The sequence below is a fragment of the Mus musculus genome, chromosome 5 (genome assembly GCF_000001635.26).
Source record: "Mus musculus strain C57BL/6J chromosome 5, GRCm38.p6 C57BL/6J".
Taxonomy (NCBI): domain Eukaryota; kingdom Metazoa; phylum Chordata; class Mammalia; order Rodentia; family Muridae; genus Mus; species Mus musculus.
Window position 1 is genome coordinate 144,672,120 of NC_000071.6, and position 203,590 is coordinate 144,875,709.

Consider the following 203,590-nt stretch of genomic DNA (forward strand, 5'->3'; position numbering starts at 1 on the left):
AAAGAGGCCTATCGCAGGTACACTCCTTATGACCCTGAGGACCCAGGGCAAGAAACCAATGTGTCTATGTCATTCATCTGGCAGTCTGCCCCGGATATCGGGCGAAAGTTAGAGCGGTTAGAAGATTTAAAGAGCAAGACCTTAGGAGACTTAGTGAGGGAAGCTGAAAAGATCTTTAATAAGCGAGAAACCCCGGAAGAAAGAGAGGAACGTATCAAGAGAGAAACAGAGGAAAAAGAAGAACGCCGTAGGGCAGAGGATGAGCAGAGAGAGAAAGAAAGGGACCGCAGAAGACATAGAGAGATGAGCAAGCTCTTGGCCACTGTAGTTATTGGTCAGAGACAGGATAGACAGGGGGGAGAGCGGAGGAGGCCCCAACTTGATAAGGACCAATGCGCCTACTGCAAAGAAAAGGGACACTGGGCTAAGGACTGCCCAAAGAAGCCACGAGGGCCCCGAGGACTGAGGCCCCAGACCTCCCTCCTAACCTTAGGTGACTAGGGAGGTCAGGGTCAGGAGCCCCCCCCTGAACCCAGGATAACCCTCAAAGTCGGGGGGCAACCCGTCACCTTCCTGGTAGATACTGGGGCCCAACACTCCGTGCTGACCCAAAATCCTGGACCCCTAAGTGACAAGGCTGCCTGGGTCCAAGGGGCTACTGGAGGAAAGCGGTATCGCTGGACCACGGATCGCAAAGTACATCTAGCTACCGGTAAGGTCACCCACTCTTTCCTCCATGTACCAGACTGCCCCTATCCTCTGCTAGGAAGAGACTTGCTGACTAAACTAAAAGCCCAAATCCACTTCGAGGGATCAGGAGCCCAGGTTATGGGACCAATGGGACTGCCCCTGCAAGTGCTGACCCTAAACATAGAAGATGAGTATCGGCTACATGAGACCTCAAAAGAGCCGGATGTTTCTCTAGGGTCCACCTGGCTTTCTGATTTTCCCCAGGTCTGGGCGGAAACCGGGGGCATGGGACTGGCAGTTCGCCAAGCTCCTCTGATCATACCTCTGAAGGCAACCTCTACCCCCGTGTCCATAAAACAATACCCCATGTCACAAGAAGCCAGACTGGGGATCAAGCCCCACATACAGAGACTGTTGGACCAGGGAATACTGGTACCCTGCCAGTCCCCCTGGAACACGCCCCTGCTACCCGTTAAGAAACCAGGGACTAATGATTATAGGCCTGTCCAGGATCTGAGAGAAGTCAACAAGCGGGTGGAAGACATCCACCCCACCGTGCCCAACCCTTACAACCTCTTGAGCGGGCTCCCACCGTCCCACCAGTGGTACACTGTGCTTGATTTAAAGGATGCCTTTTTCTGCCTGAGACTCCACCCCACCAGTCAGCCTCTCTTCGCCTTTGAGTGGAGAGATCCAGAGATGGGAATCTCAGGACAATTGACCTGGACCAGACTCCCACAGGGTTTCAAAAACAGTCCCACCCTGTTTGATGAGGCACTGCACAGAGACCTAGCAGACTTCCGGATCCAGCACCCAGACTTGATCCTGCTACAGTACGTGGATGACTTACTGCTGGCCGCCACTTCTGAGCTCGACTGCCAACAAGGTACTCGGGCCCTGTTACAAACCCTAGGGAACCTCGGGTATCGGGCCTCGGCCAAGAAAGCCCAAATTTGCCAGAAACAGGTCAAGTATCTGGGGTATCTTCTAAAAGAGGGTCAGAGATGGCTGACTGAGGCCAGAAAAGAGACTGTGATGGGACAGCCTACTCCGAAGACCCCTCGACAACTAAGAGAGTTCCTAGGGACGGCAGGCTTCTGTCGCCTCTGGATCCCTGGGTTTGCAGAAATGGCAGCCCCCTTGTACCCTCTCACCAAAACGGGGACTCTGTTTAATTGGGGCCCAGACCAGCAAAAGGCCTATCAAGAAATCAAACAGGCTCTTCTAACTGCCCCAGCCCTGGGATTGCCAGATTTGACTAAGCCCTTTGAACTCTTTGTTGACGAGAAGCAGGGCTACGCCAAAGGCGTCCTAACGCAAAAACTGGGACCTTGGCGTCGGCCGGTGGCCTACCTGTCCAAAAAGCTAGACCCAGTGGCAGCTGGGTGGCCCCCTTGCCTACGGATGGTAGCAGCCATTGCCGTTCTGACAAAAGATGCAGGCAAGCTAACCATGGGACAGCCGCTAGTCATCCTGGCCCCCCATGCAGTAGAGGCACTAGTCAAGCAACCCCCTGACCGCTGGCTATCCAACGCCCGCATGACCCACTATCAGGCGATGCTCCTAGATACGGACCGGGTCCAGTTCGGACCGGTGGTAGCCCTAAACCCGGCTACGTTGCTCCCCCTACCGGGGAAAGAGCCTCACCATGACTGCCTCGAGATCTTGGCCGAGACACACGGAACCAGACCAGACCTCACGGACCAGCCCCTCCCAGACGCCGACCATACCTGGTATACAGATGGAAGCAGCTTCCTGCAAGAGGGACAACGTAGGGCTGGAGCAGCGGTGACCACCGAGACCGAGGTAATCTGGGCCAAGGCGTTGCCAGCCGGGACATCCGCCCAGCGAGCTGAACTAATAGCACTCACCCAGGCCCTAAAGATGGCAGAAGGTAAGAAGCTAAATGTTTATACTGATAGCCGCTATGCCTTTGCTACCGCCCATGTCCATGGAGAAATATATAGGAGACGTGGGTTGCTCACCTCAGAAGGCAAGGAGATCAAGAACAAGGGCGAAATCTTGGCCTTACTGAAAGCTCTCTTTCTGCCCAAAAGACTCAGTATAATTCACTGCCCAGGACATCAGAAAGGCAATAGTGCTGAAGCTAAAGGCAACCGAATGGCGGACCAGGCAGCCCGGGAAGCAGCCATGGGGACTGACACAAAGGCCTCCTCACTTCTCATAGAGACCTCAACCCCGTACACTCCAGACTTCTTCCATTATACTGAGACAGATATAAAGAACCTACAAGAGTTGGGAGCCACATATGATAGAGAAAAAAAATATTGGGTCCTGCAAGGTAAACCTGTGATGCCTGACCAGTTCACCTTTGAATTATTAGACTTCCTTCACCAGCTCACCCACCTTAGCTATCAGAAGATGAGGGCACTTCTAGACAGGAAAGAAAGCCCCTATTACATGCTAAATAAAGATAAGATCCTCCACGAGGTGGCGGAATCATGCCAAGCCTGTGTCCAAGTAAATGCCAGTAAGACTAAGATCAGGGCCGGAACACGAGTAAGAGGACATCGACCAGGCACCCATTGGGAAATTGACTTTACTGAAGTGAAGCCCGGACTGTATGGGTACAAGTATCTCCTGGTATTCGTGGACACGTTCTCTGGCTGGGTTGAAGCCTTCCCAACCAAACATGAGACTGCCAAAATAGTGACCAAGAAACTTCTGGAAGAAATATTTCCAAGGTTTGGAATGCCCCAAGTGTTGGGGACTGATAATGGGCCTGCCTTCGTCTCCCAGGTAAGTCAGTCGGTGGCCAAGCTACTGGGGATTGATTGGAAACTACATTGTGCTTACAGACCCCAGAGTTCAGGTCAGGTAGAAAGAATGAATAGGACAATCAAGGAGACTTTGACCAAATTAACGCTTGCAACTGGCACTAGAGACTGGGTACTCCTACTTCCCTTAGCCCTCTACCGAGCCCGCAACACTCCGGGCCCCCATGGACTCACTCCGTATGAAATCCTGTATGGGGCGCCCCCGCCCCTTGTTAATTTCCATGATCCTGAAATGTCAAAGTTTACTAATAGCCCCTCTCTCCAAGCTCACTTACAGGCCCTCCAAGCAGTACAACGAGAGGTCTGGAAGCCACTGGCCGCTGCCTATCAGGACCAGCTGGACCAGCCAGTGATACCACACCCCTTCCGTGTCGGCGACACCGTGTGGGTACGCCGGCACCAGACTAAGAACTTGGAACCTCGCTGGAAAGGACCCTACACCGTCCTGCTGACCACCCCCACCGCTCTCAAAGTAGACGGCATCGCTGCGTGGATCCACGCCGCTCACGTAAAAGCGGCGACAACCCCTCCGGCCGGAACAGCATCAGGACCGACATGGAAGGTCCAGCGCTCTCAAAACCCCTTAAAGATAAGATTAACCCGTGGGGCCCCCTAATAGTCCTGGGGATCTTAATAAGGGCAGGAGTATCAGTACAACATGACAGCCCTCATCAGGTCTTCAATGTTACTTGGAGAGTTACCAACTTAATGACAGGACAAACAGCTAATGCTACCTCCCTCCTGGGGACAATGACCGATGCCTTTCCTAAACTGTACTTTGACTTGTGCGATTTAATAGGGGACGACTGGGATGAGACTGGACTCGGGTGTCGCACTCCCGGGGGAAGAAAAAGGGCAAGAACATTTGACTTCTATGTTTGCCCCGGGCATACTGTACCAACAGGGTGTGGAGGGCCGAGAGAGGGCTACTGTGGCAAATGGGGCTGTGAGACCACTGGACAGGCATACTGGAAGCCATCATCATCATGGGACCTAATTTCCCTTAAGCGAGGAAACACCCCTCGGAATCAGGGCCCCTGTTATGATTCCTCAGCGGTCTCCAGTGACATCAAGGGCGCCACACCGGGGGGTCGATGCAATCCCCTAGTCCTGGAATTCACTGACGCGGGCAAAAAGGCCAGCTGGGATGGCCCCAAAGTATGGGGACTAAGACTGTACCGATCCACAGGGACCGACCCGGTGACCCGGTTCTCTTTGACCCGCCAGGTCCTCAATATAGGGCCCCGCGTCCCCATTGGGCCTAATCCCGTGATCACTGACCAGTTACCCCCCTCCCGACCCGTGCAGATCATGCTCCCCAGGCCTCCTCAGCCTCCTCCTCCAGGCGCAGCCTCTATAGTCCCTGAGACTGCCCCACCTTCTCAACAACCTGGGACGGGAGACAGGCTGCTAAACCTGGTAGATGGAGCCTACCAAGCTCTCAACCTCACCAGTCCTGACAAAACCCAAGAGTGCTGGTTGTGTCTGGTAGCGGGACCCCCCTACTACGAAGGGGTTGCCGTCCTAGGTACTTATTCCAACCATACCTCTGCCCCAGCTAACTGCTCCGTGGCCTCCCAACACAAGCTGACCCTGTCCGAAGTGACCGGACAGGGACTCTGCGTAGGAGCAGTTCCCAAAACCCATCAGGCCCTGTGTAATACCACCCAGAAGACGAGCGACGGGTCCTACTATCTGGCTGCTCCCGCCGGGACCATTTGGGCTTGCAACACCGGGCTCACTCCCTGCCTATCTACCACTGTACTCGACCTCACCACCGATTACTGTGTCCTGGTTGAGCTCTGGCCAAAGGTGACCTACCACTCCCCTGGTTATGTTTATGGCCAGTTTGAGAAAAAAACCAAATATAAAAGAGAGCCGGTGTCATTAACTCTGGCCCTGCTGTTGGGAGGACTTACTATGGGCGGCATAGCTGCAGGAGTAGGAACCGGGACTACAGCCCTAGTGGCCACCAAACAATTCGAGCAGCTCCAGGCAGCCATACATACAGACCTTGGGGCTTTAGAAAAGTCAGTCAGTGCCCTAGAAAAGTCTCTGACCTCGTTGTCTGAGGTGGTCCTACAGAATCGGAGGGGATTAGATCTACTGTTCCTAAAAGAAGGAGGATTATGTGCTGCCCTAAAAGAAGAATGCTGTTTCTACGCGGACCACACTGGCGTAGTAAGAGATAGCATGGCAAAGCTAAGAGAAAGGTTGAACCAGAGACAAAAATTGTTCGAATCAGGACAAGGGTGGTTTGAGGGACTGTTTAACAGGTCCCCATGGTTCACGACCTTAATATCCACCATTATGGGCCCCTTAATAATACTTTTATTAATCCTACTCTTCGGACCCTGTATTCTCAACCGCTTGGTCCAGTTTGTAAAAGACAGAATTTCGGTAGTGCAGGCCCTGGTTTTGACCCAACAGTATCACCAACTCAAATCAATAGATCCAGAAGAAGTGGAATCACGTGAATAAAAGATTTTATTCAGTTTCCAGAAAGAGGGGGGAATGAAAGACCCCACCATCAGGCTTAGCAAGCTAGCTGCAGTAACGCCATTTTGCAAGGCATGAAAAAGTACCAGAGCTGAGTTCTCAAAAGTTACAAGAAAGTTCAGTTAAAGATTAACAGTTAAAGATTAAGGCTGAATAATACTGGGACAGGGGCCAAATATCGGTGGTCAAGCACCTGGGCCCCGGCTCAGGGCCAAGAACAGATGGCTCTCAGACGTCAGTGTTAGCAGAACTAGCTTCACTGATTTAGAAAAATAGAGGTGCACAGTGCTCTGGCCACTCCTTAAACCTGTGTGTCTGCCAATGTTCTGACCAGGTGTGTGCCCATTGTTGAACCTTCATTAGACCCTTTCCTCGTACCCCTCCCATACCCATTTCTTGAAAATAGACATTGTTTAGAACTAAAAAGTCCCACCTCAGTTTCCCCAAATGACCGAGAAATACCCCAAGCCTTATTCGAACTAACCAACCAGCTCGCTTCTCGCTTCTGTAACCGCGCTTTTTGCTCCCCAGCCCCAGCCCTATAAAAAGGGTAAAAACTCCACACTCGGCGCGCCAGTCCTCCGATAGACTGCGTCGCCCGGGTACCCGTGTTCCCAATAAAGCCTCTTGCTGTTTGCATCCGAATCGTGGTCTCGCTGGTCCTTGAGAGGGTCTCCTCAGATTGATTGACTACCCACGTCGGGGGTCTTTCAAGGGTTAACTAGGAAACTTCTAGAAAATGCCCGCTTATGGTCCTCCATATATAGGCTGAGGCTGAGGTGGGCTTTACAGCCGTTCCACACGGTGTACACTTGCTGGTGTACCTGCTCAGAATCCAGAGCCTGCGTGCAATTCCACAAGGTCCAGAGTGAAGTCCTCAGAGGCAGATGACAATTAGCTGTTGCTTCCACATTTACACCTTGTTGCGGATAGCCCTGGGGCTAATTATATTTGATGTTAATTCCATTCTCCTGTGAGTGGCTGCGAACAAGGAATGAGTCAGCACTCAGGTGATTTCCTGTAAACCTGCTTCCCACCTTAATTTGTAAAATAAAGGAGAGCTGATGATTGGGCAGATAAAAGTGAAGGTGGAGCAGAGGGTGAGGGGGAGAGAGGTAGGAGAAAATGGAAGAAGGAGAGGACGCAGAGGAAGAGGAAGAAGAAGAAAAGCAGAGCAGAGCAGAAGCACATGGCCTGGAGAAACTGCAAGTTCTAAGGGGTCTCATAAGCTGTGGGAGATGGTAGTGTAGCGGTAGCTCTGCCCAATCTAGGCGCGCAGCATGTAATATTAACTGTGTTGTGTTTGCATTGCTGGGGCATATTTGGGAGGAGATTTACTGCAACAACACGTTGTCATTGATGGCCAGGGATGGAATGCCTCTGCCAATCACATATTTGTTCTTAGACCAAGTGTAGTCAACCAGACCAGTTTGCATAGACTGAAGTCAGAGAGAGATTTGATGAGGCTATAAAGGGAAGGAGAGACTTATTGGAGAGGGATGATGGGGGGAGGGGAGCGGCTTCCCTTTAAAGCTGACAAAAGAACCTTATTAGGGGTGAGAATGAGAGAGTTAGGAGAGAGAGAGAGGTCATGAAAGGCATGATATGGAGGAAGGGAGGTCAGAGCGTCTCTTTAGACAGTCACCTGTAGAACGTTCTTCCCAGCACTCCTTCTGAGAAGTCCTGGATCAAACTGCAGAACAAAGAAAGAACTGACCTTTTACAATCTTTCCTGGGTAGCGGTAAGTTTTGCATCAGACGATCCAATACAACATAGTTTATACAACAAAGAGCACGGAGAAGCCAGGTCCTAGTTAGGACTGTAAATGTTTCTCATAGCCATTGGACAGACAGCTACTTAACTCTGTCCCAGGAAGAGCTTCAGGCAGGCACGGACTGATCTTTTTAGGCAACCGGCTTTGGCTTAAAGATGCAAGCCAGTGACCAAACCACTATAAAGGACAACAGTTTCCATGCTGCTGAGTGAGCCGCAGCCTCCAGCAACTGAGCAGAGAGGGCCTGCAGTTCACAGCAAAGTCAGGGCTCAGATACAGAGGGCCCTGACAGATCAGTAAGTTCCAGAATCTTCTAGAACCTCAACCACCTTAACTCTCAGGTCAACAGGATAAATATGAAAAGCCAAGTAGACAGCATCAGCTTTGAGGACAAGCATCTGTATCCTCAGGTTTGGAGAGAGGATGGCAGATCGAGATGCCAGAACAAACAGTTGATCTACAAAGGTCTAAACAAAGAAGCGCTCCGGGCTGGGAGTGTAGCTTCCCTAATAGAGTGCTTGCCTAGCTCATGTTTGGCCTCAGGTTCCATCCTCAGGACTGCATAATTGGGTGGGGTGGTACATGCATCCCATCACTCAGGAAATGGGGGAAGAAAGATCAGATGTTACGGCAATCCCTGTCTACTGAGAGGATTCCGAGCGCAATCTGGGGTACGTGAAACCTAGTCTCAAAAAGAAGAGTCCTTGTGCAAAGACGGGTGGTACATGACTGCACTCTCAGCACTTAACACCTGAGAGGCTGAGGAAGGAAGGAAGGAAGGAAGGAAGGAAGGGAGGGAGGGAGGGAGGGAGGGAGGGAGGGAGGGAGGGAGGGAGGGGAGGGGAGGGGAGGGGAGAGGAGGGGAGGGAAGAAAGGAAGAAGTAAGCAAGCCAAGCCAGCCAACTTATTTTCAACAGATGTGTCAAGGCCCCTTGCCTTTGCCGAATCCACAGCCCCCTGCTATAAATAATATGTTGGTGCCTTTTACAGCTGGGCCTTAGTGTTTTCTTGATCAGGGCATTTGGAATTTTTTTTTTTAAATAGCAGAATTCTGAAGCTAATTAGGCCATTATTCTTCAAAGATTTAATTTGCTTTGATGGGCTAATCTATAATCATATTTCCAAACAGCTTCTATTTAATTACTGCACAAAATGAATGAGGTTCTGGGGCAATTTGTGTCTGATAAACTCACTGCTGTGGTCTGAATGTCTGTATCTGCCCCCAGAATCACACACGAGAGCTGAACCCCACCCCAAGATGGTGGGATGAAGAAGTAAGACTTATGCCAGTGCACTTGGGAGGTTAATGGAGCAACATCCAGAGTTCAAGGCCAATGTGGGTTATGGGCAAAGCTGGGAGGGGGTAGGGAGGGAACCTGGTTCAGGGGATAAGGTGCTTGCTGTGCAAGCTTGGGCCCCTGACTTTGGATCAAAAGCACCCATGGAAAGAGCCAGGAGTCCTAATACATGCTCATAACCCTAAAACTGGGGCAGCAGAGACAGGAGGATCCTATAAGCTCACTAACCTAATAGAATGACAAGCTCCAAGTGAGAGACCATATCAAAATATAGTGGAGAAAGCACCAGAAGATATTTGACATTGGCCTTGAACCTACACACACATACACACAAACAAAGGGAGCCAGAGAGGAGGGGAGGAGAAAGGAAGAGAAGGGGAGAGGAGAGGAGAGGAGAGGAGAGGAGAGGAGAGGAGAGGAGAGGAGAAGAGGAGCCGCTTAGGAAGAGAAAGAACCTGGCTTTGGGAAGTGATTTGGTTGCCAGGGTAGAGCATCACGAGCAGGATTACAGGGGAGGCCTTCAGAGCCTCACCCAGCACAGGAACATGTGATATTGGGCAGACACTGTTCTACACCACAACCCGCAACCCTGGAGTCCCCTTCCCCCTAGAGGGATCTTCACTTGGGGAGAGCCAGTGTCTTAGTTAGGATTTCTATTTCTGTGATAAAATACCACAACCAAGAGCAACTTGGGGAGAAAGGGGTCTACTTCAGCTTCCAATGCTCAGGTCACTCCACCTGTACTGGCTGGTTTTGTGTCAACTTGACACAGGTTGAAGTTATCACAGAGAAAGGAGCCTCCCTTGAGGAAATGCCTCCATGAGATCCAGCTGTAAAGCATTTTCTCAATTAGTGATCAAGGAGGGAGGTCCCCTTGTGGGTGGGACCATCTCTGGGCTGGTAGTCTTGGGTTCTATAAAGGAGCAAGCTGAGCAAGCCAGGGGAAGCAAGCCAGTAAGTCACATCCCTCCATGGCCTCTGTATCAGCTCCTGCTTCCTGACCTGCTTGAGTTCCAGTCCTGACTTCCTTTGGTGATGAACAGCAATGTGGAAAGTGTAAGCTGAATAAACTTGCTTCTTGGCCCTGATGTTTTGTGCAGGAATAGAAACCCTGACTAAGACATCACCAGTGAGGGAAGTCAGGACAGGAACTCAAAGCAGAGGCCACTGGGGAGTGCTGCTGCTGGCTTGTTCTACATGGTCCCGTCAGCCTGTTTTCTTATACCATCCAGGACCACCTGCCCAGGAGTGGCATCACCCCTAGTGAACTGGGCCAGCCCACATCAATTATTAAGCAAGAAAATGCACTACGGACTTGCCGACAAGCAAATCTTATGGGGGCATTTTCTTCCCAGTGACTCCAATTTGTGTCAAATTGACATAAAGCTAACCATCACAGCTGGATCCTTGACTGTACTACAGGAAGGGTTTTCAGAGAGAGCCAGAGTGATGCTGCTCAGGGTTTTATTAAGATGAAGGGTGAGCAGGAACTTTAATGGGTCTTTACAACAAGGTCTAAAGGTTAAGCAGAGCTTCACATGTAAGCAAAAACATCTCAATGAAGTAGAAATATTACAACATAGCTCAGTTTGTTAATTTCTGCTAGGGCGTTTCTCTTTCGGAATGAAATGGGAAGGTGGTTTGACAAGCTATCCTATTTAGACTTATGCACGAGAAAAGTGTGTTAAAAAGTGTGTTAACATTAGACTCTAATGTTAGCATGGTATGTGTTTCAAAGATCCTTTTCTGAGGTGCCCTTAGGAAGACAAGTGTTATCTCTGTAGACCATTTAGATTTCAATGGTCAAGTTTCATCATTGTTCCTCTCTTAGCATCTGTCTGTCTGTCTATCAACTATCTATCTATCTATCTATCTATCTATCTATCTATCTATCTATCTATCTATGGTGGGGGCTGGTGATCAGAGGCCAGTTTCTGGGAGTCCCCGTGTGGGTCCTGGAAATCAAACCCAGGCTATCAGGTTTGGTGGTGATGTCTTTACCCACTGAGCCACCTCACCAGCCTATTCCTATTTTCTGAGACAGAGTCTCTCACTGAAGCTCAGCTTTGCCAGAAAGTTCCATAGATCCACCTGCCTCTGCTTGTCACTGATGTGTTGTCATCCCAGGGGGTGGGGGTTGTCTTTGACAAATGTAGCCCCACCTGACGTGGAACTTACCATGTAGACCAGGCTGGCCTCCAACTCACAAGCGCTCTGCCTGCCTTTCTTCCTCTTGACAGTCATGTGTCACCATGCCCAACAAACAGTAAATGTTTTGCATGTTTTGTTTTGTTAAGACAAAGTCTCATTACACAGCCCTGGAATTTACTACGTGGACCAGACTAGCCTCCAACTCACAGAGACCCACCTGACTCCTCCAGAGACATGGCATTTAAGGCATATGCCACCATGCCAGGCCCATGCCTGGCTTTTATGTGGATGCTAAGGATTGACTTCAGGTCTTCATGCTTGTGTGGTAAGCAATCCACTAGCTACACTACTTCCCCAGCCTCTGTTGGCTTGCCTTTTAGAGACAAGGTCTCCATTGTGACCTCCCTGCCCTGTGCCATGCTAGGATGTCAAGCAGATGACACCACAGGCAGCTGGTCAACCATAAAATCTGTCTGATGTCTCCAACCAGCAGCAAATAAAACTCACTAGACAAGCAACAGCAGTGCACGGGAGCCTCGGCTGGATTTTTTTCTCTTTCCTCTGGCTAGGGAGAAATTATGACCTGAAGTATGGGCTCTGTGCATGCAGTTAGGAGCACTTATTAATGAGAAGGGTAGGTCAGGAGGAGATGGCAACGAAGAGGATGGAGCTGGGGGCCCAGTAGTCCCAGTTTACCTGGGACTGTCCCAGTTTTACCATTAGGCTGATAGGCTGGGGTATGGCTCCATGGGTAAGAGTGCTTGCTGTACAAATGTGAGAGCCTGAGTTTGGATCCCCAGCATCCACGTATAAAAGATGAGGTTGGTCTCAGGAGGCAGAAGCAGAGGGGGTCTCAGCAAGCTTGAGACCAGTCTGATCTACATAGCAAATTCCAGGCCAGCCAGAACTACAGAGTGAATGACCCTGTCTTAAAAGAAAAAAAGAAAGAAAAAGAATAAGAAAGCCAGAAATAACTGCACCCTGTAATCCTCGGTGGGCAGCAGAAACAGGAACTGAAGCCAACCAAAAAACCCTTAAGATTCAGGTTCAGAAGTAGACTTCAACTCAAGGGAGTAAGATGGAAAGTGAAAAAAAAAATCACCTGATGACCTCCTCTGGCCTCTGAGCATCCACATGTACACACACACACATACATTCACTCACAAACACTCACATACACACCTGCTTATACATACACACACATTCACTCATACACACATACACACCTCCTCTCACACACTCTCATACACACATACACACACACACTCACGTACAACCTCACACACATATACACCCTCATACACATGCTCACACACACTCACACACACACACCCTCACACATATGCACTCACACTCACACACATGCTCATACAATCACACACATACATACACACTCATATACAACCTCACACACTTATACACCCTCATACACATGCTCACACACTCACATACACACACACCCTCACACATACATATACACTCACATACATGCTCATACAATCACACACATACATACACACTCATATACAACCTCACACACATATACACCCTCATACACATGCTCACACACATACACACACACACCCTCACACAAATACACACACCCTCACATATATACACCCTCACACACATACATACACTCACACCCATATACACTCACTCACACACACTCATATACATTCACACCCTCATACATACATACCTGCTCTCTTTCACACACATACACTCACATATACACACTCATATATACATACATAGACGGACAGAACAAGATAGAGTAAGTGGGCAGACAGACAAAAAGAAAACATTTTTAAGTCTTAGGGTGGCTAGGAAACCACCTATAGTGTGAGGCAAGAGAAAAAGGGATTCTCCAATGTTTTTTTTTTTTTAATGGAAACCCCCCCCCACACACACACACAGAAGCCCTCATTTACAGCTGTAGCAGAAAAGGTAGGGGAAGTGTGGGGAGGCACTGAAGTGCAGCAGAAGGTAGGGCGAGGTCTTGCAACCTATTGGGGGGTGGGGGTGGGAAATGGTGGACTAGATCTGAGAGGCAGAGTGCGCGTGGGCGGGAGTCACGCAGGAAGACACAGAGCTGGGTGACTTCTCAAGGACTCCTGGGATTGCAGTGAGAAGAGGTATGTAGGAGCAGAGAAACCAGGCAAGAGGCTGCCGCCCACACACAGGGACCCTTCCTGAGGCTGGAGGAAGCGGAAGCTTGAGTTTCTGCCAGGGCGAAGGGGTAGCCGCGGACCCACTCTGAGACCCGACAGATAGGTTTTAGCAATAAGCAGCACTTGCTGCTCCCTTTCCAGCGGCTGATGGAGCTAGGGCCCCCTTCCTCTCACACTGGGTACTGCCCACCTGCCCTGCTCCTCTGTCTCAGCAAAAGCTCAGGACTCTAGAAAGGACCCTCAAGCAGACACAGTGACCAACCCTTTCCCGAGACCACGGTCATCCTTACTTCCTGGTCATTTCCAACCTATCTCCTGCAGTCACCTGCACACTTAGTGGGTGCCGGCATGTCTTTCCAATAAACCCCCTTTGTGGAGCTGGGAAGACATCTGCTGGAGCAACGGAAGATTAGAACCCTGGTGCCAACCATAGCACAAACTTGTCGCCTGAGTAGAGCTCACAGCCCTGAGAACTTTTCGAGCATCTTGTGAGAGAAGCTGGAACTGAGACAGTGATTATTAGCAGAGCCACACCTTGACCAGGTCTGCTTAGCAGCGCACACGTCTTAACCTTCATTTTAAACCTAAACCTTGCGTCAGGACCCTGAAGATGGATTTGGAGGCGGGGGTGTGGGGTGGGGGGTGGGGGTTGCTGGGTTTCTTTATTTGTTCACCTCCCCAATGTGGCTACATTAAATAACTTTCATATATGTGTGTATGGGTGTATGTATGTATGTATCATGTATACATATTTTTTTCAATGTCATGTATCTGTTTAATTGGTTTATTGAGAACAAGTGTCTAAGCTGAGCCTCTTAGGGCTACCAGGGCTGAAACACTGTAAGAAAAGAGAGAGCTAACAATGAAATTAGGAGGGTGGGGAGAGATGCAGTCCTACATCAGCCTTTATTTCTTTAGTGCAGCTTTAGAATGGGAGAAGCATCCTAGTGAGCTTGTTTTAGTCATGTGTGAGATGCATCTTGTAACTGTATTGTTATCTTAAAATAAGAGGAGTGTTGGGGGTGGGGAGATGGCTCATCTGGTGAACTGCCTGCCCCAGACAAGCTCAGGGACCTGAGCTCGGCCCAGTGGTGAGTGCTCGGTGCTCAGTGGCCAGCCCAGTGCTGAGTGCTCGGTGCTCAGTGGCCAGCAGATCTAGCCAAAGCATTGAGGTCCAGGTTCAGTACAAACACTGCCTCGGAAAATAAGGCAGAGGTCAATAAAGAAAAGCACCCCGTGTTCATCTCTGGCATGCACATGTGCACACATGCACAGCAAACATGGAGATATTTAGAAAACTCAATACACTGGACATAGATTATTGATGGGTTTTCACAGCTCTGGAAAGAAGATACAAATATTTGAGACTTCTGAGGACATGGGTTCCTTTGGTTGGTTGGTTGGTTGGTTGGTTGATTGGTTGGTAGGTTGATTGGTTGGTAGGTTGGGTGGGTGGGTGGGTGGTAGATTGGTTGGTTGATTGGTTGGTAGGTTGATTGGTTGGTAGGTTAGGTGGGTGGGTGGGTGGTAGGTTGGTTGGTAGGTTGGTTGATTTTTGTCTTTGTTTTTTAGACAATTTCTTGCTAGGTAGCATAGGCTGAGCCTTATGCTCCCACACCCTGTGCCTCTGCCTCCCAAAGGCTGGGATTATAGGTGTGCACCACCAAACCTGGTAGGAAGTAGATTTTGTGGAGAGACTGACTCAGGCTAACGATGTTGGGTGCTGGCCAGGGACAATGGCCAGAGTTCCTAAAACTTCATTTGCCTAGGGCTGGGTTGAAAAACTTCCTGAAGAGGCAGGTGTGGTAGTATACAGCCATAGCCCCCGCACTCAGGAGACTGAGGCAGGATGGTGAGGAGGAGGCCATCCAGGGCTTCTTAGTAAGTTCAAGACCAGCCTAGGAGCAGACAAAATAGTTCTGTGGGTTAAAAGGTGCTTGCTACCAAGCCTAATGATGTGAGTTCAATCCCTGGAGAACTGAAAGAAAAAACTGATTCCTACAAGTCCTCCTAATTCCCCTAGCTACACACACACACACACACACACACACACACACACACACACACACACACACACACAAATTAATAACATAACAAACAAAGACAAGACTATTCTGGCTATATAGCAAGATACCATGCGGATTGGAACATAGGAAGTGTAGTATAATTCAGTAGAGGATTTGTCTAGTGTGTGGAAAGATTTGGGTTCCGACCCTAGCACTGAACAAACAAAGAACAAAGAGCCCCACCTCCTTAGCTAGGGCTTTAGTGCACGCAGAATCTTTACAATATGAAACAGAGTTGAACAAAGACCATTTGCATGTTTGCACATGTGTGTGCCTGTGCACACTCCATGCATGTGCAGGCCAAGGATCAGAATCAAGTGCCTTGCTCTGTTGCTCTTTCCCTTATTCTTTTTTAAGACAGGGTCTCTCACTGAACCGAAAGTGACCCATTCCACTAGGCAGACTGGCCAGCCAGCCCAGGACATTATGCTGCCCCCACATCCCCAGGACTGAGATATTCACAGCTATGCCTATCTTTTACTTGAGTGCCAGAAATCCAAAATCTGAGACTGTTCTTCTACTTGCTGGCTCTTTACCACCTCAGTCATCTCTTCAACCTGGAAAAGAAAAAAAAATATATTTTGCATACAGCTAGAAGCCTGGAATCTCAGGAGAGTCCAGCCTGTCTGGGGCTGGTCCTTACTCATACCCTGATGGTCTGAATCAGCCGTGTAAAGCACTCGTAGAAATGAGGTATAGCCAGGCAGGCAGACATCAACTCTCAGGTGCTAATCCAAGCCACTAGCCACTTGGAAGAGCCTGAGACTCTCCAGGGACCTTGCTTTGCTCTCTTACCTTGAACAAAGCTGTTCACTCATCTCTGCTGCCTGCAATCCATCCAAAGGATGGCAAAGGCACCTGCCAGAATACTGACCAAGAATACAGATGGCATCTGGGCAGAGCTACAGAAAAATAGGACCACTTTTAGATACCGGTCATGTATGAGTCCTGGCAAGCGTCTACATGTTCTAAAGAGAAACATGTGTGCCTTCCCCCTGACCATCAGACTGTTGAAACAATGGTTCCCACAGAGTTGGAATTCTTCCAGGAGTCCCATGCTGGGGGAAGGAAAAGGATGGAGCCTGGAGACGGGGTGGGGGGTGGGGGTGTCCTCTCAGGAAGAGATTTTACACAATTATAACCACTTTCAGGAGACGCTGGAGCTGAGACATTGCCAAGCCAGTGATGATAGACTGGACCACGCTTCATCAGGACAGCTTAGCTATGCATCTGTGTGTGTGTGTGTGTGTGTGTGTGTGTGTGCGCGCGCGCGTGCGTGCATGTGCGTGTATATGTATGTGTGTGTGCATGTGCGTGTGTATGTATGTGTGCGTGTGTGTGGTATGTATATACAAAGGTCAGAGGACAACTTGGTTCTCTCCTACAGCAAGCACCTTTGCCTACTGAGTCATCTTGCTGGCCCCACACCTTTTGTCCTCTATACAAACTTCATGTCGTGATCCTGAAGATGGTTTCGGGGTGAGAGGAGAGCCCTGGGAGTGGGGGGAGGTGCTGCTAGGATAGACTATTGGGAGATAACCTCAGTGAGACAACGTATTTACTAGGGAAAACAAAGGCTACTTAAATATCTGGGAGTGAGTAGGGCCTGCTGCAGGGGGGCGGGGGGTGTCGTGGGGATTGTACATTGCATTGGGAGGAATTCCAGGTACTGCCAGGCATGACCTTATAAGGGGAAAGGATGTTTAACCTGGCTACCAACTATGTGACCTCCTGGAGGGGGTGGCAAAGCTGAGGGCACAGGGCTACATGCGCCAGAACACACAGGTCCCAGGGCTGTGGGGTTGGGTGGGGGGATCGATCCTACTCCTTCGGATTTCAGGTTTTCCAGGGTGTAGACATGCCTCAACCCCATTCTTACTCCAGGTCACCCCCATACACACACCCAACCCCAACCTGAACTATTAATCCTCACGCCCCCACCTCCCAAATGCTAGGTTGATTGTACCTCATATCTGGTTTGTGTAATGCTGGGATCAACCCCAGTGCTTTGTGTGTGCTAGGCAGGCACTCTCTTGAGTAAGTTACATTCCAACCCTTCCCCTCTCTGCCGATACCATAACCCCCCTCCCTGGGCTTCATGAAGGGCTTCAGAGGCTGCGCTAAAGACCATAGATAATGGGAAATCCACAACGTATGGCCTCCTAGTCTAGAGACTAGAAGTCTGAGACCAAGGTGCCTTGAAGGTCAGTGCCTCCCCACAGCTGCTCTCCTTCACCCCTTGGTGACTGTCTTGTCCCCCGGAGCTTTGCCTGATGACCTGGTTAGTTTTTGCCACCTTGACACAAACTCGGATCTGGGAAGAGGGAACCTCAATTGAAAACCAAACAGCCTCATCAGGTTGGCCTGTAGGCAAGTCTGTGGGACATAGTCTTGATTAGTGGTTTCTGTGGGAGGGCCCAGTCTGCTGTGGTGGTGCCGTTCACTGGACAGTTGCTCCTGGAAGATAGAAGAAGGGAAGACAAGCATGATCCAGGAGAGCAAGCCAGGAAATAGTGTTCTCGCCTGGCTGCTGCTTCAGTCCTGGCTTCCAGGTTCCTACCTCCAGTTCTCGCCTTGGCTTCCTGCAGCGATGGACTGTGATGAGACCATGTAAGCCAAACAAACCCTTTCCTCCCCAGTTGCTTATGGGCGTGGTGCTTATCAGAGCAGCAGAAAGCAAATCAACACACCCAGTCTTTATACTCATGGCTCCTTTTCCCTTCTTATAAAAGCACCCATCCTGTTGATAGGTACACATTCTAGTGTAACTGACCTGACAAAAGTGGATACAATCTAAAGAGATACTTGTGTCCCTCAGGTTGACTCTCAGACTATGGAAACAATGGACCACCCAAAAAACTAAAACTCTCCCCCAAGAATCTCATGCTGAGAACACTCTAAAGCCTGGGCCAGCCAGAGGGGTAAACTTGTTCCCAGAAAGAGAGCTAGACCAGCTTGTTAAACCACCTTACAGAAGAGACGATGATGTGTCAGTGCGGGCCAAACCATACCTTGACTACTGAGATCTGCAAAATAGAGGCCTTCTACTTGAACCTCAGCCCTCACTTCAGGACTCAGAAGGCGGCCCTGGGGAGCAGGGTCAGGGGGTCGTGATCTCTGTGTCCCTCTTCCCAATGTATTGGCCACAGAGCAAACCTCCCTTTTCTGCTTTTTACTTTTAATTTGGCTGCTTTAGTTGGCTGATGGAGGACCGTGGCTAAACCCAGCTTGCTGGGGCACCGCCCCACCCCCCAAGCCCAGTAACAACTAATGACTTCATTTTAGCTTTAAAGACTCAGTCTCTTAAAAAAAAAAAAAAAAGTCACATTGTGGGGGTACTGGAGAAATAGTTGCCAAAAGTGATGCTCTCGGGGAAACTGGGGTTCCATTTAGGGGTCCTTAATATCACCAACAAAAGAATTTACAGTCAGAAGAAACCTGGAAAACAAGCCAGCTTATTTAGAGGGAAAAAGAGTACAGATTAGGTTTAAAGCCCCAGCAGCCTCCAGGAGAAAGCTCTGCCTTCTAAGTTAGGTGTGGAGTAGAAATAGAGACAGTTTCTTAAGAAATGAAAAAATAATAATAATAACCACCCAAGATTGGAAGCAGGCTAGTGAGCTGAGGAGAGCCCAAAAGGCACTGGACCACCTGGTATCTGGTCCTTCCTGTCCCCTGTTCCCAAATGGATTCCGAAGGCTTTGTATGGAGCGTGCTCTGTTTCCTGGATGATGCTGAGACAAGGAAGACCCTCCTCTCTCTCTCTCTCTCTCTCTCTCTCTCTCTCTCTCTCTCTCTCTCTCTCTCTCTCTCTCTCCAAAACGGGTCTTGTTTCACATGTTAACCTTGATGTACCTCTCTCAGTTTCTGCTCTGTGATCAACAAGACGCAGCAGAGACCACCAAGAGGCCCTGAAGGTGATTGACAAGCAGCAGAAAGCATGCATACTTGCTTTAGGGCAGCTGGGACAAAGCAGAGCCAGTGTCTGGGGAGTTCCTGGAGTTCCCGCCTCCTTCCCAGGTCAGCCATTCTCTGCTCTGAGAATCCAGCCTGGCCTTCTGCTGGTGGCTCATCCCTTTATATATGCAAGCCTAGCTTTCTGGCCCAGCTGCATTGAAGTGATTGATTCTCTCCCAGTGGGCTCATTGGACCTTGAAGCAGGAATCCCAGGGATGCTGTAGCCAGGAATGACACTGGATCCTGCTACACTCATAATCGAAGCCCTAGGGTAGCTGCCATGCCTCCACGCTGCCCCATAAAGACGTCATTGTTGAGGGAAGGGACCAGGATGCCAAAGGAATTTGTTCAAGGCTCTTTTCTGTACCTTAATTCTGTGGGTTACAAAACAGGGACAATTTCACATGTTTGTGCCTGTAGGCCTGGGAATTTGCAGGCCAGAGGCCAAACTTGGCTGTTGTTCCTTGTTTGGGGGGAACTGGATCTCTCACTAGCCTGGAGCTCACCAGGTAGGCCAGGCTGGCCAGCCAGCAGGTCCAGGTCCAAGGATCTACCTAGCACTCTCTGCCTTCCCTGAAGGGCAGTTATAGGCACACACTTGCACACTTAGCTTTCTTTTTCAAAGATTGTGTGTGTGTGTGTGAGAGAGAGAGAGAGACAGAGAGACAGAGAGACAGAGCGCACAAGTCTGGAGGTCAGGGGAAACATTCAGCAGTCAGTGTGCTCCTTCCTCCATCCAGGCTCCAGAAACAGAATTCAGCTCATCCGTCTTGGCAGCAAGCGCCTTTTCCTTCTGAGCCGTCTCGTCTGCCCAGTGCGCACTAACTTTTCCTATGCAGGTACAGGGCGTTGAACTCCATTCCTCAACCTTGTGTGGCAAGCACTTTATTAACCGAGCCATCTCCACACCCCCAGATTGGCAATTTCTGCACCCCAAGTCTTTCTCTTTCTGACTCCTATAGAGGGGTCCATCTCAGGCCTGGCAGTGATATAATGGCACAGTGGCTTTTTACTATTTTAAAGCTTGGGCCTTTTGCTGGGAGGTCTCCCATCTGCTCTAACATGACTAACCCTGGCACTAGGTCCCACCGAATGGCCAGCGGTTCCTCTCTGCTCTGCTCCAGTCTGCCCACTCACCTCCATAGCCGCTGGCCGAATCTCCCACCTCTGATTTCTTCTCCTAGAGTCCCTTTCTCTGCCCAGAAGATGCACCCTCCACCTCCTGCCCAGCTATTGGCCATCAGCTCTTTACTACAGCCAATTAGATACAATTCGGGATTACCTTAGGCAGGTGAGGTAGAGTGAATATTTACAAAATACAGTGAGACCAGTGATGGGCCATAGCAGTAACATTACCAAGATCCTGCCAGTATTCAGCTCTCTGCAGGTAAAAAATGAACATTTGGCTATACAGAGACACACCCTCACACGAAGCAGCCCAACAGATTCGAATCTGTCAGTGAGATTTCCGGGTAGAAACCCCTTCAAGACTCTGATCTCCATGGAGTTATTTGTATCCTTGCTTTCAAAGCAAGTGAAAAACTTTCTTGTTTTTAAAATATTTCTAAATTTTTTATTTTATGTGTATAAGTGGTTTGCCTACATGTATGTAAACCACCCATAACTCCAGTTCCAGGGAATCCAATGCCGGGTCTGACCTCCCCAGGGCACTGTGCACAGGAGGAACACACACACACACGCGCACGCGCACGCGCACACGCGTACATCCAGTTAAGTAAAAATGAAAGGACTTGGAGAATATAATGCTGAGGGAAAGCTATGAGATGGGAAAGAAAGGGTGTGGGATTCCCGCTTGTCTCCAGTGTCCCCGTGCTGGGATTACAAGAGCACATGACACTACCTGGCCACCCTTCCTAAGGGTGAGCCATATTTGACTGACTTTAACTTTTTAATGAACATATGTGCACACATTCTTGACTCAGATCAAGTGTCTCATAGCCTGGAAAAATTTAGTTTGACCTGAATAGTATTCTGAGCCTCCCTCCTGCCTCCGCAGGCGAGGAGAGCCTTAGAGAGAATCTCTTGTGTACTGTGTGGAAGCATCACCTGTCAATTAAAAGCTGACGGCCAGTAATCCGAAGGCAGGATTGGAAGGTGGGACATCCAGCAGAGAGACTGGAACTCTGGGAGACAGTCAGGCTGGAAGATTCGCCATCTGGATACTGAGGAAGTCAGACATATGAAACTGAGGAGAAGAGCCAGCCACGTGGCTGAGCTCAGGTTAGAACAAGTGGGATGATAAGTTGAGAGTCAGTTAGGAAACCAGACTAGTTTGTGGCCTGAACATTTATTCCTAAATAGATAAAATCTCTGGATCGTTATTTGGGAACCGGGGCACAGGTGGAAAAGACCACAGTTAGAGAAAGCGCTACCAACTGAGCTACATCTCCAGCCTGTGTCTCAGCCTTCCAATGCTCTCAGTTCCAGGGCACTGTGCGTGTTCACTTGATTGTGGGCCACATTCCCCAAACCTTTTTGAAATTTTTAACACTTGCTAAAGCAAGATCTTCCCTGTTAAGACACAATCTTGCTATCTCCTTCCCGCAAGCCCTGGAGCCCACGATTCTTTCTGTCTCTATGAATCTCATCACTCTGGGGACTTGATAGCATCGCAGTAGCATTGAGAACTCACCCAGAGAAAGCTGATGGCTCTTGGCCTCTGGGTGCAGACATGCCACCGTCTCCTCCCGTAAGAGTAAATCCAGATGAGGGGCTGGAGAGATGGTTTAGCTTTTAAGAGCACTTGCTGCTCTGGCAGAGGAATCAGCTTTGGTTTCCACACCCACATGGGAGTTGACAACTATTTGTAGCTCTAGTTTCAGGGGAACTGGCGCCCTCTTCTGGCCTCCTTGGACACCAGATACACATATGGTGCACAGACAACATGAAGGCAAGACACATAAACATATAAAATAAAATAAAGATTTTTTTAAAAAGTTAATCCAGATAACTGCATTAACCAGCCAATCATCTGTCCGAGAGACCACCACTCAGGAAGGAAGGCTCATCTTAAGCTAAACTAAAGAGATGAGGGGAGGGGAGCCTGCTGGAGAATGGCTCAGTGGTTAAGAACACAGACTGCTCTTCCAGGTTAAGAGTTCAATTCCCAGCAACTACATGGTGGCTCACAACCATCTGTAGTGGAGATCCGATGCCCTCTTCTGGTGTGTCTCACATACATGAAATAAATCTTTTAAAAAGAGGGAGAGAGATAGGAGGGGCAATTAGCCTTTTAATGAGATACTGTAATTTCCTGTAAGAATTCTCACCATCTAGCAGAGTGCCTTACAGAGCCCAGGCATGCAGCTTGCTATGTCTAACTGCTTCTCTCCTTGCTCAGAAACACATACTTTCCCCTTTCCTCCCTCTTTTTAACTCTTCTTGAAGCATCCTTTTCCTAATCCTTTGGACTTCACTCTTTCCTGAAACCCTCCTCTCCATCTTGTGTGCTCTTGTAATCCCAACACTGGAGGTGGAGACAACTGAGTCCTTGGGGCTGGCTGGACAGCCAGCCTAGCTTACTGGACAAGTTCCAGACCAGTGAGAGACTTACTGCTCCAAAAACAACACAATTGTGGTGGATTGCACTGCAGGAACACTGGCCTTCGCGCGCGCGCGCGCACACACACACACACACGAACGCACACTCATGCACACCTCACACGCAGACAGAAAGCTATGTCTGGGGCCTGCCCTGTGCTGTATTCCCCACTGCAATTCAGCATCTTAGCTTAAGTACACAGTACATTAGGTTAGTTGGCAGGAAAGACCTCTCAGACCTTATGATCTGGGCCCGGCATCCCCAAAAGCCATCCCCAAAGCCATGTCGTTAGTTATTTATCTTCCTCCTCCCCTTCATGCTCCCCTCCCCCGTTCCTGCCATTGCACTACACTAATGAGTCCCAAGGAGATGTTGCTATGCCAGGAGCTGCCCTTCCCATTGGCAGACTAGAAACCCTTAGAGCCTTTGGCACACTTGGCTCTGCTAAGTACGGCCCTGACTTGGAGTTTCCATGGTGATAGCACCTGTAGTCCCAGCTTTGGCTTGTTGCCAGAGCAGATAACAATCAGACCCTATCTGGCTGCACCTGCAACCGGAGGGGACAGAGATGATAAGTAGGAGGGGACTCTCCTCTTCTCTCCACCACTCAGCCAGGAGTCCCTCAGGGGGCCACCTCACAGACCTAGACAACCTTCTAGGCCTGCCTTTCACCTGCTGTGTGACCCTGAGCCAGTCCTAACCACTCTGAGCCTTCATAAGCCAGGCATGGTACCAAGTTGGTCATGAAGGATTCAAACGCCTATACCTGGGATATGGCTGCTCTAGTGTTGTCATGGTGATGAAGAAGCTGCAGTGCATGCTGATGGTGCTCCCCTCCTCCGCTTCCCACCTGTTCTACCCAGCTGAATTATAATACAGACAGGCAGGGCCCTGGAATAGATGGAATCAGCGAAATCTGTGCCTTGCAAACACAGGACTTGAGGTCAAGCCCAGATCCTATGTCAAATGAGTTGGCCATTGTAGCTGTTCCTGTGATCCCAGCCCAGGGGAGGTGGAGACAGGCAGATCCCTGCTGCTACTCGCTGACTGGACAGCCTAGCTTGCTTAGTGAGTTCTAGGCCACTGAGAGACACTGTTTCAAAACAAACGTGGACATGGAGACAGGTTTATCTGATCCCTGAGACTCAAGGTGGCAGAAACAACTCCTAAAAGCTGTCCTACAAACTCCACACCTATGTTATGACATCGGTGTATACACACATACACACACCACACACATGTGCATGATGCACACATACCATATAATTCACATATCACACAAACCACACACACACATATACCACAAACAAATGCATACACACATACCATACACATCACATACATACACACATACATATACCACACACACACACACACACACACACACACACTTCCATGGACCTAAAGACCTGAAGCCTGTCTCTTCCTATGGCCATATCTGGTCCCCAGAGTTCTCTCCCCAGACCTAGTGTTCCTTACTCTGGCCACTCAGTCTCCAGATGAGCTAGTAAGGTCGGCAGGTCTCACATTGCCCCGTCAGCCTCTAACATAGGAGAACACAAAAGCACTGAGTCCCTTAGCTTGTTTATGTGACCTCAGCCCCATGTCTCCCTAGGACTTTAGACTGAGAATTTAATCTCATATGACAGGTGCCTGGGGCTGTTTTGCCTGGTGATTTAGTGAGACAAAGTGGGTCTTCTGACAGACCCGGAACAGGCCCACATAGTACCAGGTTCTGGAGCTAGCTAGATCTGGGTAGGCACAGGCATAGGAAGCGAAAGCCACTTAGGGTCCTAACTCCCATCACTTCCTAGTTGCTTTTTCTTTAGATTTGTCTGTATTCTGATGCAATAGACTTAACAAGAGTTACTGTTTGCAAGGAAGGAGGTTCCTGGAAATGGAACTGGGGGTCTTGTGCTTACTAAGCACTGTACTGCTGAGCCACGCCTCACAGCCCCTCACTGGAAGATTCTAGGCAGGGGCTCTACCACTGAGCCACACCCCAGCCCCTCACTGGGGGATTCTAGGCAGGATCTCTATCACTGAGCCACACCCCAGCCCTCACTGGAGGATTCTAGGCAGGTGCACTATCACTGAGCCACACCCCAGCCTCTCACTGGGGGATTTTAGGCAAGGGCTCTACCACTGAGCTACATCAACCCCACACACACACATACCAAGGGTTGCTATTGGCTCCATTTTTGACTGCACTGCTTGGACACATTAGATAAGCTCACACTTTGGTGAACCCATCACCTCCCTCCATCTCCTAAATGTTCCCATCCTTCCAAACCACAACTCTGTCCCATTCAACATGACCTCTCCATTTCTTTCCTCAGCCTGGCTCCCAGCAATCTGATCTGTGTGCTAAGTCCTCATAGCTGGAATATTCTGGCAGTCCTGGGGCTCGCTGTATATAAATATTCTTGTCTAACTTTGAATGCACAGAGATCTGCCTGCCTCTGCCTCTGCCTCTGCCTCTGCCTCTGCCTCTGCCTCTGCCTCTGCCTCTGCCTCTGCCTCTGCCTCTCCCTCTGCCTCTCCCTCTGCCTCTCCCTCTGCCTCTCCCTCTGCTTCTGCTTCTGCTTCTGGTGCCAAGATGAAAGACATGCATCACCATGCCTGGCCTTCCACCCTGTTTGAGACAGGATCTCCTTTGCCACTAACTATGTCAGATTAGCTGGTCCACAGGTTTCTGGGAATTCTCCTGTCCCTACCTCTCTACCACAGGGGCTCTGGGATTACAGATGCATGTGTGCTACCACACCCAGCTCTATGTGGGCTCTGGGGACTTGAACTTTGGTCCTCATGTCTACAGAACAAGCACTTTACTGACAGAGCTTTTTCTCCTGCATCTAGCCTTTTTAAAAGATTTTTTCCTTTTTTTTAATTAAAAAAATTAATTTTCTCTTTATTTTTATGTGTATGGGTATTTTGTCTGCACCATGTGTATTCAGTATTCTCAGAAGCCATCAGATCCCCTAGCGCAGTGGTTCTCAACCTTCCTAATGCTGCTGCCCTCTAATGCAGGTCCTCACATTGTAGGGACCCCACTGTACACTTCTGTTGTTGCTACTTCATGACTATAGTTTTGATGTGGTTATGAATCATAATGTACACACCTGGCATGCAGGATATCTGGTATGCAAGCCATGTGGAAAGGCCATTCAACCCACACATGTTAAGAACCACTAATTAGAACTTACGAGCTGCCCTGTCCATGCTGGGAGTTGAATCCGGGTCCTCTGTGAGAGCAGCGATTGTTCTTCACCTATGAACCACCTCTGCAGTCCCCAGCATGGAGTCTTTTAGCAACAGCAGGAAATTAAATCAGCTCTAGATCATGGGCTACATCATGAGAGGCCACCCTACAGAGCCAAGTTACCCTAGGGTTCCATGAAAATATGAGGACTTGCCCAGAGTCACATAGTAGGTCCACACGGGGGCTGGGAAGGTAGAGTGTGAGGAACTTTCCCTTCCATAATCCTTTCCCAGCTCAGCAATAGGGATGGGTGGGCGGAGTCACTGATAGGGCCCATGTCGAGCAAAGACCCACCCCACCCAGGTCACCGCTGGGTTGGTAAGTCAGCTGCCAAGGCAGCATCTCCATCTACAGCATTCTTTTCTACCAAGACCATAACCTTTCCTGGAAAGAAAGGAAATCCTGGTCTAGGTGATAGCTTAATGGATAGAACACTTGCCAAGCAAGCATAAGGACCTGAGCGAAGGTCCCTAGAACCCACGTATAGCCAGATGTGGAAGAGCACATCTGAGCACTTCTCCTGTGAGCTGGGAGGCAGACACGGGGGAGTCCCCAAGAACTCACAGATCAGCCAGCTTGGCGTATACAGAACATCAGGAAACAGTGGATGACCTTGCCTCAAACAAAGCAGAAGGGAAAGAGTGACACCTGAGGCTGTCCTCTGTCACAGGTACCATGCATGATACAGGCTCCACAGATGCACAGAGACACACCAGGACACACACATACCACAACACACACACAGAAAGAGAGAGAGGGGAGAGAGAGAGGGAGAGAGAGAGAAAGTGAGAAAGAGAGACAAAGAGAGATTTAAAATGAAAGAGTTTTAGTCTGGACACACACACATACAGGTAACAGGGAGATATTAAGAAGAAAGTGGTTCAATCCTGGGCACACCCATCTTTTCCAAATGAAACTCACTCACTACAATCAGGTAGTACAACCATGCAAGCCAGGTTTGAAGGAAGGAAGGAAGGAAGGAAGGAAGGAAGGAAGGAAGGAAGGAAGGAAGGAAGGAAGGAAGACAGAAAGGAAGGAAGACAGGAGGGAAGGAAGACAGGAGGGAAGGAAGACAGGAGGGAAGGAAGACAGGAGGGAAGGAAGGAAGGAAGGAAGGAAGGAAGGAAGGAAGGAAGGAAGGAAGGAAGGCAGGCAGGCAGGAGGGAAGACAGGAGGGAAGGAAGGAAAGCAGGCAAGAAGGAAGGAAGGAAGGGAGACAGAAAGGAAGGAAGACAGGAGGGAAGGAAGGAAGGAAGACAGGAAGGAAGGAAGGAAGGAAGGAAGGCAGGAGGGAAGACAGGAGGGAAGGAAGGAAAGCAGGCAAGAAGGAAGGAAGGAAGGGAGACAGAAAGGAAGGAAGACAGGAGGGAAGGAAAGCGTTGAGATGCTGGCCCTGCCTCTTGCTTTTTCTTTCACTCTCTGGCCACTATGAAGTGAATAGCATGCTCCATCCACTACAGGCTCCCACAATGACATTCTGCTTCCCCATAGGTTTAAAAGCAACACAATCTGTTGGCCGTGGACCATCCCTACAACTGTGGCCAAGATAAACCATTCCTCGTCATAAGCTGGTTATCTCGGCTTCTTTGGTACAGCAACAGAGGGCTGGCTGGCACAGCCACGTGGCTCCATGTGCTCAGTTACTGCAGGACAGCATGGCCAGACACTCTAACACCAAGCACAGGAAGGGACACGTGGTCACATTCCCCATGGGAAGCTGTGATATGGACGAAGGATGTGATGTGAAGAGAACCCAAATGGTCTCACTAATTTAAAGAAGTTAAGATGCAAGGGGATTTTCTTTCTCATGTGTGTGGTTGAAGAGCAGAGATTCGCATGGGGGGAAAAAAGTCCTTATAAACTCCTCAAATTTTGTTCTAAACCCAGGGCTATAAATTGTCCATTAATGGCAGCACAAATCAGCCAGATGTGGGCACTGAGAGCCAAAAGACTTGATTACCTTCCCATAGTTTTGCCACCTCTGAAGCCTGAACTACTTGCTCCTCTGTCTCCATACTCTAAGATTTATTACTCATTCATAAAATGCCATTGTGGAGAGAGTCCCAAGCCACTGCTTTGAGAGAATTACTTTTCTGAGAGACTGGCCCTTCTTCTACATGAAGTACACCGTAAAGATTTTAATTACTTTTGTGTAGCTGTGACCAACGCACCTCAGAATAACTAAGGAGGAGGAGAGATTTATGTTGGCTCACAGTTTCAAAGGGTTTCATCCACCATGGCAGCTAGAGTGTGGTGGGACAATACAACCCGCGTCATCATAGACAGGAAGTACAGAAAAGGAAATACTGCTCCTGCAGAAGCCCTGGGTTGGGTTCCCAGCACCCATGTCAGGCAGCTCACAATTGCCTGTGACCCCTGTCCCAGGGGATCTGATGCTCTGTGCTGACCTCTCACACTACACACACACACACACACACACACACACACACACACACACACACACACATACACATGCATACAGGTTTTAAAAAAGATTTTTATTTATTATTATAGATAAATACACTGTTGCTGTCTTCAGACACACCAGAAGAGGGCGTCAGATCTCATTACAGATGGTTGTGAGCCACCATGTGGTTGCTGGGATTTGAACTCAGGACCTTCGGAAGAGCAGTCAGTGTTCTTACCCACTGAGCCATCTCACCAGCCCCTACAGTTTTAAAATATAAAAATATGGGCAAGTGCAGGAGTCTCGACGACCACCAGGGCTAGCAGAATAACTATCTACAAAAGGCAAGAAGATGGTTCAGTCCAACACAGCTCAGTAGCTGGCATTGGTTTGGTTCAAGCTCTAGGAGTCTGACCTCGAGTAATTTATTTTAGGCATAATTAAGACTAGCACAATTTGGTGAAAACGTTCCTGGTGATAATTAACTCAACCCCACAGAGTAAGTTAAATCAAGATTTTACATGACTACAGTGAAACTCTCTGTAAAGTATATGTGACACTTTCTTACAGATAGGTTCTATAGACTGACTGAGAAAAGCTGACAATAAGGGTCTTGGGGAGGGTCTGTGTGACCTTGGCTATCCAGATAGCTCAGAGGTCGCCAGGTCACATTTCCTCCCTGCCTTCTGGGCAGGCAACAGGTAGCATCCCTTCCTTGTGTTCCACATTCCCCGATCCCCTGGTGTTGATCTATGAGCACAGAGACCTTTCTGCTTGGTGGGCAAGAAGACAGTCTAGTCTACTCATCAGTATCCCTCCATCTTTTCCCAACATCATTCTCCCAAGAAACTTTCTAGATTTTTAAATTTTTAATTGCCCAAGTAGATTAAATACACGGGAATGAGCCTACTGTGGTGATGCACATCTGTAATTCCGGTATTCGGTGAGGCAAAAGAATTGTGGGTTCAAGGCCAGCCTGTGTTACTATTGCATTAACTTTTCCTGAGAGACATCAACTAATAGTGCACCCAGAGCAGATCAAGATGACTCCACCCTCGTCTAGCTTGGTGAACCAGGGAGTTATTTAGGGGACTCACGTGAGCATGGGTGACTCAAAGGTAGCTGAGTCACCAAAAGCCCACCAGCATAGGTGACAACCCATAAAAGTAGATTCTCTTCCTTCTTTTCTCCTCCTCTTCTATTTCTCCTGCTGTTTTTCTTCCTCTTCCTCTCTTCCTCTTACCCCTCATCCTCCTCTCTTCCTCCTCCTGCTGTTCCTCATTTTATTAGCCAGGGTTCTATAAAAGAACAGAATTGGTAAGCTGGATGGAGAGAGAGAGAGAGAGAGAGAGAGAGAGAGAGAGAGAGAGACAGACAGACAGACAGACAGACAGACAGAGAGACAGAGAGAGGTGATAGATGGATGAATAGATGAGAGAGAGAGAGAGAGAGAGAGAGAGAGAGAGAGAGAGAAACAGACAGACAGACAGATTCATTAGAGTTGCTTGCAGGCTGAAGTCTGAGTAGTCCAACAATGGGTGTCTCCTGATGGAAAGGTCCAGGATCTGGCAGTTGTTCAGTCCATGAGACTAGATGTCTAATCTGGTGCTGGAGTCCTGGGGAAGGCTTCAGAGCTTCTGGACTGTAATCTGCATTGGGATCCCGAAGAAGTCGATCTTTACACCAGTAAAAGAATGCCTCAGCAACAGGATGGGTGGACTTGCCAGCAAGAGTGAGAAGAAGCAGGCAAAAGGCAAAAAAGCTTCCTTCTTCCATGTCCTTTATGTGGGGATGCCACCAGAAGGGGTGGCCCAGATTTAGGATGGGTCTTCCTACCTCAAATGATTTAATCAAGAAAATTCTTCACAGATGGGCCTGGCAGCTTGAGTTTGAGTTGACTTCAGTCAAGTTATCAGCCATAACACTTGCCCTCATCTTTGTCTTTTCCCTCCTCCTCCTCCTCCTCCTCCTCCTCCTCCTCCTCCTCCTCCTCCCCCTCCTCCTCCTCCTCCTCCTCCTCCTCCTCCTCCTCCTCCTCCTCCTCCTTTTCCTCTCCAGCAACAGTACAGACTGCTTGGGACAGCTTGTGAGGACATCCTTGACAAACCAGGTTGGATTTGTGACCTATTAATCACCATCTAGGACTGGTTGTACACACCTATAATTCCAGAACCTGAGAGGCTGGGGTGGAGGATTTCAAATTTAACCTGGGAACTTCAGTAAGATTTTGTTTCAAGTTAACAAACTAACAAACAAACAAAAACATTGGAACGGTTCAAAGTGCCTGGGATTGAACCTAGCATGATAGGCAGGGGCTCTACCACTGAGCCACGCCCCCAGCCCCTCACTGGGGGATTCTAGGCAGGGGCTCTACCACTGAGCCACGCCCCCAGGCCCTCACTGGGGGATCCTAGGCAGGGGCTCTACCACTGAGCCACGCCCCCAGCCCCTCACTGGGGGATCCTAGGCAGGGGCTCTACCACTGAGCCACGCCCCCAGCCCCTCACTGGGGGATTCTAGGCAGGGGCTCTACCACTGAGCCACGCACCAGCCCCTCACTGGGGGATTCTAGGCAGGGGCTCTACCACTGAGCCATGTCCCAGCTCTCTTGCATCCTCTTGCTTCAACCTCCCATGTTGCTGGGATGAGAGACCTGTATCACCAGTTCCTGCAGCAGAGTGCCTAGAGTTCCATTCCTGAAGAATAACCCCTCCTTCCTCTACCCCAAGACTACCTCTTGACCATGGACTTGGCCGGCGGGGAGTGAAGCCTCATCGAGAGTGGACAGAGCCTCTACCATCCATCCTCACCGTCTGGGACCGAGCTGATTCTCCTTGGCCAAGAGAAGAAGGCTCACATCAAGTTAGCAGATTCCTTAATTAGAGCCAGACGGTTCCCAGCTGTATTCCTCCACCCCAACCTGGGTGGCCTCCCGCTAGAAGAGGAGCCGACATTGTTGTGTTTATGCTTATGAGGCGGATCTGCTGGAAGAGAGCATTCTAAATGAGATTACATCTTATACATGTTTAATGTACTGTTCCCGCCATTTAAAATGCAGCTCTATTAAAAATAGCAGGGAGGGGGGGAATTGACTCACGGAGCTGGGTGTGGAGAGAATAGATCAGCAGTGAAATGAATAATATATTAACAGAAGAATGCTGTTGCTTTTCATATTAATCGTATAAATCACGGGATTCTTGAGCTGTCAGCAGAAGTTAAGGAGGAGGAGAAAGCCGACTTCTGATTTCACAGCTGGGGAAAGACAGAGGCTGGTGAAGCATGGGCGCCAGATGCATGGTGATCACACTGGTTACAAGATGGGTGTTCTGGGCATGATAATGATGCTGCCAAGGGTCTGGGACTTCCCTCAGGGCAGTGCTGTTACCGTAGGAGGGCAGCAGCTCAGCCCCTGCCTGTATCCCTTACTAATGCTAACTGCTTACTGTGAGCATAAGAAAGATGAATGGGACTCGGTCCCCGCTGTAGGCCAAGGAGACAGACGTTAACACAGATGGTTGCACAGCAATGTGCAACCAGGCAGAACAGAGGCCTTCCCAAGAAAAGCAGGTGGGCATCCCCAAATGTCAAGTGTCCTCTACCCCTGTCGATCTCTCTCTCTCTCTCTCTCTCTCTCTCTCTCTCTCTCTCTCTCTCTCTCTCTCTCTCTCTCGTGGTTGGTTTTTTTGTAACCCCTGCACTTAGGTGAAGAGGCAGGGTTTCAAGGCCATCCTCAGCTACACCGTGAGTTCAGGACCACCCAATGCTATGTGAGAACCTGTCTCAAAAAGAAGTCCCCTGTCAATATGGGACTGGAGAGATATGTCAGCAGTTAAGAGCATCATTGGCTGCTCTTCCAGAGGACCAGGGTTCAATTCCTAGCCCCCACATGGCAGCTCACAGCTGTCTGTTCCAGAGGATCTGGAACCTTCACAGAGACATACATGCAGGCAAAATACGAATGCACATAAAATAAGAATAAATAAATCATTAAAAAGATGTTAAAAAAAACAACATACACGTGCACACATACACATTACACACACACACACATACACACACACACACACACACACACACATGCGAAGCAATATTAAAGGTCTGGAGAGTTGTCTCCATGGAGAAGAGCAGACATTGCTCATCCAGAAGACCCAAGTCACCCAAGTTTGATTCCCAGCACCCAGATTGGATGGCTCCTAACTGCCCATAACTGTAGCTCCAAGGGACCTGACCCCATGGCTGTCCATCCAGCCCCACCCAGGCATCCTCCCATGTCTGCCTCCCCACTGCAGGGATTGCAAGCATGTACCACCACACACAGACTTTCCACGTGGTTTCTAGGACTCAAACTTGGGCCTTGAGCTTATAAAGCAGCCATTTTACCCTCTGAGCCATCTCTCTAGTGGAAGGTCTTCACAGATGGGTATCTACCCGAGTCGAGTCTCAAGTTCAAGCCCACCTCCCAGGTACAATACCTGCGGCCCAGCCACCACACCCAGACAGACCCACCAATGTGGAAGTATCAGTGACACTTTTAAAATTGCATTTATATGTGCGTATGCGTATGTGTGTGTTTACGTGTACACGTGTACTGGTGCGCACACGTCATGTCAGAGTCCAACTCATAGACGCTGGCTCTCTCCCTTCACCATGTGGGTCCCAGGTATGGGCTCAGTCAGGCTTGGCAGCAGGCACCTCTACCCACTACATGATCTCACCAGCCCATTAGTCACATTTATAAGTGAATATTTGAGCTCTGATCACATCTACCTCTTTATTATCCCATCTCATCAGTCTACTGTCATTCAAGGAAACAGGCACACTCCCAACAGGGCTCAGAGGAAGCAGATGAGCCGCAGAGAAGGCAAGGTCACATGGATAATAAACACCCGGGCTGCCTCTGAGATGCAAACTGGCCTGGAAGTATATGAAGGGCTGTAGTTTTGACTCTTTGTTTTCCCATAATTCCCTCTTTCATGCTCATGCCTGGGTAGGGATGATGCAGGGCATGTGTAAAGGTGAATGGGCTCTGCGTGGGGCTGAGTCTGCTGTTTTGCCTACCCAGGTCTGGAGCAGACAGACCAACAGTCAACAAACTACCTTCCGCCTTTGAGATATTTTTGTCTTCTTTTCTGATGCCTGAGGGTTTGGAGGAAGACAGAAGGCCCTGACAATGACCACAAACCATTCTGACATCTGCTAGATGTCCCTGTCTCATGGGACAAATTGTGCCAATTAAAGCCTTGCTTTGTGGGGCTGCTGAGATGGCTCAGCAGTTAAGAGCACGTGAAGCTCTTGCAGAGGATCCACGTGTTGAGTGACACTATTCCCAGGGAGATGTGAAAAAACTTCTCCTCACCCCAACAGGAACTGATGTCAGACCAGAGTAAGATACCACCAAAGTCCAGCTTGGTGAGCTAGTATGTTTTACTGGGTTTGGTTATAGAAATATAGGTAAGGAATTACTTACAGAAGCAGAAATGACTCAAAGACAGTTGTATCACCAACGGTAACCCCAGTGTGGATAACAGCACACAGATCAGGGAAATCTAGAGCTCACTGTCCAACCTGCAGGCAGCTTAATAGGTTAAAGTATGTCTCCTTCAGACAGCTCAGTTGGCCCCAGCCTCTTCTAGACACCTTGTCTGAGAGTGTCCATTCAGCAGTTTTTACTGCTTACAAATACTGGAGGAGGGAAGGTCTTACTGAATCTGGTCAGTTTCAGGAACTTCCTGAAACTACTGAGTTCTTTACCTCCTGAGCTTAACAACTACCCTGCAATTTGGTAGGCTTCCCCTTTAACATCCTGTATCTTAAAGCAGCTTTTCATCCAAAATGGAAGGTTTTAACCAGGGAAGACACTGCTACATGATACTATGTTTGATTCCCAGCACCCACATGTTGGGTGCCTCACAACCATTCTGTAACTCCAGCTTTTGGGAGCTGAGGAGATGGCTCAACAATTAAAAGTGCTTGCTAAAAAGAAAAGGAAGTGTTTGCCATGAAAACATGAGGCCCAGAATACAGATCTCCGGAAACTCAAGTCAAAACCAGATAGGTTTGGTGATATATCCATAATTCTAGTTTCAAGAGTCAAGAGATGGACTCCCCAGAGCAAGGCATGCAGCAAGACTATCCATATCGGAGTGCTCGGTTTGACTGAGAGACCCTGCCTCATTGAGTAAAAGTGAAAGAGAAGTAGAGTATGATTCCCAACATCAGCCATATGCGCGCGCGCGCACACACACACACACACACACACACACACACACACATGCCCACCCAGATGCAAAAACATGCATACACATACACATGAAAAAAGGAAAAAAAAAAGAGTTGCTTTGGGGGCTCAGGATGTAACTGAATTCTCTAGGACTTGGCTAGATTTCATGAAGAATCCCTGAGTTTTGTTCCCAGCTCTGTGTAAAACTGAATGTGGGTTGCCTGGGAGATGAAGCCAGCAGAAGTATCAGGAGTTCAAAGTCATCTGTAGTTACTAAGTTCAAGGCTAGCCAGGGTTACATGAGACCCTGTTGCAAAACCAAAAACTGCAAGTGCTGTCATGACAGCTCAGCAGGTAAAAGTGATTGCCACAGAGCCCCGGCAACCTGGGTTCAATCCCTGGGACCCACATAGTGGGCAAGAGAAGCAAGCCCTGAGAGTTGTCATCTGATGCCTTCACACATGAGGTGACACGTGCATGCAGGCTTTTTACAGTGAAAGCATTGTCATGAGTTAGTGTATACTCAGGGCCAGAACTACCAGCTGTCCATAGCAATGACCATCCAGGACAAGTGGCCTTAGCTTCCCCTTCCATAGAGGACCTACACAGAGTTCAGCCTGCAGGGAGCACCGAGCACATCACATGTGGGTTACTGTGACTGTTGTGACCAAGCTGGATCTCTCTCCTGGCAGAGACCATGTTCCAGCCTGGAACTCTGCCTGGTAGGCCATCCCCTACAAAGATACAGAGGGTAGAGAGAAAAACCATCTCCATGACAACCACGATACCCCCCCCCAGATGGGTTATGAGGGGGTCACTTGCTTCCCATTTCCAGGCTACAAGCTGGCAACTGAAATCTACAGGCTGGAAAAACTAGAGTGAAGACAAGAGTGGCTTCTGGCAGCAGGCAGATCACAAGCTCCCTAGGTCCCCGGGCTGCAGCCTGAGCCAGAGCAAGGGAGAAAGTAGGGCAAAGCACCCGCCTGCGCAGCGCACCCTGCCTCCCTCCCACACTGCTACTTCCTAAAGCACTGGAAAGGGACCCGATGTTCCTGAAAACACCGGACCATGAGTGGGTCACGGGTCTCATGTGGGAACAGTTCAAAGTTTTAGTGTGACCACCTATGTCTATCAAGCTATGGGAGTCAGAAGTAGACAAGGGGATTCCAGAAATCCGTGGGGTATGCATCTGAGCCAAAAAGAGAAGAACCTTGACTTTCTGTGGCATTAAAAATAAAGAAAGAAAATAAAATAACTTCTGCATGGCTAAAGATAGAATTCAGGGCCTATTATGCTAGCTAGAGCCACGCCCTTATCCCCTCACTGGGGGATTCTGTGCAGGGGCTCTACCACTGAGCCACACCCCCGGCCTCTCACTGGGGGATTCTAGGCAGGGGCTCTACCACTGAGCCACGCCCCCGGCCTCTCACTGGGGGATTCTAGGCAGGGGCTCTACCACTGAGCCATGCCCCCCCCACCCCCACCCCCCCCACCCCCCACCCCCCCCCCCGGCCTCTCACTGGGGGATTCTAGGCAGGGGCTGTACTGCTGAACTGAACCTAGCCCCTTTTCTGCAGCTTTTGTGCATGCTTGAATGATCGTGTCTACTGGACACACTGACCACCTACGTTCTTTTATGGTATGAAGCAGATCTAGTATGAATGGTTCTGTACTGGCTAGTTTTGTGTCAACTTGACACAGCTGGAGTTATCACAGAGAAAGGAGCTTCAGTTGAGGAAATGCCTCCATGAGATACAACTGTAAGGCATTTTCTCAATTAGTGATCAAGGGGGAAAGGCCCCTTATGGGTGGTGCCATCTCTGGGCTGGTAGTCTTGGTTCTATAAGAGAGCAGGCTGAGCAAGCCAGGGGAAGCAAGCAAGCCAGTAAGTAACATCCCTCCATGGCCTCTGCATCAGCTCCTGCTTCCTGACCTGCTTGAATTCCAGTCCTGACTTCCTTTGGTGATGAACAGCAGTATGGAAGAGTAAGCTGAATAAACCCTTTCCTCCCCAACTTGCTTCTTGGTCCTGATGTTTGTGCAGGAATAGAAACTGACTGAGACAGGTTCTATCTCGTGTGGAGGGCTGAATGAGAATGTCCCTCATAGCCGCTTGAGCTCTTGGTCCCAGCTTGAGGGTTCTAATTTGGGACATTCAGGAAGTGCAGCTTTGCGGAGGAAGTGTGTCACTGGAGGCGGGCTTGGAGAAGGTACAACCTCATCCTACTTGCAGTTCGCTCTCTCTGCATTGCGCTTAGGGTTCAAGGTGTGAACTCTCAGCTACATATTCAAGCCACCATGCCTGTCTGCTGCCTCCGTTCTGCCATTGTGGAACCATAAGCCAAAATAAACCCTTTCTCCCATAAGTTGTCTTGGTCATGCTGTTTATCACAGCAACAGAAAGCAAATTGATACAGAACTTGGTAGCAGGATCATGCTGTGAAAGACCTGACTGGGTTTGGGGTAGATTATAGATGTCTTTTGGACTTTAGGGTAAATGTGAACAAAGAAACTCTTTCCTCCCAACGTTGCTCTATCACAGCAATAGAAACGGAAACATTCCATATAAGGCAACATAAGACAACCAGGGCTCAGAAAGGAAACCAAGCCAGGCATGGGAGCACAGACCTACAATCACAGCTACTCAAGAGGCTGGGGCAGGAGGATAACAAATTCAAAGCCATCCTGGGCTACAGAATGAATTCAAAGCCTGCCTAATAAGACTCTGTCTGGGGGCTGGAGAGATGGCTCAGCAGTTAAGAGCGCCGACTGCTCTTCCAGAGGTCCTGAGTTCAAATCCCAGCAGCCACATGGTGGCTCACAACCATCCGTAATGAGATCTGATGCTCTTCTGGTGTGTCTGAAGACAGCTACAGTGTGCTTTCATATAGTAATAAATAAATGTTAAAAAAAAGACTCTATTCCACAAAAAAAAAGCAAATGATAACTGAGATTATAATTTAGCTGTGGAACACTTGCCTAGATCTCTATGTCTAATTAACCCTTCAATCCCAAGAACACTTTCTGGCTAACACAGGAACACTGAGATGTCTCAGTCTATTTTCAGTTGCTTCGGCGGAATATTACAGACTGTGTCGTTTACAGAGATCGTCAGGATTTGGATATGAAGTGTCCTCCCCAAAAGTTTTTGTGTTGATGCTTGGTCCCCTGCCGGTGGATCCAATCTTTGTGACATGACTGGATCCTGAGAGTTCTGACTTCATCACTAGATTAACCCCTTGATTGATTCCTAATCTAATGGCATTATTAGGAGGTAGAATCAAGAAGGATGTAGGCCGGGTGGTGGTGATACATGACTTTAATCCCAGCACTCTGGGAGTGGGGAGATCTCTGAGTTCAAGGGCAGCCTGGTCTACAGGACAGCCGGGGCTATACAGAAAAACCATGCCTCATAAAAAAAAAAAAAAAGGGCGTGTATGCCTTTGAAGAATATCTTATCCCTGTTCCTTCTGTTAATTTATGCCTGTATGTGTGTGCACATTCATGCATATGTGTATGCACATGCGTGGAGGTCAGAGGGCAACCTCATGTGTCACTCATCGGACTCTGCTCATCTTTTTGTTTGTTTTGAGGCAGGTCTCTCAGTGTCCTGGAACTCACAGACAGGCTAGGCTGGCTGACCACCCAGCTCCAGGAAGCCACTGTCTTCATCCCCTGAGTGCAGGTGTTACAAACACACAACTATGCCCAAGTTTTTGGCTTTGGGAACCCAACTCAGGTCCTTTATGCTTAAAAAGCAAGTTCTTTACTGACCCCAAAGCCCTAGGTGCCACTTAAAAGTCCCATCTGGCTTCTTTCTTAGAATTTCACAATGAGTAACATCTCTCTTTTTTTAAGATTTAATTATTTATTTATTTATTTATTTATTTATTTATTTATTTATTATATGTAAGTACACTATAGCTGACTTTGGACACTCCAGAAGAGGGCGTCAGATCTCATTATAAATGGTTGTGAGCCACCATGTGGTTGCTGGGATTTGAACTCAAGACCTCTGGAAGAAGAGTCAGTGCTCTTAACCACTGAGCCATCTCTCCATCCCCAATGAGTAGCATTTCATCTGAGTTGGTGGCACACACCTACAATCCTAGCACTTGGGAGACTGAGGAGGATAAGTTCAAAGTCTGGGGTACAGAGTAAAACTCTATATCCAGATAGAAAGATGGGTGGGTGGGTGGGTGGGTGGGTGGATGTATAGAAAGATAGAAAGAAAGAAAGATAGATAGATAGATAGATAGATAGATAGATTGATTGATTGATTGATAGATAAGACTTACTGAGATAAACATAAAGATAGAAATGATTTAGAAATGTAAATGCAGGGTGCAAGTGTGTTGTGTATTTATGTTGTGGTGTGAGAGTGTGTTGTGTATTTGAGTGTGTGTGGTATTTACATGTGGTGTGTATTTGTGTGTATGAGTGTGCTGTGTGTTGTATATTTCCATGTGTGTGGTGTGTGGTGTTGTATATTTGTGTGTGTGCGTGTGTGCGTGAGCACGTGTGTTGTATGTGATGCTAACAATCAGAAGAACTGGAAAATGAACATGGCATCACTAATGAGAAGTCTGGCTCCCCACACTCACTCACCCTGCCCATCTTATCATGGCAACTTGCTCTGAAAACTCTCCTTCTGGGTGGCAGCCTCTGTGGGAGACTGGAAGCCCTGTGAATATTTGTACTCTGGAAATTATTTGTAGCTATCTTTGGGTCTTTTTTTTTTAAAACTGTCCCATTTTCTTTCATCCCAATTTACACCAAATGTGCCCCATGGGTCTTCACAGGACAGTAAACAGATACAATAAGATCCAGTAGTCTACCGGTGTCAAAACTCCAGGGACAGAAAAATTACTAAAAGCATCAAGAGGGATTGCCAACAGGGCATCGTCCAAGGCAAGCAGCATCCTGGTTGGGTGCAGGATAGAGAGCTTGCAGTCTGGATTCTGACTGTACTATGTCCTATCTTGCTGGCCTGGGGCATTAGCTCATGAACACACAGCTACAAGCCCTTCTCCAAGCCTGCCTGGGATCCAGGGATGCTCAGGTATTGACATCCCACACGGTGTCGGGAGGCATCATCAAGGAACAGTGGTCACCATGGAGGAGCCTTGTGTGTTTGCATGACCATCCAGGACTTCTGCGAATATATTACACAGCAACACATGCCTTCTATGGAGAGTAATAGTTACTTTTTGCAGGGTATTAGTTACTTCTGCAAAGCTATGACAAAAAAAAAAAAAACCGCATGAAAATAGCTTAAGGAGGGGGCTGGTGAGATGGCTCAGTGGGTAAGAGCACCCGACTGCTCTTCCGAAGGTCCAGAGTTCAAATCCCAGCAACCACATGGTGGCTCACAACCATCCGTAACAAGATCTGACTCCCTCTTCTGGTGTTTCTGAAGACAGCTACAGTGTACTTACATATAATAATAAATAAATCTTTAAAAAAAAAAAAAAAAAGAAAATAGCTTAAGGAAAGAAAGGTTTGTTTTCACTTACAGTGCCTATTTTAGTCAGAGTCCTCTAAAGACACACAGTATGAGGTGGGGGGGGGGGCGGGGGCGGGATTAGAACATCTTTAAGGCTGTATGTAGTCTGGGTAGTCCCACAATGGCTGTCTCCCAGTGGAAAGGTTAAGAATCCAATAGATGCTGTCCACAGGACTGGGTGTCTCAGCGGTCCCCATCTGTTGCTGGAGTCCCAGTGGACTCCTAGAGAGAGCTGCTACCCTTCAGTCTATGCTGGAATCCTGAAGAAGTAGGCACTAACACCTGCGAAGGATCGCCTAAGCGGCAGGCTCCACGAACTTGCCCGTGAGAGCAGGGGCAAGCAGGCAATAACTTTCTTCTATTGTGTCCTTTTACATGAGGCCGCCACTACAAGGAGTGGCCCAGATTTAGTGTGAGTCTTCCTGCTTCGAATACTTCGATAATTAAAGCCCTCAAGTGGGTGCCCGGCAACTTGAGTTTTAATTGATTCCAGATGCGATCAAGTTGGCAGCCCAGATGAGCCACTGCTATGTCAGAGGGGCTCAGTCCATCACAGCCAGGAAGGTCTTGGGAATGTCACAGTTCATACTGACAGAAGCTGGTGGTAGACGTAGTTCACGCCATGACGGGGCTGGAAGCAAAGGCGGGGTCGGTGGCATCTGCTAGTTTTCTTCTTTTCCTCCTTATTGTGTCTGATCTCCCGTACTATAGGACGGTGATATCCTGTACTAGTTTCATTTCGGCAACTATGATTAAATAGATAGATAGATAGATAGATAGATAGATAGATAGATAGATAGATAGATAGATAGATAGATAGATAGATAGATACCATGACGACAACAACTTAGGGAAGAAGGGGTTTACATCAGCTCATGGGTTTTCATCACTGCACAAAGGTCACAGAGGTAGGCGCTCGAGACGCCAGGTCACAGCATATACACAGTCAAGAGCAGAGAGGAAATGAATGCGTCCACGCTTAGCTCTTGGCTCTCCCCCTATGCTCACACAGTCCAGAACCCAAACCTTGGAACTGCACTGTCTACTTTCAGGCTGGGTCCTCCCACATCAATTAACATAATCAAGACACGCCCCTCCACCCACCGCCAACAGGCCAACCAATCACTGAACCTCTTTTCCCACGTGCTAGGAGAGACTGGACTTCTGAAAGCTCTCCTCTGACATTCAACAGGCACGCACATGCACAAGCACACACACACACACACATGCGTACCACTCAATTAATAAATAAATATAATTTTTTAATTTAAAAGGATATGAGACTGGAAGGACAGCTGAGCCTTAAAGAGCATTTGCTGCTCGTTGCAGAGAACCCAGGTTTGGTTCTAGCATCTATGTCAGGCAGCTCATAACCATCTGTAACTTTAGTTCCGGGGCAAGACACCCTTTTCTGGCTTCTGTGAGCACTGGCACACATATGGTAGACACACACACATACATGGGGCCGGCATACATTGATACAAATAAAATTAAACTTTAAAAAAATGATTGGAAGCATGCCTCTCTTTAAAACAAAACGAAACGAAACGAAAGAATGTGGAAGGTCAGATGACTGGAAGAGAGAGACAACATTCAGCTGGGAGGACCTTTTTTCTCCAAGGTGGACTCGAAGGAGCGAGGGAGGAGGGGAAATTCCAGCCCGGTCTCATACCAGAGACACCAGCAACCCCCACCCGCTGCTGTCAGACCCATTAAAGATCTAATTTCTATTCACCTATAACTTTATTAGGCTCATCGAAACTATTCATCAAAGAAGCCTGTCTGGAAAAGGTGTATCGTGGCTTTTATTAAAATGTCCTCTCCGGGGCAACTGCATTAGGTTTTATGGTCCCACACACAGATCTGTCTTGACAATGGAAGGCTTCTCTCCATCACTCCAGTGAAAGTGGTTACAGGTAGGGTGCCTGGGATCCAGGTATCTGAGATGCTGTACCCCCAAGTATGAGCCTTAGTGTCCTCTTGTTGGTTTTGATGTTTCAGGTTTATTTTGTTTTTTAAATTATGTGTATGTCGGAGATATGTGTACACATAAGTACAGGTGTCTGCAAAGGCCAGTAGAAGACATCGGATTCCCCTGGAGCTGAAGTTAAAGGTGATTGTGAGTCTCCTGGCATGGGTTTTGAACTCCGGTCCTCAGCAAAAGCAATTCATACTCTTAAACACCAAGACATCTCCTGACTTTAGAGTCTTAACCAGGTTTTTACCTCAACTTTAGGAGGTTTAAAAAAAAAATCCATCCTGTAGAACAGCTAGCTGACTTTCAGAGATTGTCCTACTTTTCTTTCTGTTGCTGTGATAAAACACCCTGATGAAAAGCAACCTAGGGAGGCAGCGCTTGATTCCGCTTACAATTCCAAGTTGTAGTCCATTGCTACAGGAAAGTCATAGAGGCAGGAGTCTGGTCATATCACATCCACAGTCAAGAGAAAAGAATGTACCCATAACTCACCCTTATATAGTTCAGGTCCCAGCCTAGGGAACGGTGCCACCCATAATGGACTGGATCTTCTGACATCAATTAACAGTTAAGACAATCCCCAGCAAGCCAGCCTGATCTAGATAACTCCTCAGTTTAGGCCATTCTCTCGGATCATTCTAAACTGTGGCAAGTGACTATTTTTAAAAAATGTGTATGTGTGCACACATGCATGCATGCCTTCAAGGATAGGAAACAGACTCCCTAGAGATAGAGTTATAGGCAGTTGTGAGCCAACTCACAAGAACTGAACGGGGCACTGACCATGGATCCTCTAGAGAAGCAGTACAATGTCTTAAGAGCTGAGCCATCTCTCCAGCCCTGCAGATTGACATTTAAGGCCAACCATCCCAACGAGGTTCTTACCTCAGTTCTGAGAGTTTAGATCCAGGTTCTCATTCCATAAAACTTCCAACTGAGTGTCAGAAGTTACCACCTTCCCAAATTCGTGACTGCTTTGCCCTTCATTCATGCACTAAGGCCAGTGTGTATGTTTTAGAAATTGGTCTCTAAACAGAGCCTTGAAATTCAGAATAACAAGGCTGCTGGAAGATTATAACAGGTGGACCTAGGGGCACAGGATTTGGCAGGCTGCAAAAAACGTTGAGGGGAACAGATGCAAGAGCCTGGACAGGGTGACAGTTACCAATTCAGGGGCACACAGAAAAGTCTGACAATCTGTGCTTGCCACAGAGATAGTAATACTCTCCCCTAAGTTCATTCCAGTCCAAACAGTGAGGGAAGCCCCTCCTATAGAACCGTTCAAAGGGCGCATTCCACCCCAGCTGTCTTGGGCTTCACAATTGTCTGCCTGTCTCGGGGTTCATTTCCAAAGACTTGGTTACAGTTAATGGTAATTATGGTATTGCTAAAGAGACAATAATGAACCCACAAACATCTGGAGGCGGCACAGTCTCCTGCCTTGGGGCCTGGTGTACAGAGTAAGCGAATCAAATCTCGTAATGAATAACACTGGATGCCAGGCATGGTAGTGCAAGCTCATCATCCTAGTGCCTGAGAGGTGAAGGCAAGGGTTCAAGGCCGCCTTCAACTACACAGTGAGTTCAAGGTCAGCCTGAGCTACGTCAGGCCAGGTGGAGGAGTTGGTTCAGCTGTTAGCATTTGTTCTGCTCATTTAGAGGACTGAGTTCAGTTCCCCCCACCCACATCAGATAGCTCACAACCATCTTTCAGTCCAGCCCCAGGGACATCCAATCCCTCTGGTCTCCATGGGAACTTACTCTGCGGTGCACATAACCACACACAAACACACATACATATAGTTACAAATAAAAATAAGTAAATCTTGGGGCTCAGTGGCTAAAAGCCCAGGATTCTCTTCCAGAGGACCTAGATTCAGTTCTCAGAACTCACATGGAGACACTACAGTTCCAGGGATTTGGTCAGCCTCTTCTGACCTCTGTGGGCACCAGATATGTGCATGATGCACTGACTGACATACATGAAGGCAAAGCATCATACACAATTTTAAAAATAAATCCTAAGATGTGTGTGTGTGTGTGTGTGTGTGTGTGTGTGTGTGATGGCAACGTGTGTATGTGTGTGTTCACGCATGTGGAGACCCAAGGTTGTTGTCCAGAATCTATCACATGTTCATCTTATTCACTGAGGCAAGGTCTCTCAGTCAAACCCAGAACTTATCAATATTGCTAGTCACTAGTCTCTCTAGCCAGCTTACTCTGGGGATCTTCTGTCTTCGCCTTCTGAGCCTGGAACTACAACCCACCTGACAGTTACGTGGGTCCTGGGGACCAGAACTCAGGTCCACATGCCTGTGGGTCAAGTGTCTTTAACTGGGAGACATCTCCCCAGCCCCAGCTCCTCCACCTTATTTTTTGAGATTCTCTCTGAGCCTCGAGCTCACTGATTTGTGCAGACTTGACACCTGATTTTTCTGCTCTTCCTTGACAGAGCCTTCTGTCCCTGCTGTAGGGTTTCTCAGTCCTGTGCCTGCTTGATCATTCTTCATGAAGGTTAGTTCTCCCAGAATGGAGCTCTTGGAATCCCTCTCGTTAGGTGACAGGTGAGGTGTAAAGGGGAATATATATATATATATATATATGTGTGTGTGTGTGTGTGTGTGTATGTATATATATGTATGTATATATATATGTATGTATATATATTAGTGTGTGTGTGTCTGTGTGTCTGTGTGTGTCTGTGTGTGTGCGTGCACTAACAGCTTCTCTTTCTCCCTCTGGCATTCTGAGCATAAGGCTTGAGGGTGTCCCTTTTTTCATCAAAAAGGCCACACAGAATGAGCTCATCTTGTGCTCTGGAGCCAAACTGACTGCCAGCTCACCTTTTAAGAAGCCCACATCTCGGTGGAGGACCCTCAGATCTCTTTGTCCCCAGGCTGAGGCTGAGTCGGCTGTGAGTCAGGCACAAGGCTGAGCAGGCACCACTGTCCTGAGCTGCACCCTGCCTTCCTGAGCTGCATGTGAAGGAATAAGCCGAGGACATCCTTCATTTGCTGAACAAGCGTGCTCTGAGTGCCTGCTGGGTGCCAGGCACCGGGCTGAGACCTCTTGTAGACGCCATCTGTGATGGTTACCATTATAGTCAACTTAACACAACCTAGAATCACCTGGGAAGAGAGGCTCAGTGAGGGGCTATCGAGTTCAGATTTTCAGTTTAGCCTGTGGACATAACTCTGGGGGTTGTCTTAATTGAGTTAATTGATTTGGGAAGACTCAGCCCACCATGGGCAGAATTGCTCTTTGTGTTGGGGAGGGGGTGCTCTGCACTGTATGAGAGAGGAGAAATTGGGCCAAACACATGCAAACATTCACATCTCTCTGGTCTTGACTGGGAATGTCATCTACTGTCATGCGACCAGCTGTCTGAAATCCCTTCCCTGACATTCCCACAATGATGGAATGTAATCTAGAATCCTAAGCCATACTAAACCAGACACCCCTACTTCCCCTAAGTTGCTTTGGGTTAGAGTATTTTATCATAGCAACAGAGATGAAACTAGGAAAACATATTACATAATTCCCCTGCCAATGTTGGGAGGGTGATACCCACGTGTTCAGCCTATAGATGTGGCATCTGAGGCCCCAGGAGACTTTAGTCTCTTGTCAGTTCACCTAGCTGGTAGTAAGAATAAGCCTTTGATTGTGGACTCCTGACAGCCAGACTCTCGGGAGGAAGAGGCAAGTGGATTTGGTGTTTAGGTCAGCCTACAGACAATATGGAATGAGTCTGAGACCGGCTCAGGCTACATGAGACTATCTCAAAATAAAACAAGCCAGGGCTGGTAAGATGGCTGCTACAGGCATTCACCATCAAGATGGACAACCTCAGTTCAGTCCCTAGTCTCATGGTGGAAGCAGAGAACCAATTCCCAAAAGGCTTCTAGCTTAGTGAACCCGTAAATTCACAGAAGGCTTACTTACAGTAGTAGCATGGATGAGGGGTGACCCCAAAAAGACCACTGAAGAGTCCAGACCCAAGAGAGATGATGATTCCCAAAAGCTTCAAGATGAGTCCCCCATTCAATTCACTTTCTGGGGTGGGGGACCAGGCCATGGTGGCATACACCTTTGGTCACAGCACTTGGGAGGCAGAGGCAGGCGGATCTCTTGAGTCGGAACCAGCCTGGTTTATAGAGTGAATCCTAGGACAGGCAAGGCTACACAGAGGAACCCTGTCTCAGGAAAAAAATAAAACAAAACAAAAACAAACAAAAAAACCAATTCACTTGCTATCTCCTATACACTCCAGCATCTCCCGGGACGTGTTAGGCTCAGAGGGTTGCTCCAGAGGGAGGGAAAAGCTAAAATCTCCAATGAGGATCTAAAGACCCTCTCTCCTCCCTGCCCCCCACCTTCCATGAGGGGACCCAACAGATCTGATCTCGTGAGAGTTCCCTGCAGGTAAGCACAGTTCTGATCTCTTGATAGTTATCCATGACATCCCAAGCCAGTGCCCAGGAGATTCATTCGGAGATCCGTAATCCCATCTACACAGACCGTTTCCCAGAAAGGCTGTGTTTTTTTAAACTTTCACATTTTTAAAATTTGTTTATTGGCAGCAGTGGTGGCAGAGGGGTGTTGCATGCCACAGAAGCCAGGTGGCAGTCACAGGACAACTTGCAGAAAGTCCCTGTAGGTTCGGAAGACTGACTGGGCTCTCCAGCTTGGCAGTAGGCACCTTCACCCAGAGCCATCTTCCTGGCTAAGGGACAGTTCTTCCACAAGCCTTTCTCCTAACTGAATTCCAAATTCTTTTTTTTTTTTTTTTAAAGATTTATTTATTTATTATATGTAAGTACATTGTAGCTGTCTTCAGACACTCCAGAAGAGGGAATCAGATCTCGTTACAGATGGTTGTAAGCCACCATGTGGTTGCTGGGATTTGAACTCTGGACCTTCGGAAGAGCAGTCGGGTGCTCTTACCCACTGAGCCATCTCACCAGCCCAAAATAAATTCTGTTTTTTTTTTATTTGTTTGTCTATCTGTTTGTTTATTTTAATGTACACTGTGTACTTATTTTTTTATAAGTACACTGACGCTATCTTCAGACACACCAGAAGAGGGCATCTGATCCCATTACAGATGGTTGTGAGCCACCATGTGGTTGCTGGGAATTGAACTCAGGACCTCTGGTAGAGCAGTCAGTGCTCTTAACCGCTGAGCCATCTCTCCAGCCCCTGAATTCCAAATTCTAATAGACCTGAATTAACAGATCTTTGAGAGCCAGGTACCTTGCTGGGCCCTAGAACTACAACTGTCAATCACTCCCTGAAGGCCATTTCTCTTGCTAAGAATCATGTAAATGTGGAATGACAGTTCAAGGGATACATGTATATTGTGACCCACCTCCACCCTGCAGCCAGAGGCTCTGGTGGCAACTGCCTATTCTAGAACATAATCCACTGTAGTACATCCTACCTGTTCTGGATTGGGCTCCACCTCCCTTGGAGCCAGGCCCTGGCTTCCACAGCCTGTGTGCTCAGAGGGCTGTCATGTTGATGAAAATACCGGGGAGCCATCTGCAGGGTTCTCCCTCTCTCGGGCTTCTCTGGAGCCTGAAATAAACGAGAAAGAGATGTTCCTGGCAGGGTCTGCTGAGGAGTTTCACGGCAGGAATAAAAATTGGCTGCGGTAGCAGAGAAATCCTGGAAGGGAGAGGGATTTCTAGGCTAACACACCTCTAGGAAAGAACGTAGGTGTGAGGTTGGGGAGGAGGTGAGCCCGCTGTCCCCCCCATGTCTGCATGCGCCTCCTGCATTCATGCATATGGGAGCATACATGCCAACACAGGTGTGTGCACCTGCCTGCCCCAGGCAAGTACAAGCATGGGTTTGAGGAGCCCAGCAGACACCCCCATCCTACATTTTCTCCTACTGATCACAGCTCCATCTATCACCTTCAAGCCCACCTAACATCTGGAGACACCTCTGATATATTTCTACCAAACTGGGCTCGGCACCCCTCCAGGGCCTGGGAGAGAAGCCAGGTTCTCCCTGGCTCCCTGGGCATTCTTTAGAAGCTGGCATGGCTCCAGGCCCACCTGGCAGCATGTTCTGGCTTCCCTTGTCTTCTCCATCTGCCCTGTGATGTGGCGGCGTGACCCCCAAGCCAGCCAGATGCCACATCCACAGAGTAACAGACCCAAATCAGCTGGTGGGTGGCTTTTCCCAGACTCTGTCGCAGCTTTGGCTGACTCCAGATGTGCCTCCAGATGTGCCTCTGCCAACCCCGCCTCTGGGTGCTGCCTCCTGACTCCTTCTCCTCCCATCAGAGTCTGGCCTCAATCGAGGCTCCTTTACGCAGCAGAACTTTGCTTAGTGACCCAAGTGATGCCAGCTCTCAGGAGTAAAAGGCAAAAAGATCAGAAATTTCAGGCCATCCCTTGCTACAGGAACTCTGTCTCAAAAATAACAAGATGCATGGCCTGTCAAGAAGTTGATAGCCTCTTCTCCTCTCCTACCTCACCCCAGGTGGGATCTCCTCGGTCTAGCTTTGGGTAACCCACCTCAAACCCCAAAGGGCAGTAGATCTCTGGACCGTTCAAGGATCATAAACCCAAGAGTCCCACCAGGATTTTCCTGGGAAGCTCTAGCCTTCATCTGAACTGGCAAGAACCCAGGAATTTACACGCTGAGACATGCACATCTGAAACCCCTGGTATCGGCCAGGCATGGTGGCGCACGCCTTTAATCCCAGCACTTGGGAGGCAGAGGCAGGCAGGTTTCTGAGTTTGAGGCCAGCCTGGTCTGCAAAGTGAGTTCTAGGACAGCCGGGTCTACACAGAGAAACCCTGTCTCGAAAAAACAAAAAACAAAAAAACCCTGGTATCACACAGGGGGTTTGTGGGGTTGAATCCAAGCTAGAAAGTACTGCCCTTGCCTGAATCAAGCCACGTGTCAATGGATTTGTTGTTTTTATGGTTTTGTTTAGAGACATGGTCTCAAGCCCATGCTGACTTCAATTTCCTGGTCCTCCTGTCCCCACCTCCCGAGTACTGGGATGGTCAGTATACCCCACCACCCTCCGTATCTAGGTTGCTAAGGATCCAACACAGGGCTTCACGGATACTAGGTGAGCACCTTACCAGCTAAGCCACATCCCAGCCTTCCCATTCTGAGTCAATGGTTCTGGAAAACTAGAGTCGATGTAAGCTGACGTCTTCATCCCATCCCTTAAGACTAACAGAGCTATGAATGGGGGGGGGGGGGGGGCTCCACATATCAGAATCCTGCATGGACAAGGGATGTTATAACTCCAGGTTCAAATTCTACCAAAAATGCCTCCCCTAACACCTTGCCACTCATTTAAGGTTTGAGAACACTGGACCATGAGATGGGCAGATCTTAGTACTTCCCTGTCTTTTCTCTCCACTGCAACCTGCAAAGTATGGTGTGATCCTAGCCTCCTCCCCCTCCTCCCCCTCCTCCTCCTGTTTTAATGTTTAAAACAACAGTCTCACTATGTTGCCCTGACTAGCCTGTGCCTCCGTAGTGCTAGGATTGGAGTCATGCGCCAGCCACCCCTGGCTTCATTTCATTCATTAGAATCACATTTTAAAATGAGTATCTGGTTCCTTCATTGGAAGAATTCATTATGTTTGAACCAACTTGTGTTAGGGTGTGTGCTTCCTCAACTGTGTATCCTATGGAGCCTAAATACAGGTCGAGCCGCAGTATACTGTAAGGAGAGAGTGCTCCAGATGGCAGAGGCAGAGCATTAAGGAAGTGAAAGCAAAATATCCCATTAATAAGTTTTACATTGAGGGTTAGCAAGATGGCTCAGCAGGCAAAGGAGCTTGCTGCCAAACCTGATGACCTGAGTTCAATCCCCAGGTCCTACCAGATGCAGAAAGAGAATCCGCTTTCTCAAGTTGTCCTCTGACCTACACACAGGTGCCATGGCATACACACACACACACACACACACACACACACACACACCACATTAATTAATTAATTAACTAGTTAATTAATTAATTAACATAGTAAAATAAAAGATCAAATAATATAGCCAGGCTTGATGATCTAATTCTGTAATGCCAGTACTCACTTGATGGGTAGACAGTGAACTTGAGAGAGGTCTGAAGATTTCAGGGGCTTATAGCTATTTGAACTTCTCAAGTAATGGGGAGCCACAGAAGATAGCAGAACAGAGCAACAGCAGAATCAGCCATCAGTACTTGGAAGGACCCCTCCGGCAGCTTCAGAGAAGATGGTTTTGATTCACAGGGGACCTGTAGCCCACACGTAGCAAGTACCCTGCTCAGGGGCCTGGTCTGTGGAAAAGAGAATCAGTACACATGCTGGTTATAGGTGAGGTGACTCCAGGACAGGGTGGAGCTGGAGAGGACAATGAAATGGCAGAAGCCAGAGAAGAAAGATCTAAGACATTGACGTTCTGGAGTGTGGCTCAGTGGTAGAGCCCCTGCCTTGAATCCCCCAGTGAGAGGCTGGGGGCGTGGCTCAGTGGTAGAGCCCCTACCTTGAATCCCCCAGTGAGGGGCTGGGGCGTGGCTCAGTGGTAGAGCCCCTGCCTAGAATCCCCCAGTGAGGGGCTGGGGTGTGGCTCAGTGGTAGAGCCCCTGCCTTGAATCCCCCAGTGAGAGGCTGGGGGCGTGGCTCAGTGGTAGAGCCCCTGCCTAGAATCCCCCAGTGAGGGGCTGGGGTGTGGCTCAGTGGTAGAGCCCCTGCCTAGAATCCCCCAGTGAGGGGCTGGGGTGTGGCTCAGTGGTAGAGCCCCTGCCTAGAATCCCCCAGGGAGGGGCTGGGGGCGTGGCTCAGTGGCAGAGCCCCTGCCTTGAATCCCCCAGTGAGGGGCTGGGGCGTGGCTCAGTGGTAGAGCCCCTGCCTAGAATCCCCCAGGGAGGGACTGGGAACATAGAGAAGTTATGGCTATGCCTAGGACTCAGGGTATCTCTGAAGCAGTGATTCTCACATACACAGTAAATAACAGGGGTTTAGCCACATGCTTATTCTCATTGTCTCAACAGGAGGAGACACACGGTCACACAGACACACAGACACACACACAGAGATATGCACAATTCTTCTTCTTTTTAAAGTTCTTCACGTTTTTATTCTTTGTGCACAGAGACTAGCATGATCAGTTCCACTTGGTAGTCAGTCGAACAATCCATTCAAGGTCGCTCAGTCCAACTTAATGAAGCCCATGTCCTTCGAGTACTGATGGAAACACTGGTGGCTCATGTTCAGCCCGTATTTGTGGATCAGACTGTGGTGGTTGGAGCAGACGTGGCTGGAGCAGGAACCCTGGCTGAACTTCCGTGGGTGACTCCAGTAGAGCTGCTGGTGACCCATCTTGCCTTCAGACATCCAACAAGGGAAAAGGACAATTCTTTAAATAAAAAAAAGAAAGAAAGAAAGAAAGAAAGAAAGAAAGAAAGAAAGAAAGAAAGATTTATTTTATTTTATGTGAGTCCACTGTAGCTGTTTTCAGACGCACCAGAAGAGGGCATCAGATCTCATTATAGATGGTTGTGAGCCACCATGTGATTGTTGGGATTTGAACTCCGGACCTCTGGAAGAACAGTCAGTGCTCTTAATCACTGAGCTATCTCTCCAGCCCTGATACACACAATTCTTTTCAGGAAATTGGAAGGGGCAGGCCAGTGTACATGTGTCTCGGTCCCCAGTTTTATCTTTTTTTTTAAAGATTTATTTAGGGCTGGTGAGATGGCTCAGTGGGTAAGAGCACCCGACTGCTCTTCCGAAGGTCCGGAGTTCAAATCCCAGCAACCACATGGTGGCTCACAACCATCCGTAACGAGATCTGACGCCCTCTTCTGGAGTGTCTGAAGACAGCTACAGTGTACTTACATATAATAAATAATAAATAAATCTTTAAAAAAAAAAGCAAGTCTTAAAGAGATTGATAGATTTAAAAAAAAAAAAAAGATTTATTTATTATTTATTACATGTAAGTACACTGTAGCTGTCTTCAGACACTCCAGAAGAGAGAGTCAGATCTCGTTACGGATGGTTGTGAGCCACCATGTGGTTGCTGGGATTTGAACTCCGGACCTTCGGAAGAGCAGACGGGTGCTCTTACCTGCTGAGCCATCTCACCAGCCCCAGTATTATCATTCTGTTCCCCATAATACTGGAGATGGAACCCAGGGCTTCACACACGTCATCAAGTTCTTTACCACTGACCTACAATGACGGCCATAGTTCTTTTTCTTTATTTTAAGATGTTCAACTCTGTAGCCCAGGCTGGACCTAAACTCATTCCGTTGTCAACAACAGTTTTCAACTCATGGTCTTTGTCTCAGCCTCACAAATAGCTGGGATTATAGGCCTGTTCTTGTTATCTGTCTGTCTGTCTATCTATCTATCCATCTACTGGGGGGGGGGGGGGTGCACAAGTGGAGGTCTGAAGCCAACTTTCAAGAGTCAGTTCTTTCCTTCCACTATTGGGTCCCAGGGCTTGAACTTGGATCACCAGGCCTGGCAGCAAGCACCTTTACCCACAGAGCCATCTCACTGGCCCTTATTCATCATCAATAGCTAGCCTCAAAAGCCTTTGCAAAAAGACAGGCTCAGAGAAGTGGAATGACTGTCCTAGCTCTGCAAAGCATGCCTTGTTCCCTAGGCCACCGCCCACCTGGCACCATCACCCTCCCTCCTCCCTCCCTGTCTCCTCCCTGCCTGCCCTCCCCCTCCCATCCTCCTGTTTTGTCTTTAATGAGCCGGATTCTTTGATAATAGCAGTGGGCCTTTTATGAGCTAAACAAACTAAAGCTGAGGGTTTTTTTCCCCTTTCACAAAAGACCTCATTGAATAAGCAATGGGCTTTTCTGCAACTATTTTTAAAGATGGAGCTGCAGGCGAGGCAGTGTGGAAAGTCACGGAGAGCTAGTTGGCTCCTGAAGGTCACCCAGAACTCAGGGATAAGAGCCTGTGCTGGTGGCTACCCTGTGGTCCATGTACTGAGCCTTTTTACAGTCGATTGCTACCATCACTTGGTCACTTGGAACATCCATGGCGGTATTGTCCCTCCACCTTCTACAGTGTCCTCAGCCTGGTCTCTTGGACCCAAAAATGTTGTGAGACATAGATGTTGGTCTCCTTGTCTCCCCTGTTCCCCAGGACATTACACTTAACTTCATAGAGTACTAAACTACTAAACTAGGGCCACCATTCCCACAAGCAAAGCTTTCCGGTTCATTCCGACATCTCATCCTTAGCTACTTTCTTATTTGCTGTGTACATGTGCCTGTATAGAACTATGTGCATGTGGCTGCAGTGCTCACTGAGGCCAGAGGGGGACGCTAGAGAGCCTGGAGCTGGAGTAGAGGAGGACCTGGATGTGGGTCCTCTAGCAGAACAGCAAGTGTTCTTAGCCATAGAGCCACCTCTTTTTCCCCCCAATTCTCAACTACATCTTAGGCCTCATCTTAAGGGAAACTGAGACCCAGAGAAGTCTACATGGCTATGTTTAGCCAAGATACTGGCAATCAAACCTGGGGTTCTCTGCTTCATTGTGCCTCTGACTTTCAACATTGCTCCCTAGGCCACGATAAGTAACTTGGAAGGTTCTAGAATGTTGAAGACCTGTTTGGGCCATGCTGGTTGCTGAGGTTTTTTGTTTTGTTTTTTTAACTCAGAACTGGGTAAAGCATTCTTACCTGCTGTATACAAGTTGCCTCAGTTCTCAGATCTGTAGATTGGGTTGATACTAACAATAGTGACATTAATGTTTCCTGGGTCCTCCAGCTCATAGAGTCACTAAAGGCAGAGAGAGGAAGAGAGTAGAGAAGTGGAGGCTGGCCATGAGCATGTGGAGAGAGGGGGAAGGGAGTGGGGAAGGGGGGAGGGGAGGGAATGAGCCCCAGAGGGTAAGAGAGAAGCAAGAGAGCAAGAGAAGGAGGAGGGGGCAAGCAGCCCCTTTTATAGTGGGTCAGGCCTACCTGGCTGTTGCCAGGTAACTGTGGGGAGGAGCTTAGACAGAACGCTAACAGGTTGAACTAAGATTTGGTGACAAATGCCTTTACCCACTGAGCCATCTTACTGGCTCTTGAACCTGGATTTAAAAAAACAAAATTCTTGTGGGCTAGCATATGTATTAGTGTGCATGTGATGGGTGTACTGACCTGCAAGCAGGTTAGTGTCTATGTATAACTTCCTCTGTCCCTCTCCACCTTAGTCTTAAGGTATTTTTTTTATTATACTTTAGTTTTGTTTTAATTTACTCTGTGTGGGCTGGAGAGATGGCTCAGTGGTTAAGAGCACTGACTGCTCTTCCAGAGGTCCTGAGTTCAATTCCCAGCAACTACATGGTGGCTCACAACCATTTGTAATGGGATCCGATACCCTCTTCTGGTGTGCTCACATATATAAAATAAATAAATAAATCTTAATTTACTCCGTGTGTGTGTGTGTGTGTGTGTGAGAGAGAGAGAGAGAGAGAGAGAGAGAGAGAGAGAGAGAGAGAGAGAGAATATGTGTGTCATGGTACACTTGTGACAGCCTGCAAGAGTCAGTTCCCTCCTTATAACATGTAGGTCCAGAACTCAGGTTGTCTGGCAGCAAGCACCTTCATCCAGTTAAGCTATCCAGCCTGCCCCACCTTATCTTTATTTATCTCTCACTGAACCTGCGGCTGAAGCTTACAGTCATGGCTAGGCAGATTAGAAAGAGAGCTCGCCCCTATAGTTTTACACGGGTCTTGTGGATCCTAACTCTGATTCTCAACAGAGCAGCTTCCCAGCCCTTGAATCTATTTCCACTGGAAAGTCCAGAAGGCATAGAGCCTCTATTCTTCCTTTGGAGCCTTGACGCCCCCTGGTGGTCACCGAAGACCCTGCAACTCAGCCACTCTTCCTGTTGCAGCTTGCACCTGACTGCTGCGGGCACAGGTGGGCTTCAGGCAGGGCGGCTTTATGTAAGGAGCAACAGTGGGGACGCCCACCATGAGGTTGTCGAGGGATCCAGGGTTGAATCTCAGATGTGCCATCCCCAGCTCTGTTGCTTCGGTGAAATATATAGGTAGACAAAACAAATAATAGCAATAGTAGTAGTATTAATGATAATAATAACAACAACTGAACATTAAATGTCTTTTAATGCTATTCCTATGTCTCACTCAGAGAGAAGGGCAGTGTCTTTGGATCGGATAATCCCTCTTTCCTGGCAAGTATCTAGGATGTGAAAGGACTCCCCGGGTAGGCGTGGAATGGGAGAAGGTGGTTGGGCGGCTGTTAGGGTACAAGAAAGGACAAGCTGAGGCTGGGTTCCAGGCAGGACTTGTCTCTCGGGAAGAGATTTCACACGGTCAGTCCACCTTGCAGGAGAAACTTAAATTGAGACGACAGCAGGGATGGCTGTGGCCACACCTTGGCCGTGGCTGCTTAGCTATCCATACCTCTATTAAACATAAACTCGGTCAGCTCCTCAGAAGTTAGCGTGAGAGGAGGTCACCGTACCTCTGTGTTCCTCTTGTTAGTACGAGCACTTTGAATAAATCAATCTTCCCTCACCCCCACTCCCTCACCTTCCCTGTTTTAAAAGACAGGGTCTCCCTCGGTAGGTCTGCTATGTAGATCAGGCTGGCCTGGCCAGCTCTGCCTCTCTGGTGTTGGGATTAAAGGTGTGTGTCACCAAGCCCTGGTGTTTGTTATTGTTGTTGTCATTTGTTTTGTGTGCCTTTAATTGTCTTATTGAGACACCGGCAGAGACTGGCTCGTTGTGGTTTGCCAGGGCCGGGACCCTGACCCTAACAGTTCTGGCAACATGAAACCCCTTTGTCCCAACACCTTGGGGACCCCTGTGTCCCCAGTTCCTGGGCATGGACAAGGCCAACAGGCACCCCAAGCCACCTGCTTAGCTGAAACTTGATTCATCCTGTGATGTCTCAGTGCTTCAGCAGGAAACAAATCCAAATCCGGCTTAATGCTTTTACAAAAGAATAATCGCCAAAGCCCTAGGCCCCATTGGAAAGAAAGGGGCGGTCACCCCCTGGCCAGCCTCTCACTGTGGGGCTGGCCTGGTGCTCAGAGGTTAGACCCACAGGAGGTGCAGGGTTTGTTTTGTTACATATACTTCTTCATTTATTGTCAGGGAGGCGGTAGATGGGAGTCAGTCGGTTTAAAGAACCAGCCTTTAGATTTAAAAGCCATCTTCCAGTAAAGTCAAGCTAGGATTCCTGCCCCACCTGTAACCTTAACTACAAAAGTACTGCCTGTTCCAGGGATGGCGATCATGTCTTTGTTTCAAAATGTTGTTTATAACCACCTAGAAACCATACCTTCGTTTCAAAAGGTTCTTTGCCGCAGCGCCACCCCACCCCCACCCCCACCCCCATGACTACCGTCTTCCCATGACTTGTTATGGTTACTTTGTTTTGACCTCCCGATAAATTCTGTTCCAGTAACCCTGCCAATTCTCCCCTATTTGAAAACTTCCTACCCCGACGTCTTGAACCCAGCCTTCGGGGGAGGCAGCCCATGTACAAGAATTTTAGAAAGCTTGCTTTAAATAATTTGGCCTGATGGTCTGGGCGGGTGGTCTTTCTCCTCCCGTCTCTGGATTTAACAAGGTCTCTCCCTCTGCTATGTGAGTCCTAGGGATGGAACTCAGCTCAGTAGCTGTCTCCACAGCCCTGCTTCTTTGGTTTTGGATTTTGGTTTCCAATAGAAAGAAGGAAGGGAAAAGGCTAACAGAGACAGTGTGCTTTGTCCCCAGCCACCCGGATGTTTGTTACCGAGATCCAGGGGCTCCAAGGAAGGGCTACAAAGGCCAGATGTGGTGGCGCGCGCCTGCCTGTAATTTTCCCCATTCTTAAGAAGCAGAGGCAGGAGGAGTGCTGTGACTTCATAGCTATCCTGGTCTACACAGCAAGTTCCAGACCAGTCAGGGTTACTTAGTGACTTTGATTTAAACATGCATATGCACCGCAGGCAGGCGCGCATGCGTAAAGCAAGAAGGGGGGAGGAGTTGGGAGGTTGGGTAGTGGACATTTTGTTTCAATTGACCTGCAGGGTGGTTTACTTCCCTCAGGATACACCTTACCTTCTTCATTTTTGGTTTTGCAACAGAGTCTGGGACCCTTGGGCCTCACAATCCTCATGCCTTGGTCTCCTGAGCAGACCTGTACTGAAAGACCCACAACGTGAGGACTCCCCCACGTTCTGACTCAGGAGAGGCGACACCCCAAAATCACCCACAAGAAACGGTCTTGTTGCAAACTGCAAGAGGATTTTTATTCAAGAGCGCTCTCCGGCCCACCGTCATACAGGGGTAGAGGACCATGGCGCCCCTGTTTTTACTTTGTCATACTTTCAGTACCACTGTGCCCAGCCAGGTTAGTGAAACATTGCCGAGGCAAAGAAAAAGTTTGAGGGTCTTTGTGAGTGACCTCGTCTTCTAACTGGAGTGAAGAGGAACCTCCATGGGGTTTTTTCTAAGTCCTATATTACTAAGTATTTGCCGCCTTGCCTGGGCTACACAGTCAACTGAAATTTTTCTTTCATTTTATTTTATGCGCATAAGTGATTGGCTGTGTGTATGTTTGTGCACCCCATGTGTGCAATGCCTACAGAGGCCAGGAGAGAGCCTCAGCCCCCCCCCACCCCCCAACTGAGGTTACAAATGATTGTGAGCCGCTATGTGGGGCTGGGAATCCCAAATCTGTTTACCTCAAGTATTTACTAAACTGAGGTAACATCTGTGGGGTACCACATCCTGAAACCCATCATTAGCCGTTTGTTGCTATCTTTGTACACCTTGGGGAATAGCAGTGGCCCACAGAATGGGAAGCTGTGAACTGCTTCATTAATAAAATCCTTGTGGAACCCAGAGCCTCACTCACTGGCTGTCCTGCTGAGCCAAGCCCCCACCCCTCCGTGAGGGGCCTCTCCCTTTGACCTGCATCCCCAACCTCTTTTTCCTTTTTTATCTTAGGCTTTATCATGGGAACTGAAGAACTAAAACCATTCTGTTACCTTGTACTTGAGACAGGGTCTCGCTAAGTATGCAGGCTGACCTTGAACTTACCCCACAGCACAGATGTGGACCTCCTGCCTCAGTTTCCCAGAAGGCAAGAATGACAGAGCCAAGTCACCAGGCCCAGGACTCTGTGGCATTCTGCCTAAACCACATATGGTCACTGTGGTGGTTTGAAGGAGAATGTCTCCCCATACCCCCAAGCCCTCCCAGACATCCCCCCCCCCACACACACACACCCTTGCCTATAGGATCATATATTTAAATGCCTGGTTCCCAGCTGGTGAATTGTTTGGGAAGGATTAGGGGGTGTGGCTTTGTTGGAATAGGAGTGTCCTAGTTAGAGGTGTGTCACTGAGGGTGAGCTTTGAGGTTTCAAAAGCCTAAGCCAAACCCAGTGTCTGTCTGTCTGCCTCTGTTTCTCTATGTCTCTCTCTCTCTGCCTCTCTCTCTCTCTCTTTGTCTCTCTCTCTCTTCCTGCCTACTGTCTGTGGATCAGGATATAAAGCTCTCAGCTGTCTCTCCAGCACCATGCCTGCCTGCCTGCCACCACAAAAACCTCTGAAACTGTAAGCCATCCCCAATGAAATGCTCTCTTTTATAAGAGTTGACATGGTCACGGTGTTTCTTCACAGCAAGAGAACAGTGACTAAGGCAGCCAACCAAACCTCATCCCAATGACCAATTGGTCAGGACCGATGGAGACATTTGGTCTTTTCTGTGACACCCTTCAAGCTGAGCACTGGACAGATTTTGGTCATGTTCCCTGAGTAAGGCAAGGAGAAGAAACGTAAGCCCCGTGATGTTCCCAGCTCACACGACTATCTGTGTGGGATGATGTTCAAGTTTGCTGTCCATGGCTCTGAGAAACGCCTAACCAAAAACAACTTGGGGAAGAAGGGTGTCTTAGTCAGGGTTTCTATTCCTGCACAAACATCATGACCAAGAAGCAAGTTGGGGAGGAAAGGGTTTATTTGGCTTACACTTCCACATTGCTGTTCATCACCAAGGAAGTCAGGACTGGAACTCAAGCAGGTCAGGAAGCAGGAGCCGATGCAGAGGCCATGGAGGGATGCTACTTACTGGCTTGCTTCCCCTGGCTTGCTCAGCCTGCTCTCTTATAGAACCAAGACTACCAGCCCAGAGATGGCACCACCCACAAGGCGCCCTCCCCACCTTGGTCACTAATTGAGAAAATGCCCCACAGCTGGATCTCATGGAGGCATTTCCTCAACTGAAGCTCCTTTCTCTGTGATAACTCCAGCCTGTGTCAAGTTGACACACAGAACCAGCCAGTACAAAGGGTTTGTCTCGTCTTACAGGTTACAGTCTGCACCAGTCGGGCTTCTTAAAGAAAGAACAGATGGCATGAATGTGTGTTAAAGGAATATTTGTTAGCCAGGTGGTGGTGGCCCAGGCCTTGAACCCCAGTGCTTGGGAGGCAGAGGCAGGGGACCTCTGTGAGTTCAAAGCCAGCCTGGCCTACAGAGAGAGAGTTCCAGGACAGTCAAGGCTATGCAAGAGAAGCCTGTCTTGAAAAACCAAAACTTTAAAAAAAAAAAAAAAAAAGATGTTGGATTCATATATGGGATGTAGTCCAGGTGGTCAAACAACGGCTGCCTCACACCAGGGAAGCAGAGAAACCTTTGATGGAGTTATTCAGCCCACGGGGCAAGATATCTCAACGGTGTCAGGCTGGGGCTGAAGGCCTGGACCAGTGCTTCTCACCCTTCCTAAGGCTGCGACCCTTTCATCCAGTTCTTCACGTTGTGGAGACCGCCAACCATAAAACTACTTTGTTGCCATTCTATAACTATAATGTTGCTACTGTTGTGAATCAAAATGTAAATATCTGATAGTCAGGATATCTGATATGGGACCTCTGGGAAAGGGCCATTGGGGCCCCCAAGTGGGGGTCACAACCCATAGGTTGAGAACCAATGGCCTGGAGGCTTCCTGGGGAGCTGTTGGTCTTCAGTGCACGTTGGAATCCAGAAGTTGGTTTTGATATCAGTGAAGGATGGGCTCGCCTGCTTCAGACAGCCTGGTCAAGAAAATCCCTCCCGTGAGTGCCCAGCAGCTCGGGGGCGTAGTCCATTCCAGGGGTGGTCAAGTTGACAGCCAGGATCTGCCACCACACAGTCAGGAGAACGGTTGCTTGCTGGCTCGTTCTCAAACTCAAGGCCCTCGATTTTTCTTAGCCCAGGTCTAACCTTGGGGTTGAGAGGGCTGGGGTGGGGGGGGAACCTCCCACAGTGGGCTGGGTCTTCCCATATTGATTGACAATTATGACAGTCCCATGTGGTTATGCCCAGAGGCCAATCTGATCCAGGCAATCCCTCCTCCCAAAATGAGATTCCCTTGGATTGAGGCTGGGCTGTGTCAAGATGACAGCTGACCATTAATCAGCAGAGGCCACCTGGCTTTGCTCACGGTTACACGCTCAGTGTGGGAACCAGGAGCATATCTGGGGTGGAAGGGGGGGCTCTAACACCAAATGAGGTGTTTTGTACAGAGCTGCACCTCAGGAATTGGTTGTCCCCCAAGACACAGATTTATGGGGCTTTGTTTTTAATTTGTTTCCATTTTCATGTGTGTTCATATATGTATATATTTTTGTTGTTCTTTTTTTTTTTAAAGATTTATTTATTTTATTATGTGAGTACACACCAGAAGAGGACATTGGATCCCATTACAGATGGTTGTGAGCCACCATGTGGTTGCTGGGAATTGAACTCAGGACCTCTGGAAGAGCAGCCAGTGCTCTTAACCACTGAGCCATCTCTCCAGCCCCGACATGTATATTTTTTTTTCATGCATGTGGCCATCCACGCACATGGAGGCCTACAGCCGATGCCCAGAATTATCCTCCAGCTAGTCTCACTAGCCGTCTCGTTCGGGAGATCCCATCTCTGACTTCTGAGACTGAAATCCCGGACAGGTGCCACAGACACCCAGCCTTTCTGTGGGTTCTAGGGAGCCCAGCTCCATCCTCACCCGTGCCAGGCAAGTGCTGTAAACACTGAGCCATCTCCCCAGCCCTCATTTGCTCTTCTGAGTTTCACCCATCCCAGGCTGGCAACAAACTCACTTTGTCACTGGGAATGACCTTGGATTCTTGTCCTCCTGCCTGCACGTCCCAAGTGCAGGGCTGACAGTTATGCTACACCATGCCTGGCTTATGGGGTACTGCGGATCTCACAAGTCTTGCAATTGGGCCACCTCAAACTCAGTTGGAATAGCAACCGAATTATCCCAAGACACACGGGTTCAAAAACCAACCTTAGCCCGAAGGAGGCCATTGGGAAGTGATGTTGTCGATTGGGACGGAAGTCAGTGGGCAACCCTTGGGCTATTGGAGCAACGAGGAATTCCACGTCTTTCTCTTTTGCTTTCTAGGGATGAAAAAGCCATTCACCCTGCCATGCATTTCCCACCATGGGTCTTTGGCATCCCACCAGAGACCCAAAGCAAGACTGCACACCAGTCTTGGTCTGAAATCTCCAAAAGTCAGTCAAAGAAACCTTTACTCAATGTTGGATCCTGTGAATTTAGATTAGTAACGAAGGTTCAGGCAGTTGTTGGAGATTTGAAGGGAATGAACTGATTTGGGAAGCTGCGTGGCTGCAGACAGACAGCCCAGGCTCTCTGTGAAAGAAGTTCATCCCCTGCCATACTGGCCTTCTGTGACTTCTTGCAAAGGCTCATAGCACCCCCTGATGTCCACTACTGGAATTGCACTGGAATTTCATGGAGGGATTCAGGGGGTGAGATGTTTGGATATGTAGAAAGTTCCAGCTCAGAGGATAGGTTTGGGATCGACTGGACTCTAGTTCTGGGCACAGAAGATGTGAGGAGTCAAAGAGCAAGCCAAACATAGATGGGCTCATCGTGGGCTCAGGGCATAGTCTGAGCTGGACACAAATACTTGGAGTCATGTCTATGGAAAGGGTGTGTTTTATATCAACTTGACAAGTTAGAATCATCTGAGAAGAGGGAGCCACATTGGAAAAAAATGCCTCCATAAGATCTGGCTGCAAACATGTCTATAAGGTATTTTGTTAATTAGTGATTGATAATGGACGGCCCAGCTCATTGTGGTCCTGGGTTTTATAAGAAAGCAGGCTGAGCAAGCCATGGGGAGCAAGCCAGTAGGCAGTATCCCTCCACGGCCTCTGCATCAGCTCCTGCCTCCAGATCCTGCCCTTACTGCTTTTGATGATGAACTGTGATGTGGAACTGTGAGCAAAATAAACCCTTTCCTCCCCAAGTAGCTCTTGACCACGGTGTTTCATCACAGCAATAAGCAAACCCTAACTAAGGCAGAAAGTAACCCACACCACCCGGTGGGCTTTCTGCGAAAGGCATCTTCCAGAAAAGAAAATGCAGAATAAAGATGGAAACTTGGGGTTCCATAAGAAGAGAAAGAAAGAAGTCAGAATATCTCTGCCCCTTGTGAGCATCTGGGGTACAGACGGGGAGGCAGAAAACCCACCATGGCCAGGCTGTCCCACAGAGGCATGAGTAGAGCTGCCCTCTCCCCATCTGGATTTCACCTCTGGCCTTTCCTGGGACTGGGGTCCTATACTCTACTGTTGTGCATAGGTGTCTGTATTCCCGTGTGTGTCTGGCTCACCGGTGTGAGTATGGGCATACATGCGTGTGCGGTATTCTGCTAAGTCTTCAGGCAGGTATGGCAGCTGTGTATGCACCTCTTCACTCCTGGCCGTGGCCAAGGCCTGGCAAAGAAAAATGCCAGATATGACACATGACCAAGTGGGCACTGCCACCTGCTGGAGCCATTGGAAACTGCAGGCAGACGGCATTTGGAGTCTGGCGTTTGCTGTCTTTTCTGTCCAGCAGTAGAAAAGGGGGTCCTCCACCACACCCAATGGTCCCGGGTGCCTCTCTAAGTAATAGCTCAGAGAGCTGCTGTTTGTTTTTCAAAAGCATAGGAAATAGTGTTACAAAGGAAAGAAATTCTATTAAAATTCTAGTGTTTCTTTATATAGATGCATATGTGCATGTTCAACTATGTGAGTACATGTGCACATGCGTGTGGAAACTAACGGTCACTCTCAGGAGTCATTCTTCACTCACTCTCAGTTTTGTGGGGTTTTTTTGTTTTGTTTTGTTTTGTTTTGTTTTTTTGTGGTTTGTTATTTGTTTTTCAAGACAGAGTTTTTCTGGGCAGCCCTGGCTGGCCTGGAGATCTGCATACCTCTGCCTCCCAAGTGCTGGGATTAAAGGCATGTGTCACCACCACCCAGACTACCTCATGTTCCTGTTGCCACGCCTTCCTTTCTCTAATGGACGTTCTGCCTTCGTACACCACACCTGGGTCACCCCACCTCTAATGGGTGTCACTCTGTCCCCATCATCACGCAGGGCCCAAGGGACAGCCTGCTGCCTCTAAGCACTTACAAAGCTTCATTGACACACAGGGGGAAAAGATATTCTTGCCACACAGAGTGTGCTTGGTGGAGCCTTTATTCAAGAACAATGGTGGCATGTCATGGGAATGAACGGTACAAGAGACAATACTATTTCAGCAGGATATCCAAGGGCCAACAGTTACAGTGACACGAGATCTACCTTCCCAGACTTGATCATCCTTATCCTGCAGGTGCAGGCTACCCTGGCATGCCGGGTACCAGGGGAAGCCTGGAAGCTTACAGCCACACCTACGTACCATGTTTCCTTCCTTCCTTCCTTCCTTCCTTCCTTCCTTCCTTCCTTCCTTCCTCCCTCCCTTTTTTTGAGACAGGAACTCCCTATGTGACTCTGGACGTCCTGGAACTCACTATGTAGAGCAGGCTGACCTTGAACTCTGATCTGATATCTACCGGCCTTTGCTGCCCGAGTGCTGAGGTTAAAGGTGTGCACCACCATGCCAGGCTTCTCCTGATCATCTTTTATCATCTTTCAAAGCATCGTCTGCCTCCTGCTTTTTTTCTTCTGCTACCTTGGGAGTAACTGAGTGGGTAAGGTATCACACTACACTACACACACACAAGCACATACACACCCACACACAGAAAGAGAAAGAGAGACAGAGAGAGGGGGGCAGACATCAAGACTGAGTAGTACGAGGCTGCTATCCCAAATCCTCTCTATCTCAACCTTTCTTTTATTTGCCCCCAATTACTTTTTCCTCGGTGGACATTGAGCTTACAGATTTCAAGGAAAGAGGATCCACTTACAAAACATTCTACACTCACAGGGTGCTCATTCTGCCCCCACCCCCCACCCAGCTTCCAGCAAGCAGGCGGGGGGGGGGGGTACAGAATGGCCTGGTCATGGGACTGTAGAGACAAAGGACAGAGGGCAAGGGAGGCCAGGCTCGGGTGCCACCTTTGAGGTCTAGTTCAAATCCATCCCAGCAACAAGCCTTCCAGATACGCAGCAAATCATCTCAGGTGCTCCATCACCTCCACGTGTGCCCTTCCTTGCTGTAATCGAGCCCATCTATCTGATCGTGTTATCTTTCACTATCTGTCCTTAACCATCTGTGACCTCCTTCCTCGTTCCTTCTGGCTTGGGCGGAGCTGCATTGCCAGGGACCTCAGTAGTCCCCAGTGAGCAATGGGCAAGGGGCAGCCAGACCCACTTGGGAGAGTCTTAACACAACACACCAAAGATCAGAATCCTGCTTGGTAGAGGGGGTGGGGGAGGGTGACTGGGAACAGCTTACAGCACTGACTAGACTGTACGGATGAGTAGATGACAGTGGGGAGGCGACACAAAGGACGAATGATGTCAGCTGGACTGTACAGATCGGTGACCCGTCTGGGCAAACGGTCACCCCGGTGTAAACCCCTCCTGCTCAGTAGCATAGGCCACCCTGCCCGAAGCTCCCGATGGGTGATCGGTGAATACTGAGAGGTATGGGATGGGAGTTCACACATTGTAAGTTTTCACAGGTTTGTAGAGGGGTGGAAGCAGCCCGTGGTTCTCTCGGACGATTTCCAGGTACTCAGACGGGGAGTCCAGAAAGAGGGATCCACAGCACACCTGGCAGCAACACTTGAGCCCAGTGGCCCCTGGGCTCTTTTCAGACATAGGGGGGAAGTCAAAATCAGCCACCGATGGTCAATAAAACCCCAGGGTCGATTACCCCTACCCCATCCTCCCCACCAGCCTGTCCTCGGGCTCGAGAGTTCAGTGAAAAGGAGATGAGTCAGATGGGTTACCAGCCAACTCAGCCATCCTACCAATCTATCAGCGTCTCTTCTGGGCATCATTCCAAACCTTAGGGTTTAGCAGGACCCCCCCCCCTCCAGATGCCCTGGTCTGCCTACCACACCCTCTCCTAGATAAGGCTCAGTGAGTGGTCTAGCCTCCATCTACAAAGCACCTACCTCCACGATGTCCTTCTGGGTTGCAGCGCTCCGCACAGTCATATACATGAGAAAAACCAGCAGCACGGTGATTAGCGTGGCACACGGGAAAGCAAAGACAAATGGCTGGAAGCCTGGGGGAGGGGGGGAGAGGGAGTTACAGGACTGGGGGGGGGGAGGGGGTTTCAGGGCTGGGGAGCTGGTGTTCAAGGACTGGCTCTTGAGTAAAGGCTGGTACTGTCAAACTTAAGGACCTGAGTTCAATCCCAGGAGTGAACACGGTAATAAAAAGAGATAACTGGCTCACTGAAATTGTCCGCTGGCCTCCACATGTGTGTCATGGCACACGCAGTAGCTGGGCGGTGGTGGCACGCACCTTTAATCCCAGCACTCAGGAGGCAGAGGCGGGCAGATCTCTGTGATTTCAGGGCCAGCCAGATCTATAGATCCAGCTCCAGGACAGCCAGGTCTACACACAGAGAAACCCTGTCTTGAAAAGACCAACCAAAGGAAAAGAACAAGCATGCACAACAAATAAACAATAAGGATTTCTTAAAAACTACTGATGGTGTGTGTGTGTGTGTGTGTGTGTGTGTGTGTGTGTGTGTGTGTGTGTGTGAAGCCATGTGTGCTCAGGTGTGTATGCATAAGAAAATCAGGGCAACTTCTAGTGTTGTTCCTTGGGTTCCTTTGACTCTTTGTTTGAAGGGCAATCAAGCACAGCATCAAGCCGGTCTGGCTGGTCAGCTCCAAGGGTCCCCCTGTTTCTACCTCCTAGCTATTCCTAGCTTCTCACACGGACTGTGGGGACCAAACTCTGACCCTCATGTCTGCAAGGCAAGCACTTTACTGACTGAGCTATCTCTTCAGCCCAAAAAGCAGGGCAGAGGAGAACACAGCCAAACCCTGCTGGAGAAATTTTTCTCTTCTGTACACACTAAACAGGTCCACAGGAAAACCCAGGACTCGATGAAAAAGAGAGAAACTGAGGCTGGGAGATAGCCCCGTGCTTAACCACTTGCTGCACAGGCCTTAAGGAGCAGGGTCCAGATCCCCGGATGAACACGGTCTCTTACCTGTAATTCCAGCCATGCAAGGTGGAGAAAGGATCACCAGAGCCAACCGATGCAGAGACTAGCCATATTGGTAAGCTCTGGGTTTGATTGAGAGGGCCTGCCTCATTGAATGAGATGGAAGGGTGATCAAGAATGGTTCTGCTTAGATTTTATTTTTTGGAAATAATTAAGTGTGTGTGTGTGTGTGTGTGTGTATGGTACGTGCAGGTAGCACAATGTCCATGGATGCCAAAAGAGTACATTGGATCCCCTGAAGCTGAAATTACAGAGGTTATGGGAGTCCCAGTGTGGGTGCAGGGAACCCAACTCAGATCTTCAGGTTCAAGGGCAGAACACTCTTCTAACTCCTGAGCCAGCTCTCCAGTGGGAGGGTGAGTCTTTTTAATTTTTATGGGTGTGATTGTTTTACCTATATGCACACACAGGTCTGGTGCCAGTAGAGGTCAGATGGGGACATCAGATCCCCTGGAACTGGAGTTACAGACATTTGTGAGCCACCATGTGGGTGCTGGGAACTGAACCCGAGTCCTCTACAAGAGCAACCAGTTCTCCTAACTGATGAGCCACCTCTCTAGTCCTCCAGAGGAGGATCCTTAATATAAAACCTGGCCTTTAACACCCCCCCACACACACACACAAAGGAAATAAATAAAATGAAGTATGAGAGCAGCTAAAAACATATTCACAGGGACTGGAGAGATGGCTCAGTGGTTAAGAGCACTGACTGCTCTTCCAGAGGTCTGGACTTCAGTTCCCAGCAACCATGTGCTGTAATGGGGTCTGATACCCTCTTCTGGTATGTCTGTGGACAGTGCTGGAGTACGTAAAATAAATAAATCTTTATATATAGATTTATATATATATATATATATTTGTAGTCGTTAGATCTCAAAGAAACCTGGGACAAGCCTCCTTCAGTACCTGTGGCTCCTCCCAGTTCTCCCAGCATCCCTTAGTACCTGTGGCTCCTCCCAGCACTTCTAGCCCCGCCTTCTACCCTAAACCTTTCCTACTCAAGGGCTCCTACTTCTCTTCCCCCAGCCTAATCCCTATATAACACTGTTTTGGCTGCGCCTGTCTCTTGGTCTCTTGACCCAGGCCATCTCTCTTGGTCACTGTCCTGGCTAGTTTTGTGTGTCAACTTGACACAAGCTGAAGTTATCACAGTGAATGGAGCTTCAGGTGAGAAAATGCCTCCATGAGATCCAGCTATGGGGCATTTTCTCAATTAGTGATCAAGAGGGGAGAGCCCCTTGTGGATGGTGCCAACCCTAGGCTGGTAGTCTTGGGTTCTATAAGAGAGCAGGCTGAGCAAGCCAGGGGAAGCAAGCCAGTAAGTAACATCCCTCCATGGCCTCTGCATCAGCTCCTGCTTCCTGACCTGCCTGAGTTCCAGTCCTGACCTCCTTTAGTGATGAACAGTGGAAATGTAAGCTGAATAAACCTTTTCCTCCCCAACTTGCTTTTTGGTCATGATGTTTGTGCAGGAATAGAAACCCTGACTAAGACAGTCACCCACTCCTATCTTGTTCTCCCTCTCTCCCCCTATCTCCTTCAAGATCAGGATTAGTCTGCTGGCCATGTTCAGCCCAGAGTCCTGCCTCTGTCTGCTTTCTCTCTTGTTATCTATAGTAAAAATCTTCCCCGTACTTTAGGAGTGGCCATGCCCCCCTCTTATTTTTATTTTTGCTTTCATGCAATAGTATCTTCTTAGGGGCAGTTAAGTTCCCCACCCCTGCTGTGTGGGCCAGAGTCAATGACTAGTGGATAAGAGTGAATCGTGTGTCTCCAAAGTCTACACCATGAGCCTGGGAAGAATCCCGGTGATGGTTAGTTCCTATGTCAACCGGATTGGATTGTAAGATGTGCCAAGAGCATCTCCAGAGATGATTAGCTCCTGAGTGCTCTGGTTAATCTCTCCATAGAGTCACAACTGAGTGGCATTCTTGGGGAATGGTCCAAGGGAGGAGGGAGGGGCCTTGGAACTGTGATGGATAACCTGGGAAAACAGTCTCAGTTGAAGGATAAGCTAGCTCAGGCTGGCCCACGGCATGACTATGTCTTGATTCTTTCATTTTTTTTTAAAGAATTATTTGCTTATTTAATGTATGGGAGCACTCTTCAGACACACCAGAAGAGGGCATTGAATCCCATTACAGATGGTTCTGAGCCATCGTATGGTTGCTGAGAATTGAACTCATGACCTCTGGGAGAAGCAGTCAATGCTCTTAACCGCTGAGCCATCTCTCCAGCCCCCTATGCCTTGATTCTTAAATGGCAATGTGCTAAACGTGGGTAGCACCGTTTCCTAGTTTGGGGTGTTAAGCTGTGTAAGAGGGAAGCATTCTCCGCTCTTGAGTGTGGATGTGGTACTGACTAGCTGCCGAGTTCCTGCCTTGACTTCCCTCAACGATGGACCACACCCTAGATGTGTAAGCCAAATAAATCCCTTGCTGCCCGAGTTGCTTTTCATCAGGATTTTATCACATCGACAGAGATGGAAGTAGGCCGTGACGTCACCAAAGACAGACGCGAGGGAAGGATCTGAGGGCTCCCTCCTGTATCTCCTTTGCCTACTTCCGGTCAGCCATGATGTAAGCTGCCCTTCTCTCTGATTGCCATCTACGGTGAAGGAGCTCCTTGTCACCCACTGCCACCCATGTTCTGCCCATGTTCATGGAGCTTGAGCAAGTCTGGGATTCAACTCTCAGAATCCTTCCTCTCAAAACAATGCCAGTTGTTCGGTCAGGAATCTGGTTGACAATGATGCAGAAATAATAGATACAGCCCCCTTCTCAGCAGTGCTATGTCTCTGCCTCAGTTCCCGCCCGCCACATGGCGGTTCTGGCCTCACCCTCAAAGCCTCTTCCCAAGGATATGAACGCGTTGGCTCTGCAGCAGCAAGAGGCTGAGTCCCGAGAAAAGGTGGTGTGCGTGAGTGTGTGTGTGTGTGTTCTTGTGAGTATGCAGATCAGAGAACAAGTTTATAGAGTTAGTTCTCTCCTTCCCACCATGTCCCTCCTGGGGATAGAACTCAGGTCATCAGGCTTAACGGCAAGCACCTTTACCCACTGAGCCATCTTGTCAGCCCATTTTTTGAGTTTGTTCTTTTAAGACAGGGTCCCACTTGGTAGTCCTGGATGGTCTGGAGCTTCAGCATAAACTAGGCTTGCTTTGAACTCACAAAGCTCTGACTGCCTCTGCCTCTGCCTCCCAAAGACCGAAATTGCAGGTATGCATCACCACACCTAGCTTCTACCTCATTTTCTTTAGACAGAGCTCACCGATTTGGCTTGACTGGCATGTCAGGAGCCCTAGGAATCCTCCAGTGTCCACATCCCTGCCCCTAGTACTGGGTGACAGACATAGGCTGTTGCCTCTTCTTCCCCCTTTTAAGTTTTTGTTATGTGTACGGTTGTTTTCCCTGTGTGTATGTCTGTGCAATGTGTTCATACAGTACCTGCAGAACCCAGGAGGAAGTATCAGATCTCCTAGAACTGGAGTCCCAGGTAGCCATGAGCTGCCATGTGGGTGCCGGGAATTGTAAATAGTATTTAGTCGAGGTAATGATGTCAGTAGAGTAGAGGGTAGTATCAATGCATTTGGTGGTAGCACTGGTAAAGTATTGGTGGTGAGCCAGGCATTGGTGGCACACACTTTTAATCCCAGCACTCAGGAGGCAGAGGCAGGCGATTCTCTGTGAGTTCGAGGCCAGCTTGGTCTATAGAGTGAGTTCTGGAACAGCCAGGGTTCCACAGTGCCTCTAGCCACCAACCCCTAAAAGTGTTGGTTGTAGTATTAATGGAATTTGGTGATGTATAAAAGTCAGTAGAGTGTTAGGGCATTGGTACAGTTTGCTAGTGGTACCTAGATTGGTAGAGTGTTAAGGATGATCCTGGTGGTGTTTGGTGCTGGTGCTGAAGTTGACAGAGTGCTGGAGATGGTACTGGTGGAGTTGGTGGTGGAGCTGAAATGGTAGAGTGCCATTAATGGTATTGGTGGAGTTTGTTGTTAGCACTAAGGTGGGCAGAGTGTTCAGGATAATCATGGCGGCCGGGCAGTGGTGCCGCACGCCTTTAATCCCAGCTCTTAGGAGGCAGAGGCAGGTGGATTTCTGAGTTCAAGGCCAGCCTGGTCTACAGAGTGAGTTCCAGAACAGCCAGGGCTATACAGAGAAACCCTGTCTCGAAAAGCCAAAACAAACAAACAAACAAACAAACAAAAACAAAAACAAGGGCTGGAGAGATGGCTCAGTGGTTAAGAGCACTGACTGCTCTTCCAAAGGTCCTGAGTTCAAATCCCAGCAACCACATGGTGGCTCATAACCATCCGTAATGAGATCTGGCGCCCTCTTCTGGAGTGTCTGAGGACAGCTACAGTGTTCTTACATATAATAAATAAATCTTTAAAAAACAAAACAAAACAAAACAAAAAACAACCAAAAGGATAAATGTGGCGGAGTTTCAAGTTGGTTCTGAGAGGTGGAGGTGGAGTGTTGATTGTTGGAGTCTGGTGGTGATGATGTTGGCGGATGGTGGTGGTGGTAGCTGTAGCATTTGGTCATTGAAATGTGAATTGTTCCTTTACCCAGGAGAACTACTCCTGACCTTAGTGCTGATGGGGTTGTTCTTGATGACCTTGGTTAGATCAGCTACCAAGTGATCAGCTGGTCACCAGAGGTAACAGCAGGGGTTTGATACCTGTATGGCACTGCGCAGAAGGCAAGGTGTCACTTACTGGAGGGCCACACCTGAATCCTGTGGTACTGGTGAGCCTTGCTGATAGCATTCTCAGCACGGAAGATGAAGCAGTAGTCCCCGGGGTCCTGGAAGACGTGGGTCAGGTTAAAAGATGTCCGAGTCACCAACACAGCGTGGCATTCTCTGTCCTCCAGTGGGAGACACTGCGGCTTGAGACCCCAGCACACATGCAGCGGTGGGCTACGGAAGAACAGATACACATTTTCAGAAAGGGCTTGGTAAGGAGCAGAAGCCCAGACTAAGCCCAGGGAAGCCGAGTGGGGCAGAAGTTACAGAGTCCTCTCCATACAGGATGGTAGCCTGCCCTGTTCCGTGCAATGGTTCAGAGTCCAGTTATCACTTTAGAAAGACTTAGAATCTCCACAGAAACAAACCTCAGAGCGTGTCTGTGCCCGGGCTTCTAGGTTAGGTTAATTAAGGTGGGAAAACCTACGCTGAATGTAGGGAGCACCGTTCAGTGTGTTACAGTAAAAAGCGAAAGCCAACTGAGCACCCGCATCCATAACTCTCTGCTTCCTGACTGTGGGCGCCATGCGATCAGCCATCTAAAAATCCTTCTGCTAGTCCTCCCAACTTGTAAATCTCAGTTGGGGGTTTCTAGCCTGCCTTAGGTCATTCACTTCCCTGATAAAACATATACAACTTTTACATTTACAATAAACCTTATGCACTAGAGCTGGGCAGATATCTACCCGCTAAGCTATTAGAATCTACTTCCCGAACCCCCATCCCAAATTTTAACTCGCCATGTTCCATCTGGGCCACTCTTAACTCCAATTGGCTGACCCTCATGGCCATGTTTTCACGACTCATCTACCCCATGGTGGCTTCTCCTACCTCCACCTTCTTCTTTTCCTTCATGGTCCTGCCTCAGACCCCAAGCCTGGGAACTGAAAGCTTTTCTCTGCCGGTCTATAGGCTATCAGCATCATTATTCAATCAATAGTTTTAAATTAAGAAGCAAGGCCATTACTTGAAATATGTATGGATTCTCTCATCCCTGGGGGCAACCAGGCCTTGGGAGGGGGGGGGTATTATTTAGCATTTCAATACATAGCAAAGGACCAAACCTCAACAATTCCCTTTTTTTTTTTTTTTTTTGTCTAAATAAAAAAAGGCTCTTTCTCTTATAATAATATTAAACAACATACAGTAGGAACAGTTATGAGCAGTTGTAAAAATTATTATGGGCTGGGGAGATGACTCAGCGGTGAAGACCACTGACTGCTTTTCCAGAGGTCCTGAGTTCAATTCCCAGCAACTATGCCTTCATTAGAGGCTGGAGAGATGGCTCAGCGGTTAAGAGCACCGACTGCTCTTCCGAAGGTCCAAGTTCAAATCCCAGCAACCACATGGTGGCTCACAACCATCCGTAACAAGATCTGATGCCTTCTTCTGGAGAGTCTGAAAACAGCTACAGTGTACTTTACATATAATAAATAAATAAACCTTTAAAACAATTATTAAGCAATGTGTTTAAAAAGTTCACTTTTGTTTGTATTTGACCACTCAGGAGAAGGTATTGTATTTTCTATCCTATCTTGGTCATTCAGTGTTCTGCATTTAAACCAATTTCTATCTTAATTCACATTATTAATTTAAAAATATCTTCTAAGACATAAACATCTTCTTAAGTCTAAAACAACTTAAACTTCATTGTGAGACTATAACTCCATCTGAGACCTGAGAAAGAATAAATACTACCTGAGTATGCAGGAAGCAAAGGCACATAGCTTCCCAAAAAAACTATAGAAATGACAGACAGCTGATTGCCTGGACAGTCCCCCAAATTATCTCTGTAATGTTGAAGCATCTACCTTGAACCTTCTGGTCCAGAATATCTGACAGACCTTTTGTGAAGCAGGAATTATGAAGGACTAGCTTACCCTGTCTTGACAGAGCTTGGCAATCGACTTCTCTGTGTCTGTTAGTCCTTTTCGGACAACATATTGTCTGTAGATGAATTTAGGGCATTTTCTTTGTCTAGTGGCTAGCTTGCCACAATTGAAGCAATTATATATAGAGGCTATTGATGCTCATCACCTTCTTTGAAGCAGAATGGGGTACTGTCAGGAGCAGACCTATCTCAGTCAAAATATCTTTTAATAATGAAATAATTTTAAATGCCATATTTTGTGGATCTCTGAGGTTTTTTTAACACCATCTATCATAGCATATCTGAACAAGCAAATATTACCTGTCTCCAGCTACCTATTGTCTGTATAACTCAGGATGTATATTTCTGTGATAATCCAGATTAGTATCTAACATGACCATGAGTAACTCGCCATACTTAATTATCCTAAACAGTTTGTAATAGCAGCTATTAAAGAGGCTGGGACTGGGCTGGTGAGATGGCTCAGTGGGTAAGAGCACCCGACTGCTCTTCCGAAGGTCCAAAGTTCAAATCCCAGCAACCACATGGTGGCTCACAACCACCCGTAATGAGATCTGATGCCCTCTTCTGGAGTGTCTGAAGACAGCTACAGTGTACTTACATATAATAAATAAATAATAAGTAAATAAATCTTTAAAAAAAAAAAGGCTGGGACTAAACCTTGTATTATTAAATGAGTTGCATAGGCACACTACTTATAAAAGAGTTGAAACATACATATATTGTAACAAAACAAATCTTAAATTTTGTATCAATATAAAAAGATTTATACCAATGAAAACCTTAAACTTGTATCATTTACAGGTTGATTTCTGTACCAATTCTGTGCCAGTGTAGCAAAATATAACCTCAATTTTGCATCAAAGTATAAAGATCCTTACCAATGTGAGACTGTGGCTGTACAATGGTGTTTTGTTTTGTTTTGTTTTGTTTTGTTTTTTTGTTTTTGGTTAATCTGCTCTTATTTGTCTTATTTATCTAATTTCTTATAATATTTTTCTATCTTTTCAACTCCCTTTTCCTTACCTAAGGAAGAAAGAAAGATAGAGAAAAGGAAAGAAAAGAGAAAAGAAGTCCCTGAATCTAACCTCTCTATAATTTCCTTCCTATTCAAGACCATAATTATTTGTAATTATCCCTAAAATGACAACCTAGCCATAAAATGACCCAAACCATCCACCACAATTTACAGGATTAAGACAATGTATTGCTTGTAAGTTTTGTTTATTGCAGAATGGAAGACCAGGAGGGCAGCCCTGACAGGATTCACCTCCCAACCTCCGACCCCTACCCCCCACCCCCACCCCCACCCCCACGCACCCACGGGGGATGCTGGGATGCCTGCTGTTCCAGCTTCCTGATCAATCCTGCCTCAAACTGATCCTGTTTCCAGAGTCTTGCTTCTAGAACATTTTCAGAACGGACTGCTAATTCCAGGTTACCTTGATTCATCCATCCAACCTCTCAGACTGTTGCAGTTGGGACTTCAGCTAAGCCCTCGACTTTCTCAAACATACAAAGACTGGACAACAAATGCTACGGCTAGCTTTCTTAAATTTTAAATATTATATAATAATTTTGTAATTTTCTTGGGCCCACAACAGGGAAAGTGGGCAGAGAGGCTAAAGACAGGGGAGGAGAAGTTAAGTTAGGGGCTGACACTCGAAACCTCCATGATGGCAGTGGAGTCCAGCATTTCCCACCCTATCAAAGTTTGCTCAGCTTTTCAGATTCTCTTCATGCCACCTCCTGAATGAAGCCTTCCCCTGAGGGAGCCCATTCAGAAAGTGCTCATTCTTCCCCCGGGTGCCATGTGAGCACTGCTCTGTCCCCTGCCACTGGCTAGTGTTGTGTACACACCTCTGCCTCACTAGCCTCGGGTCTCCTTAGGGTCCTGGGCCAACTCTTCCTGCATCTGGAATGGCTGATGTTGAGGTATATGAGTTAAATTTTTTTCATGGCTGTAAAAAGATGCCTAAGGGGTTACTTTGGGCTAACAATTCATGGTAGGGAGTCATTGATCTTTTGCTATGTATTGTAATGCTAAATATTGTGCCCCCCCCAAGGCCTGGTTGCCCCCAGGGATGAGAGAATCCACACATTCTGCAAGTAATGCTGTGTTGCCTTGCACCAGTTTGGGGTGCATGATTGTAAAGCAAAAACTGTGGTCTCTAGGAAACTTTTATGGGATCCTTTTATCATTTTATGCCTATGCACAATTGGTCATGCATGGACTGCAGCGATGGCTCAGTGGTTAAGAGCACTTGATGCTCTTGTAGAGGACCCTGGTTCCATCCCACCACCCACACAGCGGCTCACACCCATCTGTAACTCCAATTCTAGGGGACTGGGTATCCTCTTCTGACCTCTCAGGGCATCCATCAGGCACACATACGGTGCATAGACACACATTCAAGCAAAACAGTCATACATGTAAAATAAATAAATCTAAAATAATTTTTACAAATAAAAATATTCTAAGAGAGGATAATAAACAAACATTAAATATACATATACATATATATATATATAAAATATGGTGGGCATATGATAAAAATCAGATGCATTATGGGAAGAGATATATTGTGATAGAAAAAACAGATATATGATCTAACCTATCAATTAAAGTAGAGAACCGCCCAACCTATGCTTGTTAATAAACAGTCCCTCCTGCCTTTAAACTCCATAAAGAGAGACTCCAGGCTGTAACCTGGGACCCTTGAACATTCTCACTCCATGTTGCCTGCTGTCCATCTTGACAGTGTCTCAGGCTAATCCAGAGCTTCTCAATCTTCCTAATACTGCAACCCTTTAATATTGTGCCTCATGTTATTCGATCCCTGGAGGGGTCGCGGCCCACAGGTTGAGAACCAGTGCTCTAATCTGTGCAGTTGCTTAGTTCTGAATATCTCACTTCTTTTAGAAATCTATGCCAGCCCTTATTCTTAATTATTCGCCTACGGGACCAGGAGCCTGGAAACACGTGGTGCAGATCCTGTTCTCTCCCGGTTCATAGCCATGGGCAGAATAGTAGCATCTTTCCTCTAGGCTCTTTAAGGGACAGGGCAGGCTCTGTGGCATCATTGGTAGTGTAGAGAGGCCACAGGACATCCACACAACACTCCAGGAGGGGTCACTCACCTTCCGAAGAAGTTCAGGTTCATTGTCAGCTTTTGGAATGTCTGCAGGAGGGTGGGCCCCAAAATCTGGATGCCTTGAAGCGACTCTGTAAGGAAGGAAGAACCCATTGGATCCAGTGGCCGAGGATTGGCACGAGGTGCACAGCCCCCTAGGCTGCGTGGCCACCTCTGTGTCCTTGCCTCTGTTCCTGGTGCTGGCTCAGAGGGAGGCAACTGGAGAAGCAAGCAAGAGCCAGCTCTCTCACCCACTGCCACTATGCCACAAGAAAAGCACCAGCCATCACCAATGGCAAGGAAATCCTCACAAGGCCTGGAGAGAGACACCTCGTCTGGTATCCTAGTTAGCTAACTCTGTCAACGTGACACATCCTAGAGTCGCCTGAAAAGAGAGTCTCATTTGAGGGATTGCCCTGGTTCAGACTGGCCTGGGAACAAGCATGTCAGTGATGTTTTATCTTGATTCCTAATTGATGTGGGAAGACCCGGTCCACTGTGGGCAGCACCATTCTCTAGGCAGGCGCTCCTGGGCTGTGTAGGGAAGCCAGCTGAGTATGAGCTGGCGAGTGAGCTGACACACGGCAGTTTTCCATAGTTTCTGCTGTACTTCTCTGATATGCTTTCTTGATTACAGGTACTGTGTTGTGGACCAGCAAGCAGTTCTGCCTTCAGGTTCCCACCTTGAGTTCTTATCTTGACTTCTCTCAGTGATAGATTGTGACCTGGAGTCTAAGACAGAGAAAACTTTTCCTCCCAGAAGTTGCTTCTGGTCAGAGTGTTTTTTATCCCAGCCACAGAGATCGAAACAGAACAGCTGGTAAAGACTAGACCTGAATTCCACCCTCAGCACCTTGTAAAGTGCCAGGTATAGTGACATCTGCTTGAAATCCAGAGCTGGGAGTGTGGAGATGTGTGGATCCCTGAGAGTCCCTGGTCAGCCAGACAAGCTCATGAGGTGAGCTACAGGTCAGTAAGAAACAGTCGTTTCAAAAGAATGTTGTTGAGCCAGGACAGGTGGCTCCTTCCTTTTATCCTAGCACTTGGAGACAGAGTCAGGGGGATATCTATGAGTTCCAGGCCAGTCAGGGCTACACTATCAAAAATAATTATTAATTTTTAAAAGGTAGACTGGAATCTGAAAATTCAAGGTTTTCCCCCTGACCTCCACATGCAAATGCACACGTATGCATACCCACCTGTACATATGTGTTAAGTACGGGCTCAGGCCCACATCATGCACACACCCTCACCCCACACATACACACATACATACACACATACATACACCCCATACATACACCCCACACATACACACATACAAAGACGTCTCTGGAAACTGTCCAGAGCCAGGTAGCTAGAGAGAGGCTTCCCACCCTCTGTAGGCAGCTTTGGCCTGAACTGTATTGACTGGGGAACAAGGAGCACCAAGGACCAGCTCCTCTGCGGCAGGGGTCTGGTCAAGCTCAGGCTCTGGGGACAGGGTAACCTAAACTCAAATGCCAGAGAGTGGCTGCCTGTGGCCTTTGGCAGACTCTCTGAAGCAGACATGAGAGTGGAGATGGCTCTGAGGATATTGGTATTCTGTCTGGACTATACCCTGACAGTTAACCTGGCAACAGCCCGGTATGCTCCTCCCCAGTTGCCTGGCAACAGCCAGGTAGGTCTGGCCCACTACAAAAGGGGCTTCTTGCCCCCTTCTCTTACTCTTACTCTCTTACTCTTACCTCTTGCTCCCTTGCTTCCTCCCCCCCCTGCCCCATTCTCTTTCCCCTTCTCTCCATGTGGTCATGGCTGGCCTCTACTTCTCTACTCTCTCCCTCTCTCTGCCTTTCTCTGCCTCTACTACCCTCTTGACTCCCCTCCCCATGCCCTGAATAAATTCTATTCTATATATACCATCGTGTGTGTGGTCCCTCAGGGGGAAGGGGTGCCTTGGCATGGGCCCACTGAGGCATCCTTCCCCCACACCACACCACACCCCTATAGAACACATTCTACCTCTTTATCTTATTATAACACATCACTCTGAAGCAGACATGAGAGTGGAGATGGCTCTGAGGATGTCCCTTCAAGAGCAGCCCGATGCTAGCCTGGAGTCACCTGGATCTGGAAGGAAAGTTGTCTAGGACTTCTTGGATAGTGCTAATCCGGCAGTAGACCTACCCCGCAGATCCAACGATGCTGAGAAGTCACCAGTCTTCTGTATAGTGCCCTTTGTGGTGTCTGGCTTTATCTGCTCCCATTCTGCCACCACCCTGACTTTCACTGTGAAGGTTCCAGGGCTCGAGTAGTTGTAATACACCACAGGGTTGTCAGTTATCAACAAGGTCCTGTGAGGTGACACGGAGAAGGGACAGAGACATCACTGCTTCCCCTTTCACTCATTCGGAAGTGAAATCTAACAGGGCATCAGGGAAAATCGTCTGGAATGACTTGGGAAGCTGAGGCAGGAGAATCTTAAGTTCAAGACTAGCCTGATGGGCTGGAGAGACGGCTCAGTGGTTAAGAGCACTGACTGCTCTTCCAGAGGTCCTGAGTTCAATTCCCAGCCACCACATGGTGGTTCACAACCATCTGTAATGGGATCTGATAACTTCTGGTGTGTCTGAAGACAGCTACAGTATAAAATAAATAATTCTGAAAAATAAATTATATATGTATAAAAAAAGACTAGCCTGAGCTATATACAGACAAGCTCTGTCTCAAAAACCAAAACAAAGATTCATAGCTCTTAAACATGAATGTGTCAGTTCTAGTTTTCTATGTCTTTCTTTGTTTGATTTTTGTCTTTTGAGGGAAACTCTTTTTGTTTTGTTTTTGTTTTTGTTTTTGTTTTCCAAGACAGGGTTTCTCTGTGTAGCCCTGGCTGTCCTGGAACTCACTCTGTAGACCAGGCTGGCCTCGAACTCAGAAATCCGCCTGCCTCTGCCTCCCGAGTGCTGGGATTAAAGGCGTGCGCCACCACCGCCCGGTTAGAAGGTTTTATGAGCCCAGACTTGCTCTGTATGAGCCTTGGACTTGCTCTGTAGTCCAGCATGACCTTATTGTTCTGGTCCTCTCGTCCACACCTCTGGAATTACATGTAGGCCTGTGCCATCATACCAGGCACTTTCATTCTTTCTTAGGGTTGGAAAGATCTCTCAGTCGTTAAAACCATATACTTCTACCATAGAGGACCTTGTTCAGTTGGTTCCCAAAACCCATGTTGGGCAGCTCACAACCACCTATAACTCCAACCCTGGGGGATCTGTCACCCTACAAATTTGAAGTTAATAAGATGGCTCCGTGGATAAAGGTACATGGTACCAAGCCTAATGATCTGCGTTTGATTGATTCCCCAGGTTCCGGTGGTACAAAGGAAACTGTTCTGTGACCTCCGAGCACTGACAGAGACAGAGAGAAAGAATTTTTTTTTAAAGAGTAAATACCTCTAATCCTCCAGAGGTGCCTGGTCTGTTTAAACAGTTCTAGGGCAGCTCAGGTTACATACTGAGACCCTGGGGGGGGGGGGGGGGATGCAGAGGGAGGGCAGGAAGGAAGGGAGAGAGGAAGGGAGGGAGGGAGGGAGAGGGAGAGAGAGAGAGAGAGAGAGAGAGAGAGAGAGAGAGAGAGAGAGAGAGAGAATAAATGCATACCCGTCTCCAAAGTCCCATCGGTAAAAGAAGGAAGCGGACTTGAAGAAGTCGCTTGGGTCATGGAGAAGAAAGGACAGTCTAAGACTTCTCTTGGTGATGTAGGAGTTCGGCCAAGACAGGGAGGTGTTCTGGGTAACGACAATGTTTCCCACAAGGGACTCTGAGAAAGACCAAGGGAGAGTGAGTTCACAAAGGCACAAGGCAGAAAGAGAGCCTGAGTTCACCTCGGACTGTTGCAGAGCAGCCACTCCCTGGCTCAGCCTCCTCCAGCTGTCAGAACCACGTGCAGTGGGGGGAGACCCAGTGGATCTCGATTCTCCACCACTGAGATGTCCCAGTCACCCCCTGCTGGCAGTGACTCACAGCAGGAGTTAAGTGCTCAACCTGTGGCCCCGCCCCCACTTCCCTTTCACCGGGATACCCACCAGGAAGAAACTCACACAGGTTGAAGCCAGACAGGATGCCCACCTGGGATGCTGGGGCAGGAGGATCAAGAGCTCAAGGCTATCCTTGGCTACTCAGTGAGTTAGAGGTCAGCCTGGAGTAACAAGGGACCTCATCCGAAAACAAACAAATAAATTTGCCTTAGAATTGAACACATGCAGACTATTTTTGCTGTTGTTATTGAACTCTAAGCAATAGAGCCTAAGAATTACTTAATACACTGTATCAGACACTGAAAGGCATAAGGAGATAATTTAAAGGATATAAGAGGAGCTGGGATGAGGCTCAGCAGTGAAGCAGTTGCCTAACACTCAGGCTCGGAGGTCCATCCCAACACACACACACACACACACACACACACACACACACACACACACACACACACACACAAGTTGGAGGTAGAGCTGGAGAGACAGTTCAGTGGTTAAGAGCACTTGATACTCTGTTGCTGTAGCTTTGAGGTATCTGATGCCCTCTTCTGGACTCCATGGCAACTGCATCCATTTACACTAGGCGAGTAGATGGATTAGTTACATAATTCTGTGCTTACTTTACTTTCTATATCATCTTGCGAGCATGAGCAGTTTCGCTCTGGGCATTCTAAACTCACTGTAAGGGTTATGATTAACAATTCCATGAACCGGGGCTATTGAGATGGCTCTTATCATCTCAATAGGTAAAGGCACCTACCATGGATGCTGACGATACGAGTTCAATCCCCAGGTCCTACATGGTAGAAAGAGAAAATCAACTCCTGCAAGTTGTCCTCTGACCTCCACATGGACACCATAGCACAGGTACCCATGTGCATACACACCCTCACTAAATAAATAAATACTTACATAAATAAAAAGTAAATGTAGTAAAAGAAATTGAAATACTTCCAAAAATTAGCTGTGGGTCATAGGATATGCCTATAAATCCTAGCACTGAGGAGGCTGAGGCAGGAGGATCTTCTTGAGTTCAAAGCCACCCTGGGCTCTACAGAAAGACTTCCTCCCACCCCAGAAAATAAAAAGCACATAGATTGCTTGACACAGTGGCACACGCCTTTGATCCCAGCACGTAGGAGACAGAGGCAGGTGGATCTCTGTTAGTTCGAGACTAGCCTGGTCTACAAAGTGAATTTCAGGACAGCCAGGGATACACAGAGAAGCCCTGTCTTGAAACAAAAGCAAAAGCAAAAGACACAATTATTTCAGTGTCTTTAGTCAATCCCCTAAGAGTTGTGTGTTTCATTTATTTATATCTCTTTTTTTGCTATTGTAATCTTATGCATAAGTCATTGCCTAAATGAAGACTTACTTCCTGAATACCAATTCATTTCCATTGTAAACCTCAGGTGTTTGCTAGATCTGAACTCTGGTCCTCTGCAAAAGTCACAAGTACCCTTAACTATGGAGCCATTTCTCCAGGCCTGGCTCCTTATTTTATTTTTATTGTTTTATATAAGTGTTTTGCCTGTGTATGTGCCAGCTGCCTTAGGAGGTAAGAAAAGGGTGTGTGGTCACCTTGGGCTAGAGTTACAGGCAGTTGTGAGCTGCCGTGTAGGTGCTGGAAATTGAATCAAGGTTGTCTTCGAGAAAAACCAATGAATGCTCTTAACCTCTGAGCCAACTCTCAGCCCTTCTTCTTTTTAAATAAAACCTTTTGATTACATTTATCTATTTAGTGTATGTGTATGTGTGTGTGTGACTGTGTGTGCCTGTGTGTCGTCTGTCTGTGTGCACTCATGTCATGATGTGTGTGTTGAAGTCAGAGTATAGCTTGCAGGAGTGGACCCTCTCCATCATGTGGGGCCTAGGGATCAAACTCGGGTTATCAGGCACCAGCAAGCACCTTTACCTGCTGACCCTATTTTCTGATTCTCTTTAACTTAATGAACAACCAAGAAAGAATTTATCTATGCTTGCAATTTGTATCTATTTGATTACCGTCAACTCTCAAGGCTTAATATTTTTCTCTGCACAAAGAACTTGGTAACAGGGGAAGAGGCTCAGTTGGTGGACTGCTTGTTTTGAAAGCATGAGAACCTGAATTTGATCCCAAGAGCCCAAATTGATTGATTGATTGATTGATTGAATGATTTTTTAAAAAGCTAGATTATGATGGTGGATAACATTTGTAATCTCAGTGCTGGGTCTTACTGGCCAACCAGCTTAGTGAACTCCAGGCTAATGAGAGATCCTGTCAAAAAAAAGTAGATGCTTCCTGAAATGTCTCAGAGTCTGTCTTCTGGTGTAGAAGCACACAAGTAAGTATGTGCATATGTGCATGCGCGCGCGCGCACACACGCACACACACACACACACACACACACACACACAGAACATGTACATACAAGCACAAGATTTGAAGGCAGGCCTGGTGTTATAGCTCAGTGGGAAACATTTGTCCCCCCCTCATATGTTTGAGGCTGAAAACATGAAAGAGCTTGAAAGCAAACAGATAAACAAGAAAAGTCCTCAGAGATCCTCACCTTTAATGGGGAGGAGTAGAGTGCTCCTGGCTAATGGCTGGCACACCCAACAGTCGACAGCAGTAACCCAGACAGAGATTGGGAAGTCCCCAGGCACGCCGCCCACCACGTGGATGGTCGAGGTTAGATTCTTCTCATTCTTGGCAGTGAGTGTCAGAGGTGTGTGGATCCAGTGGAAACGGTAGAGGTGGGTGTCTGCAGGCAGGGGCAGGCTTCCATTGTCCTTGACCTCCAGGCTGGCTGAGATGGTCACTTCGGTGCCCACGGTAGCAGGACCGTCAGCAGTAAGACTAAGATTATAGAGACCTAGGAGATACATGCAGGGCAGGGTTCAGGGAGGTGACAGAAATCCTTCGTCCATCTTCCTAATCATCAGTTAAGCATTCTGTCTTTCAGTCACCACAGCCACAAGTGTTTAACAAGGATGTGGGGTTACCGGTCAATCTTCAGCAGGCACGTAGAGTATTTCTGTTTGCTCAGAGCTCCCTTTGCCCTCTCTTCACATGTCAAGATAAAAAGAGCTTGCTTGGGCTGGGGGTGGGGGACAGGACTGGGTGTGGGCTGGGGACATAGCTTAGAAGGTTGAATGCATGCCTGGAGTGAATGAAGCTCTGGGTTCCATCCCTTTCATTCCACAAAACGGGGGGGGGGGGGGGGCAGACACCCATATCCTAGCACTCAGAAGGTAGAAATGGGAAGTCCAGTAGTTCAGGGCCATTCTCAGTTACATAGTGAATTTTTTAGGCTAGCCTGTGCTATACAAGCCTGGTTTTGTTGTTGTTGTTGTTGTTGCTGCTGCTGCTGTCTTGTTTTTTGTTTTTTTAAATAAAATAACAAAAGAAAGAAAAAAAAAGAAAAGAAATAAAACAAAATAATAAAAGCCAGCAGCCCCAAGGTTCAGTCACAGGCCTCTGGGTTTCTCTTTTCTGGGCACCACCCTCCCCCATGACATCTCCACTGTATCCCACTTCAAGGGGTCCCATGTGCAGTCATCTGGACTTCTGCTCCATCCTGGCCCTGACTATGTATGCCCCACCGCTCGTTGCCCAGACAAGCTTCCAGCAAGGGATCTATTGGGGGTGGGGTCTAGATTCACAGCTGGGAAACTTCCACCTGGAAGCCAGCCTCTTTTAACTTCCTGTAGTTGCAGGAGAACACACTGGTAAGCGCTTTTAATTGCAAGACTAGCAGAGGCGAATGGAGCTCTGTGAGTTTGTGACCAGCTTGGTTAATGTAATGAGTTCTAAGCTAGCCAGGACTCATAGTAAGACTCTGTCTTTAAAAAAAAAAAAAAATGGCCGGGTGTGGTGGCGCACACCTTTAATCCCAGCACTCGGGAGGCAGAGGCAGGCGGATTTCTGAGTTCGAGGCCAGCTTGGTCTACAAGTTGAGTGCCAGGACAGCCAGGGCTACACACAGAGAAACCCTGTCTTGAAAAACCAAAAAAAAAAAAAAAAAAATTGAAACAATTTCCACTTTCCAGGATGCTCTGGTCCTTCAGAGTGTCCCTGTATGCTGGCTCAGTGGGTAAAGGCACTTGCAAACACTCGACTGTAAACAAATTTAACGATAAAAAGAATGCCTTTTCCACCTCCTGACCCCTCAGTGCTCTCCTGACAGGCTGGGGACACCACTGTCACTGACCCACCAGCACACGGAATGGAATGACTGTACTTTTAATTCCCAGAGGACAAAGGTCCTATGCTTCTCTACTGTGTGCAGCCAAGTACTTAATATGTGATAAGGAGCTGGGGACATAGCTCGGTGGGTAAGAGTGCTTGCTGCAGAGGCATGAGAATCTGAGTTCAATTCCTCAGACCCACTTAAAAAGCCAGGCTCGGCCAGGCAGTGGTGGCACAGGCCTTTACTCTCAGCACTCGGGAGGCAGAGGCAAAGGCAGGCAGATGTCTTGAGTTCAAGCCCAGCCTGGCCTACAGAGTGAGTTCCAGGACACCAGGATAACCAGGGCTATATAGAGAAACCCTGTCTCAAAAGACCAAAAACATAACAAAACAATAAGCCAGGCACCTACCTGGGCAGTGGGGACAGGAGGATCTCTCGAGCTTGCCGACCTGTTAGCCTAATGGCATCAGCAAGCTCCACTCTCTATTGTTTAAATTGAGTTAAAACCAAGAAACGAGTCTCAAGGTCACATTAGCAAAACCCCAAGTGTTTAATGCCAACCATATGTTGCTAATGGTCAGTATGAGGCAGTGCCCGAGGTGGAGAGAATCTGAGGAAGACATCCCAGGTCAGCCTTTCGCCTGCACGCACGTGCGGGCACGAGCACCATTGAGCATACCGGTGCACACACACAAGCTGTATGGTGGTACTTCTGAGCCACGTGACTCCCAGAGAGGACAATGTAGCATAAGGTCCAGGCCACCTGCCTGGCACTGTCCCAGAAGACTGCTCACCCTTCTGTGTGCCCCACCCCCACAGGTGCTGGGGTTACCCATAACTGAAGGGCATGCTCCCTCTCTGAGGGATTTCACAGGACACTGGATGAAGTCTTCCATAAACCCAGGAGAGGGGTCCATCTGCAAATGTCCATTTACCCTACAACAGCATTCTCGATTCCCACTGGGGGCTTGGGCTTCAGCGCTTTCTGTTCCTTGGCTCCGTGTTCCTATTATGAATTCCTTTTCTTCAAATTCATTTGTTGCGTTATAAAGCTGTTTGAGTCAAGAGACTAAAGGCACAGGCCACCACTGCCGTCCAAAATGGCATGGGGGTTGAGGGTTCATATTGTCAACATGATGGGATTTGGTTTAGTTTTGATTTTGAGACGAGATCTCCCTCTATGTAGCCCTGATTGTCCTGGACGACCTATGTAGACGGAGCTAGCCTTGAACTCACAGAGATGCAGTGATTATCAGTTGCCATGGCTCTTGCTGCCATGCCCTCCTTTCCCAATATGATTGACTGTACTTTTGAATTGTGAGCTGACTGAAACAAACCCTTCCTTAATCTGCTTTTGTCATGTACTTTACACTTATCTATTTACCGTGTGTGTGTGTGTGTGTGTGTGTGTGTGTGTGTGTATACACGCAGGAGCACACTTGTATGCATGAAGCAGGGGGTCAGGTTTTTTTCCATCTAATATATGGGTTCCAGGAATCAAATTCAAATTCATGTCTTCAGCTTTGGCAGCAAAAGCCTTTTGTCATAGCGTATAGTACCCAGGCAAGCCTGTAATACAAAAGGCTTGGGCTACTATTGTTATTCTCAGGGGCTATCATTCCTCCCTTTTGTTGACAGGCAGCATCTTCCTTTTCTCAAGGGCTCTTGAGTCCCCTCCTCCCCCTTCCTTCCTCCTACTCCAGTTGAGGAAGAACAAGGACCATCGAGGCTCTAAGGTGGCAGGGACACTAAGCCCGTGTAAGTTAATTGCCATCCTGCATCTGCAGTGAGATCGGGCTGACGCAGATCTGTTGCCATGGAAATGGAACTGCTGGCTGGAGAAGAAGGAGAGCCCCGCTGAGGATGTTGTTGCAAATGGCGGCCCAGCTCATAGGAACCCCCACCAGCCCTGGCTGGAGGAGACCACAATGGCCTTAAAAGACAGAAGCTGGGCTAGAGAGATGGCTCCGTGGTTAAGAACCCTTGCGGTTCTTTCAAAGGACCTAGGTTCAGTTCCTGGCGACTACTATTGGACAGCTCACACCTGTCTATGACTCCAGATCTGGATCCTGGGACTCCAATGCCCTCTTCCAGCTTTTACAGGCATTGACACACATATGAACATTGCATTCACAGATAGATGTGCATCCACACAAACGGAATAAATTTAAAAATCAAAAAGAAATTAAAAACAGAAGCTGCACTGGGCATGATGGGGAATATCTTTAATGTACTTGGGAGGCAGAGATATGCAGATCTCTGTGAGTTCAAGGCTAGCTTGGTCTGCATAAATGAATCCTGTGCCAGTTGGGGGTATTTAATGAGACCGGCCTCAAAACTAAAACAAAACACCACCAATAGCAAAAACATCCAAGACAGTAATAACAGATTGGAAGCTGGGGCTGGGAGTGTAGCCCAATTAGCAGAATCACTACCTAAAAACCCATGCTGCCCTGAGACCTGCACCCAAACTAAGTGTGGTGGTGCACGCCTATAATCCCACAACTCTGGAGGTGGGAGCTGGAGGATTAGAAGTTCAAGGTCATCCTTAGCTGTATGTGTTTGAAAACAGTCTCTGAGGTTACGTGAGACCCTGTCTTTAAAAGGGGGTGGGTGGGAATCTGGACCCCTTTCAAGGTGACACTCCCCTTCTTCCTCCGAGTCTTTGGGAAGTATCCAGGACATCCAGGCTAAAGTGGACAGTGAAGACCACTACCACGTGAGGCTGAAAGAACCAGGCCCAGTGCATCCCCTGCTATTGTGCTCACCTGAGATCATTTCTCCTGTTTGGGAGCCCAGATGAATACACAGCCTAGGAACACAGAGCACAGCCACCTAGGCAGGGGCTTGGGGGCAGTGCATACAGAGCATAGCCACCCAGGCAGGGGCTTAGGGGCAGCCCATACAAATACCTTCAAGTGACTTAGAACCAGAGACAACGGCCTCAACAACATGGCCTCAGTTTCCCTACATGGTTTCCAGGCTCCATTGTTTTCCCATGATACATGTGGAACATTCTAGAAAATGATTACTGAGGCCTTTTCGTATAGCAGGCCTTTTCGTGCAGGCAGTCAAAAAAATATTTGCCAAGCACACCTCTGATGGTCTGAATAACTCAAAAATCCACTTGTCTCTGCCTCCTAAGTGCTGGGATTAAAGAGGTGATGTGAGGAGGACAAATAATGAGTTCAAAGCCATCCTTAGCTACATAGCGAGTTCTAGGCCAGCCTAGGCTATATAAGTCCCCATCTCAAAAAAAAAAAAAAAAAAAAAAAAAAAGGGACTGGATTGGTGACAGGTACGCATAATCCCAGCACTGGGAAAGCTGGAGAGGTCCCGTTAGAGGCCAGCCTGGGCAATTCCTTGTCACATCATAGAGTGTGACATGGTGGCACATGCCTTAACCCCAGTGACTGGGAGCCTGAGGTAGGTGGATCTCTGGATTCAAAGCCAGGATGGTCTACAGAGTGAGCTCCAGGTCAGCCAGGGCTACACAGAGGAACCCTGCCTCAAAACAAACAAACAAATGGTTGTGTGTTCCTTATAATTTAAATCACATAACTTCAAGGCACATACAACCTAATGGACCAGGGTGTCCATTTCTAGATGAGTTCCAGGACAATCAGGGCTATACAAAGAAATCCTGTGTTGAAATACAAATAAATAAATATATATATATATACTTGTGTATTTCTTGAAATTAAATCACATAACTTCTAGGCACATACAACCTAATGGACCAGGGTGTCCATTTCTAGATGAATTTTATGGTGGATTTCTAGGAGAGGGGTTGGGGGTGGGGAGTGGGGGTAGGGTGGGGGGTGCTGCAGGTGATTTTAAAAATGCAAAATTCCCACAAAATCCTCGAATTCTCGAATTGATTCTAAAAACGCAGGTTTTTGTTTTTTTTTTTTTTAATTTAAATTTACTTCATGGTTCCCGCTGTTGTCACAAATCTACGCCAGGCCCCCTCTTCCCCCCACTACTCTTTGAATGGGCTGTGAAAAATGACTTTTTTTTTTTCTTTTTCTTTTTACAGCTGCTCACCGGTCTCAGACAATTCTTGAATCCGGATCATTTATTATTCATAAAATGGGGTAGGAAGGTTGCGTTGCTCTTTTCATCACGGAGAGATGGGTGCCTGGTGAGCCTTGGAAAAACCTGTCGGCTCAGGAGCCCCCCTTTTTAAAAAAAAAAAAATCATTCCCAGGGAGGAAATGGCAGACTGGCTCTGTGGACTAGTACCCGTGCCACCCCTTAGCCAACGTAATCACGGTAGAAATCTCTAGAAAAAGGTTACATCTTATAGCAAAAGCGCTACCCCATGCAGGCAAGGGGGCGGTTCCCCCTGGGGATGGCTGAGGCGCGATGGCCTCTCTCAGCCCACCGGGGCTTCCCTGCATGCATCCATTCTCCCTGCTCCTCCCCTTGTAAGTACCAGTCTTGAGCATCGGGATGGATGCACTTCCCAGGGCAGAGTGATGGAGGTAGGCATCGAAGGGGAGCAGGGAGACACCCCAAGTGCCTGCGTGACTTCTGGGCAGAGGGGCAGAACGCACCGAGTCATCTCGGTAGCTTAGGTTCTGGACAGTACTGGACAGCTCCAGGCAGGCTCTGACTTACCTGCCGCCACCCTCGCCGGACCCAAGAGCAGGAGGCAAGCGAACCAGAAGACGAGGACGTCGGTGGCCTTGGCCATGGCGAAGCGTGGATACCGAGGGGCGCGGGGAGGATGCTCAGGGAGCTGGGTTGTAGCTCCGCAGTGGCGGCTCCGTCTGGTTGTGCGTGGAGACGCAGCGCTCGCCTGTCCCCGCCTGCAGCCACCTCCGCCCACACAGCCCTCCCCGAGAGTCCCTCCCCTCTAGGGATCACAGAGGCCATCCTTACCTCACCAGGTGCGCATGCTCCCTCCAAGCATCGTGCTTCCGTAGGTCCCAGAGCCATCTTTCCAGAGATAAGGTCTCTTCACTGAACCTTTAGCTCACCAAGTTAACAGACCGACGATCAAGGAGCCCCGGGAATCTGCCTACCTCCATTCCCTCCCAGCGCCGGGGCCTCAGATGCTCACCACGCCGCTTGCCTTTTACATAGGTTGCTGTGATTCGAACTCAGGTCCTAAAGCTAGCGCAGCAAACAACCCACCAAGCCTTCTCCCTAGCCCTTAATCTCTTTCGCTGTCCTAAATTTTCACTACTTGGTATACATTTTGTACTTCCAGAACATCTACATTCAAACTATCCACAGTTCCTCGGGGATATATGCACAGACTTAGCTGTTGTTGACTAATTTTGTTTTTTGTTTTTTTGTTTTTTTGCTTCTTGTGACAGGTTTTCTGTTGCATATCTAAGGCTGGCCCAGAACTCACTTTGTAGCCGTTGTATAATTTTCTTCTTAGGAGGTCGACCAGGCCCCTCCCTCCTACCAAGGTCCAGACAAAGTTTTTCTTTGCATGGGGTCGGTTCCCCCTCAACCCCTTCCCCACCCCAGCTTCTGTTAACCTTCTACAATCTATAGACTGTAGTACTTCCCAGGGCCACAGAGCCCACAGACAATGAGGGCAGAGTTGCATACAGCTGGCTGAGAGGTTCAGGAGGGAGCAGCTGAGAGAACAAAGGAGAGTCCAGAGAGTGATCTTTCCGATTCTTCTTCCATGAGGGAACCTCAACAACAAACAAGTCTTGGAGGTCACCAGCAGGTAGTTGCAGCTTCTCTGATAAAAATAACGACTGCTAAGCTCAGCAGACCCAGCGATAGAATATAGGTTATGGCTAATAGAACCTCATTCATTTTAGCAGTGGCCTGTTTGGGCTAATTTAATTTTTCTGCGCAGTAGACAGCTCATGCTTATTTATCCATCTACCTAGCTCTGTACATGTGTGTATGTATATGTGTGGAGTTGAATGCATGCTATGGTGAATGTGTGGAGGTCAGAAGATGACCTGCAGGAGAAGTGTTTCCCCCTCTACTACTTGGGTCTCAGGGATTAAACTTGGGTCCTGAGGCTGGGCTGCAAGCCTGCCAACTCATCTTGTTGACCCCCTTCACCGATTTTTGTTCATTATGACCTTTTGAAAGCAGGGTATTCTGTCTGCTGGTGCTAGCAAGCTGGTATAATTGTATCCCTTTTGGTCACAGATGGCAGACACCTCAGGGTTCATATTCCTACTGAAGCAAGATGGAGAGGCAGCGACAATCTTGGCAACATAAGAAGGGGTAAGGAATTCTCTCATCTTAGGAGAGAAGCAAGAATTCCTACATATCTGTATATAGATCGTGTATATTTATATATGATCACACACATGAACATTAGTAAAAAACTTAAGATATTTTAAACAAGGTTTATTCATCTAATGCACACTGTCACAGTCTTCAGACACATCAGAAGAGGGCATCAGATCCCATTATAGATGATTGTGAGCCACCATGTGGTTGCATACCTGAGTTCCAGGCATCCACAGAGGCCAGAAGAGGGTATTGAGTCCCTTGGAAGAGGAGTTACAGACAGTTGATTCTCTAGCTCATACTATCAATCTTTTGAGATGAGAGCCACCCAAATGGTAGATATGGCTAATGCTAAGAAAATTAATTGCTTATTCTCCCCAAGGAGTCTAGACACACACTTGGTTATACCCTACTTTGTATGGCTCTCCTTTAGGAAGCACATACTCCCACACAGATACGTATTTTTTTCTTCTAACCACCTCTCTTTTTCTATAGTACTAAGCCTATATTAAAATATTTTTAACAAGGGGCTGGGGAGATGGCTCAGTGGTTAAGAGCATTGACTACTCTTCCAAAAGACCCAGGTTCAATTCCCAGCACCCATGGCAGCTCACAACTGTCTGTAACTCCAGTTCCCAGTGATCTGACACCCTCATACAGATAAAAACACAACGTACATTAAAAAAAAAAAAAACCGACAACAACAACAACAAAAAAAACTTTAACAAAATCTCCAACTCAGGGCAGCAAGACAGAACAGTGGGTAAAGGTCACCATGGCTGAACCTGACAACCAAATTCCATCTCTGGGGCCCATATGATAGAAGGAAAGAACTGACTTCTACAGGTTGTGGGGTCTTGCTGTGGCATCTTACCAGTAAGTCTCAATAATTTGTTCATTTGTTTGTTTTTCTAACCAACTGATTGTTATGGCACGCCCCTTTAATCCCAGCACTCCACTCGGGAGACAGAGGCAGGCCAACCTCTGCGTTTGAGGCTAGCTTGATCTACAGGGTGAGCTCTAGGACAATCAGGGCCACACAGTGGGATTCTGTCTCAAAAAAAAGTCTCCAAATCTATTTCATCACAAACTGGTGGATACTGACATCCTTCTTCTTCTTCTTCTTCTTCTTCTTCTTCTTCTTCTTCTTCTTCTTCTTCTTCTTCTTCTTCTTCTTCTTCTTCTTCTTCTTCTTCTTCTTCTTCTTCTTCTTCCTCCTCCTCTTCTTCCTCCTCCTCCTCCTTCTTCTTTGGTTTTTCGAGACAGGGTTTCTCTGTGTAGCCCTTGCTGTCCTGGAACTCACTTTGTAGACCAGGCTGGCCTCGAACTCAGAAATTCGCCTGCCTCTGCCTCCTGAGTGCTGGGATTAAGGCGTGTGCCACCATGCCCAGCTGACATTCTTCTTCTTGTAGAACCCATAAAAAGCCTGTTCAACCTGAGTCTAGGTCCCTAAAAATCTGGGGATACTCCTGAGGCTCCTGCATCTTTTTTCTCCTCACAAATGACACAACCACACATTGTCCTTTAATGGAAATGTCACAGAGGAAGTGAGGACCAGCGGATATGTATGCCTCTAAATCCCTCCTCTTCTCTGAAAACTCCCCCATCGTATCCGCCCCACTCTGGCACAACAGGTCTCTGCAGGGATAGGTGTATCTTCTCCCACTGAGGCCAGACAAGGTAGCCAGACTGTACGGTGGGGGGAGAACCGGGAGGAGTGGGCAGCGATTGGGATGTAAAATAAATAAATAAATAAATTAATTAATAAAAAAGAATAAACTCTAGGTAAAGTTTAAAAAAATTAAAAGAGGAGCTGGAGAGACGGCTCAGTGGGTAAGAGCACTGACTGCTCTTCCAGAGGTCCTGAGTTCAATTCCCAGCAACCACATGGTGGCTCGCAACCATCTGTAATGGGATCTGATGCCCTCTTCTGGTACCATCTGTATGTAATAGTATCTCTTCTGGTGTGTCTGAAGACAGCTACAATGTACTAATATACATAAAAATAAACAAATAAATCTTTAAAAAAATTAAAAGAATTAAAAGTAACATATATTAAAAAAACATTATCGCAAACTTGGGTGTCACAGCATTTTTTCCTTTCTGAGTGCAAAGGCTACTGGGCCTCTAAATTTCTACTCCAATGTAGCTTTGGGGGTAAACACATCCTGCCCAGAGGGAAGTAGCTAACTGCCTTGCAGCCCTTCACCTACCTACAGAGACTGCAGGCAAGCCCAAATTGAGAATGAAGTCCAGGGCTTTTTCAGTGCTCCAAGGACCACTGCAACCAGTGATACCCGAGTTGAGTAAGTAGGACTTGGTGTCCTTCAGGGGAGCATGTTCCAAACAGGCAGATGAGCTTCGAAAGAACTGAGACAGGGGCAGTATTGGTGGTTGCCGAGCACAAGACCCTAGCAGCACCAGAAAGGTGAGCTGGCCGGTTTGGCAAGCAGGCAGGCCAGTAGGGACAGAAGTCACTTTGGATGCGCTGTACAGGTTTTGAAGGATTCCTCCCCACTCCCTCCACACAGGATTCCCCTGTGTAACAAAATCCTGGCTGTCCTGGACTCGCTTTGTAGACTAGGCTGGCCTTGAACTCACAGAGATCCACATGCCTCTGCCTCCTGGGTGCTGGGACTAAAGGCATGCCCCACCATGTCTGGTGCTTTCATAGGATTTAAAGCAGAGAGACTTAATCTAATTTACCTAAAAGGGATGAGGTTGACCCCGTCCCTAACCTGGAACTCAGGGGACAAACAAGTAACCCCTAACCAATTTGAATACCCTGATACAACTATGCCAAAAGGGAAGGGCTGATTTTGTCAATGATAGAGCTAAAACCAATCATGGGTGTGTATGATACGCAATTAATTAGTTAAATGCCGAAATGTATCAAAAGATATTTGCTTCTTCTCTTTTCTTTCTTTTTTCCTGTCTTTCTTACTAGGCAGATCAAGTTGGCCTCAAATTCAGAGATCCTCCCAAGAGCTGGCATTAAGAGTGTGCACCACCACGCTGGACATGTTTTCCTTTTGTAAAATGTGTTTATTATTACTAAGTGTGTTAATGATCCCTGAGTGTGTAAGCGTGCCTGGGCACCCCTGTGCACATCAGGGGACTTTGCACAGTCAGTTATTCTCCTCCCTTCACACGGGCTTCTTAGTTCTACTCCACAGCAGTAATGGGGATAAACATTAACATGAATCAAGTTAACCGAGTGAAGACACTGCATGCAACACTTTGCCTACCGAGTATTGAGATTATAGTTAAGAGCACGTGCAGAAGGAAACCCAGGGCTTCCTGTGTGCTAGACATTCTACCCGCTGGACTACAACCCAGAGAGTAATCTACTGAGCAATCTCACCTGTCTTATTTATCTTGCCTTTTTTTTTTTTTTTTTAAATCTTCCAAACAAAACAAAAACAGCTCCCAGGGTACTGGTTTGATCCCTGTTTTAAGTCTTTCTCAAACTTCGGACCTGCTACTTTTGGAGGTCGTGATGGCCCAGCGTAAGCTTTATTGGCAAACAGACTATTTCTTGCAGGAAAGAGGGGGGAAAATGTCATTAGAAACAATTTCCCACATTCCCAGCGTTTCAGCTACTGCTAATTCTTCTGTGGCAACAATAAACAATACAGGAGCGTGCTTTCTCTCTGCCGTCTTCCCTCCAAGGTTATTTTGCAGGGCCAGTGAAATCTGTTTATTGCCGAGTGCGAAAATGTATCAATTTAGGATCAGAACACTAAGACCCTGGTGCTTCAAGCTTTCAGATCAGGAACAGGAAGTTGCAGGATATAAATACAAGGAGGCGGGAGGTAGTGGGGTTTAGGCCATCGCTTACACAGTGTTCATCAAAACCGGGTAACTATGGTTACCGAGCTCACTTCACTGTTAGTGGTTGTCACAGAACCTACTCGGTAGTGTAGAATTGATAGAGTTGTCCCTTTCGGTTTTTTTTGTTTGTTTGTTTGTTTGTTTTTTGTTTTTTTGGTTTTTCGAGACAGGGTTTCTCTGTGTAGCCCCGGCTATCCTGGAACTCACTCTGTAGACCAGGTTGACCTCGAACTCAGAGATCCGCCTGCCTCTGCCTCCCGAGTGCTGGGATTAAAGGCGTGAGCCACCACACCCGGCTGAGTTGTCCCTTTCAAAGAAAGACCTTCGTCCTCATCTGGGTATCACAGGATACCCCTACTCCCCACCACGTTTCTTCACCGCTCTGGCTTGGCTTGAGGTCTGTCACCTTCCAATTTTGTCTTGAAGGGAGGGCATCAGCTACAAGCGGGACAAATGTAGTTGTCTCAGGGTGACCTAGCAGCATAACACCCGAGTTTGCCTTTAAGCCAACTGGATGTCAGTCTATCTGCCCCTATCCCAGGCTGGTCTCGAACTCAGAAATCCGCCTGCCTCCCCCCCCCCGGCCCCCCCCCCCCCCCCCCCCCCCAGTGCTGTGATTAAAGTCTTGCAGGAACTACTTCACTCTCAGGCGGCTGATCAGCAATAGAGCGCTGGCCTAGTGGATGTGAAGCCCTAAGTTCAACACCCAGCATTGCTGGAAGAGGAAAAATAAAATCTCAGGGAAGGAAGTCCAGCCCTGAAGGCCACACATACACACACACACACACACACACACACACACACACACAGCTGGCCTAGTGGATGTGAAGCCCTAAGTTCAACACCCAGCATTGCTGGAAGAGGAAAAATAAAATCTCAGGGAAGGAAGTCCAGCCCTGAAGGCCACACATACACACACACACACACACACACACACACACACACACACACACACACACACACAGTGAACCAACTGGAGAGGTATTTCGGGTGTCAATCACCCTTCAGTCTGGTTCCTGCGAGGAAAAGGGACACGGGGTTGGGTGTGGAGGCGATGACGAATCTTGAAGCTGCAGCAGCCCAGAGCCCCACCGGCCTAGGTGCTCAGCAGATAGGTCACCCAGGCGATGATTTAAAAGGACAGCACGCCCACCCAAGGCGGCAGACCGCCCCTCCCTGCCCCGCTGCCCGCCCAGGCCGCACCCACTTGGGGGCGGTGCGCCCGAGCTTAGTTCTGGTGGGCGGACGCCGCGGCTTTAAGCCGGGGCGGGACTGAGCGAGGAGCAGCAGCGGCGTCGGCGGCGAGAGTTCTTGGGGACTCGGGCCCGGATGCTGGGGGCTAGTCGGCAGGTCCCGGTAAGCGCAAGGGAGGGCGGGTGAACGGTCCCGGGAGATGCACGCGCGTGCGTGTCTCAGGCGTGGGAGAGAGTCGGTGCAGCACGACGGCTCCACGGAGAAGTGGAGAAGGCTGTCCCTGCTTGACCGAGGTCCTTCCGGCCCCCCAGGAGCCCTCCTAAACTAGATCAGCCACACTGCAGCATTTAGTCCTCCGCGGCGCCGGGCTGCGCTGGAGCGGATGGAGGGACGCGCAGCGCTAGCGGCCGCGGAGGTTGGCCCTCGGCGCTTGCCGTAGCTCAGCGGCCTGCTGGGGGGCAGTCGCTGAGAGTCCCGGGAAGGATCGGCGACAAAAGGAGGGAACCCGAAGGCCGTTTGCGACGCGAAGGGATTGAGTGAGGAGTCGAGGGGGCTGCGGCACCCCACCAAAGCCATCCTGGCATCTGCGGGCCTCCACGCAGGCTCCTGGCTCTCTGGGCCAGACGCTGAGAGTGAAGGTAGCGGCGGCTACGGCGCCCCCTGGCGGCCCGGAGGCGCGTTGTCCAGCCAGCCGGGCGTCGTGGGCGGGGCGGACCCGATGGAGGACGGCGGGCTGTGGGGCCGTTTGCCTTTTCCTTACCTGGGTGGGGACTCCGTGGGCTCGAGGGCATCCAGGCCTGAATCCATATCCTCTCGAAAAGCTCAGAACCTCCTTCCAGAATCCACAGGCGGATAGGGTAGCCCCCTGCTTTCAGGTTCTTGGCCCAGGGAGAAGCTAGGCCTGGTCCCTGGGAGGATCGGGTGGGAGCTCGGAAGTGGCACTTTTACTGAGTGGCTTATAAAAAGGAGATTAAGTGTCGCAAAAGTTTGCGCAGATGATTGGGCTATAGCTCAGAGGGTAGAGTGTCCCCCTAGCACACCAAACCCTGGGTTCGATTCCCCAGAACCTCCTAGCCCTGGGGTGATGGTACACAGGCCTGTCAGGGGTCGGGGCTGGAAGCTCAACAATCAAGGCCAACCGTACATCTACATCAGCCTGCTCCTCCTACCCGAGCTACACAACACCGCCTCCACAGCAGAAAAGCTAGATAAAAAGTTTGGCCAGGATTAGGGCTTCTGTTTTGTTCTTAAGAATGCCTTGACCCTGAGTCTAGTTAATAGTCGGTGAGTATGAGGGACCTCCAGTGTTTGAAGGAGGAACTCTGATAGGAAAAGCAAGAGTTTGCCAAGTCACGGTAGCAAGGCTGATAGTATCCTTAGCTTTTCTCTTCTCTCCCTAGGAACAGGGTCTCTGGTATTATGTAGGCCTGGCTGGTCTAGAACTCACAGAGATCCACAGAGTCCTGGGGTTAAAGGCGTGCACTGGCACACTCAGCTTTTTATTTTTTAAGCATTTGCTTGTTTGTGTATGTGTGTTCGGCATGCATGTGGAGCTAAGAGGTCAGCCTGTGGGACTCAGTTCTCCCCCTCCACCCTGTGGTCACATATCAAGATAGGTCTCCAGGTTTGGCTCCAAGCGCTTTACCTTATGAGCCAGGAGTCAACGTTCCTGTTTTCCAAGTCACTGTGGTGCTTTTAAAGTATGCTTTGGGGCCGGTGAGTTGGTTCAGTGGGTAAAGGTTGCTTGCTGCCAAGCCCGATGACCCGAGTTCAATCCCTGAGACCCACACGGTGGATGGAAGGAACAGACGTCCCACAAGTGGTCCCCTGACTTCCTCATGTGCTGTGTGGCACACACCTTCTTCCACCCCAGTTAAGAAAATGTAATGATAAAAAGCATGCTTTGTGTTTTGTGCCTCGACTGTAGATAAGATCCACAGTCTTTGAGGTAATGCTTAGGAGAATAGTTTATTATTTATACAATACTGGGGGATAAAACCCAGGACAAGGCTCTACCATGATGTAGTGTGTATATTTTCCCAAGGTCTCAGGTAACCCTGACTAGCCTAAAATTCACTATGTACAACAGGCTGGCCTCTTGTCCCCTGCGTGCTGGGATTAAAACCATTTGCCCCCATGCTTAGCTGGTTTTATATTTTCTTAAACTGGTTGGGGTGGGATGGGGGGAGTATTGAAGAAGAGTAGTATTTCATGATGAATTCAGATTATGCAAAAGGTGTCCTTAAGCCCTCCTTTTTGTTTTGTTTTTTTGTTTTTTGAACACCGCTGTTGTCATTCATTTATGTGTTAGTGACTCCTTCCTGAGTGCTGGGGAACTGGGTAGACATTGCACAACTACAAAGATTCAAACATTTCCTGTGTGGCTCCCCCCACCTCCTCCATGACACTTTGGAGATAGTGTCTTATGTGTCCCAGGCCCCCATCTGTACTTCTCCCGTGCTGGAGAGGTTGTGGGATTACTCCGCTTTATGCAGGGCTGGGAATCAAGGTCAAGGCTTCATAAACATGCTAGGCAAACCCTCTCTCCACTGAGCTATAGCCCCAGCTCTCCCTCCATTCTGCACAGCTCGTTGTACAAAACGTTTGCGATCTCCTGGTTTGTTGAAAGAAGGCTATGTAACGGGAAAGAAAAGCTTCCATGTTGAAGAGAATGATGTTGAAACAGTGCATTTGGACACACTGTCCACAACAAAAACAACCCACAGAAAACAGTGATTTCCGCAAATCCTTTAGAGCTTGGGCAGTGGAACAGCTCAGCAGGTTTCGGTTCCAATCACCAGCCCTGATGACCTGAGTTCGAGTCCCTGGACCTCTGTGTGATTCCTCTGACCTCAATACATCTATTAAGGCACAGGAACCTCCCCCCCCCCCCAAACACAATGAAAATATGAATGTAATTTTAGAAAGTACTGAGGTAAAATATTTCACAGGTTACAAGCTCCCCATGTCCCTGCCAGCTGCTGACGGGATGTCTCTCTTCACAGGCTGGATAAACTCATGGACTTGGCAGCTCAGGCTTGAGAAAAACACAAACTCAGAAGAAAGATGGCGTTCGTTGCAACCCAGGGGGCCACGGTGGTCGACCAAACCACTCTGATGAAGAAATACCTTCAGTTTGTGGCAGCTCTCACGGATGTGAATACACGTGAGTCTGTCCTTTTTTGCACACTGAGAGGAAGAGCAAACCTTAGTGTTTGTCCTTGGTCTCCCCGTCTACCTTGTGGAGAAGCACAATGATGAACAATACTGCTGGAGCCACAGAGAGGCACAAGTGTGTGTGCCAGATTGCCTGTGTGTATGTGTGTCCTTGTCTGTGCATGCACACGTGAGTCTGGGAGGATGGATGTGTGTGACTGGTGGTAGGGACCTAGCCCTGTGCCATCTTCTGGGCTGTGACAGTCAAACTGATAAGATCTGATTGCTTCTCTTCAGTCCCTAAATCCAGTGATTTTTGAAGCCTCCCTAAGGCAGTTTCAATGAGCTGACTGTTTTACTATTTACAGCTGATGAAACGAAGTTGAAAATGATGCAGGAAGTCAGCGAGAACTTTGAGGTATGAGCATCCCCACCCCACCCCTCCCTCTCTTCTGTTTTTGTTTAAATTATACTTATTTTAGGTCTGTGTACGTGCTGACACATGCCATAGGCGCTGTGTGCTTGTCACAGGACAATCTGAGGGAGTCTGCTCTTTCCTTCCATCGTTGTGGGCCTGGGGATTGAACTCTGGACATTTCAACAGCCCTGCAATTTCCTCTGTTATCCATGCTTTCTCCTGTCCTTGCTGTCAATGTTTTTACAAATGTATTTTTATTATTGTTGCTGTATAAGATGTGTGTGTGTACATACTACCACAGTGTTTACATAGAAGTTGCGCCAGCGTTGTGAAGTGGCACTCTCCTGCCTTTACGTGGCTTCTGAGTATTGAACTCAGGTTGTCATGTGTATTTGGTGACAGCTTGACCTGCTGAGTCATCCTGCCAGCCCTGTTGTCAGACTTCTGTCAGTTCTATGTATCATTGTTATGCATTGGTGCATTTGGAGAGGGGAGCCCAGAAGCACTGTGCTGCCCGTGAGGTATTGGCTTTCTGCTTCCCCTTCACCCTTACGTAGACTCTGGGTATCTTCAGGCTCATGTGGCAAGCACTTCCGTCTCTCCAGCCCTGTCAAGTCTATTTTGTTTCTGACTCAGAGGTTGTACTGGCTGGTTTTGTGTCAACTTGACACAGCTGGAGTTATCACAGAGAAAGGAGCTTCAGTTGAGGAAATGCCTCCATGAGATCCAACTGTAAGGCATTTTCTCAATTAGTGATCAAGGGGGAAAGGCCCCTTGTGGGTGGGACCATCTCTGGGCTGGTAGTCTTGGTTCTATAAGAGAGCAGGCTGAGCAAGCCAGGGGAAGTAAGCCAGTAAAGAACATCCCTCCATGGCCTCTGCATCAGCTCCTGCTTCCTGACCTGCTTGAGTTCCAGTCCTGACTTCCTTTGGTGATGAACAGAAATATGGAAATGTAAGCTGAATAAACCCTTTCCTCCCCCACTTGCTTCTTGATCATGATTTTTGTGCAGGAATAGAAACCCTGACTAAGATAGAGGTCATTGATAATAAAGGCTGTCCTGTCCTGGCATACTCCTGTAATCCCAGAGTGGGAAAACTACAGCAGGGGGATTGGCAGGAATTATTCAACACCAGCCTGGGCTATAGTGTGAAAGGGTTTGGAAAGAAGTCTGTATTTTTTCTAAATCTATTTTTTACTTGTATGTGTATGTTTGGGCAAGCTGAGAACAATTCACCTTCCACAGTGTGGATTCTTCCTCAGGCTTGGCCATAAACAGTCTTTACCGCTGAGCCGTTTACCACGCCCTAAGGCATCAGTGCAAAGGAGTTTGAAACTTTGTACACAGTTCTGCCCATCTTCCTGGTGAAGAGGCTCAAGGATGTGTTTTGGAATGTTGGCTTTGTTACATGTTTTCACTGGGATACATTCAAGTTTACCTTGTGATTCATTATGTTCAGATGTTAGCTCATCCGACATAACGGGTTGCCTGTCATTTCTGGTTTTAAGAACTTAAGATGTCGGTGACCTTGAAAGAGCAATCATTCCTTTCTGAGTTTCTTGTATTTCTATGATTTTACATTATCTCACTGATCCCTCAGACTCTGTTTGCAAATGGTCTTTGACTTGTTTTTTAACTGGAAAAATACTGATTTTTGGAAAAAAAAAAAGATAAAGACTTTTCATTGTCTGTGTATGTGTATGAAGGCCTGAGTGTGTGTCTGTACGTGCACCACATACATGCAGTGCCTGCGGAGGCCAGAGGAGGGCGTCAACCCCCGGGAAGGAAGTGGAGTTTGTGGAGTTAAAGGTGCTGGGAGAAGCCATGTGGGTATAGGAAAGTCAGCCCAGGTCCCTGCAAGAGTAACAAGCTTTCTTAACCGCTGAACCATCCATCCCTCTCTCTCTTTAGGAGGGTCTGTCTTTAGGGATACTATTATCTCCAAACTACCTTTAAATTTTCGGTTTAATTTTTTTTTAAAAGATTTATTTATTTATTATATGTAAGTACACTGTAGCTGTCTTCAGACACTCCGTAAGAGGGTGTCAGATCTCATTACGGATGGTTATGAGCCACCATGTTGTTGCTGGGATTTGAACTCGGGACCTTCAGAAGAGCAGTCGGGTGCTCTTACCCACTGAGCCATCTCACCAGCCCCTCGGTTTACTTTTTTGTGTGTTTTCCAAGTCACTTTTAGTTGTAGGTTTTCACTGTGCTCTTGAATTTTGTTTCTCTGCCTACTTCCCAACTGCTCACACAGCACGTCCTTTGTTTGCTTTACTCTTTGAACAGCCGTGCATGTAAAGGTAGGGGTACATTCTGAGAGTCGTGCCACTTGGCAGTCTTGTTATTTGGACATCATTGCATGTATTCACACAGACATAGATGGGATAGGTCGGTTAGTCAACGTAGCATCTTAAAAAACTTAGAGTTTGTACCTGTGTGTTTATGTGCATGCCCGGCGCATACAGAGGCCAGAGACAAGGGGGCGTCAGTTCTCCCTCACGGTGGGGGTCCCTGGAAGGTGGCTGCTCAGCGGCTAGCCCCTTCACCTGATGAGTTGTCTCACCAGCCTGCCTCTTAATAGAAACAAATCGTAGTAAGCACAAAACGTTTGAGGCTACTGCCCACGTGTAACAGCAAACTGTTTGACCGGAAGTGACATTTAAGTAATGTTTACACTCAATGACAGCATGCTTGGTGACATGTGCCTGTTGACCATAGTAGGGCAACATCATCAGACTCTGTCTTAAAAATTGAAAAAGTCTGCAGCCAGTTAAGCAGAAAATTCCTTTTGTGGTGGCAATGTGGAGTGCAAAGCTGGAAGCAGCTGCCTCCTTGAGAATAGGCTGCCTGTTGCTTAGGTGGTTGCCCTGAGGGACTTTGAAGGCAGTTTTCTTGCAGATAATCCTGTCTCCAGTTTCAGTGCTGTCCCCAGCCTGGGTTCCAGGAAGATTGCAGAGTGCCTTTGGGAAGGCCCAGGGCTCGGTGGCCAGAGTTCAAGCTGGCCAGGTCATTCTGTCCATCTGCACCAAGTTGCAGAAGGAACTTGTGGATGTGGCCTGGTGTAGAGGCAAGCTTGAGTCCTCTGGCCAACAGAAGACCCACACTCATAACAGTGGGGCTTTACCATGGTTAATGCAGAGGAACTTGAAGGATAGGGTGGCTGAGAGGCGGCTCGTCCCATGGCTGCTCAGGTATATTCACACTTGTCCACAGTTGTTGCCTGGCAGATGTCAGGCCCTGCATATCTGACGGCTTCCTCCTCCGTGAGTTCTACACCCCACCAAACCATGTGTGGTAATGAAGCTCAGCTAGTATGTCTTTTTTAAAAAGCTGAAAAAGAAAGGTGGAGTTAATACAGAAACCACAGTGAGGTTGTTTGCTCTTGGGTTTTAAACAGTACACACAATGGTGTGGGCAATACTTTTATCTGAGAGGCACAATGGACTTGCTGGCGCCTCACAAAGACAGAGAGCATTCTACCTGATGCTGTGAAGCTGTGACACCATCAGGTGATAGATAGGACTTTTTTCAGGCTCCTTTAGGATTTTACAGGACCTTTCTCAAATGTGGTCCATCATTATGTGTGCACTAACTTTTATAATGGCTGCTTTACAGTCTTTTTTGAGATCCTGGCTAGACTGTAACTCAGGATATAGAGGGGGCTGGCCAGAAACTCAAGAGATCTGCTTGCCTCTGAGTCTCCAGTACTGGGATTAAAGGAGTTTACCATTGTTCTTGCCTAATGATTTACTGTTTTAAAATAAAAGGCTAGTGTTTCTTCTAAGTGAAGGCCTATGTGGTTTTTTTGTTTTTGTTTTTTTTTTCCTTTTTGAGACAGTGTCTGGCTTTGTAGCAAAGACATTCTTCTAACTCACGGTCCTACCTCGTCCTTCTGCTAGGTTACACACATGTTCCACTGTACTCTGTGCTAACTGTCTTGGAGGTCAGCCTTGAGTGTTCAGTATAGTCTAGAGCGTTGGTGTTTTTTTTTCTTTGCTTAAATGTATTTGCTCATTTTTTGGTTTAAATTACATTTATATGTGTACTTGGAAGATAATTTGCAGGAGAGTTCTCTCCTACCATGTGGGCCACAGGAATGGAACTTGGCTTATGGTGGGGTGGAAAGCTCTGCAACCACTGCACCACCTTACCAACCCCAAATGCATTTTAAAGTGACGTATGTATAGAGTGATGTGCCAGGTGGCACTCTGATCCTTATGGAGAAAATAGAATCCTTCTAGCTTATTATTACTATTATTTATTTATTTATTTATTTATTCCGAGACAGGATTGCTCTATATATCTCTGACTGTCCTGGAACTCTCTGTATAGACTAGGCTGACCACGAACTCATAGCAGTACCTTTGCCTCTACTGCCCAAGTGCCGAGCTTAGTTGTTTCAGAGGTTATTGACAGTCACCCCACCCTGCAGCAATATTCCCTCAGAACTGTTGCTCCCTCGGAACAGCCTTCTCTGTCTTGACTCCACAATCTCCCCAGTCTCAGACACCACTTTCTATTCGGCTTGTATGAGGTCAGCCTTTAAGAGTACCCACGAGTGAGGCTGTGGCGCTTAGCTTGATGTGTGGCACATTTCAGTTAATTTCCTAAAAAACAGGACGGGGTCACGTTCTTTTTCATGGTTGAGAGTAGTATTCCACTGTATTTATATATCACATTTTCTTGGACCAATCATTATTTGACGGACACTTCTGTTGTTTCTATTTCTTGGCTCTTGTGAATTGTGCTGTGCTGAACGTGGGAGGAATTCAAGCAACTGTGTATGTGTCGTGCTGGGAATTGAACCCAGAACCTCAGGCCTGCTAGGCAAATGCTCAGCATGTCCACGTTGAGCGTGTGTAAGTGTGTGCGCGCACACCACATGTATGGGTATCTGGATTCCAGGACAGGACATTGAATCCCCTTCAAGCTGGAGTTACAGGCAGTTGTGAGCTACCTGCCATGGGGCTGGGAACCCATGGTCCCACAGGAAGAGAAAGGCAGGCAAGCTTAACTTTACCCCTGCCATATCTGATTTTAACAGTAATTTAAGAACTTAATTTTCTTTATTAGATTTCAAATCTTAATCTACTAAATCTGATGTTATCTTGGAAGCATCCGAAAGAATTAAGGATCGCTGTGAGCTCTGGAAATGCAGGGACGTCTCAGTGGTTAAGAGAGTTGACAGCTCTTGCAAAGAGCTGTCCAGTCACAGTGGCTTGCAGCTCCAGGTCCACGGGATCCCATGTTCTCTTGTGGTCTCCTTGGAAACGTGGATGCCTGTGGTGCACATAAAACCTCATGCAGACACAAGTTCAAATTAAACACAAAAGCAGAAAGACCCTTATGTTTGTTTTCTTTTGAGCTTATTATGTGAGTTTAAAATGAAAATATGCATAAAACTTACTGTGCCTTTCCTTTTTTTAATTGCCAACTAGAATGTCACGTCATCTCCTCAGTATTCTACATTCCTGGAACACATCATCCCTCGATTTCTTACCTTTCTCCAAGATGGAGAAGTCCAGTTTCTTCAGGAGAAGCCAGCCCAGGTAATCTGTTAATGGGAATGGTTTAAAAAAAAAAAAAACCACACCAATGAGCAGAAGCAAATATGAATCAAAACAATATAAAACCAAAGACTGAAAGATGCAGGAGAGAATGAAAGAAGTTTCATCAGTGGGGCAGCCACCCACCTTTTCTGTGGGCTGAGTTCACTTGCATCTGCCAACTAGGGATGTGTGGATATGCAGACTGGCTTCACTAGGCACAAAGGAGGGCTGGTGAGATGGCTCAGCAGGAAAAGGTGCTGGCCACTGAGCCTGAGGGCCTGAGTTGAATCTGATGAGGCTCACATGACAGAAGGGAAGAAGTGACTCCTTCAAGGTGTCCACCAGCCTCTCTACACATGCTCCGTGATGCACATGTGCCCACAGGTAGTAAATTAATAAAAAAGTTAAGTTTGGCTGCAGAGATGACTCAGCGGTTAGGAGTCTTAGGTACTGTTCTCACAGAGGGCCAGAGCTCCGCTCCCAACACCCAGGCCAAAACTGCCTGTAACTAGTGCCAGCCAAGCCTGGTAGCTCTGGCCTCCTAGGGTACCGGTACCTACATGAACAGTTCTTGTAAAAACTGAAAGTTCATGTTCAGTTGTAACAGCTACACAGTGAGGCTGGAGCGTCTGTGTTTGACTTTTCCGCGTGTGTGTGTCTCTGGCAGCAACTACGGAAGCTGGTACTTGAGATACTCCACAGGATTCCAACCAATGAGCATCTGCGTCCTCATACGAAAAACGTTCTGTCTGTCATGTTTCGGTTTTTAGAGGTAAGCTTTGACAATTCTCTTAATAGCTGTATTTAAAACATTGCATGATTTTTTTTTCTTAAAATTCAGTAATAGTCCACACCTCACCAAAGATCTAATTAAATGAGTGAAATTCTTCTTAATGTCTCTTTTTCTTTCATTTTTGTTTAATTTAGAAAGACTACTTAGTTGAAGATTTTTGTTTTGTTTTTCTCTTTTTTTTTTTTTTTTCCAGACAGGGTCTCACAATGTAGCTCAGGCTGGTCTGGAACTCCTCTCTATGTAGACTAGACAGACCTTGAACTTACAGAGATCCACCAGCTTCTGCTTCCTGGGTACTGAGATTTAAAGTTGAAAGTTTATACCAAGACACCTGGCTCCTTTTTTTTTTTTTTTTTTTTGAGACAAGGTCTCACTATGTAACATTGACCTGTCTGGAACTTGCTGAGTAGACCAGGTTGGCCTACCTCTGCCTTCTGAGTGGTGGGGTTAAAGACATGTGCTACTTTGCCCAGGAAGGCCTTAGATGTTTAGGTGAAAGCATTTGTTGATCGTTTTGCTTTCTCCTGTCTTGACATGTTCATAGTCCCGTTGAGCCTCGGGCCCTTGGAAAGATGCGCTTGTTAGGGACAGGCTTGGGTTCTTTCTTCAGCCCTGCCAGTGCTGGCTGACCACTGCGGCCACGTTATCTAAGGTCTCTGAGGCTCTGACCTCGAGGGTAGAATGGCTGGCTGGTCCATTCTCAAAGAGCATAGCATTGGCTTACATGTAGCACCTGTCCAGTCCACAGTGGATGCTTCGTAGCTGGGTGTTCTTTTCGTGGTCTTTCTGCAGCATGGGTTGATAACTCCTTACCTCATAACATGGAAATGGGGGTGTTTGGGATTTTTATTTTATTTTGAGTTTTGGAATATCTGCATATACATAGCAGGTTTTGCTAGGGCTACAACCTCAGTCTAAATGTGGAGTTTTATTATTGGTCCCTTCTGTAGATAGCTTGAAGGTAATTTTATGCCATGTTTTTACTGTGTCTGAGTTTGTTTTAACTTAGAGCCATTACATGAAGTCAGGCATAGACTTTCCTAGTAGTGGTATCTTGTCAGGTACTCAAAAGGTTTAGGGTTTTGAACAGTTCAGGTTTGGAGTTTTCGGATCAGGAATGGGCAACCTGTATCTCCAAGCAGTGAACCAGGTTTTGTTGTTTGTTTCAGGTAGGATGTCATTTAGGCATTAAAGTATCAGTTCAGGTTGTGCTAGCACAATATCAACACTGTCGGATATCAGCACTTGGGAGAGTGAGGCAGGCAAAGCTCAGTGAGTTGAGGCCAGCCAGGACTCCATAATGATGCTCTGTTCAAAACAGAACAACATTAAATATTCAGGACTGGAGATGCAGCTCAGCTGGGAGAGTGTTTGCCTAGCATGCCTGAAAACCTGGGTAATCCTTCCTGAGTGCCGTATAAACCAGGCGAGGTGAAGCACACCTGTTAACCCAGCCAGCTCTCAGTTCAAGGTACCCTTTGACATGTAGTGAGGGCCAGGTCTCGGCCACATGAGATCCTATGTTAGAAAGAGGGGGGAAGTGGCAGTGATTCGTGTGTGACTTTCTCTCTGTGTCATATGCTAGCTCCTCCATCTCAGAGTTACTCTTAACATGTTGGTGGGATGCTGCTGTCAAATAGTCCACAAAGGCCTTGGCTTTCTGTCCACCACAGCTGTGCCTTAGAACTGTGATTTTCAGCAGCTTTAATGTAAGCTGGTTGATTCAGGTGTGTGGAAGAGAAACTGCAGAAAATGCCTAGACTGCTTTTGTTTTCTGACACGGGGTCTCACTCTGTACTCTGGGTTGCCCTGAAACTCATGCAGATCAGGTTAGTCTCAGACTGGAGAGCTGCCTGCCTCTGCCTCTCAATTATGTCATCATGCCCATTAACAGTTTGTCTTAATCTTGAGATTAAAATGTCTTGAGAAATACAACTTGATTTTTGTGGTTTTTGTTTGTTTGTTTGTTTTTTAAAGACGGAAAATGAAGAAAATGTTCTTATTTGTCTAAGAATAATTATTGAGCTGCACAAACAGTTCAGGCCACCGATCACGCAAGAGGTGAGTTGTTCGCCACATATGTTTATTTAGTGTGTGTGTGTGTGTGCGCGCCTGTGTGTGCGCGCGTGTGTGTGCGTGTGCGTGTGCGTGTGTGTGTGCGTGTGTGTGTGTGTGCGTGTGTGTGCGTGCGTGTGTGTGTGTGCGTGCGTGTGTGTGTGTGTGTGTGTGTGTGCGTGTGTGTGCGTGTGTGTGTGCGCGTGTGTGTGTGTGTGTGTGTGTGTGCGCGCGCATGCGCATGTGTGAACTGGCACGTGCATGGTACAGGAGAGTGGCTTGGGGTGGTTGGTTCTTTACTGTCATTTGATTCCAGGAATCAAGTTTAGATTCTCCGGCTTGGTGGCAAGCACTTTGACCTTCGGGGTCATCTAGCTGGCCCTTACCTGTAGTTGACTAAACAAGTACTGGGTAGAAAGTAGAGCTTGAGTTGAAAAAATTTTGCCCCCCACTTTGCTGTGCTCCTGTCTTGTGCAGAGTTACAGGAAGGCATCGTCTTGAAGTCCGCAGCGCACTCTTGAGTGCGTTCCCACTCCACGCTCCATCCGAGCACTGCCTTTACCGTTTCTGTTTGGATGAGTGCACAGATATCTCCCTGCATTTTCTCAGTAGTTGGAGTGCAGTAACTGACCAGGGTCGTGGGTCAGCTCCCATCTCGTGGGATAGACCCGGCGTTCCAGCCATTTTCTTATGGGTAAAGATAAAAGGGAGTTGTGGAGGTGGAGCTCTGTAGCCTAGCAGCAGAGTTGGAGCTTCTGGGAGCCGCCCTGGCCCTGTGACTGACGTGTGCAGCTGTCCACTGAGTGTAGACGAGGATGTCCCATCCCTTGAAGCTTTATAAGCCACCTGGTGTGGGCACGAAAACTGAACACTGGTCCTCTGATAGAGCAGGGACTGTCCTCACCCCCAAGCCACTCCCCAGTCTTGAGATACTTTTGAGATACTTGTTTTAATGACTTGTTTTCTTGACATTTAGTTTTTCAATGTTTATCTTCTTTTCTTTCCTTCCTTCCTTCCCCCTCTCTCTCTTTCTCTCTTTCTCTCTTTCTTCTGTTTGTTTGGTTTTTTGAGACAGGGTTTTCCATGTAGCCCTGGCTGTCCTGGAACGTGCTTTGCATTGCTGGCCTCTGCCTCTTAAATCCTGGGATTAAAGGTGTGAGCCACTACGCCCAGGTTCAGAATTTTTCTCTCTCTCAATGGCTATTGACAGTTATTTTCTGTGTATGGTTCAGGTTATTTAATTAGCTTTATTGGCAGCAACAGTTACTGAGTCCAAGTATAGATCCCAGGCTTCACATAGGTGTTAGCAGGCTGATTTCTGATTTCTTGTTGGTTTGAGTCCCTTGGTAGTATAAGAATCTGTACTCTTGTACCATCTCAAGCATTGTGTACTTATTCATTTTATTTTTAATAATATGTATGTGTATGGGCCTTGTCTGTATATGTATTATGTTGTATGGGTGTCATCTGAGGTCAAATAAGGATGCTGGATCTTCCAGAACTGGAGTTAGAATAGGCAGCTATGACCTACCTGATAGGTGGATGCTGGAATCCATCTGGTTCCTGTGTGTCTCTCCAACCTCAGTTCACTCTTTTCTGACAAGCATATAATGGCCCTTCCTTAACCTTCATCCTTTGGCAGCTTCTGTTTACCAGTGTCTGTCTTCTTTTTCTTTTCTTTCCCCTCATTTTTTATGTCCATTGCCTAACTTGCTTTGCTTTATAATAATCTTGTAAGAAATATTTGGGGTGGGGGAGGGGTAGAGATGCCATGTGTCCTGTGCAGGTGTGGCGGTCAGAGCTGTCCTCTGACCTGTCTTGAGGGGTCAGTGAGGTTGCCAGGCTTAAGTAATCTTTATCAGCTGGGCCACCACTGATAAATGAAGTATTTATGGTTTTTTTGTTATTGTTTAGATTCATCACTTTTTGGATTTTGTGAAACAGATTTACAAGGAGCTTCCAAAAGTAGTGGTATGTGTCTGTTTACGTTTGAATTTACTGCTTATATTTATTCATTTATCACCTTTCCTAATTTGGGGTAGTTTAGTTCAAGTGTCAGGGGTGGGGTTTTAGGATGGGGAGTACTGACCACCATAAGATGCACCGTTTGCCCCTATTGTGTTCTTCTTTGTAGAACCGCTACTTTGAGAACCCCCAGGGGATCCCTGAGAACACAGTGCCTCCCCCTGAAATGGTGGGCATGATCACGACTGTTGCTGTGAAGGTCAATCCTGAGCGCGAGGACAGCGAGACACGGACGGTGGGTGCCCTCCCTCCTGCTGACAGCTCTGCTGTCAAGTTCTCTGTCCTCTCCCCCATCTGTGGCCTCTCATTTGCCAGAGGGAAGAATGAGGTAACTTAGAGCGTTTGGATTTTCCTTTCTCTCTCCTACCTGGAGGCGTGAGCCTGGTCCTGCTGAGGTAATGCGGGTGAAGCCTCGGCACAAATGGTGTCTGGCTGTAAAGACCAGCCTACTGAGGAAACCTGGGGTCTCCTGCTGGCAAAGGCAGCAGGCTAGGCATGGGGGCAGAGAGGCTCTGGTCTGCCAGAAGTCTTCTGAAGCTGTAGGTGAAACTGAAGTTCTCTGGACCAGAGATCCCCAGTTGGTGCTCTAGCCCCACTCTGGTTTCCTGACTCTGTAAAAGTTTATAAAGTTTTTCCCTGATCTTGTTTTCCCTGTTTTTATCTGGAAATCTGTGTCTTGGACTTTGCAAAGGTAACGTGAGTGTTGCCTGTCATGTAGGGGACATGTGGTGACCTTTTCCTGTGAATCCTTTTTGGGGCTGAAGTAAGAAAAGAATGTTTGTCTGGGGCTAGGGGCGTGTGTCTGTCTACTGGAAGGATGCTCGCCCACATGCAGGAAGGCCTAGGGTGCTGGCCATGCCTCTAACCCCTGCACTAGGAAGGTGTGAGATCAGTGTAAAGCTAGCCTTAGCTACATAGGGAGTTGGATGCCAGCTTGGGCTACATGACCCTGTTTCCAGCCTAAAGAAAGGCCTTTTAGCAATCATACTTGTTTGAGGCAAGGCCTTGGCTTGTGCCGAGGAGAACTAGTGTGAATTTTGAGCAAAGCTGGCATCCTTTGCCGTCTTGACTGTTGTGTGTGTCCCTCGAGTCCAGTGCTCACTGGTCATTTGCCCTGTCCTTAGTAAGCTCGTCCTGCCCTCCTGGATTTACTATAAGCATTTTTTTTTCTGCACATAAATACTATTAAATAAAACCCATCAGCTAAACTGGATTCTGAAGTTTTTCTTGTTAAGTCAAAAAATGCCTTAAAAAGCTGGATGGCTTGCCAGACTGGGTCGGCCATACCCTTTATTCCTAGCTCTCTCGAGGAGATGCAGGTGGACCTATTTGAGGCCAGCCTGGTTTTCAATGAGTTTCAGGCTAGCCTGGCCTACATGAAACCCTGTCTCCAAAAAAAAACCCCCAAAACCAAAACAAACAAAACACCCCACCTAGATGTCGTGGTACATGACAGAGCAGGGGGATTGCTGTGAGTTATAAATTTGCCTTGACTAAATAGTGAATTCAAGGCCAGCCTGGGTTACACAATGAGACTTTGTAAATCCAGACAATTGGGTCTAGTGGTGTCTGCTCATAATTCCAGCATTTGGGATACAGAGGCAGGAGGACCACTCTTAAGCTTGAGGTCAGCCAAGGGTATATAGGGAGACCTTGTTTCTAAAGCAGGCTTCCTACACTCACAGATACCCACAAACCCTAGCTTTCTTAGGTGATTTTAATGTTTGGATTTTCCCCAAGATCCTGCCTTCTGTGGGGTAGCACTCCTGTGTTAGTGTGGACCCTCCACAGATGCTTGCACGGAGAATCAGTGTCTCTGTTCATTGTGGCACTTAGCGGAATTGGCTGGGCACTTGCCAGTGCCACAGAGCTGATGGCTGCCTCTCCTCTGCATCTCACAGCATTCCATCATCCCACGAGGATCGCTCTCACTGAAAGTCCTGGCCGAGCTCCCCATCATTGTCGTACTGATGTACCAGGTATCACGGAATAAGTTTTCTTTCTTTGTGTGAAAGTACATGGCTGGTTTCCTTCAGCAAAAAGATGGACACAAACCCACATGCTCTGCACCCTGCTGTCTGTGTGGTACCTGCACCCTGCTGTCTGTGGTTCGCCCGATGATCCTGTGGTAGATGAATATGAAAGCACTGAACTCTGCTGTTTCCTTCCAGCTGTACAAACTGAACATCCACAACGTTGTTGCCGAGTTTGTGCCCCTGATCATGAATACCATTGCAATTCAGGTATCCACACAGGCCAGGTAAGCGTTCCTCAGACCGAGATGGAGCTGATGGCACAGTGCTTTGTCCAAATAGTAATTGCTTGTTGCCCCCATTCTTAAGATGTGAGAATTACGAGTGTTACAGTGTATGTGCATTTTGACTTACAAACTCCTGGTAATGGTGGCTATGATCATTCTAGCTAGCTCCTTTTTACACTTTCTGTTAAGTTTTATCTATTCTGTGTGCCTGTGGATGTGTGTGTTTATGTGCATGCCAATGCCATAGCATGGGCTGTGGTGGTCTCTTTCCAGCTGTGGGTCCCAGGGACTGAACTCAGGTGGTCAGTCTTGGTGTAGGCCCCTTTGCCTGCTGAGCCGTGTCATGGGCCTCTTACCTCCTTAGTTGAAAGGATGCTGTAGTAGGTTGCTTCCCCAGTGTCACCATTGCTTGTCCTGGCTGGTTTGTTTTGTTTGTTTGGAGGAAACTGGCCGTGTGCTTCACTTCCAGGGCTTGGGAGGAACAGGCCAGCTAGAGCCACTCTTGCCTGCATGGTGTTCTTTAGGGATATGCACTCTCTTGCCATGCAGCCCCTCTGGCTGTGAGGTCCTTGAGGAACATCTGAGGAGTGAGCCTCTCCAGCCGTTTCCAGAGCTTAAATGGAAGCACGTGGTGCTCTGAGGAAAGCCGATGGTGCAGCAGGGGTGATAGGGAGTCACATTAGTTAGGACTGCTGTGCTGGGGTTGACCTTTTCAGAATTCCCATGCTATGTGATCCTATTTCATCTTTAAAGATTGTGTGTGTGTGTGTGTGCATGTCTATGTGTGGGTACATGCACTCGAGTACAGTGCCCATGGAGGCCAGAGGAGGGCACCTGGTTCCTCTGGAGCTGGAATTTCAGGAGATTGTGTGCTTGCTGTCCAGCACGGGTGCTGGGAACAGCCTGGGTCCTCTGTAACAGCAAGCGCTCTTACCAAGTGCTGCCGGCCTCTCCAGGCGGCTTTCATGTGGTTTGAAACTGCATAAAGTCGATGCATTTATGTTGCATGTGCTTCTGCTCTGAATGGAAATGAGGGACCTTCAAGGCTTAGTGGTCACTGTAGGTGGTGAATCCCAAGTCACCTAAAAGACTGATGGTGGACTGCGTTCCATTCCTGCCCAGGCAACATAAGCTTTACAACAAGGAGCTGTATGCTGACTTCATTGCAGCTCAGATCAAAACGCTGTCGTTTTTAGCCTACATCATCAGGATTTACCAGGTGAGTTCCTTGGCTTGTTTGGCTTTCATGTGTATGTGTGTGCCCTGAGTGTGGGGTGTGTGTGTGTTTGTAAGTGTAGGCACGTGTGTGCAGATGTGTGTGGGGGCCAGGGTTGATGTAGGGAGTCTTCCTCCATCGCTCTTTGCCCTTCTATTTCTGAGGCAGGTCTCTTAAGTCAAACCCAGAGCTCACTGATGTCTTTTGCAGACTCTCTTTATAAGATGAAGTCTCACTGTGTGGTCCAGGTTGGCCTTTGGGCCATGATCTTCAGTCGTCAGAATGCTGGGTCATGGACATTTACCATCATGACCAGATGAGTGGAGGTTTTTGGGCCTTAGTGTTTGAGCCAGGAAGAGACTGTTTAGAACTGCTGAGAATCACCACTCTCAGCTCACATTACTGGGATGACAAAGTAGAGGATTTATTTATTTATGTTTGAGACAAGCTGTTACTATGTAGCCTTGGGTGGCCTGGAATTTGTTGGTAGACCAGGGTGCTGCCTGCCTCTGCCTCCTGAGTGCTGGAATTAAAGGTGTGAGCTATTATATCTGGCACTTACTTATTTAAAAAGGAGTATAGGTGTATAGGGTGTGTGTGTGTGTGTGTGTGTGTGTGTGTGTGTGCCTTTGGAAGCCAGAGAAGGGCATTGGATCTTGTGGATGTGGAGTTCCAGGTGGTTGTGCTAGAAACTGAAGGACGGGGCATGGGGAGCCCCTCTGGTCCCCTTAACCCCCACGCTGTCTTTCTAGCACTGAACACTTGTTTTGAGCAGGCACTTTAGCATTTACTTTCTGTCTAATAAGGAAGTGATGCAAATCCAGTGTTGAGAATTGTAATGAACAGTAAGGATGCTGTTGTGTCCACACCCACTCCACGGGGAGGCCACCTGTCCCTGTGGTCATGCTTTCCTGTCAGAATGACTCTGGCTGCGCGGCTCTGTGCATGTACACACGACACACTAAAACCTTCCCGGAGGTGCTTGCTCAGGCCCGGTGCCTTATGAAAGGACTTGGGTGTCTGCAGCCTCCCAGACACAGTGTGACAGTTGCCTTTCTTGCTGTGACAGGAGCTGGTGACGAAGTATTCTCAGCAGATGGTGAAAGGCATGCTACAGCTGCTTTCCAATTGCCCAGCGGAGACTGCGCACCTCAGGAAGGAGCTGCTCATTGCGGCCAAGCACATCCTCACCACGGAGCTGAGGAACCGTAAGGCCGCCTGCACTCGCGTGCACTCTCTCGCGCTCGCGCTCTCTCTCTCTCTCTCTCTCTCTCTCTCTCTCTCTCTCTCTCTCTCTATCTCGGTGTTCTTTTTAAATTTCCATTTGTTTACTTTTATGTGTATGGATGTGTGTGTATTACTTGCATCTTTGTACATCTTTGTACCACGTGTATGCCTGTTGTCTGCAGAGGCCAGAAGAGGGCATCAGATTCTCCTGAGACTCAAGTTGCAGACACTTCTGAGCTGCCACGTGGGTGCTGGGAATCTAACATAAGTCTTTACTGAGCCAACTCTCTAGCTTTCTTTTCGTGTGTGTGTGTGTGTGTGTGTGTGTGTGTGTGTGTGTGTGTGTTTCTTTCTGTTTTTCAAGACAGGGTTTCTCTGTATAGACCAGGCTGGTCTCGAACTCAGAGATCCACCTGCCTCTGCCTTCTGAGTGCTGAGATTGATTAAGGGCGTGCACCACTTTTTGAAGATTTATTTTTATTGTCTGTCTGTGTGTTGGGGTGAGGGGTTGCACACATGAGTGCAGGTGTGTGCAGGAGCCTGGAGGCCTGAAATGTACTCGACTCTAGAACTAAGCTTTATGTCAGGCTTGTTCCAGAATGTGTCAGGCTGTGTGTGGGCTTCTCATCCATATTCTTAAGAGATTGTTCTCTTCTGTCTTTGGTGTGACTGTGCCATCTCTCTAGCTCGTCTTGGTCAGTTCTCCAACACTGACCATGAGCCCATCCATGTCTTTGTGGGCAGCTGGTGGGCGTGTGTGGCCCAGCAGAGCCAGCATCTTCCCTCTCAGGGACCATCTTTGTGGTCTTCCCTCTGCCCTGAGCCTGTGAAGGCCTGTGAAGGCCTGTGACATGCTCTCCTGTTTCCTAGAGTTCATCCCCTGCATGGACAAGCTGTTTGATGAATCCATCCTGATCGGCTCTGGGTACACCGCTCGGGAGACACTCAGGTACAGCATTAGTACACATGGACGCAGGGCTGCTTGGTGTGCTTGCTAGGGACAGGATCATCTGCACGTAGCATTGGTAGGGCTCTAATGAATGCAGGTGTGCTGAGCCCTGCTCACTTCCTGGATTTAGAATGGCAGCAAGTTTGAAAGTCGTTAGGTTGTTTTAATTAAAAAAAAACAAAAAAAAAAACCAAACATTTTTCTAAAAATTTTTTTGGTATGTGTGTGCTCACGCACTCATGACAAGGTAGAAGTCAGTGATCAGCCCACACGATTTAGTAACCCAGAGGTCAGTGAGGTTAGTGATCAGCCTGCATGATTTAATAACCCAGAGGTCAGTGATCAGCCCGCACGATTTAGTAGCCCAGAGGTCAGTGATCAGCCCGCACGATTTAATAACCCAGAGGTCAGTGAGGTTAGTGATCAGCCTGCATGATTTAATAACCCAGAGGTCAGTGATCAGCCCGCACGATTTAATAACCCAGAGCTCAGTCAGTGATCAGCCTGCACGATTTAATAACCCAGACAAGCCGGGCATGGTGGCACACGCCTTTAATCCCAGCACTTGGGAGGCAGAGGCAGGCGGATTTCTGAGTTCGAGGCCAGCCTGGTCTACAAAGTGAGTTCCAGGACAGCCAGGGCTACACAGAGAAACCCTGTCTCAAAAAACAAACAAAAAAAAAAAAACAAAAAAAAAAAGCCCAGACAATATTGTTGTATATGCATTCAGTGGTCATAACATATAGAGCATTCATTAACCTATTAACTAACATGTGAGGTCGTCTCACTGTAGCTGTGGGTGACCTGGAACTCACAGATCCACCTGCCTCTGCCTCCTGAGTGCCACCACGCCTGGCACATTGTTAATTTTGAGTAGCAACACCACTCAGTGTGCGAACAAGCCAGTGATCATTTGTGCTCTCACTGGCGTTTCTGCCGGTGTCTGTTATATACTTCCTGGTTAGTTATTACTGTCCTGTCGACTTGACATAATCCAGAGCAGAGGTTCTTAACCCTGGCGGGGTCATGACCCCAGGTTGAGAATGGCTGCCTTAAACTATCTTTGCCAAGAAGCTACCGCCTGCCTGCCTGCCAGTAGCTGATCTGGAAAGCCACCTGACAAGAAGGAGACTCAATGAAGAATTGTCAGATTGGCCTGTGGTCACATCTGTGGGCCATATTCTTCACTGCTAATCAACAAGAGAGCCCGGCCCACTGTGGGTGGCACCATCCCTCGGCGGATGCTCTTGTGCTGTATAAAAAAGCTGGTTGAGTGTGAATGAGCCTGTAGGCTGGGTTCTCCCACTGTTGCTGCTTCAAGCTCTCACTTGAACTCCTTCCTTGAGTTCCTGCAGTGATAGATTGTGACCCCAGAACGTAAGGCAAGTGAACCCTCCCTCACGTCGCTGTGGTCAGAGTTAATCACGGCAACACGTAGCCAGCTAAGACGGAACTTGATGACATGCATGGACGGTAGCTTTCCAGTGTGGACAGCAAGGAGTGAAGCAGGATTAGAAAGGCTGCGCCTTTTAGTTGAGCAGCTGGGAGAGGAACAGGGTTGGGGTGGGGACTAAGGCCATACTGGATCTTACCCCTGTCGGTGGCATCTCCTCCTGCAGGCCCCTCGCCTACAGCACACTTGCCGACCTTGTGCATCACGTTCGCCAGCACCTGCCCCTCAGCGACCTCTCCCTCGCCGTCCAGCTCTTTGCCAAGAACATCGATGATGAGTCCCTGCCCAGTAGCATCCAAACCATGTCCTGCAAACTCCTACTGAACCTGGTGGACTGCATCCGCTCCAAGAGTGAGCAGGAGAGTGGCAATGGCAGAGATGTCCTGATGCGGATGCTGGAGGTACCGACCGCCATGATTTATCTTAAAGCACTGTGAAACGTAGGTGATGAGGCAGCCGGATAAGAGTGTGGCTTGGTAATTAGACTGAGTTGTTGAAGCCTTGCCTCCCCTGCTGCTGGCAGCTGTGCTTGGAAGCTGCTTGTTTCTCTTTAGTCAGCATCAGGGCAGCTTCTTAGGTTCCATGTACTTCCTGGTGCTGACTAGAAGAGATCCCTGCTGGGCAGCCATAGTCAGGCTTCTCTGTCAGTGGAGACCCCAGTCAGTGTGTTGGGGAGGGAGGGATGGAAGGTTTTCCATGGCACTGGAGAGCCACTCTGAATCAGCTGGATCCTGCTCACCATGCTCAGAAACCAGCAGCCCTTGACTCTTGTGTGCATGTGTGGGGCCGCAAAGGCCATCCACCTTATGTTTTGTTTTTTTTAGGATTTAATTTTGTTGTGGTTGTTGTTGTTTTTTGAGACAGGGTTTCTCTGTATAGCCCTGACTGTCCTGGAACTCACTTTGTAGACCAGACTGGCCTCGAACTCACAGATCTGCCTGCCTTTGCCTCCCAAGTGCTGGGATTAAAGGTGTGCACCACCACACCCGGCGGATTTAATTTTTAATTACATGTTTTAATTATATGTTCATATATGTGCCAGGAGATTTAGATCTCCTTAGAACTATTTGCAGGGAGTTGGGAGCCATCCCATGTGAGTGCTGGGAATGGATCTTGGGTCAGTGGAAGAGATAAGAGCTCTTACTAGCTGAGCCATCTCTTCACATATTTTGTACTTTTAAGACACGATCTTTTTGGCCAGTAGTTCACCCTGTAGGCTCTGCTGGTGGGCCAGCCAGCCCCAGGAATCCCTGCTGTGTCTTCTTTCTCCAGAACTGGGATTACAAACATACCTAGCTTTTCTATATGGGTTCTGTGAACTGCACACTGATCCTCTTGCTTGCAAGGCAAGCACTTTATAGACTCAGCCTTTATCCTTCAGGTGGTTTTAGATTTTTTTTTTTTAAAGATTTATTTATTATTATATTTAAGTACACTGTAGCTGTCTTCAGATACACCAGAAGAGGGCGTCAGATCTCATTACACCATGTGGTTGCTGGAATTTGAACTCAGGACCTTTGGAAGAGCAGTCAGTGCTCTTACCTGCTGAGCCATCTCGCCAGCCTGGTTTCAGATGTTTGATTGTAACTTTTGTTTCCTCTTTCTGACTCCAATTTCTTTTGCCATTAGGTTTTTGTCCTCAAGTTCCACACCATTGCCCGGTACCAGCTCTCTGCCATTTTTAAGAAATGCAAGCCTCAGTCTGAACTGGGGGCTGCAGAAGCTGCACTACCTGGGGTGCCCACAGCCCCTGCTGCCCCTGGCCCAGCCCCTTCCCCAGCCCCTGTGCCTGCCCCCGCACCACCTCCACCTCCACCTCCAGCCCCAGCCACCCCGGTAACCCCTGCCCCCGTGCCCCCATTTGAGAAGCAAGGAGAGAAGGACAAGGAGGACAAGCAGACGTTCCAGGTCACAGATTGCCGGAGTCTGGTGAAGACCTTGGTCTGCGGTGTCAAGACCATCACATGGGGCATAACGTCGTGTAAAGCACCTGGTGGTAATACTCGCTTCCACTCTTCACACTGACAGCACTGTTAGCTCTTGTATTTGCCAGGTTTTAATGTATTCTGTCTCTTCTAGAAGCTCAGTTTATTCCTAACAAGCAATTACAACCCAAAGAAACTCAGATTTACATCAAGCTGGTGAAGTATGCGATGCAGGCCTTGGATATTTATCAGGTATGAAGTGGCCGCAGACAGTGCTGTTGAGTCTAGAGGATGCCTTTGGAACAGAGCGCCCAAGCCTTCGGAGTTCAGTTCTGTTTGCATGGCCTGGCTTTGCATTTCTTTTTTCTTTTTCTTTTTTAAAAAACCTTATTTATTCTTTGAAAGTACACTGTCGCTGTTCTCAGACACACCAGAAGAGGGTGTCAGATCTCATTACGGGTGGTTGTGAGCCACCACGTGGTTGCTGGGATTTGAACTCAGGACCTTCGGAAGAATAGTCAGTGCTCCTAACCACTGAGCCATCTCTCCAGCCCCTGGCTTTGCATTTAGCTGGGATAACAAACATGCGTCCTCATGCCAGTTTATGTGGCGCTGAGATCAGATCCACGGTTCATGCATGTTACTGCCAGTTTCCCTTTCTTGATACTGTGGTAAGATACTCTGACAGAAGCAGTTTAGCCATCCAGGGCTTACTTATCCAGTGGGGGTGATCGTGTACCTTTACCCTCTGCGCTGGCTCTCTGGGCTCTACATTTACTTACCGTTTTTCCCCCTGGTGTGGACACCTGGTGTTTTTCTTTTTCAAAATTGAGACAAGAACAGAGAACTTAGAAGAAGGATAACCATTATTGAATTCAGTGCTTCATTGAAGTACTTGACTTGTGATTTTATGAAGAAGTACATGTTCAGTAGAAGCTTTTCCTTTCTAACTGCCATGGGGCTTCTCCCGTCCTAGGTCCAGATCGCAGGAAATGGACAAACATACATTCGAGTAGCCAACTGTCAGACCGTAAGGATGAAGGAAGAGAAGGAGGTGCTGGAGCACTTTGCTGGGGTCTTCACCATGATGAACCCACTAACATTCAAGGAGATCTTCCAGACTACAGTTCCTTACATGGTAGAAAGGATCTCAAAAAACTATGCTCTTCAGGTATAAAACTCTTCCGAGTGTGTGTGTGTGTGTGTGTGTGTGTGTGTGTGTGTGTGCGCGCGTGTGCGTGTGTGCACGTGTGCGCGCGCCTGCCTACGTGCAACTCCTCCACCACATAGAGCATAGGGACTGAACTCAGGTCTTCAGGCTTGGTGCCTTTCTGTTGTAAGCCATCTTGCCAGCCCTTTTTAGATATAACATTCACTTGAAACTTTTTTTTTTTTTTTAGTTCTGTATTGAATGTTTTGTGTTTACTCATCTACTTTGAGGATTTAGAAATAACGCTGTCTTCAGGGTGTGCATGTAGGGGATATTGGGCAATAATGTTTGAGAATGTTTTCAACCCTTCTGATGCCTCGGGTCACTTCCTTTCCAGAGTAGAAGCGATTGAGTGTTAAATGCAGGCTGTCAGGTTTTGATGGTGAGCTGGGTCGGCAGGTTGGGTGCCGTGCTCTGGTAGGAGGCACACACTCACAGCTCATTTGATGCACGGGGTGGTGGTTTTCTCAGCATGTCTGCGACCAGTGAGCTTTGTTTGAGAAACTCATTCCTTTGCCTTTTGTAGCTGCTTTGGGGAAGAGGATAATTTTTGTCCCGGGTATTTCTTCAAAGCTTCCCCCTCCCCTCAAAGCTGAGGACCAGGCCGATAGCCTTGCGTTTGCTAGGCAAGTGCTATATCCTGGAGGGACATCTCCAACCCATTTTGCCGTTTCCTGTTTTGACAGATTGTTGCCAACTCCTTCTTGGCGAATCCCACTACCTCTGCTCTGTTTGCCACCATCCTGGTGGAGTACCTCCTGGAGCGGCTGCCGGAAATGGGCTCCAACGTGGAGCTCTCCAACTTGTACCTCAAGCTCTTCAAGTTGGTCTTCGGCTCAGTGTCGCTGTTTGCAGCGGAGAATGAGCAGATGCTGAAGGTAACGCGCGTGCTGCTCTGAGGGCCACTGCGGCTCTGGCTTTTATTGCTTCATTTATTTTTATCGAAAATTACAGTGACTCCATTTTACATGTGTATGATACATGTAATTCAGAATTAAGGCCTCGTATGCAGGCATGTAAGCCTACCTCTTGGGAGGTGAAAGCTATAGATGAAGGGAGCCTCAGCTACTTAGAAAATCTGAGGCCAGCCTGGGCTACATGAGCTGCTATCTCATCAAAAACCTAAAAAAAAAATTCCGGCTGGCGAGATGGCTCAGCGGGTAAGAGCACTGACTGCTCTTCTGAAGGTCCTGAATTTAAATCCCAGCAACCACAAGGTGGCTCACAACCACCTGTAATGAGATCTGACGCCCTCTTCTGGAGTGTCTGAAGACACTACACTACAGTGTACTTAAGTATAATAATAAATAAATAAATAAATCTTTAAAAGAAAAAAGAAAAGAAAATCCACCCTCAGGTAACTGCATAGTAACCTGGGAACATACTAAGAACGTCTTTCATAGATATTGCATAGATATGTTATGTTTCATAGATATGGCAGAGACCTCTCTACGTTCTGGCCACTACGTTCTTTAGTTTGCTTTGATGAAATATCAGCTTCATGCTGCTTGAGTGCAGGGGTGAGGTGTATGAGCCCTAGACTCCCAGGCACTCCCTGACCTGACTGCCTTCCCTCTGCCCAGCCTCACCTGCACAAGATCGTGAACAGCTCCATGGAGTTGGCGCAAACCGCCAAGGAGCCTTACAACTACTTCCTTCTGCTCCGTGCTCTCTTCCGCTCTATAGGAGGTGGCAGCCATGACCTCCTGTATCAGGAGTTTCTGCCTCTCCTTCCAAATCTCCTCCAAGGTAAGAGCAGTGGCTCGTGCATCCATCTGTCTGTCTGACTGCTGGGCTCATCCTTTCTGCCTGGCAAAGCTGATGGGAAGGGGTGGGTGCTGGGACCGCCCTCCCCCCACCATCCACCACTACCCCCTCCACCCCCACTCCCAGAGGAAAATAAATGTATTAGTTTCTGTCATCAAACCATGTTGGACTTTCCATGTAGAGGTCTTGTCTGTGTTTACTGCAGTGCTCCCTCCATACAGATGGTGTGAGTGCAAAGTAAATTTCCCAGTGTACTGGGTGGCCCTTGCCCCTGCTTAGCCTCATGTCCAGTCCTTCTCCTGGTCTTACTTAGATGTGCTCAGGCGGGTTTCCTCCACATCACCAAAAGTGCATGCTGCTTACACAAGCATAGGGTAACCTATAGGAACTCCCCCAGCCTTTGTTGTCACTGTGGAAGGGACCGTGACTGCAGTCAATAGGTCTAACCGTGGGCACAGCTGACGTTGCCTGCATCAGGGAGCTAAAGTGCCCCCACCCCTTTCCCAGGACTGAACATGCTGCAGAGCGGCCTGCATAAGCAGCACATGAAGGACCTCTTTGTAGAGCTGTGTCTCACCGTGCCAGTCCGGCTGAGCTCTCTCCTGCCCTATCTGCCCATGTTGATGGATCCCTTGGTGTCTGCCCTCAATGGGTCTCAGACATTGGTCAGCCAAGGCCTGAGGACCTTGGAGTTGTGTGTGGACAACCTGCAGCCGGATTTCCTCTATGACCACATTCAGCCTGTGCGTGCAGAGCTCATGCAGGTAAGACCGCTTTCACCTCTGCACCAGCAGGGGGCATCAGCTCCACATGCCTCTAGTTTGTCCTAGGGATCCTCTGTGCTCAGTCAGAGGCAGACTCAGTCGTGCTTGCTTGCCTGGGATGTACTAAACACGTTTAGCGCTAGTGCATGGTGAGCAGCTTTGTGGCAGTGTTGCTTCTCAGTTTAAGGGAACTTTCCCAAGCATCAGAGTCTCTGTAAGCCAGTGTGAAGGCAGATGGTGCGGAGTTGTGTAGACTCGCAGAAAGACCCTTTCTGTACCCACAGAGATTTTTTTGCTTTTATAGTAAAAGATGCAGCTCTTCAGGGAAGCAGATGGGCACCTTGCCTGCCCCAGCTCCCCTCAAGAGGAAAGGGGCAGTTAGTCAAAGGTTGTCTTAACGTCTTAGGGGTTTGTTATTAGAAGTCAGGAGTGAGGAATCGTACACTATTCACTGTGCTTTGTGCTATGCCCGTGATGGGATTGATAATCCCTGGGGGCCGGCACTTGTGCTCCTCTGTCTCACTAGCATAGGGTCACAACCAGCACTTCATGGTGGATGCTCAGTGACTCCAAAGTAGATTTCAGGAGTAGCACCTGGTCTGGAGGCAGGACTATCAGATCCTGTCTGTCCATCCTGGGGTTATTTCTTGGTCTCTGTGCACTGGAAGAAGATGGACTGGAGTCTATATAGCATGGGAGGACTGCAGAGCCTGCTCTGAGAGCCGCACTGTCAGGTCTTGAAAGCAGAGCTTGTCTTGAGCTGAGTGTGTGGGGGCCGCTCGGGGGCCGCGGAAGCAGTGTGGCTGTTGGGGCTGAGGCGGTGTTGAGCCACAGTTTGCTTTAGAACGATAACCCTCGGAGACAAAGGTTAAGGTCCTTTTTAGTTTCTAGAGGCCAGTGACCCCCAAAACAAGCGGCAGTGTTGGTGTCTCCTGACCCACGCTGAGCCTCAGTGCTGCCGTAACCCGGCAGAAGACCCTTCCTGAGGGACAGAAGACCCTTCCTGAGGGACAGAAGACCCTTCCTGAGGGACAGAAGACCCTTCCTGAGGGACAGAAGACCCTTCCTGAGGGACAGAAGACCCTTCCTGAGGGACAGAAGACCCTTCCTGAGGGGCAGGCGGGTGTTGGGAGAACATGAGGGAAACTGGGATCTTGGTTGGTGTGGAGAAATGTCCCAAGGCTTCATGTTACTTGAATATTGCTGGATTCCGACAGTGAGTGTTGTCATGGAAGTTAGGAAAGTGATTAAAACAAGGACAAGAGTGATTTTGAGACGTAGGTAATTCAAGTGAGGGGACCCAGGCAGCGAGTGCAGTGCTGTGCAGCAGGCGGCGCAGGCGTGGCGTGCAGGGCATCCCTGAGCTCAGCTAACCCTGCAGTCAAACTTTAGGAGCTGACGTGCACAGAGACTGCACACTGAGGCTTCAGAACACGAGCACTGGGCGTTGGGCTAGGGTTGTCTTATATAAGGCTGTGATAAATCTCTAAGGGCTTCTAAAGACGGCCCAAGGGTGTGTGTGCGCACACTAGGGATGGAACAAGGTCTCATGTAAGCATTTTGGCAGAGACTAAACCATCCACATGGAGGCTCCCTGTCCTTAGGGGAAGGTTTACTGAGCAAGGAGGGGTGTGGTCAAGTCTGTGTTCAAGGACATTGCTCTGCCCTTGTGTCTATTTTCTGTTTTTCTTTAGCCTGGCTCTCAGGGACCCCCTACCACACACACCCTTACCTTCCATAAATGGAGACTTAGAATACATGACATTACATATTTGCCATGTTTCATGTTGAGTGCAAGTGTCCACAGAGGGCAGAGAGTGACGTATCCCCTAGAACTGAAGTTTATGGGCAGCACCATGGATGCCCTAATGCTTTGCTTTTTTTTCTGTGCCATCTTTTATATAAAGGAGCTCCAAAATATGTTTGTTTGTTTGCTTAGTAAAGGCAGACCTTCTCTGGGGGAGGACAACCAAGGGGGAGCCATGTTTGCGGGACAGAAGCAGGAGGAAGAGTCCCTATATCTAACAGATTGGAGTTGTGGTCGGAAGCTGTGTGAACTTGCTGCCTGGCTAGCCTTTGGTGAAAGCCAGTTGGTTTTTTTAGGCTTTGTGGCGCACGCTTCGCAACCCTGCAGACAGCATCTCCCACGTGGCCTACCGTGTGCTTGGGAAGTTTGGCGGCAGCAACAGGAAGATGTTGAAGGAGTCCCAGAAGCTGCACTATGTTGTGACTGAAGTTCAAGGCCCCAGCATTACCGTGGAGTTCTCTGATTGCAAAGCTTCTCTCCAGCTTCCGATGGAAAAGGTAAAGTTGGAGCTTCCGGGAGATCGTGTTTTGCTCTAAGGAAATTGATTTCAATATCAAAGACATATGTGAGCCAACTCTGAGGGAAGGACAGGAGTCACGGGACAATCTTGGTTGGGAAGGTGGCTTGCGTAATGCTTGTAGGCCTGTGGCAGGGTGTTATCCAGGAGTTGAGGACTCTTGAGAGTAGAATTCTTCCCCGTTGACCAGCTCACCTGAGCTCCTGGTCTGTTGTCATCTTGCTGGGCCTTGTTTCCAGGACCATTGAGAACTCAAGTGTATCTATAATTGTTCCTCATCCCTGGGCTCCCAGCATCTCACTTTTTTATTCACGTTTTTATTCTAACTCTGCTGTTGTCTCCTTTCTGGCTCTTTGGAAATGAGTTAGTGTTGTACCTCTGTGTTTCTCTCTGTCTCCGTCTCTTTATCTATGTGCATATGTGTGCATGCAGATGTGTGGCGGAGCTGCTAGTTGGCTGCCTCCTTCAGAGGGAAGTGAAAGCCTTGTTTTTCAGGTCCCTGCTTGAGGGAAGACTGTGTTTGTGCAGCCGTGGCTCCTGAGCTCCAGACCCTTATGGGTGTGTGGCTGACAGCCTACCACGCTGGACCCTCCCAAGCTCCTTGACTTCCTGGAGTCTAACCCTGGTCACTAGACGGGAAATTGGGGGTAGAGAGCAGGCTGAGCACTCACTAGCATGTGCTACTCTTGCAGAGGCTGCTGCCTCAGTTCCCAGCATCCATGGTGCTGCCCAGAACTCCAGCTCGAGGGGATATGACACCCTCTGCCCTCTGTGGACACCTGTACTCAACATATACATAACCTATAGACAGATGCACACATAGACACATAATTAAAAGTAAAACCTTCCAGCCAGAGTGCTGTGCACTCTTAATGCTATCTGTGGCCGTGCAGCTCCTTGCTTTCTTCACTGTCTCTGCTTTCAGACTCTGGTTTGTGGTTGCCTGTTAGACTGATGCCCTCCCTCTTCAGTTTCCTTAGCAAGCTAATGCTGGATGTGTGAGTGTGTGTGAGTGTGCGCACACGCCTTTCTGCGCACACTGTACATACTGTGCTTTTTATCCTAGGCCATTGAGACCGCCCTGGACTGCCTGAAAAGTGCCAACACAGAGCCCTACTACCGGAGGCAGGCATGGGAGGTGATCAGGTGCTTCCTGGTAGCCATGATGAGCCTGGAGGACAACAAGCATGCGCTCTACCAGCTGCTGGCGCACCCCAAGTATGACTTGGGCTATTTTCTGGGACTGGAGCAGCTCGCCGCAAAAATTAGGAACATAAGTGACTGCCCAGGAGTCTGCTAGGAGTGTGCCCTTTCAAACAGCCAGGGCAGTATGTAACTTACCCAGTGACACAGCATGTAGCGTCTGGAGCAGTGGGTCTCAGCCTCTGGGTCATGACCCCTGGGGCAGATGATTCTTATACAAGGGTCACTTAAGACCATTGCAAAACACAGATATTTACAGTATGGTTCACAACAGTGTCAAAATCACAGTTGTGAAGTAGCAGCGAAAACACTTTTATGGTTGGGGTCACTACAACATGAGGAGCTGGATTAAAGAGTCGTAGGAAGGATGAGAAGAACTGCTCTAGAGAAAGGGAAGAGAGAACATGGCCATCTGGAGTAAGAATTGGTCTTGGATCCATTTCAGTGTGTGTCTTGCTGTCAAGGAATCTAGGGCCATGTTTGCACTTTGCATGGCTTTTTAAATGTTGTTCTTTTTGTGTTTAGAGACAGGGTCTCATTTAATGCAGGCTGGTCCTAAACTCAGTATGTGGCTGAGGGTCACTGGAACTCTGGTTCCTCCAGCCTCTGGCTCTTAGATGCCAGGTGACAGAGCCACATCTCAGCCCGTGACAGACCCTATGCTATTCCCACTTCATCGTTGGTTAAATTCTTACAATTTGGTTTCATTTTGGAGGCTGGGTTTCTGTGGGTATCCCTGCCAGACCTGGAACTTGTTACATAGGCAAGGTTCACCTCAAACCCATAGGTAACCACTTGTCTCTGCCTCCACAGTGCTGAGGTTAGGTTGTGTTTGCCACCACACCTGGACACACACACACACACAGACACACACACAGACACACACACACACACACGAGTTTAAACTTTATTTTAAAAAATAATATTTTTCCCTGCTTGTGTGTGCATATGACCGATTGTTTGGGGAGGTCAGAGAATTCTCCCACCTAATGCTGCTGTCACAGGCACATGTGGGTCCACACCTAGCTTTTGTGTGTGGGTTCTAGAGATTGGATATAATGCCCTCCTGTCTTGTACAACAGAGACTTAGCCTCTGAACATCTTTCCAGCAATGCATTTTTTTTTTTTAATCCAGAATTTAAAGTTTGTTCCCTACACTCTTGGGTGGCATTTTACCCTGAGGTCTTTGCTGTGCCTGCAAGCAACCACGTCACAGGGTTTATGCTTTTAATCATCTTTTCAGAAACTTCTCCGTCCCTTTGATTCTTGTTCTGATCATCACAAAGGGCCTCCCCAAGTTTAGAGCGTGCAGGCTCAGCACAGTTAGATACCAACATACAAAGACAGGCCTGGAGTCTGAGGCTCTGGAAGGAAGCGGCGAACATTTCACATGCCAGGCCTCAGAGGGCAGAGATGGTCTGAGCGCCTGTGCAGAGCATGGCCATCCATTGCTCCTGCACTGCCTTCCTCTGATGTGACAGTGGTGGCTGGTAAAGCAACTGTGCCCAAGGCATGCATGCGCCTTTGTAGCAGCAGGGAAAACAACCTTTATTTCTCTCTTTTTTTGTTGGGTTTTTTTGTTTTGTTTTGTTTTGTTTTGTTTTGTTTTGTTTTTTTGAGACAGGGTTTCTCTGTGTAGCCCTGGCTGTCCTGGAACTCACTTTGCAGACCAGGCTGGCCTTGAACTCAGAAATCCACCTGCCTCTGCCTCCCAAGTGCTGGGACTAAAGGTGTGTGCCACCACCGCCCGGCTATTTCTCTTTTTAAAAAGGTATTTTATTTTTGTGTATGTGTGTTGCCTGTATGCATGTCCGTGCATCTTGAACATGCCTGGTGCCCTCAGAAGAGGGCATCAGATTCCTCAGTTTTTGGGTGGCCGTGAGCTGACAAGTGGACGCTGAGCACTCCGATCTCTTGCTGAAATGTGGCTCAGTGGTTACGGGCACTGCTGCTCTTGTTGCTGATCTAGGTTCCACTTCTGGAACCCACATGGGGCTCACAGTCTTACGACAGCAGATCCAGGACATGCACTGCCTCTTCTAAGACCAAACATGTACAGTATACAATGCACATAGGCAAAACACTCCACAAAAACAAAAAGTGCCTTTAACAAGAGCAGCCAGTGATTTTTAACCACTTAGCCACTACAGCAGCCTTGACCCATAACACAGAAGGCAATGCACTGACTGCCTGGAGTCATAATTCTGCCCCAAGTCTGTGTGTGTGTGTTAGGGAAAATATAATTTGCTATCTCTTGAAACACTGGCCATAAATGTTGAAAAAATGAAGTCCATATCTGGTACCAAATGCTGCTGAAATTGGAGCAGAGGCAGATTTCAGTTACTCTACATGAGAGCTTGTTGTGACCCGAGACACTGGGTGTGTGACGCGTGTGATTCTGTCTTCTAGCTTTACAGAAAAGACCATTCCCAATGTCATCATATCACATCGCTACAAAGCACAGGACACTCCAGCCCGGAAAACATTTGAACAGGCTCTGACTGGGGCATTCATGTCTGCAGTCATCAAAGACCTGCGACCCAGTGCCCTGCCCTTTGTGGCCAGCTTGATCCGCCACTACACCATGGTAGCAGTGGCCCAGCAGTGTGGTGAGTTTGGACTTGGGGACAAGTAGTCGTTTAAGAGAGACTGAGGCGGGGCGGTTTCTCTGAGAGCCTTTGTCAGTCAAGTGGTTATGTTGGTGGTGAGAACTGTGGAAGTTATTACCAAGTTCAAGTTCTCTGGGTATATTGGGCAAGCAGTAGGCAGGACAGAAATGATGGCTCTGGAGATGGAGATGCTCACAGCCAAGCCTGAGTTCAGTCCCCAGGGACCCAAATGACAGACAGGAGACAACCAACTCTACAAGTGTCCTCTGACCTCTGCATGCAGGCTTCCGTGTGCACGCCCTCACACCTACACATACACACACAAAAGAGCTACATGAAGTTCACATTGGCTAAAGCATGATGGTTTCTGATCTTCCTCTTTCTAGTGTTGTTTTCCCAGGTCAGCCACTCTGCTGCAGCCAGCTCCTGACACTCTGCGGTTCTCATGCCTGCCCCTGGCCGTTACCCCTGGCTGTGTTCTGGAGTAAAACTGTTTACCCAGGCTGTTTTTTATGCTTCCCACCCCCACAAACCTTCTTTTATAAAGCACAGTAGAAATGTCTGTGACCCTGACCCTTACCACTAAGTTTCTAAAAGGCTACCCTCAGAATTCCATGTCTCTTTCCAGATGCCACAGTAGTTATGTGCACACTTGAGCAGCATCTTCCCCTGCCTGTTTTACCTCAGAGCCCCAAAGCCCTGTGCTCAGCAGAGTTGCTGACGCACTCTGGCGCAGTCAGAGCTGTTCAGACAGCTGAACACCAGTTGTTTCCTAGAGTTTCTTTGTGGTAACTTTAAAATTAATCTTGGTAACCTCTGTGTGGTCTACGGCTGGGGACCCAAGAGACATTGCTTTCAAGTTGCTCTGCTTAACAGTACAGTGACCATGTGTGTTCTGGGGTAAAACTGTCTCTTGCGTTTTTTTGTCACTGTCTGCAATGGCTGCATCAAGACCCAACACTCTCAGGCTATAGCTGATCAGTGGTATTTTAAGAGATGCTTAATTGTTCTCATTTCAAACTAGCACATCTTTGAGTTTTTAAGCATTTATTACTACCGTGGTTGTTTGTATATGAGTGCAAGCATATTAGTGCCACGGTGAGCCTGCAGAGGTGGGAGGTTAAGCTTCCCAGGGTCAGTTCTGTCTTCCCCTTGAGCCCTGGGGATTGAATTCAAGTCATAAAGCTTGTGCGGTGGGTGCTTTTATCTGCAGAGTCTTCTAGCCTGTCAACGCCTCCTTTTTCTTTTAAAAGAACCTAGCACCTGATTTTAGATGAGTAGAGCTTTAAACTTCTCACTCTACCTGGATAAGTGTGGGCATACAGATGTGTATCGTCAAAGTCTGGCTTATACATGCAAGGCTCTGTATGTGCCATACATGCTATATGCCTAGCCTCAGTTTTGAGTTTTAACTGAAGTAATTGGAAAATGATACAGTGTATTTTTGGAAATACTTAGAAAAACGGCCTTAATGTGGAATTTGTCTACTTGGTTTTCAAACAGCTGCAATTTAATGGAGGTTAGTTTGAAGTACTGGTTCTGGGGCTAGGGAGACAGCTCAGCTAGTTAAGGGCGCTTGCAGATAAGCCTGGGAATCTGAGTTCAGTCCTTAGAATCCACACAGGGCAAGAAAGGACCAACTCTTGCAGTTTGTCTTCTGACCTCTTCATAACTGCAAAGGCATGTGGACTGTGTCATATGTGTGCCCACATACAATCTACACATGTACAGAATAATAAAATGTAATTTGAATATTAGGAATGGCTTCAGAGTTCTTAACCCCAGGGGAAATGAAACTGATGTGTAATCAGATGTCACTCTCGCTCCCATGAGTGACCTTGGCTTTGTCCTGTGCCTGCTTCCCCTCTTCCCAGGTCCTTTCTTGCTACCTTGCTACCAGGTGGGTAGCCAGCCCAGCACAGCCATGTTCCACAGTGAAGAAAATGGGTCCAAAGGAATGGATCCCTTGGTCCTTATTGATGCCATAGCTATCTGTATGGCTTATGAAGAAAAGGAACTGTGCAAGATTGGGGAGGTAGCCCTGGCCGTGATATTTGACGTGGCGAGCATCATCCTGGGCTCAAAAGAGAGGGTAAGGACGTCTGAACAGTTTGCAGGCGCTTGGTCAGAAAGGCAGCACCGACTTATTCCTGGCTTGTTTCTCTCCAGGCATGCCAGCTGCCCCTCTTCTCCTACATTGTGGAGCGGTTGTGCGCCTGCTGCTATGAGCAGGCCTGGTATGCAAAGCTGGGGGGCGTGGTGTCCATTAAGTTTCTCATGGAGCGGCTCCCACTCACGTGGGTTCTCCAGAACCAGCAGACATTCCTCAAAGCTCTGCTCTTTGTAATGATGGACCTGACTGGAGAGGTAGGTCATGGGTGGCTTGGATTCTCAATGACACTGCTTGCAAAGAGCTGATCTGCTGCAGAGCTCCTGGTCTCAGACAGTCTGCCAGCATGGAAGTTTTGTACTGGGATTTCCAGTGGCACCTTTAGTTCAGGGACAGCTCCCGCCTGGTGTGTGTCATCTCTAGATCCTTCCCTGTTACCTTGCTGGTTTCAGGGCACTCAGAGGCCCCACAGGCGGGACGTTGTGCTTTTGCTTCCTGGTTTTTGTTTCGTGCTCTATTAGATGGGGACTTAGCACAGCATGAGTGTGGAGGGGAGAGGACAACTTGTGGGAGTTAGTTCTCTACCGTGTGGGGACCAAACTAGGGTGCTCAGGATGGGCAGCAGGCTCCATTACTCACTGAGCCATTTTGCTAGCCCAAGGTGTGCCCCATTTATGACCCCATGTGCAAATCTAACTCATCTGGTGGAACCTGGTGACCTTGCCAGGATTGTGTGGTTAACGCCAAGGTCATGTCCAGATGACCTTTATGAAGGCAAATAGGAAGTACATACAAGGAGGTAATTTTGACCCTAAAGTGCCAAATGGATGCCATATAGTGGTCTTTCTCCTTGAAGCTGGCCCAGTGGCCATGAGCTCCCTCCTCCCCAAGTCTATGGACCTATGGGTGCATCTGCATCCCTTCCCCACATCCAGGTTTCCAATGGGGCAGTGGCCATGGCGAAGACCACCCTGGAACAGCTCCTGATGAGATGTGCGACCCCTTTGAAGGATGAGGAGAGAGCTGAGGAGATTGTGCTGGCTCAAGAGAAATCTTTTCACCACGTGACCCACGATTTGGTTCGTGAAGTCACCTCCCCAAACTCGACTGTGAGAAAGCAGGCCATGCATTCGCTGCAGGTCTTGGCCCAGGTCACTGGAAAAAGTGTGACAGTAATTATGGAGCCACATAAGGAGGTAGGATTCTGACACAGCCCGGCTCTGAGTGCTTCCAGTCTGAGCTCCAAGTACTACTCGGTTCAGAGGGCTGTTGCATGTGTTCTCTGGAGCCTTCAGTGTACAGATGGCATTGTGCCCACAGCTGTTGATAAGACTAGAAAGAAGGCTGGTTTCCCGGTGTGTGTGTTATCCTGTGGGACTTGTTTTGTGAGGTCACTCTGCAGTGTGACCAAGTGTATCTGACCCAGTCTCTCCTGCACCTCTAACGTGTGGCTGTTCTTCCCTAATGAAAGTCTAAGCCTCTGTAATGACTTCATGTCACGGGTTTCACATTGGCTACTGTGGAATACAAAGATGAGCAGCCTTTGCTCTTTGAGGAACATCTGACCAGTGGTGCCCCTCCTTGCTTTTCATCCAGGTCCTTCAGGATATGGTCCCACCGAAGAAGCACCTGCTGCGACACCAGCCTGCCAACGCCCAGATCGGACTGATGGAGGGCAATACGTTCTGTACCACGCTGCAGCCTCGACTCTTCACGATGGATCTCAATGTGGTGGAGCACAAGGTCTTCTACACAGAGGTACGCCGTGTGAGCGGTGGGCGCTGAGGTCAGGTAGCCTTCAGAACAGGCTCGGCAGATGTTTGTTTCCCCAGGAAAAGTGGGATAAATAAACCAGAATTTGCTTTTTTTCCCTCTGCCAGCTGCTGAATTTGTGTGAGGCTGAGGACTCCGCTCTGACCAAGCTGCCCTGTTACAAAAGCCTCCCATCGCTTGTGCCCTTACGGATCGCAGCATTGAGTAAGTGCGTACAGTGGGAGTCAGCCTGTGGGGCATAGAACGGTCATGCAGAGGGGATGGTGGGCTTCATCATAGACTAAATACCTACTTCTCTATGGTCTTTTAGACATAGACTCAGAAGCTGTGTTAGTTGTCAAGTTGAACCGTCATTGTTAGGGTTTAAGTAGTTTGTCTTTTACAAATGGGATTTTACTCTCCAGTGAGCGCTGCTCTGTGACTCTTGAATCAGAGTTCTGGTTTGAGACCTCTTGTACTCAGCACATAGAGCCGTTCCCATCAGACCTAGCCTACCTTTTTTTCTTTTTGTTTTGTTTTGGCTTTTTGAAACATAGTTTTGCTGTGTAGCCCTGGCTGTTCTAGAACTCACTCTGTAGACCTTGAACTCAGAGATCTGAGTGCCTTGGCCTTCTCAGGGCTGAGGTTAAAGGTGTGTGCCACCAAGCCCAGCTCTTGCCTTCCTTGAGGCAGCTAACAGGAGGGAGGGTTAGTGGTTAGCGATTGGTAGGATCCTTTAGAGAGGAATATTATTGAGGTGTTTCTCGGAGGAATATTATTGAGGTGTTTCTCGGGTGAATAATAAAAACTGTATGTATTTTTCTCTCCAAAGATGCTCTCGCTGCCTGCAATTACCTACCTCAGTCCAGGGAGAAAATCATTGCTGCTCTTTTCAAAGCCCTCAACTCCACCAACAGTGAGCTGCAGGAGGCTGGGGAAGCCTGCATGAGGAAGGTGAGCTCGGGAGCCTCCTGGCCAGCACTGGGGGTCCTTAGGCCTATCTGGCCAGCACACATGGAGCGAGGCCGCTCTGCCCTCGTCACACTGAGTCGGGAAACACAGTACAGCTGAGCTCCAGTCCCACCAGCACTCTCTGGGACCTTTCCCCAGGGCGAGCTGTCACAGGAGTTGATTGTGCATTTCATTCTGTTGCCCCGTCTGCCACCTGTTTCTCTGTGTGACTTACCTTTCTTCTTAGTTTTTGGAAGGTGCCACCATAGAAGTAGATCAGATTCATACGCACATGCGGCCCTTGCTGATGATGCTGGGAGACTACCGGAGCTTGACCCTGAACGTCGTGAACCGGCTCACCTCCGTTACTCGCCTCTTCCCAAATTCCTTCAATGATAAGTTTTGTGACCAGATGATGGTAAGCTAAGTGGGTTAAACTTACTCCACAGTGCACTGGACAAATGAGACGGCTTATTGACATAAAGAACATTCATACTGCTAAATTCAAAAGGTGGGTGGGTATGTTGATACAGTCCCCTCTTGGGAGACAGAGACTGGTAGATGGCTATGAGCTTGAGCCAGGCTGGTCGACACATAGAGTTTCAGGCCAGCCAGAACTACCCAGTGACCCTGTCTCAAAAAATAAAACAGAAAGACAATTCAAAGGTGTAAAAGTACTGAGTTTCCTCCCCATCCCTGGCCCCCTTCCCAAAGGCAGCCTGTGTGCTCACATCACAGGACATGTGACTGCACGCAGGTGTCATGTGTGAATCACAGGACATGGGACTGGCTTTTCAAAGGAATGCAGCATCCGTTGTGTACATGGTTTGCTTATCAGCAGCCGTCATTTCCTGTGCTTGCTCAGAGGCGTCTGCATGGAACTGGGGTGCATGGCTCTCCAGTCGCAGATGCCCACATGGAGCCAACTGCCCAGCCTCTGATTAAACGAAATCAGTGTGTGACTTGTCAGCCCGCTCCTCTGGATTCCCCTCCAGCCACAGTAGCTGCCAGAGACCTTGGCGCTCTTCTTAGAGCACACTGGGCCCTTCTCCTTCAAGTCCCTTCTTAGGCATCCCAGTGTCTGCCAGAGTTGCTCACCCCATTCGCCACTTCTGATAGCCTCATGTATAGCATGCACCCGTGCTTCACTCTGGTACCCGCGTCGGTACCAGAGCTTCTAACCCTGACAGAGTCTCTGTTCACCTCTGCTTCCACCGAAGTCCGCCCCAGTACCCAGAGTACAGTGGTGGTAAGGAAAGGAAAGTGCTGGGCCAGGAACTGTGGTGCCTCACACCCCAGGCGCTGATTAAAAATAAACCTCCATGTCTCCGGCTGAAGCAGGATCCAGGCCTGTCACTCACTTCTTGCTGGAGATTAGACTGCTTTACTGTAATGGGAACTCTGTGGTCCTATCAAGTACAGGGAAATCAAATGACTGCAGGCCTACTGCAGGGCGGTGTCTCATGGCGCAGGGTCTGAGGGTGTGTTGATTTTTTTTTCCCTCTCTTTTCAACAGCAACATCTGCGCAAGTGGATGGAAGTGGTGGTCATCACCCACAAAGGGGGCCAGAGGAGTGACGGAAACGTGAGTGGCTGGCTTGTTTCTGGGAGGGTGGCCACGCTGCACTGCACAGCGGTGTCGGCAGTTACCTGACATGGGCCAGAAGCAGAGGCTCACCTGCAGTGTGCTTCATTGCTCCTGAAGGCTGAGCTTGATGGTTCTTTGTGGTCCTTACCCGCTCCCGCTGCTCACTGTGATCAACTTTTCTGTTGCTAGCATTTCAGAAGTATGCAGTGTGTTCCGTTGTCCTGTCTTCCGTGCTATTCCTTACATGGCGGCGCCCCTCTGTCCCACAGCTTTCCTTCCCATTGCTTTCCTTCCCTCTGGTTGGTAATTGCCTCCTTGTGTCTAACTAATTATGATTGCCCAGGAAGACCACGAAAGCTTTGGGACTGATTAAAGCGTCCCATAATACTAGTGTGGGTATTTTTAAGGAAGTCTGCTCGCACCTCAGTTGTTCATTAAAAATTAATTAACTAGGGCTGGAGCAGTTAAGAGCACCGTCTGCTCTTCCAGAGGTCCTGAGTTCAATTCCCAGAGTCCACATGGTGGCTCACAACCATCTGTAATGGGTTCTGACGCCCTCTTCTGGTGCGTCTGAGGACAGCGACAATGTACTCGCATATATACAGTGAATAAAATCTTTAAAAAAATTAAATGACTGGCACACACAGAACTTTACAGTTTTTAGGCGAAACTAATATAACTAAGTCTCCTTAGGTATCCGAGTCTGTCCTTAGAGCCTCTTGTCTCTTTAAAATATGAGGCTTTTGCTGGTTTGACTCTAAAATCGTACATGCTAATTTTTACAGTATTTTCTGAAGGTTTGATAACCTGGTAGGATGTTTCATAGTAGTGTCCCCACTCAGGAGCGAGCCCCGCCCGGCTTGGCCTGGCTCTTGCCCCCCTCGCCACCTTGTTAGATGTTTCATCACACTCTAACTTGGATTTTAAAAATTTTTATTCTTTACTGCATCACTTGTTTTAGACATCCTGTATTCAAGGTGCTTTGTTTCTGCTGCTTCTAAAAGGCCTACTAAGCAGATGTCAGCCAGAGTTTAAACCTCTTCACTTTAAGGCCCATTGGAAAGTTTCTTACTTGTATATTAAAGATCACATGAGGTCATGGGAGAGCAGCTCAGAGAGCACTGATGGAGCCCGAGCCCCATGGGCGTGGCGGGGCGTGGCAGCACGGCCAGCCCTTTGCTTGTGCTCCCATCTCATCTTTTAGATGCCCACACAGACGTTAAAAACATATCTAGACCTTTAAAACACACAGTCAGTTCTAGAATAAACATTTAAAGGAACTCGCAAAAAGTCAGGCGGCCCCTGAGATAGAAGCCTGACAACCTGAATTTGGTCCCTGGGGCCTACGTAGTGGAAGGACTAAGGCCTTGAAAGTTGTCTTCTGGCCTCCCTGCTGTCCCCTGGCATGTGCCTGCGTCCAGTAAATGAATGACTAAGAACAGAAGCCAGACGTCTAAGTGTGTAAGTGAACGGCTTCTATTAAATGAAAATCACAGTGTGAGCGTTTGTAGAGTGTGAATTGGAGTGTGGGTTGAGAAGGCAGGGTCCTCCAGCATGGGACATTCTCCTTGTGCAATGAGCACCCCACGTGAACAGCATGACAGAGCAGGCGGAGTCTGAAGCTCAGGCACGGGCATTGGGTGTCATAACAGAGCAGTGGCCAGGCCACTGCTCAGCTCTTTAAGACCCCATATTTGAATCCATATTAAGTAGTTGGTTGAAAGCTCTTTTGTAATTTGATTTCTCTGGGAATTGAGCTTTGGGAAGGTTCCATGTCCGGGTGACCTTCTCCTCTGGGCACTGAGTTTATACAGAACCATGTATATATTACCTGTACACACGTGCATGACGCTGATTTTACATGTATATATTACCTGTACACACGTGCATGATGCTGATTTTACAGAGAGTACTTTACACCGTAGCTCACCTCTGGGGCAGTCTCGTATTCTCTAGTGTTGCTGTGATAAAATTCTCCAACCAGAAGCAGGTTGCGGAAGAAAGGGCTTCTTTCAGTTTATAGGTTACAGACCATCACTGAGGGGAGTCACGGCAGGGACTTGAAGCCAAAACCATGGAAGAACACTGCTTGCTGCCTCACTCCCAGGCTCATGTTCAGCTAGCTATCTTATACAGCCTAGAAATGGTACTGCCCACAGTGGGCTAGGCCCTCCCGTCAAAGCAGCTCCCAAGAGGTATGCCCACAGGATAGACAGATGTGGGCAGGCCCCGATTGAGACACTAGGTTGTCTCAGGTTCAATGCTAACTAGGGTAGGGGTTGTTGAACTCATGGCCAAGTGTTCTTTATGGGTTAGGGGCTCACATGTCTAGTGAAGAAGGCTGTACCATCTAGTTCTCTCCTGACCAGCTCGGAAAGAATTTTGTCCTTACTTTAAAAACTGTTTCAGCACTTGAATTACCCACTCTGAGAAGTTGTCTTTTTAAAGTGTGTTCTCATACAACCAAGTCTTACCATTTATCTCTGTGCACAAAAGAATCTGAAACTGTGATTTTTTTTTTTTTTTAACATTTGACTCAGGAAAGAAACAGTCTACTAGACCCCATACGAGGGCTGTTGACATGCAAGGGCGGAAGGCGTGCTTTCTGCTGCAGAGTGTCTTAACTACTGTGTGCTTTCTGATTATCGTGCCTGTACTGTCTCGTTAACCCCAATAACCCTGCCTGTGTTTGAGTATGTGGGACGTTTCTGTCAATGATCTCAATAGAAAAAGCTGATTTTCCTCCCCATCCTCAGGAGAGCCTTTCAGAGTGCGGGAGGTGCTCCCTGTCTCCATTCTGTCAGTTTGAGGTGAGAGCAACCTTATCTAAGTCAGCTATGACTTGCAATGTGAAGAACACCTTTGAGTTTTGCTTTTTCTTTTTCCCTTACCGTTCGGTTGCCCGTTTTTCACGCTGTGACTTTTGTTTTGGTTCAGCCTGCCATGGAAGGGGTAGAGGTGAGAACCGCAACCGCAGTGCAGCTGCAGGCGGGGGTTGTTGTCGCATCTGGTTCTGCCGTGACCTCGTTAGCTGTGTTGTGATCCTGTAGTGGACGGAGTGCCCTGTGCCCTTGAGTGCGGTGACTTGTACTGTCTTGTGTGTGGCGGAGCTGTTGTAGTGCCATTGCTGTGACCTGTCCGGTGCCAAGCATGTTCTTCTCAGGGCGTCTAAGCCAGAGCCCGAGTTCTCGTGTTTTCTGTGTGTCGAAACTACAGTCTCTCTCTCAGTGCTGGCTGAGGCGGAACTGACTTTCCTGGCCTAGCACTCGTGACTAGCGCAAGCCTCCAGAAGCCTCCAGAAGAAAGTCCGCACACAAGAGCCATGCCGGCTACAAGTTGGGAGTGTGATTGTCTGTCACACTGACAGTTCCCTCAAACTAGATAGAGCCCGTCTGCCAGATACACACACACACACACACACACACACACACACACACACACACACACAGAGACAGACAGACAGACACAAACGCACACACTTGCCCTCATGAATATCCTCACACACTGATACAGTTATAGCACTGTCTTTGGACAGCCTAGCCGACGTCTCACTCTGTAAAATGGGGATGATAACATCTTCCGGCACTCTTACAGAAAGCAAAGGAGAACTTTTCAGTATTTCTGCCTTGAAAACAAATGTATAGTGTACATTGCCATTTTTTAAAGCTGTAACTTTAGAGAGAATATGCTCTCTTTAAGACTTGGATGTGAAGTGGAGGGAGGTGATACTGAGCAGTATACACGCCGTCTCATCCTGGGATCAGGCTCCTGCTGGCCAGTGTCCCTCATCCCCGTTTTACCCTCAAGAGCCACGGACACACTTCACACATAGTGCAGGGTGGCATCTCCAGCCCCTTCCCTCCTAGCAGCCAGCGAGAGAGCTTCCTTAGTAGCAGAAGACAGACTGACCAGAGAGTGGTGTGTAGAGCCAACCCTCAGAGCAGCCCAGCGCTGAGTGGCTGCACACAGTACAGTGCGCACACACAGGGGACCCAGCACAGCGCCTGGCTGAGGAATTCTTACCACCATTCCCAGTCATTCCTCACACTGTATTTGAGCTGAGGAACCTCCTTGACTGGGTTTTGAGGACAGAAAGATTCTGTGCTCTCAGAACTTGGTGTCTTAGAAGTTGACATGATGTAGTGTGAGTGCGCTGTCACCTCAGAGGTGACTGATGGTCCCTGCCCCCACGAGGAAGGCTAGCATAGGTGACTGACATGACACAGGGTCAGTGTCCTGAAAACAAAGGCACAACAAACACACCAGGCACACTGAGCCCTGTCCCCCAGAGACAGGAACAGAAGGGCTAGGGTAGTGAGTTGCCTCAGGACAAAACAGGACTGTGATGTAAGTCTGGTAAGTTGTGGCTTTTCCGTGTCAACTCTGCTTCGGTGGCCAGCCTTGTGAATGTAGCTAGACGGTGGCAGGGTCTGTAGTGATTGCTTCCCCCCGTTCACAAAGCTAATGGACCTGTGTGTGGCCTCTGGTTTTTCTTATTAGGAAATGAAGATTTGCTCGGCAATTATAAACCTTTTCCATCTGATCCCAGCCGCTCCTCAGACGCTGGTCAAGCCTCTGTTGGAGGTTGTGATGAAGACAGAGCGGGCCATGCTGATTGAGGTAAGGCCACACCGAGGTGCCATTCTGACTTGCCTTAAGGTGCAGCCAAACTGAGGGTTAATTTTGATTTGTCTTCTATCTATTGCTTGAAATATTTTTATTTTGTTATTTTAAAATGTGTTCACTTGATAATTTCATTCACCTATATAGTACATTCTGATTGTATGTGCCCCTTCTGTCCCCTTCAGTTTTCATAGATTTTTGGTTGTGTTTTGTGACCTGCTGAGTTTGACCAGGGCTACCTTCCTAAACTCATTAACAACCTCCTGTGTGAACTTGGGAATATATCCACTGGAGCATGGGCAAACACACCAATGAATATGTTGTTGAAAACTGTGTTTTATCTAATTACTTGGTTTTTTTTAGTTTAATTATCTTTGTTTCTTAAAAATTAATTAAATTTATAATATGACAATATAATACATGTATAGTGTGTTATGATTAATTTCACCTAGTACGCTTTCTTATCTCCCTCCTGCTCCACTCCCACTGACCCCTCATCTCTGCAGTCCTTTTCCCCCATTGGCCCCCCCCAATCCCTGCAGTCCTTTTCTGTGTATCCCCTCTTTCTTTCTGTATTGCTCTGTGATGACCATGGGCATATGATGACCCAGGGGCGCCTGGGAGGCTCACCAGTCATTTCAGACAGGCAGACAATGGCAACCACCTCTCCTAGGACCCATCAGTAGCTAATAGTCCTGTGAGCTACACCCCATCCAGGACTGGCTGTTGCCGGCCAGTCTTGAACAGGTTCTGTACAGGCAGCCTCAGCTGGCCACTGTGAGATCACCACCACGTTGGCTCTGCTACATCCATCTCCCCTTTTATGGCTTTTTTTTTTTTTCTTGTTCCTTCTTTTATGGTCTTCTCTAAGCCTTGGGGGTGGGAAGTGGAGAAAATGTCCTGTTTAGGATTCCTCTCTTATTCTCAGCACCTTGAGCAACCTAACTCCATCCACATCCACAGTTATTAATTATAAAGAGAAGCTGATTAAGGCTGAGAGTACCATCCGACTGGCATTGTGGTCAACATGGGGTCTTTTTTTTAAAAAGTGAAACAAAATTATTGCAAAGCATATTTTTTTTTCCATGCCTGGGTGTGTGTCACGTGGGCGCACATATGCTACAATGCACATGTGGAGGTCGGAGAACAACTTGCAGATCTTGCTAGGTATCTCAGGCTGGTCTTAAACGTGCAGCCATCCTCTGCACATAATCCCCAAGTGCTGGTACTTACTACAGGAGTGTTTTGCCTTGCCTGGTTCCATTTTTTTTTTAAGATACTTTCTGACAGTGTGAGAATATTGGTATTAAGACTTGCTTATGGTATAGTCAGAGGCGGTTCCATCCTTACACGGTGACAATTGGAGGGTCTTGGAGAAGGATGGTGTGGGTTGCATCTCTGCCCCATGTTTTGTAGGCGGGCAGTCCATTCAGAGAGCCACTTATCAAGTTCCTGACCCGGCATCCCTCGCAGACAGTGGAGTTGTTCATGATGGAAGCAACACTGAATGATCCCCAGTGGAGCCGAATGTTCATGGTAGGAAGCCGTGCAACTGTGGCTGGTGCCTGCCGAGTGCTGGCGGCCAGTGTGCTCTGCCTTTAGCAAACCCATGCTTCCCCACAGAGTGCCCTGGCTCCTGCTTCTCGGAGCTCTGCATGCCAGCAACGTTGCTGTTTGAGCATGTCTGCAAAGCTACAGCTCAGAGTTAGCTGGGAGGATTTTGTTGGTTTTAACAGATCAATACAGTTAGGATTATTCATGAGCCAAAAAAAAAATAGGATTACCATTGGGAAGCATTTTCTTGTACTATGCTTGTTTATGTGCGGTGTACATGTGCCACAGTGCACATACAGCGGTCAGAAGACAGCTTTCCATCCACCTCATGGGTCCCAGCAGTCAGGCTCGCTGGCCACTCTCTATCCACCGAGCTGACTTGTCGGTCGTGATGTATTTCTGTTTCTTACGAATATGGGAGCTTTGTCTGCGTGTATGTCTGAACACTAGGTGAAGCCCTTGACTCTTTGAGACTCAGCACCGTGTGGGTGCTGAGATTTGAACTCAGGACCTCTGGAAGAGCATCAGTGCTTTTAGCTGCTGAGCCACCTCTCCTGCCCAGCATCTTTGCTTTTTAACTTTTTGAGGAGGGGCTCTCTGTAGTCCCGGCTGGCCTGAGACAGGCTGCTCTCTGCCTCCCGAGTTCTGCGATTCTAGTTGAGTCCACCATTCCCAACCAGCAACAGCTTGTCCAGAGAGTTGCTTGCTGTTCTGTTTTTATTTTTGTTGGTCTTGTTTGCCTTTGTGAAGAAATAGCCAGAACTTGAGAAAGTGTGTCATCCAACCGTGGTGAGTCTGATCTGATCCAAGCAACTTTCCTTCTTCCTTTGCTTTCAGAGTTTCTTAAAACACAAAGATGCCAGACCTCTGAGGGATGTGTTGGCAGCAAACCCCAACAGGTTCATCACTCTGCTGCTGCCTGGTGGTGCACAGACCGCAGTCCGCCCCGGCTCACCCAGTACCAGTAACATGCGCCTGGACCTCCAGTTCCAGGCCATCAAGGTAGCCGCACATCTTCACTGAACCCAGAGCCCCTTTGGTCAGGCTTTGGTCAAGCCCCTTTGGTGCAGGTCCCTGATGCTTGCTTCTTTCCCTACAGATCATAAGCATCATAGTTAAAAATGATGATGCCTGGCTGGCCAGTCAGCACTCTCTGGTGAGCCAGTTGAGGCGAGTGTGGGTGAGTGAGACCTTTCAAGAAAGACACCGCAAAGAGAACATGGCTGCCACCAACTGGAAGGAGCCCAAGCTTCTGGCCTTCTGTCTGCTGAACTATTGCAAGTGGGTGCATTTGCTTCCTCTGTCCAAAACCTGACTGTGGCCTTGCCCCTGATGTGCCCGGTCTGCGGGTCCTTGGATATTCGTATAGAGGTTGGATGGTAACTGACATCTTTAAGATGTGAGTGAGGAAGTGACTCAGTGCTTTGCACCCGTGAGGGCCTGAGTTAGGGTCCCCAGAAAGCCACAGAAATGGCAGGTGTGTGTGGCAGCCTGCCAGTCTTTCCAGCCTTTGAAGGCAAAGATGAAGGGGGTCCCTAGGGCAAGCTGGTTAACAAGGCTTCCCCTTATCAGTGAGTTGTGGGTTTGACTGAGAGAAACTTGTCTCCATTAATAGAGTGGAAGAGCAGTCTGAGGTGATCCCACACACAGGCAGAACTACGCTATGCACATGCATGACACACAGTGAAACATGGAAAAAGAAAGAAAGGCACAAATCTGGATTCTGTGTAGTTACAGAGTTGGCCTTACGCTAACCTCTTCCTTGTCCTGGTTCTTCAGAAGGAACTATGGCGACATAGAGCTGCTGTTCCAGCTGCTCCGAGCCTTCACTGGTCGTTTCCTGTGCAACATGACCTTCTTGAAGGAGTATATGGAAGAAGAGATCCCCAAAAATTACAGCATCGCTCAAAAGCGGGCACTCTTTTTCCGCTTTGTAGAGTTTAATGACCCCAACTTTGGAGATGAACTGAAAGCAAAGGTGAGTCGTTAGTACCAGGCTGTGACAGCAGGTGCTGGGTTCATTTCCTCAGGAACATGGGCGCTATTCCTAATGAGCCCCATCTCTCTAGATGCTTATGCAGTAGGCCCAACTGTCAGAATGGAGGAGGGAAAGCCTTCTCTTCCTGGGGTGTCTAGCTGCCACTGGCAGTTGCCATTTGGTAGGAGGTCAAGATGAGTAGTTGCTCTCTCAGTTAGGTCTGACCTGGGCAGTGCAGGCCTTGTGCCTTACCTCCCAACCCCCAAACAGTGTTCATTCCTTCGTTCGTTCGTTCGTTCGTTCGTTCGTTCGTTCGTTCGTTCGTTCGTTCGTTCGTTCATTCATGCACAGCTCTGTTCTGTTCTTGTGGATCTTTCCCCAGGTTCTGCAGCACATCTTGAATCCTGCTTTCTTGTACAGCTTTGAAAAGGGGGAAGGAGAGCAGCTGTTAGGACCTCCTAATCCAGAAGGAGACAACCCAGAGAGCATCACCAGTGTGTTTATAACCAAGGTGGGGTCCCAGGAGTCCTTTCAGATGTGTGAATGTGTGTGCCCGTGCTAGGGGTTTGTGGGAATAATATTTTCCTTGGGCCCCCCCCCCCCATCCCGTGTGTGTGTCTGTCAGAGGACAAGTTGAGGGAGCTCTCCCCTTCTATCATATAGTTTATAGCAATTGAACTCAGAGTGTTAGCCTTGGCGGCAAGTGTCTTTAAGGATCAGACTTCTATGATAAAATCCAAAGTGAGTGTCTTCTTCTGTCAGGTCCTGGACCCTGAGAAACAAGCTGACATGCTGGACTCCCTGCGGATCTACCTCCTGCAGTACGCCACGCTGCTGGTGGAGCACGCCCCCCACCACATCCATGACAACAACAAGAACCGCAACAGCAAGCTGCGCCGTCTGATGACCTTCGCGTGGCCCTGTCTGCTCTCCAAGGCTTGTGTGGATCCTGCTTGCAAATACAGCGGGCACCTGCTGCTGGCGCACATCATCGCCAAATTTGCCATCCATAAGAAAATCGTCTTGCAGGTACCTCCTAGGGCTCCCTCCTGTTCTATTGGTCCTCCAAGGGTACTCGTGGCTCTCTGGACGGCCTCGTCCACTCCTTTCCATCTTTCCTCAAAGCCACCAGAGACAGTGTGAGGGCCCATTCCTGCTTACAGATCTTAAGAAAGAAATAACCGCTGCTGGGTCCTCCTGATGAGCACTCAGAACTGTAGAGAAGTGATGGAGGATGACAGGGACTCAGGAGGATGGTCAGGGAGCTCATGAGCTAGGTTCTGACTCTAGCCCAAGTGATCCCCCTGCTTCAGTCCCTGGAGTGGAAGCCAGTTTTGGACAGGGACAGATTTTCGGTTTGAGAGAAGAAAGTGCTGTGGTTGTGCAAGGTTTTAGGATGGTCTGCTGAGCATCGCCAGTGTATTTATAACGGAGGTAGCATCCTTGTTAGCACATTTATCACACTGAAAGTAAAGTCCCGCTTAGTGTGTGTCTAACACTGGAAACCCAAGAGGGTATTATAAGCTCGGTAGTGTGAACACTCCCCTGTGGGGATTATTCCACCCAAGTTGCTGCTCAGCCCTGTGCTCCGTTCACAGCCTTGGTCTTGTTCCCCTCAAAGTATGTTTGGCTTTCTAGTTCTTGTGAATTGTTTATTTCACTCTTTGTTTCTGTGTGTGTGTCAGGGAGAGGGAAAGGGAGATGTCCCTCAGGATGCTCTCATGCCAAACACAGGTGCCAGAGAGAGTTGATTCCTTTATCGTTATGTCAGTTCTAGGGCTTAAACCCAGGGTCACAGTCTTGTGTGGTACCTTGATTGCTCAGTCATCTTTTGGGTTTCTAATTCTGACCTTCCTGTCAAACAGCTTTAAAAATTTGTATATAGGGAGAGGGAGAGAGAGTTTGGTCTGCATGATGTATGTATGTATAAGGTGTGTGGTGTGTGTGTATGCATGTACATACATATGCATACATGCTATGTGTGCAGAATACACAGGGAACAGAAGAGAACATCAGATTCCCCTGAAAACTGGCGTTTCTCGTCTAGGTTTTCCACAGTCTTCTCAAGGCTCACGCAATGGAAGCCCGAGCGATTGTGAGACAGGCAATGGCCATTTTGACCCCAGCAGTGCCAGCCCGCATGGAGGACGGACACCAGATGCTGACACACTGGACTAGGAAGATCATCGTGGAGGAGGGGCACACGGTCCCACAGCTGGTGCATATTCTTCACCTCATAGTGCAGCACTTTAAGGTATGGAAAGTGGCAGCAGATGTGTGTGGTACAGCCTCGGGTGCTGGCTTCGAGCCCCTACTCTTCTGTAACAGGGGTGGCCCCTCACCTTTTAGTAAACGCTGACATGACGTTGGTCCCTGTGTCTGCAGGTGTACTACCCGGTGCGGCACCACTTGGTACAGCACATGGTTAGTGCCATGCAGAGGCTGGGCTTCACACCCAGTGTCACCATTGAGCAGAGGAGGCTGGCCGTGGACCTCTCCGAGGTTGTCATCAAGTGGGAACTGCAGAGGATCAAGGATCAGCAAGTAGGACTGCCAGCCTTGGCTGTCATCTCTCCTCCGGCTCCTTACTCTTCTCCGGGGAACCACTCAATAAAACCTGCTGTGTCTTTGTGTTTTTCAAGCCGGATTCTGACATGGACCCAAATTCCAGTGGAGAGGGTGTCAACTCAGTGTCCATTAAGAGAGGCCTGTCTGTAGACTCTGCACAGGAGGTGAAACGCTTCAGGGCGGCCACTGGAGCCATCAGCGCAGTAAGGACTTGTGTTTCCTGTGTGTGCTTGCTCTCTCCTGGGGCTCTGCATATAGTCCATGCGTTTTGAGTGTTCTTGAGCCAGCTGTTCCAGAGGCAGCTGGAAAGGGAACTGGGAACAGCTCTAGGGCCCAACACCCACTAGAGGTCTTTGCATTTCCTGCCATTCCTCTTCACTGGCTTAGTACCATTGGGGTCTATTAGTTATTTATAGAAAAAGCCAAAAGAGGAAACTGAGCTGTAGCAGAGCAGCCTAGACAATGCCAGCAAGGGGCTGAGAGTATCACCTGCTGATGGGTGTGTGTGTGTGTGTGTGTGTGTCCTGCTTCCAGTCTGCAGTGAGAAGCTAGGGTCAGCTCAGCCGTAGAGCATCTTTCTAGAATCCCGCAGTGAAGGGGCTGGAGGTGTGGCTGACAGAGCGCTTGCCCAGCATGGGTAAGGCCCTGGACCCCGTCCATAGCAAAAGAAAGAAGCAAGGGGAACAAACAAAACATGCAAAGGTTGAGAACGTGCGCCCACTTTCTTGGTTTTTGAAAAGACAATTTGCCTGACTTCTGCAGCGCAGCCTCCTAGAGGGTCTTGGGCACTGGCTTTTCACTTGTGGTTAGAATGGCGGCCCTGGGAGCCTTGAGCTCTGTTCTTGGCTGGCATTAGGGCTTGTAGGCACTGGCTGGGCTGACAGCACTTCAAGATTCTTCTCCAACTCTTGCTGGCCTGTCTGTTTAGATGTCCCTACAGGTGCCCAGGACTCCAAGTGGAAACCTGGACCCTCTGTTTAGATGTCCCTACAGGTGCCCAGGACTCCAAGTGGAAACCTGGACCCATCTCTGCCTTTCCCATTCACTTCTCCTGAGCATCCTTCACCTTTACCCCAGATTACTTCGTGCAGCTCCTGTCACTGCTGATAATGCCTCTCACAGCAGAGTACCAAAAGCCTTTCTTTCCTCCCTTAAGTTAGAGGAAGCCGGGTGAAGGCTGTGTCGGACCTCTGCTGCGTTTATAACTACCTCAGGAGTGTTTAATCATTTGAAGTCAGTGGTCTGTTCTGCCAGAGCCCTGCTGTTGGCTCACGTCTCCTTTCACTCCCCTACCCAGGCCTCCTCTACACTCAGCCTCCTGGCTCGCCCGTTCCCTTGCCACTGGCTTCTTCTCAGACACTGCCATCTTTACCTGCCACGTGCTCTCTTTGTCACATGGGCCGTCACTTCTCACTGCTAGTTTGTGCACTAAGTGGTGTGCCCCTGCCAGCTCTGTGCGCTTCACAAGGCAGGCATCCCCCGCTCTGGAGTCCTTCATGCCCATAACCTGGGAGGCGGCGACACTTGTCTGCTCTCAGGTCAGGATGAGTCCCCATAGGAGGTGCTTCCTGTGGCCTTTCCTAGGTGTTCGGGAGGAGCCAGTCCCTGCCGGGAGCTGACTCTCTTCTTGCCAAGCCCATTGACAAGCAGCACACAGACACTGTGGTGAACTTCCTCATTCGAGTGGCTTGCCAGGTATGAGAATGCATGACAGAGCTGCCTAGCAACCTGCAGAATCTCAGAAAAATTCATTTTTCTTTTTAATTTGGGGTGGGTTCTTCAATCCTTAAAGCTGTCAAACAAAATATTGTTTTGTGAAGTACTGGAGATTGCTAAGACTTTCAAAGAATCCTTTGGGCTGCCAAAGCCCTTGTTTTCTTGCAGTGCATGGGGGTCTCATGTGTGGGGTCTTTGTGCAGGTATCCCTCTCTGGAAAGCAGGCCCTGTTCTCAGCTACCACAGGCACCTGCTGCAGGGGAGTGTATAGGTGCAGAGACCCAGAGGGAGAAGGAAGTCTGGGCATTGGGGAGGATGCATGGGAGGCAGAGTGCTGAGATGCAGTGTGCACATCCCTGCTCTTCTGTACCTGTAAGCGGGTGTTGAGTGACCACCTGACTGGCGTACTTGCAGGTGAACGACAACACCAACACGGCAGGGTCGCCTGGGGAGGTGCTCTCTCGCCGCTGTGTGAATCTTCTCAAGACCGCTCTACGGCCAGATATGTGGTGCAAGTCTGAGCTCAAACTGCAGTGGTTTGACAAGCTGCTGATGACCGTGGTAGGTGTGCAGGCTGCTGGTTGATACTATCACCTGGCTCTGGTCTGAGCCTGAGTCTCAAACCCAAGCTCCGCACGTCTGTGCCCACTCTGGCCTCTTACACTCTGTCTTCTGGCTCTCTGAACTTGACTCTAAAGTTCAAGTTTTCAGTCAGCCCAGAGAGCTTAGACTAGGTCACCTGTGTCTGTCATAGTTTAAATGCATTTCTTTCTTCCCTTGACCTAGCTGGCTTGGTATAAGCTGTTGTGATTGATAAAATTACTCTTCACAATGAGTTAGGATTTGTAAAGCCTTTCTTTTCTTTTCTTTTCTTTTCTTTTCTTTTCTTTTCTTTTCTTTTCTTTTCTTTTCTTTTCTTTTCTCTTCTCTTCTCTTCTCTTCTCTTCTTTTCATTTCTTGTTTTTCAAGACAGGGTTTCTCTGTGTAGCCCTGGCTGTCCTGGAACTCACTCTGTAGACCAGGCTGGCCTTGAACTCAGAAATCTGCCTGCCTCTGCCTCTGCCTCTGTCTCCCAAGTGCTGGGATTACAGGCGTGGGTCACCACCTCTTCAATGGCTTAGTAACTTAGTAACCTACTGAGCCCTGCAGTAGACTGGGGCAAGCAGGTGATATGAGGTTGGTGTCTTTCCTGGTTGTTTCTGTGTGTGATTTTACTCTTGGCCTTCAAAGAGCATAGTGTAGATACCTGCTATTTGAGACCACAAGGAAGAAATCCATTGTCAGAGGTTTGAAAGACAACATTGGGGTGGAGGTGGAGGGGAAAGGGACCTGGGGGGAGGGGGTGCTCCTGCTGCAAACCAAAGGCCTGATCTCTTTATAGTTTTGCTGGTGTCCCATTTCCTCATTGCCCTTGTGGAAAGGCAATGTTTTCCTGTCAACTGGCTAGCTGTTACAGCTCACCTCATGTACACCACTGCTGCCATTCATAACTGCTGGGACCTGACCTCGCTCCAGAATATACATAATATGTGTAAACCACAGAAACTGAAGTTTTTGGAAGCCATGGCTATGCTTCGTACAAACATTTTTATTTTTAACGATATCATCATCTGGTACATTGATTAAATGATGCAAATTAAAAAACATTTCTCTTGGTATGGATTTTTGTATTTTAAGTAAGTAAACCAAGAAAGGCATTCTGCAGTATAATTTTTGTCCAAATTGTAGGGATTTAAGTGATATTTAAGGCTGGTTACTGAAGTCTTAGTGGCCTTTTAAAGAGGTTAGCTCAGTCTTATAAAAGTCACACTCTGCGTGGTGGCCACAGGATTGCTCAGCTGTGCTGCGTTCCAAATACTCGATGGTCTCTGGTTTCAGAGCTCTTTGGATTTGCGTCTCTACTCCTTGTACCTGACAGTGGCCTGCTTTCCCTTCCCAGGAGCAGCCTAACCAGGTGAACTATGGGAATATCTGCACAGGGTTGGAAGTCCTGAACTTCTTGCTAACTGTGCTGCAGTCTCCGGCCATCCTCAGTAGCTTCAAGCCCCTGCAGCGGGGCATCGCAGCCTGCATGACATGTGGGAACACCAAGGTGCTGCGAGCTGTGCACAGCCTCCTCTCTCGCCTCATGAGCATTTTCCCTACAGAGCCAAGTAAGTGACCTCCGCCAGGGATTGCTCCTTGAGAGGACGCAGCCCGTAGTCCTTAGTTACATTTTCCCCTTATAGTGTCACTAAGGTCCCCTCCCCAACCTTATTTCTTTGGTTTGGTTTGGTTTGGTTTGGTTTGGTTTGGTTTGGTTTGGTTTTTCGAGACAGGGTTTCTCTGTGCAGCCCTGGTGTCCTGGAACTCACTCTGTAGACCAGGCTGGCCTCGAACACAGAAATCCACCTGCCTCTGCCTCCCAAGTGCTGGGATCAAAGGTGTGTGCCACCACGCCTGGCTTTTTGTTTTGTTTTTAAGACAGGGTCTCAATATGTTAACTCAGGCTAGTTCTGAACTCTCAGACATCTGCCTATTTACGGCTCCTGAGTGCTGGATTAAAGACATGCACCACCATAACCAGCCCTTCTGTCTCTGTTTTAAAACGTTATTTGACTTGAAAAGGTACTGGTCCTGCACTGTGTTGTGTGGATGGCTTCCTTTCAGGTGTTCATAGAGAGGAAGTTAGGTCACAGTATCATACCAAGCAGTCTGAGATTGCTCATGTTCTGACAAAGTGTACTTAGAGCTGCCCTTAATGGTGTCAAACAGCCAATCCAAAGATGATGTGCGACTGTCCCGTGGCAGAGGAAAGGCACCGCTGCACGCTCCACAGCCTGCAGCTGCTAACCCAGCTCCCTGCCCTGTGTTACAGGCACATCAAGCGTGGCCTCCAAGTATGAGGAGCTGGAGTGCCTCTATGCGGCCGTGGGGAAGGTCATCTACGAAGGCCTCACTAACTACGAGAAGGCCACCAGCGCCAACCCCTCCCAGCTCTTCGGTGAGCACCTGTGTGGTTCCCCAGAAGTGGCTTGGGCTGTGGTCCCTGCTCACTGGACAGCGGTCATGGGAAAACCTGCCAGGCCCTTCAGGCTGATGGGCTGTCTTCTTGGAGTTTGGTATTCTGTCTATCACTTGTCCAGAAAGAATTCTCTGAGTCTTTTGCTCAGCCCCAGTGCAGACTTGGTTTGAAGAGAGTTGCCTGTGCACTGGTCAGGGAATTGCTGCCCCTGGGTCATGTCCACTCATCAGTCAGCTAGATGACCAGCAGCTGGATAACCGTCCCAGGTACCCTGAAGTCCAAGTTAAGAGGCACCTTGCCCCTTGTCATACTAGTTCACATTTAGGCTCAGAATTGGGTTGGTCTCATACATTTTTTTTCCCTCCCATATTACATTCTCGTGTAAAACTTGGGAAGTGACAGTTACTGATAAGCCTCTTGTAATAAATACTAATAGTTTGGTGTATATAATTTTCTTTTTTATTCAGTGGGCTTTTGTTGTTTTGTTTTTTCTCCAAGACAGGGTTTCTCTTTGTAGCCTTAACTGTCCTGGAACTTGCTCTGTAGACCAGGCTGGCCTCTGCCTCCTGAGTGCTAGCATGAAAAGCAAGCCCCACCACCCCGGCAGACTGTTTGATTCACTATGTGTGCACACGCATGCATGTGCCTCATGGAGGCCAGAGGCGTCAGTATCCCCTAGAGTAAGAAGGGACACTTGTTCAGCAGCTGTTCTGGAAAGCGAAGCGAGTCTTGTACAAGAAGACTGTTGAGCTCTCAGCGCCTGTGTATTGTTTTCTCTACATAGGAGCATACATAAGTCACCCTGGCTGTGAAAGTGTTGCTGTCTAACCGCAGTCTCAATCATTCTGCTATTAATTTTGTAAAAACCCCTTGCTTGCCAAAACTGGTTGTTTGCTCACTGCAACTCAGGGCCCAAGTGTGTTTGGTTTAATTAGGCTGTCACCCTGTTCACACCTGGCTGCGAGAGCCAGCTGATTGGCTTTTGTGGTGTCAACACGGCTCTCTTGGGTGTTGTGGCCCCCATCCTAGGGTAAAGGAACATGTCTGTTGTATTCATTATCCACGGTGCTCAGAGAAGAGCTGACCCCATGGGCCTTGTCTTCCTCCTCTGTGGGTAACAGCAGGCTAGGGTGGCCCACAGTGATGGGTGCTGAGGGAGCTGGCTGTGCCAAGGTTCTCCTTGTCTGGCGGACTCAGCTCTGACACTGTTAGAGGACAGCACAGTAAGGCACATCTCATTTTCATCATGGATCAAAATTATCTGGGTTAAAATCAGCCTGGCTGTGCCATGGCTGCTATACAGAAACAGACTTTAACAAGGGCAGCCTGAATTGTCCACACCTGAGATGATGGCCTGTACAAATGGCAGATGCCCTCTGATGGGCCTGTCATATAACCCAGGAGTAGAGTTCATGTTCTGTCAGGGTCAAGATGATGTTGAAGACATTCCTAGTGAAAGATCAATTCTTGGCAGACACTTAGACATTGTGTGTCATCCCATCTGAGTTTTGGGGATCAGGCTTGGGTCCTTGGGTTAGCTAGGCAAGCACCACATTGGCTGAACTGTCTCTCCAGCACAGCTATTTCTTTGTAAAATAACTGCTATTCCTGCTCTGCAGGAACACTTATGATCCTCAAGTCAGCCTGTTGCAACAACCCAAGCTACATTGACAGGCTCATCTCTGTCTTCATGCGCTCCCTACAGAAGATGGTCCGAGAGCATCTAAATCCACAGACAGCATCCGGGAGCACCGAAGCAACCGCAGGTGACAGCCCAGGGCTGGTGTTCTTTCTCTACCTGCAAGATGACTTCGTTGGTCATCTTGTCATTGCGGGCTCTGTGTTTGGACATTGCCGTGAACTTGGGTTAATATGAAGTTCTGTTGATTTGCTCTTGTGACAGAGGTTTAAATTCAAAATGCTGCTCAGGCCAAACATTAAGTTTAAAAATTGTGAGTATAAGAATGAGAAGCAGTTGAAAATGGAGATATGATGTGAACCTTCACCACTGAGCATTCAGAGTTGTTTCTGAAGAATTATGCCAGCTTCCAGAGCAGAGCCAAGGCTCCTCCTGACAGGAGAGTTGGGGAGTCACAGGGTGTTGTGTTTTCCATGGCTGCTGAGAGTTTCCCGAGGACCCAAGTGCCCTGTGTAGGTCCCACCAGCTCTTGTCATCCCCCTTTCCTATGGCCGAGGCTGCTGGAGGGCTCTTTGCCAGGAGCCACTATAGGAAGTGGGATGGCGTCAAATCCCAGCATGCCAGTTTCTGGGGAAAGGCTTAGCGTGGAAGGCACAGCTCTTGTGGCTGTTTTCTGCAGACAGCAGCTCCTTTGAATGCATCTGTAGGGTCAGACACATGCATTTGTTCTTCCTCGGCACAGCTGGAACAAGCGAGTTGGTGATGCTGAGCCTGGATCTTGTGAAGACTCGTCTGGCGGTGATGAGCATGGAGATGCGGAAGAACTTCATCCAGACCATCTTGACCTCCCTCATTGAGAAGTCCCCAGATGCCAAGATCCTCCGAGCTGTGGTGAAGATTGTGGAAGAATGGGTTAAGAATAATTCCCCGATGGCAGCCAATCAGGTGAGCTGGCTGGAAGGTTGCCCTGTCTGGAACCCAGGAATATTCTTCCTTCTGAAACATGTAGAACAAGAAACTGTTGTATCATGCCCATGTAACTTTGCTTGATGAGATGTTTACTGGGCCACTGGGGTGAGCCAGGCAAGTGAACTAACCTGCTAGACTTCTCACAGTGGCTTTTCTTTGGTTAAAGTGTTACATGAACCTTGCATGTTTATTCTTTAATGGTGAGGGCTGTGAAGTAGTGCTGTAGGTAAGGGACTTTCATGTAAGGCTGCTTGGGCACCTCTGCCTTGTTTCCCAGGAGTCAGCTGTGAGTCAGCCAGGTCAAGATTGTGTTATTGGTAAAATAACAGGGACATGGAGAGTAGGCAGATGGCTGTGAAATTCTTTTGGATTTATGTTTTTTCAAGTAGAAGTAATTGATACTTTCTTTGGGGAAACCAATTTTATAGACACCTACGCTCCGGGAGAAGTCAATCTTGCTTGTGAAAATGATGACTTACATAGAGAAACGCTTTCCAGAAGACCTCGAACTAAATGCCCAGTTTTTGGACCTTGTTAACTATGTGTACAGGTAATTAGTTGAGCACTGGCCACATTGCCTGTGGTCACTGGTTCAGTGACCTTCCTCCTCTTCTGTCTACATTGGGTACTCACTTTGGTATTAAGGTAACATACCTTAATGGCATTCTTTGTCTTTAAGACTTATTGTATGTGTATAGATGTTTTTTTCTGTGTGTGTGTGTGTGTGTGTGTGTGTGTGTGTGTATGTGTATGCAGTGTCCATGGAAGCCAGAAGAGAGCATCAGATCTCCTGGAACTGGAGTTATACAGGGTTGTAAGTTGCCATGTGGGCTCTGGGAATCGAACCCAAGTCCTCTAGAAGTGTAGCTACTGGTCTCAACCATTGATCCATCTCTAACACCCTTGATAGCATTTTGAGCCCTTGCAGAAATGCTGCTTACGCCTTCATGGTGGAAGCACACCCTTGGTGTTACAACGGACTTGACTGGGGGGCGGGGAGGAGACCAGTGCACATCATCTTGACCACTGATTTGGGTGGTCATCTGGCTCTTCTCTTGCCTTCTCTCATTACAGGGATGAGGCACTTTCAGGCAGTGAGCTGACTGCAAAGCTTGAGCCTGCCTTTCTCTCTGGACTGCGTTGTGCCCAACCATTGATCAGGGCCAAGTTTTTTGAGGTTTTTGACAACTCTATGAAACGGCGCGTCTACGAACGGCTGCTGTATGTCACCTGTTCCCAGAATTGGGAAGCCATGGGGAGCCATTTCTGGATCAAGCAGTGCATTGAGGTAGGGCAGGTGAACTTGACCTCTGTGTCTGGGAGAGCCTGGGGGCTTTCTAAGGGGGCACAGAAGGCAGCAGATAATCTGTGAATTGATCACTTTTCTATTATGATAAAACCATGACCATGGCAACTTATGAAAGAAAGCATTTGATTGGGTTTATGGTTTCAGAGGGTTTCAGTCCAGTATGGTGCAGCTAAGGCGTGGCAGTAGGAACAGCTGAGAGCTCACATATCTCAAACCACAAGGCTTAGAGCACACTGGGAATGGCAAAAGCCTTTGGAAACCTGGAAGCCCATTCCCAGTGACATGCCTCCTCCAGCAAGGCCACACCTTTATTTATTTATTTACTTATTTATTTGTATATAAATACACTGTTGCTATCTTCAGACACACCAGAAGAGGGCATCAGATACTATTACAGGTGGTTGTGAGCCACCATGTGGTTGCTGGGAATTGAACTCAGTACCTCTAAAAGAGCAGTCAGTGCTCTTAACCACTGAGCCATCTCTCCAGCCCCAAGGCCGCACCTTTTAATCCACTGCAGGGATGGACACAGCATTCTTATATGTGAGTGAGCCGATGGGGGCCACTCTCCCACTCGAGGAGGCGTAGAACGCCCCATGATGTACCTGTTCCTATTCTGTTACAGGGAACAAGCAATTCCTTCCCTTGCTAATTAGAGCCCTTTTCAGAAAGCTGCAAGGAAGCATCTTTAAATTCCATCTACCAAGAAAATTGAGTGGACACCGATTGTCATCTCATTGGCTGTGAAAGAGCTGGGCCTGTAGTTCGCCTCACTGTCCCTTTGGGTTCCTTAGTGTGAGGATTTGGGTGCTGGGGTGGGTAGCAGGCAGGTGGTGATGTCCGTCCAGTCCAGCCTGCAGAGGCCTTGGTGTTTCCTTGAGAGGAGGGGTGAGGGTAGAGGAGGGGTGAGGGTGGGGGCGATGGGTCAGACAGCTCATGGGCCAGTGTTACTGTGGGCTTCAGACAATGGGCATTGCTGGTTTGTCAGGTTCTAGTGCTTAGGAGATTCCTACCTGCTTACCTAGAATGAATGAAACTAGGTTCACCTTGGCCACAACTGCGGCGGCATTCTCTCTGATGCGAGGAAGGGAACTGTGTCCCGGACTTAGTGACACTGAGCTTGTCCTGGCACTCATGGGAAGGATTGTTTTGTGTTTCCCTCAGTGTGTGGGGGCACCATGAGCAAGGGGCCCTGTAGTGTCTGGAGTGCTGAGAAGAACACCAGGGGATTTCATAGGCAGTCGGGGGCTGGTGTCACATCAAAGATTTTTCTGTCCTCCCTAAACATGTAGACTGTTTCTCTGAGACTTTGAGAAGTCTTTGAGGGGTTCAGGGAGTGAGGGGAGTCATGGGGTTAGCTGTGTAGAAAAAGATGTTTTGAAAGAGTGGGTCTAAAGATGGTCCAGGAGGCTCCTGGGCTGGGTCTCGGGCAGTGCTGCAGGTCGTGAGAGGAAAGGAGAGTAGAGGAGGTGAAGCATAGGTCCCTGGGGCAGGAGAAGGCTGCTGATGCTAAGCCAGAGGAAGTTGGGCTGTTGGGGGGGCAAGTTCAGGCCTGCAGCTAACCTGCACTGGGTGGGGGGCACTGTGACCCGAGATGTGGACCTGGGTTGTCTGTGAGCTGCTGCTCTGATGTTCGGGCGCCCCTGGGTGTTCGCACCGTCCCAGTACCAGGTGTTGGCGTTAAACTGATCTTTCCCCATGGTCCTCTCCAGCTCCTCCTGGCCGTGTGTGAGAAGAGCACTGCCATCGGTACCAGCTGCCAGGGAGCCATGCTCCCGTCCATTACCAACGTCATCAACCTGGCCGACAGCCATGACCGAGCTGCCTTTGCCATGGTCACTCACGTCAAGCAGGAACCTCGGGAACGAGAGAACAGTGAGTCTAAAGAAGAGGTGAGACTCTGGCTGCCTGGAGAAAGTTGCCATTGGTTTTGAGTTGGACTTGTTTCCACCCCAAAGCTAAGTGTGGCCCCTTAGTCTTGACTTTCTTGCCACTAAAATTGAAAAGCATCTCATTTGGCATGTCCAGCCAACTCTGGTTAAAACAGAGGAATTTATTTTGAGGTTTTCCCTCTGCTGTGATGCTGTACTTGGACTGGAGCCTCCCGGGAGCCTCGTATATGGCCACATGCCTGGATGGGCCATGTGGAGCCAAACGTGTGTCTGGGAAGAAGCCACTGCTCCCCTTAGCCTTCATAGCTCTCCTCTCTCCATTCTTCTCGTGGGAGCGCGTATACTGACACTCCTCAGGCTACTGGCTTTGGGAAGCACAACATGGTGTGGGTATGGGTTTTAGAAAGAAGTCACTTAGCAACAGTGGGAGCTAGGGCTATGGCTTGGTTGGTAGAGCACTTGCCTAGCACATGTGAAGACGCTGGACTTGATCCCAGCACAATTTATTTAAGGCGGTGTTATTCAGGTCATCTGTTAGGTCTTTCTGTGCTATTGTGAGTGACGTCGGTAGCCGTCCTTGGTGACTCCTCAGGGCAGCGTAGGAGGTAGTAAGGCAACCTGTTGCCTTTCAGGGATTGTTGGCTTTCAGAGGGAGTTTCCTGATGTCCGTATTGACTGTGACTTTCTAAACCTGAGAGTAGGAAACGCTAACCCAGACATGTCCTATACAGTGACAGCAGCACTGATGTGACGGAGCAAGGCTGCTCCTGAAGCTTATTTTGCTTCCTACAATTCAGACACAGGAGCAAATGGTCATCCTCCACAGTTGTGTGAGAGCGATGCAGGGGTGCAGCGGTGCAGGAGGGGTCACGAGGCACATGTGAGCCAGAGTACCATGCTATACCGACAGGAAGCCAGGTCAAGCACATTCCCTATGCTGGCTCAGCTTAAGGGGGAGATGCAAGCTCTGTAAAAAGTAATGTTTGCTTGCCTGAAGTCGTTGTTTGCTCACCGTGGCTGGTCCTGGGAGCTTCTGTCCTCCTTACAATCAGATCTAGGCCTCAAGTGTTTTCAGCCTCTGAGACTTACTGCTGAATAAGCTCACTATTTTGTTCTTTCTGAGCTCTGGCTGGCTGGTCAACTCAGCTGTTCTGGCTCAGGCTCCTCTCCCAGCTGACTGACTCAGTCTGGCTTCTGTCAGCTTCTCCTGAGTTGCTGTGCTTGGCCTCAGACTAACTGTCAACTGCTCTAATCTTCTGGCTCCTTCTCTGGCTCATTCTGTCTTCACCTGTGTCTGGCTTGTTCTCTCTGCAACCTGTCTCTCTATAACTGCCTCAGTAAACAGCTTCCTCTTTCTCCCACTCTGCACCTTCTGTCTAACGCGGCTTCCATCGCCTCTGTTCTTGTGAGAGTCGGGCACATCCTATTCTGTCAGATCTTTCTGATTTGTCACTTTGCCATTCAAGTAGATAACACTTTCAAACATGGGGCTTCCTACTATAGACTAACTCTACCTTCATTGTTGGGGATTACAGGCCTCACTGAGGGCGTGTCTATTCAGCCAGGGGCATTAAAGTATATGCTAATAAGGCTGAGCCACACCACAGCTAGAAGCAGGGTTTTCCAGTAAACAATCCAGTATTGAGGTTCACAGTGTAGTCAGATACCCTGCAACAGTTCTGAATTGAGTGCACTGGCTCTTGTTTATGGATTTTATTGAAGAGTATTTAAATAAAGCAATACCCTTCATTTGAAATGCTTAGAAATACATATAGTGCACATTTTGGGTGTTTTTGGATTTTGAAAATTCAGTTTGGTTTTTGTTTTGCTTTGTTCTGTTTTGTTTTGAATCTGAGACCCCACATTTTCAAGTCTGAATGCTCTAATAGAACCACCTAGTTTGAGCTTCCTGTGGGTGCTTAAGAAGTCTAGCATTTGACGCTTTTGCATGGCTAGGTGGGGGTGATCGCCCATGCTCTGGGAAAAGCCTCTAGAAAACGAGGAGAGCAGCTTGGGCACTTGTCAGAAGTGGGGAGGTGGAGACATGGTCCTCACAGTGGACCCTCCATGTGCAGGCCCGGGAGTCGGCCTGGGATCAGCAGCAGTGGGTGGCTCCCAGCCTCTCGGGTGCCTGTTCCCCACAGATACTCACATGGACACATAATTAAAATCTCTTTAAAGGAGGCAGTGGGCCATAGGAGCTGTGTGTGTTGGGATCATGAACTCCGTGACCTCCTGCATCCTTTGTGCTTTGTTCAGGACGTAGAGATTGACATTGAGCTGGCTCCTGGCGATCAGACCAGCACACCCAAGACCAAAGAGCTTTCCGAGAAGGACATTGGGAACCAGCTGCACATGCTCACCAACAGACACGACAAGTTCCTTGACACTCTCCGGGAGGTGAAGGTCTGTGCGCAACTGGGAAGTGAGCGTCTGCCCACATCAGTTTTCTTTAGTATTATTATTTCAAATTTCAAAACAGGGTTTTCCACACCAGTATTAGTTTTCTCCCCAGTTTTCCTTCCTATCCCAGTTGAAACCGTACAGTGTCTGGCTGTGGTTCTGAGGGAGTCTGGGGCCAACATTTAATATAACCAAGAAAGCAGGGACAGGGCTCCAAAGGGAAACTAGAGAAGTTGTCATCTCTGGTACCTAATGTCCTATGGAAATGGTAAAAAACACTTTGGGTTTTTTTTTTTTTTAAGATTTATTTTATTTATGTGAGTACACTTCTGCTATCTTCAGACACACCAGAAGAGGGCATCAGATCCCATTATGGATGGTTGAGAGCCGCCATGTGGTTGCTGGGAATTGAACTCAGGACCTCTGGAAGAACAGTCATTGCTCTTAACCACTGAGCCATCTCTCCAGCCCTAAAAAAAACATTTAGTAATGGCAGTGATGAACAGTAACCCTGGGTTATTGACCAAGACCCTCAAATCAGGAGGCGTAGTAAAGTGTGAAGGCAGGCTGGCTCTGTCGGGAGAGCCTCCCCGCATGCCTGCTGTTGGCAGTCTCCTCAGTTTTCTCAGATAGGAGCTGTGGCTCCCATAGACACTGGTAACCATGGGGAGTGGCATTATTGGATTTTGACACTGTGATCAGTTAAGGCTTTGTTGCACTGTCAGGTTGGGATTTATTGCTGTGAAGAGACACCATGACCAAGGTAACTCTTAAAAGGTAAACATTTAATTGAGGCTGTCTTAGAGTTTCAGAAGTTTAGTCCACTGCCACCATAGCAGGAGGCATGGCAGCATGCAGGCAGGCATGGTGCTGGAGAAGGCACTGAGAGCTGAGGATCTGAAAGCAGTCAGGAGGAGACTTTTTCACATTGAGCAGAGATAGAGCTCAGTGAAACCTCAAGGCCCGCCTCCACAGTTAACACTTCCTCCAGCAAGGCCACGCCTATTCAAGCCACCACATGCACCCAGTCACTTTTGAGGAGTGTCACACAGTGCTGTTTATGTCAGAAGGAAGAAAAATCAGTCACTCGTCAGTAATTTCTGTATTACACTTTCTTGGGAACCAAGCTGGAGTTCTGTGTTAAGTAGTCAGTCTCTGAACTTACATGTGAGTGGCTGGTGCTGTCCTGGGTGAGTGTGGCATGCTAAGGGAGCTGACTCAGCATCCTCATGTACCTCCTTGCACGCTGCCATTGCTGCTCGACAGGGCTGTGGCTCTGTTCCCAAACTCAAAGGCCTTCTGTAGGTGGGGCTGCCTCAGCCGTGGCCTTGGTGTCCTTAGGAGTGGGGATGCAGGCGGCACATCCTGCTATTTGAACTCGTCCTCTTTTGCCTGCAGACTGGGGCACTGCTCAGCGCCTTCGTTCAGCTCTGCCACATTTCCACAACGTTGGCCGAGAAGACCTGGGTCCAGCTTTTCCCGAGGCTGTGGAAAATCCTCTCTGACAGACAGCAGCATGTGAGTCAGATCTTAAAAGCCTGTTTTAGAAGAATGCAGTTTTAGCTTTTGATGACCTAGAATAAACATAGTTCTAAGTTGCAGAGCATGATAAAACTGCCCATTCTCACCCAAGGACCAATTATCCTGGTGCTACCAATGATAATAGAGAGGGAGGCCAGTCTTCTTATTTGTGTTTGAGACAGGGTCTCGGTATATACCACAGATTGGCCACAAGCTCATCTCATAGCTCAGGCTGGCTTTAAACTTGCCATTCTCCTGCCTGGACCTCCGAAGTGCTGGGTGTGAAGTAGCACTCCTGGGTTCAGGCTGTGAAACAGCTCAGTCTTTGGTTCTAGGCGCTGGCGGGGGAGATCAGCCCTTTCCTGTGCAGCGGCAGTCATCAGGTTCAGCGAGACTGTCAGCCCAGCGCATTGAACTGCTTTGTGGAAGCCATGTCCCAGTGCGTCCCACCCATCCCCATGCGACCCTGTGTGCTGAAGTACCTGGGAAAGACTCATAACCTCTGGTTCCGTTCCACGTTGATGCTGGAGCACCAGGCCTTTGAGAAGGGGCTGAGTCTGCCCATCAAACCGAAGCAGACAACCGAGTTTTATGAGCAGGAGAGCATAACACCGCCTCAGCAGGTGACTGTCCTCATTGGCTTTGAATAATCTTCTCGGAGGGTTAAATCACAGCTCCGTAGGCATGCGATTGGCCCGAGCACTCAGAAGCGATGATTTCTTTCAGGAGATCCTGGACTCCCTCGCTGAACTTTACTCTCTGTTACAAGAAGAGGACATGTGGGCCGGCCTGTGGCAGAAGCGATGCAAATTCTCCGAGACTGCCACCGCCATTGCTTATGAGCAGCACGGTTTCTTTGAGCAGGTGATGGCCGGCAGCAATGCCTCCGGGTGATGGCTGGTAGCTCTCACTGGTGGGTGACGTGCATCATGGGATGCCCCGTGCTTAAGTTGCAGTGAGTGGTGTCATTTGGTCAAGTCCTTGACATGAAACCCAGAACTTGAGGAGGCGCAGTAAGCGTCCTGTACCCCAGCCACGCTGTGGCGTGTGCTTATGAAGACCCTTTGAAGCCTTGTCTTACACGGTTTAAAACTCTTAAGCCTCGTGTGTTCATGTATGAACACGTATGACGCGCATATGGAGGTGGTTTCTCTCCTTCGGCCTTTACCTGGGCTTAGCGCTCAGACTCAGGCTCTGAAGCCTTTCCCCGCAGACATCTTTACCTCAGTCCTCTACCATCAGAAACTGACATGGACGCTCTTACCTGCCAACCCTGGCTCTTTTGGAAATAGTGTGTAGATACATTCAGTGCTTGGCTGTCAGTCCTCAGCCTCCTGCTTCCTGTGGGGCACAGGCTCTGCTTACAAGGTGAATCTGGGCCCAGAGCAGGACACGTTTGCACGGCCTGTGGCCTTCTCACCTTTGTGAGGGCTATGTTCTCCTCTGTTCTCTAAAAGATGAGCTGTAGGCATCAGGTAGCCTTGGGTGAGAAGGAAATATTCCTGTCTAGCTTGCTCCAGACAGATGAGAGAATGCAAGGCAAACGCTGTTTCTCAGTAGTCTGATGCTATCGTTAACCTTTTCAGGCCCAAGAATCCTACGAAAAGGCAATGGACAAGGCGAAGAAAGAGCATGAGCGCAGTAATGCCTCCCCGGCCATTTTCCCTGAGTACCAGCTCTGGGAGGACCACTGGATTAGGTGAGCCAAGTCCCACCAGAGCTTGCTGGGACTTTTTAATACATTTTTAAAAATATTCAAATAACAGCTGAGCAGTGGTGGCACACGCCTTTAATCCCAGCACTCGGGAGGCAGAGGCAGGCAATTTCTGAGTTCGAGGCCAGCCTGGTCTACAGAGTGAGTTCCAGGACAGCCAGGACTATACAGAGAAACTCTATCTCGGAAAAAAACCAAAATAAATAAATAAATAAATAAAAATAAAATTCAAATAACGTCTGTTCGTTTGCATGTGTCTCAGGCTTAGTGGCAAGCATCTTTACCATATAGACATCTTACCAGCAGTTTGATGGGTTTGTGTGGTTTTTGTTTGTTTGGTTTGGGTTGTTTGTTTGTTTAGATTATTCATTTATGTATGTGAGTACACTGTAGCTGTACAGATGGTGGTGAGCCTTCATGTGGTTGTTGGGAATTGAAATTTTTAGAACCTCTGCTTGTTCCACTTGACCCTACTTGCTCCGGTCGGCCCCGCTCTGGCCCAAAGATTTACTTACTATTATACATAAGTACACTGTACCTGACTTCAGACACACCAAAAGAGGGTATCAGATCTCATTAAGGGTGGTTGTGAGCCACCATGTGGTTCCAAACACAGGACCTTCAGAAGAGCAGTCAGTACTCTTACCCGCTGAGCCATCTCGCCAGCCCTTGGTTTGGTTTTTCAAGACAGGGTTTCTTTGTGTAGCCTTGGCTATCCTAGAAATGGCTCTGTAGACCAGGTTGGCCTCGAACTCACAGAGGTCCATTTGCCTCTGTGTGCCAACATCATCTGGCCAAATACCAGTTTTTAAAAGGAAGCATTCTAACACAACCCAGTTCAGAGAGAGATAACTGGTTTGATATGAATGTGCTGAGGAATAATAGCAAGAGAACACTAAGGTCTTTGTTTTTCATTATTAGGCTATTTTCTCTTAAGTCAGAAAACTACGTGCAATAAAGTACTGCAGTCATCACACACAGTCATCTGTCTGGATTCTGAACTGAGGTGTCTCTGGCAACATTCACGGGCAGCTCGTGGCATAGGGGCATAAGGATCCTGATAGTGGGCACGATGAGGCTAGTGTAAAGTATGTAACTGGGCATGGCAAGTACTGGCAGAAGCATGTGTTCTTGCTGTGTATCTAGAACGATTTATTTGCTAGCCACCATCAGATTCAGTTGTGTGACTCATAGCCCCTGGTGTAGAAGTTCATGGAAGTGTTTGGGCGTGGTGGCACTTACCTTTAATCCCAGCACGCTAGAGACAGAGGCAGGCAGATCTTGAGTTTGAGACCGGTGTGGTCTGTATAGTGAGACCCAGTCAGGGGTTTAATTTATTATGAATGAATTAAAGAACCAAGAGAGCATGTCTGGATTTCTCCTGAGTATTTTTCAAAGGGTTGGTTGCTACAAAATCTGAGAAAATATTAAATGTCTCATGTAATTAAATATGCTGTCGATGAAATGAATCACTCCTGCCTCCCCTCAGGACCTAGATCTCTGCTGTGCTGCGGTCCCAGGGCGGGCGGGCAGGCAGGCAGGCGGGCAGGCAGGCTTCCTGGAGGAGGTACTGTTGTCCCACAGCAGTCAGCCCTCCAGCACTCTCTCTTTCTGTAGTGATGCTGTCTTAGAACCCTTCTTTGCCTCTCTCAGTCTGTCAGTGTTGTCCTGATTGAGCTTTGCTCCTAACCCTGGACTCCTAGGTGCTCCAAGGAGCTGAACCAGTGGGAAGCCCTGACTGAGTTTGGCCAGTCTAAGGGACACATAAATCCTTACCTTGTCCTGGAGTGTGCGTGGAGGGTGTCCAACTGGACCGCCATGAAGGAGGCACTGGTGCAGGTGAGATCCCCTACCGTGTTGTCACTGGGATCTGAGATCTTTCCTGTATTTGAGTAAGTTTGGTAGTAGATGAGCATTCAGCTGTGTGTGTGTGTGTGTGTGTGTGTGTGTGTGTGTGTGTACATGTACACATCTGTTATGTATAAGTAGTGTAGTACCTGCGGAAGCCAGAAGAGGGCATTAGATCTCCTAGAGCTGTCTGTATTAGATGTTAAAACAAAACTTGGGTTCTCTGCAAGAGCAACGAGTGTTCCTGACCCACTAAGCCAGTGGTTCTCAACTTATGAGTTGTGACCCTCTTGGGGGTCAGACAACCCTTCCACCAAAGGATCACTTAAGACCATTGGGTAGTACAGATATTTGCATTAGGATTCCTAACAGTAGCAAAATTACAGTTATGAAGTGGCAAGGGAAATAGCTTTATGGTTGGGGGTCAGCACACATGAGGAACTGTATGAAAGGGTCAGTCTCAGCATCAGGAAGATGGAGCAGCCCTGCCCTAAGCCATCCCTGTCCTCTGTCACCAGCTTTGTCACCAGCTTTGCTTGGAAATGAGTACTAGGTATAGAGACCTTAGCTCTGACCACAAAAGACATCCATGAAGAGATCTGGGAGAATTAAATTGATGTAATTGGTCAATTTTGTTGGAAGAATCATCAGGACTAAGACTGAAGAATGGACCCAGAGCAGCCCAGGCCACTATGTTTGCTCTTCTCTGAAAAGCCACTGGTGGGGCAGGCTCCTGGTGCGTGTGCTAGGCATGAGTATGATGTTCCATGTGAGTGAGTTGTTTAAAATGACTTGATCCTACTTGATCCTGAGGGGTCTGTGTGTATGGTGCCATGACAGGGCTCCAGTCTCTCTTCTCTCAGAGAGCATTGTAAACTCCTGGCTGCTCTACTGAAAGTCCGCTCTTCTATCGGGGCTGGATCTCTGTGTACTGCTTTGTGTGATTGGCCACAGTGGAGAGTGAGCCCTCAGCGCCCTGCCTGGCGTCTCTCACTGCAGGTGGAGGTCAGCTGCCCCAAGGAGATGGCTTGGAAGGTTAACATGTACCGAGGGTACCTGGCCATTTGCCACCCCGAGGAACAGCAGCTCAGCTTCATTGAGCGCCTGGTGGAGATGGCCAGCAGCTTGGCTATCCGTGAGTGGAGGCGGCTGCCCCACGTGGTGTCCCATGTGCATACACCTCTTCTGCAGGTAGGTACTGCCCCTTCCCTCCCAGAGCTCAGCCTGGAGTCCTTAGAGCTGCAGCTGAGGTCCGTGGATGAGCCAGCTGGTAAGGGACTCTCTACCCTGGTCGCATCCTTTTCTCTGGGAATTTATTCTCAGAAAGTAGACGGTGTTCTTAAGTCAGAACATTAAGAGAAAAACTGGGTGACTTTGCATTTTGTATTTCAGGGTCTGAAACATTTCACACGCGATTTTGATTTTACCATACCAGTGTGAGATGGGTCCTATCCAGCCTTGAAAGACTCAAGTGCTTTGTGTCCTGATGTCCACCTTTGGGCATCAGTAGCAGGGTTTCTGGCATTTGAATGAGTCCTGTTGACACTAAACCAGTATGTTGGGTTTGCTGTGATGTGTATAAAATCTGTTTTATACAGCACAGTGTGGGCTACAGTGTGAGCCAGCTGCGGTGGCTCATTTGGGCTAAAGGGCAGATGACAGACAGCATCTGTGTCAGGCTTCTTGACTGGAAGACTTGTGTGGGACATCGGACAGAATGTGTGTTGAGGGGGTCCTTTTTGTTTTTTACAGAGCTACTAGTATTTAATCTGGGTTCTCCCTGCTGCTGATCCAGTCCTGAGTATCTCTTAAAATCCTGCAGTTGCTTTAAGGTCACTAAAATCCCAGTGAGTCCTGGGAGCAGGGGTTCAGGGCACAGCAGCGCAGCTTCTCAGAAATGTGGACTTGAGAAGCTGCGCCTCTGCCCACCAGTTTTTTGTTTTTTTTTTGAAAGTGTCCTAAAATGACCTGTATGTGTCATTTTATACTCATGTGTCTGAATTTAGTCTCAATTTTTTAGTTACAAGCAGACTTTGCAGTGTAGGAGAGGGTCGCTGCTGCTGTGACTGATGGGTTTTCTCATGTCTTTTGATTCCGTACATGTAGGACAGACAGACAGACAGACACACACACACACACACACACAGTTGAGGCCAGGACCTTCATAAGCAGCCCCCTCTTGTGACTACTGAGAAACTGTCTTTGCCTGGAAACAGTTAATGGTTGCTTTTATGAGTTATTTGATAAAGTGCCAGACATGAGTGACAGCTGTAAAAACAGGAATTATTGTGCAGTTGCACATTGAAAACATGTAGTGAGTGTATAATGCGGCGTGTCACTGTATCCTGACGTCTGAGTGTCTGGGAATGTGAGTGGAAAGCAAGCAGTCTCACTACTGTGATATAACTGTGTGTTGGTATCTGGGTGTGGATGGGTCTTACCGCATTTAAAGAGATGATTACTAGGGCTGCAGAGATGGCTCAGCGGTTAAGAGCACTGACTGCACCTCCAGAGGTCCTGAATTCAATTCCCAGCACACACAGAATGGCTCGCAACCACCTGTCATGGCAGTTGTAGGGGACCCACACCGCTAAGAAATCTTTCTGTTGTTGATTTTTGTTGTTTTGTTTTGTTTTTTGTTTTGTTTTTTTCAAGACAGATTTTCTGTGCATAGCCTGACTGTCCTGGAAGTCACTCTGTGGCCAGGCAGGCTTTCCTCAGACTCAGGGATCTGAGTGCTGGGACAAGAAGCGTGTGCCCCGGGCGGGGCTGCTTTGTTTTCTGAGACAGGGTCTCACTATGGGACCTTGGCTGGCATAGAACTCAGCTTGGCCTTCAACTCATACATCTTCCTTGCAAGCGCTCAAAGAGGTACACTGCCACATCCAGTGTCTTTAGCTTTACATGCATGTGACAGTCAGAGGGCATCTTCTTTACCGCATCTCAAAGGTCAGGTCAAGCCCTCAGTCCTGGAGTCAGCTCCTTTACATAGATCGATCTCGCCAGCTCCCAACTAAGAAATTGTAGTGAAAACCCAGGCAACACCCATAAGAAGACTTTCTGGAAGCCTTTCATTGCTGTGGGCTGTTTTGTATTTTTGTATGCACCTTGGCCCAGAGTCTTGAGGTCAGACGACAACTTTGCAGAATCAGTTTACTCCTTCTACCTTTTGGGTTCTGGGGCTCAGACTCAAACCTGGGTTCTTAGGCGTGATGGCAAGTTCTCAGCCCAGCCCTCAGCGGTGGAACCTTCCCTGGTCTGCCCCTAGGCTGCCCAGCAGATCATCGAGCTTCAGGAGGCCGCACAGATCAATGCAGGCCTGCAGCCGACCAACCTGGGCCGGAACAACAGCCTCCACGACATGAAGACCGTGGTGAAGACCTGGAGGAACCGGCTGCCCATCGTGTCTGACGACTTGTCCCACTGGAGCAGCGTCTTCATGTGGCGGCAGCACCATTACCAGGGTAAACCGACCTGGTCCGGCATGCACTCATCATGTAATTTTCCAGACGCCCTGCTCTGCTGCTCTCATGTCGTTTTGTTTTTGTTTTTTGTTTTTCCCCAGATTTTAAGGTAACGGTGGTAATGACGAGGGCAGAGTTGAACCTGGGAAGGTTTTGTACTCTGTGTCCCACCCACCTGGTACATTTTCTAGTTAGCCAGGGATTCCTGCTGGACCTTGGTGCAGGCCAGCGCCACTGAGTGACAGCGCTCTGTCTCAAAGCCACCTCCGTTGCCGGTGGCTTTGTGTCTGTTCCTGGTTTTCCTGCCCTGTCCACCAAGCATCCTTTGAGGAGCACCTTTGTGATTCAGGGACGACACATTTACTCCACGCGCCCCTTCTTTCCTTTTTCTTTTTTGTTTTTGGAGACAGGATCTCATATATCCCAAGCTGGCCTCGTCCCCTCTGATTGAGCGCTGAGGATAGCCCTGAACTTCTGAGCCTTCCTCCTCAGTCTCGTGAATACTGGGGCTGGAGGCGTGCCCCATCTTTATTTTGTAGGGAACAGCTCTAGGGTTTTGTGAATGTTAGAGTAAGCCACCTTGCTGGCTCTGGTCTGAGGTGCGGGGTCCAGGGAAAGTGGAAGGGTACCCTGTCCTCATGAGCCGTGCTCCGTGTGGTCTTCATTCTTCCTTTAAGCCTGACTGTGGAGCGCTTGGGGAAGCTTGTGACGTGCCTGACAGCTGATTCCTTTGCTCTTTAGCTATTGTGACTGCATATGAAAATAGCTCTCACCATGACCCAAGCTCCAATAACGCCATGCTTGGAGTTCATGCCTCCGCCTCTGCCATCATCCAGTATGGGAAAATTGCCCGGAAACAAGGTCTGGTTAATGTGGCGCTGGACATACTGAGCCGAATCCACACCATCCCCACCGTTCCCATCGTGGATTGCTTCCAGAAGATTCGACAGCAAGTGAAATGCTACCTCCAGCTGGCAGGAGTGATGGGCAAGAACGAGTGCATGCAGGTAGGGTCCTGGAGGGGCGTTCACGTCGGGGCTCCTGGGCCAGGCAGAGAGGAAGGAAGATGAGAATGTTCCAAACACAGCCTTGACAGTGGGCAACTGTCTGTCCCACAGAAGAAGGGAAAGGAAACTGTTCAGTATTAGAACTGCATCTGTGGTCACATTGCTTAGCTAACGTGTTTAAGGATAAAGAAACCATTAAAAAAGAGGAGGTAAGGTCGGTCCTGGCATGTCTGTGCTCAGAGGACCGACCGTGTGAAGAGACAGAGAATCTGGCTGGATATGGTGCTTCAGAGAGAAGGGCTTTGTAAAAAGAAATGAGTTGTGTACAAATTTTAAGAGCCTTTGTCCTCTCTCACCATTTCTGAACAGGGCCTTGAAGTTATTGAGTCTACAAACCTAAAATACTTCACGAAGGAGATGACAGCTGAGTTTTATGCCCTGAAGGGAATGTTCCTGGCTCAGATCAACAAGTATGTATACTGTGGTGGACGGTGCAGGTGCTACAGCTTTTCCTTAAGGGTTTTAAGCCAGAAACCACGTGGTTTCATGGGGCATTCAGTATGGTGTCCTCTGCAGAGAGGAGCTAAGCTAGCAGCAGTGCCATGTGTAGCCCTGCACAGCTTCTTAGGGAGAGCGAGCTGCATGACTATAGACCTGTCCCTCAGCCTCTGTCTGAGGAGTCCAGTTGTTTCTTTTGTGTGTTCTGTTGTTCTAGCTGGCCTTGTTGCGTTACCCAGTCAAGGCTGAAGCTCCTTGCCTCAGTCATCCTATTGGGCCCCTAGACAGATAGAAGTACCACACCCCTGCCTGACCTAGGAGAGTCACAGCCTGTCATCCCCAACTGTGTGTGGGCCAAATCCATCCAGGATCCAGTTTCAAACATGTTGTGCCCCACCCACGTCTTGCTAGTTGTTCATGGCTTCCCTGTGCTTCTGGAATTGGCTGCTAGTTTTGTTTGGGGATGGAGGTTTTATATTCATAAAGGACATAGGCCTAGGCTTTCTTGATTCTTCTTACACATCAGTGGTGTGGTAGGAAAATGGTATCTGGTGTCACCGTCATGGAACAGTTTGACCAAGTGGCAGTTGCACAGAAAACATTAGGGCTGAGTTGTTCTGGGTCCTAGAGATTTGCTCCTTGGTCTAAATCAGGTTCTCAGCCTCTTGAGTCTCCACCCCGTGGTGGCGGTGGCGGTGGTGGTGTCAAACAACCCTTCCACAGGGTTTGCATATCAGATAATTTATACTATAGTTCATAACAGAAGCAAAATTACAGTTATAAAGTAGGGTTCTCCTACTTTTTTTTTAAAGTTTTATTATTGGGGGTTATCAAAGCCTGAGGAACTGAATTAAAGGTTACAGCATTAGGAAGGTTGAGAAGCACTGGTCTGAAAAGACCGAAGCAAACAGGTACTGTTCCAGAGTGTGTGTAGCAGCACTAGGCAGAGTGTGGAAATGGCATCAGTGTTAAGTGAACAGCCCTCTGCACATACAGTGGAGCCATAGAGCTGCAGAATACATGCTGCAGTGTGGAGACCTCTGAAATGCTGTACTGGGTGCAGTCTGATGGACTGGGTGCAGTCTGATGGGGAAGATACATCAGTCCCCACAGATGGAAGGCAGATTGGTGGCCAGGGGCATGGCATTTCCAGGAATCAGAGTAACTGCATAGGAAAAGCCACACAGCAGTTCCATGAGTGTGTTAACTATGACTCAGATGTTCAGTTTGTTTGGTTGGCTGGTTATAAGTTTTGAAATAGGTCCTGACAATGTGGCTCAGGCTGACCTGTGGCTTGCTGTGTGTTCTAGGCTAGCTTTGACCTTGAAGTTTTCCGATCTGCCTCAGCCTCCCGAGTCCAAGTTTGTGCCACCAATAGTTAAATCCTCTGTGAGGCAGAGTGGTGGCATATGCTGTGTGTTTTGGTTCCACACAGATCTGAGGAGGCCAACAAAGCGTTCTCGGCTGCCGTGCAGATGCACGATGTGCTGGTGAAGGCCTGGGCCATGTGGGGGGACTACCTGGAGAGCATCTTCGTGAAGGAGCGGCAGCTGCACCTGGGCGTGTCTGCCATCACCTGCTACCTGCATGCCTGCCGGCATCAGAACGAGAGCAAGTCCAGGAAGTACTTGGCCAAGGTGAGCTGAGGAGACTCCGTCCTCTTTGTCACAGAGCAGCCTCTGACTGGGCTGAGCTCCAGCTCTGCTTGCTTGCCTTTGTTCACTTCCCATCCCTACAGAGGCCTGACCATCCTGGGGTCTCACACACCCTGGGGAAAGCCTTCTAGGCCAGAGGGAACTGAAATCCAACCTGCATCCATGCTCTCCGTGCAGAGGCGCAGCACAGCCGGAGTCAGTGTTTGCAGCAGACATGAATAAACTCTGCTTGTGGGGTCTTTCAAATCCCCATGAACTTGAGCTTGGGAGTGTACATCAGCATACATGGTCATTAAGCCAGTGCCAACCCTACCTTCGGTGGCACTTTAAGCTCTTTAAGCTTTGTTCTGATTCTCCCTCATGGTCGATAACACTATTTCATTTAAGGTTGGGACCTCCATTGAGGCTCTCAGATTTCATATAACTAAAACTTGTCCTCTGCTTTAGGTGCTGTGGCTTCTGAGTTTCGATGATGACAAAAACACGCTGGCGGATGCTGTAGACAAGTACTGCATCGGTGTACCTCCCATCCAGTGGCTGGCGTGGATCCCGCAGCTGCTCACCTGCCTGGTGGGCTCTGAGGGCAAGCTGCTGCTGAACCTCATCAGCCAGGTGGGGACAGTGTCAGGGATGCTGGCTCCTAAGGAGTGCTAGTGGTGTAAGTTAGACGGGGTTAGCGCCTCACAGCTCCTCCTGAGTGAGCAGGTGCCAGCTGTGCCCAGCACGCCAGGCAGCACCTCTCCAGTTGATTCTGTCCTCATGGGATTGTCTTGTGATTCCTGGAGAAGACTTGGTTTTTCTTGAGATCACATAAGCGATCCTCGAGACCCAAGTTTGACCTAGAGCTTAGCTGCCTGGTTACTGTCTCAATGTGTCCTCTATTGTCGCCCATGCAGTGGCTGCACACAGAAGCAGGTGTTCTGTGGCACGTCTGAAAGGTCTGAGTGATAGAGTGTCCTCTTGGTCACAAGCTAGTATGGTAGAGCTGGCACCTGCCACCTTGCCTCCGTGTTTGTTTGACTCCTGCAGTTGCATGAACCAGAGCGGCCTTTAGTGGGCTTGCCCTTTAGTTGGAGGCTTGTGCACAATCCCATGACTAATGGATACACAGGGAGTCTCACTGGTTAAGATCCGGAGCCAGTGTTTCCTGCTTTCCTCAGATTTGCTGAAGGAAATGAGTATGGTATCTGCCAGGAGTGGTCGGTTGCCAGGTAGAACTTATGAGATGCATGTGTGATCTGTTGGGGTTTTAAACAAGCTATTCCATCTGTTGGTCAGCAACTTTATATATTACATCAGTTGCTTGGTGTTGGCCTCTTTGACCCAAGTGCACAACAAAAACCCATTCACTGCTTGCATACAGTTACTCTCCCTACAAATTGTCCACTGCCCAGAACTCTCCCGTGGAACAGTGCAGTTGACTCCTTGCTGTCTCCCAGCAGGTTGGACGGGTATATCCCCAGGCTGTCTACTTTCCCATCCGGACTCTGTACCTGACCCTGAAGATTGAGCAGAGGGAGCGCTACAAGAGTGGTATGTTGTGGCTGGGGTGGCTGGCAGGGGGCTCCGAGGGCTCGTGGGGAGTACCCCAGATCATCACCATAACAGGTGGGCTACCCATCTCACCACTGTGATAGGCACACCCCTGCCCACAGCTCCCCTCCCACATGTAGTCAGGCTTCTTTTTGGTCAGGGCCAGAGGACCAAGCCTAATGGCTGAACAGTGTGTGGCAGGAGGGTAGGTGTTCATGGGATGACTTATTGGAGATAGAGTGAAGCTGGTGAGGTCCCCACTGTGGGAAAGCCTCAACAACCAAGATGTCAGTGTGTAAATGTGCTGTGGACCTGCTGAGGGCCTTGAGCTGTCAGCAGTCTGCTCTCTAGATGATCCTAAGAACCAAGAGCAGGACTTTGACTCTGCCCTGACCAGCCTTGATGAGCAAAGACCTGACTTTATGGTGTGGGTGCTTGGTAAGCACGGTGCCTCATAGCCAGTCAGCTTCCACACATGGCACCAGAGCCTCTGCCGGGGAGAAGGATCAAGTGTGTGTGTGTGGGGGGGCCGGGGGGAGCACAGTGACGTCAGCTCTTTGGCTTGGTCATCAGAAAATTAAGGTTAATTAAGTTCCTGGCTAAATATAGTGATCTTAAACCAGAAAGCTGGCCATGCAGTGTTCTGTTCTATAGTGTATTTCTCAGAGGTGACTATTTTTCAAAAATGTCATTTTGCAAGTGGGGGGTTGGCCTTCCTGGATGAAGTATTTAGATCAGTTTTTTAGATTCTTCGAACTTTTGTAGCAAGGAATATGTTGGGAGATGATTTTCCAAATATTTTATATCAGACAGCAGATGACACAGGGGCTCAGAGAGCCATGAGCCTTACCTGCTAGGACTCTCGGGTGGCAGGCAGTCTGTGGGCACACACGCTAGCTTTTCCCTGGGCCACCTGTATTCAGGGCAGAACTAATCTGCTCTCCACTCTTCGGTCAAGCGGGACAGTTGTTCTTAGAACCAGGCCATCTTCACCCTGTCCCTGGGAGGAAAGGTCTTGTCCCACCGTGGCAGGAACCGGCCTTCTGTGGCCAGTGGGTCCTGTATTGCGCTGAGGTGGCATCGTGGGTCTTGCGCTGACGTTGGCGTTGTGTGTGTTGCTCTCAGATTCTGGACAGCAGCAGCCCAGTTCAGCGGGTAACCAGTCCCATTCTGCGTCAGATCCAGGGCCCATCAGAGCGACAGCGCCCATGTGGCGCTGCAGCCGGATCATGCACATGCAGAGGGAGCTGCACCCCACCCTCCTGTCCTCCCTGGAAGGCATCGTCGACCAGATGGTCTGGTTCAGAGAGAACTGGCACGAAGAGGTAGGCGCCCTGGCTCTGCGGCCGCTGCCTCCTGTAGAGGGAGTGGATGGTACCAGCCGTGTCTGCAGACATGGCTGTGCTCAGACCGGGGTGTCTGATCAGCACAGCTCTTTACAGTTGATGTCACCGTGGATTAGGTAAATAGCTCTCCAGACAGCAGTGCAGCTTCAAGGCATTGAAATATGACGGCCGAGGGTGTTGTAGCTCAGTAGGTAGAGTGCTCGCCAGGAGTACACAGAGCCCTGGGTTTCATCCCAGCGCCTCATCAGCAAGCCATAGTGGTCCATTCCTGCAATCCTGGCACTCAGGAGTCCCAGGCCAGCCTGTGTCCCTGTGACAAGGAAATGGAGCTAATAAGGCTCCTTGCTACCGTGCGCACCTTCATGGCCTCAGTTCCTTTCTAACTGCTGCTGGTGGCTCCTGTGTGAGGGACAGGCTGTGGCTGTGGCTGTGGCTGTGGCAGTGGCAGTGGCAGTGGCAGTGGCAGTGGCAGTGTGTGGGTTTCAGCCTTGCTTCCACTCTGCTATCTCCCTAAGGGCAGTCACTTGAGCTGGGGACAGACTACCACTCACTTTCCTGCCCAGCAGTGTGTCCTGCCGGGCTCTGGCCAGTTCCATGTGGCCGTGAGAGTTTGTAGGTAATGTGGTGCCCACCGAGTGTCAGTAAAGGTGTGTATGGGCTTGACATGGCACGGGCCGCACCGGCTGCCTGCCACGCTGCCCTCTGACTCATGGTCTTTGTCTCTTCTGCTAGGTGCTCAGGCAGCTCCAGCAGGGCCTGGCAAAATGTTACTCTGTTGCCTTTGAAAAGAGCGGTGCAGTATCAGACGCCAAGATCACCCCTCACACTCTTAACTTTGTCAAGAAGCTGGTGAGCACTTTCGGGGTCGGCCTGGAGAATGTGTCCAACGTCTCAACCATGTTCTCTAGTGCGGCCTCCGAGTCCCTGGCCCGCCGCGCACAAGCCACCGCCCAGGACCCTGTCTTCCAGAAGCTGAAGGGCCAGTTCACCACAGGTAGGCTTGCCTGCGCACACGCTTGTTAGACTTTGTTTCTTTTCTTTTCTTTTTTTTTTTTGTGTGTTTTTGTTTTTGTTTTTGTTTTTTTCCGAGACAGGGTTTCTCTGTGTAGCCCTGACTGTCCTGGAACTCACTTTGTAGACCAGGCTGGCCTCGAACTCAGAAATCCGCCTGCCTCTGCCTCCCAAGTGCCGGGATCAAAGGCGTGCGCCACCATGCCCAGCTCTTTTTTCTGAGCCATCTCTCCAGCCCATAAATCATTTTTTTAAATATTTTTTTAAGATTTGTTTATGTATGTGAGTACATTGTCATTTTCTTCAGACACACCAGAAGAGGGCATTGGATCCCATTACAGATGTTTGTGAGCCACGATGTGGATGCTGGGAATTGAACTCAGGACCTCTAAAAGAACAGCCAGTACTCTTAACCGCTGAGCCATCTCTCCAGCTAGACTTTCTTAAAACATAACCTCAGGCCAGGTGTTGTGGTGTACATTTTGTTTAGATCCCAGCACTGAGGCAGAGGCAGGCAGATCTCTGTAAGCTCCAAGACAGCCTGGTCTACATATCAAGTTATAGTGAGAGCCTGTCTCAGTACTCAAACGTAAGGAGCCCATGACTGTCAACAGTCTGACTCCATATCTTATTTCTCACTGAAGGGCTAGAATTTGACCTTCAGAGAAAAGGGAAGGTTTTCAGCCCAAACCCTTGCCTTCCTGCGCTTGGTTTTGGGGGAAAGTTTTAAGTTGACGTGGAGAATTTTAAAGATTAAAGTGCAGGCCTCAAAGCAACAAGTGGGGTACAGACTTGCAGGAGGCAGGATGATGGGGGACCAGGTGAAGGCATTTTCTTTCCTAGAAGTCCCCTCCCCAGGCCTCTCTTGTCTCATCTGAGGGAACCTCCCCACTCCCTAAGTCAAGTGTGTGTTTGCGTGACACAGTGCCTTCTCCTATACACAACTTACCCCAGACAGATCTCTCTAACTCTCTGATTGGCCTGTAGGTATAGGAACACGATTTGCCTCGGTTTCTCAAAATCAAATGAAACATCTTGCTTGCGGTTTTTTTTTGGTAATTCTCTGAAGAAGTGCTTTATTTACGGATATACTGCAACCGTGGGGGCGTGGTGCAGCTCTCTTCTGTCTCTCTCAAGCTGGCTAAGTACTCAACCAGGGGGCCACACGCCCCAGACCCTAAAACTCTAGTCATTTTTAAAGCCTTACTATTTTTAAAGGATGCAATTAAAACTCTGTATTATGTGTGTACCTATAGTAGATACCTGTTAATTATGCAAGTTGCTTTACCGGTCAGCCTACTGTGATTCCACCTGGCATGCAGGTGTGACCTGTCACCTCACCAGGTGGTCTCCTGTGTGTGAACTGTAAGGTGCTTGAGGGTAACACAGCCTGCCTCAGCTGTAAGGTGCACTGAGCCTGTAACCCTGCACTCAGTACGGTCTATTCACACACAGAGACATCACACAGCTACAGCTAGAAATAATAAGAAAAGAAAAGGAAGTAGGGAGCTATACCAGGGAGCTGTTAGCTAAGAAGTCTGCAGTGCCATCACCCTGTTGAAGAGGGAAGCTCCTGAAATGAGCAGGGGTAAAAACCCATCACAGTGTCCTTAGACACTGAGGATCCGTCTGTTCTTACCTGCAGCCTCAGTGCCTTTATCCAGAACGTCAGATTCTCCCGTCACATGTAGTCTGCAAGAGATTCAGTCACAGACTGAAGCAGTTGTGTGGGTCTGTGTTCTGCCTTGTGCCTGGGGTGTGTGGACACCGCTCAGGCAGACACAATGCAAGGGCACTAGGCTACTTCCCATTCTCGATACCATTGGGGTGCCAGGCTTGTGGAATGCCAACATCCACTCAGGAGATGGAAGGTGGCCCCCCAGCCCGGGTGAGAAAAAGTGCAGGCAGGGGCCGAGGCTGTGGTTCCCAAACTACCAGGCATTCAGATGGGAATGGGCCCCGAGGATCGGCAGTGAGCCTAGGGCTGGGGGAGTCTAACTTAGTGAAAGGCTGAGTGTCTGGGGCTAGGAGAGGCCTTTTGTAGGAGACTTAGCTGGTGTGGCTTGGTAACAAGGTTCCCCCCACGGAGGTTTTGATGAGAGACAGTCCTGCTTGTCCAAACTGTTTAGTGAAAGATGGATGTATACAACTTACTCAGGGTGGGCCAGAGGTTAAATACCTTTATAAAGGGGAATGTTGGGAAAGAGAAGCTTAATTGGCTAAATCCTCTGGGCAGCCCATCTAGATACCTCATCAGCGTGGAGAACTCTGGGCTCCATGCCACGTGACCAGATGCCATGGTCTTCCCAGTGGAACGTGGGAGACACTTGCTCCAGGACAGGAACCATTCTCGATTACGAGATTTGCCTTGGTTCCTCAATCTGCTCCACCTTACCAGTTTTCTGTTTGGTGACCTGGTTCCACTTGACTCACACTAGATCTCAAACCCCAAAAGAAGTGAGAATCACAGTGTTTGTTCAGCTGACAGCCAGAGTTGAATGACTGTAGCGTGAGCTGTTCCCACAGGGCTGCTTCTAGGGAACCCTGCGCATATGTGGTGCGCTTATCTCCACTGGCCGACCTAAGGAGAAGGGAGAGCGCTTAGGGCTTCCATGCAGCAAGGTGTGCATGAACACTCATTGCTAATCCACAAACCACACAGCAAACGGGTTCTCTCAGGAGGCACAGCATGGCAGAGTAGAGCGTCATTCGTCCCGATTGAACACCTTAAGGGAGTTCCTGGTGCACACTTCATCTGGGATGAGCCTCAGAGAGCACATGCTGTGGTGCTGTGGAATGGCCCCAGGACTTGTGTGAGCTAGGCAGACACTCGACCACTGAGCTACATCTCCAGCCCCATGTGCAGAATTCAGTGGAACTCAGTGACAGGGCATGAAGCACAGTTCACTGATAGAGTGTTCTTACCTCAGTCATCAAGTAGAAAGTCTAATAGCAAACAAGAGAGATGTCATTAAAAGAAAGCACATAATGCTGACTAGCCAGAAACAGACTGGGCACATTGCAGTGAAGTCCCTGCAGGGGCTGTAAGATGAGAGCCACAGGCAGTGTCCACTGTCTCCCTTAACCCTCTCCTCAGCCCTGTCCCTGGATGGAACCCAGGATTCCTATATACTGGGCAGGCACTGCAACCAACCTGGTTGCGTTCTATTCGGCCCCTACAGCTTGCTTTAATCATGTTTATTTTACCTGCAGATTTCGACTTCAGTGTCCCGGGATCCATGAAGCTTCACAATCTGATCTCTAAATTGAAAAAGTGGATCAAAATCCTCGAGGCTAAAACCAAGCAGCTTCCCAAGTTCTTCCTCATAGAAGAAAAATGTCGGTTCTTGAGCAATTTCTCAGCTCAGACAGCTGAAGTGGAGATCCCTGGAGAGTTTTTGATGCCTAAGCCAACACATTACTATATCAAGATCGCTCGGTGAGCACACAGGGCCTAGCAGTGCAGAGGGCGGACTTTGGGTTGGCCTTGGCGCGCTGCCTCTGCTGGTCCCTCGGTATGAGGTACCTGTACAGCTCTGTCGTTGGTTTTGTCCAGGACCTGACATTGTCAGAAGGCCAGGCTTGTTTGCAGAAACCTTCTGAGAGTCACTGTGGAACTGGACAAGCTGAGCGCTGCCATGTTCATTAAACTCTTAGCATGCAGTATTGAAAGCATAACTAGACTCCGGCGAGTCTGTGATGACACGTGATGCCCACGTGTAAGTCCTGCATGCTTAGCAGGAAGGTGGTTCCGAGTCAGAGCCACTCTGGCTTCCACAGAAGTACTAGGCCAGGCAGGGCGGGTGAGACCCTAGCCAGAACAGCAGAAAAGGGGCCAGCAAATGGCTTAGTGAGGCAAGAGGCCTACCACCAAGCCTGGACTCCACGTGGTGGGAAGAGAGAACAACTCTGACTGCAGTTGTACACCATGTATGCAAATGAAATAGAAATGTAATTGGGAAAAGGCCAAAATGAGTGAATGAAAGAAAGGGGGGGCTGGTGAGATGGCTCAGCGGTTAAGAGCACCGACTGCTCTTCCAAAGGTCCTGAGTTCAAATCCCAGCAACCACATGGTGGCTCACAACCATTCCTAACAAAATCTGATGCCCTCTTCTGGAGTGTCTAAAGACAGCTACAGTGTACTTACATATAATAAATAAATGAATAAGTAAATAAATTTAAAAAAAGAAAGTGGACTCCCAGCTGGCAGCTGTCTTGGTTGCTGTGTCGTGAGCAGCCCATGGGAGACGCAGCCTCCAGCCACCAACATGCAGCTCGTTTCGTTTCTTATTTCTGAATTGGCTCTGCCCTTCCACACGGAAGGCTTGTTTCCTTCCTCCCTGTCTTCTGTCCATCCTCAGTCCATCCTAGGTTACCGTGGCCGCTGAGCCGCCCAGCTGCTCGTCTGTGGTAGTTAAGGTTCTTCTCCCCGAGGCAGTCCCTGCTTCACACCTTCCTCTCTCCGCCCCGTAGCTTTATGCCCCGAGTGGAGATTGTGCAGAAGCACAACACAGCAGCCCGCAGGCTGCACATCCGAGGGCACAACGGCAAGATCTACCCGTACCTGGTCATGAACGATGCCTGCCTCACGGAGTCGCGCAGGGAGGAGCGAGTGCTGCAGCTGCTGCGCCTGCTGAACCCTTGCCTGGAGAAGAGGAAGGAGACCACCAAGAGGCACTTGTTCTTCACAGGTATGAGAGCCACACCTCAGGGACGGGGGCAGCTCAGGCCACCCGCTGATGGGAAGCTTTAAGGAGCAGCAGCCGTATGCCTTGTCCCCACTGGTCTCTCACTGTGGGATAATTGCTCTCACTCGGGCTCTCCCTCCTGTGACCAGCTCTGCATAGTCTTGTTTGCGGGCTATAGCGTTGCGTGGGGTTGCTTTGTCTCCGGGCTAACCCAAGGGCAGCAAGCAATGCTATCAGGTAATGCTGAGTACAGTCTCTCTCCTAGGGTTGCTGGCATTTGTGTGTGAGCTCTGAAGTTGGGGCCTCCCGCACTGCCTGTGCTCCAATCCTATATGAACATTCTTCTGACAGCAAAGCTATAACCAGTCCCCCCTGACCTCTTCCCCCCATTTAGGAGACAATTTCTCTAGCCTGGAACTCATTATGCAGACAGACAGGCTGGCTTCAAACTCAGAGATCATCCTGCCTCTGCCTCCCGAGTGCTGGGATTAAAAGGCCTAGCTTAGTCTGGCTCATTTTGATGAGAGGCATATGACCTTCAAGTTTTAATATCTGGAGATCAGTAGATTCAGGGGCTGGAGAAGGTGGCTCAGTAAATAAGACCGCACGCTACTCTTCCACGAGTTGAGTTTCCAGCACCCACATTACAGCCCTGTCACTCCAGTTCCAGAGGATATGACTCCCTCTTGTGGCCTCTGTGGGCAAGTGCTCTCACCTGCACACATGAATATAGTGTATACATATACTTAAATATAAAAATAAGAGACTAGAGAGATAGCTCAGCATTTAAAAGTGCTGGCTGCTCTTCCAGAGGACTGGGTTTGTTTCCCAACATCCACATGGAAGCTCACAACCATCTGTAATACTCTTCTGGTCTTTGTGAGCGTCAGGCATCCTCACGGTGCACATACATACATTTAGGCAAAACACACACATACAAAAAGTAAGATAAAAATGAGTCTTTAGGTTTTGGAAAGTGTTCTCTTTTGTTGTTGTTGTTACATATTTTTGGCTTTTTGAGATAGTAGGCCAGGCTGGCCTCAAACTCGAGATCCACCCGCCTCTATCTCTAGTGCTGGGACTAAAGACATACACCATCATGCCCGGATGTGTATTTCAGGAAGATTCCAAAAAGAAATCTGAAGAAGTTTGTCATGTGTCAGAAAGCTGTGTGCACTATAATGTGTATGTGCCATGGTCCTTGCTACTTTTCACCACTGGGCTGGTGGTCCATAATACGTCCAGGCTGTTAGCTTGGAATCATGGGAATTTTTCATGGATGGCAGCCATGGCAGCAAGCTAGCAGCTGGGGTCTAGCTGAAGTCTTGTCAGATTTCTCTGCTCTTAGAAAGCACGCACAGCTGCGATGCAGCCCACTGGCTACCCATGCTTAGGGCTCAGTACAGAACAGGGTGCATCAGGGTCTGCAGCCCAAGGAGATCAGTCTCAGTTGGCTCCCTCCAACTGACTTTAGCGGAATCTCTCCATTCCTTAAACTGGCATCTTAATTAGTAAGCCCGTTTAATCAGTGAGCTGCCCCCATGGGGATAAAGAAAGAGCCTGCAGTGCTCACAAAGTCAGTGACTGACAGCTGGCTTCACATTCAACTGTGGCATAGAGGTGGTAGGTGGCTACCTACCTACTGGTTGGCTCCCAGCTGGAGGTCAGGAGTTTGGCCATGGCAAATGCCATCTTAAAATATACACTGCCCAAGAAGCCATATCTCGATGCTGTAGTGGTCATGGGAACAGAGCATTGGACTTCTCTTGTGAGTGGATCTCAAACTGCAGAGAAAGAGATGGAGCCAGTCCTTGTAGTTGCAGGTAGACAAATGCACCAGGTGCCTTAGAGCCCAAGCAGGGTCCAGCTAGGGAAGGTCTCTCAGGAGTGAGTGTGGGTAGAGTCCCTGCTAAGGATGTTTGGAGCACCCAGGGAGGAGTTAGCCCTACAGATGACTTTATGCCACCTCAGTAAATGGGCTCTTCCAGCGTTATCTGGTACACAGTTGGCTGTGCTCTGGCTGGTGGTGGAAAGGGGAAGAGTGCTAACCTGCTCACTCTCTCTCACCCCTGCTCACTCTGCTTCACTGCCCCCTTCTTCCTCAGTTCCTCGGGTTGTGGCTGTGTCCCCGCAGATGCGCCTCGTGGAAGACAACCCCTCTTCACTTTCCCTCGTGGAGATCTACAAGCAGCGCTGTGCCAAGAAAGGCATTGAGCATGACAACCCCATCTCCCGTTACTATGACAGGCTGGCCACAGTGCAGGCACGGGGAACCCAGGCCAGCCACCAGGTACCAGGCAGGAGGCCAGCTACCTCCCGGGGCCTCCGTCCATGCTGCTTGGTTGCGGTGGGATGTTCCGCGAGGGACTCCACTTCTCATGAGATGGGCAAGATCAGATGGCTGGTGACCATCTGCTGCAGGGGGTTTGTGGTGAGGTTCCTGACCTCAGAGAGTCCATTGTCCCTGCCCTGCACTTACAGAAAGGCTCAGAACATAGACGTTAAACACCAGTGGGTGCCATGCTCACTTGGCAGCCAGTGATTGGGTAACACACATTTAGACCCTGTGGGTTTCTAAAGTGCAAACTATGGCACACTAAAGCCTTGGGACCCAGCTGTTTGGGTTGCCTGGGGCAGGAGTACTGAGTGGGCCACAGGAGTCCCAGTCAGCCTGTGCTCCCAGGGTGACAGAGGGCCCTCTCCTTATTTGCAGATTCCTGCCCTTGGCTGGGAAGATTTTGTCCAGGGTTGTGTGGAGCGGCAAGAGGCAGCTGTTTTGGCCCCTCCCCAGGTGCCACGGGGTCCTTCTGTGCATTACCAGGAGAGGCCACGGGGTGGAAGCCATGACCTGCCCTGTATTGCCCGGGGCTCACTGTAGTTTCTCTGGGCCCTGCAACATTAGGTTTTATTTAGGAAGCTAGAGCCCATAGGGCTTCCTTTCCACCTCCTCGGCAGGGACATTGTAAGGTGGTCCTGGCTCCAGGGGCTGAGGCAGCTCAAGGGAGTGAATCTCTGTTTGCTCATAGGCTTCTGGGCAGCCTCCTTGAGAATTGGTGTTTGATAGCACAGGTCACGGCTTGGTCATTCTGTGCCCCCTTGGGCAGATGTGAGGTGTTCGTGGGAGACCATCATTCTGTCTGACAGAGGAAGCCACTAGCTAAAGCTGTGTGTTTCACCAATAACTGAGGCTTGGTGTTGGTCCTGCCTAAGTACTGCCTGCAGGCCACACTCAGCCATCCCAGCCCCTCAGCCTCCTCTCTGCACCTGATTGGTTTGGTTGGTGTCAACTCCGTTGCATTTCCATGGTTTAATAACACTTTTATTGAGATGAAAGCCGCATGCTGTGGAGGTTATCCTTGAAGGCATGGAGTGTCTGTGGCTGGTTACAGTTTATGGCCATCACCCACCACTCCCTTCTGTCTCCTGTCCGAGCCACAGGCAGGCCACAGGCCTGCATTTGCCTGTCTTGGCATGGCATGAATGGAACTGGACTTGTGTTTGAATTCTCACTTACATGACTTTAATCCGGACGGTTAGCCTGCGTCGGCTCCTGTTTCATTGTCATGTTATATATATATATATGCTCTAGATTTGTCTGCTTGTCAGCTGATGGGCTTCTGAGTGAGTGATTTACGCTTTGGTTACATAACAAGAGCTGCTGTGGACATTGCCGCCCTTGTCTGTTTGAATTCATGCTCATGTCTTTTGAGTATGTATTTATTTCTCTTTACACCTGGATGGAGAATTACTGGGTCAATTGGTGACTCCATGTTTAGAAGTTTAGTGAGCAATATTCCAGGGTGCCTGCAGTGTGTGCCCTAATTCCTCTGTGTTCTTCCCAGTGCTATTGCCTGGCTTTTTTTTTTTTTTTTTTTTTTTTAAACCATAGCTGCCCTGGAAGGTGTGGTATGCTGCTACTGCTGGCTGTGTCACTGTAGTTGCGATGGCTAGGGTTTTCTCTGTGTTACTGGCTATCTTTTTTCCTTGCAAGACACCTGCTCAAGGTCTCTGCCTGTTTTTAAATTGGACAGTTTGCCTTTTTTAAATATCCATTTTTATGTTTGTGGGTATTTTGCCTGAATGCATGTGTGTGGGTCATTAGCATGTCTGGTGCCTAAGAAGGTCAGAAGAGGGTGGGTCCCCTGGAACTGGAGTTGCCTAATGTTGCAAGCAGCCATGCGGGTGCTGGAAACCCAGCCCAGGTCCTCTTCAAGAGTACGGTGCTGGTTGAGCCATCTCTCCAGCCCCTCATCTGTTGTTTTACAGTAAATTCTAGACATTCTTAGCTAACATAGTGACTTTCCTGGGCTCACTCTGTGAAGTGTGTTCTGTCACATGTAGCCATTGAAATCAGCTCCTTTTGGTTGTCAGTAGATGGTCTGATAGATGTTTGAGCGTGCGTGTGTGTGTGTGTGTGTGTGTGTGTGTGTGTGTGTGTGTGTGTGTCTGTGTATTTTGGCAGTAATGGAGATTGATTAGAGGGCCTCATACAAGCAGTCGCTCTACCACTAAACCACCACCCCAGCTCTTGACTTGACAGATTTCTTAGATGTTTGAACCAAAACACCTTCTGTTTGTTTTGATGGTGTCTTATCTGTCTGGTGCCGGGCTGGCAGCATGATCCAGTGGTTTGTAGCTTTGCCATCCCCTCACTTCTACTGTGGCAGAGCCTCGGGGATCACACACAAACACACTTGACCTTCTAGGATCCAGGAATGTGCTAGAGCTGTCAAAGCTGCTGCCCCTCCCACCCCATCAGCCTGCATTGCTTTTGTCTTCGGCCAGACTCTTGAGCGCTCCAGCTGGTGGTGTGGTCTCCGGCACCTGCAGTGCTAAATGCTCACCATCAGTTGTTTTCTAATCACTGTCTTTGTTGGGTGAATGCCACAGACCTTATCTGTGGGATTTCTGTAGGGTGCTGACAGATGGGACAGATGGGTCGTCAGGTCAGGGAGACTCTGGGGGTGAGGGTTAGCAGTCCTGGCCACTGAGGATGTAGGAAGAAGAGTGACAGAAAGACACATGAAGTTGCCACCAGACTCGATGCTCCTGCCAGGACTCAGCCTGCTGTTCTAGATAAGAACTTGTCTGACTATTAGAAGCCTTCAGTTTCCAGAGCCCCGGAAAAATTGGTTTTGGCCTTTCCCAGCTGGGCTAAGGCTGTTCCTGAGATTTGGTATCTTGCAAGACAAAACTAAGTTCATGCAAATGTCTTTTCTCTTTTTTAATTAGCTTTTGGGTTCATGACACATCCCTCTATACATGATTTAAAGAGGATATTGGTGTCCAGCTGTCCTTTGTCCCTTTTGTTAGCTGACTGTTGTTTCCAGAGCAGCAAGGGTGAAAGCCGTTTTGTGTGTTGATCTGAGAGGCGTGTTCTGTGCAGCCGTGGCTTCCGTTCACTTGCACAGGCGGTAGGGACATGAAGCTCTGAGGGACCGCAGTCTGCGGTGTTCAGGGAGGCTCTAAGTAATCCAGCAGTTAGTTGCAGTATATGAGCTCTTAGTCTGCTGGGGAACATGAGCAAAGAGTCACACAGTGATGTGTTCCAGGTCCTCCGAGACATTCTCAAAGAGGTCCAGAGCAACATGGTCCCCCGCAGCATGCTGAAGGAGTGGGCCTTGCACACTTTCCCCAACGCTACAGATTACTGGACCTTCCGGAAGATGTTCACCATTCAGTTGGCGCTCATCGGCTTCGCAGAGTTTGTCCTGCACCTAAATAGGCTCAACCCTGAGATGTTGCAGATCGCTCAGGTAACTCGCTGTCAGCAGCCAGGTCTTGCCTGAGATGTTGCAGATCGCTCAGGTAACTCGCTGTCAGCAGCCAGGTCTTGCCTGAGATGTTGCAGATCGCTCAGGTAACTCGCTGTCAGCAGCCAGGTCTTGCCTGAGATGTTGCAGATCGCTCAGGTAACTCGCTGTCAGCAGCCAGGTCTTGCCTGAGATGTTGCAGATCGCTCAGGTAACTCGCTGTCAGCAGCCAGGTCTTGCTGTGACTGCTGTGTCCTGCCGACACGGGCCTTAACCATGTCTCCCTCTGAAATGTAGGACACGGGCAAGCTGAACGTTGCTTACTTCCGATTTGACATAAATGATGCAACTGGGGACTTAGACGCCAACCGTCCAGTCCCTTTCCGCCTCACGCCCAACATATCTGAGTTCCTGACCACCATTGGTGTCTCTGGCCCGCTGACTGCCTCCATGATTGCTGTTGCACGGTGCTTTGCCCAGCCTAACTTTAAGGTGGGTCTCAGCATCTTCCTGTGAGAAGGGTGAACCGATTCCTTAACTCTCCTGACCTGTGATCTCAGTGGCGCTTGAGGCCCGTGAACAAGGACGGGGATGTTATAATGGAGTATTTAGAGGTTTGCAGTGTTCCCTGGCTAAAGATATGCAGAATGAAAGTCAGGCCACTTTGCCAAAAGGAAACTGGTCCTTGGTTGGTCCACTGCTCATTGGCTCCCTACAACAATTCTGGCTCGTTTTCTTGGCGTGAAAGGCTGCCTGCCTTTCACAGGAGTGAGGCCCAAGCAGTCACAAACACATCTGGAACTCTAGTTCCAGGGGATCTGATGCCCTCTTCTAACTTATGTGGGCAGTGGGCACATAGGTGATATACAGAAAGGTTCTCCAGAAACATCCATATGCAAAAAATAAAATTAATCTAAAATATTTAAAAATCAATAAATAACTGATGAGCAGGCAAATAGCAAGGGTATTCGAGGTAAAGTGCGGGTATGGGGCGGGGCGCATGCTGGGAGTGTCAGGAGGAGGAGTTGGTTCCTAAGGGTGGGACAGAGGTGGGGTTTTGTTTTGATTGACAGTCTTGAGTTTTATAAGCGTAGGTTGACTGCTCACAAATGCCAGATGGTAAATAGGGCATTTCTTCTCCTGGCTGTTAATTCAGAGGACAGTTTGTCTTACTGTACATACATCTAAAACCAGTCTAATCCAGACCAGATCGGCCTAGTGTCCCTAATTCCCCAGATATGTTCCGGGACGGTTTACCACAGAGTGAGAGTTTCCAGGGTTGTTGGGGAGCTGTGTGTGTAGCTCAAGCCAAGCTGGGGCTGCATTTATTTGTCCTCCACTCACTGCCTTACCACGATGCCTTCAGCACCTCTGCCCTGAGCACAGTGAGAGGACACAGCATTGAAGCCTGCCGACGCTGGTGTCCTCACTGGGCCCAGGACACCGGCTACGTTTCAGTGGCTTCTCATCTGATGCTCCTGACATTGTACCAGAGAGCAGAGCTTTGTGCAGTCCCTAGGTCTGGCCTGGCCCTGACGGCTCAGCACCTCCGGTGACACAGCTATCTCGCCCTCTCCTCTGCGCAGGTGGACGGCGTTCTGAAAACTGTGCTCCGGGATGAGATCATTGCTTGGCACAAAAAGACACAGGAGGACACTTCCTCTCCACTGTCGGCCGCAGGGCAGCCTGAGAACATGGACAGCCAGCAGCTGGTTTCCTTAGTTCAGAAAGCCGTCACTGCCATCATGACCCGCCTGCACAACTTGGCCCAATTCGATGGTGGGGAGAGCAAGGTGAACACCCTGGTGGCCGCTGCCAACAGCCTGGACAACCTCTGTCGCATGGACCCTGCCTGGCATCCATGGCTGTGACCTCGGTGACCACCCTACCCAGAATGTGAAATGTGCCTCTCAGCCTCTGAGCCCCTGGCTGTTGAGACCTCTCTCTGCCTTGTTCCCCACTTTATTCAGTTACCTTCCCAGTAGTTTGTGTGTGGAAGAGCATGAGATTAGTCCTGGAGGGAGCCCCTGCACACAGTAGGCCAGGCCGTTGGCGATGGCAGAGCTGAACTCAGCAGCTTCCGAGATGCCTTTTAACTTGAGGAGCCCTGAACTGGGACTCCCTGTGTACTCCTGTCTCAGTGTGAAGTGCAGACTGAGAACGTCCCCTCCATCCCCCAACTTCCAGAAACTACACCTCAGAGTGGCTGCTCACTGTCATACCGGGTCTAGGGAATCCACAGTGTTAGAGAAGCAGGAAGCAGGATCAGTTCGACAGGCGTGCATCTCTGAGCACAGATCTCACTCTGTCACTGGTGTGGACATCTCGCCAAGTCTGATGATGAGGCTCAGCGAGCCCAGGGCCTGCAGGGGAAGCTGCTCCAGGCCTCATCAGTCAGATCCGATGCAGCTGTGCAGAACGAAGCTGTGAGGCCAGCGGGCCAGCCTTTCTCTTTTTACTGCCGGCTTGTTGGATATCTTTTAGAGATTTACTATCATTGTACCAGAAAGAAGAAAAAAAAAAGACAAAATCATTTTGTTTTTCCTTCCTAATTTAAAAAGAAAGCAGTGAAAGTTTGTCCCCTTTAGATGGTTATGTTGACATTTTTATAAATCTGAGCATTGAGAATGTTCTAGCTAAATTTGTACAGTGTGGTTTTTTTTTTTTTAGAATAAATATTTTATAAAAGTATTTGCTGTGCCCTATTTTTGTGTTAGCGTCTGTGTCCGTGTGGCGCCTCTTCCAGTTCAGCACCTGCTGGCCCCTCCTGGACAGAGTAGGGTGTGGCTTTCAGATGATGGTGCTGGCTGCCTGTGAAGGTGTGGTGGCCCACGGTCACAGGTCGGTGAGGTCTTGGCTCCCAGGGTCAGAAGCAGACCAGCCCATGTAAAGCCTCGGTGATGGGAACGGCCGTCCTGCCTTGGCGGTGAGCACAACCCTCTTCGTCCTACTGACTAAGCATGTATGAGGAGCCTGTGGGAGGCGAGGCTGGCCCAGTGTCTATGTCTTAACCCTGGGAAAACAGTGTGAATCAAAGTACAGGTGGATCTGAGACGTTGTAAACGTGTGACTGTGACATCGGCCTGACACAGGATGTGGAGCTCCGTCTAAGCCTAAAGGAAGTGTGCCTTTGGCAGGTACCAACCTTCTACAGGGCTCGCCACAGCTGCTTACACACAGCATGGATCACAACCCCTTCTTGGCCCTGGCGTCTCATCTGCTTCCCCCTTGTCCCTAGCTTGCATCTCCTGAGGCTAAGCTTACTCTAGTGTGAGATGCCAAGTTTCAGGAGAGTAGCCTCCGGGCTCCTCCATAAGAGGATGCTAACTGCACCCCAGCATACGGCTACAAGCTGCTTTGTGGCTGGTTGGCTCCAGTAGCCTTACTGGAGTCTTAATATATCCCCAGGCCTTGAGCTCTGGAGGCCCTCAATCAAGGAGAGGAGTGGCTCTACACTTTCCAGAAAAGGAATTGTCTGCTCTGAGAGGGTGAGGAGCCGTCCAAGGTCCCAGAGCCAATCCCTGACCAAGTGGAATTGTACTTCAGCCATCCGAACACTATCCCACTGAACGGAACCCCGGATGCAGGCCGCCTGAGGCTGAGGAGCCGGGTGCTATGCATCTGGCTTGACGTTCCTTGCTGGTTCTTCGCGCTTACCCATTCTCCTCAGTTTGCCGAGAATTGCTCCCTTTGCGAGGAAGTGGCTTAGATGCTGGAATGGCAGAAGTCGATGGCCGATGGTGACATGGAGGTCATTGTGTGCACAGGGTTGAGCAGTGTAGCAGCCTGTGACTCTTACCTTGGCCAACCAGTTAGAGTCAGTGCTACTGGTGGGCTCCCTTCCGGCCTCAGCCAATCAGATAGCTGTGGGCAGGACAAAAAGGGGTTTCCCCCAGTGAGAACCCAGCAGCTTCAATCCAGACTGGCAAAGATGAGGGCCCAAGACAGGAGATGTAGGATGCTGTGGTTAGCATGCAGGCTGGTCTCAGTGTTGCTGTGTTGCTAAGGATGATCTTAAATCGTGACCATCTGCCTCCACCTCCCAGATGGTGAGAACAAAGGATGGCCTTCCCTGCTTACGATGCTCGATGCTCGTGAAATCAGATGCAAAGCGCAAAGCTTTGTGCGCACCAGGAAAGCTCTACTCCCATTCTGCAGAGGCTCTCTGTTGATTGGTTTGGTAAAGACAGAGTTTTCCTCTAGCCCGAGCTAGCCTGGAACTTACCGTATGGCTACCCAGCCTGACCTTAAACTTGAGGCAATCCTCCTGCCTCAGAATAAGTATTCAGTTTTGACATGTTTTATATTTTGGGGCCATAACTGAGTTCACACATGTGTCTGGTGTGAGGTAAGTGTGCAACACTGTGTGCCGATGACTGTTCTGTTTAACAGGGTCCCGGTAAGTGACAGTCGGCGGATGGTGTGTGTGTGTGTGTGTGTGTGTGTGTGTAAACTGGGTCTGTTGCACTGCCTATTTGTTGGGAGCCGCCCCCACATTCGCCGTCACAAGATGGCGCTGACATCCTGTGTTCTAAGTGGTAAACAAATAATCTGCGCATGTGCCAAGGGTATTACGACTACTTGTACTCTACCTTTCCCGTAAACGTCAGCTCGGCCATGGGCTGCAGCCAATCAGGGAGTGATGCGTCCTAGGCGAAATATAACGCTCCTAAAAAAGGGGACGGGGTTTCCGCCATTCTCTCTCGCTGGCATCTCTCTGGCTCTGCGCGCCCTGCGCTCGCTCGCTGCCTAAAGATGTAAACAATAGAGCGCGCGCGCCGGAGCTCTGGCTCCTAAAGATGTAATTGAAGGGGCTTTCGTTTTTGGGGCTGGGCGCTGGGCGCTTGCCCTCCTGGTTCCCAAAGATGTAAGCAATAAAGTTTTGCCGCAGAAGATTTTGGTTTGTTGCGTCTTTCCTGGCCGGGCGTGAGAACACGCGATTAAGAATTGGTGCTGAAATCCGGGACGAGAAAAAATCCGGGAAGAAAAAACCCGGGAGGAAACTCGGGACGGGAGTTTCACCGGCACAAGGAAGATCCCTCATTCCAGAACCAGAACTGCGGGTCGCGGTAATAAAGGTTCCCGTAAAGCAGACTGTTAAGAAGGATTCAACTGCATGAATTCAGAACTTTTCAGCTGGGGAACGGCGGTAACCCGTAAGTATAGCTTTACGAGGTACGCCTGGCCTTGAACTTTCTAAGGAAATTCAAGACAGTCTATCAGAAGTAAAGTGGAAAATAGCTTTATAAGGTATGTTTGGCCTTGAACTTTCTCTAGTGTTAGAAGCCCTTTTGTTCCTTTTCACATGTTATCAAGTGGTTAAGGCAGGGCGGATTCTGGATGAAGTTCAGGACAATCTATCAGAAGTAAAGCGGGGAGAGAGAATAGGAGCAAAGAGAAAATATGGTACACAAAATAAGTATACAGGCCTTTCCAAGGGTCTTGAACCTGAGGAAAAGTTTAGGTCAGGTAAGAATACCTGGGGAGAGATTAGAAGGAAGGAGAAGGAAAAAGAAAAGAAAAAAGATCAATTAGAGAAGCCAGTTCTTAGTAGTTCTGAATCAGATGAAAAGGCTATTAGGGCCTGGAAGGCGCTCTCCTGAGCAGGTGAAGCCACTGGACAATAATGACAGAGGCAGGCTCTTGCAGCCTACAAGGTCTTATTGTCCACCCTAGAGTTGTAGATCAAGATTATAAAGGGGAACTTCAGGTTCTCTGTTCTTGTCCTCAAGTTGTCTTTTCTATATCACAAAGAGACAGAATAGCTCAACTAATAATTTTGCCAAGCCTACATGGCTGTTTTTTCTTCCTCTGGTATTCCTAGAGCTGCCAGAGAGATTGGTTCTACTGAAAATGATTCTGATTACTTAATAATGCCTTTAGATTGTTGTCAAATTTTATCTACTCACGTAGGGGTAAACCCTCGTGGCGTCAGGCCATTACAGGTCTGACAAATGGATGTCACGCATATTTCCTCCTTTGAGAGAAATCAATATTTACATGTTTAGAAGAAACCCACTTAAAAATGGGATTGTGGTATATACTGATGGATCAAAAACTGGCATAGGTGCCTATGTGGCTAATGGTAAAGTGGTATCCAAACAATATAATGAAAATTCACCTCAAGTGGTAGAATGTTTAGTGGTTTTAGAAGTTTTAAAAACCTTTTTAGAACCCCTTAATATTGTGTCAGATTCCTGTTATGTGGTTAATGCAGTAAATCTTTTAGAAGTGGCTGGAGTGATTAAGCCTTCCAGTAGAGTTGCCAATATTTTTCAGCAAATACAATTAGTTTTGTTATCTAGAAGATTTCCTGTTTATATTACTCATGTTAGAGCCCATTCAGGCCTACCTGGCCCCATGGCTCTGGGAAATGATTTGGCAGATAAGGCCACTAAAGTGGTGGCTGCTGCCCTATCATCCCCGGTAGAGGCTGCAAGAAATTTTCATAACAATTTTCATGTGACGGCTGAAACATTACGCAGTCGTTTCTCCTTGACAAGAAAAGAAGCCCGTGACATTGTTACTCAATGTCAAAGCTGCTGTGAGTTCTTGCCAGTTCCTCATGTGGGAATTAACCCACGTGGTATTCGACCTCTACAGGTCTGGCATATGGATGTTACACATGTTTCTTCCTTTGGAAAACTTCAATATCTCCATGTGTCCATTGACACATGTTCTGGCATCATGTTTGCTTCTCCGTTAACCGGAGAAAAAGCCTCACATGTGATTCAACATTGCCTTGAGGCATGGAGTGCTTGGGGGAAACCCAAACTCCTTAAGACTGATAATGGACCAGCTTATACGTCTCAAAAATTCCAACAGTTCTGCCGTCAGATGGACGTAACCCACCTGACTGGACTTCCATACAACCCTCAAGGACAGGGTATTGTTGAGCGTGCGCATCGCACCCTCAAAACCTATCTTATAAAACAGAAGAGGGGAACTTTTGAGGAGACTGTACCCCGAGCACCAAGAGTGTCTGTGTCTTTGGCACTCTTTACACTCAATTTTTTAAATATTGATGCTCATGGCCATACTGCGGCTGAACGTCATTGTACAGAGCCAGATAGGCCCAATGAGATGGTTAAATGGAAAAATGTCCTTGATAATAAATGGTATGGCCCGGATCCTATTTTGATAAGATCCAGGGGAGCTATCTGTGTTTTCCCACAGAATGAAGACAACCCATTTTGGATACCAGAAAGACTCACCCGAAAAATCCAGACTGACCAAGGGAATACTAATGTCCCTCGTCTTGGTGATGTCCAGGGCGTCAATAATAAAAAGAGAGCAGCGTTGGGGGATAATGTCGACATTTCCACTCCCAATGACGGTGATGTATAATGCTCAAGTATTCTCTTGCTTTTTTACCACTAACTAGGAACTGGGTTTAGCCTTAATTCAGACAGCCTTGGCTCTGTCTGGACAGGTCCAGACGACTGACACCATTAACACTTTGTCAGCCTCAGTGACTACAGTCATAGATGAACAGGCCTCAGCTAATGTCAAGATACAGAGAGGTCTCATGCTGGTTAATCAACTCATAGATCTTGTCCAGATACAACTAGATGTATTATGACAAATAACTCAGCAGGGATGTGAACAAAAGTTTCCGGGATTGTGTGTTATTTCCATTCAGTATGTTAAATTTACTAGGGCAGCTAATTTGTCAAAAAGTCTTTTTCAGTATATGTTACAGAATTGGACGGCTGAATTTGAACAGATCCTTCGAGAATTGAGACTTCAGGTCAACTCCACGCGCTTGGACCTGTCCCTGACCAAAGGATTACCCAATTGGATCTCCTCAGCATTTTCTTTCTTTAAAAAATGGGTGGGATTAATATTATTTGGAGATACACTTTGCTGTGGATTAGTGTTGCTTCTTTGATTGGTCTGTAAGCTTAAGGCCCAAACTAGGAGAGACAAGGTGGTTATTGCCCAGGCGCTTGCAGGACTAGAACATGGAGCTTCCCCTGATATATCTATGCTTAGGCAATAGGTCGCTGGCCACTCAGCTCTTATATCCCATGAGGCTAGTCTCATTGCACGGGATAGAGTGAGTGTGCTTCAGCAGCCCGAGAGAGTTGCACGGCTAAGCACTGCAATGGAAAGGCTCTGCGGCATATATGAGCCTATTCTAGGGAGACATGTCATCTTTCATGAAGGTTCAGTGTCCTAGTTCCCTTCCCCCAGGCAAAACGACACGGGAGCAGGTCAGGGTTGCTCTGGGTAAAAGCCTGTGAGCCTAAGAGCTAATCCTGTACATGGCTCCTTTACCTACACACTGGGGATTTGACCTCTATCTCCACTCTCATTAGTTGGGTGGCCTATTTGCTCTTATTAAAAGGAAAGGGGGAGATGTTGGGAGCCGCCCCCACATTCGCCGTCACAAGATGGCGCTGACATCCTGTGTTCTAAGTGGTAAACAAATAATCTGCGCATGTGCCAAGGGTATTACGACTACTTGTACTCTACCTTTCCCGTAAACGTCAGCTCGGCCATGGGCTGCAGCCAATCAGGGAGTGATGCGTCCTAGGCGAAATATAACGCTCCTAAAAAAGGGGACGGGGTTTCCGCCATTCTCTCTCGCTGGCATCTCTCTGGCTCTGCGCGCCCTGCGCTCGCTCGCTGCCTAAAGATGTAAACAATAGAGCGCGCGCGCCGGAGCTCTGGCTCCTAAAGATGTAATTGAAGGGGCTTTCGTTTTTGGGGCTGGGCGCTGGGCGCTTGCCCTCCTGGTTCCCAAAGATGTAAGCAATAAAGTTTTGCCGCAGAAGATTTTGGTTTGTTGCGTCTTTCCTGGCCGGGCGTGAGAACGCGTCGAATAAGACCTATTCACTAAATGTTCTGTCTTCTCACATTTGAGCCGTTAGTCAGACCATGTGTCATTTTAATGCTCTTGAGACTCCTTCAGTATCTCCTCTGTAGTTTCTAGGGGATTTTCCCACTTACCATTGGGAAACATGATAGGACTTGAGCGTGCCCGGGAGGGGGGCGTGCAGCACATCTGGAGGTCAGAGGACAACATTCAAGAAGTGGTTCTTTCCTCCCACCACAGAGTGGAACTCAAGCTGTCCGATTTAGCTGGAAGTGCGAGTTTACCTCACCAGCCCATGCCTTGAGCCTTGTAAGAATTCAGACTTGCTTTGTAGCCTACCATCCAGTTGACCCCAAGTGGTATTTCAGGTGCTCTTGGGGAAAAAGTGTATTGTGGGCTAGGGTTGTGCCTCAGTGGTAAAGCTCTCGCTTGGTGTGCATGAAGCCCTGAGTTCAGTTTCCAGTGCTTCAAAAAAGGCGTACACACACACACACACACACACACACACACACACACACACACACACACGCTGTACTGCTGCTCTGTGTATATCACAGGCTGATAAGCCTGTGCAGTGTGCCGGTCTTCTTGGCTCTCACCTTGCTCCTTTCTGTGTCTGCTGAGAACAGGTGTTAAGTTTCCAGCTGTGGGCACCCCCCAGGTTTGCCTCTGCCGGTTAGTAATAGTATCTCCTGGTTAACCGATCTGATGTTATATTGTGTCCTTTGCTTCTTGGTAGTCTTGGCGTAGCCCACCCTGCCCACTCACTTGTTTATCGAGTAAATAGTCCTTTTGTTGCCTGTCCTAAAGTCTAATGTAATTAGGGACAGGAAGGCTCCTGCTTGTGGCTTGTCATCTTGTCTCACTGACTCTTCCTGTCTTGTCTCTTTCATTGCTGCCTTCCCAGTGTGCTTCAGTGATTGCGAGTTATAGTGTCACATTTTTGAATTCTTCCTCATTTCTATTGATACAAGTTTTATGAACACTTACTATAAATTTGTTGTCTCTTAATGTCCTAAAATTAGAACAGTCTGCTTTGAATCTCTGCCAAGTTTAATCCCATACAAGAACTTCACACGGTACAAACAGCTCTGCCCCCTGTCTCATTTAGAGAATGTCGAGTTGCAGCTTTGAGGGGCTGGAGAGATGGTTCCGTGGTTATGAGCTCCTGCTGCCCTAGTGAAAGCCCAGAGTTCCAGGCACCAACAGCAGGGGGCACACAACCAGCTCTAACTCTAAGGCCAAAGCATCAGGGTCCCACGGACTGCCACACTGGACTGCCACACCGATGCATAAAGACAAATACCGACCCACCGCCTTTTAAAAATTCCATCTTTGTGCGTTGTTTGCTCATAGTATAGACTTACTGGGTGTTTTATTTTTTTTATACATTTACCTTTCAGGTCATGCAGAAAAATGTGGCCCATTGCTAAAGCATTCATAAAATCATGCAGGCTTTTGTTTGGGCACACGCTTGCCTTCTCTGGAGAGCTGTGTTTCTGCTTCTCCTGCTAGTGTGCTATCTCAAGCTGACGTTCGTGGAAGGGGGAGGGGGGGGAGTAGTACCAGTGGCCATGAAGTCCCTGGTTTTTATCTGTTTTGTTTTCATCATTGAATTTTAATCTTGAAATGTCTTAATTTCCCCTTCACTTTGTTGGTGGTCCTTTTGCACTTTAAATCCACCTTGGCCTGTTAGTGGGAACTTGCTGGCTTGATCTCAAGAGTCTCCTTTGCAGCTTGGATTGTCTGCGAGTCTCCCTTGCCCCTCAGCTTCACTGCATCTGGAAGGGACTCTGAGCTTCTATTGTTTACTCCGCAGGGAGGGGCCTGATGAATCTGCTCAGTTTTAGGGACTTCCTGAGGCTATTTGGAATTGTTTACCTTCCTGGTTAAAGGAGCTTCCCTGCTGGATGGAAGGCTTTAACCTTGGAGGAAACTTACGCAACAATAACACATTTTTATCTTTATTTATGTATTCATGCCTACTTGTCTGTATGTGCATTTCATGTGTGCAGAACACGCTAGATGTCAGATCCTCTGCAACTGGAGTTACAGGGTCCTCTTAACTGCAAAGCCATCTCTCCAGACCCTGGATTTCTGCTTTGACTATGTCCCTCGGCAGTCAGATGGTGTGACTTGGGGTGGGGCTCTCTGGGTTAATCTTCCATCAGTTGTTGATCATGACTCTCAAACAGGGTAGTGAGGGCCTTGATCTTCTGGGGCTCCCCATGTGTGGATTAGTCCACTGAGGGTGCCCCGTCCAGCCCTTCCCTTGAATGCTCCTTCCTTAATTCATTCTGTCCTTCTTTCTTTTTTTGCCCCTCCCTTAAGAATTTCAGATAAAACTGCCTTGAAGCCCACTGGTTCTATTTTCTGCAGGTTTGAGTCTGCAGTTAAGCCTGTGAGTCAGTTGCTCAGTTCCCAGCAGCCATGTTTTCCAGATAAATGTTTTCTAGAATATCCATGTGGTTCTCTTGTATGATTTCCATCTGATGATACCAGGAATTTTTCTGATTTCCTTGAGTTTTTTTTACTCCTTGTGTGCGTAGTGTGTATAGACACACACACACACACACACACACACACACACACACACACACACACACCTTTGAGCATCTTAAACACCTTTTAGGTTTAGATTTATCTTTTACTTTTAATCACTTGTCTGTGCATGGTGTGCGTGTATCCATGGAGACAAAGTATCTCTCTGGACCTGGAGTTACAGGTGGTTATGAGCCACCGTAGTGAGTGCCGGGATCTGAACTTGGGCTCTCTAGAGAAGATTGAAGTAATCTTCGCCACCCAGCCATCGCTCCAGCTGCACCTTACGGATATGTAAAGATTATTTGTTTTCATGTGGCATAAAATTATAGGCGTGTTGGGCTGGAGAGATAGCTCAGTGGTTAAGAGCATTGACTGTGGTCAGAGGGGACTAGCAACCACCTCAGTGACCATTTGTAACTCTCGCTCCGGGAGGTCTGACCCCACAGGCCTCCGTGAGCACCAATGTTCACACGCGCATACCCATGCGGACGCACGTCTAATAAAAGGAAATCTTTAAAAATACATCTATTGCTGCGAACCATGTGACCTATTGGAAGTACAGCCATTACTGAATGGATAATGTCACATTTTCATTCTAGGAATGGCCTTGTTTTCCTGTCTGTGTGTCTTTTCTCTGCAGGAAAATGGGACCTAGAAAAGCAGCTGCTTCTCCCTTTGTCTGCAGCCACAGATCTTCCCTGGCCTGCACGCACTCTTTGGTATGAACCATTTTATTTGCTTATGTGCTTGTAAGCAGAGGCCATGGAAGGTGTCAGATGTCCTGCTCTGTCATTCTTTGATTGGCTTGAGACAAGATCTCCTACAACTTGGAACTAGGCTGACAGCCAGCAAGACCCCCAATAATCCGTCTTCACCTCGCAGAACACTGGGTTATGGGTTCCTGACTTTCACGTGAGTGCTGGGGATTTGAACTCAGGTCTTCATGCTTTCACACCAACTGCTCTTACTTACTGAGCCAGCTCCCTAGCCATGCAACGGCTTTTAAATATTGAATTTTCCCTATTGCCCCAGCCTCTCCACAGAGTCTTGTGTGTATCCACACCCCCCACCCCGCGCCCCCACCCAGTATTCACAGGCAGAGCTCTTCTCTAGTTGTTACCGAGCCATGCTAACTTGTTTACCACAGCTGAGCTGTGTGCTGCAGGCAGGCCTGAACCACACTGGCGGTAGATCTAGTTTCCTTTGCTTTTCTTCTTTCACAGCAGGAAACCGGGACCGGACCTGGCCAGGGAGGACTGGGACAAAGCCTTGTAAAATGAGCCAATTCCTTACTGTTTTTCCTTTAATTGTACATTTATTTGGGGGTGGGAAGAGTGCTCTTGCCTTGGCATGTGTGATCCGATGATAACTGTGGGAGTCAAAGGTTATCTCTGCCAAGTGGGTCACAAGATCTAACTCTAGGCATGAGCCCTAGCAGCAGTGCCTCACCCGCTGAGCCATCCCCTCAGCCTGTTCCTCTACTGTGTGCGTAGGCTCTTCCTGGTTGTGTGTCTGTGGTAGTTATGCATAGGGGAGGCATTGGAGTCTGGTCATTCCAGTTGGTCATCTGCTTTCCTGTCTGGGCCATTTGAGTCTAAGATGTTGCCGTCCACCATACTGCCGATGTCATTCTCCAGGCATTTATTGTATATACGTGTGTTGGGGAGCAGGAATGTAGATGTGGGTTCATGTGCACATGTAGGCCAGAAGACAGTGCTGGACATAATCCTTAGGAACGCTCCCCACCCTCAGCACAGGCCTTCGCACTGCCTTGGGATGCCTGGCCAGTGAGCCCCGGAGTCCTCGGCGTTGACGTTAGAAGCACACGCTACCATGGCCTGCATTCCTCTGTAGGCCGTAAGGATTGAACTCAGGGCTTCACGCTCAGGTGACAGCCACTTTCCTGACTAAGCCATCTTCTCAGTCTAGACATATTATTTTTTAATGTGTTGTTCTTCTCATGAAGTTACAATTTGCAAAAGCATAAACTTAAAAGAGTAATTGTATTTATTTCACATATATGAGTGTTCTGCCTGTGTGTGTGTATGTATGTATGTATGCGTGCTCACCATGTGTGCCTGATGCCTGCAGAGGTCAGAAGAAGCAGTTGGGTCCCCTGGAACTGGAGTTAAACGTGATAGTGAACCACCATGAGGGGGCTGAAAACTGAACCCTACTCTTTTGCAATTGCAACAAGTGTTCTTAAACCCAAGCTATCTCTCCAGCCCCAAAGTGTAAATGTTTAAATGACAAACTACATTTTATTTAAGTAAGTATATGTACCACAAATGTAGACTGAATCCAGCCTTGGGCTCACAGAGCTAAGCTGTAGAGGAGCCATCAGCGGCCAGCTGACGGCTGAGGCACCAGGGACCAGCAGCCATGGCCCCTATCCATCCAGGCAAGAAAAAAGGAAAGATCACCTCATAAAAGTCCCTTTGAAGTCAAGTGTATCTGTAAAGCAAGCCCCAAAGAATTGTAACTTGCCCAGTTTCCGTCTGAGCCTTTGGATAAGAACTTAGCTGCCAACATTAACTACGTGAGGAAGAGAATCACAACCACTGAGAAACAGGAAACTGCTGTTTCCCGCTAAGAGAAAGGACTCATTAGGTAGCAAACCCAACGTGCTGTTCTTGCTGCTGCCAGGAGCCAGAGAGGATGGAAAGCCATTCCCGTTTTTTAAATCTTAACCATATGGTCTGAGCTGTAGTGTCATCACCAATACCAGCAGAACCCAGGGAGGTCAAAAGCCACGCAGCTGTTGAGTATAAGAAGTTATCACAGAGCTATGGGGCGGCTTAGTGGATAAAGGTGCTTGCTGCACAAGAATTCCCAGAATCCCAGTGGAAGGAGAGAACCAATGGCAAAATGTTGTCCTCTGACCTCCACGTGCGTGCTTGGTACGCTCTCTACTCCACATACATATACAATAATGATAAGTTCTTAGAGGACTTTATTAGTGGCTGGAGAAGTGGGGCTCAGAAGTTAAGAATGCTTGTAGCTTGCAGAGGACCTGGGTTTGGTTCCCAGCTCCCACATAATGGCGCACTACTATTTGTAACTCTAATTCCAGGGGATCCAATGGCTTCTAGCACATATGCATACTTGCAGTCAAAACAGTCATACCCATAAAGTCAATAAATGTATATTTAAAGATAGCAATTATTAGGGCTGAGGAGGTAGTGGAAGTCTTGCCTGGCATGCATGAAGTCCTGGGTTCTATCTCCTGCTCCCCCAACCTTCACCACCCCCCCCAAATATATGTGATGGCATATGCTTGTATTCCCAATACAAAGGCAGAGGCAGGACCAGAAGTTTAAGGCCAGCCCTGACCAAACAGCAAATTTGAGGCCATCCTTAGCTATATAAGACCCCCCCCCATAAAAGAAACCATTGCTGTATATATGGATTATTTTGCTTGTATGTATGTATGTATGTATGTATGTATGTATGTATGTATGTATGTATAGATGTATATGCCATGCACATTCAGTACCTGCTTAGGCCAGTAGGGGGCATTGGACCATTGAAACTGGAATTCTAGGCAGTTGTGAACCACTTTGTGTGAGTGCCAGAAATTGAACCTTGAGAACAAGAGTAGTAGGTGCTCTCAGCACTGAGCCATCTCTCCAGTCCTATACAGACTATCCCAGAGAGTACCCAGTGGAGTATTAACACTGCCTATCAAGAGAATGGAATGGTAATAAGTCACCGTGGGAGGCTCACACTGTTCCAGTGTTCATCGTTTAGCAAGCTCTGACCTTGAACCATGGCACCATCTGAACTATATGGTAGAAACGATAGTCACAGCCTCTCTAGTGCAGTGGGAACCGTGCTCTGGATCTTATAAAGCAGATGTGTGGACAGGCAGATGGCTCTGCCCGGGGCTGTGTGGACAGCAGGCAGAACTCAGATCCTGGGTTTAGATATCTCCGTGGCCAGTCCAGGGTGTTCTGGAGCAGCAAAGACCGTTGGAGGAGAGAGTCCTCCAGGAGAAACAGACTTGGTTTCTAGAGTACAAGGCAGGGCTGGGGCTGTCTGTGCCTTGGGGAAATGAACTGGCCTTGAGAACCATGAAGCTGCTCATCTGGCTGGGGGGAGTGTGCACGGAGGACCTTTGCCCTCTCTCCAGATGGCCTACTTTTCTCCCAGGACATTTGCTCCCAGTTGAAGCAGAAATCCCTCTCTTGTGTGAACACGAGCATGTCTGTGCATGTGGAGGCCAGAGCCCAAAGCCAGGGGTCCTCCTCAGCTGCTCACCACATCCTTGTGGCAGGGTCTTTTGCAGAACCTGACCAGTGAGCCTCAGGGAGGCCCACAACACCCCCCCCCCCCGCCCCCGCCCCTGTCATTACCGGCTCCCACTCCTGTGCATGTGTGAGCATGTGTGCCTGTGTGGCATCTGTGTGCACATGTGTGTGTGTGAATGCAGATGTTTGTTTCATGGTGGGCCTGTGTAGTCAGATAATCTGCCTGCTGCTACAGACGACAGCTAAGCTAGCCCACAAAAATCCCAGCATTCTCCTGTCTCCCTCTTACATCAGCGGGAGCATCTTGGTTACAGATGTGTGCTACCATGTCCAGCTTCTACATGAGTCCCAAAGATTTGGACTCAGGCCCTCACACTTGTGTGGCTTCTCCTTCACCCACTGAGGCAGCTTCCCAGCCTGCAACAGCCGCTTCTTTAGTGACCTCAATTCTTCTGGGACTTCTTTTCATCTGTTGGGTTTTGGATTTTGCTTTTTTTTTTTTTTTTAAACTATGGCCTGTGGTGTGTGAATGTGTGTGTATCTCCATCATGCCTACCTGCTTGTCTGCCTGCCACATGTATGTGAATGCCCACAGAGGCCAGATACCCTGGAGATGGAGTTAGAGGTGAATGCCAATCCGGTCCTCTGAGCCATCTCTCCAGACTGAGAATCTAAAAAAAACACACTTGAAGGGTACTGACAACTCTACCCTTCTTTGCCCTGTGATACATATTTATTTAGTTTACTTTGCAGACATGGGGTCTAGCTGCATAGCCCAGAATGGCCTGGCCTTCACTGTGTAGCCCAGGCTGCCCTTAGACTTCGGTTATCTTGTACAAGCCTCAAGGGCTGGATCATGGGCAAGAGGCACGGTGCTCTGACTGCTTTTAGCCTAAGTGTTTAGCTCAACCATACTACTGTCTTCAGAGCGCCCCTTCCCCACATAGCTGCTCCTCCTGGTTAGGTCCGTGGCCAGCCACGTCTTCTCCCTGGGCCTAGCACCAGGCTCGATAGGCTTCAGCCGATCCAGTGTGGCTCAGCTCAACTGGGTGGTTGGCACAGGACTCAACATGACTGGCATCACGGCTGACTGCTGGGTCCTGCCGCTTCCTTCTGCGTATACGCTTGTCCACACTTGCCGCCACCCTTGAGACCGGAACCTGGGTCCAGAGCCTTTAGAATGGTATCTGAAGCTGTCACACCTTCCGAAGGGTTCTGAGTCGGGACTGAGCTCCTAGATGACACTGGATGTGTCTGAGGGCATCATCAGGGCAGCTCCTGTCTGCCCTTAGCTCAGCTCTCATCCACCTTCCCTTCTTATTGGACTTTTCACACAGGCTTTTGCTGTGCAGCCTAAGGTAGCTTTGATTTTTGTTTTGAGACTGTCTCGCTATGTAGCTCAGGGTAACCTAGTATTCACGTATATAATCCAGGCTGGCCTCAGACTCAGACATCTGCCTGCCTCTTGCCTCCTGAGAGTAAATCTGTGTACCACCTGGCATCTTGGTGTTCACACTCATGTGTGGAGCGGTCAGGGAACCGTGAGAGTTTGTACTCTCCTTCCACCGTGGGCTCCTCAGCTGTGCTCACACGTTTCTCCACTGAGCCCGTCTCCCTGTTCAGAGCTGGAGCCTGTAACAGCCTCCTGGTCTCTGATTCCTTAAATGGTCAACACTTACTACATATTTACTAGGCACTGTAGTAAATGACTCAGGGCCATTTTAAACATCACTACTGCAGTGTGTGCGTGCATGTGTAAATGTGTAGAGGCCAGAGGACGGATTCCAGGTGTCTGCTTTGTTCTTTCCTTCTCCTGAGGGAGCTGAGGTTTGAGCTCAGGTCATCAGGCAGTGCTACAAAGCACTGGTTACCCTCAGCCATCTCAGTGGCCCAACACTTGGTTTTCTTTTCTTCTGAGATAGTGTCATGTAACCCAGGCTAGCCCAAAATTCCACATGATCCTAAGGCTAACCCTGACTTCCTGACCCTCCTGCCTCCACTTCCCTCAGGCTGGGATGACCTGTGGCCACTGTTTCCCTCTACAACAGACCCTCCACAGCTTTCTGAGGGAACTGGGCCTGCGGGAGTCCCCAGTGCTGTCACCACCTGACACTTAGTCCCGTGACCAGCGTGATGTGCAGCAGCAAGCTGGCCAGACATTGTGGGTAGAGGTGGCAGATTGGGGTCGGGTCACCCAACCTGTCCCTTCCTGTAGCAGCAGCAGGGGCCATTAAGTAGAACAGAGTGGTGGAGTGGGAAGGGAGCCTGTCAGAGGTCACTGTGCTGCCTCAGGCTACGTCGTGGGGTTGTGTGGATGGGCACCAAGTGGGGATTGTCCAGGAAGCACACGAATGGGGAAGACTGAGGGAGGTGGCTCTGGGGCACAGTGGTTGGGAGCTGCTCCAGCCTGTGCGAGAGTAACATTCTGCACACAACTAGCTATTCTGACTGGAGGATGTCCTTCCTACCTGTCCCTGTCCCACCATCCTGTCTGTGCATCAGGCCACAGGGCGGCAAGAAAGCCTGCGCGTGTGGCCTGCAGCCAGGTTTGCCCTAAGCTTGGGATGAGACTCAACTGCATTCACCTGGTTTTCTAGGGATAGGGACGGGACATCTCCAGCTGTGAACTGCAGGCCTAAGGCCGCTCTGGCTGGGGACACTGCCCTCAGCACTCCCTGGCAGATGGGGGACAGCAGTCTGCTAGTCAGATGCTCTGATGAAGCAAGGGCCTGAGACTGTGGCTTTTGTGGCCCCCTGACAGTGGTCCCAGGAGGTGACCTTCAAGGATGACCTCAGGACTCCTGCCCCTGCTGGTGTGATGGTGGGGGCGGGGCTGCCACCAGATGCCCACTCTGTTAGGATCTGACCTTGAACTCCTGTTAGGACAACCGTGAGGGAAGTCTGCTGAGCTCAAGCCAGTCTGCTCTGTTTCCTCACAGAGATGGAAGAGACCAAGACCCCTCAGGAAAAGAGTGGACCTTAGTGTTCTGAAGCAGCTATGACCCAC

General features: G+C 48.7%; 3 protein-coding genes, 1 long non-coding RNA gene, 1 other non-coding gene and 1 pseudogene across 29 annotated transcripts; 4 read left to right on the forward strand and 2 right to left on the reverse strand.

The window, feature by feature from the left end:
• Positions 1-597: 597 nt before the first annotated feature.
• On the forward strand, positions 598-5,349 carry Gm52796 (predicted gene, 52796; the record flags this gene model as incomplete). Its single annotated transcript, XM_030254973.1, has 3 exons — positions 598-1,576; positions 2,330-2,584; positions 3,755-5,349. Coding segments are annotated over 3 exons (1,584 nt in total), but the record flags the coding sequence as incomplete, so codon positions are not given.
• A 46,122-nt stretch (positions 5,350-51,471) lies between these two features.
• Positions 51,472-51,709, reverse strand: Gm6272 (annotated as a pseudogene).
• Positions 51,710-63,795: 12,086 nt separating this feature from the next.
• On the reverse strand, positions 63,796-89,459 carry Tmem130 (transmembrane protein 130). The gene is made up of 8 exons (NM_177735.4): positions 89,338-89,459; positions 83,092-83,397; positions 80,169-80,328; positions 78,697-78,863; positions 76,538-76,622; positions 71,477-71,679; positions 65,685-65,797; positions 63,796-65,373 (listed from the first exon to the last, which is right to left on the reverse strand). Exons 1-8 carry the CDS (start codon positions 89,411-89,413, stop codon positions 65,224-65,226), a joined length of 1,260 nt encoding a protein of 419 aa, NP_808403.2. The 5' UTR covers positions 89,414-89,459; the 3' UTR covers positions 63,796-65,223.
• Positions 89,460-89,495: 36 nt separating this feature from the next.
• On the forward strand, positions 89,496-92,098 carry Gm38739. Its single transcript, XR_868688.3, has 3 exons — positions 89,496-90,409; positions 90,850-90,927; positions 91,679-92,098. It is a non-coding gene; the product is annotated as a predicted gene, 38739 (long non-coding RNA).
• Positions 92,099-95,617: 3,519 nt separating this feature from the next.
• On the forward strand, positions 95,618-187,659 carry Trrap (transformation/transcription domain-associated protein). Of its 25 annotated transcripts, none has more exons than XR_377189.4 (74): positions 95,618-96,126; positions 98,970-99,130; positions 99,489-99,538; positions 104,984-105,094; positions 105,762-105,866; positions 107,865-107,948; positions 109,857-109,913; positions 110,077-110,202; positions 111,869-111,946; positions 112,139-112,227; positions 113,350-113,446; positions 114,513-114,651; positions 115,541-115,619; positions 117,239-117,473; positions 118,702-119,068; positions 119,152-119,249; positions 119,974-120,168; positions 120,894-121,085; positions 121,791-121,956; positions 122,482-122,738; positions 124,842-125,042; positions 126,129-126,280; positions 128,675-128,874; positions 130,749-130,966; positions 131,044-131,241; positions 131,920-132,180; positions 132,581-132,742; positions 132,865-132,961; positions 133,569-133,690; positions 133,935-134,105; positions 135,204-135,272; positions 138,032-138,085; positions 138,213-138,233; positions 139,776-139,895; positions 141,315-141,434; positions 142,290-142,454; positions 142,552-142,733; positions 143,232-143,430; positions 143,813-143,941; positions 144,193-144,459; positions 145,478-145,684; positions 145,816-145,974; positions 146,073-146,201; positions 147,583-147,693; positions 148,129-148,275; positions 149,654-149,867; positions 150,572-150,697; positions 152,338-152,484; positions 153,100-153,302; positions 153,755-153,876; positions 154,401-154,614; positions 156,348-156,527; positions 158,787-158,933; positions 160,329-160,448; positions 160,787-161,074; positions 161,178-161,315; positions 162,038-162,150; positions 163,869-164,004; positions 165,013-165,204; positions 167,282-167,510; positions 168,219-168,484; positions 168,854-168,954; positions 170,418-170,619; positions 171,085-171,249; positions 172,077-172,170; positions 173,296-173,495; positions 174,249-174,510; positions 177,741-177,966; positions 179,001-179,218; positions 181,321-181,505; positions 181,929-182,006; positions 184,768-185,149; positions 185,202-185,460; positions 186,555-187,659. XR_377189.4 is itself a non-coding variant. In XM_006504782.3 (74 exons), exons 2-74 carry the CDS (start codon positions 99,031-99,033, stop codon positions 186,837-186,839), a joined length of 11,736 nt encoding a protein of 3,911 aa, XP_006504845.1. In that variant the 5' UTR covers positions 95,618-96,602; positions 98,970-99,030; the 3' UTR covers positions 186,840-187,659. The 25 variants fall into 25 exon arrangements, 23 of the variants coding, with proteins under 23 accessions (XP_006504845.1, XP_030109875.1, XP_006504844.1 ...); XM_006504782.3 differs by having other exon boundaries at positions 95,618-96,602; positions 184,768-184,971; positions 185,266-185,460; XM_030254015.1 differs by having other exon boundaries at positions 95,618-96,602; positions 119,155-119,249; positions 184,768-184,971; positions 185,266-185,460.
• Positions 102,306-102,434, forward strand: Gm23995. Its single transcript, XR_003956070.1, has one exon. It is a non-coding gene; the product is annotated as a small nucleolar RNA SNORA70 (small nucleolar RNA).
• Positions 187,660-203,590: the final 15,931 nt, after the last annotated feature.

What these genes read in the sequence shown, in the direction of transcription:
- Trrap (XM_006504782.3), top strand. Translation starts at nt 99,031, where the DNA reads ATGGCGTTCGTTGCAACCCAGGGGGCCACGGTGGTCGACCAAACCACT. An exon ending in CTTACGGATCGCAGCATTGA is followed by an intron (nt 132,962 to 133,568) that starts GTAAGTGCGTAC and finishes TTCTCTCCAAAG; the next exon opens with ATGCTCTCGCTGCCTGCAAT. An exon ending in CCAGTGTGTTTATAACCAAG is followed by an intron (nt 143,942 to 144,192) that starts GTGGGGTCCCAG and finishes TTCTTCTGTCAG; the next exon opens with GTCCTGGACCCTGAGAAACA.
- Tmem130 (NM_177735.4), bottom strand. Translation starts at nt 89,413, where the DNA reads ATGGCCAAGGCCACCGACGTCCTCGTCTTCTGGTTCGCTTGCCTCCTG. An exon ending in CGATGGGACTTTGGAGACGG is followed by an intron (nt 78,864 to 80,168) that starts GTATGCATTTAT and finishes GTCACCTCACAG; the next exon opens with GACCTTGTTGATAACTGACA. An exon ending in AACCTGAACTTCTTCGGAAG is followed by an intron (nt 71,680 to 76,537) that starts GTGAGTGACCCC and finishes GTTCTTCCGTAG; the next exon opens with CCCACCGCTGCATGTGTGCT.